Source organism: Carcharodon carcharias, chromosome 23 (genome assembly GCF_017639515.1).
Source record: "Carcharodon carcharias isolate sCarCar2 chromosome 23, sCarCar2.pri, whole genome shotgun sequence".
Taxonomy (NCBI): domain Eukaryota; kingdom Metazoa; phylum Chordata; class Chondrichthyes; order Lamniformes; family Lamnidae; genus Carcharodon; species Carcharodon carcharias.
In genome coordinates, this window is record NC_054489.1 from 16404099 (window position 1) to 16627240 (window position 223142).

At 42.4% G+C, this 223142-nt stretch overlaps 1 protein-coding gene across 1 annotated transcript; it reads right to left on the reverse strand.

Moving 5' to 3' along the window:
- Window positions 1–37882: 37882 nt before the first annotated feature.
- Window positions 37883–186838, reverse strand: kcnh4b (potassium voltage-gated channel, subfamily H (eag-related), member 4b). The gene is made up of 16 exons (XM_041173819.1): window positions 186763–186838; window positions 137426–137659; window positions 131571–131702; window positions 123585–123715; window positions 117432–117675; window positions 113556–113713; window positions 98098–98305; window positions 94091–94285; window positions 92229–92428; window positions 89636–89885; window positions 84661–84875; window positions 73628–73666; window positions 69503–69864; window positions 60506–60612; window positions 43367–43443; window positions 37883–38878 (listed from the first exon to the last, which is right to left on the reverse strand). Exons 1-16 carry the CDS (start codon window positions 186836–186838, stop codon window positions 37883–37885), a joined length of 3624 nt encoding a protein of 1207 aa, XP_041029753.1.
- Between the last annotated feature and the right edge of the window lie 36304 nt (window positions 186839–223142).

Genomic DNA, 223142 nt, shown 5'->3' on the forward strand with positions numbered 1-223142 from the left:
AGTTGTAGTCCGGTGGCGGTGGCTTTGGGCGGAGGGACTACAATACCCAGAGGGCGCAGCGGGTAGGCCCCTCATGCTCCTTTCTTGTAGAGTTAGGGTTGATTGACAGGTGCAGTCCATTGTTAGCTTAGGCAGCCTGGACCAGGTTTGCAGAGTATTTAAGGGTGATTTGGAAAAATAACATTTGTAATTACCGAGGTGCATATCTATGTGTATATAAATATGCAATAACATATTGTCAATTAGTCTTTTGCAAACCTGGCAATAGAATCATAGAATGGTTACAGCATGGGAGGCCATTCGGCCCATCCTGACCATGCAGACTTCTACGTGATCAAATCTCCAAATGCCATGTCCCTGCCTTTTACCTGTAGCCCCGCACATTTTGCCTTTTCAGAAAATGTTCCAATTCCCTATTGAAAGTCCCGATTGAATCTGGCCCCATCACACTCTCAGGCAATTATTTCTAATATTCATGCAAAACAGTGGGGGTAAAATAGGCAAATGGCTTTGTTCAATGTTGCATCCCGCCTTTACAGAAACTCCTCACCATGTTTAAGAGCCTGCAAACCAGTCCACACAGGAAAAAATTCTGTTTGCCTGATATTTTCTCATAGCAGCACTTCCCATTTACCTCAGTGTGGAGAGCTCTGATTTTGATAAATAAACCAAATAAAATATATATAGAATTACAAGACATTATAAGACAGAAACTGGATATTCGGCTCAATGAGTCTAGATTGATGTTTATCCTCCATGCATCTTTCAGTCTCACAATCACCTAACTCTCACATTTGGTCTATTGCCTCTGCCCTCTTGTACTAGATCTCTATAGTACTGGAGGCAGCTGTTTCTATTACACTGTCCCATTCCTTTATAATTTTGAACACCTCTATAAAGTCACCCATAATCTCCTCTGCTCTTGGCCTTAAATTCTCAAGTCTTTCATCATATGGGTTTTCTCCCATATGAGCTGCGTTCTAATGGATCTGTGCTGTACCCCTTCTCTTGCCTGAGCATCCTTATGGTGTTTAGCCCAAAGCTCCAGTGCTCCAACTGATATTACTAAAGTTTTTTTTTGTATTTTGAATGTTGCTTTCATGCAATCAAAGTTGACTTGCCAACCAATCACCACCCTTTTCTCCTGCAGTGATTATTTGAAATTTGGCATTCTTGCATTTGTCCTAATGAGTACAATATGAAAAGCTTCGGTACCATGTCTCTTTTTTCAGCAACACTATAGTTTTATATAGATTCACCATCATGCCTTGACTCTTATCTTCTCCAGATAAAACACAATGGGTCAATTCTGACTTTTGGACAACTGGCAGAGTGTGTTGGCTGGGCCACCTATTTCGGTAGCAAAGAGGGCCCCTTGATTTTGAGGCTCTGGCCTCATTTAAATTTGGTATCAAACAAACATCCCAAGGTAGCGTAATGGATCGAGGCCTCAAGATCAGGTCGGTATGGCTGCCTGAAAAGGTGAGTTGCCAGGTGAGGAATAGCGGTCGGGGGGGTGGTGGTTGTGGTGCAGCAGCAGGCCATCTTATTTTTGTGGACCTCATAGGTGCACTCCTGGAGCTGAGTGGGAAGAATCCCAGCCTTTCATTTCAACAAGTGAACCACAAAGGTTCGTCAACCACCAAAAGTACTCTGGAGTATAAAATGCCATAATTGCTGCATGATGGGTGGACCTCATGCGATTTCTGTCAGGAGGAGGAGGCTGATTAATTTGAGCACAACGTAAATCATCCTGAAGCCCTATTCACATTATAATTAGAACTATAGTCTTTTGTCCAATAAGGTCAACAATTAATCTTTACAAAAATCCAAAAAGTTCTTTAGACAGGAGTCATGTATTCTCTGTGTTGAACAAACCACCATGATCAACTGCTGCGCTAAAGTATCTTTTATACTTATAAGTTTTTAATTGGATTCTCAAGTAAGCCTATTCATATATACTTATGAGACTATTAGATATTTCTAAAAATATTTATTTATTTAGATGCATATTTGTACATCTATTTTATGGAAGTATACTGAAGTATATTAACCCTGGAACTGCCTTCCTCACAGTACTGTAGGTGTACCTAAACCACGTGGACTGCAACAGTTCAAGAAGATGACTCAACACCACCTTCTCAAGGGCAACTAGGGATGGGCAATAAAAGTGCCTGCCTAGCTAGCGATGCCAACGTCCGGTGAAAGAACATTTTTATCTAAATTTCCCATAGCCATTGTACATTTACTAGATGGTGCTTGCAGGAGGAATGCTTCCCGAAGAGTCATTTTCAAACACAAGCTTCCATGTCTTTATATAATTTATTAACTCCGTAAAAATGATCATGGATCATTTGCTGTGGGGGTTGAAATTTCAGCATTTTGCTGGAATTTTATTCCATTATCAGCTGTTGTTACTTTATAGAAAGGTTAATAAATCTTTTCTTTCTGCCAGTCGGTGCACCCCCTGTCTAATTCAATCTCTGAATCAGTCATTTGTAGCAAGAAATTCTCTGCCGGCCTGATTCTGTGGAGACGGGCGGGAGGGGGGTGGTCAGGGGTATAAATAAGATACATGCTGCACATATTTTGGCTAAGTTGCATTCTACCAATGTCTCCTCCAGATGTGAGTCAGCCCTGAATAGCAACTCCACCAAAATGCAGATTAAAATTAGAAAATATCAATAGACCATCATAGGGAAGAAGCCATTCTGGAATGAAGGAACCTGTTGTTTTAGTTGGAAATATTTTCAATCTCAACTAAAGAGGGAGAGGTTACTCCAGGGATCAGTCTCCAGCAGCCATACAGCCATTGGCTCTGGTTCTTAACCTGGACTGGGATTTTCTGCTCCTGTCTGCTGGGGAGGGTGATGGTGAGATTGCGGGCAAGGGGGGAGATTTTTAGCAAGAGGAACAGAAATTGGTTTCACACTGGCATGAAATCACAGCGGGATCATCCAATTGTTCCTGTCATGGTGGATAGTGAATCCTGCTGAGGCCAGCGTGAAACCGATTTGCTTCCCACTAATTCGATGCAAAGTAAGAGTTGACCAGAATTGTCCCTCCCACGCCCAATTTACTGTTTTTCCAACGGGAAAACACACCGATCCAGAACATCTCTGGACAAGTGTGACATGCAAAAGTCAGGATTTACCTTTAGGGCCTTGCCCAGATGGCTGACATTGAGGAGAAGAAGCAGCTGGAGCCCTACAGCTACTGGACCTTGGGAGGAACATGTGCATCACATGCTGGGCGGATCCTCATGCACATGGCTCCACCGCGAAGCAGCTCTCAGAAGGTGGGAGGTCTCCACGTAACAGCTTCGACTTCGCTGAGATTTTGGATCTCCTTGGACCTCGCTGATGCTTCGGAACTTCAGGGACATCGCCATGGGCTGGCACTATCTTCCAGGGTCATCACCTTGGGCTTGCACCATCTTCCAGGGTCATCGCCGTGGGCTGGCACCATCTTTCAGGGTCATCACCATGGGCTAGCATCATCTTCCAGGGTCATCGCCATGGGCTAGCAACATCTTCCAGGGTCATCGCCATGGGCTCGCACATTCTTCCATGGTCATCGCCATGGGCTCACATCATCTTCCAGGGTCATCACCATGGGAAGGTACAGATGAGCAGTGAAGGGGGCGGGGTTGGGGGGGGTGGTGGGAGAGGGAGATCTCGGTGTGAATGGAAGAGAAAGTGTAACTGTGGGGGGGGTGGGGCGTGGGTGAAGTTGGGAAGGTGGGGGGAAAAGGTGTTGTGTGGGGGGTGAAGATGGGAGGAGGTGAAGGTGTTAGGGTGGGTGAAGTTGGGTGGGGGGCAATGATGTTGGGGGGTTGAAGTTGGGAGGAGAACCAAATGTGTTGGGGGGGGTTGAAGTTGGGAGGAGTGTAAAGGTGTTGTGGGTGAAGTTGGGAGAGGGGGAAAGTGCTGGGGGGTGAAGTTGGGAGAGGAGTGCAAAGGTGTAAGTGGGGAGGATGGTATATAGAGGGGAGAAGGTGTATGGAGGGGGGGAATGTGGAAAGGGGGGTGGAATGTCCAGGTGAATGTGCAAGGGAGGGGTCTGTGGAGTCAATGTGAATCTCTGGGGGAGTGAACACAGAGTGGACATGGTAGGATGGAATGGTGAGTGTGAGAGGGGGCAGAGGAAGCCAGTAGGGTGGTGGGGGGTGGGGGTAAGGGTGCATTGTGTTAAGATATGGCAGGCGGTATTTGCCAGGCTGACCAAACCCACCAGGGAAACTTGGCCACGCTATCACAACAATTTGCAGTTTGTATTTATTACGAGAAGGCTGGTGCACTGAAGTCAGAAGTAATGAGTCCACTACCACCTTTAGAGATTTTAAATATTAAATTACAACATTTATTAACAAAAGGAGAACAAACTTAAACACACACAAAATTACAGTTACACAGTTATAACAGTTCTCAAAATTTCACCTAACTAGACTTCCAACCATACACCCCTTTAAGGCAACAGTCCAAATAGATTCCAAATTTATAAAAGTCATCCAACAATATTACCACAAGCACTCACTGGACAATAAAATTCCAAAAGCTTTTAACACAACTTTGGTTACTGGAGCAGCAAACGTCTGCAGGGTGGCTAAAAGCTTTTTCCCCCAAGTCTGTTTATCACGGTCCCCTTTCAAGATCTCACATGGCCGTACCCCTCTCAGCCTTCCATCCTCCTTTAAATATATTTCTCCCTTTTTGATCTGTGAATCCCATTGTTTCAACTTGTCTTTAGAAGTTACTTTTCCCAGAATATAAAAATCTTTCATGTTATCATTATGGCCAGCACTTTTGGGAAAATCAAGGTATTAATCTTGTCTTATTTATCTTTCCGGCTGTAAACACTTTCCATGCCCCTTTGAAAATCAAACACTTCTCCACTTATCGAAAAATACAAATTTCATTCACACCTTATCTGCTGAGCTCACCCTAGCTTTCCTCATTTCCATTTCGAATGCCTGTTTTACACCTAACTCCTTTGATAATTTAAACCTTGCAGTCTAATCATCTCCAGTTAAATTAAATTATCCACGTACACAGAACCATACACACACTAATATATGCCTGCTTTAAAGTATCCCACAGTAATATTAGAAAAAAATATGATAGTTCCTTGACAGTTGGCACCGGTAGAAGGGGTGGTGAGGATGGTTGGTGGGAAGACGGAGACTGGAGCTGGGAAGGAGGAGTTCAGGAAGATCAATTTGGATGGGGGTGGGATTCTCACAAAGGTAGGGAATGTGCACATTCACCTGGACATTCCTGAAGGAGAAGGGTTCGGATTGTAGGGTAATGGTGGGGAGTTGGAAGGTGATGCCCAGGTGTTCCACTGTGATGGGAGAAAGGACATGGTGACTTGGGGGAGGGGAATCCAGGGGCTTGTCATCTCAGTCTGACCTCACAGATGCCTTTTCCCCAGCATTCCTCCAAGTGCTGAACCTGCCTCCTCCTGCTGTGGACACACGTCCGTGTGGTGACCACCAGATTGTGAATGGGAACCTGCTCTAGATCTAGCTCCCACCGAGGTGTGTGTTTCTGCGCTGGTGGAGGGTGTGGGTAAGCGCTGTGATGGTGTTCCAGGCTGCTTATTTCCAGCTCTTCAATGGGGGAGATATCTTTGGCTGGAGGTGAGGGACTGGATGGAGCTGAGGGACTGGCTGGCTGAAGGTGTCGATTGCTTGGCAGAGCTCCCTGTGAACTAACGTAGAGATAATTAATGCATGGCAGTAGAGTCTAAAGCAGGAGTGAGAGCACTCACAGTTGTGTTGAGAGAGGGATGTGATCTGGTGCAGGATCCTCACGTGGGCAGTCGCTGCCGACCTCATTGTCATCACAGGAATGGTCCACGTCCTCACCATTCAGCGCAATGGCACGCATCTCAAAGTGAGTGAGGGGGCCTAATGTGGGCCACTCCACCTTCAGTCTGGGACCTCTCCCTCTTGTTGTGAGCCAACTTCTCCTGCATGCAAACAGATGGAGAGAGTGTGACACACGGCACTGCAGATGATAAGGATATGTGGAACGTTTCTGTGGTGACTGGAGCAATGGATGGGATGAGGACACAAGCTCCAGAGGGTATGAGCCTGATGGAGATGTGAGGGTGTGTGTGAGAGTTAGTGGTGTTGTCCCTTTGAGATGTGAGATCCCTGTGGATGTGTGATGGGTTTGGGAGTGTGTGAGTTGAGAGTGATGAGGTGGTTGACATGTCACGGTGGAACGGATGAGATCATTCATCCTCTTGCTGTACTGGATGGCTGACCACCTCTGTGCTCTGGTGGCACTGACTGTCGCTGCCGCCTCCTCCCAGGCCGGATTGGCGACACTGGTGGGCAACCTGCGGCCAGAACAGGGGGTAGAGGACATCACGGCAAGCCTCAATGGCATCCAAAAGGTGCTCCAGCGAGGTGTCGCTACATCTGGGGACTGCTGTCTTCCTGGCTTTCAGGGCGATCTGTTACCAGGACCAGGCCTGGCCTGAAGACATGAAATCTCTGGTGCTCTTTAAACATGGCGCCCGGGGTGCAGAAGCGTTGTGGTGATGGCGTAGCAGGAAAATCCGAGGCTGCCCACCAGCGATCCAATGTGTTTCCCCGTGTGTGCGGTGTTAATGAGGCAGCACCGGGAAGCCATAGTGTCCTGCTGGAAAATGTCACTTTTCATGCCTACCACCACATTTAGTGCAATTCAGGGAAAATACCACCTCTGGTTTCCAAATAGAAACAGCCAGGAAATAATATAATAATTCAGAAAACACAACTCATTGGTCCTCTATTTCTCCTCAGATGTTGAGATATAATACTCCCTTTATGGATCTTGGAAGGATAAAATGAGTAGCAGTTGAGTGAGACCTGCTGGAGTTGGAGCATTAAAGCTTACATTGGAACATAGGGCTTAGGATCAGGAGGAGGCCATTTGGCCATTCGATTGGGCTCTGCCGTTCAATAAGATCACGGCTGATCTGGTTGTGGTCTTAACTCCACTTTCATGTCTGCCCCCCCATAATCCTTAACTCCCATAAGACTATCAAAAATCTGTCTAACGCAGCCTTGAATAAATTCAATGACCCAGCCTCCACTGCTTTCTGGCGAAGAGAATTCCACAAACTAACAACCCTCTGAGAGCTTCTGGCCTCATTTCCTGTGCTCAAGTTGTGATAAGTTCTACCTTCTAGGAGATGTTCCTATTTTCATATTTCTCTTACTTCACTTAATTTTGTATCTCCACATAAAGCTTAGGGTAATTCCACAATTGTCAGTAACAAAAGAAGCAAATGTGCCCTGAGGAAAAAAACTTTTTCACACCATGAGTGGTTCGGGTCTGGAACGCACTGCCTGGAAGTGTGGTGGAGGCAGGTTCAATCGAGGCATTCACGAGGGCATTAGATGATTATTTGAATAGAAACAAGGTGCAGGGGTACAGTGAAAAGACAGGGCAATGGCACTAGGTCATAATGCTCATTTGGAGAGCCGGTACAGACACGATGGGCCGAATGGCCTCCTTCTGTGCTGTTAAAATTCTGTGATTGAAGGCAAATCAGCAAGTATTTCCACAAGTGAATCCCACTGACTGGCATCTCAACTGATCCTGATTCAAATTGGCAGCATCCCAGGCTGGAAACTAGTTTGCATTGAAACATTAGAATAATGTTTTCCCTTAGAATAATCAGCCTACACGGCATTTAGAATTTATTTTTCATGTTGCATTCTTTGCTGTGGGCCTATTGGAACCTTATGTGTAACTGCCAGAACCATTGCAAAGTTTTATTAAAGTTTTCTTTTAATGAGTGCTCAAGAGAAATTTTCTTCAGGGGTTCTCAGACTTCAAAACGAGAAATTCAGATGTACACACCACAACCAGCTCAGGAGCCTTAAGCAAGGCATATGAAAGTGTCACATATTCTGTGATACCGGTGTTGCTTGTGAGGCAGTAAAGGTGCATGTGAAATTTTGAATGAAAATTTCATCAACACATGGCCATGAATGTCACACCCAAATCAGCACAAATGTCTCGCAAGCAGCAATTTCAGACAATTAGGTCTGAGGTTTTAAAAGGATTGTAAAGCTTTCAAATGTTGGAAAAGAAATATCTCCCATCTTCTGCTCCATTTTTGTCCAATTTCTTGCATTCATTTCAATCTGTCACAGCAGGATTTTGCAGACATATAACTGGAAGGACACAACCCTACCATACTTGTACTTGGCTTGATATCTGCTGATGTGTCTTGGAAGTCGTGACAGATACTTTTTTGAGCTTCTTATTTCCTCTGTTTGCTTGTTCAGTGTACTGACAGAGGTAGAAGCTTGTTTCAGGCAGTGACATTAAACAGACAATATCAGATCAACTGCCCATTAGACACAGGACAGACACAATAGGCTGAATGGCCTCCTTCTTGTTAACTCCTTCTGAAGCCAGATGGTGAAGTAGGAAACCAGACACCAATCATTTTTACTTAATACTATATTTACAGACTACAACGGCTGCCTGTTCCTTAAACAGCACCCAGTATCCCAGAAGTCCCTCTTTATATGTGCTCAAGACACAATCAATCAATGCCCTGCACCTGCAAATCATTAATCTTAATAAAACAATTAACACATCATTAATACTTCTGTGATGTAACCATTCTATGATATTTGATTCCATTGGCTGCAATAGAATTGAACAGTAGACCCTGCTTATAACAGAGAGCCAATCTGATAATGCCTGTTTTGTGCCACTACCTAAGACAAATTTCTACCATGCAGACTGCATCAGTTTATTTATTAGACTGTTATTAAACTCTGCCCAAGAAGCCCTAAGCACAGTTAATGCTAAACCCACTTTCTTCCTGTGTGCCAAGCATGTTCGGTTAAGAAGGATGAATGGATTTGTTAGATCATGACAACAATTCTGGGGTTGCAAAGTGGCTGGGACTAGGCACGTGGTACAGCTTGTGTGAGGGATCAACCATTTAAAAATGTCACAAGGTCTCCTTGTTCACATGAAACTCTGATATAGTTTGAACGACTTTAATGCTGGGCAGTCCCGTTCATTGACGAGAAGCTTGATGTTAGATGAATGAGTTTTCACAGCTGCAAGAAAGCTGGCTGCACAAGTATGTAATTGTATAATTCTTTTATTTTTCCAATTCAGTGCAGCACTGTCAAAGATGCCATCTTTCAGAGGAGATGTTAAACCATGTTCCTATCTGACCTCACAAGTGGATATAAAAGATCCCATGGCACTTTTTGAAGAAGATTAGAGATTATTCTCAGTGTCCTGGCAAACATTTATTTCTCAACCAGCAACACTAAAAACAAATTATTTATTTAATCACTGTTTGCAGAACCTTGCTGTGTGCAAATTGGCTGCTCTGTTTCCATGTATGTAATTAAACAGTCAAAGTCAATGAATCAATAAAACCATAGGTAAGACTTCAGAATCATTTATCCAGGACAAAGTAGCCTGCTTGATTAGCATTCCATCCACAAACAGTCACTCCCTCCACCACTGATGCACAGTAGCAGCAGTGTGTACCATCTACAAGATACACTGCAGGAACTCACCAAACCTCCTCAGACAGCACCTTCCAAACCCACGACCACTACCATCTAGAAGGACAAGGGCAGGAGACATATGAGAACATTACCACCTGGATGTTGCTCTCCAAGCCACTGACTATCCTGACTTGGAAATATATCGCCGTTCCTTCACTGTCACTGGGTCAAAATTCTGAAACTCCCTCCCTAACAGCACTGTGAGTGTACCTACACCACATGCACTGCAGCGGTTCAAGGAGGCAGCTCACCGCCACCTTCTCAAGGGCAATTATGGATGGGCAATAAATGCTGGCCTAGCCAGTGACACCCGCATCTCAAGAATGAATATAAAAAAAGAATAATTTATAAGCTGTGTTATGATGGCTTATTGTCCTCACACAATGACATCAAGCCCAGATTCAGGGATACCCATGTCTGTACAGCACTTCGGGACATCCAGAGGTTGTGAAAGACGTTATATAAATGCAAGTGTTTCTTTCTTTAATTAATGTAATTGTGCGACTTAACTTCTCCTTTTCCTGCTGTGATTCAAACTGATATGTCTCACTAGTGCACATACAGGCCAGGAAGGATCTTACTGGCATCTTTCCAAACGTATCATAGCCAAAAGAAGGAAATAGGAAAATTAATATTTTGGTGCATTAGTGATCCTTGGAACTGTTGGACCATCTGTCAAGACTGGGCACATGACAATACAAGCTGATGTTCAGGGTTAGCACAGTGTGCGTTTATGGTCAGGATCTTCCAGTTGGTGAGCGGGGGTAAAATGACGCAGGATGATGTTGGGTGGGACTCCCAATGTCACCCCGCGTCACTTCCATTTTGAGGCTGGGGGCGCAGCCAAGTCAGCTGTGTGCCCGCTGACCTGTCAACGGCCTATTGAGGCCATTGAGAAACTAATTAAAATCATTAATGGACCTGCCCGTCCAACCTTAAAGTTAGCGGGCAGGCCGGGAGTCCTGGCCGGCTTCGGAAAAATCATCAAATCTCATCCACGGGCGGGATGTGGGTATTTAAATTTTTAAGAAATGTTTCAATAAAACTTATGGACATGTCCCAACTCTTGCGACAGTATCACATGAGGGGACATGGTAGGGAAAATTTTAAACATGTTTAATGAAAGTTTTAAATCGGAGCTGATCTCCCTGAGGCAGCACTTAGCCTTGGGGGATCTGTGCACTCTTTCATGCACATGCGCATAGCGCTTCCTGGTGAACGTCATGCTGGGCGGGCTTTAATTGACCCACCCACATAAAATGTCCCCAATTGAGGACGTCGATTGGAAGCCTCCCCGCCTGCACCCGCTCCTGCTCTTCCCCCACCACCACCACCCCCCCCCCCACCCACAATGGGGGGAAAATTTTTCCCTATGTGTAGTGGGAGGGGATAGAGAAGGATCTTGAATCTGAAGATCTCAGCAGTAATGACCAGGTTGCAGAAACAAAAAAGAGCAATATTCATATCAAAAGAAAATAAGACTTCAGATGTTGGAAATATTCATTCTATTCGTGTGTGTTTTTAATTAAAGGTCAAATTCGTTTTTGCTTTCTAGAGCTTACAAGCAGGATGCAAAGGGACAGTGAGATCAGGTCCCATGACTGGGCCTCCCGGTTCCTCATTCATCTTTCAACTGAGTCTTCCTACATAGCTTTAAAGTGCCTTCCTGCCTGTTTTCCTGTGTAAATTCATAACGAAACATAATCTGAAAGACTGTGCAACCAAAGTGCTGTTTTATCAAGTAACAATGGATAGCTGCACATTTTGCAGCAAATTATATTTCACAATTCATTAAGATTGGAAAACCCTTCTGGTTGAGGCCAGTTCAAACAAATTGCTGGTTTGGGATCTGCTGAAGGAGTACTGACTGGGACCAACAGTGGTGCAGAGCAAATATTAGGAAAGATTGAATTGCTGCGATATCCGGGGGCCTCACATAACATCAGCTTCTATCCCCATTCTGTTCATGTTCGATTGAATTAGTCGATATCACGGGGGAGTGCCAGTTGACGTGGGGACGCTAGTCTAGATGCCCATGGCCTTGGGAGGAGAAATAAAATCATGCGGGTTTCCCACTGTTGGCAATGCTTAAAAGTATCAGCATGTGGACATCAAATCAGCATGGGATCAGGATTGACGAGCCTGGGCTTACACATGAAGAATGGATGGTTGGATGACAGGCCAGGGGGTTAATACACATCTAGAATTATATCCTAATGTGTAACTCTTTCAAGTACAAATGCATTTCCATCTGTTCCTATTCAGATGAAGTTACATTGTTTCATAGCTTGCCATTGTGAGATTTGAACTCTTGATCTTGGGGTTACAAACCCAGTACCATAACCACTTGGCTATTTAGGCCAAGCCTATCCCAATGTGTATCATCACCTACAGGAGAGGAGAAATAATTGGGTAAAATATAAGGGATTTGGAAATCCTTGGGTGTCCACAATTATATCAGTGGACACTTTTGAGGAGACTTTCTAAATCTTGATGCACAACTGAAAGCAATACTGTCACACCTTGACGAACTGTATGAGGACAAATATTTCCTTCCTGTGCACCAGAGGCAATCTCATCTCCTTCAAATAATTCATGATTCTGCATTTATTTGACTAGCAAACTGAGAATACAGATAAAATATGGTGAAGATTTGAGAGCTGCGAGCTCTGACACATAAGGAAATAATGTCCAGCCTATGTCTAGTTATTGGTAATTTGTTAGTAGCAGAAACTCCCACACTTCCTGTAGAGGGTGCTGTCATCCATCTTAATCCAGCCCACAGAAGAACAAACGCCAACAGAATTATCCCCTCCACAATTTGATGACTGGTTTTCAGAAGCAAGGAATAATCTAAATTTAGAGTACGTTGAAAATAAAATAAAAAGTTTGAATGTTCAGTTTTGAAGATTATCTCGTAGAGTGGTGATAATGAGCACCACAATGTGGAAGGAACGTTGGCAGGTACCAGCTTTCCACCAATCCGAATAACTCTTCACTAAACCAGGCCAAGCTTCCTGGGTTAGCTCCAATTACCAATTCTCACTGAGCTGCCAGCAACAGTCACAGGTAATTAAAGATTTTCCAGCAGACTATCTGTACTTGCTGAGGTCATTTAAAGGGCTGCAGCAGCCGCCACATGAAGGGAAAGTTTCTGCAACCAAATAGTTTGCAAAAATTCTTGTGCATTTTATACTGTAATTACATAAATATGAGGAAATAATAACAGTCACAGCTTTGCAGATGTATGAAGAAAGTAAGATTGTCCAGTTTGGCACTGCAGGCCATTTATCCATAGGCCAGTAATTCAGTGTGCCCAGTAAAAATATGTAACACTGACAGTACTTTACACCAAATAAGGACAAAGTTAGTTGTCTTGAAAATATCAGTCAAGACAAGACTACCACCAGTAATTTATACCAAATAGTTAAAGTATATACACCTCAAAATGTGGCCTCTTACTCTGTTGCACATTCCTGTCCCATACAATAAATACTTAGAATACCATTGATTTATTGGCACACATGCTCATAATGTGGCAAGATGCAAACTGCTTTTCAATTTATGCTGAAACACTCGCACTGACAACGTAAAATGGCTTCACACAAAATAATCCTTTACAAAACCTAGCTGCCCATTCATGTACTTATGCTCGTAATGGACTACGGGATATGGACTCAGGGTTGTCACTTTTCTGTCACACTTCTGGTACCTAACACTTGCAGGAGGTAGCAGTGAAATGGTGCCTTAGCTGAAGCAGCTTCTATTCAGACGTACTTGGCCCATGGACAAATAGCCTTCTCACTCTGCTACTAATTGAGGGCCCCACCCAGCCACCACTGGTATTCAACCAACGGTGGGCAGGGCAGCCACCACGTGGGAAACCCAAAAAGTAAACCCTATCGGGGTTGCTTGCCTATTCCTGAGCCTGGTCTCTCTTTTAAAGGAACTCTGTGCCTGATCAAGGAACCTGGCAGCGGGGAAGGGGGAACCTATTGAGAGGCCCTCCCTGCCCTTGCTGTACCCCCACCACATCCTCACTCACCTATGGCCTGGGTCTCTCGCTGCTCCTAGGCTGGTTCATTACCAGCAGCTGCCACTGGATCTGCTGGCATTGCCTACAGTGGACAGCTGCCAGCCTCTGATTGACTGACAGTTCTCGGGGGTTTAGATTCTCTTCCTCTGGGGCCCTTGATCCCGAGGAGGCACTTAATCCAATGGGCCTTCCCGACAGGAGGTGATGTGGGGCTCCCACCAGCTCTCCAGCAGGCAGCCAAGACCCCTGCTACCTGCATTAAATACCACCCATTCAGTCAGCACCTGAATGTTATGTGAATGCTATCCTTAACCTTCTGTTTCCATTCTCCTGTGTCAATGGGAATGGTATGAGGGAAAAATGGATCAATTTATCTGTACAAAAGCTATAGTCACGTCACAAACTCTAATCCAAGCATACTCTATTTTGTTCAGGGATGTGAAAAAAAATCTTTAAAAAATGAAGATAAATAATAAGAAAATACCTATGGACACTTGAAATTTGAAATAATTATTTGTCAGTTCTGATGCAAGATTCACGACCAAAATGTCATAATCTGTCTTTTCTCTTCATAGATCTTGTTGGGCCTGGAGTTCATTTCAAGCATTTTTCTGTATTTATTCCAAACATAGATAAAACTGTTTTTGGCGCTGAGATTCCTACATTCTCTAATGTCCTTTCTCCTCGTTCCCTCTTTTTATTCAGGTTGGCCTGGATAACAATGCACAGGATGAAGGAACTGGCTCCAAGAGTATGAGGACAGTGGTGGAGAAAGTGGCTCCCAGCCAATGAAGACAGTAGTAGAGGAACTTGCTGTCCGAGGATGAAAGGACCATTCCCAGAGGTATGAGAAGGCGAGGTGGAGGGCAGGGTGGGTGAGGAGGAAAGTGGGTAGGAAACCTATACCAAAGTATGAAAGGATAGGGATTGTGGGAAGTGGGAGAACTTTCTCCCATGCTCCAAGAAAGTTGCTTTGAAATATCTGCTGGTTCCTCCAATGATAATGGGAATATGGGACCTAAAGAGATTTAAATCTTTATCTGTACAATGTTACTGATCTCAGCTGTGGTAGCAGGAGCTATAGAGAAGGGGTTGCATCAGGGTTGCATCTAAATTAGAAGTGAGAATCCCAATTTTAAATTTTTGACACCTTCCCTCAGATTGAGGGCTCAATGCGCAGAGGATCACTAACATGAACTTAAGGTTTAGTAATGTTCAGAATACTCACCTGGGAGCTGAAGCCAGTACCAGAATTCAATGGATAGTTTTATTACATTGCTTTCAATTCTTCATGATCCATTTCATTCAAATGTTTAATTTCTACTGTTGAAATAATTGAAATTGTGACGTTTGCTGGAGAGCCTCTGAGCTGAGCTGACGATAGCTGGGATGTTGTCTGTAGCCCAAAGATTTTTCACTTGCCCCTCACCCTGCCACCTCTTTTTTCCAAAAGAATCAGATTCTGCTGTAATTACCCCTCCACATGGTTGAAAAACCTGATAGAGACATTTGCTGTCTGGTCTCACATGTAATGACTGGATAGCTGGTGAGGTACTTTTTTATTCATTCATTCATTTCTTCTTTTATTCATTCTCGGGATATGGCTTCACTGGCTTGGCCAGCATTTATTGCCAATCCCTAGTTGCCCTTGAGAAGGTGGTGGTGAGCTGCCTTCTTGAAACATTGCAGTCCATGTGTTGTAGGTACACCCACAGTGCTGTTAAGATGGGAGTTCCAGGACTTTGACCCAGCGACAGTGAAGGAAAGTCAATATGGTTCCAAGTCAGGATGGTGAGTGACTTGGAGGGGAACTTCCAGGTGGTGGTGTTCCCATCTATCTGCTGCCTTTGTCCTTCTAGATAGTAGTGGTTGTGGGTATGGAAGGTGCTTTTGAAGGAGCCTCGGTGAATTCCAGACCGCCCGTACCTCAGCATAAGCCATCGCTTCCTTAGGAAGAGGGGATAAACAGAAAATTAAATGGCAAATGTCTTACACTTACACAGGAAAAAAAGGAACCCCAAATGGTCAACTGATTAAGACAACCATTTAAGCCAGAAGATCCATTGTTTAATTTCCAGTTTGTGGGAAATTACCTGTTTCCACTCCAGATGGAAGCAAGACCTCCACAATTGGTGAGTTCAATTTTCCTATTCTCAATGGAGTCAATGGTGTCACAGGGAGGTGGGGAGGATGGGGTGTCACAGGGAGGTGGGAAGGACGGGGTGTCACAGGGAGTTGGGGAGGATGGGGTGTCACAGGGAGGGTGGGGAGGATGGGGGCTGTTGCGGTGCAGACAGGAAAGGGGAGTTGAGGCCAAAATCAGATCAGCCATGATCTTTTAGAATGGCCCACTCCTGCCTCTAATTCTTGTGTACTTGCGGCCTCACTTGGCCTTTGGACAAGATGGGGAGGTTCCATTCTCGATTGCAATCTAGTGGTCCCTTATTGCAAAGTGTGCATATGTGACTGTTTTATCTCATACACTTGAATAGCTTGTGAGCACTCACTATTAAAGTTCACCTCTTCCACATGAAGTTTGGGGGAGCAGAGAGTGACTGGTGCCAAATGGAACCGTTTGGAGGCAATGGGCTATGATGCATAGAAACTCATGAGCTACTCAATGCAGAGGTAGAAAGCCCATCAATGTTTTTAGAAGGTTAGAGAGGTCCACATTGGGAAAACAGTCCTGTTGATCTTTCTCCTTCTTCTGAATGGATTATCGCCCTACTTTAATGAACTTGTAGTCTGAAGAGATTGCACTAAAAAGACCTTCATTCTTTATCATACTGTTGTCATCTGTGTATAAATCTGTACCTCTTCCTCAATATTGTACACATGGAATATAATAATTGTATCCAAATTGCAACACTTATCTATTATTGTTAATAAAACAGCAGACTAGTTTAATGAGTGCACTATTCCAGTTTCCTTAACATTTATATTAATGGGAGAAAAAGCCTGGGTTTTATGCAAATTTTGGCTAAAAGTAAAAAGGAGAGTTCTAAATAAGCCTTAATTTTATCAGTACTTTATCTTCACATTTAAATACAAAGTCGAATCTGAATAAATTTGAAGCAAAAGTTCACTGTATGTGCCTGAGAGATTTGGTTGCCTTGGTGCTGTTTACCAGCAGGTACATAACTGGTGTGAACATTCAGGAGCACATTCTGCTTCTCTTTCACTGTTTCCTGTATTATTATGCTGAGAGACTGACAGTGCCACAGTTTAATGGATGTCATAAAGCTTTCCAGCCTATGGATCATGTGTGAAATGAGCTATACCTACCACCAACGTCCTGTGTCCTAGTAATGCCGGAAAAATGAATGGCCTGAAATTGAATTGTGCCATTTTTTAGATGTGTCTTGTGGTGTTCAATTGTTCTGTATTTGATTATGTGAATCTGGTAACTGATCTGTGCTTGATTGCTTAAGCCTGGGTGTGGACTCAGAGTAAAGTAAACAGACACACAGAAGCTACTAGAAGCTGTGTTGTAAGCATGGGCACAGGCATTTTCCCACTGCTGAGATATTTTAAAGGATTGTAAAAAAAACCCTGGATTGAGAAACTAGTGTCATCCCTGCATAGTTCTGAAATATATATGATATACATCTCTGATATCCACCTAAAACAGACATAGGGCTGGAATCTTTTAATTGCCCATGGGGGCGAGAAGGGGAATGGGAGTGCTTTGAAAATAGATGGTGTGTTGGTGCCCCAACACCTCTGGGATTTGCTGAAATGTTCAAAGCAAGGGCAGCGGAGGAGAAATTGGGAACCGCTCACCTCCAATTAACTGCCCATAAGCTCCAGGAGGAGCTTGTTAATGGACTTGGGAAGGCAATTTGCACATTGTAGATCACCAAAACTAAACAGTCTGGTGCATGTTAATGCACAGCTGGCCAGTGCACTGTGGTGAGCCGTCAGGTAATGTTTTCCCAGAGGAAAGGTTATTGGCAATAAGTGTTAATGGCTCAGATTGGGTGCAATACCTTTGTGTTGGCTCTCTGCGGGATAAGACTGCTGGCCCCCTGATGGTCTGCCTCCTTTATTCCACAAGGCACTGGCATGCTCCATAATGGCTGCTATCTGCATCTGAGGATTGTGCTTAGCAGTCAGCTCCCTCTCCTGGCAGAGCTCACCACCACTAATTGGCAGACAAGCTTGCTGCCAGCCCAATCTGAATATGATGATAACGTCACATGAGTGACACAGACGTGGTGCGAGGTCAGGATCTGGAAATTATATAGGCGTTGGGTTCTTGACCCTGGATTGAGAATCAAGGCTCAGATCTTTTGAATATGTAAATGAGGACCCTAAGAGGGAAATCGTGCTTAACCAACTTATTGGAGTTCTTTGAGGAAGTAACATGTGCTGTGGATCAAGGGGAACCTGTGGAGGTACTGAACTTATATTTCCAGAAGGCATTTGATAAAGTGCTACGTCAAAGGTTATTGTAGAAAATAAAAGCTCATGGTATAGGGAGTAACATATTGGCATGGATAGAAGATTGGCTAGCTAACAGGAAGCAGCGAGTAGGCATAAATGGGTCTTTTTCAAGTTGGCAAGATATAATGAGTGGCATGCCACAGGGATCAGTGCTGGGATCTCAACTTTACAATTTATACACTTTATATAAATGACTTGGATGAAGGGATCGAAGGGATGGTTGCTAAATTTGCTGATGACACAAAGATAGGTAGGAAAGTAAGTTGTGAAGAGGACATAGGAGGCTACAAAAAGATATAGATAGGTTAAGTAAGTGGGCAAAGATCTGGCAGATGGAATATAATGTGGGAAAATGTGAAATTGTCCATTTTGGCAGGAAGAATAAAATAGATGCTTATTATCTAAATGGTGAGCGATTGCAGAGTTCTGAGTTGCAGAGGGATGTGGGTATCCGAGTGCATAAATCACAAAAGGCTAGTATCCAGGTACAGCAAGTAATTAGGAAAGTTAATAGAATGTTATAATTTATTGTGAGGGTAATTGAATACAAAAGTAGAGAGGTTATACATCAGTTGTACAGGGGACTAGTAAGACCACATTTGGAATGTTGTGTACAGTATTGGTCGCCGGATTTGAGGAAGGATGTAAGTGCATTGGAAGTAGCTCAGAGAAGGTTCACCAATGTCAAGAAAACAAGAAATTGTAATATTTTTCTTCTGGTAATAACCCTGGCATATTTTCTTATGTACTGGAAGTCAGGCTGTAATTGGATTAAGAGCTAGAGTGATGGCCAGGGTCTAAAGTCAGCAGTAACAGTGGTTTTGATATGTTAATGAACCAAGAGGAGATTCAATCAGAGTTTACATAAAGCAACAACAGGAATAGTTTTGAATTGAGTTATTTTAATTCAAAGCAAATGTATGCAGGTTGTAAAAAGGTGTAAGAAAATAAGGTAAAGATAGGGTAAGTTTGTTTTTACAGGTCTAAGAGGTAAAGTAAAGAATGATTTATTCAATTCTAGGAAGAAAGCATTTCTGAAGAGACTGGTTGAGTTAATAGAGAGCAAAAGGAAGGAATGCATTTAAGGAAATACTGAAGCTTATGTGAGGAGCTTGCTGAATAGATCTCCCAGAAGACAGCAGGGTTGCTGATCAGAACTTCCCAAAGACAGTCTGAATAAGGCCATTGTATGCTCCAAATTCCCTACTGGAACTTATCTTCAGCCCACTTCCAGGAGGCAACATTTGGCACTTTCAATGTGCAAACTCCCTGTGGAAGCATGAAGTCTTTTGGCAGCTTGGGTATAACATGTTATTGAGGCCTGGGGCCTAGTTTGAGGCCAGTCTTGGGACTTCTTGTTTAGGGTGCCTGTTAGGTTGTGCAGTGTTGAGCCTAGAGCAACTCTATGTTATAGGGAGGGTGCGGGGGAGATGGTGGGGGAAGAGAAGGAGCACATATTAAAAAATATGTTTTTGATGCACTACATTTACTGCCTTAGTACTCAAGTTTTATCAATGTACATATAAAAGCTGTGGCAGAGGTGCAAGAGCAGCTCCGAGGAGATTTTGGGTAGATGAGTGTTAATTTGTGTATCTTTCCATCCAAAATGTTTGCCTTTAAAAATGCAAAAGGGATATAATTTTAAACCACAGTCATTGAATCGAGGTGAGGAAACTGTTTCCTGTGGCGCGGATCGATAGTGAAGCTGGCTAACTCCACATTCAACCAATAACTGGAATGTGTTACACAGTTTTCAATGTAAATTGCATGCAGCAACTGAATGGCAACGGATCTAATTGAATTGGTAATTAGTGCAGAGTGAATCGAAATCAACAGGTTCTCTTTGTATGTCAGGCTATTGATTGCAAGAGTTTCTGTTTCCCATTTAATAAATGCAGATGAATAATAGCTCCAGCTGCAGAGGATGTACAATTGACAATCTCAGATGGAGGAAAAACAACTGCACTCTCATCTTCAGACACTCAGGACCAAGTAACAAAGCTACAATCTAATTGATGGACTCAGGATTTTTGAAAAATATTAAAAGCAAACTTTAAGCAGTTTGTTATTGAACACCAAGATTAGGATTGCAGACTTTTCACCTACTCTCTGATATTTGATATGATAATATGTCCCGGGACTGCTATTTCTCACCGGTCACTATTGTGATTGAATTGTAGGTGTGAACAAATGAATTGCACATTTGTCTGAATTAAATAGGATTATAGGAGTGCTTGCTCACTGTATATCGTGCATGCTCATGAATGGGGGCTATGCCTGCCACACCTGAAAAGTGTCCAGTCTACTGCAAAAGATTTGAACAACTGCCTGCTGCTGCTATATAGTAACAACACGAGTGGTATATTTTCCACTAACAGGATGTGTTCATCAAGCCAAAAAGATGTCTGCGTACCACACAAATGAGTAATGTGGTGTATGAATTTCAGTGCCAGTGCGATGCCAAGTATGTAGACTGTACATCCCAACAACTGGTGGATGATATCAAACAGCACGTCTCCTTCAGCTGTTAGCAATAATCAGAGTATTGACTGTACTCAACCAGCCCATTCTTCCAAAATTCAGAACATTATGTCTAACGTTAGATGAGATTCCACAATTGGACAATCCCGAGTGTGTTAGGAATTAAGTTAACAACCAATTTAAGATTATCATTTGGGCTCACGATGTCACTTAATTACGCATGCTAGAAACTAATTATATTCATATGCAGGGACCTCTGAAGGCAAGGGGAACATGTCTGACATTTCACCTTTTTTGAATTAAACAAAAGACTGGGGTACCTGGTGCATTCTCCATGGCACTGCCTCGACCTATCAGAATTGACCTTCCAACCAATCAGCACCCTTTTCTCATGCAGTACAAATTGTTGCTCCCATTGAGATCCGGTGTCCTTACATCTGTCCTGGTGAGTGCAAGATGAAAAGCTTCAACAGCATGTCTCTTTTTTCAGCAATACTCAAAACTATAGGAATATTTTGGGGGCTACATTCTCTGATTCCACCCATCTTAACTAGAATACCCAAAACTAATGGCCATGATTAGGAATTGATTTTTATTTTACTATATCAGATTGTTTACTTTCCTTGCAACACTTTGTTGATAATACAGTACCTTTAGTGTATCCTCTCATTCACCATGTATAACACCATGGGAGGTGTGTGCGTGCGTGCGTGTGTGCTTGTGTGCGTATGCCAATGTATGTGTCCATCTGTCCGTCCTATCTAACACACCCGTCAGCTGCATCTTTCATGTTGCACCGGCAAAAAGTAGTAATTGGCAGAAAACCTACCACAGCTCACGCTGTCCATGTCAACCTCTTTTTTCAGCCACAACATGCTATACTCGCATGTTGTGTCACATTACCATCCTCAGCCAGAAATGTCAAGTGGCTGATCCATTTCGGCCACTCCTGAGGTCCCCAGCATCACAGATGCTAGTCTTCAGTCAATTCGATTCACTCCATGTGATGTTAAGAAATGGCTGAAAGCACTGGATACTGCAAAGGCTATGGGCCCTGACAATATTCCAGCAATAGCACTGAAGACTTGGGCTCCAGAATCAGCCATGCCCTCTGGCCAAGTGGTTCCAGTACACCTACAACACTGGCATCTACCCGGCAACATGGAAAATTGCCCAGTTATGTCCTGTCCATAAAAGGCAGGACAAATACAGCCCGGCCAATTACAGCCACATCAGTCTCGTCTCGATCATCAGCAAAGTGATAGAAAGTGTTGCCAACCGTGCTATAAAGCGGCACTTAGTCAGCAATAACCTGCTCACAGATGTTCAGTTTGGGTTCTGCCAGGGTCACTAAGCTCCTGCCCTCGTTACAGCCTTGGTCCAAACATGGACAAAAGAGCTGAACTCAAGAGTTGAGGTGAGAGTGACGCCTTTGACATCGAGGCAGCATTTGACTGAGTGTGGCATCAAGGAGTCCTGGCAAAACTGAAGTCAATAGTAAACAGGGGCAAACTCTCCACTAGTTGGAGTCATACTTAGCACAAAGGAAGATGGTTATGGTTGTTAGAGGATAATCATTTTGGTTCCAGGACATCACTACCGGAGCTCCTCCGAGTAGTGTCCTAGGCCCAACTATCTTGAGCTGCTTCATCAATGTCTTCCATCAAAAGGTCAGAAGTGGGGATAATCACTGATGATTGCACAATGTTCAGTACCATTCGCAACTCAGATACTGCACTCTGTGCTCATATGCAGCAAGACCTGGACAGCATTCAGGCTTGAGCTGATTAATAGTTAGTAACATTCATGCCACACAAGTGCCAGGCTCCCCTTTGACATTCAATGGCATTACCATCATTGAATTCTCCTCACTATCAACATCCTGGGGCTTGCCATTGACCAGAAACTGAACTGGACCAGCCATATAAATACTGAGGCTACTGATGAACTTGTTAAAATTAATCTGACCATTGACTACACTCATTGTACACAACCTATGAAAAATCCTCAGTGGAAGAGTACAGAGGGAAACCTTACCAAGTCACAAGTAAGTACTAAGAAACACGCTACAAGAGCAGGTCAGAGGCTAGGAATTTTGAGGTGAGTATCTCACCTCCTGACTCCCCAAAGCCTTCCCACCATCTACAAGGCACAAGCCAGGGCTCTGATGGAATACGCTACTTCTCTGAATGAGTGTGGCACCAACAAAACTCAAGAAGCCTGGCATCATCCAGGACAAAGCAGTCCACTTGATCGGCACCCCACCCACCAGCTTAAACATTCAATTCCCTCCACCACCGACGCACAGTAGCAGCAGTATGTACCATCTACCGCACTGCAGTAACTCAACAAGGCTTCTTCAACAGCACCTTCCAGACCGTCAGCCTCTACAACATGGAAGAACAAGGGCAGCAGATGCATGGGAACATCATGTGCAAGTTCCCCTCCAAGTCACTCACCATCCTGACTTGGAAACATATCTCCATTCCTTCACTGTCGCTGGATCAAAATCCTGGAACTCCTTTTCCAGCAGCACTGTGTGTGAAGCTGCATTACATAGACTGCAGCGGTTCAAGAAGGCGACTTGCCACCACCTTCTCAAAGGCAATTAGGGATGGACATCAAATGCTGTCCTTGACAGCAAAACCCATCTCCCATGAAAGAATTTTTTAAAAATGCACATTTGGAACACTGAGTTCCAATAGACTTAGGCACCGAATCACAAACCAAACTTCAATGTGTGCAAGTGGAAAATTGAGCATTCAAACCATTCATTTTATTTTCCATCAGCCGATAATGATGGGAAAAATAATTTGCAATTTTATAGCACCTTTCATGGCCTCAAGACATCCCAAAGTGTTTCACAGCCAATGAAGTGCTTTTGAAGTGCCATCACTAGTTGCATGTCCACGAACAGCAGTTAGCACACTGCAAGGTTCCAGCAGTGAGATAACACACTGGATAGTCTACTTTTGATAGTGCTGGTTCAGGGATAAGTGTTGGGCAAGACACTAAGGGAACTTCCCTGCTCGGTGTGCAATAGTGCCATAGCATTATACACGTCCAATTAAGAGGATGTTTAACATCTCCTCTGACATATCTCTGACACTGCAACATTCTCTCAGTCTTCCCATCTTAAGAAGTCTCTTGGAATCGAGGATGACTTGCTGCCACTCTGGTTCGATGGGTCTGGCTGGTAAAACCAATGTGCGATCTGCAGATTCTGCCACATGTGGGACAGGTGGTGCTTGATAGGTCGGGCAGATGAGTTGTTTGGAGATCTGCGCGCTCAGTCTGACTCCTCAACCTTTACCCTGTCTGCCCCTAACCAAGTCTGGCAATGTGTTCGGTGCCTTCCCAAATGAATCTTTTCCATTTTGATTGGTCACAGGCCAAGAACTCGCATGAGTCAGCGGGTATGCTTGACCTTTGCAGGGATATTTCGAGGTCTTCTCTATGCCATTTCCACTGTACTGCTGGGAGTTTCCCATTGTGATTGAATTCCGAATAGAGCAGTTGCTTCGTGAGTCTAGTGTCAGGCATATGAATGAAATATCCTGCCCAGCGGAGCTGGTTTTGAGTGATTAACACCTTGATGCTGGACATGCTGCCTTGGGAGAGGGTGCTGCATCTGCACCATCTTCCTTGCCACTGGATTTGGATGATCTTGTGAATGCACCGCCGGTGGTACTTCTCCTGTGCTTTGAGGTGGCTGCTGTAGGTTGTCCAATTATCCAAAACACATCAGAGTACTTGAGGGCCAGGGTCTCAAACTCGAGGCTAAGGCCTTGGCTTGCTGGGTAACAGAAATCCCTCAGTACCACACTGAAGATCAGACCACATAATTTGCTCAGATCATGGACTTCAGCTGGAACCTATATCTTCTAACTGAGATGAGATGACAGTGCTCCCACAGAAGCAGGCGGACACAGTACCACAAGAACTACAATTTAAATTGCTGAAATGATTTATTTTCACATTGCTTTTCTTCTCCATTTTGCTTCTACACTCAACTTATTTCACACAGTCGCAACTAAGCAAAGGAAAATAATCAAGAATCCTGAAAACAATTAATAAAATTAATGAAACAGAAACAAAAAATGCTGGAAAAACTCAGCAGGTCCGACAGCATCTGTGGAGAGAAAGACAGACTCCAGAATCTTCGGGTCAGCGAGCAGGGGAGGAGCCCGCTTTCCGACGTGTGAAACGATGCGCAGTGATGTCGGGCATGTATCCCGATGTTACCACACGTCATTCAGATTTTCAATATGGCGGGCGGGCCCCGGAGTCTGAACTGTCAAAGGCCTGTTAAGGCAATTTAAATAGTAATTGAAATACTTAACTGAGCTGCCCATCCACCCTTAAGGTTGGGCGGGGGGAGCAGGTGAAGAGCCCAGGCGGCCTTCTCATTAATCATGAAACCTCATCCATGGGCGGGGTGAGGCTTCATGAAATGCTTTTAAATTGAATGAAAGTTTTAATTAAAGTTCATTGACATGTCCCAGCTCATGTGACACTGTCACAGGAGGGGACATGTCTCAAAAACATTTTTTTCTCCTTTATTAAAATTTAAAAAAATCAAACTAATCTCCCTGAGGCAGCTGTGTACCTCAGGGAGATTTCTGGGCTTTTTCACACACATGCTCGAAAGAGCACAGGCCCCGACTCAGCCTCCTCCCCCCGCCCGCACAGGGAGCGCTCATCCGCTTCTGGGTGTGCGTCACGCTGGGCAGGCCTTAATTGGCCCACCCACTCAAAATGGCAGCGCCCAGATGATCACGGGCAGCGCTTGGCTGTGTGCCCGGCCATGCCCGCTACCATCCAACCACACCCCGCCCCCCCCCCCCACCCCCCCCCCCACCCCCCCCCCCCACTGCCCCCACCTCCCCCCCACAGTGGGGAGAAAATTCTCCCCACAGTTAATGTTTCGAGTCCGTATGAGTCATGCGGACTCGAAACATTAACTCTGTCTTTCTCTCCGCAGATGCTGAGAGACTTGCTGAGTTTTTTCCAGCAATTTTTGTTTTTGTTTCAGATTTCCAGCATCCGCAGTGTTTTGCCTTTACCTTATTGAATAAAATTCATTCTGCACCAGCCCCGTCCTTGTTCTGAACCTTAGGCCTTGAGTTGAAACGTTTGGACAGAATTTTCAGGTGGTTGGGTGGGTGCTGTGGGCAAGGGGGTGGGAGCGGCCGGAAATGGCCCTCTGCCTCCGATCGGCCCTGACCGTCATTTCACACTGGCTGGCCAATTAATGATCAGCCAGCGCGGAAAGGCATGCTGAAAGGCCCAGCGGGAGGAGGGCGAGTGCTGAAGTCAGCGCGGGCGTAGGGGGAGCGCGGGGTGAAGGCAGAGAGCTGTCTCAGGGAGCTGAAGAACTTAAAACCATCAAATAAGGACTTTAAAATGCAGAAAAAAAATTACCACACGTCGGACACACTCACCGACACAGAAAGATGATAGAAATTCTGCCCAAACATTTTAATTTTTTAAAGTTAATATCGGAAACCTCATGCCGCCCTTGGATGAGGTTTTCTCAAAAATCCAAAGGCCACTTGGCCTATTCACCCGCCCGCCAATCGTAACCTTGGACAGGCAGCCAAAAATCCAGGTTAATTGATACATTAATGGCCTTAATAGGGCTCTTAATTGTCACCGGGCGCACTATCGACTCTTGCGCTGGCCCGCCGACCAGAATATTACCTGAGTGCGTGGTGACGTCGGGATTGTTGCCTGACATCATCGCACGCTCTTTTACACTCAGGCATGTTGGGTACGCACCCACACGCCAAGCGAAAAATCCCAACCTTTGTCTTTGTTTGAAGGCTGGAAATTTCCAACTGGTTTCGATACATTGGGGCAGATCTTGGTTCTGGGCCCATTGGGAACCAAGACTCAGAGCTGTATGACTAGACAGTACATACCTAGGGGTCTACTGGTCCTCAGGCCTCATCAGCCAATTCGCCTGAGCAAGGAGATCAATGTCTGTCTTGCTGGCAGCGTTACACAGTACCTCACTGGCTGTAAAGCACTATGGGACACCACAAGGTCATGAAAGGCACTATATAAATGCAAGTGATTCTTTCTTCTTCTTTCATAAGCAGATTTGATAAAGTGGTGGGCTTTGGAGTAATTCAAATATATATGTGGCCTCTACCATTCATGATATTGTGAGATATGTAAAACATTTGCCTTAAATTAATTATGCAGGGGTCACGTTTTCACTAGTTATACCAGCGCAATTTGGGTGGAATTGGTCCAAACAAGCGGGGGATTTTAAATATAAGTAAGTTATGCCCTTGTTTTCCAAGATTCTTTATGTTGGTTCCAATCCAAACCGACAAAACTGTTCACACCCCCAGGTTAAAATTGTGAGATGCTATAGATTGTGTGGTTGGGGAGGCTCTTCAAATTGTGCTGATTTCCTTAGACTCATTAGAAGTGTTTTTCATATCATAAAATATTTAATTTCCAGAGCAACTGACTAGTGTTCACTGATACACCTATTAAATGGTCCTATACAGTTTTTTTTTAACGTCATTTTCAGTGATTTGAAATCAGGTTATTCACAGCTGGACAGCTGGACAGTCTTAAGGCAGAATCTTTAGCTCGGCGGGTGGGTGCTCACCGTGAAATCGTGCGAGATGATGTTGGGCCAGTGTCCCGACGTCTACCTGCGCCTGGGTGATATTTTGGTTGGCGGGTGAATGCAAAAGTTGGAAGTGCACCCGCCGACAGTTAAGAGGCCAGTTAAGCCCATTTACAGAGCAATTGACTCTGATCTTTTATGGTCCGTCCAACCTTACGGGTGAATTGGCCAGGAGGCTTTTACATTTTTCATGAAACCTCATCCATGGGCAGGATGACGTTTCCGTGATGGAATAAAATATAAATAAATTTCTGTGGACAGCATTTTCAGTAGCTGCATTTTCGGGTGATTTATTATGATGCATGGCCATTTTCTTTCAGCTTCTGAAACCTTTATTTTTGATTTTTCAGGTGTTCAGCTCCCTGAGGGATTGAACATAAAAGTAAGGATGTTATGCTTCAGTTTTACGGGGCGTTGGTGAAACTGCATCTCGAATATTGTATGCAGTTTTGGTCTCGTTATTTAAGGAAGGATGTAAATGCATTGGAGGTGGTTCAGAGATTTACTAGATTGATACCTGGAATGAGTGGGTTGTCTTATGAGGAAAGGTTGGACAGACTGGGCTTGTTTCCACTGGAGTTTAGAAGAGTGAGGGGTGATTTGATTGAAGTATACAAGATCCTGAATGGCCTTGACAAGGTGGATATGGAAAGGATGTTTCCTCTTGTGGGTGAGTCCAGAACTAGGGGGCACTGTTTTAAAATTAGGGGCCGCCCTTTCAGGACAGAGATGAGGAGAATTTTTTTCTCTCAGAGGGCTGTGCAGAAGGTGGTGGAGGCAGGGTCATTGAATATTTTTAAGGCAGAGATAGATAGATTCTTGTTAGGCAAGGGAATTAAAGGTTATTGGGAGAGATGGAAATGTGGAATTTGAAACACAAGAAGATCAGCCATGATATTATTGAATGGCGCAGCAGGCTTGAGGGGCCGAATGGTCTACTCTTGTTCCTCTATCTTATGTTCTTAATCCAGTGTTGATAAAATGAGTAACTTTATTTCAGGTTTCAAAACAGGTTTAAATACAGGATTATATGGCAGGGTGGGAAAGAGGAGTTGGGACTGGTTCCGGGTCTTGAACCCACTCCCGAAGGGCACTGGTCACTCATTCTGATTTTCCTAGTGGTGGCACCTTAATGGCCTCAGAGCTTTCAGTCTAACCAAGGACCGTGGATGGGCTCTTGAAGCTGGAGGGCCTTCAGAGGCCTTTCAGCTTAAAAGGAGCAGTGGTTTGCAACTGAGGGTGGGAAGAGGGTGCTTCAAAATGGAATGCCCTGTCTTGACCATTTCTAGATCAATGGATCTTGCAGTATCTTGCAACCACTGTAGTGCAGGTGGTCCAGGGGAGGACCACCTTTTACAGGGTGGCTTGTGGCTGCCCCTGCACCAGGGCTGGCAGTGAGAGCCGCTAGGCTTGCCTGGCATGCTAACTTCCCGACTCGCCACTGCCAGGCACCTAAACTGTCTCCTCCCACCTGCGGGAACCTGGAAGCAAACTAGAAACCCCCAATCAGCCCCCTTTAGTTGACCTCAATAGGCTCTTAATGAGCCATATCAACCACCCACCGCATGGGGCAGTTAGCACTGCCGGGCCCTCATCCTGTCTTGGCAAAAATGGCTTGGAGTTGGGATAGAGACAGGGAAGCAGTACACTGGCCTGCAGGATTATTTTCAGCTCCTGACTATCTCCTTTCTCATCATGGGTGGGGGGTTCAAAATTCTGTTTGTCCTCTGTCTCTGGGAACAACCTTCATCATGCAAGTCTGTTGACTGCAATCGTCTTCAAACTGATTGGCTAATTGAAACATTGACAGAGACAGACTGTTAAAGGAATCTCTCCAACCTCTGCACTCAAACTATGAAATGCTAACAATTTCTGAAGGAAAGAATTATCTAAAAGTACTCGCCCTCACCCTCATCCTTGTATTTGTCTTCACCTTCATCTTCACTCACACCCTTACCATATGTGCCTCTTATCCCTTTCATATCACAGCATCATCTCACCGATGATCATTTAAATCATTTATCTATTTTCTATTAAGTGGTTTTTCGGTCATTTATTGCACCCACACTCCATGACTGGTAAATCCACTGGTCCTTTCCCCCTCTGCCTTTTCACTCTTTATCATTTCTGACTTTATTAGAATCCCTGCCTATCTTTTGGTCTTATAAACACCTAAAACCTTAATCTATCTTTCTTCATGCAGTTTTCTAGAATTTGTTGTCTCTATTCAGATTTCCAGAATTTGCAGTTTTTCTTCTTGATTTTACCAGTTTTTAAGAAACTTGTTTTATTCAGTGTTCTTGTTTGTTTGTAAGTTCCATCTTATTTTTAAACAGGCTTCGGTGAATCATTAGACCTACTGCTGTTTATTTATTGGCATATATCTGACCTTTGACCTGTTTTTTCCCCATGTCTTGAGCACTTTCGGTTCTGTCAGTTCATCAGCTGTGCTTGTGCTGTCCTACAATTACAGGGGATGTTGGAAATGCAGCATTCTCCTCTCATTAAGCAGGTGACAGCACAAAATCATCTCTTCAGGGGTGGGCCAAAATTAATTATTTTAACGTGAAGCTGATGACCTTTCTGGCTTGGGCACCTCTAATGTAACATAAGCGACGGCTAAATGTATGTGTGGGGTAAATGGTAGGAAACCAGCCCAGAAAGAAGGGATAAAAATATCTTCTCTTTAACAAGTGTAACAAGCCTAAGCATATTTGCGCTGTCTCAATCCAGCTCCTAATGGGTACTAGTCCACTGTACAAAAACACCCATTCATTTCAGTCACTTGGTAGTACAGAACTTGAATATTGCTGAAAAGAGAGACCTATTGCTGAAGCTTTTTGCCTTGCACTCATCAGGACAAGTGCAAGAATGCTAAATTTCAGATGACCACAACAAGTTATACTACAGGAGAAAATGGTGTTGATTGGTTGTCAAGTCAACCCTGCATTTTTGTGTTTGCCCTGATGAGCAAGACAAAAAGTTTTGGCAACATGTCCCTCTTTTCAACAACACCCAATAATTTGTTACTAAATCAATTGTCTCATTCACAGTAGTCACAGCGGTGTTTGTTTTGGAAAATAAAAATGTCACAGACTGGGTTTTTAATCTGGGGTTGGGAATCTGACACCGGGATTATTTCTGAGTCCCGACCCCGCACCCCATCAGTGTCAGTGGCGTGATGTGATTTTTATATGAAAAAGACCTGATTGGGCCAGAGGTGGGTTTGGTGCCCAGTTAGTACTCGGTCCTGCCAGGAGAGTGAAACTGACTCTGGAGGGCAATTTTCTAAAGGCAGCCAGCAACCTTGACTGGGCTTGTTGCTGCCTTGAGTAATGGAGCAGGCAGGGGACCAAAGGGCCAGCAGCCTCATGCTCCACGCAAGTGCTAACGTATGAGGTCTTAATCTGCTCTGCTCAAGAAAAAGGCAACTTTGTGCCATTACATAAGCACCTTAGTCCTTCTTTTCAAGGTTTTAAATGAACCACAATGAATAATAGCTTCCTGCTGTGCTCCTGATAGCTGTGCACTAATATGTCATGGGCCTTTCGCTCTTCCTGTTCTTACCTTTGAAAATTTGATTCTCTCATTCTCCAACTCATTAACCAGTTCTTCAATGAGTTTAACTGTAATTTAATTGAAGGCGTACAGGTCACTGGCTCTCAATCCCCAACCCCACTGCCCTCCTTTTGAAACTGCAGTGGGTTCTGGAGGTGTCAGGAGACCTGACATACCACCCGGGAGCGTTATTTTCAAAGTGTGCCTGCACCCGACCTTTCCCTCATATGGTTTGAAAATCCAGCCTCGCATCTCTTAATTGAGGGCTTTGTTCAGAGTAGTGACAATGGTGAATTGGGATGAAACATAGGAACATGTTTACCATGCATGTGATATCATGCGATATCATGTGCCTGCTTGAGGCAGACATAGCCCATCTTGACAAAAAAATAAAGTCATCATTAACTTGCAAGAAAAAAAATTTCAAAGTTACTATACTTTATGATGGAAATCTGTTTCTAGGGACAATGATAAAAATTTGATTCCAAAACCACAATCCATCTGATAATATATTTTTGGAATCATTGAGGGATCACTTCAGTTTGGTTCCAGTGATCATTTCAGGGACAGAGAAAATGCTCCATAGGCACCCTGAAGCACGTCAGCATTGACATTAATGACTAGGAGGAGCTTGCTACCAATCATTCAGAATGGCAGCAACTTGTCCATCAAGCTACATTACGATTTGTGTCCAAAAGTCTTAATGATGCGGTAATACAGCAGCTGAGAAGGAAAGAAAAGGAAGCAAATCCTGCATTCCGGACTCTACTACCTCATGGGATATCCTGCCCTATGTGCCCAAAGATCTGTGGGTTGAGAATTGACCTGTTTGCAATCACATGAAGACCCTCTGGCAGAAACACGAGACCCTGAGTAGAAATCATCCTCAAAATGAGGGACAGCTGCCGACGATGATTAGGGACAGTTCCTCAGTGTTGAACGTCAAATGTTTCCATTGTAATATTGTTCATTTGCATATCATGTGAATGAGTAATGACATGAGTCTGCTCGCTGGCAATAATTCATTCACCTTTAGAGATATCTTTTAACTTTATCTAAGGATTACATTGCTGCCCCGTGCTTCTGAATGCTCACAAACACTAAGCTGCTAAGTAGTGCCCAACTCAAAATGGAGAACTTCGGTTTGAGAACAAGGAATGGAACTGAATAATAGCACTAATGATCCTTTTGCAGCACTAACATCTGAGCAACAAATTACGGAGGGGAGACTGAGCTGCTAATCACCTGCTTGAAGGTCCAGTGAGCGCTGAGCAGTATTTTTCTGTATTGGAGGAACAAATATGATAACATCACAGGATCAGTAGTACATAGGGGCTGTTATTCTCTGATCTACTAATCATTTGGGCTACTGTCCTAATCGACCAGTATAATCGGGTTCCAATGTAATAACAAATTATTACAGACCACAATTTGCATTTCTATAGTACCTTTAGAAATTGACACAGAGCCAATGAAAGAGACATTAAGAAAGTAACTAAAACCCTGGTCAAAGAGGAGAATCTTAAAGGAGGACAAAGATGTAGAGAGGAAGAGAGGGGAAATTCTACAGTTTAGGGCCTGGACAGCTGAAGGCACAATGAATGAAGGCACTGCTAATCATAGCAGAAAAGGAGTGGAGATCCACAAGATGCCAGGGTAGAAAGATTCAAGAACTTTTGTAGAGTTGTAGGGTTGGAAGAGGTTACAGATATAGGGAAGGACAAGGCCATGATAGGATTTGAACACAAGGATATGAATTTTCATTTTGAGATGTTGGTGGACTGGAAGCCAACGTTGGCCAGTGAGTACAGCGAGACGGATGAGCAGAACTCTCTGCAGGTTAGGATATAAGCAACAGAGTTTTTGATGAGCTGAAGTTTATGGAGCATGGAAGATGGGAGGGGTTCGGAGAGCATTCGAATAATCATTTCTTGAGGTCTCTGATATCATGATGCAATTTGAAATTTCAGTAATCAAACTGGTTTGTGTTCTAAATAAAGTTGCATGAATTTCAAAATGATCTAAATATTTGGAGCAATGAGAGGGCTGTGTTCACAGGAACTTCCAAGCAAGTGCTTCTTGAGTGTGGTTTCCACTTGCCCAACCAAGGCCTTCTTTCTACATGCTTCCATGATCTTGGCTATGGCCTAGAAGAAATGGATGTACCCAAGGACCTGGGAATATCATTCAGATGGATGGGGCAGAGTTTTAAGGCCCTGTTTTAGCGGGGAAGGGGCCGTAAAATGTGGCGGGCCATTATCACTCCCATTGACGACAGCGGGAACGTAAAATCCCAATGTCGTAAAATTCTGCCCATCGTTCATATTCTGGGATATTGGTTAAATTCAACAATAGGTAGGAATCATCCAATACTGTATTATTAAAAGCAAAATTGTAAAACAATATAGCAACACTACTGATAATAGTCAAAGCCCAATGTGATGTGATTGACCTTCCATGTGAGCATAGATCTGTTGTTCTCATTCAATGCCTTTCACTCTTTTTCAAAATTATCATACACAATTTGTGATCAAACTTGAACTAATAGCCAATGACCTAACAAAGCAATGCTTTCAAGCTATGAAGAACATTATGTTCCAATGCTGAGATGACAGTACTTTTATTTTTAGAGTGAATGTTTGGCAAATGTTTTATAATGTGAGGGTTCAACTTGGCACATACCAAGAGCAAACATGATGTAATGTGTCACCCTGCACCCATTTTTCTCCTCCTTCAAAGTAAAAATTTGTTTCCCTATCTGCTATTCTTTCTCATTTTTTCCAAGGCTTCAAAACTGTAAAATTATTTACATGCAATATTCCTTGCTTGTTCTGCTTTTGAATTCCAAGCTTGACGTTAAGTAAGGACTGCTTTCTGAAAACATAAATCTCTTCTATCGTCTTCCATTGTGACGACGTCTTGTACTATGGTTCTTAGCCCTTCACCTGGATTTGGCAATCTACCAACGTAATCAAAAGACTAAAAAATTAAGCCAGGAATTTTAAAAAGAAAATGATTTGTTAAAAAGCCATTCTTCATCGTACAGATATTTGATTGGGAATGAATGAAAATGAAAATATCATTTCTTAGAAGCAATCTATAGACATTCAATTCAAGAATCAAGCAACCCCAACCACAGCAATATTTTGCTGTCTTTAAATACTGCTGATCCTGCTGCCTTGTATTTCAATCCCTAATTAGCAATAGCTTTTATGATTCTGCACTTACCCTGCTGGCTGGAATCCCATGGTGTGAAGAAAGGTCTTGGACCACCTTTGTGTTATTGTGATAACCATTCAGAAGAAACGCTATTGTGGAATTGCGAATATATAATAACTTTTGGCACAGTTAAGAAGTGGCCATCATAGTCTCAATTTTTGGGAGAAGCACTTTCAAAATAATGCCTTGGATGTCATCAAAGTGTGGAAATTCAGTGATGGACAACCAAAGAGTTTTTTTCCACTTTGGGAATCCTGTGTGGCCATCATATACTCCCAGGTCAGCTGTAGGATGGACCAACGTAAGGATAGAAAAGTAGTAACACGTTATGACTGAAACATTGAAGAGGATGAGAAAACATTGTGATTAATCTATTGCTATATAATTTTGGTTGCATATTTGGATAATAGTAAGGAAGCCTATCTGCATGTTCCCTGCAGCCATTATAATCATCTGACTAATGGCCACTAATTAGTAAATTCAAGATAAGTGGACTATTTGGCTATAAATACTAATTGAAATGAATTGCAGAGAATTGCAGTTACCTAAATTATAATTAAGGAAAGAACAATACTTAAATTGTAAACACACAGTAGCATGAATTAATGGGAGCCATCATTTAGTAAAGTATCTGGCAGGACACTGTACCAGGCTATAAATGGTGGTAACACAATGGTATGATTACTAACACCTTATTAACTGTGCTGCTGGAAATGTATTAAGAACCATTGTCGAGTGTGTGTGTTGGCAAACAGCTGAGGTCAACATAGCAAAACACGAGTGGACATTTTGAAGGTAATGTTTCCTGGGCAGTCTTGAATTAACATCACCCTGTCTCTCAAATCTCCAATTAGGTGACAATTCTTTCTCTTTCTGTCAATATGTGTATGATTCGGTGCCACTGTATTGTTACAAGTCTCTTATTGTCCCGGTCACTCAATGCTGGATAGAATTACAGAGAAATTACAATAAGAACACAGGCCATTTAGTTTGACCACCTTAACATTTATCCTCCAAATGAGCAGTAGCTTTAATTGCATATGCCCACACCGGTCCCAAATTTCTTCACCCCTTTTCTTCGGCCACGTAACTAATCTATTCTTAAATGTTGCTCTTACTTTCCTCATCTACTATCTTAAGAACTTGTGCTTCATGATGTATACTCTCTTTCTCACAATCCCTCCTTCCTCACTCAGCCTTTATAGCCATTCTGTCCTTCGTTCTCTTTCATCCTGCCATCATTGCAGCTCTTTCTTTTATTCTTCTTGTTACATTCTCACTGTGAGTATGAATTTCATATTTTCTCATATAGTCTTTCTCTAGCTCTCTCTCCTACTGTTGGGTGATAGTTTTTCTTTGTCTCTCTCTCTCTCTATTGGTCTCAAACTCTATCCCCACTTGTTATGTTCGCAATTATTTTATTTTAGTCTTCTTTGTCTCCCTATGAGTTTCAGCACCATTATGTCCTGTTCTCTTTTGCTCTTTGTCACTTTCGCAATCATTCCGTCACAATATAACGGGGTAATTTCTGAAGTATCTATTTTTATTTCTTCTAAGATACCAGAGAATCTCTCAAGATGTTGCTTACAGTGGTTCAGAGGACATGAAGGTTCATGAGGATGGCATCGTGCTAGGTAATGCACAGTGCAATATTTTCATAAACCTTCTGAAAATCCATGCACACCAAATCCAGTGTTTTACATTTACAAATGTGACTTGCCTGAAAGAATTCTGTGCTGCCCATCTTTAATTATCCCATTGCTTCTCTAAGTGCTCATTAATTCATTCTGAATTCTAAGAGTTTTTCCATAGCTGGTATTAGACTAACTGGCTTCTCATTATCTTATTTATCCTTCTTCCCCTTCTTGAACAAGAATGTTCCATTGTGAAAAAGTAATTTCAGTTTGACAACAAACAGTGACAGACAGGACATGGCATGCAAGGTGCATCTTTTTCTTAATATTAATAGAAAGATAATTCTAGAAAATTCATTTGGTAAAGCTCAGTATTGCAAACTAATGCATTATTTCCTTTTCCCCAAGAACAGCCATTGTAATCTTATGATGCAGGAAATTAGCCTCCTTATTAAACCACCTTAAAATGACAACACAGCTCCTTTAACCCAGCGAGCACTGATTTTATTTTGCACTTTGAAAACATTAACAGAATTCCTTTGTTTCATAGCAACAAGACTGCTATTCTGTAAATTAATTTGGATGTAAAGTAACCAAAACAAATGAAATTTATTTAATGAAATAGAAATGTCAGGTATTTAACTTTCTGCATATGGCAAAAAACACTACTTGGGCTTCAAAAGGTTTTGTATAAAGATAACCTTGTATAGAATACAATTTTTCAGAAGTTTAAGCAAGAAATCTCGCAAATATATTATCATGCACGTAGAATTATGACATTGAGACAATGTACTTTTTCTTCCCTGTAATCTGGAAGGAAGGATTCTATTCCCCTCATATTTATAGTAGATGAACATAACTCAAAACACACTGGGTATATTTTAAAAATACATTAAAATTTACATTCAGCTGTCTTCTTTATCATGAAAGAAAGCTTTGCATTGTTCCTTCTTCAGTGCTTAGTAACTTTCAAAGAAATTCCGCCTTGATTTTTTTCAAATCAACTGGGTAAACAGAAAATGTCACATGCAACATTTGGTTTAGAGGTATAGTCTCTCTACAATGTAATTTCCATGCGGCAATGTGCTGAACAGAGTCTCAGGATTACCAGAGATTCACCATCAAATAGGCACCAACATTCCTCAGTTTTCCCACCTTGGCTTCTTGGATCCAGTCAGACCATCTGTTAGGTATTCCTCAGCAGCAATGGGCAGGTTTCAGCTGTTCTATCTACATTGTCGAAATGGCGAAATGAATCTGAATACCAGCTAATGTGAAAACCAGTGGAACTGATCTAAACCTGACTGTGGTACGTGGAAAATATATATTATCCAGGTTTTAATTGCCAAGTAGGTTCGAAATAAACAGATAGTCTAAGTCCCCCTGAGATTTACACTTTTTCCTGATTTTGCTTGGGGTTTACTCACCCCTTTCAATGTTTTTTACGTTGGATTCAACATGTGCAGCTCCTGCTTTTTTGTTTTGTCTCTGCTTTCCTCCATCTCTTTAGTGCCATCCAGCACCATTCATGAATCCAGGCAAGCAGGTGGCCTGATCTCAATTTTCTACCAGCATTGCTTTTGTATCCACCTAGCAATAGTATTATAGTATAGTAGCTTGGGCTGAGTTGTCTTCCTTTGTTACCTCCCTCCCTGTGGGTAAATGGTTCACCATACTTTGGCACCTCTGCTGACTGCCTATCTGGCACAGGGCACTGATCCTTGCCCTATCTCTTCCTGGCACAGCACATTGGTACAACGCTGCACTGTGGCAGTGCAGTTCATCTTCAAATGTCCTTCTGTTTAAAAAAAAACATGGTTTACATAGATCTTTCTAGAGGTGTCAGAGTTTGGACCAAGCTAATTCCTTCAGCTTCAGTCAAATGATCTGTTCTGTAAATTAAAATGTGGTACATTTCTCAGATTGTTGCAATATTAACTCTGCAAAGGGCTTCCTTATCCTAAAGCTAATTACTTTCATCATGGTGTATTTTATTTTAATGTCAGCTTGGAAGGACGCAGACGAGTCACAATTTGACTCTGTCAGTTCTTTGCCTTGGAATTCCATTGCATTCAAATCTGATCCTGGTGAACACAACACAGCTTGAACTGTTGCATATCCAAGAAAAGCCAAACCTGAATCTAGACTATCTGTGAGCTCAGGTAATCACTTTAGTATTCATTTCCCTAAATGTGTCATTTGCTTAATAGGTAAAAGTTGCACAAGAACAAGGAAATGTATTCCAGTCCACAAGGCTTTTCTGCATTGTACTATTTGGATCTCTGAATCAATACTCAATCCTCTTTATCTCAAGATGTGCATTCATCACTTGTGCACTTAGGGTTCAGCCCCATCAAATCCTCCACAGAGCTCAGGCCAGAAACAGCAGAGGATGGGAAACACTGATTGGAACTTGGCGAACCAAGCATCGAGTGGCTGGGATTGGGAATTACTGCGAAGGATTGACAAATGTTCAGAGAGGAGTTTTCAGGCTGATAGGGTGTTGGGATGATTGAAATAAGTGGGCTGGTGGTTGGCGAGATTGGGACCGAATGTACAGAGTTTGAAGAGTTGTGAACAGGCTGCATGGAGCTCGAAGTTCTCAAAACAGATCGATCCGGACTCACAGTAATCAGAGAGTTGTTAGTGGCAATAGACGGACACAGAGAATGACGAGGGTTTGGAGATGTCGAAAGATTGAGATTCTGGGACATTAATGTAGACCGTCCAGAGGGAGAGGAAGCAACAGAGCAACTATTGTTCTGTGAGGCTGACCAAGCAACATCTGGAGAGCCTGCCACAGATTGAGTAGGATTTCGATTCAAGTCTGAATGATGTATTGGGCTCTTTCTCTGATCACCTGGAGGTATTTGATAAGGAAATGATACCACAGGACTTGAGATTGTATGGAAACAGTCCACTGTTGGATGATGAAGTTCTACATCTGCTGTCCTTTGGCACGATACTGTTGCCCTGACGGAGCTCCCTGGATAGCATGCTGTGGTTGAAGGATTGTTGAAGTTCCAGGAGCTGGGAGTTCTGGTGCTTTGGCTGTGCTGAGCTCCAGTGATGGTCCCAGGCTGTACATGTAGAGCAGATGGCTGTAGAGCATATGAGCATCTTGGTTGCCATTCACTCCCAGTGCTGTTGACAGAAGGAATTGAGGAAGAAACCATGGAGACAACATATGGGGAGCAGTTCATTGTAGGGGTGTGCTGCGGAGCAGACAATTGCCTTTGAAGAAGGTGCATCATATGATGAAGCTCTTTGGCAAGCTGAGATACCTCCTGATTTAGGTCATTCATCTGTAAATGGACAAGACATGTTCTTAGCAGCCGAATTATTTTTCTTGCATTAATATCAAAGATTGCATTTTAATTCCTGCAGTTATGGATGTCATTGAAATATTAATGCAGGTTTAGGTTTAACTAAATGCCAAAGTAAAATTAAACTAGGTTAGTGGATCTTCTGTGCATTATAGGTATGCTGTAGAAGAGGTCTGAAAAATTACAGCTTCCAGAGTTTATGAAGCTCTATCTGTGAAATGTGCAGCTACAGGTGTAAGTAAGTCACTGAATGGTGTTGCACAAATACAGCAAATTGAATACATGGTAAGTTACCATTTCAAGCAGTTTTGTATGACTGTATTTGCTTTCTTCATATTTACACCCTTGACTTTCGTCAAGTGGCTCACTAGACCTGCCCTGCAATTCGTCAGGAGGGTGATCGGAAAATTTGGATGCTTTCAGAAACATCATAGATGCTATTCTGAGATTTGTTGCATGGGGAAAAGATTTTATTCACACTCCTTCCCCCAGTATACACAGCCTCATTACTTGACTGAAGCGGCTCTTTTTGGCAGAATAACATATAGCCTGATTACACTCAAATGCTCGGCTTGCACAATAATAATAGCTCCCCAGGGTGGTTAGTACCTTTGGGACAGTCCCATAGAAGAAGGGAATATCTACCGGAGAGGAGGAGAGAAAATTGGCAAGTAAAGCTTAATAATACTGGAACATTTATGATGTTTCATATGGAATAGCTCTCTTTTATGAAAGCAATTAAACTGCAGAGATATCGTGCAAAGATTAGGAAACATCTGGGAATAACCTCCTCTCAACACACAGCGTAGAATATACTGAACTTCTAGTTTTCCAGTATATTTTGTAGAATCAGCAAGCATCAGTCCAGGCACACTTTTCTATGTAAATTCTACTAATGATATCTCCATAGCTATGTAGAGCTGCTATCAAGCAATGAGAAATGTCAAATTTTCAATTTGTTTTCACTGTGTGGGAGTAATTGTTAAATGTAGTTAATGTGCAGTAAGCCAGATACTGGAGGATACTGTTCATTTAAGTTCTCTTCATCTTTGCCTTTTAAGACATTCTGCCTTTTCACATCACCATGAGTGACCATCACTTTGGGGAAATACGGCCTTATCGCAAAGTGATTGAAATGTTTTGCACCATGCTCTTGAAGGTAAAGGATAAAGGCTTCCCATTAGCTTAGCAAATTAGTGTAATGGAGTAGCTAATTTGTTCAGACTAGGAAAGCCCAGGATTGATCCCCAGTCCCAGGCAAGCTAACTGACCTCAGGCAGAGACTGCTACAAATATGCCTTAGGGCCTTTCAACTGAGGTGGACAAAAGCGACCACCCTGATCACTGTAACTCCTATCGGAATTGTGTAAATATCAGCTAAGGACAGATCAGGATTGGATCCAACTGCAATACCTCCTCCACACTAAAATAACTGTTGAGATCCCGATGTTTCCTGAAACATAAGTAATGCCTGGGCAAGGTGGTAGAGAGTGATGAGTTCCTGTGCAACTGTATCCAGCAAGGAGTCAATGCCTTTGAAAGTCTATTGGCGAGAAAATAATAATATGTAAGCAGAGATAATAATATTGGTAAAATTGCGCTGATTTAATTGTGGTGGGGGCAGGGATGGGCAGGTAGGTGGTGGGCAGACCACCTGCTGGATTTAATGAGCCCCCTGTCTTCAAACCTGCCAGTGGGAGAGCATAAAATCCAGCCCTTGGTCTTATATTTTACCCCAAAATCAGCTTCCATCCACATATTTGCAATATCAGTGAGACTAACTATTCTACCTCTGTAATATAGCCTGATACTGTCCCTACCTCAGTTCATCTGCTGCTGAAACTCTCATCTATGCCTTTGCTACCTCTAGAATTGACTATTGCAATGCACTCCTTTTGGCCTCCCACCTCTTAACCTATGTAAACGTGAGGTCGTCCAAAATGTGCTGCCTGAGCCCTGACTCGTTCCAAGACTCATTCACCCATCACCCTTGTGCACACTGACCGACATTGGCTCCCAGTTAAGCAACACCTTGATTTTAAAATTCTCATTCAAATCCTTTCATGGTCTGGCCTCTCATCTCTGTAATCTCCCCAAGCCCACAACCTTCTGAGATAGCTGCATTCCTCTAAATCTAGTCTCTTTGAACATCCAAGAATTTAATCACTTCAGCATTGGTGTCCATGTCTTCAGCTACAAAAGTCTAAACTCTGGGATTCCCTCCGAAACTCTCCAGCTCTCTACCTACTTTAAGACACCCATTAAAATTTAACTCTCTGACCAAGATTTTCTATGTGGCTCAGCGTCAAGTTTTATTTTATAAGCTCCGTACAGCACCTTGGGACGATTTATCATGTTAAAGATGCAAATAAAATCCGATGGATTTCAAAACACATACTACTATAATAAAATAAATGCAAGTTGTTGTTGTTGACTAGAAGGTTAAAGGGAGTTTCTAGGTTTGGGGTTTTGGAATCACAATATAACTAAAATATGAGAAGGATATGTGACCTTAAAAATGTTATTTTATATTAGGAAGAATAACAAGGGAGCCAAGGAAAACCCTAAACAAATGAGTACTGGGATCACAGAATTATAAAGAATAATTGTGTATTGGTGGGAAAAATATACTTTCTGACTGCTTGATGTTATATTTACTGATATTTACTGTAGCTGATCATCAGGAAATTAGAAATATTTTAAGAATTCTTTATAAGCTCAGAGGCTCCAAAATGTGTGAAATCCAATCTCACAGCAGCTGAAACATAAACATGTGACTGTTTCACACATCAGAGAGACAAGTGATCTTATGTGACATGATACTGGCTTACAAATTGTACAATGTGCAAATTGGCTACCATGTTTTCCTACAATAGAGACATCAAAAGGTAATTTATTCCCTATTTAGTCTTCCCAATCTTTCTCTCCTCCTCCCATAAACTATTGAGTGTTGCTAGGAATAATTCCATTGGTGCATCACTAGCAGTGATTGTTCCTTGTAAACGAGGTCAGGCAAGGAGTGTTCATAGCCCATTTGATTATGGAAGACATCACAGATGAGCCCAATCCTGTTCCAACTTGAAGTTTGCACACATTCTCAAATGCGTGTCCAGGCTTTGCAGCAGGAATCAATGGCTGGCAATCATGAATGAGGACCTGGAGTGGGCTACATTTTAGAACATCATCTTTGAATTAAATAATAACTCCACTCCTTTCTAAAATACAGTTGTTTTTTTAAATGTTTCATTTCCATATCAGAAATGGTAAAGTAATCTTCCAGGACTCTACCAATTCAACTTCACCTTGCAGCTATAAGCTAAATGAAAGGAACTCACAATATTTTGGGTGAAGGAATTGTGAAGTGTTTTATTGCATGTTATGTCACAGATCTGAATTGGAATCTAGGAATGTCTGATGTTGGTGAAAACCATCCATCCAATTAACAGTTTTCCCCATATTTACTGATTCCTTCAGTATTGGCTTTTCCATCTTTCGTAGATGAGTTGACATGCAGCTATACTCTAGAGGACACCATGGGCGGACTATGTAACCTTAACCTAATATGGTCTATGAAATGGTGTAATTTGTTGATGTTACAAACTCCTACATGTTGGAATGGTGGAATATAGACTTGCTCTCACATTTCCCCAAAAGTTGGGCTCCTCATGATCTTGGCCATGGCATCAAGAGATGAACTGAGTGGAGGCTGGATCCACAAGATGACAGAATAATTGAAGGATGAGCAACTGATCAACTGATGATCAAGAGCAACTGTGTCCACCTGATGGTGGGAAGTTAAGAAGCAGCAAGATCATCACCCATTTGGAATTCATGAGTTGCTGTTTATTCTCTTACATCTAATTAAGTGGGGAAATTGTAACTTTTTGACCTATGCCCATTGGGGGGGGGGGGGTACTGCGAGTTTGAGGGGAAGGGGAGGGGGTGGGGGGGTGGGGGCAGAAAACGGAACCTGTAATGCACAGAAAACTTGAAAGTCTGAGTTTCCCTGCGTGCTGTGAAGCTTTAACTCACTGACAGATTCCCTTCCTGTAAATTGTCTGATTTACAGACTTGGTTTCCATTCAAGAGGGCAACGCTGGAGGAGAGGTCGCAGGGTCTGGAAGGTCCCAGGTCTGCAGGTGGGGCTGATACCATGGTGTTGGGGCAGAGGGGTTGTGTTGGGGGGTGGGGGGGGGGAGTGGGGGGGGGGGGGGAGTGGGGGTGGGTGGCTGTATAATGACCCTTATACTCAAGGACTCAGAGTTCAGAAAGAATAACTGTATTGCTTTTCTTAAGAGCACTCTGAAGGTTTGGTCCAACTTTTATTTTCATTCAATGGAACTTGAAGTAGCAAAAGACTCAGGATTGGGGCACAAACTGTCCTGCTTCAAATTGAAGAGCTTATTAAAGACAATTCAGCTGTGATAAAATGCGAATGATATATGAAGAGTTTCCCACATACTTTACCTCCTGGTTAAGTCTGCAGATGTTCTGTTTTATTTCTTGTGCCTCGGCTGCTGCAGCTGGATTCCCCTGAGATGCAGCTGTCAACAAAAGGCAGAATCATTAAAGAGAACTGAGGAGAAACGGGGGCAAAGAAAGAATTAGAGTGGGTGCTGGAGGGCATTGTATGATGATCTGTGAGAGAACTTGAGATATCAGTTTTAACCTATAAAAATTCTTTGGTGAATTTCCAGATTGATGTCTTTATTTCTACAAAGACATTTGGTGGCTGGATTGGTCACACATACACCATTGCAGGTTGCTAGGGTCTAGATAGCTCCACATATCATTTTCCCAATTAGATATACTTTAAATTAATTACTTTCAAATCGTTGAAGTAATTGATTAGGTTCACTTTATCCAAATGATTTGAAAAAGAATAAAGGGCAGAATCTTGTGGTTGATGTGCGGGGACAGGCTCGTCACACTGATGTGTCAAATGATGTGCGATGATATCGGGCGTGCATCCTGACGTCATAGCGCTTCAGAGTCGGCTGCGCGCCCGCCAAAATGTTAATGGCCTATTAAGGCCATTAAGAGATTAATTGAAGTATTTAAGAACACTGCCCGCCCAACCTTAAGGCTGGCAGCAGGCGAAAAGCCCAAGCGGCCTTCGCATTTTTCAGGAAACCTCATCCACGGGCAGGATGAGGTTTCCGTTAGTAAATTTTGAAAAATAAAAAACTACGGACAGAGTTTTAATAACGTATATGTTCAGGTGATTGTTCGTGAAGCTTGGACATTTTCATTCTGAATTTTAAATCTTTATTTAATACTTTTGAAGTCCTCAGCTCTCTGAGGCAGCTCTCTGCCTTCAGGGAGCTTTCATCCTGTGCTCACCAGTGCCCGCACTTACGTCAGTGCCCGCCCTCCTCCTGGCACATCCCCCCCACACACACACCCTCCCCCCCCCCCCCCCCCCCAGACCCGCCGATTGCACCCCCCCACCGGCCTGAAAATTCTGCCCCAGATCTCTGGGAACCAGAGGCTGGAAACATAGAAATAAAGTCACATAAATCATTGCTGATGATATTCAAAACATAGGACAGAATGTTTTGCTTGGGCTTGGGGATGGGGGCGGGGTGAGGGGGGTGAGCACCCGACCTGCTTGAACGTGAAATGCGTGTTGACATCGGCCGCGTGTGCCGGTGTCAACACGCAGTTGCGCGATAGTTCGGTCGGTTGGCACGTGCCGGAGTTGGCATTGCGCCCGCCAACAATTAAAAGGCCTGTTAGGGCCATTAAATAATCAATCAACTTAAATTTTTCACTGTCCGTCCAACAGCGGGATGAGGTTTCCAAAAGCAAATAAAAATAAAATAAAAGTTTTAAAATGTAATTAATAACATGACCCTGCTCAAGTGACAGAGTCAAGGTGCCCAAAATGATGTCGTCTTCCTCGTTGGGTGGGAATGGTCAGCTGAAAATGGGATGAAAAGCCGGGACTTCACCACAAAGCAAGAAACAGCTCAGCAGCAAATTCGAAAACTAATTGTTATCGATGTGGAAATAGTCATACTCCCAACGATTGCTGATTTAAAGAGTTGGAGTGCTATTTTTGCCATAAAAGAGGGAACATATTGAAACATTGCTAAGTCAGATGAAAACAGGCTTCCAGGCAACAAATGCAGTATATAATGTGGAAGAACCAGAAACAACCAATTCTGACATTTATTCCTTATTCAACATTAAAGTAGGGAAGACAGAGCCAATCACTATCACTTTACAAGTGAATGGGAAACCCTTAAAAATGGAAGCAGATACTGGTGCTTCTTGTACAGTAGTAGGAGAGCACACTCTGAGATATTTAAATAAAGGTGCTCAAGAATTAAATTTGGAGCAAACTTCTGTCAAGTTGAAAATGTTTACAGGCAGAGAAATCCATGAAAAGGGTATTACCAGTGTACCTGTTTGTTATAGACACCAAACAACACAACTGCCAGTGATGGTGGTAGAAGGCAAAGGACCAAGCCTTCAAGGTTGTGATTGGTTGAAAGAGATTAAATTAAACTTGTCCAAAATCTGCAAGTTGCGAGTCGGAGGACTGCCAGAGCTGCAAAAAAAATGACACTATCTTCCGGCATGAACTGGGGAAAATCAAAGACCCACTGGCTGAGGTTTATGTGGACTCAGAAGCAACTCCTCACTTCTTGAAAGCAAGACCAGTGCCATATTCTCTGAGAGAGAAGGTTGATGCTGAGTTGAACCGGCTAGAGAGGCTGGATGTCATAAAAGCGGTTCAGTTCTCAGAGTGGGCAGCACATATAGTCCCTGTCCTAGAACCGGATCAAACCGTCTGGATCTGTGGGGAGTATTAAACTAACAGTCAACAGAGCAACCAAACTGGACAGGTACCATATTCCCAAGATTGAAGACCTCTATGCTAAAGTAGCAGGAGGGACAACGTATACAAAGATTGATATGTATATCAGCAACTGGAAATAGATGATGCTTCCAGAGAATGTTTGTGACCATAAACACCCTCAAAGGGCTATATCAGTACACACGCCAGCCCTTCAGCCTGTGCCATTTTCCAGAGGATGATGGAGAGTTTGCTACAAGGACTACCTCAAGTTGGGGTCTACCTGTACGATGTACTGAAAATTGGATTCACGGAAACTGAACACTTGCCTAATCTGGAGGCAGTCCTGAAGTGACTTTTAGAAGCAGGAACTCACCTAAAGAAGGAAAAATGTACAATGTCATTTATTTGGGCCACTGGCTAGATTCCCAAGGGTAACATCCTGTCGGAGAGAAGGTTAAAGCTATCAGAGAGGTACCTGCACCTAAGAACGTCTCTGAACTTAAATTATGTTTAGGGATGGTAAATTATTATGGTTGATTCCTACCCAACTTATCAACGGTTCTAGCCCCTCTACATTCGCTGCTAAAGAAAAACCAGCGTTGGGTTTGGTCGTCACCCCAGGAAGAAGCCTTCATGAAAATCAAAACAAAAACAAAAACAAAAATACCTGGAAAAACTCAGCAGGTCAGGCAGCATCTGTGGAGAAGAGGACAGTTGACGTTTCGAGTCCTCATCAAACAGCTCTTGCACTCCTCAAATTTGTTAGTGCTTTATGACCCGACAAAGGAATTGGTGCTAACCTGCAATGTGTCCCCCGCTATGGAGTGGGGGCGGTACTATCACACAAGGTGGACGACTGTGCAGAGAGGCCAATAGGCTATGTATCCAGGACACTTACCACAGCCGAGAAAGGATATTCACAAATAGAAAAGGAAGGCCTCTCGATTATGTTTGGTGTAAAAAAATTCCACCAGTATGTGCATGGGCGAAACTTCATGATAGTATCAGACCACAAACCACTCTTGGATCTATTTAGCGAGGAAAAGGCTATCTCTCCCATAGTTTCCACACAAATTCAAAGATGGCCCTAATTTTCATGACTTTTTGAATACACTTTTGTGCACAGGCCAGGGATTCAAAGCCGATCCCCTAAGTCGCCTTCCTTTGCAATGTCCCAATTCCCCGCGTGGTCGTATTAGTGATGAATTTCCTGTTTCCTCACCAGTCTGTGGTAGGCAGCTAAGAAACTGTACAAATCATGATTCAGTCGTGTCTCGAGTGAGAGGCCAAGTGTTAAATGGATGGCACCAGGAACCAGTTCCTGATGAAGTGAAGCCATTTTCCAACCGAAGATACGAAATGAGTGTCAAGATGGTATCCTATTATGGGGTGCGTGAGTTGTAGTTCCTTCACAAGAAAGGGACCCGCTCTTAGTAGTTACACCTGGGAATCTCAGGAATGAAGATGATAGTGCAAAGTTATATTTGGTGGCCGGAATGGATGGTAATATTGAGAAAGTGGTTAAACACTGTGTGCAATGCCAACAACTACAGAAGTTGCCGGTGACAGCCCTATTATACCCATGGGAGTGGCCTGGTAGGCCCTGGGTGAGATTACACATAGATTGCGTCGGTCCTTTTCTTGGAAACGTGGGCAGAATTTTCTGCCTGTCGGGCGGGCCGGTCGGGAGCGGGTGCGGAGCTGATCGCTGCCCGCTCTTGGCTGAGCGCCACCATTTTACGTGGACGGGCCAATTAAGACCCGCCCAACGTGACGCTTGGCCGGTAGCACTCAGCGCTACCTGTGCGGGCGGGGGAAGAGGGAGAGTCGGAGCCTGCTCTCTTTCATGCATGTGCGCAAAAGAGCACAGAAATCTCCCTGAGGCACGGACGGTGTCACGTGAGCTGGGACATGTTTATGAATTGTGCATAAATTATTTCTTTATTTAATAAGACCTTCAGGAAACCCCATCCCGCCCGTGGATGAGGTTTCCTGAAAAACACGAAGGCCACTTGGGTTCGTTACCTGCCTGACAACCTTAAGGTTGGACGGGCAGCATTGATAAGTGCTTTAATTGGCTTTTTAATGGCCTTAACAGGCCTTTGACAGTCTGGCAGTCTCCAGCGCGTGCCCACCAACCGCAAAATCTAAATGACGCACGCCCGACGTCAACACACATCATTTTAGGCGTCAACATGTCGGGCCCACCCCCGCACGCCAACGTCAAAATTCTGGCCCATGTTTCTACTGATTATAGATGCTCATTCCAAGTGGTTAGATGTTTATGAGGTTAAGTCACCAATGTCAGGCACTACTATAGAAAAGTTACACCAAAAGCTTTTCTGCCCATGGGTTGCCAGAGGTAATCCTCTCAGATGATGGTACTGCGTTCACTAGTGCTGAATTTCAAAGATTTATCATCCTAGATAGTATCAACCATGTGAAGACTGCACCATACCATCCGTCATCTAACAGAGTGGGTGAAAGTACAGTAAAAACTTTCAAGGTGGGTACGAAAGAATTTTCTAGTTTCCTATTTCACTTCAGAACAACCCCCCACAATACTACAGGTGCAACACCTGCAGGGTTACTGATGAGGCGTCGTCTTCGAACAAGACTAAGGCTGATATTTCCCAATTTGGAGGGGAAGAGTCAAGGGAACCAAAAAGTGACTCATGATTTGTATAGTCGTGAGTGAGAATTTACTGTTGGTGAAGCAGTACATGTAAGGAATTTTGGTGGAGGACTGAAGTGGCTACCTGGTAAAGTAAGCGCTGCGACCGGACAATTGTCATACCACGTGGAAGTGGAGGGCCGGATCAGTCATACGAACGTGGATCATTTAAGAAGAAGGGAGAAACCCCAACAAAACGATGTTCCACTTGAAACCATTATTGAACCTGTGGTTCCCGTTGAAGTTGTTCAGCCAAGGACCGATGTCTCTATCGGAGTGGACAACATTGAACTGCCTGTGCTTAATGAGGCATCTGATGTTAATGCGGTTCCAAAGACTGTGGTTCCTGCCAAAGATTCGGATGTTGTGAAGCTACGATATTCCATATGGATAAGGAAAGCACCTGAAAGACTAAACTTATAATTCCATGACCTGTGTAAATATTGTAATGGCATGAGATAAATATCCTTGTAAATGCAAAATGTACAGGAAAGTAAAATGGGGAGGAATGTAGTAATTATAGATTTGGTAAACATAGGACTGTAGCTTTGCGAATAATCCCACGTTGTAAGGCCACATGATCTGTGTAAACCAATCAGTTTGTAGCGCAGGGAGCCTGTGGGATAGAATTCTTCGTTAGTTATTGACTTAGATGCACACATGTATCTGCTGCTGTTGTCTTGTAAATAAAGTTCAATGTTTCCACCAAGAAAAGTTGCCTGGAAAATCTACAATATGGAGTTAGAGAGGGCAGAATTTTCACTGCAGTGAACAGGCGCATCCCTGACCCACTTGAGTGTGAAATGAGACACATTGATGTTGGGTGAGCATCCCAACGTTAATGTGCAGTTGTGTGATTGTTCGGTTGGCCGGTGCACACGGGTGTCGGCAACATACATGTCGACAATTAAAAGGCCTGTTAAGACCATTAAAGAATCAATTAAGTTAAATCTTTCACTGCTCATCCAACCTTACGGTTGGCGGGCAGGCGAAAAGGCCAACCGGCCTTTGCATTTTTTTGGAAACCTCATCCACAGGTGGGATGAGGTTTCCAAAAGCGAATAAAAATAAAATAAAGGTTTTAAAATTTAATTAATAACGTGATCCTGCTCAAGTGACAGAGTCACATGAGGGGACATGTTTTATTATATTCTTCAATTCTTTTTTTCTTAAAAACTCTTCAGCTCTGTGCCTCAGGGAGATTCTGAATCATGCACCCGGCCCCCGCTTGCCCTCCTGCCCACGCCCACACAGGCAGCGCTGAATGCTGCCACTCGCATTTCACCCTGGGCAGGCCTTAATTGGCCCGCCCAGCGTGAAATCGCCTTCTGGCCTTGGTCGCGGGTGGCGATCGGCTTCCTGACCACCCCCACCCGACCAGGGCAAGATTCTGCCCATGGATTTTTGATTGACAAGGGAGTCGAGGGTAATAGGGGACGGACGGGAAAGCGGAGTTGAGGCCACATTCAGATCAGCCATGCTCTTACCAGATGGTAAAGCAGGCTCAAGGGGCAGAATGGCCTACTCCCGCTCCTAATACTGAAACTGGGGGACACAGTTTAAAAATAAGAGGTCTCCCATTTAAGACGGAGATGAGAAAAAAATTTTTCTTTCAGAGGGTCGTGAATCTTTGGTGCTCTCTTCCCCAGAGAGCGGTGAAGGCAGAGCCAATGAATATTTTTAAGGCAGAGGCAGATAGATTCTTGACTAACAAGGAGTCAAAGGTTATCGGGGTGGGCGGAATGTGGAGTTGAGGCCACAATCAGGTCAGCCATGATCTTATTGAATGGTGGAGCAGGCTTGAGGGGCTGAATGGCCTACTCCTGCTCCTAATTTGCATGTTCGTATGTAATGCTTGTGTTTTGCAAAGCATTGGCGGAGTGTTGCTTTATGTTTTGGTGATAAAATTAATAAGATTTAAGTAAGAATAATTATCCAACAAAGGACTAGAGTACTATTTCCTTATTAAGTTCAGGTGTTGATCAAATATAAAGGCATCCAGAATTCTGGCAACAGAGCACTGAAGTCTATGTTTAAATTATGTGGATGGTAGCCAGGTGTCACTATTTACTAGTGGCTTGACAGGATAGATGTCTGGGTGATATTTCCTCTGATTGGGAAATCTAGAACTAGGGGTCACAGTCTCTTAATAAGGGATTGGCCATTTAGGACTGATGCGGGGAGACATTCCTTCAATCAGAGGCTTGTGAATCTTTGGAATTCTCCACCCCAGAGGGCTAAGAAAGCTCAGTAATATTCAAGAGAGAGATCAAAAGGTTTTTGGATACTAAGGGAATCAAGGAGGCTGGTTAGCTCAGATGGCTAGAGTGTGAAGCAAAGTACCACTAACGCATGATATCTTGGACAACGAGTTTGCAATAAATATATTAGAGACAGAGAGAGAGGTTATACTGCAGAGGGTAGGGTTGAGGTAGAAGGTGAGCCATGATCTTATTGAATGGGAAAGCGGGTTTGAAGGACCAAATGGCCTAATCCAGCTTCTATTTCTTACGTTTTTAAGCCTGTTCAACAGAGAGGGCAGTTGTAGCTTTAGAGAGCTCCACATTAAGAGGGGGATGTTCACATTGATCACCTATTGCCTGCTAGCAGATTGCAGAGCTGCATCAGCAGAGAGAACAGCGATGTTTCTACTATCGCTGTCTGCAAGATTTAATAGAGTGAACAATATAGGCAAAAAAAAAAAATCAATGGTTATGACTTCCCACGGAGAAAGTTCCTAATTTTAACTCAACTGTCAGGAGAAGGTGCAGAATGGAGTGAAAGTGTCAAGCAAGAAATGGAAAGTTTGAGGAAAAGACAACGTGAAAGGCCTCCTTTACTTACTCTGCAGTTAAGCATATGAGAGAGTATGAAATAAGAAGGTTACGCTGAGAGAGTTACACAAGGAAGGCCGGGAGGTGGCTCGAGTGGAGCCCACATGCCAGTAGAGATGGAAGGGGCCTATTTCAGTGCTGTACACTTTATGTAATTGTCAGAGGGGCGGGAGAAGTCCATCCTGCCTTTTTGATCTAAGTGTGACATGTTGAATAGTACATTATTCCTCAAGCCTTTTGTTTCTATACCATTTTGATGTTAATAGCATTTAAATTGCTATTGTACTCTAAGCCTGGGCTCGTGGATATGAGGCAGTTGAAAGGATTTGTTTAATTCCTAGAACATTAAACACAAGAAACACAATGTTAAGCAACAGGCAATATACTATAGATCAATCCCTCGGCTAAAATAGCATACGCCTTCAGAAAACAATATGACTTGCTTTCTCACTACAAATAATAAAAATCATAAATAAATCATACTATGTTATCATTTTCTTCCAACCGTTATAATTTGTATTCACAGTACTGTTTGAACCTGCTATGCAGCAATTTATATCATGAGGTCTTAACCACACTCATCATTCATTGCTATTATTTGTTATATCATTAGCAACTGTGTCACTCAGCAAATAAGTTGCAAGTTATCATTGACAAACAATAGTAAACTATGGCCCGAATTTTAGGGAGGAAGACAGGAGTGGGGGGCAGGGTGTAGAATTGGGTGGGATGATGGAGACAGTCATGCCTGTTGGCTTCTGGCTGACATTGGCATTTTACCAGTCGTGAAGGTGGCAGACATTTCACCCACCCTTAGGCCAGTTGAGGTCCTTAACAGACCAATTACATGCCACTTAAAGGTCTCTTCCCTCCATGGCATGCATTTTACCAGCGATAGATGGGCTCTCCACCATGTGGGGAGACCACCAGACATAACCAAGTATACCTGCTGGCTCTGAGGCAGGCCCTCCTGATTGGGCATCCTGTGGCTCATAGTGGGCACCATGTGTGCCAAAAGCCAACTCGGCTGGAAGACCCCCACTTTACCCTCAGGATTGACACCCCTCCCTCACCAGGGCCTCCTGCCTGATTGGCTCCAGCGATCCCCAACCCTGCTTATCAGCAATCCGTGCTGGTCAGGGACTTGCTGCATTCCCAGCAGTGGCCACTATCCCTGGTGGCGCTGCTGGGACTGAAGTGCAGATTGACAGGCAACTCTGAGAGATGGGCCATCCTGTCTCAGAGGCGTGGAAGTCATGACTGCAGGCAATTAATTGTCTGGTCAACATAAAATCCAGTTGAGGCTTCCATGACTGGCGGAGGTGGGGTTGTCCTGACTTTCCATTCAGTGGAATGGGCCACCATCCCATTGGTGGCCTCTGTTGCTAAACTACAATTGATCATTTACACGTCCTGCAAATGATTTCATGACAGGTGAATCTTGATTGTTTTGATGCATGATGTTAAATAATTAGCAATGGTTTGCACTGTGGACCTGAAATGGAGGATGGAGATATTAACAACAACAGCATGCACACATATAGTAAATAATAAAATGTCCCAAGAGAAAAATCAGACAAAATGACACCAAGCCAAAGAAGTTCAAATTAGGACCAGTGACCAAAAGCTTGATTAAATAGGTAGGTTTTAAGGAGTTTTTAAAGGAAGGCAGATCATTAAAGGGACATGTTAGTCTGAGCCATTGCTTTGTTTCTCTGGTTCTTTTGCAGATTTTAAAAATTACTGAGGTTAGTTCATACAAAGAAACTCCCAATTGGGCTTAAGTGGGATTTTATTTTATAATGTCTTGTCACATAATGGTATCCTTAATGTGGCTGCAATAAACAGGGTTGGGGATCACTGCAATAGTCACATCAGTAAGTTCAGTTTACCAGAATTCTGTATTTCATTTGCCATGTGTTACGCCCAGTAAAAGCTTGTCATATTCATAACTCTACACATGGACTAGGCTCTTATGGAAGCTTCTGGAACTGTCTTTTATTTGTTTAAAATGAACACTGATGAACTGTTGCGATGGCTGCCAATGGGTCAGGTGACATTTGGTTATTCAACATATATCATATGATTATATCAAGCTTCTGGAAAGTTCCTTTTGTGAATTTAAAATAACAAATATTATTTATCCTCACACACTTATCCCGAATTAACTCAACATGACACAACTATTCTCACACACACATTTGCGTACACACACACATACACACACACAAACACACACAGATTGGATACAGATAAAGATAGTGCACTTTTACAGATTACAGTTAATTCAGCATTTGATTTCTGATTTCTGATTGCTCATGCAGCAGGTCTGTGGTTTCTTGAATGGTCTGTGCTGATCTGGTGTGAACTGGAGTTAGCTGCATGGCTGCTACAAGTGGTTGTGTCCCCAAGATGGGAAAAAGACAAGTAAGCGAAGCTCTTGGCTACCAGCGACCTATCTCGGAAAATACACCTTGGGTGTGGATGTCTAATCCCTCTGCCTCTCTGATGATGTTGAGCAAAAGTGACAATCTGCGCATGAAGCAAGTGTTACATGCATAGTGCACGTCTGCACTACATTCCCTTGGGTGAGAGAATAATGTACTAAGAAAAAAGGTTTCATTCTTAGGGTTTAAAGTTCCCAGGTGGCTCAATGAACACAAAGTGAGGCTTTGGACTGATGTTCGCTAACACTTTTGTCTCTGAGTCAGAAAATTGCAAGTTCAAGTCCCACTCCAGGACTAGAGCACAACAATCTAGGCTGACACCCCAGTGCAGTACTGATGCCTGTGTGTTTACTTACACAAGATCAAGAGGTCTGAAATGGATAAAAGCTTCTGACATTGATACTATGAACAGCTGTGATTGAGTGCTTAATGAGCGGATAAGAATGGCAACGTAATCCAAATGGAAAGTTGAACGGCTGGCGCTCGGGACTAGGATTTCCCCATGATTCACAACTCCTCTGAGAAGCTGTGAACCGTGTCCACTAACCAGGTGCCATCAAAATTGTGAGGTGGGGGGGCGGGTTTCAAATAGCCTTCCCTGCAATGAAACTGGCAAGGGAGGGAGTGCTGTGTAGGGACTGACCACTCGCATCTTTATCCCACGCCGGCCAAAAGTGTCAGAAACAGGAATGGGGGTGGGAATCCCGGAATCTGGTTCCACCCACCATTTCTATAAGCTTCCCAACTCAGTGAAAACCTGGGCCCTGAACATCAGGTCAGGATGAGTTATCTGCAATATTGGCAGTTGTTGCTTCAATTTACATTCAAAATCACTTTGCTTCAGCACAAAAATGGCATCGAAGCTGCAAATTAAGCCAAGTATTTGTTTGTATTTTATTTTAATGATCCATTTTACACATAATCAGTAGATCAGCGATTTAGAAATTGGATGGAAAAGGCAACACTGAAAGCGTTCCACACTTCAAAACACAGTGGAATATGTCCATCCCCAATTCTCTCTCTTGTAACATCCAATTATCTTAAAGGAAAGCTGTGGGCTCTAAATAATTTCTGCTTCATACACAAAGCACTCTTCCAGTATCTGCTTCCCAGCATTAATTAAATTGATCAGTTCATTAAGACACTGCCAACAACTTTCAAAGTGGATGCTCCCCTCTCACTGAGGATCCATCCATTTTTGCAGAAAATTAGCAGCCGAGAGGCCATTAACAGCTCCTTTTGTCAAAATGTCTGGCTCTTTGCTCCATTTATACACAAAATCTATAAGCTCAGTGTATTGCGAGCATTTTTGTTCATTAAATAAAAATAAGGATTTCCTCTGGCTGCGGAATACAGTGAAATAATAAAATACCCTCTTCATGAATGCATTTAACATAGAATCTTACATTGTAGGAGAAAGCCATTTGGCTACTTCTGCATGTGCTGGGCCTTTGAAAGAGCGACTCAATTAGTCCCACACCCATACCTTTTTCCAAATCTATTCCTTTTTGAGTCTATATCCAATTCTCTCTTGAAACTATCTACTGAAACTGCTTTCACTGCCCTTTCAGGTAACGCGTCCCTGCTCGAAACAACTCACTGTGCAAAAGAAAATCACCTCTCCTCCTCCTCTTCTTTTGCTAATTATCTTAAATCTGTTTCAACACATTTATCGATTATCAGAAAAAATAAAATCCTGTTTTCCCAGCTGTTCCCCACATTTTTCACAGGCCTGGGCCTCTTCCAGTGCCTCTGTGCAACCAGCCGTAACTTTTTTTTACTCAAAGCAAATTTCCAGCACTCCAAAAAGTACAAAAGTAACTCTTTACTGACAGGTAAACCCTAGTTTTAAAAAGAAATTGCCTTCCAATGCCAACATTTCCAGTTTCTCCATATTGTCATCTCTTTTCTCAGTTCCTGTTATAATCGTTGTATTATCTGTAAATATCTGTAAAAAGCCAGGAACTAAATAGCTAGGAACTAATTGTTATGTCTTAGTGTCCTGGGGGCGACATTTCATAACTGCACTAGAGACTGCTATGATGTATAACTGATGTGATGTGTAACAGCACCAATTCAAACTAGTCCTTCTATTATACAAGACAGTGTGGCAAGATAAAGATAAAGGGCATGAACGGTGGAGCAGGTTCGAGGGGCCGAATGACCGACTTCTGCTCCTACTTCTCATGTTCTTATGTCTCCAGTGCTGTCTAGTCTGATATCAACTGGCATAGTGAAGACCAGGCAATCAGCTTATTTTAGCTAATAGTGCCACATGTCTGGTGGCAAGAGACTGAGGGCTGATCTCACTCAGGTATAGCTCCTCGATAGAAACCGTTCCCTTGGAAAATGATCTCCTTTGTTGATCAAATGACAATGAATGAAAAGCAAATGGTCAAAAACTAAACTTCTAAACAAAGGAAGGCTTATGTTTATATAGTGCCCTTCATGACCTTAGGACACCTCAAAACACTTGACAGCCAATGAGGTACTGTTGAGGTGTATAATGTAGGACATGTGGCAGCCAGTTTGCGCACAGCAAGCTCCCACAAACAGCATCGTAATAATGACCAGGTAATCTGCTTCAGTAATGTTGGTTGAGGGATAAACATTGGCTGGGATTCCAGGAGCTTTTCTCTGCTTTCTCTTGAATAACACCACAGGATCTTTTACAGCCACCTGAGGGAGCAGGCAGAACCACAGTTCCATGCAAAGTAAAAAATGAAAAATTATAAAACTAATTTGGAGCCTGCAATTGCATTTTAGGATCTTAAATTGGTTGTTTCTAGGTTTAAAAGGTGTCTTATCTCAAGGTGCATTTAGCCACAGTCATTAAAATTCCAAATTACAGCTGGGACAACCATTACACTTCTCAGTTCTCTCTCACTATAAGATGCAGAGAGCTCATTATCTTTATTGGCAAAGATTTTTCCACTCACCATCCTTGCTTTTGTGAACAAACAATAATAATTTTCTAAAACATCTGTCTGCATATTGCTTAGAGTTACATGGGGCAGAATTTAATGGCCCTGTTGTGGTGGGGGTGGAACTGTAAAATGCAGCAAGATGTTCAAAAGTCCATTGATTTTGGTGGGACCATAAAACCCCACCAGCATAAAATTCTGCCCATGATCTTTGTTACTGAAAATGTTGGTCCCATTTAGGATTTATTTGCTGAAAGGTTATGCATTTTTGTAAATTAAAATATAATCTTACATTACAATGGCAGAGGAACTAAATATATAAAGGGATTCAATAGGATAGATACAGAGAAATGATTTTCTATGGAGGGGAATCCAGAGCAATGGGGCATAGTCTTAAAATTGTGGCTAGGCCTTTCAGAAGTTAAACCATGAAGCACTTTTTCCAAATTATGGTTAGTGAATATCTGGGACTTTCTAGGCAGAAACTTTGGGCCCCATTGATGTTGAGAACAGAGGTAGACTGGGCCCAAAATGCTAGTGCTGCCCAACGTGCTGGTATCTCAGCACTGTTCCCGGTGCCAGCCATTTAAGAGGAGGTGAATTCAGGGTCCAGTAGGGCTACTCATCCCCATGAGGCAGGCAGCCAACTAGACTCATTAAGAGCCTTGCTAGAGGCAATTAAAGGAGGCTGACTGGGATTTTCCAGTTGGTTTCCAGTTTTCTGATGCGAAGGGGGCAGTTTACCTGCCTGGAGGTGGGCACCCAGCAGCAGGCCAGAGTGCCAGTGTTGTACAATGCTGTGTGTGCATGCATGCCATTGTAATGTAAAGGTGCTTAGCAGAGCAAGGGTTAATGTGGGACTGGAGAATGGCACCATCCATGGTATGATGTATAGAGTCACATGGTAATGGACTGAGAGAACAGTCTAGAGAGAACACTCTGAAGCAGCCTGCCAGCATTTCAGCAGCACCATGCATGACATTAACTGGGTCTGTCTATGGTTCATGACTACCAATAAATGGTTCATGTTTAAACATACCTCAAGTCTCAAGATCTCATCATTAAGACATCAAACACATCAATAACACAACAGCCAGTACCCCAAGCCCAGCCTGCCTGGATGCAGGTGCAGCTGAGTGTCATCCTTTAGAGGGATCCCCAGCCCATTCCACCCTACAGGGACCTGGCTGCTTTTTTTTAAATTGAGTTTTTCAAAAAAGGTTGATGTAAAGACACCTTCATCTTGAAGCATTTATCATCCATTGCAGGCTGTTTCTCTTCTCAAACTGCATGGCCTCTGATTGGCCCACTAGCTTCAAGAGACCATCCTTAATTGGATGGGGAACCTATCTTCATGCCAATTTAGATGGCACTATGGTCAAAATCCTAAAGAGTAACTGATGGCTCCCGGGAGTCGTGTTCAAGATCTGGAAACATTCACGACTCCTGCTTCCAGCCCCACAAAGTGAAAATTCAGCCCACTCCACCAAACAGCTGTGAATGCTGGGTCAAATGAAATTTTCGAGATCAGAATCAATTATTCTTGTTAGGTAAGAATATCAACGGTTATGAAGCAATGGTGGTTAAAGGGAGTTGAGATATAGGTCAGCATAACTGAATAAAATGGCGGATGGGCTGAATGGCCCTCTTGCGATGCTATAATCTATTCATTTTTATTAAATAATCTTTTGTTTGTATAATTTACTCAGCTTTGCTCACAGAACATTATCAATCTTAACAATTTCCAATTGCAGTTTATAGCCAATATTCCCTCTAAGCTGTACAGTGCATGACTCCGCAGCAGTTGTTAACATATTGTGTTGTCCAATAAGCAGGCTGTACACAGCAAAGAAAAATTAAAGTGAAGTTGTTTACAGCTGCTTTAGCTCCTTGAATTACTATCACCAAAACCTAAAAACCACTAAAAATCAGGGGCATCTGGTCTTCTAAATGCTGCTCACAGGGAAACCTCCCGACTTCATTCCTCATGCAACAAGCTGGGTGCAACTGCATTAGAGAGACAGAATGAGATTAAAAACAGAAAGTGTTGGGAAAACTCAGCAGGTCTGGCAGCATCTGTGGAGAGGGAAACAGAGTCAACGTCTCAAGTTGAACGACTTCTGAAGTTTTAAAGGGTTCTGAAGTTCACTCAGTTCTGAAGAAGAGTCATTTTCGACTCGAATCATTGGCTGGGATTTTCTTGCCCCGCTCACAATGGGAATTGTTGCATGCGGGATGGAAAATTTGATGGAACAGCCAAAGACCCACTGACTTTGGGCAGGAATTTCCAGTCCCACGGCGGACAGGACCAGAAAATTCCAGCCATTAATTCTGTTTCTCTCTCCGCTGATGCTGCCAGATCTGCTGAGTTTTTCCATCACCTTCAGTTTTTATTTCAGATTCCCAGCATCCACAGCATTTTGCTTTATTTCAGAGGTAAAATGAGGATGGATTCCAGTCAATGAGATATGTTTAACAGAGATTGGATTGTACCTTACATTTTTGCTATATTGCTGCAAGTTGCTGAATGTAAAACTTATCACATTCTCAAGCGATGCTACACAAAACAATAACACCCGGTGTTGCTTGCATCTGCACAAGTGGTATAAACTTTGGGATTCTGCTGATCTCTCAGCAAAGCGCGGGTAGTGCCCCCTGCCATGGAAGACAGTAGAGCCCTGGCTGTTTTGGGGTCCTGCTCTTTCCAGGAATTTCCAGCTTGCAAGAACGAGAACTTCCTTCCATCCACAACACAAATGTTGTTGGGGGGCAAAGTAAGAGGTGGGGAGTCCCTGAGCCAGGAGCTGCTGTCTGACTGGCACCGTCAAGACCTGGGGCTGGATTTTTGGGTCGTTGGGCGGGTGGGCCTGGGTGCGGCCGGGAAACGGTCTGGCGCCCGCAATCGGCCCCTGACTGCGATTTCATGCCGGCTGGCCAATTAAAGAGCAATTTTAAAATCAAAAAGTAAAGATTTTTAAACTCTGAAAAAAAAAATCCCGACATGAGACTCGCTCACAATAACATCAACAGGATAAAAATTCTGCCCAATAATTTATGTTTATTTTTTATTTGATTTTGGAAACCTCATCCCGCCCGTGGATGAGGTTGGCTAAAAAGTCGAAAGGCCACCTGGCCTATTCGCCCGCCTGCCAACCGTAAGGCTGGACAGACAGTGAAAAATAGAATTAAATTAATTGGTTAAGGGCCTTAATGGGCCTCTTAATTGCCAAGTGGGCGCGCTGCTGAATCTTGTGTGTGCCTGCCGATCGAAATATCGCGCAATGATGTCGGGACGCTCACCCGATGTCACCGTGCACTATTTTATACCTGATCAGATTGGGCGTGTGCCGGTGGGATGTAAAATCTTGCCCCTGGTGTAAAAGTCAAGATTGGCAGGTTAAGTGATTTGAGATGTATTGGCTTCCAACAAAGGTGGGTTCTGCCTGTTGGCTCCAAGGCAGGGAAATGTCCTGCACCCTCAAGGAAAGGGCGGGGGTGGGGGTGGGAGTGGGGTGGGGGTGGGATGGGGGAGGGGCAGTGGAATTTAAAAAAAAAATACTTTATTCTGAGGTACCTGGCCAATTGTGACCTCCCCATGGTGGGCAGGTGCCAGGTTTTTGAGCCACACAGTGAATGTGGGCACCAGAGAAGGGCCTTTAATGGTGCTTGAGTCCACCAGTCCAATGACAACAAAGTGCCCACCCGCTGACCCAACAAAATCTGGCACTAGAGGGCACCAGTGAGCACATCAATTCAACAATATATCATCCACTTACCGTTACATGTTGTCTAGGATGGACCTTTCCAGTGTTAGTCAAACTTTTAAATGAACAACTATTTCTCAACTCTTGATCAAGCTTTACCAAACACTCCTGGTTTGAATTAACTTCCCCAATGTGATGGATAGGAGGCGAATTACCTTTTTTTGGAGAGAATTTGGTTGGTTTCTGAAAATTCTGATCTACATCAAAGTGAAATGTTGGTGTTTCATATGTCTTGCCATCATCTTCAATCCCATCAACAATCCTGCAAAAAAAGAAATGAGAAGGGTTAAATGTGAACAGTTTGCTAATGTGATGAATATCAATTTCATCTTTCATACAGTGGAGCATTTTACTGGTGACTGCACTATTGACACCTCAATATCAGGAGCTGATTTGAGTATTACTGACTAACACCTCCCCAAGAAATAAGCAACAGGTTCATCTTTAGAACTGAATTTAATACTACAGCTTCTGCTACCACAGGTTTGCCGTGCCCTACCTTAAATTTCAGATTGTTTCAAATCTAAAAGTTACTGCTCTGATGCTCTCCTTAAAATGTATGGACCAGTTGGAAATATACTGCACAATCTCCATCGCCTTTTCTTTATCACGGGATCTGGGTGTCGCTGGCAAGGCCGGCGTTTACTGTCCATCCCTGATTGCCCTTGATCTGAGTGGCTTTGTTCAGCCATTTCAGAGGACAGTTAAGGGTCAGCCACATTGCTGTGGGTCTGGAGTCACATGTAGGCCAGACCAGGTAAGAATGGCAGATTTCCTTCTCTAACGGACATCAGTATACTAGATAGGTTTTTATGACAATCAACAATAGTATTGTGCACCATCACTAGATTCCAAATTTGTTAATTGAATTTAAGCCCCACCAGCTGCCATGGTGGGATTTGAACCTGTGTCCCCAAAGCATTAGCCTGTGCCTCTGGATTACTAGTCCAGTGATACTGCCACTATGCCACCATCTCCCCCTTTTGTACCAGCAGAAGGATCGAGAACAAAAGGACATTGAATGAAGGTGATCAGCAAAAGAAACAATGGCAGCAAGGGGAAAATCTGTTTTAAACACAGCAGCTGGGATTTTCCGGTCCAGACAGTGACAGGGATCGTCGTGGGCAGGACCCGAAAATCATGCCGAGTGAGTGGTTGCAATTTAGAATGCACTGCCTGAGAATGTGGTGGAGGCAGATTCAATTTAATCTTTCAAAAGAGAGTTGAATAGCTATCTAAAGAGAAAACGTTTGCAGGGCTACAGGGAAAAGATGGTGGGGAGTGGGACTAAGTGAGTTGCTCTTGCAGAGAGCCAGCACAGATATGACAGGCTGAATGGCCTCATTTTGTGCTGTAACCATTCTATGATTCTATAAGGGGTTGTGAGAAAGAGAACAAGAGAAAGAGAATATGAGGGAGAGGAAGGCTATGAGAAAGATTTTCATTTTTACATGCCTTTCATGAGCTCAGGGTGTTCCAAAGTGTTGTACAGCTAATATATTTCTGAAGTGTAGTCACTGTTATAGAAGCATGGTGGCCAATTTCCACAGAGCGAGCTCTGACAAACAGCAATGAAATTAATAACTATATTTCCTGCTTTAGTGATGTTGGCTGAAGGATAAATATTAGCCAGCACATCTTACCCTTCTTTGCAATAGAAGTAGTGGGGCCGCAATTTAACACCTTAATTCAAAGATGGCACCTCCAACAATACAGCACTGTAACATTAGCCTGCTTCACACGTTCAAGTCTTTGGAATAGGATCGGAACACACAACCACCCCACTCAGAAACAAAGGTGCTACCCATTGAGCCAAGGCTGAACCAGACTGACGGGATCATCATCAAGGGTGACAGCAGAGGGAGAGGCAATGGCAGAATGGGGGAGGAGACATGGCAGGAGGAGAAATATAGGACAAAAACAGAAAATGCTGGAAAAACTCAGGAGGTCTAACAACATCTGTGGAGAGAAAGACAGAGTTAATGTTTCGAGTCCGTATGACTTCTTCAGATATCGGAATTGGGAATGACTGAAACATGATATATATTGTCAACTTTGACAGTAAACCCACCAGCGTAAAAAAATATTGCGTGCTTTCGATAAGAATTCTGCATTAATTGCTTTATTGCCAAAGCCAATGTGATTCTCTCATTTCCAATTCTCGCTTGCTGCCAATTCTGCAGTAGGGGAGAGATTCTGGAATGAGAAAAAATTCAGTGATTGAAGAATCACAGAATACTGGGTACTCTGACATTTTTTTTATTCATTCATGGGATGTGGGTTTCACTGGCTGGGCCAACATTTATTGCCCATCCCTAGTTGCCCTACACACAACAAATCCTTTACAGAGAGCAAGCCAGAGCTGACTATTTGAAGCTGTACTCTGCAGAGGGTAATTAAGGAGCCCAAACTCCAGCAACAGCTCCTACCAGGTATGTATAGAAACACTTGAGGCCTTCACCTGCCTCTCACCTCTCAGTCTCTTTTCCACACCTTCTCCTTTCCTCAATTGCCACTAACAGACTCTCTACTCTTTCACTATTTGCCTTCCCCACACCACTGGAGATTCAGTATGTATCCTTCATACATTCCTCTTTTCTGCTGCCTGACTCCACCCCTTCAATCATCCACAGCATCTCAGGGAGTTGGGAGAATCCCAAGTATCCAGACCTGCTCCTCCTTTGTGTCTCTATATTAAATTCTCTCAGTCAAACAAATGTTGTTTTCTAAGTTGATTAAGCTACAAACAATTTGAGAAGTCCACTACATTCCTTCATTGTTTTTTTGTTAAATCAGGTTTGTGCTCACCAAGATAATAAATCTTAGGGAAACAAACATCCCCATGTACATGGACACTGCTAATGCCAGAATAAATTCAGTGCTTTTTAGTAATACATGAAAATTTAAAACTTTTTTTCTTTTCTGTTCAGACAGATCTATTTCAAAGCATGGAGACTAGTTTGAACCCTTTTCTCCAACTAATGCTCCCTTTGACTGTGGTCTATGTGCTGGGAGTCCAGGATCACTAAATCTATCTGACCATTATTTAGTTAATCCATGCACAGGATGTTGTGCTTCCCCCCAAGGGGGACCATCTGAAAGCTCATTTAGTGGAGAAACAAATGAGATTGGCATTCAAACGCAGGACTTTGGGTTGGGAGTTCAGCATCCAAGCATATAGTCCATGTGTCCTGTGATCCCTCTCTCTAGCAGTCCATCGAAACAAGGAGGATACTGGCCAAGGAGTACAGCCAGTGGCAAGAGCTTGCACATGGAGCCTTTTGATGTAGGGACTGTTGTGCTGTAGCTACCACATAGTTTTGGCTGACCTGGAAGTTCTCCCACTCCCACTGTCTGCCATGGACATACTGGAAGGGTTTATAGTTTGATAACCAACCTGTTTGGCCACATTATGAACACACCTTCCATGGCCATCAAGTCCTGTGTGGAACTAGAACCTGGAGCCTCTGGCTCAGAGGTAGGGACACCATCCATTGCATCACAAGACCTCCTTTCTCCTATGATCAATATGGAGAAGAGGTAACTTATTTGTTAGTCTGCCTATATTCAAGAATTGATATGGGAAATCTATGTCACAGCAGGTGAACTAAATTAGTTGAAGTCTTGTAGTATAGTTGTTTTTAATTTAGATAAAAGGCTAGTAACTAATTTAAAGGTGTTTTTACTCTCCAATTCAGATTTTGGATCAGCTTTCGGGCAATATTCTCCACCATTTACATTCCCATTCCATGGTGCAACAACTAATTTGCAATTCCTACTCAGTCCTGCTCTTCCCCCATTTACACTCCAACCTTATTCTGCATGTCCCCTCCATTCTGTTTATCTCTTTCCCATTCCCAGTCGAATTTTCACTTGACATGACTCCTTCCCATTTATACCATTTTCAGCCACAGAGTTGTAGCGTGCTCATCCAGGCTGTGTGTGTGTATACAATAGCTGGCTGCAAATTGCTAACAGGTGAATCATTCCTAATTCTTACATTACACTTTCACTCCATTTTGCTTTAGAGTCAGATCAGGCCAATGCTACTGTTATAGCGTGAAAAGTTCTGGAAAGACAACAAAGCAAAAACACTTTTAAATTCACACCTATGCATCAGTAATTGTACTTTGTCATTTGTTTCAATTGTCTCTAGTGTCACCTAAGTTTTTCCTTGCAAACTTTAGCACCAGATAATTAAATATAATTATCAGCTTGCTTTATGTTTCACCTGCCTCTGGCAGTGACTCATGCAGTTTTCTAACCCACATTCCATGCTATGTTCAGGATTAGCAAAGAAAAAAGCAAAGGGCAGGTCTGTATAATTTGTTGCTGCAAAGACTTCCTCCTCTCGATTCCTATGTAAAAGCCCTGCCACACTTCATCTCTTTCTTCAATATATGAGGCGTTATTGGTATGTACGGTTCCGATGTTGGACTGTAGCTCAGGGTGCAAGTTCATGACTTGTTATTTTTAGACCTGACAACATTGGTGTGATTTGTGACACAGTTCACGATATCAATTAAATAAAATCAAGCTGTGCTTATTTTTCAGTGATGTGCATTAAAAAAGGTACATTAATGAGCAATTGTCACTCTGGCTGAATGTCAGCTAGCTGTGTCTGTACATCCTGAAAAATGCACCAGGCCCACAGTCCTTGCTCATGTTCCATTTCTCTTACTGTGCAGAAAATGACACTCAATGGTGTAGATTATTGAGGGGCAAAATGACAGATGGTTAAAACCATCAATTACCCCTCTCTGACGGATCTAGGTCTCTTATCTGGGCAACAATTTTTCATGATTGTTAACCTTCAGTTCATTACATTTGTGGTAGATTAGCAATAAGGCACACCCTGGAGCAAGGAGACAAATTCAAATAGCTGAAAATTCAAAAATGATCCATTTTTGACTTCAACGTTAAAGTGCTTGGTCAGCTTGATGTGGTCTCAAAGTGATGCTGGGAGTCAAGTCTCCTTGCTTTCATAGTGAAGAGGTAGAGGAGATGTCAAACAAGAACCCAGACAATTTCTCCTCCGTGTCTGAAGGGATGACAATGGTACCTGCTAATTACAGTTAGACAGAGTAGTGAGATACCATCCTTCCCATACCTTCCCAATTAGATATTTCTTTTTTCATTTAAGGATGAAACACCTGTGCCCACTGGCATCAGGCGTGTTCGGTGGCATGAGCGGACAATATAGCCAAAAATCGGTTTCACAACATAGTGAAACCAGTTTGCAATTGTCTGCTCCACCTGCTGATGGAAGGCCACGTTTCCCACTATCAGACATCGGAAGCCTCATTGTAATACATCTGCATATCATTATAAGCCCAGCCTGCCGGACTCATCTTCCCCTCTCCTGCTGGATTGTCTGCCCACGTTGGCATGTTTGCAAGCCAATGTGTTTCACAACATCATATAAAACGCGTGCACTTGGCGGGCTGCACTTTGAGGTCGAACTTGGAGTTGAGTGCACAGTAACATTGTGGAGTGCTCGCCTGGGTCGCCTGTTGGACTTCAAGATTGAGGCACAATGTTGGGTGTTGGCGGGGGGGGGGGGGTGCGCGGTTGGGGGAAAGGGCTACCTTGCGGTTGAGGTGCATTGGTGGGGGGAGTGGAAGGGGTGCCCTGCGGTTGAAGGTAGCACACAAGCATTTGCAGGGTGGAGGGGTTGGCGGGTGGGTGAGGGAAGCGGCCGTGCATTAGGGACACCTTGTATAAAGTGACCTGTCCTCTGCAGCTGAGACAGTTCAGGTTGCAGACACATTGACATGCTTGGAGTTGGGCCTCTAGCTTCGCTGCCCACTCAAGCAACACATAGGCATGAAAGTGCCACCAAGTGCACCAGAGCCTTTCACCCCTCGGGCACAGACTGCAAACTAAAGAGCGCTTTAGTGGATGACAGAACAGCTGGATGACTGGGCACATTGGACAATCTCCTGGCAATGCTGGCCATGGAGTAGTCTCTGGTGGAGACACTCACAGCCCCTTGCAATGTCATCATCCCAGTTTGGATCAGTCTCCCCCATGGTTCAAGCTAACAGGGCAGCCTTGCAGTGCGGGTTAGGAGAATGCCTGTGCCTGAGCTGAGAGCACAGCCTGCAGTCCAGTGGGCAAAGCTGCCGCCAATCAGTCAGGTGGAGCGGGGCAGAGGTGGGTGGGGTTTCGGGCAGCCATGCAGCGCACTAAACTCTGCCCATCCAAGTGGTGACCAGCGCCATCCGGGATGCATTAAGGGGTCTTCAGACTTAACCAAGACAGTTAACCCATGTGTCTCTCTCTTTCATTCTGCAGGAGGAGTAAATCAGGATCATGGAGCCTGGTGAACTAGCTGTATGCCTGATGGCCTACAGAGAGCGGAGACGATGGAAAAGTGAGCGACCGAGGTGTCTGGCTGCACAGAGGGAGCAGCAGCATCCTCTGGAAGAAGAGGCAGCGGGGGCTCCCACACAGGCTGCTGAAGAGCCACAGTGAGCTGTCGCTGGTTGGCACCTAGCAAACCCAGGGTCTATAGATGCTGCCAGCCAGTGCTGCAGATGACTGAGAACCAGTGCCACCGAAGACTGCGCATGTCTAGGGAACTGGTCAATCACATCTGTCAGCTACTGCAGGATTTGGCGTCACGGGGACATGAGGGCATCCACTGCCAGTGGCTGTGAAAGTGACCGTGGTGCTCAATTTCTATGCCAGTGGCTCCTTTCAGGGCTCCACAGGTGACCCTCTGTAGGATCTCTCAAGTCTCTGCCCACAAATGCATCCATGAGGTCACAGAGGCCATCTTCTCGAGGGCCACACAGCTTTGTGCATTTTGCCTGGGACCAGGACAGCCAGGATCCAAGAGCAATTGGATTTGCCCAGATATCAGGTTTCCCACAGGTGCAGGGTGCCATCGACTGCACTCTCGTGGCGCTCAGATCTCCAACACAACACACGGTCACATACGTCAACCACAAGGGCTTCCATTTGCTGAATGTGCAGCTGGTGTGTGACCAACACAAACTCATCCTGCAGGTCTGCGCACTGTTTCCAGGGAGTGTCCATGACTCCTACATTCTCAGTTGGTCATAGATCCCTGAAGTCTTCCAGGGTCCACAGAGGCTGCAGGGTTGGTTCCTCGGGGACAAGGACTACCTGCAGAGGCCATGACTGATGACACCCGTGCGGCGGCCTCAGACTGCAGCAGAGCGACGCTATAATGAGGCTCATGCAGCAGCTCACAACTTGGTGGAGAGGACTATTGGAATGCTGAAAATGAGTTTCCGGTGCCTGGACCGGTTAGGTGGAGCAATATAGTCCACAGAGGGTGTCACACATCATCGTCGTCTGCTGCGCCCTTTACAACCTGGCGCTGTAATGGGGAGCGGAGCTGGCTGAGGAGGAGATGGAGGAACTGGAGGTCTCCTCCAATGAGGAGGACTTTGATGGTGATGTGGGAGAGGAGGTCCTTGAAGGCGACCATGACAGGGATGAGGCCCAGCAAGTCACTCAGTTGTATTCAAGAAGGTAACTTACCACCTTCTTGAGGGCAATTAGGCAGGTGCAATAAATGCTGCTTTACTGGCGATACTCCTACGAATATCCTGTGAATGAATAGAAAAAATATACTGCTTCACAAAAACTGCACCTAATCAGGTGCCTGCTTCAGCACCTACAAGCAAGTTCAAATTACTGTAATCAGCAAGTAAGACCAAAATGATGTGCTCAATCCAGATTGTCAAAAAGGCTTGTATTATTAACACAGTACCCATTTAACACCTATCTCCGCTCTCTCACCAAAATGAGTACTTTACAAGGGACCTTTTTGATTCTAATGGATCAGAGAGAATCACCCAGCAGTATCACTGAGTTATTTCCAATGTTATAGAAAATCGAGGACCATTTTGTAGCTGAGGAGATAGAATGCAGGCAAGAAGATTCTGAACCCTGCTTCTGAGTCTCAGATTGTTTTGTCAGAGACGGTCAATATATCTGTTGGGAAAATCAGTGTATAAAAGGGTTCTGTATTTACTTTCTCACTTGGATAAAATGTTTATAAATAGCATGGTCATTGCCTTGCAACTGAAAGCCACAATAATCAGCCTGACCAAGGTCATGGTGAAATTCCACTTTGGAAGAGAAACAAAGAAGGATTTTTTTTCTCTCTAGCGATGACTCACAAATGAAATCACTTCAAAAACTGTGCGTTTTGAAACCATGCCCATTGCTCCAATGCTATTCCTGACTGTGAATTATGGAGGAGATCAGGCAAGCTTCTCCATTTCTTTAAAAGGGAAATTTCACCTCCAAATGTCTACATTTATTCTGAAACTTCCCCGACATCTGTTCTGTCTGGAAAACACATCGACCCAAGTCTGCCACAAATAAAATCAGCTTGTTCATTTAGTGACGATAACAAAAACTGCTGGAAAAACTCAGCAGGTCTGACAGCATCTGTGGAGAGAGAGAGAAAGAGACAGAGATAATGTTTCGAGTCCGTATGACCCTTCTTCAGTTCTTCTGAAGAAGAGTCATACAGACTCGAAACATTATCTCTGTCTCTCTCTCTCCACAGATGCTGTCAGACCTGCTGAGTTTTTCCAGCAGTTTTTGTTATCATTTCCGATTTCCAGCATCTGCAGTATTTCGCCTTTAGTTCATTTAGTGATTTGTTTCCATCATTCACCAACATGACAATTCCGAGGGAATCATCTTAGACTCATTCTGGCACCTGGTCTATAAATTAGTTTGCAGAATTTGCTACCAATGCAGATGACTTCCCCAATCCTATTGACCAAGTAGTAAAACATTACATAACATTTGTATTATTCAGTAAGAGAACTGATCAATGCCCAAATTTACCATAAATCACATGGGCCAGGGTTTCCGGCCCTTTCCGCCCGGCGGGATATTACGGCCCCACTGAACTGAATGGAGATTTAAATGGCTCACCACATCCTCTGTAGGGGAGACACACTGCGGCAGGGCCATAAAACCCTGGCCACGGTCTTGTGTAAATTGGGTTGTTGGAAATACACTGGTGCACTTGCACAACTTGAGTGTTTTTTTCACAAATATTTTTCCGTTCTTCATCCAGCTGCAGTGGCTTATACTGTGCCACGATAATACATACCGAGATCTCACATTGTCATCACATTTTTTTGGAGCCCTACCTAGGACTTAGGTCTGGAGGTCCACAGCAGTTTAGAGATGGTAGAAGTAGTTTTGCTGGCTTTCGTGCATTACTATTTCCACCATTAAATGCGATGTCTTCCTTCTTGCGTTGGGGGCTTCCCCCACTTCTGCACTTTCCTGGTGACCGACTGCCAAGCCTCATCGTCGAATAATGCTTGAGGTCATCTCCGAGCAAGCTTCCGAGTGACCCCCGTCGGATTGGGCTGTTCAAACCAGGCAACGTGAGCTTCCTCCGTGTCTTAGTAGCTGGTGAGAGGTGCGAATATTCGTTTGGTTCATCCTCGGTTTCCAAAATGGAGGGAAGTTTCTTATTGGAATTGTCACTGCTCTCCAAGCGATTCTAAGAAAATAAATAGAATTGTCTCATCAGGCTGTGCTTTTTTTTGAAGTGAGAGATGCAATGACTCCCAGCCTTTCATTTTTAAAGAATTTGGCCCAACAACTCCCCTGCTGATGGGGTTCATAGATTTTCTCATTTCTTGCGAAGCTTTGCTCCAAGTCAAGCTGAACTGGAATGCAACTGTGCTGTTGTGATATTCTAGTCAGTATACATCCCCTTTTATTTCAATGTAAGGAAAGCACCTACATTTCTGGCATTAGGTGTGGGCAGTCTTATAAGGGAGAAAAGACTAGTAATAAAAATATAGCAGTGAAACCATCTTGTTCGCCTACTTTCTTCCTTCCTCCTCGCTTAGAGTTTCTAAATGATGGTGAGTTATGGTTCCTTCGGTAGTGACTATCCTCTAGTATCTCATTAAGTAGCCATTTTTCAGATGGGACACAGGACAGAGGATGTAAGAAGGCTATTTGAGTGTGAGCGCCAACCTTTTGTCACCCATCCTCCATACGCGATTTTACCCTTTCTAGTACAGACACTGAACCCAACTGCAACATCTCTACACTTTCCTCAGCTGAGGTCAGCTAACTCGGCAGAGAACAAGAATTGGGTCTACAGGGGCCTTCTAGGCCTGTCTGACCCAGCACCCAGATCTGGGGTGGTCAGCAGTCACCGTGAAAGTGAGATTGAATTAACTGAGCCAATTATTGAATACCTTTAGCAATTACATTCACAAAAGGAAAACACTCATGGCTTGGATGTGGCAAGGTGAGAGGAATGTGAGCCATGACAGAATATGAAGGGTCTAATCGTTAATTTTTTCTTTTGCACAAGGAAGAGTGTTCTTTTTCAAGTTTAGCAAGTTTCTGTGAACAATCCAGAAAAATGAATTTCTACTAGAGTCTGTAGCGGAGGGTGAATTTGAGGTGTTGTTGCAAACGTGCTCAGATGACATGTTTAACTCTTCTCAGCCCCAAGGTCCCAGAACATCCACCTGGACCTATAATATATCATATTGTTACAATCCCCTCAGGGGAGGCTGTAAACCAAATAACCACATTTTCTGAATGACACCCAAATGAAAAAAAATCAACAAGATTCCACTTTGTGTAACATTTACTTTAACACGAATCAGAACCAATGCGAATTAAACATGAGTTAACAAGCAAATGATACTTCAAATAAAAAGGTAAATTTCATTTTAAATATTCGATACAACAGAGAAAAATCGAACATGGTCACAAGCATGGAGCTCCTCAGGGGTCAGTGTTGGGACCCTTACTTTTCCTGATATATTTTAATGACCTTGGTGATTAATTTTGGTAGGAAGAACATGGAGATACAAGGCAAAATAAAGGATATAACTCTAAAGATGGTGGAGGAGCAGAGGGACCTGGGTGCATATGCACATAAATCATTGAAGGTGGCAGGACAGGTTGAGAGAGCAGTTAATAAAGCAGACAGTATCCTGGGCTTTATTAACAGGGGCATAGAGCACAAGAGCAGGGGGTTATGTTGAATTTGTATAAGTCTAGTTCAGCCTTAGCTGGAGTATTATGTCCAGTCCTGGGCACCGTATTTTTGGAAGGTTAGGGAGGGATTAGAAGGGGTGCAGAAAAGATTAATGAGGATGGTTCCAGGGATGAGGAGTTTCAGTTATAAAGATAGATTGGAGAAGTTAGGACTGTTTTCCTGAAACAAGAGAAGGTTGAGAGATTTGATAGAGGTACTCAAAATCATGAGAGGTCTGGACAGAGTAGATAGGGAGAAACTGTTCCCACTCATGATTAAGAATGAGAAGGTACAGATGTAAAGTAATTAGTAAAAGAAACAAAAGTGATATGAGGAGCAATTTTTTTATGCAGGGAGTGGTTACGGTTTGGAATGCACTGTCTGAGAATGAGGTGGAGACAGGTTGAATTGAAGAATTCAACAGGGAATTAGACTGTTATCTGAAAATGGGAGAAGGTGGGGGAATGGTATGAGGTGAATTGCTCATTCAAAGAGCCAGTGCAGACATGATGGGCTAAATGGCCTTCTTCTGTGCCATTTGATCTATGACCTGTGATTTGTATTGCCAGTCTTGATGGTGCAGCTTTCCAAAGTTCCTGTTTAAACAACTAACCAATAACACCCGGATTCACAGCTTGGCTCCTTCTGGTAAAACATCCAACTCTTTAGCCTCTCTGAGCTATTTACATTGCCTTCCAAGTTTTAGACTTTTTTAGCCAGCTCGCACAGTGCCTCCAAGATCCTGTCTCCTCTTCTGCCAAACAAAAAAGCTGACCTCTTCCTGAGAAAGATTTACTTCCTTTCCTCACAATAATTCAATGTGTTCCTCTTTCTGTCTCTGTCTGTTTTCTCTTTGTATCTGCATCTGTGTGCTGATCGACTTCTGCCTCCAGCTCTCCCATCTTATTTATAGCAGTGGTTTCTTTGTTTGCCCTCTCTGTATCTGCACAACATGGCTTTTTGTATTTTAACTACCTTCCTGTTGGTATACCTTTCAAGTCAAGGGTCGCCAGGTCTCATGGAGTAATATTTCTTATGATTCAAGAAAATTACAATTGATCCTTATACAGTTGAAGGGTCTTTTTCAAACATTCTTTAAAATACAATTACAGATTCCACAGATATTTTAAAGAAATTACAAATTTTCCTTACTGTCCTGCTTCTGGATCGAAAGTTGTCACAACAAGACACATCACTCATCTCCAATTGCATAGCAAAATTGACCACAATGATAATAAATACAAGAATGGTTCAACCTCAACACAGGAAGCATAAAGCAGGTGGCTCTGGAATATATGGCAAGGATTGTAAGAGGCTTTCAGGATGGTTAGGCTGAAAAAAAAATTTTTTACACTTTGAAGGTTTTTGTAATAAAAATTAAGTGGGGGCAATTTGTGTGACACAGTTGGTTAGGATCCTTTGCTTGAAATTTTGCTCGCAGTTCTCCTGATTTACTGCCCTCACTTTGGCAGATGATCAGTTGAACTCCTGAGAAAACAGGTTAAATGGCTGAAAATGACCATAAACAACATTTATGTTGTGCCTTTAAGGTTTCCACTGATCTGCTACCATAGTTGTAGTGAGACAGAATGAGCACCTCTGGCAAAAATTCTCCTATCATCCTTTCAATTCAGACACTTGGGTTCAAATCCAGTCCAGTGAGAAGATGAATATCTTCCCAGCTTGTTGGTGAGCTGAAGTGAGAGGGGGAGTGAGAGCTTTGAACTAAAATGCCATGCTGACTCTGGAGTCGGGTCCTGACCTGACTCTGGAACATCTCTGCGGGGGAGCCCTTGGAGAATACTGTCCTAAACCAATGTATAATTTATCACTTTAGGGGGTATAACACCAGCATCCTGTTAAACTAGGAGTATAAAGAGTTGAGGAAGTCCCCTGAAGCCTAGATTTTAAAGTTATTGGGAACTGATTAAGAATCTTTTTCATAACAATGGAGTTAATTAATACTAATTAGTGAATTCTGGAGAGCTTTGTGTGCACTTGGAACCAAAAATACTGTGAGCAGGTTCTGAGATAGAATTGCAGTTGACACCAGAGAGTACTAATGAGATAATGTGAGAACTGCCTATCTCAGATCAATAACTTCAATATAAGTACAGAATGAGATTTTCCAAAATTTTCTCAGGATTGTCAAACAATTCCTTTTGTTTCCCAGTTCAATTTATTGCTCATTACCACCCCAAGCTTACACCACAATAAACAACTCAGTGCACACAGAATAAAATAGCCACCATACCTGAGAAAGTCTTGGGGATTTGGCAAATTTTGAGATTCCCTGTGAAAACAATAGATGCAATTAATATTGTGCAGTCAACCATCTTCCTTTGACAGCATGTTCCAAACCCACAACTTCTACTACCTAGATGGACAAGAGTAGCAGACACAGGGGAACACCACCACCTACCAGTTCCCCTCCAAGCTACACACCATCCTGACTTGGAACTATATCCTCTTTTCTTCATTGTTGCTGGGTCTAAATCCTGGAACTCCCTCCCTAACAGCGCTGTGGGGTGTAATTACACCACATGGACTGTAGCGGTTCTAGAAGGCAGCTCACCACCGCCTTCTCAAGGGCAGTTAGGGCTGGGCAATAAATGCTGGCCTAGCCAGTCACACACACATCCTGTGAAAGAACATATAAGAAACTAGAACAAATCAGCTGCTCCATGTGAACCAGTTACATCTGAATCTATATTTAAGAGAAGCTAACGGTGATTATCAGACTGATATTACAACCAGAGTATATTAAAGTAACTGGTATTGGAAATGCACTGAAAGATGACTGTGACAGGAAGCTAATAAATTTATTTTGATAACCTTTGATCTTAACTGGTTAAAAAGTGGGTGACAATGGCTGTGTTCAAACTCCAGGACATGGGTTCATGATGAGAGGAAGGCCTCGTTTTGATGCCAGATGTTAATTAAAATTAGTTTGAGCAGATTTTACCCACAGGCTGATGGGGCTGGGCTCATAGCACAAATGTGTCCAGGTAACAGCCTAGTCAGCAGTGACTCCAATAATCCCTAAGCATGGCTGCTGTGGGAAATGGGAATGTCACAATGGGCGAAGCAGTTCACCATGACAGTATTGTTTTTCGAGGAAAAGCACTGAAATCAATCCACCTGCCACCTGCCGAGAAAAATAAAATAATGCCTTGCACCTTATTAACAATATTGTGTGCCACAACCTTATGGCCATGACTGTCCTGTTAACCTGCAGCCTCCAAGTGGGAAAGGTCATCTCCCAGCATGCCTGGCTACTTCCTTTATTGAAGATATGGGAGGATATTGTGCTGCAGGAAGTTGATAGGATTTAACTTGTGCAGGGACATAGTGGTCAGGACTATTTCTTAATACCAACAGTAACTAACCCATTTACACATTAAAATTTCCCACTTGGAATATTCAGCTATTTTATATATTCACTACTTCCAAGGTTAGCACTCCTGTAAAAGGTGAAGCAGATCTGGAATTTCATTTCAGTTAACAATTGTCTTAAAATAGGACAGACATTAATTTATCACCAACATTATAGCCACAGTGTGGAGAGGAAAATAAACAGCTCAAGACCTTCCTCTTACCAGCTGCTCTGAGGGAATGTTTATAAATTTTCGATTTTACAGCATTGTGTGGGAACAGCTGCTCCTTAATTGCCATTTTGTAACATGGAAAGTTATTACCAGAGGCCATTTTGCCCATCCTGTGTCTGATTAACATAATCTTCCCACAATCATAAGCTGTTAGCTCTAACCTGCGGGCACAGAGGAATTATGACACAAGGTAATCCCACCAAAACAAAAGGTGTTATTAATATTGAGCACAGAACAATTTCTCCATTTGATCCACTAAACTGTCAACTACCTTTAATCACATCAAGCTACCAACATCCTGAACACTTGAGAGTAATAAGCTTGTAGAGTCCAGCAGAGTACTAGGAATTAGTAAGGAGCAGGCTGTGTGAATTTCCTGCTTAGACAGTCATAATCTTGCACAAAGTGCAATGCTGGGCAATAAATCTGGACAAATAATCTTACATTTTTTTCAGTTGCAATTCCATTATTGAAAAGTAATTTTAATTACTGAAATCATGCTGAAATACTGACACCACCACCATCATGTTTGTAGCAGAATACGGCAAACACTTGCTTTTGGTGCATCTGGCAGGAAGCCAGTTTACAAGTGCTGGTAACATTTCTGGTTTCCAGGGAGTCAAACAGGAAATACTGGAATAGAGATGCCAGCTTGAATCTGCCCTTGTGTTTCAGTGCCTCTGAACTGGGATCAATGTGAAATTTGATTCCCATCTTAGTGGGACAAAACTCACACATATAAGTCATCCTTGAATTATACTGGCATGGTGATAATGTAATGTAAGGCAAGGCGGTCCTTTCTGTAAGAAACTTACTTTTACCACATTGTTAAATGCAATAAAAACTGCAACAGTGCAAGAAAAGTCAGATAAGTTCTCAGATGTGTAGAATATTTCTTCACATAGTAACAGCCTCCCAAGATTTTACTCATAGTTAGTTGGAGGAAATGGTTCATTTTTAAAAAATTGTGTTTGTTGTAACACAGCAAAAATGGTGGACAAGCCTGGGTAGCTCATGCCATGGTGTCACCAATGGTGGGAGGTCTGAATAACCGGCATTACATATTAACTACTAACAACATGAAATGTAATAGAAAGGTGATATATAAAAACATTTGGTGCAGTGGTGCAGCAGTAATGTTACTAGATAAGTAATCCAGACTCCTGAGCTAGTAATTCAAAACTCCTTCATTGGCTAAAAAGCCCTTTGAGATGCTACTAAAGGAACTAAATAAATCACTGAAAAAAGAGACAGGTCAAAGCTTTTCATCCTGCACTCATCAGGACATTTGCAAGAATAGCAAATGTAAAGGGAACACCAATTTATACTTCATGAGAAGAGGGCGCTGACTGGCTGGTGAGTGGACTTTAATCAGTAGAGGCGTTGCCATGGAGAATGCACCAGTTAACTGATGACTGACAGTTAACTGTCAAACTTTGTTTAAATTCAAACCAGGCAGGTTGACTTTGATTGGTCAAGGCATTGCCCTGGGGAATGAGTCAGAGAATAGCCGTCACCTATTTTGCTCAGTTGATACGAGCACAATGTGTTCATGTTCTTTCTGTCTGCAAAGAACAGGGCTCTTTGTATTAATATAAGTAGCTTCTAGCATTTTAGCATGAAGATAGCACCTAGATTGGGCTCTACCTTGGAGATATGTATATGGTTCTATGTTAACAATAAACAGTTTATGTTCAACCACACAAGCCTCCAGACTTCTTACTGAGACACCAAACGAGCTTATAATGTGGTGACAGCAAGTGAAGGCCCCCGAAATCCCTGAGTTGGTGAAGGACCCCAAAATCCCAAGACACGAAATAGGAAAGGTACCACAGCCTGACCTGAGCAGAGTGCACCTAATTTGAAGACACAGCTGGAGATCACCTAAAAACTCCACTGCCGGCGGAGGCTGAAGGGCAGAAGAAAGATCCACCGTGCAGCTGAAAAGGAATCCACCAGAGCACGTGGAGGTCCATTGCCAGACATGATCAAATGCAGAGTCAAAACACCTAGCCAGACCACAAAAAGGGTGAGCAGAATACAGAAAAAAAGCTGAACTAACCATTTAAAAATAACCAGTGCACGAATAAGGTGGAGCTTACCAATTGTTTAACCAGTAGAGCTGGAAGAATGCTGCAGCCAGGCTAGTGCAGTCATGTGGTAGCCAATCTCGACTGAACGATGAAAAAATTTAAAACAGAAGGCAGAGCAAAAAAAAAAAAATTGCCTTCAAATCGATTTCCCAAGCTCAGAGGAGCAAATCGCTGGCTAAAACTGTTAGTTTAAGAGGTTTCCTGCAGAACCCAACAAAACCTGACAAGCATGGGAAGAAGAGAGAAAAAAAAAATAATTACTGTGGTGCCATCTTGAAAAAGAATTTAAAGCTGCAACTCCCTCTTGTGTGATGTCGTGCATGACTGCACAACAATACCCCCCACCACTGTTCTGAAAAACAGCCATGGATAGTAAATTCAAACTACCAGACCAATTTAAGCTCTTGCAAGGGTCAGACCAGGTGCAATATTGGGTGTCATGGAGAAAAAAAATTTAGATTACAGGAGTACATCAGGATTAAGTAGGAAATCAGAGGAAGTGCAAGTTAATACATTCTTGTACTTATTTGGCGAAACATCCGACAAGGTATGAGACAGGTTATAGTTGAATCCTCACTCACATTTGGTGAGATATTAAAAGTATTTTAAACTCCTAAGCTGTGGAGAGCACAGACCTTAAAAGAAGGTCTAGCACACCCCCAATAATGCACCAAAGTGGCAAGGAGACCCCAGGGCAAGGGAGACAATACCCAAGCAAAATGCAAGATGGTCACAGACCATGTCAGCGCAATCAACCGTACGAGCCAAAGAGTTTAGTGCAGAGCAAAGAAGAGGCTGACAAGCAGCTGAAAGACTTACAATGGAACTTTTTGAAAATGCCAACAAAGTGCCCAAACTGCAACAGCAAGTGGCAGCATGGAGCGAGCAGATGACGGTGCATGAGGAAAGTTCACTGATGTAACCCAAAAGCGACAAAATCTGCAAAAGAAAATGAAGTCGTTCCACAGGAACATGTTCATATCAAGGCTGAGTTAGCAGAACTGAACCAGAAGTACAGCCACGTACAACAACAGGCATAAAAGGTGCTCAAAGAAGCCGATGCCCTGAAAGACTCTTTGAAGAATCAGTACGTGCCTCTAGAGAAACATGAGGAGTTAAAAATATATTGAATACTACCTCACAAAAAGCTGTGTTGGAACTATCAGTAATGACAAAGTAATGTGCTGACATGCAGCATAAGTTAGCAAGAGGTCAATAAGAAAATGGACAGTTGAAAGAACAGCTAATCATCCTTCAAGATCAAGTGCAAAAGGAGTACATAACCCTTCAGCAGCGTAAAGAAATGAAGGCTGCCTTGACCAGCAGAATGGAGGAATGGCAGAAAAAAGCTGAGAAAACTCTGTTAAATTACAAGCAAACTCAAGAAACCAATTGAACTTCTCAAAGAAAGAGAAAACATGTTGAAAGACCTTCACATGCTACAAGGATCCCTCAGATCAAAGTTTGTCCCTCTGGAGGACAAAGAGAAGCAAAATGAATTTAATGTCACTCAGAAAGAACTGCTGGACCAATTGGCAGAGAAGACTTGGCAATGTTTAATATTCCAGGGGGAGCCAAGAGGTACAAGGAAGAGACTACAGAGCTAAAGCAAATGGTTGGACATTTGGAAGAAAATTTAGAAAAATATTACATTTCCAAAGATATATATGAAGAAACAGAAAGTAAGTTTATTAATGATTTGCATGAAAGGGCTGGGCGAATGAAAAAAGTGATGAAGAAGTATGCAGACATTGAACTACAAAGTAAAAGACTGCAAGAGTAAAAGGGAAAGATGAAGAATTCTTGTGTATGGGAGCAACAAAAAGTAGAAAACTTGCAGGTCCAATTTCACAGTCAGGGAAAGAGTTCTTAACCACTTTTGCAGCAAACCCAATTGAAAAAGAAAATGAACTTGGATATTGTTAGGCTGAAGAACCAGCTGAATGGAAAAGAAGAGGCATGGAAAGGACAAACCATAGAGCTTTCCAAGCTGTGAGCGAATGCTGAAGTCATGAGTAGCACGATTACAGAACTGAAACAGGTTAAGCCTTCACTGGACACAGACCTGGCCAACAGTGAAACCAAAATAAAAAACAAGGGCAAAGCTCTTCTCCAGGCGAAGAAAGAAAAGACAGAAATAATGTTGGGAAACGTAGATCCAACAGTGCAGATCAAGGAAGTAGAAGGAAAAGCATTGGATGCCTCAAGCTTACTGAGAACCATTGAGTTGTTGAAAAATGAAAAATCAAGAACCTAGAATGTCAAGAAAATGTTGAACAGTTTCAAAAGAAAGTAGAAGTTCTCACAAAGTGAAAAGTCTCAGAAACAATGAGCAGAAATAAAAATTAAAAATGTGAGTGTGAAGGATAGCACAGAGGAACTAGGCTCTGCTAAGGAGAAACTGTTCAGTGTAGACAACCAACTTTCACATATGGAAAATGAGCTTCCTAATGAAAAATTAGAACCTGATGAACTTCAAGAATCAGAAGTCTCTATTAAGTATCAGGAAAAATGCCTGGAAAAGGAAAAGGAATTATTGGTGAATCAGGACGGTTGGTTGAAAGCAGAAGTAACCACCAAAACCGGTGGAACGTTAGAACTTCATCGCGAAAAGAGCAATGAAATTCTTGAACTTCGATCCAATCTGAAGAACATGAAAGAAGAGATGCATTGTACGGAAGAGCAAATTCAGACTTTCAAAACAGAAAAGGAAAATTCTAAGAAACAGATTGAGGATCTGATGAGTGAATTGAAAGAGTCTAAGGAGCAGTCATTGACCATGGAAGAAAGACTCTGAAAGGACCTGAATGCCCAGGTGAGGTTGTTGAGCCTGTGTAAGGGTCCCACAGATAAGTCTGAGACAAAGACAACTGAACTCACCAGAGTAGTTGCTGAGCTGAACGAAAAGATTAATCACCTTGAAAAAGAACTGGAAAATATGACAGTAAACAAATATTTCATTAAAATTGTGAAACAAATGGAAACGAAAGTTCCATTTTTGAAACGATAATTTCTGGGAAGAACATGGCAGACTCCATGGACAAAGAAAGCCCGAGTCCATTCTAAAGATGAACAGAGTGAACATTCCCTCCGGAAGGAACAGGATAAGCCCATGGTATCCAATCAAAGAAGATGGATTATTGACAAAGAAAAACATAACACTAAAGAGCGCAAGAGTCACGCCAGATGTTGAAACCCAAGTGTTTGGAACATCGAGTACTACAATTTCAACTCCGCACCAACAGTCAGCCCAAAAGGACCAAGACTACTACTATTCCAAATGAGAAGAGAACAAGATTTGGAACAATCATAAAGCCTCCAGACTGTCTCAATTTGTAAAGTCAGAGACATGGGGGAGAAGGGGTAGCATGGAAATATTATATTGTAAACATGGTGGGTAAGGACTTGTGGGAGGTGTAATATAAACATGTTCAGGTTAGTAAGGGTTAATGTGGGACTGGGGGCAACAGAACTGCCCATATAATGATGCAGAGATGGTAGATTATGTGTAGTGAGAGTCTGAGAGAAGTTGGCATGAAGCTAGCACCAAGTTAGGGCTATACCTTGGAGATATTTATATGTAGTTGTGTGTTAACAATAGACAGTTTATGTTCAATCACAGAAACCTCCAGACCTCTTAGTGAGATACCAAACCTTACAACAACACACACTCACACACACACTCACCCTCACATACTCACCCTCATACATTCACTCACGCACGCACTCACACACTCACAATCCGATGTCTACCATTTGCAGAATTGAGCCTTTCAGCCTTCTAATAATAACATGATGAATTTTAAACTATCCAACAACTAGGATATAATATTTTGGATTAAGCTCAGCAATTGCTTAAACGTTCATTTAAACACATTCGGATTAGACTTTACGATGTATTTTTACAAGCAGTGAAAGCTTTGTGAAGACATCACCCTCCCACCAACTTTCTATCCTGCATACAATCTCAGCCCCTGTCATCATAACAATATTAAACCACAATTTTCTGGAATGTATTCCAGATTAGTATACCCATGAGATGATTCCTTCATAAAAATAGTGTCCCATGTGATATGTTCTGAATCTGATTTCTGCTGTTGACTTAGGTAAGTAGGCCACAGTGTGATGCATCAATAAACAGCCGGCTCTCAACAGAAGTTCACAGGAACACATGCTTTAAAAGGGACTTTTTACGTGTCTCTTAATGTGATCAATATTCAAGTTAGGCTTTTTTTCTGGCCGGGAGCAAAATGGTTTTAAAGCTGTGGAAGACAGTTAGCAATTCTGCCATTATTTAATTGTCCCTCCCCAAGTATCCTGCCATATTGTCCACTAAAATAATGACTTTGACGACCAGAGATAGAGGAAATCTCTGTTCCAATTAGATGTATGTACAACCCTCCTGCACCAAGCATTTTCCTTCTGCAAATTATGTTTTAATGTAACTCAGACGACATCGCCATTTGAATAGCCATCAGAAAATGTAACCCAATTTCTCATGGGGATGCATTCACAATACAAATGGTAGATCACATCCATTAATATCAATAACAAACAATGGATATCAATTAACAAGATCATAAGAATGACCATGCACTGTAGGAAATAGAAAAGGTTCACACTGGTGCAGTAGGGTTCCTCTTTTGAAGCTGGACATTGCAAGGGTAAAGCAGAGGGCATTTGCCTACATGGCCCAATCAATGGTGTCCCTGCCCGGTAAGTGCTTAATGCTGACATGAGCTGCCAAGGAAAATGCCAAGGTGGATGTCAGGAAAAACAATTGGGTGGTCACTTTAGCAATCAGACCACTGATATTTAATGCAGCAATGAGGCCTTTACATTTTGCTTGTGTAAGGGCGCAAGCACAATTCTCTTTTGCATTTATTGATGTGATATTTACTATGTGATGTTGATCACAGTTCGTCCAGGGTTCTGGTGCACAGCTTTCACTATTTATGATGCTGTCAGAGCCAGGACACTTGGCCCCTACTGTTTCTACTTGCTGATCTCCTGATGCTATCACTTGGGTTGAGATCCTGCTATTCATCCCCTGCTACTGCTGGTCAAGTCTTAAAAGTACTTTGTTGCCAGTCCCTATATTGGTAACTAATAGCTGCTTCCTGTTACTGGTTTTGCACTATGATTGGTCAGTGTGGAGCAAGTAGGAAAGATAAAATAGAAAGACTTGCAATTATGTAGCACTTTCACCACCACCAGATGTCACAAAGCGCTTTACGGCCAATGAAGTAGACAGCAAAGATGCTTCAAACATACAGAAAAAAACTTTTCTTTTTAAATTACTGATAAATTGGCCATGTTTTTCTCATGATCAGTGGATTAATGGGGAGGAGTTAAAAACAGAAAACTAATTCCTATATTACACAGCAGAGTCAATTGCCACAAAGCAGAAACTGCTGCAGATGTGGAGTACCTTCGTGACTCAGTGACTTATTAAGACTGACCATCGTTAGCCTGAGCACAGACGGTGTTACTTACCTCTCTTCATTATTGATTGTACTCCTCTTCTTTAACACCAAACAGGAACAGTTGGAATTTGAATTTATCATTCAAATGAAACTCAGTTCTCCTGCCTCCACCCACCCAATCAGAAGACAAAAATGGCCATGAGGCAACATCATTTAGATATTTGGCAAAAAAAAAACTTGCAGAGAAAATGACATAGATTGCATATAATTTAGTGACTCTTTACACCGAAATCTTGAATCTGGAATGAGTCAGCCGATTTTAGATATATACTCAATATGAACATGTTTTCGGAGTTAATCTGACAGATCAGATTAGGATGGTTTTTAGCAAGGAATAATTTTAATAAAATATCCAGTTAAGAGTAAGCACATGGAAAGAAGAGTTTCAGTGAGAATGATGTGGTAAGTGTTGCTTGCAAACAAAACACCAGGTGTCATGACTTTAATGCAATGCTGTGTGTTGATGATGGTCCCATCTCATTCATTGATCTTCAGATTTCTTTCCCAATCTTGTTTTTAATTAGTTTTTTTTGGCATTAAAATTGACTGGACAATTCACTAATTACTCAACAAAAATCTCTGACAAGCAAACTGAAAATAAGATGGCTTCTTCTGGGGCTCAACAGCCAGTTTACTGAACATGACATGCAGCCACATAAGAACACAAGGCAGACAGAGTTGAGGATGGCCATTTTACCATTCTTAGCTCATTCACGCAGAATTATGCTATAGTTTCCCCATCACATTCTCCAATAGTCCTGGAATGTTTACTTCCACTCACCTATACAGAAGTCTATTCTGCATGGTGCTCACATTATCCACAAAAAAAGAACTCCCTGATATCAGTCCAAAAATTATCTTTTAGCCATGTTACGTTGCAGTAGTGTTCCAAATGTAACATTTTCCTCCAACACCTTATGATTCTCCACATTGAATGTTTGGGTTGGAAGAGTTGGAGAAATTCCAAGAAGATCCAACAATGTATTACTTTCAGAATTATTTAGATTCAGACAGTTTAAAGGTAGAAAAATTTGAAAAATGAATCTGGATGTATCGTGCAATGCATTTAAACCAAATCTTGAGTGAGATACTCAAATGAATTCAATAACTCATACGGGGTGACACATTCGGTGATGACATATTCTGATGAATAACTTTAATGACTCTTTAGTCTTTGTTTTGTCTTTGTGCTCATCAATGTAGGTTGGATTCCAAATAGTTTTCTTGGAAGAAAGTTTCTATTGATATTTAAGGAAACATACTTCACAGAGGCAGATTGGCCAGACCTTTATTCCAAGGGTAGAACCCAGAAAAGTGCAACCATGTCAAGTTATATACAAGTATCCTGCCAAACTCATTAAAATGTGCCCAAACTTAAATTATAAAATGTGTGAAAAAGACTAGAAATCAGTGTAAACAATCAGGAAACACCAAACCTACACCATATTTTTTTTCTTTGAAAGTGAAAATTTAAGTTTTAATTTTTTTACCCATCATTCAGGCACATGTTTAAGAACCTATAATCAAGGATGATTTAAAATTTTTAACACAAAATTATATTTATGTCATACAATGCATTACAATGTAACCAAAGGAATAAAATTGCAGAATAGGGCTCAGGGAGTAATGAAAAAACATTCAAAAAACCACAATAGCCCATCAGAAAAAATCATAGCTATTTCCTCCAAGAACAGTTGGAAGCAACTCGAATGTGACAGTTGGGGGTGTGGCCAGTTTTGTAGGCGATCATTCATTTTATTGGAGAGCTTAATGGACAGCAGTAAAAGTTCGAGGAGACTTGGGAGTATTGTAGTTATTTGCACAATGCCCTCTGCCCTAAACTATTGGTTTGCATCCAAATTACCCAGGTCTCCGGCAGAAACTACAGTGGAAACCCCCAACCTTCATGCCTGAGCCCAAGCACACAAACAGGAAAAAACAGAATTACCTGGAAAAACTCAGCAGGTCTGGCAGCATCGGCGGAGAAGAATAAAGTTGACATTTCGAGTCCTCATGACCCTTCAACAGAACTCAAACAGGCAATTGTGTTTCAAAAATGGGATTGCTAAAAGTATACTATTTTCAGAGGTTTGCTCTTACCAATGCTTCACGCCCTTCTTCAAGGTTGAAGGTCAGGACATGGTGGATGTCAGCGAGGAATTTGCTTGAATATTCAGGATAAAGTTCCAATACCTCACTCAGGCCTCTCAGACTGATGTATTGAAGGTCACAATAAGTTAACGCTTTGACATCAGCATTTGTTTTAATCACCCGGCCCTTGGTTGAAAGGTCTGCACCAATCAGGTCCCCTTTACCTGGAGTGGAAAACAGTGCAGAGCATCTTTCAGTACCTGAAATATAAATTAATTTCAAATGCAAATCTTTTAGGCAGATGTGAATTGGGGAAAGTAATCATGAGCAGAGATATATGGGGACCTAAAACAGGAGTGAAGACAAAACTATTTTCAACAGGTTATCCAGGCATAATTAGAGAAAGACGGATGGGAAGGAGCTTGTGTGAGGCTTAAACACTGGCAAGGACCGGTTGAGCCAAATGACTTGCTTTTGTGCTGTAAATTCTGTGTAAGCAACATATAGGAGGTCTTGTGGTGTAGTGGGTGGCATCCCTGCCGCTGAGCCAGAAGCTTCAGGTTCAAGTCCCATCCCAGGATTTGATGGTCAAGGAAGACGTGTTCATAATGCAGCCAAACAGGTTGAATGTAAACCTGCAAATTCTGTGGCACAAACCAATGACAAACAGTAAGAGCAGGGGAGATTACTGGCCAGCCATGTGATAGAAAGAACATTGGACCCTCGGCCATCACTATCCATAGTTCCAGACTACAACATGCATGTAAAAAGTGCACATTGCCAAAGCAACTTGGACTCCCTGAGTGAACTATAACCCACCACCACCACCAAACAACGTACATTATAAACATTTCTAACCAATAAGTATTACAAAAAAGTGAGAACTGAATATGACTTTTTAAAAATCCATATCTCCATTTACCATTCTAGTTCAATCAAAGTTCAAATTTCATTTTTTCACTTGGTCAAAGTCACTGAGATTAGGCAGAATAATGAAACTGATCTTTGGAGCACCAGCATAAGTCCCATGAAATGTGATCTGCCCTTGCGGTGAAATTCCAGTCTCAATCTTGGTGCTGAAATGAGTGGCCATAGAACACTTCCTCACAGTGAAGTACGTTCTTCTTTACAGAACTTCCTTACATTAAACCAAAGCCACAAGGCACCATATGATGTACCTAACAATGGCTAGTTACAAAATTCCACTTTCAAAGCCCGAGGGCCTGTCTGTTCGGTGGGAAACATGGGGTGGAACACCTAAAGCAGGAGATTTGCAACTTCCTTAGAAAACTGAGCTTTAATTTGACAATTCCCATATGTTTCTTTGTAAAAGCAAGCCTAGAACCAATTTTACATTATCTAATAATGCCTTCAAGTAATTGGGGAGACAGTGGTGTAGTGGTAAGGTCACTGGACTAGTAATCCAGGGACCCAGGCTAATACCCTGGGAACATTGGTTCAAGTAGCAGTGGCACCCACATCCTGTTAAGGGAAAAAAAGTCCCCCCAAATCCTTCAGACTAGGTAATAATGTACATTTGACTGTATGATAATTATCTCCAGTTTTCTTACAATTTGTTTTTCTAGGCTGGGATTTCTTCATACACTCTTTTGATTTAGTGCTAGGTATTTGGGTAACACCAGTGTCTCTTCACAATGGAAGCATGATTTCTAATCCAGCCTAGACTGATGGGTTAAAAGGGTCTCTTCCTACTAGCTGTAAGGATCCTACGTTAAATAGGCTTGAAGTTTTTAAACTACCTCATGCAATTTTATGTCACCAAAACTAGTTGACAACTGCTATTTCAACATTTGCTATTTCTACAGTTGAACAACAGATCAAAATCCATTAAGGTCAGCAAAGACAACAATTAAATTGAAGGTATATTTTCATGGCTTTAAACCTTGCAAAAACATCATTTTAAGAAAGATATTTGAAGTTATTAATTTGCATTGTTAATTTGCTTTTCTTCACTCCAGTTCTTACTTTTACAGACGGGAATCTATTTAAGTTTGTCTAAGTAGATCAGTTTAACGTTGTAATAGTGGTTTTCTACTGAAGTTGATTATTTTGAACTCCACTAAGCACTTTTTTCTCTGTAAATACCAAATAAGATTTTTTTTGTGAATCTAGTTACTACTTCTACAGTCTTGGCTCCAAACGCCTGGGGAGATTTTGTGAATACATGAAGAACTAATCTATTTCTAACAAATCTGATTGAACACAGCATCATTCAGAAAACCCCAAGATCCACATGGGCTCAAAATGATAAGAATATTATATCTCACTTCAACCTTTTACTTTGAGTACTGTAAAATCACACAGTGCTATTAGGAGTATTGTCTGCCTGGTGCAGCTCTTGAATCATTAAGACCTTCTTCAGCACAGTGTTAGTACTGCAGAACCCCCTTATAATCAGCTGCTACCTCTATTATTTTAATAATTGCTGAAAAGATGAAAGGAGAGAATGAGGCAATTGAATATGAGTAACAATTGAATATGAGTTAGAGAAGGGGGTTGTCTATTAGTTCACAGAAAAAAATTGCCAACAGTTTTCACTTTTGCGCTGCCTATTATGTAAAAGAGATTCTCAACGAAAGAACTCCCTCCTACTCATATTATATAAACCTGTAGCTTAGCAACAGCAGCAATATCGATGCCGGTTTTCAGTAGATAAACAAAATAAACTGATTGGTGCTTTGACAGAAATTTAACCTATTCCAAGGTTGCTGTTGCTCAAAATGAGACAGCATTATTTTAAGGAGACTACATTTTGAATGTGATATAAAGGAAAATCAAAAAGGTTGGAAATCTGAAAAACAGCCGGAAATTTCCATCCATTTTCACAATGCTCAATAATATCTTTCTGTATGTAGATTGCTTCATGCAAACTAGCGGACTTTAATTTTATGGTTAGCAAGTCACAATTTGTCTCATTCTTTCTTCACACTTTATACTTGTCAGCTTGGCTCAGTTAGTAGCCTTGCTATCTTGGGAGTCAGAAGTTTGTAGGTTTGAGCCCTACTCCTAGACTTGAGCATATAATCCAGACTTGCAGTACTGAAGAAGTGCCACATTGTTGGAAGTTGAGGACTATTCAAGTGGAAGATTTCATGAGACTGGGTGATAAATAAGTAGGGAGTTCTTCAGCATTTTATCTTTTAAGTTGTTTGTTCATTTCATTTGCTATTTGTGGCGCAGTTTGCCTGCACGCATGGCAGTGACTACACTTCCAAAAAAACAGTAATTAATTGGATGTGAAACAATTTGTGCCATCCAAACTGAATTGTTTCGACAGTTAGCACTGTAACGGAGCCATATTTTGCCCCACCCCCACAGTCGTATGGTGGCAAATTTAATACATGGAGACTATTCTCCTCGCAATTCCCAATCCTTCCGGACAGCCGATAACAAAACAGGTGATGGAAGATGCTAAATGTAATACAAATTTATAACATGGATATTAAAATATAACATAGAATTAAAACATATAAAATAGACTACCTGTTGGTTCAGTCTGCAGCTAAGCCACATAGAACAGGGGGTCTGCCAAATCATAAACATGAAGCCAGCCACCCTGACTGTAGCCGAGCAGATTAGTAACCATCACCAACAAGCAGCAAGCTTCCTATCCACAACCAGTGGATAGCCAGCCACCATTACCAGCCAACCAGCTGGCAGCTGAGCAGAGGACCAGGAGAAGGAAGAAGCGATGAGTGGCAGCAGTACAAGAGGGCATTATCTAAAATCAGCTATACCTCACACCCCACCCCTCTACCTAATTTGGAATTCTTCTTATTGCTGCCCATTCACTAGCTACACTTTCTCCCGCTGTATTATCCAATGCACAATTGGCCAGAGGAATTCCATTGGGTGGATGTTTTGAGGATATTCATAGCAATCAAAAGGAAAGCTTGCCTCAAAAACCTTAAAGTCGGCATGTTCTCTATATCTGTGTGTCCCTTCAATTGTACCCTGCCAAGGCTGCAGCTAATAGAGACACTCTTCTTCCCTCATCTGTTGAAACTCTTTCCACCATTTCCCTCAGTTGACAGAATCAAATTTCTTCACCCATTTCATCTGGTCCTGCCTGTGCTGCTGCATTGCTCAGGAATCTAATTCCATATGTCACCTTAATAATTAATATCTGAAATTGTTCTTAAAAGAAAATTAGGTCAAAAACAAATATTAAAAGGGACGGGCAGTGAGCACAAGAGTGCGGTTAGACTGGGAAACTCATGTGGAGAAGAATATTGGCATGGACTTGCTGGGTTGAATGGGCTGTTTTTGTGCTCAAACAATGACTGGATGGAAATTTCAAATCTTTCAAAACTGATCCATTGAAGTTTATTGAAAGAAAACAGGTCATCCAAGACCATTTCCGGTTATCACCCTCTTCTCCCACAGTTTCATCCACAGCATCTGATGAATCAGATTGAAACAGCAGTTAAACAGGGACAATGAAAGCTGAACTGTGATGGACCATCCTTATAGTAATGAGCGAAGTTTAAATTCCCACTGATTTTTATTTACAAGCATCAACACCAGGTGTAAAACACTGTATGTCTGCCCAAAACGAGACGTATTGGCATGTATGCCAGACTGATTTAAGTAACCATTTGCTAAAGTTGCTTAAAGCTGACCCACTGAGAAATGCAAAACTGATCCTTGCACTGAAGAACACCTGAGCTTAATAAGCCAAAACTAGGTCAAGGAAATGAATGGAAACTTCCTTTACACTGGTCGCCATGCAATCAGTTGCCGAGGTCTTAAGATCTGGAATTCCTACCATAAGTCTCTCTGCCTCGCTACCTCTCTCTCCTCCTTTAAAAAGCTCTTTAAAACCCACTTCTTTGACTAAGCTTTTAGTCATCTGATGACCACATTCAAGCGAAGACCATATCAAGTTGCATAAAAGGTAAAGTGACAAAGAAAATATGAAAAACCCATGTTAAGCGAAGCTCAAAGAGCTGTTAGCTCTTACCAAGAATTGCCAGCACCATGTTGTCTTTCAAGACTTCCATTGAGCCTGAGCACACAAAGTAGTTTGCTTGCAAAGCATCACCCTGTCTGATGAGGTACTCTCCCGGGGCACAGAAAGATGTTTTGATATGGAGGGACAGTGATCTCAAGCACCCCCGACTGGCTGATATAAAGAGGGGTAACTGCAGAATCTCCTTGTTGAGGTGCATGGCAATGTCGGCACGTAGCTCATCTGGGAAGTCTCGTAAAAGCTGCAGAACATAAAGTGAGATTTGAACTTAACTCCCAGAATATGCTTTAGTAAAGAACTCAATGCACATTCTTAGCAATGCAAATATAAGGCATACTTTGAAATTGAGGTCTTCTTTGGGATGTGTTCCAATTTAGGCATTTCTATCAAAGACATCGGGTACCTTTCACAGACCTCAAACATTTGATGTCAGTGGAGAATTTGGTGCAATTTAATGCCCAGGGATCTCACCCACAAGCTGGAAAGCCAGCCGGAGCCCAGCTCCTTGGGGGATGGCCCACTGAGTGAGTGGCCAGCAGCAGGACCAAAGATACCAGCCTCAATCTGAGGCTGGCAGCTCTTCACTGCAGGCAGCACCATCAGGGGAGCAGAGGTAGCTATCGGCGATGCACCCACCAGAGGCTCAGGATCAATAAGGGACCCAGGCCACAGGTCAGTGAGAGCAGAACAGGAATTGTGGGGTGGGGGAGGGATGAAGAGGGATCAGATTCAAGGGCTGGGGGCTGGTCATCAGTGGGCTACCGGTTCCCAATGCCAGGTCCCTCAATCAAGCTTTAGAGTGACTGCATGGCAACTGCCCTGTCTATCACTGGTTGAATACCGGTGGAGGTGGGATGAGGCCCTTAAGAGGGCATTAATTGGCCTCAAGAAGGAGGCCATTCACAAGCCTTCCCACCCTGAGTTTAATTGGAGCAGAGGCAGGAAATCAGCAGGGTCCCAACCCTGCCTCATTAAATCTGTCCTCTCACTCCAAGCTCACCTTGGCACAGGGCTTTTAAATTCTGGCCATTGTCTTTTACTTTTTAGCAGGCCAACAGGTAACACATTGTCCTGGAGTAGAATAACCAAAGAACCCGCATAGATTTTACATTGTGCAGACAAGTTACATGCGTCGCTGATTAAATTGATACAGGTTTGTGCTTACAATTCCTACAATCTCAATCACACAACTCTGGAGAAGTGTCAGGTACTGTCCTCATGGTACTGCATGGGCAGCTCACAGACGCTGGCTCAGAACTTCATTAGTAGAGGGGAAGGAGCAAGTTGATTGCCTGCCCTATTGGCTAGAGTTGATCTTGAGGCATTTTAGAATGAGTATATCATTATATCAAAAATAACTAAATGGTTTTGACAGTTTTCAATCAGACTTGATTCGTGCCAAGGAAAAGTGACATAATTTTCTTTAAAGTAATCTCAATTATGATGGAATTTTACTCATCACATCTCCGTATTACAATAGCAAAACAATCAACAAGGACTGGAGTCAGTAAGCAATTCAGGCTGTTACATCAACACCTTTTCACTTTCACTTCAAATTTTAATCCAGTCTAGACAAAGGTCTTTTGCCATGGATCACAAATCAAATGTGTTTTGAGAAGCTACTTCATTTCTCAGTGCAAATGAATTAACAACTAACCAGTACTCAGAAGACCCTTCAATGCCTTATTTTCAATCTCAGTCTACACAACTACAGTGTGAAAATGAGATGCAGTAGTACAGTAGATAGCTCTAGTCTAAATTCAAATACTAGTGTGGTGGTCTGAGTTCAAGTAATAGTGCAGTAGATATGATTAGTCTCAATTCATGTACTAGCCATCGATCACCAGATCTGACTGGATCACAGTAAGTAAATGTTGGGTCTCATTACTCTAAAAACATCCTGAAGAGCAAAAATAATCCCAGCCTCCTTCCTTCACTACTGTTCAGCTCCTTAATCCCCTCCCCACTACCCCTACAATCTCAAGCCCAAAGAGCTCATGGACATCAAAGATTGAGACTATTTGTACAGATATCTCTATAGAATCAACTTCTCCTCATTGTTCTCTAAGTTAAACATTCTCACCTGCTGGCTTATCCCTGCCCTAGCCCTAAACTCTCATCTCTCCCATCTCCCTCATGATATCTCTGAGACCATTTCATCCATGGGCCCACCTTGTGCTTGCTTCACCATATTCTCACTGACAACCCGGCTTCCGTTACTGCCCCCATGTTAGTTGATGTTGCAAATACTTTCTACCCCTCAGGTACTGCTCCCTTCTCTAGGTATAGCATGAACTGAAATAATACACTGGAATGGTGTATTAAGATAGGAATTTAGACATAATAGGAATGGTAGACTGGAATTCAATATTTGAATCTAGTTGAATTTCGATTTGAACTTCTACAGCTTGTTTACTTTTCTCTGAGTCCACACCCAGGCTTAACCAGTTAAGCACAGTTAGCATCAATAATAATTAAACACAGGACAATTGAACAGCTCACATGGCAAACAGACTTTTGGGTAAATTATAGGTTCATAGATCAAACTAGATGAACGTAAGAGCAGAAGCCCAGGATATTTTACCTCATTGGCATCGATACCATTATTCACTGACCATGTTGTCTGAAAATATTCTAGCATTCGCTGTTTGAGCTGCTGAGGAAGGTGGTGTACTCGAATAAAGTCTTTCAGGTCCTTCATTCGAGTGTGGTAGAGTGAGCGCCTTGAGTACATGCGCTGGATGATGGCAGTAACATTCCCAAAAACAACAGCATGCATCAGAGCTGGAAAAAAAATGGGATAGACAGAACTGTGAAAGGAAGGGAAGTTAAAATTTGACTTATAAGGAGTGAACAAAAATCATTATTTGACTATTCTTTCCCCAACATTTTCATGAGCTGTTAGATTTAACTGCAAGCTTAAAGAGAGCCTCTCTGACTTCGGGAGGGAATTCCAGAGCTTAGGGCTTGATGTCCGAAGAGACAGTTGCCAATGGTGGGCTGAAAGAAGTATGAGATACACAGGTGGTCAGAACTGGAGGAATGCCCACAGAGGGTTGCAGGGTGATAGAAAGTAACAGAGATAGGTAGGGGTGAAACATAAACAGTTTTGAAAATGTAAATGAAAATTGTAAAATTGGGATGTCACAGACAGGGAGCCAATATATGTCAGTGAGCACACAGGTGATGGATGAACAGAATGTACTGTGAGTTAAGGTACAAATAGCAGAGCTTTGGTTGAGCTCAAGTTTAGGGAGGATGAGAGGCCTTGACAAAGTGGATACTGAAAGGCTGCTCTCTTAGCTGGAGTGTCTAGAAGTAAGTTCCATAGGATAAGGAGTTGGCCATTTAGGACTGAGGAGAGATTTCCTACACTTAGAGGGTTGTGAATCTTTGGAATTCTCTACCCAGAGGGCTGCGGATTCTCAGTTGTTGACTATATTCAAGACATAGATCGATACATTTTTGGACACTAAGGGAATTAAGAGACATGGGGATGGGGGAAAGTGGTTGATAAAGAAGTTCAGCCATAGTCTTATTCAATGATGGAGCTGGCGTGAGCATTCATATTGCCAACTTCTATTTCTTATGCTTTTTATGCCATCTTCATACAGCTGACCTCCAGAAACAGCCTCCATGGAAGCTTTGCTGTAGCCATATTGCATAAAAGCTGTTGCAATACATTTCACTTCAGTAGACCTGGCACCTCCTGCTGCAAAAAAACACACAAAATAGGAGCAGGAGTAGATCATCTGGCCCAGTGAGCCTGCTCCATTATTCAATACGATCATGGCTGATCTTGGGCTTCAACTCCATTTTCCTGCCCAATCCATATCCCTAAATTCCCTGAGGCCCCAAAAATCTGTCTACCCCAGCCTTAAGCTGGGATGTACATGTTTCTTCAAAACATTCTTACTATAGTTTTTTTCCATGACTGGTGAAAAGATGAAGTTCTTGAACATACAGAGGAATCTACTTCCCCTTTACAAGCATGGTGAAATAGCTTGCAAGGCAATTCACCTTGATGGTCCTATTCTGTCTGGTGTAGTGGATGCACACCTTCAAGAAGCAGCCGGATTGTTCCTAATTGAGGCATCATATCAAAATAGGTAAATTAATACATAAGGGATAAATACATCAGTTCATGTGATCCACCTCCAGGACTATTCTTGATCACTTGATTGGGTCTAAGAAGAATTTCTGAGAGATTTTTCTCCCCTCTGCCCCACCCCCCATTGTCCCTGGGTTCTTTATTTTTTTCTCTCTCCCAGGAGATGGTACAGTTGCGGAGATGGGAACGAGGAAGCTGGGGGTAGGAAGTATCTCATCAAGATAATTTATCAAGTAAACAAGTGGTGTTGGCTTGATGGACCAAATCGTCTTTTCCTCTCTGTTATCTCCGATTGTTCACATTGGAGAAGAACAAGGCTGGAGTAAGTTACTTACCTCCTATAAGCATGGTGCAAATCGAAAATATTTTCTCTGCATCTGTGTTTGCAGAAACGTTTCCAAAGCCGACGCTGGTTAAGCTGCTCAGGGTGAAGTAGAGGGCAGCAATATAGGCACTTCTGACGGAAGGACCACCAACAGAGTTGTTTGTGTATGGCATCTCTAACCGTTTTCCCAGCTCATTCAACCACCCTGGCAAAAGGATAATCAGAAGCCCAAAAAGTTACAAATGGTAAAAACCCAAGTGGGCAAGACAATAGTCACAGACCTGCATTTAGACTACCAGAACGCCAGAAAGATAGGTATAGCATTTAAAGGCACAGAAGCAAAGATAAATTCACACAAAACATTTATTTTAAATGGTATCTTGACATCCATGAGATGCCCAACAATGTTGGCACTTACTTCACAAAAGGAACCCATCTTAGGAGAAGCAAGTTAGTAAAATAATAGATGTGAAAGCTAAGAATGGGAAAGCTGTATAACAGTGCCAGAAGCATGTTACAAATATGAAGTTTGTAAGATTGTTATGGTTTGGGGCTGTTTCTTTAATTTGGGGTAAAATGGAGGAATGAAGGGGGTTGTGTGAACTACTTTGAATCTTGCCCAACAACAAGCTTGGGTGACTAGGCTGTTAAAGGCTGAAGGTAGTCCCATTTTGATTTACTGGGAAAAAAGTTCAAGATGTTCACATCTGTGGACAATGACAAGAGCATCTGTGATGACACTGGGTAAACTGTTAGTCTCCAAGTCTCACAGGGAGGTGTTAGGAATGTCAGGTTTTGTAAATGGTTATACTTTAAACTGTCTACTTAATTTCACGATAGAATGGAGTTGAGGGTCTAAAGTTGCTTTTAGCCTGTTTGTTAGAATAAAAATCTCAAAAGTTGAAATCTTGTCATGTGATCCTTCCAGTCAGTCATTGGAAACTTGAATATCTTTTTAAAAGTTATCATTCTCTATGGGGATTGTAACAAGTACCACAAATAAAATAGAGAAACTAGAAGTACAGATACAACTGGATGGGTTTGGCATAGCAACAATTACAGCGACCAGGCTGTAGCTGGGAAGAATTGCAAAACATACCAGGATATCACTGAGGCAACCACTAGAATTAAGGAATAGGAGAGAATACAAAATGTTGAGGGAGTACTTTACAATTTTACAATTATAAGAACCTAAAAGTGGGATGTATGTATATACAGATCAGGGAGGGTTCTAAGAACAAAAATATCAACTTGAGAAATACAAATAATTATATTGGTAAAGAATCTGTTTTTGAATGGAGTCTAGACCTAGGATTTAAATTTTCTACTTTGACTGCCTATTTCCATGATAAGACAAAAGTTACTGGAATTAATTTCTAAAGATTTTGTGATGTTTCTATTGTTTTGAAAGACTTCATATTATAATTCAGATATTGTACTGTTAATTTCCTGCTGCCTTTGCCTGCATCTGTGTAATTGTGCTACTTGGAAATATATCAATCTATCATTTTAACCTGAATTGGTTCAAAAGGCATCAGGGATTTGAAATAATTTGGAGTCTGTGTGTAGAACTGGGTGGACAGGGCTGCAAGAGTAGCACTGGAGAAGTGAAGTCTGGAGGTGGTGAATGTAGGGATAAGCGCTTTAGATGTAGTGGGTATAAGCTAGATGTGACATCTGGATTGTAATGGATGTGACCTGGCAGCAATCTAAAATATATTAAGTTTGCAGTGTCTGGTGCACTTTCAATATTTGTACAGCTCCATTCTATAACACACAGTCACAGTATCCAGAAATATCTGGCATCAGTAAAATGCATAAACTCATTGGAACTGTCAAAGCTGTCAAACTGTAAAGCTGTCAAAGAATTGTCAAAGCTGTCAAAGAGCTGACAAAATTCATCTAAACCCTCAAAACTCATTGGAACTGTCACAGCCGTCCATGGATTTAACTGTGCTGGGCTTTAAATTAAAAAAAAACAGCCTGGAGTTCAAAAATAAATCAGTGCTTAATATTTCTTTCTGTCTGTTGACATAAACTTGAGGGTTATCATTATAAGACTTGTGCTGCAATGACTGACTTCACAAACAAACATTATCAAACAATTAACATGATGCCAGTTAATTGAACAGTTTGATTGAAAGCTCCAAGTGGTTATAGAATAGAAATGTTTGTTTTCATAAGAGATTAGTTGAATGAGTTTCTATGTATTGAGGGTTATTTTGAGACAAGAGTGTTTTTTGTTTAAAAGAGCGATGTCTTCAACAGACGCATAAATTTAATATCAGCCTGGCTCCTGCGATTTGACCATGGGGGATACTAGGTGAGTTGGCATGGAGGAAGTAAGGACAAAGGTGAGTGGGGGCATGGGTTGGTATGAGTTGGCATTAAGTGAGCATCAGGGCTATAAGAGGCCATGGAGATGTGGAGTGCATAGGGGTTATGAGGGGGCACGGTCGTGGGTAGAGGGGTATGGGTTGGCAAAGAAGGTATGAGGGGTCATGGGGGTTGGTGGAGGGCATGAGGTGGCACAGCTTGGCACAGATAGGGCATGGAGTGTGTGTGGGGTGTGAAAGGTGAGGCTGGAAGGCTGTTTTTGGTTCTAATTTTTAAAATTGAATTCAACAGAGAGCCGGAGCCCATCCTACCCGGCCCACCTCTGCACCCGGCAGCCTCTGCGCTCATTCTGGGGGACAGTGGGCCTGACTTCTAATCTAGCCCGAATTGCCCCTGGAACTGTGGGCTGTTATTTTTAAATGTTGGGTTCGCAGAGCCAGGAATTCTCCCATCTTTGCGCACCCAACCCAGGAGCGAACATCTGGGCCTGAGTGTTCTCCACATCTGTGCATGAGACCTGTGCATACTTACCTGCTGTGAGAAGGTGACACATTCCAATAGCACATCACAAGTATAGAATATGGTCCGTAGAGAATCAAACAATGAGAATTATTGTGTGTAACATGCTTCAGTAAATCTGATTCAGTGTGCCAACATTTCTTATCATGTTGACACAGCTGAGCAAATACATTTCATGTTTTCAATTCAACTTGATGAAATTTTAATGGTGTTAAACGGGGTGTGATGCTTGGCACAATATGGTACAAGGGCATAATTGTACAATCATTGTTGGAAGGAACATCTTGGCTTAATTTATTGTCTAGGTCTTTTATGCCCAATCAATTTTATTTTTCTGATTTGAAATTTGATTGCTGGAGGAGATAGACTGTAGCTAACAGTCTTGGCAGTATCATGCTTCGTCTTTGAATAGGGTTTAACACTACATTGCAATTCTTTTGCTTTCTCAAAATTAGAATATTAACCCTTGGCAAGACAACAAAACCTCACCAAAATAAATAATTGAAAAATATGGCACACTGGAGGTATGTTGACTCTATGGGGTTGTGGTAATGAATAATAATTAGCTGTATGTGCCTAGATTTTCCAATCACTATTACTTCAATAAATATGTTGTTACCAATGTTGAAGTAACATTAATACGAAAGTCTAGGCTTTGGCACCAATTGTGCAAAGACAGATGCCACATGAATAAATTTCTATAACACAATTTTTCTTCTAATTTCCAGTTGGATTTTTCTGACTTCTTATTCACCTGAGGCTCTTGTTAGAACCCTCTAATTGACATCAGAAAGACACAGAAACTGGACCTTTTGGCCTTAAAGGCTATACAGAAGGTTATATATAATTGCATCTTAGCAAGTAAATAATTCATGATATGCAACGCAGCATATCACTCCTGTAGTTGTATTTAAAAAAGTACCCTCAGACCTACAATAAGCAACAGCACCAATCATCTATTAGTATCTTAAATGAAGCTTCCTGCAGTGGACTAAACTGGAACCAATATTCAAGAAGACCAATCCCCAAATAGGCATTCATGGTGTTTCTGAACATGGATAATACCATCATGAATATAGGCTCAGCTTTCAACCAATAAATACTCGGATCATTTCAGTTCCAAGACGGATCCATGTAAGTCGAACATTTGTCTAGGCTTACCAATGTCCCACGTGTGTGGATCATTCATTTCCATCTCCCTCCTGCCAATCACATACCAAATGCAGGCCATCCAGTGCGCGAGCAATGCAAACATTGACATTAGAAGTGTGAGGACCATAGCGCTGTACTGGGAATACCGGTCAAGCTTTTGTAATAAACGCAGCAGTCGCAACAGGCGCACAGTCTTCAACAAGTGAACCAAAGAGGTCTGAAAAACAAAGTAGAACAACTGCAGTTATGTTGTTTTTCTGGTGTCATTGAAATTTTTGTGGAGACAACATTTAAACTGACGTTTAAACTGATGCAGGGCACTTGCTTCGAGTAATTAATTGATCCAATAATCAAAATGTCTAAGTGTGCATCCCTGATAAAGACGCCAAAAACAGAACAATCAAGAGGGGGAAAGATTTCTTATGTGTACTATTTTTAACAAAGTTATAAGATGGGTTTGAAGAAGCCTCTTTGGGCCATCTTTCCAGCATATTAATCATCACCCCGCCGAAACCACAACAGACAAATAAGCCAATATCCCAGCCACAGCCACCCTCCCGTTTATAACTGTAACCCAGTGTCATCTTGTTCTACTGTTCTGTTATATCTGAAGCTACTGTATCGGGTTTAATGTTGACCTGTTCTCTAGAAACAGGCTTATAATTTTGTTAAACATAGCACACAGAGGATATTTTCCTTTAACATTTGCACAGCATGTAACCCATATCTAAACGTCCCTGGTATTCACAGAGGACATCACTTGAAGTTATTTACACTTTTTTCCTTCCATTAGCTATTCTGTGTTCTGAGTAAAGCAAGGGGCTCGGACTCAAGGATGTAAATTTAAATTAGTGAAGAACAAACTTTAAACAGGTGTTAGAGAGAATTTTGCTAAGGCAAGATAGTGAAGGCAAAAGCATTATAGACATTCAAAATTTATTGGGATGTGATTGAGAATATTAGGCTACTGGTGGGAATGAGATTTTCTGGTAATTAGACTTCTCATGTTACAGTACACATCCCGTCCTGTTTGTAATCTTCTCACTCCGAAACTCATTTGATCAGAGATGTCAAGTAAGCAACTTGATTTCAGGCACCTGGCCACATTACCATTTCTTGCAAGCTGCAAGGGGTGAATGAGAGTAAACTCATGTTGTTCAGTTTCCATTTTAACGCTTTCCTCTGGGAAAGCATCTTGGCAACATTGGCACCATGAGATGGCCGAGATAGCAGGAAATTGTAGGTTCAGTCCACTGTAGAGTATAACACATTGCAACACTTCTATTCCATGCTACCAGTGTATGAATGAGAATAATGACCTCCGCCACTGAAGGTGGGCAGAGGTAACGTTTACATCTGGTTTGTTAGTCTATTTGTCTGTTGGCAATGGATGAAATTTTATGGCTCCATTGTAGCTGGGCTGGGCCAGAAAATGTTGCGAGCCATTCAAAACTCCATTGACTTGGTGGGACCAGAAGATCCAGCAGGCAGGAGGGGCCATAAAATTCCACTCAAAATCTCAAAACCTAATGGACGGATTTCAACAAAATTTGGTACTCTGACAGGGAGTTGTCCAAGGAAGAATTGATTAGTTTTTGGGAGATAGGGAAAGTTGACTTTTTTTTAAGACTGTTGTGGGTTTTTTTTATTTAGAATGCTGTTGATTGTTTCAGAATTTTGTAGATTGTCTCAACTGCTGTGGTGGAATTTGTCATTTCTGCGAAGATCTGAGCAGAGCTTTAGAGCAGGTTGTTGGATGTGGATTGGCCTGAAGGCTCCTCAGTGAGATGGAAAATCTTAATTAAAAAATTTATTTTTTTCAGCAGTTACAGAGGATCAACCAGGCAGGGCAAACCCTCAAGGAAGAGCTATGTAATGGTAATGATTTTGAGATAACATAGCATGATGGAGGTATGTGCTCTACTGGGTGCCCTCTTCAAATTGTTCCTATTGTAACTCCTCTTTTTAAATAAACATATGTATAAGGGGTAGTTTTCACCTGTGATATTCCATGCTCAATTTCTACCACACTACTCTCCTGAAGGCAGAAAGCCTTGCTGAGGTACACTATCCTGAGAGAGACAACTCTGCAGTACCTTAACCAGTGTCCATCCTTCATGTGGAGCCTGGACAATGAAGGTTGGTAGGCTATTAACTGTGTGAGATATCAACTTAAACCTGTTCTTGCCATTGTCCAATTCCTAGCAGGAATAAATTAACAATGATGAGGAGCCTGAACCTTGGCTAACTTTTCCCTTCTCTGTCCCAGGATTAACAAAGACTGCCTGAGCTGACACAAGCCAATTCAACAGAGACTTGGAATTAAGCCAAGTTATTACAGTATGACTCAGTGCTACACCTAGTGATACCTTTAACCACCAAATCATGATGGAACCAGTCAATCAATTTTATGGGAAATTCCAAGACTTAAAATAGATTTGCTCCAGTTTACAATGAATACTTCATGTCTATTCGAGCTGTATAGCTTCTCCACAGAACTGAAATTTACTAATTTAACCATTTATCAAAGCAGATCCCATCATCTTTGAATTACAGGATTTTTTGATTTTAGATAGAATTCAGATCAGGTATTATTACCATAATTTATAAAATTATTTTCTTAAAATATGCTTGTAAATATAAATAACTGTACAATTCATTTGTCATTACAAATAAAACAGAAAACCAATGACTCTTGAACTTATTGCAGAGAGCTACCATTTTATTATGTAAATGTTGCCAGTACTAGAATAACTGAATTTAATGTGGAATAGTATCTTCGCTAACTGCATCTGTGAAAATTTTATGATAATAAATGATTTTTCTGCACTTATAAAATGATACAATCCAAATCACATACTGTGTTAACATTTTAGCGAAGTTGTACGTGGTAAATATGAAAAAAGGCCAAATGGACAGGTATTCCCTGAAATTCTTCAATAATCACTTAGCCCAGGTTGTGCTACCAACTTGTTCTATTTTTATTCTTTCACAGGACGTGGGCATCAATGGCTAGACCAGCCTTTATTGCCCATCCCTAATTGCCCTTGTGTGATGTTTTGTGTCCAGCTTGCATGTAAAATGTGGGTGAAGAAATAAGACCCAGTAAAAAGGAGCAGTCAATACAAAGTTTTTATTCCCCACAACAAGATCATCTGTGACAAGTAAAACAAGATCTGGATATGTAAACCAGGTTAAGGTGCACATTTTCACCTCTTTGCTGATGTTAGTGAAAAAGTTTGTCCGACAACATAGTTGAAATATTTAAGGTGACAGTAAATATATCCTTAAAAGTTAAATTTGCTGCATATTTCATCTAAAAATATGTAAGTGAATTCTTTAAAACATTAGCAGTTTTTTAAAAGGGTAATATACGTCAGTGTATCACATTTCAAATGATAAACTGAAAACAATCACAAACTATTACTTTTGAGTTAAGTGATCCTGTAAAAATGTGGTGTCAATGAATCCAGCCATATTTCCATTTACAGAATTCAAATACTTATGATTGAAGAGCCCAAATGGAGAATCTTCAGTTAAGATACCCTTCACATGTCATCTTTGGGATAGAGTTGCAAATCAGCCTCTGCTTCCAAATGATACCCAAACTTTCCTGAGGGAGATCTACAGCTGACTGGTAATTTTCCAGTGCAGCAATGAGAAGATCTTTGGACATCACAAGAACTTGTACATCAAATCAAGCAGAGAAATTAAATGCAACAATAACAAGTTCCCAGGATAATGCAAGATGATTTGTTTCGTACTTGTTTTCCTTTGGCTATGATTGAATCTGATTGCATAATGCCCTCAGTTGTAACTATTGTCTAACAATATGGAGGATATCTCTTGCATATCCTGGGATTGTGATGGAAGAGATGGAAGAACAACCCCCATAAGGGGTTAACATAAAAGAGGATACCCTCTGAGATAGAGTGATCTTTCAAACTCTCACAGCCTATAAGTTCACTGCATCTTCATGCCAGGCTCATAAACTTGTCAGTGAGCCCAAAGATGTAAAGTTATCTGTTGAGATATAAGGAAAAGTGTGTTAAATTCACTTCAAGCTCTGCATAAACGGAATTATATCAGAATAAGATTACGTGAATGCGGACTACCAACGATATAAAGGTGCTCAATTTTTGGGAAGGGTACTACAATGTGCTAAAAATGTATCTTAAAACTGCGGGACATAGGTGCCAAATAAGCCCTGACAGATGCTTGAAAGCCTCGTCTATCTGTGGGCTGCAAGGGTCGAAGTGAAATTAAGCTTAATTGTCTCAACCCAGTTCTTAACAGACATGGGACTGCCCTAATTCTCCACTATAATTGGTAATCTCATATAGCAATAAGATAGCTGATATAGGAACTGGAAAAAAGGCACATTGAAGTACAGCATAAGGTTCTCCCAAGAGGTGAGGATGTAATACACTGCGGAGGAGGAGTATATGGACTTTAATTGTATCTAGCCATTCCATACCTGGCCTCGGAGTCCTTGATGTAGATACCGTGTGCATGAAATGGGAATATGATCTGTTTTCCAGTGCTACCAACCTTTACATTGATGATCCTAAAATTCAGCAAAAAAAGAAATGGCATTTCACAAAAGTGTCTAATTATGGACTAGAAAAATATAAATGTTTTACCCAGACCTAAATTACTATGATGCACATTATATACAATAGGAAATGATAATAACCACAATTGTAGCACCACGTCTTGATAGAATAATGTAACACTCACCAGAATTCAAGGACAGAAAAGAGGTGTCATTCCACACGATGAATCATTTGGCCTTTCTTCGTTGCCCAACATTGAAACATTCCCCTTTGATGGTCCTGATGTGCCACAGTCCAACTTTGTTTAAATTTTTCTTTTTGCCTGGTGATTCACTATGAACCATCAGCAGGCTTTCAACAATCCTTAGGTGGCCTTTTCTAATAATGTTCCACCCATTTCCACAGCCCTCAGTGATAGTCTTTTCATGCCTAAAAATAAACTTTGAAATGTTGTAAATCATTTCACAGCGACTCTTGAAGGTAATCTACCTCAGTGCCATGTGTTCTCTGCATTTCCCTGTATGTGCAGGGTAGGGAAAATTCAAGATAAATTTCTTGATTTCTTTCTGGTTTATTTCTAAAAGTTGAAGTAGCTGTGATCACTGAAAATGACTGCCACAAGAATAAGAGAATGAGTAACGTCTTCCCAGTAGAGCTCATCCCTCTACTGTTCTACTGCATCCAGCTGTATTTTGAATATTCTACTATTCTATCTAGCAATTTATTCCAAGTATTTATTATGCTTTGAGTAAAGGTGTGCTTCCTAATACTGCTTTAAATTTACTAATTTAAATTTTTGTTCTTTGCAAGGATTTTCTAGTTTAAAAATTATATTCTGAGTTTACTTTGTCTATATCACTTAATACTTTCTATAGTTTATTGGAGGCCCACTCCCACCTTAAACCTTCATCATGTTGCCAGCTCTTCAGGATCGAACTGGAGTCTTTGGGAATTGAACATCAATCTTGAAAACACTGCTGTGACCAACCAGGAAGAAATATCATAGAGGCATTAGAAAAAAAGTTTTTTTGTCTTTGAACATTTTTATTAATTATAAAAATATTGGAGACAGAAAAAAACTGTTTGACCGAGAGTCAACAATCATCCAACTGGATAACAAAGAGTCTGTTAGTTTCCCAATTGATGATGGGCATGTTGGGCAGGGGTATGGGGGTGAAGGGGTTGGAGGCAGGAGGTCATGGGAAGAACCTCTGGGAATACATCTGACCAGAGTTGGCAAACCTACTCCTCCATCACATGATAGAAAATTATTCTGCAGTCAGTCCTTTGAATCCTCCTTGTGGTGACTGTGTGGCCCACTTTAACGTGTCCTAACAACAGGCCAACATTAATGACTTTAATAAAAATTAACTTCATGCTCAAGGTTGACTAAATTACCATAATGCTTTGAAAGCTGAAGACAGTTGCATTTCTGTTGAAACTTGCTGAACTGCAGCATTCCGCAATAATCATGTTTTCACAGAAAGTGCTATCAAATTGAACAAAGCCACAATGTTCAGAGATGGAACATCTGTGTTTGTAATTGTGTTAAAAGACCTTGCTAAATACTGAGTTTTCAGATAGAACACAAACTTGTTTGGTAGAATGCCAATGCAGTCAAGTTCACCCAACTCTCGGAGGGTAAGGAAACACTCTCAAGCGCTCCATTTAGCTGATGGAAATTGACTGGGGGGCGGGGGGGGGGGAGAGAGGTGGCAGTGGTGGATTTATACAAACAAAGGGCTGTTACGATCCCAGCTGACATTAATACTGGACAAGTCAGACCCCAGAGTGAAACCTGGCTTGATAGATCCAACTTTTTTACTTTTAGAAACTGCGGAGGAAAGTTACTGAACAAATTCACAGGAGTCTGTTGATGAACTTTTAACATAAAAAATATTTATTAAACAAAAAAATGAACTATATTACACCAGGCAAAATGGTTAGAAGGATCGCAATACAGACAGAAGAAAATTATTCAAACTCACACTATCCCTTTTATCCCAGCAATATATTTACAAACATATTCAAATTCAGAAAGACATTTCTATCTTGTACTCTAATATTCAGGATAAGAATGAGGTACATGGCGAACTGTGGTCAGACACGCCACACTCCAGAGTAAATGACGGATGTCAACAAAGCAGATTCCATGGATTTCTCACCAACCCACCCAGATGTTTGTCACATTGTGAGCCAATCAGTCTCACTGAAGCTTTGTCTTCCCCACAAGAGTTTGCAATCTCCATATTTGAAAAACTCGCCTTGGAAATATCTCCAAACATCACCCCCACTCGGATGACTGCAACAACGGCCCACCTCACAGAGTTTCAATCTCACCTTCTGAGGCTCATTTCTCCTGGATCTCCAAGTACATTCAAGCTTCACCTTCCAAGCACACTTTCAGATCCTCTGAAATCAGAACAGCACTGCTCAAAAAGGGTACCTTGGCCACAACGGCCTGAAGCACAGAATTACGAACCTTTGGCTGTCCTCACGGATCTTCTGCTCCCTGCAGCACTCTCTCTTTAACTTGGAGCCTGTTTCTCTACTCCTTTCTTTGAACTTCACTTCTGGGACCTCTTTCTAATCCCTGTCTTGTCTCTGCCTGGGGGTTTCTTCTGTGACCTCTCCCTGTCCATCTCTCATGTCCTGTTTCCTGGAACAACTTCTCTGGAATGGCGCTCCGGTTCCAGGTCACCTGACCTGTTTTTAGTGCCTTTTGACTTCCTCTCTTCCGTGCAGCCATGCAAGGATGGTTCCCAGCCTGAAGAATGGGAAAAACACTAACTGTGCATGTGCAGCCAGTTCCTGGCTACCACGTGCACAGAATGCTGAAGGCCCGTTGGGGACTCGAGATCCAGGCCTCTGAAGGTAAGTTTTTGCGTTTCATCGCAGGGCTCAAGGTATGAAAATGTATTTTGCTTAAGACATATACTAATTGGATTATAAACATAGTCAGTACACTATTTTGTCCCCCCTTCCTAGAATTAGAGTATACAAAATAACTGTTAAAGGAACTTTGGTTATGCAACACTAGGGAAGGAATTACTTTTTGAGTCATTAGCGAACTACACTCAGCATGAAGTTGACCCGCTCTGTGATGATTCAAGGTATTTTGCTTGCTTTATATTTCAAACAATTTATTGTTAGGGACAATTAAAGTTGGATAATTAATCCAGAAGTCTGGGTGCATGCTATTATTTCCTACAATTCTCATATATGAACCAGAATAAGTAGACTAAAAAGTTCTAAACCACTCCCACATTAGAACAATGGTTTAGGAATGAAAACATTACAGGAGACAATTTTACAGTTGGATTTTGGAGCAGCCTCAATGAGCAGGGAAGCAGTCACAGAGAATCATGTGTAAGCCAAGTGCCAGAGGCATAGAAAGAAGCAATTGAATAGCTTGCATTTATGTAGCACATTTAACACCCAGTACATTCTATAGAGGCTCAAGGTAAAATAAACAGAGCTAAAAAAAGGAAAGGCTGGGAAGAGTGATGGCAGCTTAGGTAAAGAGATGGAGTTTTAAGTGGGATTTAAAGGAGGAGAGGGAGTGGAGAATTGGAATGGTTTAGAGAGTAAATTCAACCATACTAAGTGGATGAAAGCACCAATGTTGATCCCTGGAACCATTTTTGTAAACCTCTTCTGCATTCTCTCCAATGAGTTCACATCCTTCCTAAAGTGTGGCACACAGAGTTTCAACTAGCGTTCCATTCAAGTTCAGCTTTTGTGCTCTATACCCCTATTAATAAAGTCTAGGATACTGTATGCTTTATTAACTGTTCTCTCCACCTGTCCTGCCACCTTTAATGGCTTATGCACATATAAGCCCAGGCCCCTCAGCTCCTACGCACACTTTAGAGTTGTACTCCTTATTTTATATTGTCTCTCCAAGTTCTTCCTACCAAAATGAATCACCTCACTTTATCTGCCACCTATCTGCCCACTCCATCAACTTGTCTATGCCCTTTGAAGTTCTACACTGTCCTTCTCACAGTATACAATGCTTCCAAGTTTTGTATCATACGCAAACTTTGAAATTGTCCCCTACACACCAAGATCTAGATCATTAATATATATCAAGAAAAGCAAGGGTCCCAATATTGACACCTGGGAAACTCCACTGCAAACCTTCCTCCAGCTCAAAAAATATCCATTAACCATTACTCGCTATTTCCTATTACTCAGCCAATTTTGTATTCCCATTGCTACTGTCGTTTTTATTCCATGAGCTTTGACTTTCCTCACAAGTCTGTGGTGCGGCACTGTATCAAATACCTTTTGGAAGTCCATGTACACCACATCAACAGCATTACCCTCATTAACCCTCTCTGCTACCTCTTCAAAAAACTCTAGCAAGTTAGTTAAACATGATTTTCCCTTAAGAAAACCATCCTGGCTCATTCTAATCAACTCACATTTTTCCATGTGAGCATTAATTCTATCCCAAATAACTGTTTCTAGAAGCTTCCCCACCGCTGAAATTAAACTGACTGGTCTGTAATTGCTGAGCTTATCCTTACAACCTTTTTTGAAGAAGGGTGTACTGTTTGCAATTCTCCAGTCCTCTGTCACCTCTCCTGTCTCTAGGGAAGACTGAAAGATTATGGCCCGTGCCCCCTGCAATTTCCACTCTCACTTCCTTCAACATCCTGGGATGCATCTCATCCAGTCCCGATGCCTTGTCAACTTTAAGTACCGACAATTTATTCAATACCACCACCTAATCAATTCTGAACCCTTCTACTGACAGAATTTCCTCCTCTGTCACCATGGCCTGGGTAGCATCTGCTTCCTTGGCAAAGACAGATGTAAAGTATTAATTTCACACCTCAGCCATGCCCCCCTGCCTCCGTGTGTAAATCCCCTTTTTGGTCCTAATCAGCCCTACTCCTCCTTTTACCACCCTTTTAATACTTATGTGCTTATAGAAGACTTTGGGATTCCATTTTATGTTGGCTGCCAGTCTTTTCTCAGAATCTCTGTTCACTTCTCTTATTAGCTTCTTCACCTCTCCTCTAAACCTTCTGTATTCAGCTTGGTTCTCAAATGTATTTTCTACTTGACACCTGCCATACGCACACTTTTTCTCATTTATCTTAATTTCTATTTCCTTTTTCATCCAGGGGGTTCTGGATTTGTTTACCCTACCTTTCCCTTTTGAGGGAATATTCCTTGACTGTGGTGAGCCAATTCTTCTTTGAAGGTAGCCCATTGTTCAGCTACAGTTTTTTCCTCCTACCTTTGTTCCAGTCTATCTGGCCCAGCTCTGTTATTGCCCCATTGAAGTCGGCTCTCCCCCAGTTAATTATTTTTATTCTGGATTGCCCATTGACCTTTTCTACCATCATATGATTGTCAGGCAGCTATTAATGCATATAATATCATGGAAAACATTTTTCTTTTAACATAGAGATTTAATCTGTGGGTGTGTTTTAATTGGATTAAAGCCAGCTAGTCTGGGTGCTTTGGTGTGTACCAGTTTTGAAATGTAAGGGAGATAGCGTGCAGTTGCATTTTTTGAATAGAGCATTCAAGAAGTGGAGTGAAAACTGACACCTTTCTAGCAGATACCAAGCAATATGTTTATATTACTAATAAAATTGTTACTATGAAAGGAGTTTTATTGTTAGAGAGGTTTCATTCAGAGGTTGGTGATATAATGAGAATTTACATTCAATGGGCAGTGGTAGGTATAACAGGACAACCATTTTGTGTGTGTAGAGCAGAGGCAATTTAAGATCAAAAGGCATCTGTAAGCCGCCAACTGGCTCCACAGGAACCAAAGTGAAAAGAACCTCATTCTGAATTTGTAAGGTGAAAACGCTTTGCCTAGTGTCTGGTTAAGTCTATGGGTTGCTGTTGCCTTAATGGAGATTAGTTTTGGAATTTGTTAAAAGTTCTGATAGTATTTTGAAGCCTTGTGTATATATATTTGAACCTGTGTAAATTAATAAAATGTTTCATTTAGTTTAATGTAAAGCCTCGCGAACTGGTTGTCTGATTCCTGAATTTAGAGTCTCATCTCAAATATAACACTTATAATTATAGGTTATGACTGTTGTTTAAAGTTTCATCTCTGGGATTTTTAACTAACTCAGCTTTACCAACTACATCGGTCATAACAATGATACAATGATCACTGTGTCCTAAATGTTCCCCCACTGACACTTTACCTATTTGGCCCATCTCATTTCCAAGAACCAGGTCCAGCAGTGCCTCCTTTCTTGTCGGACTGGAACACACTCTAGGAACTCTTGCCCCTCTCTGCCCTTTACACTACCACTATCCCAGTCTATTTTCGGGTAATTAAAGTCCCCCATTATAACTACTCTCTAATGTTTGCACCTCTTTGTAATTTCCCAGCAGATTTATTTTTCTATATCCTTCCCACTAATTGGCAGTCTATAGACTACATCGAGCAATGTAATTGCACCCTTTTTATTCTGTGGCTCTAGCCAACTTGATTCTGCCCTTGAACTCTCTGGGACATCCTCTTTTTCCAGCACTGCAATGCTCTCCGTAACCAATACAACCACATCTCCTCCTTTTCTTCCTGCCTTATCTTTCCTGAACACCTTATACCCAGGAATATTTAACACCCAATCCAGCCCTTGAGCCAGGACTCTGTTATCGCCACAACATTATAATTCCACATGGCAATCTGCATCTGTAACTCACCAGTCTTATTTACTATACCCCATGCGTTCACATATATGCAGTCTAACCCTGATTTAGACTTCATTACTTTCTCCCTTACTCCAACTCTGTCTATTAACTTACTATTCTTTATTCTAATGCTATCTGTCTCTCCCAGTATTTTGTACACTTGGTATTACTCCCTAATATTCTCTCCTGGTTCCCACACCGTTGCCAATTAGTTTAAAGTTGCCCTAACAGCACAAGCAAAATGCCCCACAAGGAACTCAGCCCCAACTCTGTTCAGGTGCAACCCGACTGGCTTGTACAGGTTTCATCTTCTCCAGAGTCAGTTCCAGTGCCGCAGGAATCTAAAGCCCTCCCTCCTGCACCATCTTTCCAGTCACGCATTCATCTGCCTTGTCCTACTATTTCAATATTCACTTGTACTTGGCACTGGGATTACTACTTTTGAGATCCTGCTTGCTGATTTTCTACCTGGTTCCCTAAATTCTGTCTTCAGGACCACATCCCCCTTCCTACCTAAGTCATTGGTCCCAACATGGACCATAACCTCTGGCTGTTCACCGTCCCCAAGAAGAATGTCCTGCAGCCGCTCGTTGATAACTTTGACCCTGGCATCAGGGAGGCAACATACCATCCTGGAGTCATGTCGACAGCCACAGAAATGCCTGCCTGTTCCCATAATTAATGAATCCCCTATCACTATTGCTCTTCCTTTCTTCTTTCTCCCCTCCTCTCCAGCCAAGCCCCTTGTGGTGCCACAAACTTGGCTCTGACTGCACTCCTCTGACGAACCAATGCTCTCATCAGTATCCAAAATGGAAAAACGATTAGCGAGCAGGACCTCAGGGGGTCACCTGCACTACCTGCCTGGTTCTCTTGGACTGCCTGGTGGTCACCCATTCCCTTTTTGCCTCCATGCTCCTAACCTGTGGTGTGACCACCTCTCCGAACGTGCTATCCACTTGGCTATGAGCCTCACAGATACGTCACAGTGACTCCAGCACTACTTGATCTCCAAAGCCTAGAGCCCAAGTTTCTGCAGCTGCAACACTTCCTGCAAATTTCATTGTCGAGATCACCAGTTGTGTCTATGACTTCCCACATATTACAGGACACGCAATCCACGCGATCGAGCTGCCCTGCCATGTCTTAACTTTATTTCCCTTACGTTAACTTTACTTTGGTTTACTTATATTACTTTATGTTACTGGCCCTGACTTCCCCTTATTCCTATGTTTCTTGCTCAAACCCAAGTAGCTACTTCTTTAAAAATAATACGCTTTTCTAATTCACAGCTATTTAAAGACACTCCCTAACAGCAGTTTCTTACCAACCAAAGAATTTATGGTTTTCCTGTGATGTCACTGTTTGATTTTTTTTTCAAACCAGCTCCGAAGGCGAGGTTTATATCCAGGTCCATTTCTGCTCAGCTGTTCCTGTTCCCAACCTAGAATAAATCCTATGTATACCACACCTCATTCTCCTGTGCACCGAATTCTCTCGTGGGCCTAATTTGCTACTTACTCAGTTTCCATCTCACTCTGGCGTAGTTGCCTATCTCCTTGCATGCCCCTTACAATGACAGAATTTTGGATGAACTGAACTGTATGAGTCGGCTAGCCAGGAGTAATCAAATTTAACACAAGAATAAGGATTTCAGTGTCAGCTGTGCAGAGGTAGGAGTGGAAATATGCCTGAAGTGGAAGAAGGTGACCTCTGTGCTGTTCAGAATAGGGATCAGGATTCAGTTCACATTTGAACAGGCCGCCAGTGTTTGGTTTGACCTAGGACACTGTTGAGGGTATGAAGTTTTTATCAACAGTCCAAGTTTTTGACTTTGCTCTTCTGAACTGCTGGAGAAAATGATAGCTCATCCAATGCTGGATGTTGGACAAACCATCTGATGTCACAGAGGGATCATGAGACAACTGTGTGTCATCAGCATACATGTTGGAAATGATTCCGTAGCTGTTGATGATGTGACCAAGAGGTGGCATAAAGATGAGGAGCAGTTGAAGGCTCGGAATGGATTCTTTAAAAATTCCCATGGTGACTGCGTGGGTGAAGAAAGCATTGCCAGAGATGCATCGCCTATGATTGGACAGGTAGGGGTGAAAATGAGTGACGGAAAGCCCACTGAACTGGATATCGGAGGGGAAGAACTTCCAGGTGCATATCATGATCTGCCGTGAGCAAGACTGTCAAAAGGTCAAGGAGAATGAGTGGGGGGCGGGGGGGGGGGAATGATGCACCACTATCACAGTTCGTGACTTTGATTCATGTCGTCCAATACTGTAAGACAACAATGCTCGCTGGAGGGGTTCAATGGTTGAGTTTCAATTCGAGCAGAGAAGAATGCAGGCTGCAAAAGACTCAGCGCCAGGACACCTGCATGTCCAACGCCCAACATTAAACTGGTGGTGGCTGATGGGGAGAGCTGGTGAGTAGGGATTTAAAAATAAGGTGGCTGCTTATCCTATACGAGTGCTCAGTTATATAGGCCAAAGTGATGTTCAACCATAATTTCAAAAAACATCAAAACGCCATCCCCTACCCCCTCAACTCGGAGGTTGTGCAGTGTTAATGTAGGGGCCGAATTAAAGCCTTCAGCAGCCATTTTATCTTCAGCCCTTGGCAGTTTCCCCAGTGAAGATGGGAATTTTCCTGCCCAAGAGCTTGCCCAAAATATGACATTTACACTGACCCAGGGAATTTAGCTGGTGTCAGGAGACCTTATGAAGTTGCTCTAGGTTTCCACCCAAGAAGAAGATCCTGACCTCTGTCATCTCCGTGGATATCTGAGTTGGGCAAACAGATACAATTTCTAGCATTAACTGACCTGATACTATACCTTTACTGCCTAATGTTAAAAAAAACCCAAGTCTTTATTCGTTTATATTTGCTGTCAATATACAAATAGGTCCTGGGCCGAGGAGATCATTGAAAAATAACACAGGCTTTTTCTGTTTAATTGCAACTAAGTGGCTACAGGATTATTAGACAGGAAATTTGTTTATTATACACTTCTCTGCCTAACCTCTTGGATTCATAACAGCCAGTTCCATCATCTGATTACTGAAGTAATCCAATTGGGTATCAATTGCTGGAGGTTCACATGCATCAGACAAAATCAAGTTTGATTAAAGAAAAGAATTAGCTTTCCATAACTCAGTGGAACTGGAGAAACCTGAAACATTATAGGCCATTTTTTAATTGAGGGGAAGCTTAATAAACAGGTTATTTCGTACTGGGCACAAGGAGCACTGGACACCCAAATAGAAGTGTTACAACTCAAAATGGATCATGATGTTCTCGCACTCGTACGGGGTTCATTATTATTGCTGTCATCGTGCCAAGGTTGTACAACCCTTAACATGTCTTGATATGAATTCTGGAACAGTGCCTGATGTAGCTGTTGACTGTTATTTCACAAGTGAATCATCATTTTGAGTTATATATGCGTGGGCAGTGAAATCATTGATATTATGCAGCAATAGTGTCTGCTCCTGGGAATTATGTGCAATGTTTTTATGCTGTTCCTGTCTTCTGTCTCTTTTTCACTCCTACCCTACCTTCCCTTCAGGAGGGTAAAAATCTGAAGGAAGCTGTGTATAAAAGATAGATACAAAAAAAAAGACTTGCATTTATGTAGCGCCTTTCACAACTACAGGACATCCCAAAGCACTTTACAGCCAATGAAATACTTATAAAGTGTCTTCACTGTTGTAAAATAGGAAACACAGCAGCCTTTAGCGCACAACAAGCTTCCACAAGCAGCAATTTGATAATGAGTAGATAATCTGTTTTTGTGATGTTGATTGAGGGATAAATATTGGCTAGGACACCAGGGATAACTCCCCCCTGCTCTTCTTCAAAATACGTCCACCCGAGAGAGCAGAAAGGGTCCCGATTTAACAGTTCATTCAAAAGATGGCGCTTTTGACAGTGCAGCACACCCTCAGCAGTGCACTGGAGTGTCAGCCTTTATTTTTGTGGCCATGTCCTGGAGTGGGACTTGAACCCATAACCTTCTGACTCAGGCGAGAGTGCTATCAACTTAGTCTGACACCTAAAATGGGATAAAGAAGGCGGTACTACACGTCAGATTTAAGTTTACAAATTCGGAATGATCTTCATCACTCATTTCAGGAACGAATGTATCGATAAAGCTGGCCACTGTACAGAATGGCACACCCCCTGTTAAAAGGGAAATGATGTTAAATGTACACTTACCACAGTGATGTTAAAGGCATAAAGAAGATCAAATGGCAGCGCAGCTATTAGATCCACAATAAACCATGTGGTTCCATAATGGATGCAGATGGATCGAGCATCATAAACCACTTGACCTGACTGACTGACATAAGTGGTACGAAAGTTCAGGATAATATCTGTTGGATAAAGAGAGACAGAGAAATGAGCATTATAAAGAAAAAAGGTACAACTAGCCTCCATAATAGCGCGTGACTTAATAGAACAATGCACTTTACTGCCAACATTTTTTAAGTGCAGAATAAAAAGCAATTTCACTCCTATGGAGTGAATTACTTCTCTTTTGATAACTCATATTGGTATTAGTCAGTGTGGCATCATACAGGCCAGGGAGAACATGGTCTGTCCTGTGTTTGATAATCTACAATTTAACACAGTAAAATTGGGCCTTGGAGTGAGAGCTGAAACAGGCAAATTTCCCACTCCCGATTACTCTCCATTAACCTCTGCTGGAAAGTCCATGTAGGTTGATGTTGGATGATACAAGATGGAACTTTGTCTTGGCAGAAATGTGAAGAGCAGCCCCCCGGGTGAAGCAACAGTGTGGCAGATACAACAGAACCATATTTCAGCATGTGTCAGCACCTTCTCACGTGAAAGGTGACACTGAGGGAAGGGAGGCAAGGGAAAATAATCTTTTCTTAGAGCACCCCACCTAGTGGGGAGATGGTGCATAGTGCTAATGTCATCCAGAGGCACAGGCTGATGCTCTGGGGACATGGGTTCAAATCCCACCACAGCAGCTGGTGGAATTTAAGATTCAATTAATAAATCTGGAATATAAAGCTAGTCTCAGTAATAGTAACTATCACAACTATCATCAATTGTTGTAAAAACCCATCTCGTTCACTAAGGTCCTTTAGGGAAGGAAATCTGCTGTCCTTACATTGTCTGGCCTACTTGTGGTTTCAGACCCACAGCAATGTGGTTGATTCTTAACTGCCCCCTGAAATGGCCTAGCAAGCCACTCAATTCAAGGAAAATTAGGGATGGGCGACAAAACACCCACATCCAGTCAAAGAATAAAGAAGACAAAAAGCCATTAACCCTGCCAGCTTTCTACTGATTAGCTGCAATCACAGGCAGGGCAGTGAATGTAAAACATCCACTGGTCTGGCGTAGGCAGGTACAACCTACAGCTCTTGGCTGCTTAACACCTGCAAATCGAGACCACCACCCTAGGCAAAACAGCAAAAATCAAATTAAAAATATTGGCTGGAAATTAATTTTACAAAATAATCTTGGCAGATTGTTGGTGGCACAGTCTTAAACTTTTCATGTTTTAATGTAATTTTTTTCCCCTTAGACACAGTTCTGCAAACATTACTGGGCATAATATGTTCTATTTTAAGGATTAAATAGAAACAATAATTTTGAGAGCAAAAAAGGACATCTTTCAAATTCACAAGTGTAGATCAAATTAAGAATGTAATCATGTTAGTTTGTTCAAGTAAGTCTCACAAGACAGAATTGATGTTAAAGAAATGAGTTGCAGTTTGAAAGATATTTGAGTAAATATGTGTTTTAGCTCCCTGATGATGAAGGCAGCACAGGCAGCAGGCAACTTGAGGCTTACAGAATAATGGTTCAACCATCAGCCTACCCTAAGTTGATTGTTCTTAGTCATAGTTGCAATGGAGGCTAGACAGCTAGCATCACTGTACAAGCCCACTTATAATATGTAGCTGTATTTGATCACCAAGAGTTACAACATCTGTATCAACATCAGCAACAAGTCATAACTGGAAGTGACGATAAGGAACTAGAGGAGGACTGATGCTTGAAATTCTGTGATAAAGACAGTGTAATTTTTCATTGATCTGTTTATGCTCCATTAAGTATTATTGAATATTGTAAACACCATTGGGGCATTTACAGGGATCACACAGTGCGCTGAAACCTTTGGCAATCCTTCAATTAACTTTTAATTACAAATTTTACTACTGACTATAGTATTGCTGGAAATTCAGCTAAAAGGTTAGGAAACAGAAGTATTGGGAAAAAAATAGGATGAATCCAGGCTAAGCAAGTGAATGATGCAGCCTGATATGAATGGTGGAAACAGAAGCAAGTGTCAGAAACAGAAATAATTAGAAGGCAGGGTTATAAAATGGACAAGATGAGCAATAATGAGGCATAAGTATCAGGAACGGTTCAACAGAACTTGAGCAAACGGGACCCAGTGCTAAAAGCTTGTTTTCAAATGGTGAATATTCTGAGTTTACACATTATAAGTGATGTTATTCCCATCTTTTCAGAGGGGATGTTCCACTGGATGACACTATGCGTTGCACGGATAAAGCAAAAAAAATAGGGTGAAATTTAATACCCTCCCTGTGGCAAATCTGGAGGTGTGGGGCATTTAATCATGCAAGAGGGTGCTGGGTGAGGACCCTGACACCTTCCTGCCTCTGCCCCAATTAAATCCGCAGCAGGAAGGCTCGTGAATGGCCGTCCTGTTCTCACGCCAATTAAGGCATTTAACAGGGCAATTAATGCCCAGTTAAGGACCTCAGCCCACTGTCCTTAGCATTAACCCAATGGTGAGTAGGGCAGTTGCCATGTGCGGACCCCGAAAGGCAAACCCTGTCATGCTGTCAAATTGGCAGGCACTCAGTGTCCAATCGAGGGACCTGGCACTGGGAAGGGACGGTTTCTGCTAAGGTCCTTCCCCTGCCCTTTCTTTCATTCCCCCTGCCCCTCCCAGCTAGCAATGCGCTCCTTGTGACCCCACCTTGCCATCACTTAACTGTGGCCTGGGTCCCTCAGTGATCCTGGGCCTCTGGTGGGTGTGGGTCCATTGCTGGACTCCCCCAGTGGCACTGATGGCAATGAGGAGCTGCCAGCCTCTGATAGGGATGGGGGGGTGGTGCAGGATTTCAGCCCCGAGGTCCTTGATCCTGAGGAAGGTTCACAACACACCATTTAAGTGCCAGACTGGTGTTCAATAGGGCAAAGCCTTCCCCAAAGGAGGCAACGTGTGGCTCTCACCAGCTCTCCAGCCAGTGGCCAAAAACACTCCCATGCTCCTATTCCCTGGATTTTATTCTGCCCATTGGCCACAAAGAGTAGAGCAATGGCACAGAAGTAATTCCATCATTTAATGGTGCATTGAGACTATAAATTACACTTCAAGCTGATGAAAATTTTGTCGGCTTGGCAGCAATCCTGAGCAATGGCGTAAATCAGGTAGTGAGGCTCGAGTTGACTCTGAAGCAGGACTGAGGCTCTCTCTCTCTCTCTCTCTCTCCAAGGAGATTCCAGCTTCTCTACTTTAGTATCATCTCAGACATTGATTGCCCAAATTCAGGCTGCACATTCACAAGTATTGGTACAAATTGAAACTCTTTCACCCTGATGCCAAGTTTTAAGTCTGAATAGTCATATGAGACTTTGTGCAGCTAATTTTTGCCAATGTCTTCTTTCATTCATATGTTAAAGCCTTCATTCCTAATGCACACTTATCTGCCCCAGTGTAGCATGGAGGGAAATCAGTGTCTGAGGTTTACATTGGATATAGAGCACAGAAAGAGGCCATTTAGCCCAACCAGTCATGCTGGCGTTTAGGCTCCACTTGAGCCTCCTTATGTCATACCTCATCTCTCATCTAAATCTATCTGTGTAACCCTTTGTTACCTTGTGCATCACATAGTTGTCTAGAGCCCCTTTGACTACATCTATACCAATCGCTTCAACCATTCCCTGTGGTAGCAAGTTCCACATTCTCACCACTCTTTGGGTAAAGAAGTTCCTTCTGAATTCCCAATTGGACTGGAAGAAATTTTCCCTCGGTCGTGTTCTCTGGTGAAGGACTGAGAGACTAAAAACTCGGCTTACCGAAAATGAAAAGCATTTCCACAGCAATGTCGCTCACAGTCGTGCTGCGGGAAGTGGAGGAGCTGTCATCACTTTCTGTGAAGCAAACATTGTAAGGGACGGTCACAGCAACATAAAACGTGGCCAGTAAGATGAGCCAGTCCCATCCGGCTTTGAACATGCTGTAGTGCATGAGGATGAAGCGGGATTTCTGGATGGACGCCACTTTATACTCTGGGAGGGAGGGCTTATTCTCAAACATGTTCTGCCAAAGAAGAAAGTTAAGCAATTACAAACACATCATCAAGTAACCTCTCATAAAGTGAAAATAAATTGTTATATAATTTCTGACCATATGTTCAGACATATCTAAGAAATAGGAACAGGAGTAGGCAAGTGATCCTTGGTATCTGCTCCACCATTTAATAAAATCATGACTGAATTACATCAGCTCAATTCCCCACCCTACCTCATATTCCATGATGCACTTAGTGCTCAATAATCTGTTAATTTTAATATTGAATATGCTCAACAACTGAGTATTCACAGGTCTATGAGTTAGAAAATTCTAAAAATTCATTGCCCTCTGAGTGAAGAATTTTCTCTTCTTTTCAGTCCTAAATAACCGGTATATTATCCTGGGACTTCTGTTATTGTTGGATTGTCTTGGAAAACATTGGGTGCCTTATTGTAGTAAGAGATCTGGCTGGAGGCAAAAATCTTTCCTGAAAAGATCTTTTATTTACATAGCTAACTATATACAAGATTACAGAACATCAGGACTGAGCAATTCTCCTCTCTTAGGTTCTTCTCACTCATCTCTCTCTGGGTGACATCATTATGACATAGCTCCTTATGCACATGCTCAGTAACTATTATGAGTGTAGTGTTGGAGTTAACCCTTTACTCTACATCTCCCCCCAAGTCTTTATCCCGACATACTATATACACACCCTCCTACACGTCTCCCCAAAGTCTCTGTTTTTAAAGGGATAGACTCCTTGGTGTTTTCACCAATCTCCCTGAACATGTGTGGATTTCTTTTTGAGGCTGTTGAGCATCTGTTCACTCCAAATTCATTCCCTGAGGATTGTCACTTCTTGTTTCCTTTGTTAGGGTTTCTGCAGGCGTGACGCCCTCTTGGGGATCAGGGTATGCAGCCCATCCTGCTAACAGTTTCCTGTTCATTGAAATCAAGACATTCCTGCTTCTTCGGATGACACTGGTTTCTGTCTGGACCAGATACAATCTTGGCTGTTGTAACTTCTCCATTGCAGTGGCTTCTTGCTGCTGGTCTTTAATCCACACCATCTCTCCCTTTTCAAGAGTGGGAAGGTTGTGAGCCCTGTAGTGTTAGCTGAAAGTGCGGACTTGACCTGCTCTCTGGCTTTCATCGCTTTGTCTGGCCCAGCCATGTCGTCTACCGTGGGTTTGGTATCAACGTGTGAGGAAGGAAAGGAAGTTGGGTTCTTAGCCTGTGGCCCATCAAAAGTGCAAATGGAGTGAAAGAGTTTTGCAATGGTGCAGAGCGATAACTGAGCAGGGCTAGCTCAAAGTCTTCACTTTTTCAGAGGAGGTCTTTAATGACGCATACTCCTCTCTCAGCCTCTCTGTTGGCCTGAGGGTACTTGGCGAACTTGTGACGTGGACAAATCCATATGATGCTGCAAAGGATTGGAAACACTTGTTGGCGAATTGCGGCCCACTGTCAAAGGTGACAATGTCCAGAATGGCGTGTGTAAAAAAGATCCTCTTCAAAGAGGTCATAACAGTCTCAGAGATGAGGCCCTGTAGCTTTTGCACATCTATCCAATGGGAATAATAATCCACAATGATGAGAAACACTTTCCCTTTGACTTTGAAAAGGTCCTTACCCATGGATATTTCCATGGACTGGATGGGAAAGAGGAGGGCAGAAGTGGCTCTTTCTGCTTCGATCTGTGTATGACACAGGTGATGCAGTTGAGGACCATGCCTTCAATACAGCTTGAGATACCTGGCCGCCATACAGACTGTTGTGTCCTGGCTCAACATTTGGTAATACCAAGATGTCATTGGTGAATCTTCTGGGGGACTTTCAGGCAGAGAGCTCATGGCACCACCAATTGCTCATTATAGACCGAGAGGTCATCTATGATGCTAAAGTGGCGATGTTTTTCAAAGTGCTGCCATAGGACAATGTTGCGAGGAATATACCCTGGCCATCCACCAGGGTGGTATGTGTGAATCTGCATACAGTCTTCATCTCGCCTTTGAGACTCTGGAAATTCTTGCAACTTGCACTCTGTTGCTGGCCATTATTGAATGGTTAAGGTTGTGAAGGCCTCGGCTCCCTCAATGAAAGTTTTATCCTCTTATTCATTCACTTCACCTACTTTGAGGATTAGGTTTGGACCTATCCAGGCTTTTCTGCTCAAACAAGAGCATTCCTTCTTCTGAATGACATATAGGACAGAATCGTCCCAGGTTTGGACTAGTGCGGTAGTGGGTGGGGAAAAGGACGCTCTACCCGTCGGGCGCAATAGCGGCTTTTCACACCACATCGTCCCATTCCCGATGCATCCAGCCTCATTAATTATGCATTCCCAGGAAACACACTGGGTCACTGACAGGACGGTCACTGATTCGCCCGCCTCACCATTCCCTCAGGCTTTCAGTAAACAGACGCCATATTTAAATGCCGTGCCCGCACAGAGCTAACATTCTCTAAGGGTAGGAAGCTGCTGGGAACTGACAGCTGCCAAAAGGGGGGAAACATACTTAGCGATGCCTCCCTCGAGCACCTACTGGACACAGTGGAGGCCTTGCCGTGAAGTACCCTACCCTCGCTGGGCGAAGACCAACAAGCAAGGTCACCAATCCAGCATGGGGGGTGGTGGCAGCAGTGGTCAGCCATGCAGTGCAAGAAGAGGTTGGATGGGCACATCTGTTCCGCCAGGGTAAGTCAACCACCTCATCACTGACTGCTGAGGACGTGGATCGTGCCTACGGTGATAGTGAGGTCGGCAGCAAACACCCACGCGAGGATCCTGCATCATATCATCCCTCCCTTAATGCAAATGTTCTCTCTCCTGCTTTTGTGCCTGCTGCCAGCACAAATGATCTCTACTTTGGTTGACAGAAAGCTCTGCCAAGTGACCTTAGCCAGCCAGTCCCTCAGCTCCATCCAGGTCCTCACCTCCAGCCAAGAGGACACCTCCTCCATTGAATAGCTGGAAATAAGCAGCCTGGAAGACCCATCATAGCGCTCACTCACACCCTCCACCAACGCAGAGACACACACCTTGGTAGGACCTAGATCTATAGAAGGCTCAGGTTCATAATCTGGTGGTCACCACATGAATATGTATCCGCAGGAGGTAGGTTCAGCTGAGCTCTCCAATACCAGAGGACTGCTGGGGAAGAGGCATCTGTGAGGTCCGAGGCAGATGATAAGCCTCTGGATTCGGCCTTCCAACTCTTCCTGGAGAGTCAGCAGAAGGCGGGGAAGAATCATGCAGAGCTGTTGGAAGCCCTCAACAGAGCGGCACGCGAGGAGCATGTCCGCCTGCTCTCTGATGAACTGGTGCCCCCATGTTCGCAATGAGGGCTCCACGGGGAGGATGGTGGACACCATGGAGACCATGGTCCAGCAGAACGCGGAGATGTGTGCAGTTCTGATGAAGAGTCATACGGACTTGAAACGTTAACTGTGTTCCTCTCCACAGATGCTGCCAGACTTGCTGAGTTTTTCCAGGTATTTTTGTTTTTGTTTAACCATGCGTGGCAGTTCCCCAGCTCCATCCCTTCACCAGGCCATTTTTCTGGATTGATGGGGGTTGGAGTGGGTAGGGGGGTGGGTGTTGGTAGCAGGGTTGCCCGAGGGAAGTGACGGCTAGCCAATTGACCATGTTAAAGGCCTAAAAAGGTCAGAGGCCAACTGGGATTTTCCAGTCAGCCTTCAGGTCTCCATGGGCGTCAGGGGACAGTGCAGCTGGCTGGAGGTGGCCTCCTAGTGGCAGACCGGGGAGCCAGCACTGTGCATGTTTATAGACCCCCCCCCCACCCTGCCTTCCTGGGTGCATTAGCCTCAGGCTGCCCTGTGGAGGGACTCCATGCACCCCCCCCCATCCCTCCCCTGCACCACACCACCTCCCCAACCCATATGGTAGCCCTGTCTCAGTCCTTCATAATTTTATATGTCTCAATTAAGTCACCCCTGAGCTTCCTTTTCCCAGGAAACCAACGCCAGCCTGTCAAATTTTTCTCAAAGCTAAAATTCTCCAGTCTTGGCAGCATCCCAGTCTGCATCGTCTCCAGTACAACCACATCTTTCCTGTATTGTGGTGACCAAAACTGTACGCAGTACTTAATATTCCAAAATCTTGGTAAGAAAAGAATAGATAAATTATCTCAATTTTGCGCAAGATTGGAGATAGAAAGATCATTGATTAACATTTAATGTCTGTGATTTTACAAAATTGCAAAAATGAGGGACAACTTTTTCTAAATCATAATTTTGGATAGAGAAAACTGTAATCTTGAAATAAATTAAATTGATTAAAATCAAATTTTCTCCTGAAATATTCCTGCATAGAGATGTTTAGAAAATTAGACAATTAAAGCACATTCAAATCACAGAAGCATGCAGTTAAAATGTGCTGAAAACAGCAGCAGAAAAGGCCACTCAAATCTTAGCCCATTATTGCAAACGGTTGCTTTTAACTACACACTGTCTGCTTCAATTTAGTTCCCTCTGATTGAAGTTGATAGAGAATTATATTTCTCTGTACAACCTACTAATGCAATCTGTCAAAGTATAACAAGGAACGAACTCAGTACAAAATTGTCCTGTCAGGAACACAGAATCTTTACATCAAAATTAAGTGAATGTTGATGGAGATCAAGGTTAAGGGGAGCAGTGACCATCTAAGCTTTCTCTCTGATCCAAAGCAGCTTATTTTGGACATTTCACGATTGTGGAATTTGCTTTGAATCTCACAACAGTTACAAAATCCAGTATTGAAGAGCTTAAAGGCATGTTCTAAAAAAAATATTTTATTCATTTAATGCTTTTCACATCCGCAAGACATCCCAAAACACCTTACAACAATGGAGTATCTTTGAAGTGTAGTCCCTGTTGTAATGTTGGAAACATTCCTTGAATAAGAAAGAAATTTAAGAGAATCACTGTAGTTAAACAATAGGTCAGTGCTGCACAATACAAGGTTGAAAGGTGAACTGATGATCTGGTCTCTCATGAATGATTGATTTCTCTAGTATTCAGGGGAGCTGGCCCACTTCACAGTTCAGCAACAGTAGGACATTTAATTCTGTTCATCACATGCTCTTTATTGTTCATGATTGCAGGCCTGCTAATAGCTAAGAGCTGGACCTCTACTGCCCAGGAGTTATCTGTGCCCTGCACAATTGATTCAAGGGAAGTATACGTTCAATACTCTGATTTCCAGGAGCTGAGTGGCACTCCATTAAAACTTACCAAGGGGAAAAAGCACCAGTGTCAGTCATAGCAGTGGCACAGTGGTATTGTCACTAGACTATTATTCCTGGGGCTCTGGTGAGCCTGGTTTCATAATCCCACCATGGAAGATGGTGAAATTTGAATTCAATTAGAATCTGGAATTAAGTCTGGAATATTTTATTCATTTAATGCTTTTCACGTCTGGAATAAAATCTGGAATAAAACCATTGCTGATTGTTGTAAAAACCCACCTGATTCACTAGTGTCCTTCAGGGAAGAAAATCTACCATCCTTACCTAGACTGGCCTACATGTGACTCGAGAATGCCCTCTGAACAAGGGCAATATGTGCTGGCCTAACCAGTAGTGTCCACATCCCATGAACAAATAAAAAAAGGCATCTCCTGCTGACCTGCACTACATATCTATTAACAGGTATTTTCTGTGCCCTGTACTTGAATAAGCTGCTTGTCACTATCTTAACATTCACTGAAATGTGAAGCACCAGGTCCAGTCTTAGGACCCGGAACAACTTTTTACCTTCCTGGCAAAGTTGTCCAGCCCAAGTGACACCAATATGACTTTAGGTTAAAAGCAATCACACTATCAAGCATCATGTTGGGGCAAAAGTGGAAGACATGTTCACCCTCAGCTTGTATTGGTCATAGATTGAGCAATAAAATAGGCAAATTCTTAGAAAAGAGGAATACTCACATTATTCAGCGTAACTTTACTTTTGTCTCGTTTTTGAAGATGGCTGGTCAGATGGTAGAGGACTGTTCTGCCCTGTCTGCGTGCAACGCTAAAATGTGACCCACTACTCTTTTTGTTCTTGCGCTTTTCCTCTGTTGGGAAGAATGGAAGGAAATAAAACTAAACCCAAGCAATACAAATGCACTTCAAGGGGTGACAAGAAAAAAACAAGAGGCACCCTCTCCACTGGATCTTTCTAGGTGTTTTTCTCTGTGAGATCATCTGGAGTAGCTTGAGGAAGTAATACAAGCTTACAAGGTAGATATGAATGAGGAAGGCCATTGGTTTCTTAGCTCACACTCATACCTTCAAAAGGACCTACCAACCTCCATTGTGACATTGAACTGTATTTGAATGATTTCAGTGTTTCACTACCCAACCTAGAAACCCATTGCAAACGTGGATCACTTTGAGTGATGAAGACCTCCTTGGCACCCATCCTAAAGTTACCTTTCACTTGTTTGATCCATTACCTTATTCTACTAATGCTATTTCGTATGAAGTTTACTTTCTCTACACACTTCCATACCTTTTGTATCTCTCGGTGGCCTTTTCTGAAGTTTCTCCTGTCTTTCTCATATCTCAGTTCTTTGATGCTAATTGATTTTAAGCTTGCCATATGCCAGTAATGAATTTTCTGCGATCTGTGCCTCAAGGTAGTACAAGCAGTGTAATTATCAAAGCAAATCAGACATGAATATTCATGTCACAGTGTGACTGAAGTGTTTAAAACTATCAACAAATCTGAATGTAGTATTCATAACTGATGCTCATTCCGGGAGCATAATTCAAGCTTTCAGATATTCAGGGGGTGTTTCAAATCACAATTTTATAAGTTTCTTATAAAACCAGAAACCTCAAAGAGAAGGGTGTTTATATTTCTAACTAACAGAAAAATTCTTAGCTTCAAAACTGCTTTCTCTTTCACGATAAGTGGTAAGTGTTAGATCAAGTTTATGCGAGTTGATAGTTTTGATTTCAGAAAAAACATCAAAGCCCACACACCATATATCACTTTTCCTTTAGTCACGGATTTTGATTACGTGTTAAATAGAAAGGCTTCAGAAATTGGGAGATGTAATGTCTGCTAACTTTATAGTCCATGCCGAGAATGCACAGATCACTTCACCTTTGCAAATCAAATTCTGATCCAAATTTCAAGACAGACCACGTCTAAAGGCCAAATTTGCAAGCGATACCAAAATAGGAGTTCTGGTTAACCCTTTAGAAGATCAAAAGAAAGAAAGACTTGGGGCAGAACTTTTCATCCGACGGGCAGGTGCATGCCCGACCCAACTGGGAGTAAAATAATCTGTGGTGACATTGGGTGAGCGTCCCAACATCATCGCGCATTTGAGCGATGTTTCACTCAGTGGATGGGTGCGCACGAGTGCCGGAGCGGCGCCCACCATTAATAAAGCAGCCACGTAAGGCCCCTAACAGGCAATTGATTGTAATCTTTTCTTTGCCCGTGCAATTTTCTGCTCATCACATGAGCAAAATGGGCAGGCGAGCAGCCGACGTTTTCACAAACCTCATCCAAGGGCAGGATAAAAAGGGTCAGCAACATTGCCAGTGTGAGTAGTGAGGAGTTTTGGAGATAGTTTGTAGCTGGTTGCTTATTGGTACTTGACAGCTTCATCTCTGTTCAGGGCTTCATTCTTAGCATTTCCAGGCTTCATTTCAGGCCTCATTGCTGTCTGCCAGGCTCCCAGAGGGTTCAGGCCGTGTGGACCCTTCCAGGTATCAGACAGCCCTCCCTTACCCTGGTAATGGGGATTGTGGTCTCCGCTGGTGGCACCTCCTCTGAGGAGGAAGAGAGGGGCAGAAGGGAGAGGAGGCCGGGTGTCCCAATGCAGCTTCCAGGGGAGGGACCTGTGGGAGGAGAGGCGCAGGCACAAGGGGTGCAGGGCCAGCAGGTAGTCCAAGGTGGAAGGAGCCGCAGAAGACGCCACTATCTTGCTGCCAGGGTTTACAGGCGGCGATGCAGCTACTTCAATATGTCTGAGATGCAGTGCCAAAGGAGGCTCTGCCTCTCAAGGGAGAGCATGACATCCATTTTCCCAATGTTCAGGCCTGAGATCAGCTCCACCTGTGTGGGTGGACACCCCATGCCAGTAGCTCTGAAGGGCATAGTGACCCTCAACTTCTATGCCTCCAGCTCTTTCCAGGGCTCAGTGGGGGATCTGTGTGGAGTCTCCCAATCAGTTGTCCACAGTTGCATCAAGCTGGTGATAGAAGCTCTGTTCAGGTGGGTACTGACCTTTATTCTTTACCATATGGAGGAGGACAGCCAGGCTGAGTGAGCCAGAGGCTTTGCAGCGATTGCTGGGTTCCTCCATGTCCAGGATGCAATTGACTGCACACATGTGGCCATCAAGGAGCCAGCGGGTCAGCCGGGTGCCTTCGTCAACAGGAAGGGCTTCCACTCCATGAATGTGCAGATAGTGTGTGACTAAAAGATGCAGATTCTACAAGTCTGTGCAAGGTACCCTGGCAGTTCCCATGACACGTAAATCCCGAGACATTCCCAGGTGCCGAGGCTCTTCAGTGCTCCAGCCCAACCGGATGGATGGCTGCTGGGTGACAAGGCTTATCCGTTGAAGAGATGGCTCATGATGCCTCTCTGCCATGCAAGAACAGAGGCAGAGAAGCATTGCAATATGAGTCATGTATCTACAAGGGCGGTGGTAGAGAGGACCATAGATCTTCTCAAGATGTGCTTCTGATGCCTGGGTCATTCAGGGGGAGCACTACAATACCCCCCAGAGCAGGTGTCACTGATAGTGGGTGCATGCTGTGCTCTCCACAATCTGACACTGGCAAGGGGGGACCCAATGGAGGAAGAGGATCTTGATGCGGCTCCACAGGCCACAGATGATGTGTCCCAGTAATGAGTCCGAAGAGGAGCATGGTGAGGAGAATGCTGAGGGCATGGAGCTAGACCTCAGTAACCTGCAGGGAGGCAGGGACACTAAAGATGCCTTGATTCAACGCTCCTTCAGCCAGGCTACCAAAGATCAGCTTCAAATGCGTGCTGGGGCTGCTGCCTCCATCCCAGATGTCTGAAAGGACCCTTCCTTTGAACCCAAAGAACACTCAGTGCCTGTGCAATAAAGTTCAGAGCTACCTACGTCCAGCATTACACACTGGCGTTCCCCACACCAATGAAATAAAAAGGTAAAGCAAACTCATGCCAATATGACAAAAACACAATTTATCTTATTTTGACAGTTCAATAATGTTAACAGAAACGTTTCTGGTATTCAGCATCAGACCAGTATGCGTAAAGTAAACATAAATGAACACAAAATTACCTGTGACCTGTCCCTCTTGTCCTCAAGGTGCCTTTAACTAACATTTACGAGTGCTATGTATGGTGCTCCCCCATCGTTGGCACCAGCATTGGAGACAACTGCTAACTCTGCTGTCCTGTTGGCCTTGATGACCTTCGTGGTCGTCCTCTGGCCAGTGGAGCCTGTGCTGGCCCCGCCCAGGAGAGAGCGGCCAGTGCCACGTCTGGCATCTCCCCAATCATCGCAGCCTCATCACATGCCACAGTCACTGGCGGAGGGGTAGAGGAGCTTTTGCCATCATCCAGAGCGCCCTGAGAGGAGCCGCAGAGCAGCAGGCAGTTCGTGAGCCAACGTGAGGTTGCTCTGGACCTCCCTGCTCACCATTGATGGATGGGCACCTAGCTGGAATACAGGGTGCCTCATCCATCTCCCACACTGACACTAACTGCCTGAGGTCATTGCCTGTGTGAGGGCAGCAGGTCCGAGCGCAACCCCAGGAACCCCTGATTCTGTCCCTGGAGCGGCCTCTCCATTAGAGTCGCCACTCTCTCAATGGAGGAGGCAGTGCGCTCGGCCATGAGGGTCAACGCAATGCTCACGCTCCACATGGATTCCTCCACCACGGAGACCATGACAGACAGACCCTCATGGATCTCCGCCAGATCCTCCCACACATCTCGCTGGATGTCCAGCATCTGTTGCCTAATGAATAACTCCAGGAGCTCATCATCAGCCTTCGACTGAGCATCATCCGACTGCTGGAGCCCTGGGCACTCTCTGCCTCCGCCTGCACCTCAAGCGAGTGTGAAGTGCCCTCACCAATGTGAACAGACATAGAACTACTGCTCTAATGCCCACCGAGGTGCTGGTATCTGCGCTGGTGCCTGCTTCAGACAGCGGGTATGACACAGGTGCAAATGACGTCCGGTGGTCCTCTGGTGTCCGGGGTGGGGGGGTGGGGGGGTGCCCTTTGGGGTCTGGAGAGTGAATGCCTGCTGGAGAACCTAAAAGGGAGAAGGACATGTCATTAGTTAAAGTCATCACACTGTCACTGTGCACACCAGGCACCCTGGTGAGACAAGGGAGATCTGCATCATGGTGCCCTCATCTTCCAATGATCAATGGGGGCTCCAGGTTTGAGGCTCACATCGAAGAAGAGACTGCACTAGAATGGTTGCACAAGCCAAAGTTCTCACTTCTGTGCACTGCATTCTTACCTTCATCTGGCACCCCCTGCCTCTCCACACCTGGTTGCACTTGGGATGTGCTGGCTCTCCAGCTCCAGGGCGTCTTGCTCATATCTCGGGAGGATTAGGGGCCTCTGCTGGCCCTTCTTCTCCTGAAAGGACAGAGGAGCTTTGATTAGTCCACTCTCTACCTGCAGCGCCATTGCAGCCTGGCCAATCCCACCTGAGGAACACCTCACAGGGCACATCCGATTCATGGCCCTTGAGCCACAAGGCACTCAGTCCAAACAGCCAGGGCTCACCCCCTTGGCCAGCTCCTGCGTGAGTGACAGTTGGCACTCAGACTCTGGCACTCCTGAGGTCCACCTTAACACATCTGCACCCTGCTAACACGGTACTCACCCTTCCTGAGCACAGCAAGTCATTCAAGCGCTTCTGATACGGCACCCAGGAGTGCCACATCATGTCACAACTGCTGGCCAGCGCTGCCACCTCCTCCTGTGCCCTCTTGGCGAGGTGCGGTGGCCTTGTCCTCCTACCCCGGGGATAAGGGTGTCCGCCCTGGCAGCCACCTCCACCAGGAGGACGACAAGGCGCTCATTAGAGGAGCCGTTGGAAGGGGGGGGGAGGGGGGGGTTGTTGCGAGTGCTCGCCCACCTGCCGTGTCCAGCTGCACTCGGGTCCATAGTGGCAGCTCAGGGGGCGTCCTCCGTGGCAGCCTTCCAGGCGCTGCCTGGGCTGCTTTTAAGCCGTCTGCCGGGCCGGCCATTAGACCCAACGGCCTAGAGGCCGGCGCCCCCGCTCTGCCCTCCCCGTCCATGCGGAGCCGCATTTCACACTGGGCAGGCCTCAATTGGCTCGGTTGGGGCCCGATCGCGGGCGGTGGTCCGTTTTGCAGCCGCTCCCAGGCCGGCCTGCCCAACGAAGGGAAAATCCTGCCCTTGCATTTTATTTAATGCAAGAGAAGCCACCAAATGGCCTCAAATGTTTTACAGCCAATGATGTACTTTTGGTGTGTATCACTGTTGTAATGTGGGAAACGCGGCAGCTGATTCGCACACAGTGAGCGGCCACAAGCAAAAAAATCCTCCCTTCAGGGTGGGAACTCCTGTATCCGACTCTGATCAGACAAAAATAAAACTACCCACTTACCTTCCTCCAATTTTTTCTGGCCAATCTTCCAATGGAGGATCCTGCAGAACTCCCTCCACGGAGGAAACCTCGGAGGGAGCAGCAGAGAGATTCTGAGTGAAGCCACACCCCTTTTTAACAGCACCAGCCACCATTTTCTGGTTATTAAAAAATCTAAATGTCCTAGGGTGTTAGTGTATGAGTGAATGTGTAGTTGTGTAAGCGGGTAGGGTGGGTGAGGTAAATGGGTAAGGGGGTAGCTGGATAGGGTGGTGGGGTCAGGTCAGATCAGGTTGAGGGTGAGTTGGGGGTTGGGGAGAGTTGGGTGATGGGAGCTAGTCAGGTTGGGTTGGGGGGAGTCAGGAGGTGGGGGGTATCTGGGGCGGGGGGAGGGGTGGGGTGCAAGGGGAGAATAGCCATCCAGAAGTTCGACTTGGATTTCTCTCTCTAACATTTCCTCGGTAACTATCCAGTTATGTAAGTTGGAACCATCTGAAGTCTTTGATTCTAACTCACACGGTCCTGGGAAGTAGGGCAATTGCTCATCATAAGTTCAAACGTCCTGGAAATTCCCAAGAAGTCATTAAGTTGGGATTTCCACAGGGTCCCATTGCACAGCTTGAGGATTACGCCGGGTCTCCGACTATCCAGAGACCGAAAGATCTAGACGAATAATGACTAGATATTATTTTTGATTGAGGGATTGAGTATTGTCCCCGGGACACCAGAGCGAACTTCCCTTCCCTTTGAAATATAGCACTATGCTGATTTCTGGGGTGATAGGTTTGTTTTATGAGGAAAGGCTGACCAAGTAGGGCCTGTACCAATTGGGGTTTAAAAGAATGAGAAGTGATTTTATTGAAACATACAAGACTTTTGACAGGGTAGATGCAGGGAGGATGCTTCCCTCTTAGTATCACATCTTCAAAATAAGAGGTCTCCCATTTAAGATGGGAATGAAGAGGAATTTGTTCTCTCAGTGGGTTATTAGTGTTTGAAATTTTCTTCCCAGCAAGCAGAGGAGGCTGGGTCATTGAATATATTCAAGGCTGTTTGACAGATTATTGATTGACAAGGGAGTCAAGGGTTATCGGGGGCAGGCAAGAAAGCGGAGTGAAGGTCACAATCAGATCAACCATGACCTTATTGAATGGAGGACCAAGCTCGAGGGGCCAAATGGCCTATTCCTGCTTCTATTTTTTATGTTCTTATGTTTATGTTCACCTTAGAGGACAGGCGAGGCAAGAATAAAATCCACCCATGGTTGTCAATACCAAGGTCCACAGTACTGCAGGTCTATCCATGCTGAACTGCTATTTAATAGAAAATACTAACAGGCACTGATGGGGTGAAATTACTCTGAAATATTAGCAAATAATATTTGTATCAAATTCCTGTAGCTGATATTTTTAATTTTTTGCATGTTAAACAGTTCATAATAATGGATAAATTTCTTACAAAATGTTCAGTTCTAATGTCTTAAAGCACAATCTCACGCCCTAAGAGTCAAAGATAAAGAAACTTTAAGGATGTAATGAAAAGAGAAAGAACATTATATTGTATTAATGACACCCCATCACATTGCATTATCATTTGACTGTCCAAGTCTATTCTTAATTCCTAGTACGTGGGTAATCAGTGACATATCACATCATAGCACCACTTGTTGATGCTAGGAGCTGAGAGCTGCTATAGAATGGTGTTCAAAGTGCATGTCTTAAAAGCTCTGATTGGCGTTGTGGTGTTCCACGGTCTGTAAGCACCATCTGAGAAGCGGTGGATCCAAAACAGTGAAGCATTTTCTTTATATTAAAGATGATACTTGTAGCACTATTAAAAATAAGTTGGGGTATGAAAGAATAAAAATCCCTTTGAAAGAGAAACTTTCAGAAAGGCAACTTTATAAAAATTTTAATATTTGGAACCTTGCATTTACTGAAAAAGAAACTTTCAGAAAAGCAACTTTATAAAAATTTTAATATTTAGAACCTTGCAGTTACAGAACAAGACACTTGACCATACTCAAGCACAAGATAATATATGAGAGAGATGTTTTTATGTAATATTAGCATGGAGTAACATTATTAAGTCATGGGTATTAATACATCATAAATTAAGTCACATTCTGAATCAGCGACAGTGACATCCAGTACTCTCTCTACGCTCCATATCTATACTAAAGGAATATCAATCTAATTAATCAAACTTTACCAAGAAACAAAGAAACTTTCCTGTGGCTATTGAACTGATGTAAGATTGAACAGAAATGAAAGCCTTTGTGTAAAATCAGAGAAACAGCAAGTAGTCGTGTCAAGTCCCATTATTGCTTTTACCTTCCTTCCCGTCTCCCTGGTGGCTTTTGCCTCGGGTATCTGTGACATCCTTAAAGGAGACAAGGAACAGCACAACTTCTCCCTTCTCATTTTTAATGGGTACAATGTCAAGCTGACACCAGAATGCAGTGCCTGTAAGTGAAGAGCAGAGAAGAGTACAATGAGCAGGTTAGTTGGACATTGTATTCTGAAGATGGCAATTCCGATTCGGCAATCTCATCGTAGGATGTGCACAAACATCTGTTCAGTTCTTTTACAGTAGTGAAGCACATACAAAAACGGTCCAAACTATTCCTTCCTGAATTATAATACATTAAATAGTTTAGTGTAGATTGTACATAAATATCACTGCAAAGATTATTCCAGATGTTGAGTTGATTGCCAACTTAATTTAGATCAATTATGCCCCATAAAAGGTTTTCCCCTTGGTATCACAGATAATAAACAGGTTCACTTGATATGAACAATGTCTTGCTGTCTTCCTGCAGGTTGCAATTGTAGCCTATTCTTCTGAGTAGGCAGAAAGGACATCCCCTGGAAAACAGCAAGGCTCTTCTTTAGATATGCAGATCAAGGTTCAATGATGTCATCAGGGCCCAGGGGAAGACATTGTGGCTTTCCCACCACACCAACTTAATATGAAGAGGAATCAGGGGGTTAGAGCGAGGCCCCAAAATGGTAATATTCTGACTTTTCTTAGGACCAAGAGGTGGAGGAGTCTCCTGCTGTGTGTTTCCTCCCTTCCGCCGATCGCAAGGCCCACATAACCACTTTCCTGGTGACATATCTGTATGCTGCTGACTGTTACTCAAGTGCCCAGTATTGGCCTTGGGCTGCCCAGCAGAAACTGGGACAATTTCCAAAGAAGCAGAGGGAAAACTTAAAGAGAGGGATTTAAAATTAGGAAGATGGCTGAAAGATAACACAGGAAAAGACTACTTCTTCTGGTTGCCAAGTCAGTGAGGAAAGGCCATCAATTAAAACTGCCATGCCAGGTTTAGGAAATAATTTAGGGCAAAATTCTTTCTGTAGAGGGTTGTTTTAAAACAGGGAGTTATTGAGCCAACAACTATTTTAATTAAGGAGCAATTGCATAAATATCTGAAGTAGGTAAGGGGAGAAAGTAAGGGTGATGGGATTGTTCTGAATTGCTTTAACAAAGAACCAGCACATGGTGGGCTGAATGGCCTTCCTCATTGCTATGGTACATAGCTAGCAGAGCCACATGCCAGGTAAAAGTTTGGCTGATTTGTTTAGTCTGGCTCAATAAGAATTAAACTTATCAAATCCGAAAGTCAAAACCCAGCCCCTCAGGTCAACTGCATAGCACAGACATACAGGAGGCATGCACTGTTGATAATTCCCATTGGAAACTCACATTTGCTCTGCTTCCTATCACCTATATTAACGTTACAATCCTTGGGCTGAATTTTACCTGCCCACAGTGGGCGTGTTTTCCATAGAGGGGCAGGTAAAATAGGGTAGGTGCCCATCCCACATCTTCCCACCAACCCCCGGCCTCACCCCCATAATATTGGAACGGAAATCGGCAACTCGCCCGCCACATTTAAATGAATAATTTAATGAACAAGTAGGTTTGTTATTAAGCCAATTAACCCTGATAATACACTGCCCACACCATAAAACGTTTGGCATGGGCAGGAGGGCAGGAGTGGAAAGCCCAATTTTTTAGCTTGTTCAAAGAGCAGGAAGGAGGGTGTAAGTTGCTCTTCAGGTGTTGCCCTTTGCTGATCACAGGGTGGTCCCCCTTAGGTCGAACCACCCCTTCCTACCTACCCGCTCCCTCCCTTAAACCCACCCCTCCTCGCACCTCCCTAATCTACCCAAACACCCCCGGCCCAATACCCCGGACTTACCTGCTCCAGTGGTCCAAGGCCTTGGGGTTTTTACTTCCCCAGCAGCCTTGGCAGTGGCCAAGTGTCTTCCTGGCACTGCCGGGACCAAAGGAGCTGCCGGCCAATCGGATTGGCTGGCAGATTTCCGCCCCAATGAGGAACGGAAGTTCCACTCAGCCCTCATTCGTCCTCCCCGCAGAGACTAATGGCTGCGTTGTGGGCTGGTGTGGAGCATGTTGTCTTGGTGGGGTGGGGTGGGTGTGGGGGAGAGTGTGTGCCAGCTGCTCCCCTGTATTATTCAGCCCCTTGTTTATTCCAACTTTATAAAAACGTAAATATTTAAGGGGTTATAGTTTTATTTGTTTATGTACAGTACAGGTGATTGGTTTCGATGGCTTAGAATGACATTGGGCTTGAATATATATAACATTATATGACCGTTTCGAGAGTAAATGCTATATTTTCTTTGTGAAAGAGGCTTATGGTAGGTTGTACAGTCAAGGCTACTTAAATTAAATAAATTATAAATAATAAAATGTTTCAGAAGAAAATCACCATGCACAAATCCCTTTTCTATCTTTTCCAATGATAGCGGTCTTTCTAAATCAATAAAATGTTTGAATGAATTGCAAAAGTCTGGATTTATTCATTTAATTAAATATTGCATTAGCTCGCTAAAGTTGCTTTTGCCAGTCGATGTATTGAGCTCTCTTTACAAGCGTTTTCTCTCCGTGTGAAAGTTCTCCAGTACAGTAACTGATTCAGTGATGTTTCAGAATCTTTTTCACCTCATTATGTGTTGGGACTCAAGTCTTTTGGCAATCAATTGTATAGAGTGCTTTAGGTGTGAAAAGGCCTCAGGAAACATTATTTTCCCTCCATCGGGGGATTGTGCAGGGGCAGGCAGGGGTGGGAGCAATCAGGGTCCGCGCCTCCATTTTATGTGGGCTGGCCAATTCAGGCCTGCCCAGCATGACGTGCGCCAGGAAGCGCTCAGCGGGTGGAGGGTGAGCTTTCCCTGAGTCAGGGCCTATGCTCTTTCACACATTTTCATTGTAGTATTAAGTTTGGTCACAATTTAACAATGGAATGCAAACTGGGTTGCGATTACAGTTCTTTAAAAAAAAAGTCAGTTTCTATTTATGTCATTTGCTCCTTTGCATTATACACATTCAGTTAAAAACTAAAGGCTCGGATGCAGCAAATTGTTTAGCAATTTCACCCTGGGAATCTGGGACCATCACAATTACTGTTACTTTATCAGCTGGAGAAAGCTTGGTCTTCTTTTGAGGTAGTGTCACATGAGCTGGGACATGTCAATGAATTTTTATAAACACTTTTATTCAATTTGTAAACACTCCATGAAACCTCATCCCACTCGTGGATGAGGTTCCATGAAAAATGTGAAGGCCGCCTGGACTCTTTGACGGCCCCCCAACCTTAAGGTTGGACGTGCAGCTCAGTTTATTAGTTTAATTAGTTTTTAAACGGCCTTAATAGGCCTTTGACAGTTCGGCGGGCGCTCAGCCAAATCAGCTACGCGCCTGCCGAACTGAAAACCTAAACGACACCCCCAATGTCACCCCGTGTCCCGAGCCCCGCCCCCACTCGCCAAGTCGAAAACTCTGGCCATAGTTTATCCCTGTTCGATTGGTAGGCAAACCTCTTTGGCAACAAGCAGTAGCAGAAACTCTTTCCGTTACTGTGAATAATGATTACACTACCTCAGAAGGAGACCATCCATTCTCCAGCTGATAATGTAACAGTAATTTTGATGCTCCTAGATTCCCAGGGTGAAATCGCTAAACAATTTGCTGCATCCGAGCCTTTAGCTTTTAACTGAATGTGTATAATGCAAAGGAGCAAATGACATAAATAGAAACTGTGACTTTTTTTTTATAAGAACTATAATCGCAACCCAGTTTGCATTCCATTGTTAAATTGCGACCAAACTTAATACTACAATGAAAATGAATAAAATAATGGAATAGTTAAATAAATTGTATGAACAGAAAATGCTGGAAATACTTAGCAGATCAGGCAGAATTTCTGGCATAAGGTCATCAATCTGAAACTTTTTGTTCTGTTTCTCTCTACAGAAGCATCCTAACCTGTTGAGCATTTCCAGCATTTGCTAAAACATTTCAGATTTCCAGCATCTGCAGTGATTGGCTTTTGCAGTTAAGTCAATAAAACTATGTGGCAAAGTCATTCATTCAACAGTTTTTCTCCATCTTTGTATATCACAGAGGGAACATCCCTCCGATGTCTCTGGAAGATGCATGAAGCATATCCCATAGGCTTCCGGAGGGTACAGGAATCCTGGATGACAACAGGATTCAAAAGTTACAGCTTACAGATCAATGCTGAGGCCAATTCTAGAATACATCAAATAGTTTTCATTGCCCCGACTTGAAAACAATACAGATGCATTCGAAAAGGATTGGGATGATGCCAAACATGAGGGGACTCTCTGATCAAGAAAGGCTTAGTAACTGAACTTAATTATTTTTTCACTGCAACAGAATCCTGGAGAAGGAATTTGATTCAAGTCATTTGACATCTTTAAAAGGTAGCCAGGTCGATATCTATTGAGAAAAGTGGGACTGCAGATTATTGAGAAACTTAAAACTCTGATTTTTTTTCAGGTAAGTAGGGAATGGAAGATAGCATTCCTTAGAGGAGGGAATCAATGGTTATTGGTGATGGAGTGGCATTGAGAAAAATGAGTCCATCATAGGATGATAAAACAGACACTGGACAGAGTGAGCATGATGAGGGTCGATTCAGCAATCTCTGCTAAAGTTGTGTGCTGGAAGAACAATGAGCCAGCCTTATGATACTGCTCACAAACATCAGTTAAATACAATGCTGATGCTGCTGGAACTTTGTACAGGAAGCAGGATTAAGAGAACCCCACAGAATAATACCATCTTCAGCGATAAGAATGTTGGAAGCTTTTTTTCCAAAGGCTCAAAAATGCTTGTACGAGTTTTGAGCTTTTGGAGAGGTCGTTTAAAGATGAGGATAGTGGGAACATGTAATGGTCCAAAATGAAAGAACTAAAAATACACTAACGTGGACAAGTGATAGAACCACACTGCTCCAACCAGTTTTGGTGACGAGGATAGATGCAAGAAGGATTATCCGCTTTATCCAGGGACCCCTCTTCAAAAAACAGCAGTTGACATCACAGGAAAATTTAAGGTTGTCTGGGGTATATTCGAAACATGCAGCGAGATGGCATTTTCTAGCAAGATACACTATTGTCTGAAACGTAGACGGCAATAAAACGTTTCCTTTGTGTTGACCATGCTAGATGGCCCGGGTCCATTGCACTGTGCAACATCCTCTCACACATTTGGCCATATATTATACTTAGGGTTGCCAACTGTGAATAAATGCATAACAAAAACAGAAAATGCTGGAAAAACTCAGCAGGTCTGATAGCATCTGTAGAGAGAGAAACAGAGTTAACGTTTCGAGTCCGTATCGTTTTCTTCAGTCATATAGACTCGAAACGTCAACTTTATTTCTCTCCCCACAGATGCTATCAGGCCTGCTGAGTTTTACCAGCATTTTCTGTGATTAAATGCATTCCTGGAGGTTTCATCACATGACCCCACACTCTTGCCATTCGCCAACCAACACTTCCATTCTGTCCCACTGTCTTCCTATGCCAGTTGGAATGCAAAAAAAATCTTTGGTCAATTGGATGATGCTTGACTGTCATGCAGTCTTTTTTCTCTCCAAAGAAAATTACAAAATAAAATCTTTTTTAATGTCCCAATGATTTTTCTCCAGGGAATCCTGGAGATTGATCTTCAATTCCTGGAAAATCCAGGCCAATCCCGGAGAGTTGACAATTCTACTCTGTGTGAAAACTGCCTAAATTTATTCATTATTTTGACTAGTTAATGAAATGCAGTATGAGTTTATCATAAGTCATGAAATGTGTGTGGATGAATGCACAACGCTCGTCAACACTGAACATTTTACCAGATTTCTTGTAGAATTGGACTTCCCCTTGGAACTCTTGCTTGCTGTCGAGTGCTTTCTCAATCTGCACGGAAACGTGGTCATTGGTCTCTGCTCCATGCAGGAATCGGCACCCACAATTCTTCTGCATGACTTCAGTGCGAGCATAGCCAGTAAGGTCGCAGAATCCATCCGAGCAGTAGACAATGGGGAAGCCCCGGTATACTTGAGCATTTGCAAGGATAAAATTACTGTCTGCAAATTCAAAATGGAAGAGTACAATTGGAAATTTTCAATCCGAAAATATTCTTGAAAACTTTAATTTTCTAAAATCATGTGGTTGGCTTATTAATATGTAGTAATTCAATGTTACTGTACAGTAATGTTCAATTTAGTGAGAAAAATACAACTCTTATGGTTTACAATGAATGCTGATATTTTTATTAGTGCGTGTGACTGTAAGTCTATACGCAAAAACTGAAAATCATGCTAAATTCACTGACATCAACTATACATAAACTATACAGAAGTACTGCTGGTTCAACTGCTTTTCACCGAAGAAAACTGATCACAGCACAGGTCGGTATGAAACTGACGGACAGGGAAAGACCAGTTAATTCTCATTCAGACTGTCCCACAACATGATAGCAGGAGCAGAATGACTAAATCCTCTTTCCCAACCCTTTCACCGTCCCGTGACATCTGCTGCGCTCACTTGGGAACCAATTTCATAAAGGGGCTTGAAGAGGGCATTATATAAAGCTCCAACTGGTCCATTGCAATTTGACGTGGGCACTCCTTTGTTTCATTTGAAAAGTTTTCAAAAAATTAAACTAACAAAAGATCCGCTTCTCCTACAACATTCACTCCTTTCAAGCTGAAAGCAGCAATACAGGTGACAGGAGCACTCATTTGATGAACTCTCTAAAATGAGATTGCAGGATCCATGGTGCCAACAATGGGTAAGTACACATTAACTCAGATGGTTTCACACTTCGATCCAAATTTTAATCATGGTTTTAAGTTGAACAAGACAAAATTACTGTATGGGTCACGACCGATATAATAATGACTTGTAACATACACATTGGGAGCCATTTTGAATTTGGACATGGTGGTTGGAAATCATGGCTGGAATTTTATGGGCCCCTGGGGGGTTTGTGGGGGTTGTGTGATGGCAGGTAGGGGGGGGGGCATAAAATTGGGCATCATGGTAGTGGTGTCATACCCACCACCAACCTGCCCCTGCCCACGCTGGCTGCGGTTTTACAAGCAGAAGGGGAGGTGTAGAGCAACCTGCTCACCCATGGGACAATTGAGGCCCTTAAATGACCAATTGATGGTCACGTAAGGACATCCTCCTGCCACCTCTAGGATTTTACCCACAGCAGGATAGGCCGCCTGGTGAATCCTGATGGATAGGTGACCAGGCAACTGAGGGGGTGGGGCAGTGCCTCCTTTTCGGGTGCGATGTGTCCATTGGAAGTTCCCGAGGTCTTTCTCCCCCTCTGCCCTGAACCTGGCGCATTGGTGTGTCCTCTTCGGGACTGCCTGCTGTCCCAGCAGTGGCCACTCTTCCTGGTGGAGCTACTGGGAGAAGAGAACTGCCAGCCCTCTGACTGGCCAACAGCTCTCAGGAGCAAGGTTTCCTCTCCGATGCGGTGGAAGGCCTGCCTTGTGCCAATTAGTGGCCCAATGGCTGTAAAATGGCTGCAGGTGAACCGGCCAAGAGGAGATGGGCTTGCCACCAACTTTTATGTTGGGAGGGTAGGGCCCTGCCACCAGTGTAAAACTCAGTCTCATCTGCCCATTACACACCCTGTCTAATTTTCATATCTGCTGATGGAAAACAGGTAGCCAATGCACAACTAGCAGTTTCCCAGCTATTCCCAAACTCAAAATTCCCTCCGTCACCTCAAATTCTCACTTTGTAGTTCAACTAGAAGTTAAAATTGGTGTTCTAGATTTGTTTAGTCTGGAAGCCAACATGCTGGATTAGAACAAACTGTTGCGAATATCAGCAAAATTGTCTTACAAGATCTCTGCTTCTTGTACAGACTCCTTTTTAGAATCTGCACAAAACTAAAGATTAAGATTGGACCCTGTGTCAGGAACACTAACCAGGGGCAGAATTTTCCCGTCAGCGAGAGGGGGCGGGGCCCATTCGCCGACATGTAAAATAACGCGTGGTGATGTCGGGCAGACAACCTGATGTCACCGCGCATCATTTAAATTGTCAGTTCAGGGGGTTGTGCAGCCAACTCAGCTGCACACTCGCCGAACTGTCAAAGGCCTATTAAGGCCATTAACAAAGTGATTAAAGTTGTTAAGAAAGCTGCCTATCCAACCTTAAGGTTGTCGGGCAGGTGAAGAGCCCAGGCGGCCTTCGCATTTTTCATGAAACCTCAAACACGGGCGGGATGAAGTCTCAGGAAGGGTTTATTAATTAAATAGCATTTTTTGAAAAAATTAATGGTCATGTCCCAGCTCATGTGACAGTTTTACATGAGGGGACATGTTCTTAAATTTTTTTTTGACCTTTATTACATTTTTCCAAACTTAAACTAACCTCCCTGAGGCACCTCCATGCCTCAGGGAGATTTCTGTGCTCTTTCATGCGCATAGGCCCCGACTCAGGGAATCCCACCCCCCCCCCCCCCGCCACCACCACCTGCATAGGGAGTGCACAGCTCTCCCGGGCTTGCATCACGCTGGGCGGGCTTTAATTGGCCCACCCACGTAAAATGGCAGTGCGCACCCAATGGGGGGTGCCGATCGGGATCACATTTGCTCCTGCCCACACCCGCACAACCCCCCTGATGGGGGGAGAATTCAGCCCCAGGGATTACTCCAAGACTCTCTCTGTGGCCCAATCAGCATTCTTCATTAACAAGACCGAAAAAACCCCTGGATTTGTAGCCTGACTGATGTTTGGGCATTGGCTGCATGAAAATTGTCTGCAGGACATTCCCTTCACTCAAAAAAGCAATTCATTGTGAATTAGTTGTAACACATCAGAGATGCTTTGACATAATAGACAAATGCAAACATTATATTAGATATTAATAGCATGAAGATACAGTTTAGCGGTCCATTAAATAAAACAAACATTTACATTTTTAAAATAATTCCAGTCTCTGCTTCTAAATTGGAAATACAGAATTCAGCGTGGATCTTAAAATTCTATAATGGTTTATGTGAAACAAGATGTAAGCAAACTGCCAGCTGCTCAGTGTCAGCTGTGGCTCAGTGGGTGGCAATCTCACCTCTTGAGTCAGATGGTTGAGAGTTCAAGCCCCATTCTGGGACTGAAGTGCAAAAATCACAGCTGACACTTCAGTGCAGTACTTAGGGAATGCTGCTGTCATTCAGGTGAGATCTTAATCTGAGGCCTGACCTGTCCTCTTAGATAGATATAAAAGATACCATGGAGAGTAGAGGTGTTATCCCTGGTGTCCTGGCCAATATTTATCCCTCAAGATTATCTGGTTACCAACACAATACTGTTTGTGGGAGTTTGCTATGTGTACGTTGGCTGCCACATTTCCTACATCAGAACAGTGACCACACTTCAACAGTTCTTCATTGGCTGTAAAGAAGTTTGGCATGTCACCTACCACTGTGGAAAGTTGCTACTAAAATGCAAGCAGTCTTATACTCCCCTTATTTAGAATCTCGGCTCATGGTCTGCATTCACATTCAGAAAGGAGCAGAGGCAGCATGCCTGCCAAAATCACCTCTAATAACATTTAGCCCAGTCACTAAGTTGAATAAACAACACTTGATAATCTCCCCCCTACTTCCTCCCCAACTCTTTGGGAGGCACCTGGCAGAGAACATCATTGCAGCTACATGGTAAACCTGCATTCACTCCCAATGTCACGCTGCAAGTGTATTAAATATGAGACAAGTACTGCGGTGATTGAATTAAATATATTTGTTAAAGCAACGAGGTAATTCAATGATCAGTGTCACTTAAGAAAAAATATCAAAATGGATAAAGAGCAGCTGGTCCTGTGGCGCAGTGGGGAACATCCCAGCCTCTGAGCCAGAAGCTCCAGGTTTGAGGCCAATCCCAAGACTTGACGTCCAAGGAAGGTGAGTTCATAACACCAACCAAATATGCTGAGTGTGATGGTGTGTTACACTTCACTCAGAGAGTTTGGTTGCTGTGGTAACATGCACTTTTTACATTCATGGAGCTACTGGTAGTGATGGTAGAAGCTCATAGGAACATAGGAGCAGGAGTAGGCCATTCAGCCCATCGAGCCTGCTCCACCATTCAATACAATCATGGCTGATCATTCACTTCAATGCCTTTTTCCCCACACTATCCCCATATCCCTTTGTGTCATTGGTATTTAGAAATCTGTCAGTCTCTGCATTAAACATACTCAGTGACTGAGCTTCCACCGCCCTCTGGGGTAGAGAATTCCAAAGATTCACAAACCTCTGAGGAAAAAAAGATCCTTCTCATCTAAGTCCTAAGTGGTTTTCCCATTATTTTGAAAATTTTTCCCCTGGTTCTAGATTCCCCAACCAGGGGAAACATCTTACCTGCATCTAACCTATCTATTCCTTTGAGTATTTTGTAGGTTTCAATGAGATCACCTCCCATTCTTCAAAACTCCAGAGAATACAGCCCTAGTTTCCCCAATCTCTCTTCATACGACAGTCCTGCCATCCCCAGGAATAAGTCTGGTGAACCTTCATTGCACTCCCACTATGGCAATCACATCCTTCTTAAGATAAGGGGACCAAAACTGCACAGAGTACTCCAGGTGCAGTCTACCAAGGGTCTATACAATGAAACAAGACTTCGCTACTCCTGTACTGAAATTGCCTTGCAATTAAGGCTAACATACCATTAGTCTTTCTAATTGCTTGCTGAACCCCCATTTTTCTTTCCATCACAGAGCAGACCAGGAATCTCTCCCACTCTTACCACCTACCATTGGTACATATTGGAAGGATTTACAGGTTGATACTCAATCTGCTTGGCTTTGTTATAAATGCACCCTCCTTGGCCATCAGGTCCTGGAGTGGACTCAAACCCGGAGCTTCTGACTCTGAGACAGGGACACTACCCACTGCGCCACAAAACCGCTTAACAGGTTGCATATCAACCTGCAAATCTTTCCAACACCTGTGGCAGGTGGTCAGAGTGGGAGAGATTCCTGGTCAGCCATGCGATGGAAAGTAAATTGGAGCCTCTACCATCACTATCCATAGCTCCAGGCTACAAAATGTATGTAAATGTGTATGTTGCCACAGCAACTCAGACTTCCTAAATGTACTGTAGCACACCACCCTCAAAGAGCAGTTAATTCTTTCAGATTCTTTTCAGGATTATTATTTTTTTACATTTTGAATTCAGTTTCAGAATTTGAATAATGTCATAAACGTGGAACTAGCTTAGCCTGATTACTAAGTATACGAGCGTGTGGGAGGTGAATGAGCAAACTTAGTTAAAATGACAAATGCCACTGACGCACTCCAGGTAAGGGACTATTCAGCTGTCTTACACTGCTGGGTTCAGCATCACCTCCAAACAGTTTGTCTCCAATGAGGTCAGCTGCGTTCGAATAAAATCATTCAAAGAAAATCCACACAATGGAACGCACTCAAACCAAAAATAATTAGGTCAGGCAGAAGGAGATTGATGTTACCGACTGTGCAATGGTGCAATGATAGGTTGTGTCCCACAAAAGTTCTGGCAGTTAATCAAGAAAGCAGATAAATGGAATGCGGAAGGGAAGTCGCAATGCGACTAACACTATTTACCGATTTTAACTATTAAAAGAAGGTACACAGGATGAAACTCCCATCTTCAACTCACCATATACTTAAACTCATTCATAACATTGTTGCCCATATCCTGGCTCACACTAACTCCCACTGATGCATAGCCCCATGCTCATTTTGGCTCTCACTTGGGCAATGCCTTGATTTTCAAATACTCATCTGTGTTTTCAAATCCTGCTGAAGCCGCACCTCTCACTATCTCTGTAATCCCCTCTACAACCTTGTGAGATATCTGCACTCCTCCAATTCTGACCTCATGATCATCCCCAATTTTAATCAGTCCCCATTGGAGGCCATGTTTTCAGCTGCCGAGGGCTTAAGCTCTGGAATTCCCTCCCTAAACCTCTCAGCTTCTCTATCTCTCTTTTCTTCTTTAAGACAGTCTTTGAAACCTACCGCCTTGGTCATCTGTCCTAATATCGCCTTATGTGGTTTGATATCAAACCTGTGAAGTGCCTTGGGATGTTTCACTACATTGAAGGTGCTATATAAATGCAAGTTGTCATTGTTTAGAGGTGTGTTGCTGAGGTCATGTGGTAAGGCACGGAGGAACCCACATCATTTCACCAGAATGCATAGGCCTAGGGCAACATATTTGCCAGTGCAATATATTAGAAGCTTCCATATTAATTCTTATGTTCCGTTGTGTCTACACTGTTACAATTCAGAATGATAAGCAACATGCTAATCCATTTTTCCATTTTTGGGTTTGATGTAAAAATTCTATTGTATACTTTAATAGTGGAAGTATTGCATATTAACACAGGCTTCATTCACACATACATGGTGCTTTTGTAGTTTAATTCTCCAATCCTCCAATTCCCATTACAATGGTGATTACTAGAATTGCCCCATTAGTTTGATGTGTCTGCTATTTTCAATTTGTTATTGTGGACAAAGAGACATTTGATCACCAGACAAGGTAAGTCCTATTGATTTTCTGAACTGCATCTCACCGTACTTGAAATTCATAAAACACTCAGATGTTTGAAGTCTTTTTGCACGATATCTATTCAGATATAAGAGGTGATTGAATTGTTCATGACTGTGATCCTTCTATGAAACACCAAACTGCCATTTCTTTGTGACTATTCTCTTAAGGTAATTTTCCCCTACTGCCTCTAACTTCAGTTTCCCAACCCCGTATATCTCATTTATACCTAATCCCCAAACAATACTGGCATGCGAGACCAAATATTTCCACTTGTTCTTGTTCTACAAAAAATAATTTTTTCCAATGCTATTCTCTGCCTTGTCCATTCTCTGCCCACCTAATTCAAAAAATCTTCTGTCTCTGCTGCTGAATGGATGATTTCAAGCTCTCCAATCTCCATCAGCTCTTTCTCATAATGTCCTTCTATGTTTTCACCCCAAGAGGACACTCTTCAGACCGCCCTCTGTTGTAATTTGCCTTTAAGGGAAATTAGCATGACACCATTAGAAGGGAAATATGCCATGTGATACAGTCTTCGTTTCACTTTTGATTGGAGCATAGCTCACACACACAGCCCTGATGCCTTCAAGTTTTATACATATGTGTAACTGTTCTCATGTGCCTAATCATAATAAATGAACCCACAATGTGTTTAGCCAATCCCCTAGGAGTGATGTTGCCTCCTGTCCTGTACAATAAATAAGCCCAGGGCATTATATCATTATAACACCACATTCTCCGCCTCTTCCTTTAGCAGTGGCCCATTCCATCCAGACCTATCACTACCCTCCACCACTTGCCTGAACTTGTTCTCGTTTAACAACCTCTCTTAACTTCACTTACTACTTCCAAATAAGAGGTGGTTGCTATAGGAATCTAGCTACAACTGTCTTTTTGGAAGATGTGTATGTTTATTATTCTGATCTACTTGTTGTGTGTTTTATATATTTGATTTGCCTCAGAGCAATGCAGAGGGTGACACTAGTTTCTTAAGTGTGCAACAGGTTTATTTACAAGAGTTTCAAAATATCTCTGCAATCACAAACTGTCCGCACTCATGCCAACAACTTATCTTTGCTTTGAATCAACACCCAGACTTAACCAACTATCACAGTGAGCATAGATCAGTTGCCAGGCTCACATAATCAAAGACAGAACAATTGGATATTGAACTGGTCAGGACCCCTTTTTAACTTTCTGATACAGACATCTTATTGAAAAAGTAACAACTCTCACAACTTAGCTTATACTTCTTTTCCCACCAATTCTTCTAAAGACTATTTCATTCACCCAATTTCTTTATCCCTGGTAGTTTTGGTCTGATGACTCTGATTTCAGTACCAGAGCTTCTGAAATGATTTCTTTCCTCATTCTAGGTTTCCTCTCAATTGTGGTCAGTAAGACATCTGGTCACATTGGCATGATTTTCTGTGCCTTTGCTTTCACCAACTTCTCAACAATCTTCCACCCCACATCCTCTTGATTGCCCCAGATTACCTGTCCTTATTTCCACCACCTATAGAATGAATCAAGGATGTCCTCCCTTCCTTCTTCTTCCTTCTTCTCTACTTTATGGAGAACTCCTTCCTTCCTAGAAATAGTTTCCCATTCTTCCACCATTCCAGCTTCCCCTCCCTGGCTATTTTCTGTTCCAGATGAAACACCAGGTTATTCACATTCTTCCATAATGTTGCCCAAGGTCTCAAACATTCCTCCGCTTTGAAAATACATTTCCTCTAATCAAGTATACTGTCTTCTCTGTTTAAAGTACAGGCCACCAAATGTAGAATTGGCAAGGGTTTTGTCAAAAACCTCCACTCTGTCTGCATGTGTGACCCCAATCTCTCTGAGGGTCATTATTCTAACCCCCCACTTCCCATTCCCACTCTCGCCTCTCTGTGTTTAACCTCCTACGGTATTTCATCCATGATAAATGCAAGCTCTAGGAACAGTATCTAATCTTTCTGTGCATTCTGCAGCCCTGTGGGCTGGATGTTGGTTTTAATAACATTTCAATTTGGACTGTTTATCAGGGTATAATTCTGGTGGGGAAGTGGGTCTACACCCATAGCACTGGCTTGTGTATTTGTTTGCTGTTTAGGACTGCTAGAACTTGCATTTATTCCTGATTCTTTGCTCTCATTTCAGGCTTGTGCCTGTAACCACCTTCCAAATTGCTCATGTTTTTTTTTGCCTTTTTTCTTGTGTGTATTTCTCCTTTGGTTTTTGACATTTGCTCTTTTAATATCTTTCAATTGCTTCAGAAGTTGATCTTTTACATCATTCATCAGATTCCTGCAGTTTGCAGATCAATTAATTCATTAACTTCCTTTCTACAATTCCTGTTCTTCCCCCTTGCAACCTAAAAGTTATCTTTCAGTTTTCATTGCTAGCAAAAGCTCAAAATATTAACCTGTCATTTCTCCTTGCAAATGCTGATGGGTCTGCTTTCCCCAGCACTTTTCTGCTTTTATTTCGAAGTTGTGGTTTATGTTTGTGACTTTACTATTGTCGAGGCTTGAGTGATCAATGAGTAAGTGTGGCCATACACTTTCTGTGGTAATTTAGCCTTATGCAATGGTTCTTTTGGGTGTAACCCATGATGTGCAACTACCACAGACTCTTAGCTATCTAGGTGAAGCAGAACAATACATTGATCTAAAGCACCCTGGGCAGGCACACTTAAGGAACCTCAAATAAGAGATACTCTCCTTGTTAGTGCAAAAGTAGCATCATGGGCATTCGGCAGCTGAAGAAAATGAAATTGTATGATAACTCTTAGGACAGTGGTCAATGAGTTGAGCAGAGATAGGAATCCTTTCCAATCCTGGGTAGTTCTATTCAATGATGGATTTAGTTTTCTCAATGTTCTGGCAGTATAATAAACAGGTGAATAGGTTGAATATTAAATGTGATCTCCAGTGTGATAAACCATACTGAAGATTTGTTATTAGTCCCACTCACAGGACACATACAGATGTAAGTTATGATTCATAGGAGTCATGGGTCTGCTAACTGAATCTATCCTTTTTGCTATAAACACAAGTTAATTGTGACCAAGCCCAAACAGTAATAAAAACGGAAAAGCAAATACTGTCAGCTGTGGCTCAATTGGTTGCCTACTCACCCCTGAGCCAAATGGTTGTGGGTACAAGTCTCACTGCAAGACTGGAGCACAAAAATTAAAGCTGCTCTTTTGGAAGTGCTTCCTTTCAACTGAGCCCCTGTCTGCCCTTTTCCCTGAGGGAGAGGTGTAGCAATTAAACTCCCCCCTGAGGGGTCCCAGCGGCAGGGTTCCAGCTATGAATAAGATATTTCATTCCCTCGGGGTTCCTGGAGATCGGGTCGACAGAAGTGCTGCCAGTTTTGGTGGCAGGTGTCAGGCCCCCTGTTGCCCTCATTGAATTCTGCCAAGTGTGGGGACAGTAACTCCCCTTCACTTGCTCTTCATTATAGTAGCACAAGGTCTAAACCTAAAGGAACCAATGATTAAACCCTGTGTCCCCACACTTCACTCTCACACACCTTTACCTTAGATGCCTACCCTTCGGTGTTTATTCCGAATTATTGAGCTGGATTAATGCACCAGCCACAGAACTGTAGACAGCTCAAGGCACATTAAGTGTGTGGGTACATCCTAGGTAAAATAAATTAACTGGAATAAAGTACAAAAAAATACACACTGACACCATCTGTTTATCCCAGTGAGAAACGAGTGTTTTGTCAAACAACACTGAGATGCTCATAAACTCCTGAAAAAGGACAAAAGAATTATTATTTAGTATTCGATGGGACATCTTTCACACTTCTGAGCCTGCAATAAACTCAGAGATACATTCATGTTCAGCAGCTCAAACATATCGGATTTTCAGAACTCAGTGTCAAATTGGGATCTCAAGAGAACATCAACATTCTCCTCCTGACAGGTGCTCGAGATAATGTTCAGAAAATAGATGGCACAAGGACCTTTTAATGCACAGTGAGTAATACACAGCCGTCTGCATTAGCATCAGCATTAGCATATGTCAAATTCCTACTTCAGTTACTCAGTGAGTCATAGCTACCTTTATAAGCCGAGCTCAAAAAACAGCATTTTCTGTTGATTTTACAAGTTACTTCTACCTTTATGGAATTATTTGCAATAGAAACAGTATTGTACCACTAACTTCTAACAGAACAAAATTTCAAACTCAGAGTGAATATATTTTGATCCACTACATTTCTAGCAGGACATAAAGTCCAATTGCTCATTCTGGCCATTATTGCCCATGATATAGAAATGGAGGCAACCGTGACACTACTTCAAATGTACTTGTAGGCTGTAAAGTGCTTTGGGATGTCCTGAGGTTGTAAAAGAAGCTATAGAAATGCAAGTCCTTCCTTTCCTTCTGTTAAGGTTAAACTCACCAGCATGTCCATCACTCTACCTGACGTCACACAAAATGAACATACAAAATGGGAGCAGAGACCTACCAGGCCCATGTGTGCACCATGTTCCCACCAGTATTAGTAAAGCTGGCCAAAGAAGAAAACTAAATTGTAGGCAAGAGAAAGATTTGGGAAATACTTGCCCACAAAAGTAAGGAAATCAAGCAAGCTTTGAGGTGTATGGTTACCCTTATCACCCTTAGGCAAGCTTAATTAACTCACATTCCCACAGTACATCCCAACATTCTAAGCCTCAGGCCCGGATTTTCGCTCCTGAGTCAAGTGCGCAGAGTCAGGAAATTTCCTGGCTCCGTGAACCCAGTCTGGAAAAAAGGGACCCAGAAGGTTGTACTTTCATTCCCGCAAACATCAAAAGAGAGTTTCCGACAGTGAAGCAATGTTCAGGGGTGTCAGACTAGATCATGTGTTCAGGTTCTGGAATGGGGCTTAAACCCACAAACCTCTACGACAAGAGTGTCACAATTGAGCCAGGCTTGCACTTAGACTTCTCTCAATTAGGATTTTTAAAAAAAACAACTTTAACACAGGTATTTGTGTCATTGTGTATTTTTGGAAAGCAAAAAAGGTACAAAAATAAATCTCTAGACAAATTAGAAATGATATACAGGTTTAGTTTCTACAGCATTCCTATTGAGTAGTTCATGTGCTGATTTGTCTCTGAAGCTTAGCACTGCCCTAAATTCAGTAAGAAAAGCTAAAAATATTACAACAATGAATTCTCCCAAAAAATTCACGCGACAGCTCACGTGATTCCAGAAATGGAAATGCGCATTGGCTATTTCCCGAGGAGTGGCCTCACTTTGTGACACTGCCTCAGCTCCCGTCAAGATCTAGTTCCATTTAGGAACTTAGGAGCATAGGAAATCAGAGCAGGTATGACCATTCGGCCCCTCAAGCCTGATCTGCTATTCAACTAGATCATGGATGATCTTCTACCTTAATGCCATTTTCCCCGCACTATCACCATGTCCCATGATACAATAACTGGAAATCTGTTGATTTCTGTCTTGAATATACTCAATGACTGCACCTCCACAGCCCTCTGAGGTAGACAATTCCAAAGATTAATCACCGTCTGAGTGAAGAAATTCTTCCTCATCTCGATTTTTTTTTCTCAGTTACTGAATCAGACCAAATCAACATTCAGCTGCACTCTCTGAGTCCCTTCCCCTACATACTTTACAGGATTTCAGATATATCTACTGACCATTATTTAAAAGTCTCCAAGTGTAAGAATCTTTTGGTTGTTCTCAGGCTGCAGACTCCTACCTATTGTAGAGCAGCATAGCTCTGTGTTTATTGTTGGGAGTTGGGGATACTCAAGAAGCCCACAAAAAATACCAGCAGCAGAGTTTCATACACTATTTCCATTTAGAAATCTTTTCTAGACAGTGCCACATTCTTAACTCTTTCTCTTGAATACAGTAACTCAAAGCCAGATGAAAACATCATCATCAGGATCACCCAAAGGTGTGAAATTGGTCAATTAAACTTCAACCTTTCCCTTCTGAGGAAAATGCAGCACTCAGTATTTGTGAAAGGAATGTTGTGGAGTCAGATATGAAATATAGTGACATTAAGGGAAAATGTACAAATTATTTTTGAAAAATGTTAAAATCTGAATTTGAAATTTGGGAATCTGAAAGATAGCAAACAATTTCTGACAGATTGGATGAACAGAGATGAATTCAACAGAATTGAAAGGCAATTTGCTCTGAACTATTCTCTTTGAGGTTAAGATAATTGCAGCTGTTCATCTTACAGAGGCCTAGAAACAAAACATTTGCCTTCCTTCTGATTGGGGGATGGTCCATGATGCACGTGTGCATTATGGTGTCTGTGGAAACCAAACTCAAGGGTCATTAAAGAGCCTTAACACATATCTCTATGATTTATCCAAAGGTACAGAATATAAAGCCAATGTATTAGATTATGCTTCTCTGAACGGAACATTAATCCTGTTCTTTCTCTTCTGATTTGGGAGAGAAATTATTTAAAAAATTCTTTTTAGCCTACAATAGGCCCATAGCCCTTTGCAGCAAATGTTATGCAACAACATAGCTAATTCTCTATATAATATTGGGCTTAATTTTCCCAGCCCCATGCTGCGGGCTTGGTGGTGGTGGGTTGGGGGGGCGGGTGTGGCTTTGTCGGGGTGGCGCTGGAAAATAAGGGGGAGCTGTGTGAGGATAGCTCCCCACCATTCATTCCCACTGGCTAGGGAGACGGGCAGCCAATTAAAATTATTAAGGCCCCAGTTAGGAGGCCACCTCCAGGGAGATTGCTCTGCCTGCTCTCAATATCAACATGTACGAGCCTGGGACTCCCAATTTGGTCCTGATGTCAGGATCCTGAAGCCAGCGAGGAAAATCCTGCCCATTGTTTTTATACGAAACATGTTACAGCAAAGGGGAAGGAAACCATGAATAGGACAGAAGCCAAAGTGTATTGGACATTGCGCAAAGTGAGAGTGCTGCTGCGTCTCTCCATCAGAAAGAGCGGGTTGGTGGCTGTAGAATATCTTCCCATGATGTGGAGGGAATCTCAAGTCAAATAGAGAAAAAGGTCATGTGCTGCTTAGCTAGGATCCACCAAGAAGGCATTTTAAAATATCACAAAATATTTTGTATGGGCACTGTGTTGGCTGCCTCTTTTACCTGCTGTAACAAGTCTGGGGCCTATCACAGATTCAGACAACCAGCTGTCTCCAATTTTTATATGAATGTTAATAGCCAGAAAATCGTAAGTCACCTGACTGAATTTGCCATAGATACTTCAGTTCACCAAGCTATTATGCCCTAGCACTGAAGGACAAAATCTGCCTCTATAGGTCAATTTAATTTACATTCCTGTTGTCCTGGCTGTCATATCCAATGTGTCCCTCTTCAAGGTTCTTATCTAATTTCACTTTAAAGGTGTCAGCTGTTCCATTAACAGCTAGCCGCTCAGCAATGTTTCCAGTAAAGCCATGAGCTAAAAACATCTTAAAAGCTTTACAACTAAGTCACAATTTACACCAGCTTGGCACAGACTCAAGAGATTGCATTAATATGACTTTCATATCCTGGCTACAAGCGAGATGCTTAGACAAAGAGGTTATCCAGCAGGAAGTCACTGTTAAAAAAAAAGCCCAGTGAAAAGATAACAAGGATAATATCATCAGGAGGATATTTTACACAAGTTACTCAAGGAAGAAGGGACATTCCTGAGCGTTGGAAGTCCTACTTCAAGCTAAATATGCGCTGTTGGATTACAATGGTGTTCACAAGATTATGGAGAATGGAAATGCTTTGGTAATAATGGATGAGTTTCAGCAGTTTTCCGGATGGCAAGAGGTAAAACTGGTACAGACCAATGTCAATAAAACACGTGCTCCGTTAGCAGTGGGACAGAACTGACACTGGGTTTGATCTTTCTGCGAGATATTATTGCTACTACTAATTATTTGAAAACCATGTTATTTTCCTTTGGTTCAGCAGCCCCCACTGCAGACTGGGTTGATTTCACTAGCCTGTCTGTTCTCAATGTATGATCATGTGACAAAATATTATCCAAATGATGACATCCATAATTTTGCTGACTTCCCAAAATCTCTCCAACTGTTTTTCCATAACCTCTGGCGAGATGGAATAGGAAGCAGTCTTTCTGGTAGGTTTTGCAGAACCTATTATCATGAATAATAGAGTCTATAGCCAGCTATGATAAGCAAACATTGCGCAACAGTTACATTTGTTCTTTTTAGTTAGAAAAAGAGTTATGATGCTCTAGGTTAAGTTAGATTGATGTCTGTTGAAACAGCCATCAAAGCTCTTATTGAATGGTTTCTTTAAGCTGTTTAATATTGGCTGAATTTATTTTTGGTGTTCCATTTATTTAAATGCTTCTCGCAGAGAATAAAATTCCCACATCCAAGACTGAAGGAAAAAAAGACATCTGGCAAAAATACATAGTTGCTACTGCGGCTGGTTTATATTTAGAGAGCAATTTAAATGTATTTTTCTTGTACAGGTGTGATTATCACAGTAAAAATAATGAGCTCTGGGGAATACAATGTTTTTCCACTTTGCACTCAGTGAGAGCATCACTAGTTCTTAGATTTACTTTGAGCAAGGTGTAATGCAGGACATGGTCTACATTATCCAGACCAGACACGTAAACCCAATGACTCACATCGTAATCATGGCAGAACATGTTCATTTCTGAGCTTCTGTATCTTTTCAGCTCTCTGAACCTGATTGTTAAATTGTCAGCTAGCTCCAGTGTAAACACCTCTATGTACCCTGATCACTAGATGTGAAACTGCCCAAATTCATTATGTCAGCAATCAGTGAGGAGAACCTCCTCTTCCCACCGGTTCACTTTGTATTAGAGCCTAGGTCAGAGATAAACTAAATAGAGGAATATTGCAACCCACTGCAGCACTGTCACCAGTCTCATCAACAGAGTGTTAAAACATTCTCCTGTATACTCATCTCTGCACTTATTTGCTTCAACTCCTTTGTGATGAAAATTTGAGAACTAGTCTTTAAACTTTCCACAATATAGATCAAGGCAAGGCAATATTTATGTGAAGATTAAATACAATTATTTAAAGTTGACATGTCAGAGTTATAAACAAAGTAGAATTTGGCAAATAAAAACAGAGAATGCTAGAAATCCTCAGGCAGTTTGGCCAAGTTGTATTTCATTATGTGGAAGGCGCTATCCCAGTCACACTCGAGATCAAGTTCAGGTTGGATGCACAGTAACATTTTGTCAATGAATCAGTCTCAAAGTGCACTGACTGCTGTTGGTATTGAACAATTGCAGACTAGGAAAGTCCCAAGTTAATTTCCTGGTCTGTGTCTATTTGGCTAATACCACCCAGGTGACAGAATGGGTGAGGAGTGGGTATTCTCCGATTGTCTTCATCAACTGAGCAGAGAGAGGGTTTTTGGGGGAGCGGTGGGGGTGGGGAGAAGAGCCACAAGTTCTCACTGTTGGTTGCTATGCAAATACATGCAAGTTATAATGTGCTGTGATGCCTTCTACAATCAAATATCCAGCAACCCTCACCACCAGGCTGTGTATGAAGGGTGCTCTGCTAAGAGAGTTGCCATTGGCCATAAAACTGTATAGCAGCAAAACTCAACTCCTTTTGGACATGAAGAAATCGAAAAATAGGGAAGAAAGTTGGATTTTTTAAAATTTCGGCAAACTCCTGGTAAAATCCTCAGTATGCTCTTTCCATCTCACACATCGAATATCAAGTTTCTTTGCATTTAACAAAACAAATTACCGAAAGCTCGACCACAGCTATCACTTTGGTAGTTGCTGTTCAAAACACTCAATCTGAGCTCCCTTGTAACATTGAGTGTTACTCTGAGGTACTTTTGGATGCATAGCACACCCTGCATTATTTCACCTGGCAATACTTAAGCCTCAAGATGTATCATCAGCCAGAACCAGCAAATTATCACTCTAGGAATTGCAGCACTTGCAATCTCTTGGAATGAAATAGAACTACCACTCCCCAAAAACCTAAAGATTAAATTTTCCAAAACTTGTGTGCATTGTTATCCTTAATCCCCACACACAACATCCACTGATCTTCTGTTCCCTCTCACACTCCCTTCCATTTCCATTTACTGCAAATTTCAATAGGGATATTCTACACATCACTACAAAAGTGAAAAAAAGATCACTTTTATAGCATGTTAGACTCTTCTGATTACTCTTACACTATTTAAAACCCATCAAAAAGCTAACAAGTTACCAATAAAAGAAACATTGTATTTGCATAGCATCTTTCACAACCACAAGATCCCCAGAAGCATTTCATGGGGATGAAGCACTTGTTGAAGAGCTGAAGTAGATTTTCAACTTGCCGACCAGGTGTAAAGCTGCCTTTGTGGATTAGTAAAATTAAAAGAAATAAAATTGGTTGGTTTCCACCAATTCATTAGATTTATGCCCAGGCGAAAAGTAACATAGAGAATGCAGCTGCCGATTTGCACACAGCATGTACCAATGAGATAAAAGATTATGCAATCTTTTTTTTAGTGCCATTAACTGAGGGATAATTGTTGGTGAGGACAACTCCCTTGAATTCGTGGTGTTGTGCCAAGAGGCCTTTTATATCCACCTGAGCGGGCAGATGGGGTCTCAGTACAACAGCACCTCTAACAGTACAGGACTCCCTTAATGTCACACTGGAATATCAACCTAGATTATGCATTCTAGTCTTTTGAGTGGGGCTTGAACCCACAACCTTCTGACTCAGAAAAGTGTTACCACCAGCCAGGGCTGACAGCTTGTATAATAAATAGGGAAAGGAAAGCAAATGTTTCAGTTTTCACACTTGTCAATGACCCTGTGGCAAGGTAAGGAGCTTTATCATGAACTGAGAAACATAGCAACTAATTAACTTGCACAAAGCAGAGCAAACATATTTGCTGTCTACAAATGTGTTTTTTTTTGTTTCCTTTGCTGCCTCTCTGAATCTTCCTTCCCTTCAACTGACTACATCAAAAAGATTTGTTTAGTTTGTTTCTCCCGTGATTCATTTCTTGCAATAAATGTAGAAGGTAACTTTTGAAAAGCCAACATTTAACAGAAGTGGATCGTCTTTACTATTCCAGTTCTGAATGATAAGTAACCAGAACGCAAATCCTTCAGTTACATTCCTACTGCAATGTTGGCCACGTTACAATAAATGAAGTGAATCAAATCAAAATGAATTAGTGATTAATTTATCACTTCCCACGCTTCCTGGAAGACTGAAACATTTTATGTAGGTCTTTTACGTCATTTTACCTCTTTTCTCTCAAATTTAAGGTGATTTTATTTAAGGAAAGACTATATTTGATAAACAGGAAAATAATATAAAATAAAAATTAGAGCTATACGTTTCAGGAGTAAAATAGGAAATACTTCTATACACATATGATAGAAGTGCAGAGCTCTCTTCCACAAATGGTGACACTTCTTCAAATATTAGCTTTAAAATCTCAGATTGATAGCTTCTTGTACTAAGGGATATGGGGAATATGCAGGTATATAGAGTTAGGTTATGGGTCAACTATAATCTTAGAAAGGCAGAACAGGTTGGAGGGGCTGAATGGCTTCTGTTCCTATGTTCCTTTAAAGTTTCAGACTTCCAGATGAACACTAGCTTTTACTTCCAGTCATTTATTATTTCTCTCAAAAAGACATGTTCTTCGCCATAACTGTTCATTTGTCCCTCTCCCACAGAAGAAAGAAAATATCCTGGATCATTTGGAGGTGTCTAAACAAGGCGTCCTGACATTTCTTGTGCAGGGAAATAAGTGGTTGTTAAAAGGTCATAAAATACATTAATTTTGAACAGCAGTAACTAAGCTTCTCATGAATCCATAGCCATGATGAATCCTGACAACTCTGGATCCTATTCAAAATTGTGAAACCCCTTAGCTCCCTCAGTCTTCCCTTCCATTGATAGTCTATAGGCTCTTAATCCCAAATTTGGCATCTTCTTATCAGTACTATTTTATATCTCTCACCTCTTTTCGACCTTAGCAACGTCCTTCACTATGAGACTTATAGTCACTGGGCCATCCACTTGTGCAGTTGAGGGGTAAATAGAGTCAGAGGAACATAGGACTTAGGAGCAGGAGTGGGCCATTTGGCCCCTCAAGCCTGCTCCACCATTTGATAAAATCATGGCTAATCTGTGGTCAGAGGAGTATACTAAACTGCCATCGTATGGCTCACCTTAAGTTAACTTTCCAGATATTGTCTTCCAAAAGATCATCTCTTTTAACTAAATGGAAATACTAATTTAGCTTGGTTATTATATCTAATGCAAAACCTTAACTGCACTGTTTATAGAATTATTAAATGGGAATGACTGTTGCTCCAATAAACAGCAAACTGACCGAGAAAATAAAACAGCAGACTGTCCACCTACACACCTGCTACTCAGTGATCCATGCAATCTGTTTATTGAATTGCACAGATTTGTGTAGCTTATTCAAGGTAACCCTAACAAATTTGAAACTGATTAGAGCAGTCTTGAAAAACATTGTAGTGTTTGTCCATAACTGCATTGTTCATTGTGGAGCTGTGAAATTATCTCATGCAGCAATGAGACACTTTGCCCTCCAACCAATAAGTGACACAGACTGAAAAAAATTCATTTGGAATTGCAGAAGAGAATGGTGATGTTGCAGCAGAGTTTTTGTAATCCATAGTGTCGACATTTGGTGTCCATGCCCAATTTTCTGATTTTGACCACATCAACAGGAGGGCTCAGAGCTGAAGCTAAACATGAAGGGAAGGGAAAGGGAGAAACTAGCAGATAATTAACTCGGGTTTGTCTCAAGCACAAACTGAAGAATATTCAGAAGCTGTGTGTGGATGATTACAACTTCAGAAGGGTTAATATTGTTTTTAAAAGCTGTTTAATAACTCAGATCAAGGAATCTCAATGCTGGGGAGCAGACTATTTTTTGACAACTGACCTCCATTGAGGATTCCTGCAGTGGCTCAAGAAGACAGCTCACCATCAACTTCTCAAGAGCAATTAGAGGTAGGCAATAAATGATGCCCATCTAGCAATGTCCACATCTCATGAATGAATCTTAAAATTCCCGACATCACCTATTGCATTAAGCGCAAGGCAATTTTTAAAAATGTATTTGTTCATGGGATGTGAGCATCACTGGAAAGGCTAGCATCTCTAAACGCCTTTGAGAAGGTGAACTGACTTCTAGAACTGCTGCAGCCCAGCAGCCCATGTAGTGTAGGTACACCCACAGTGCAGTAGAAAAAAAGTTCCAGTATTTTGATCCTGTGACAATGAAGGAGCAGTAGTATCGTTCCAAGTTGGGATGGTGTGTGACTTGGAGGGGAACTTGCAGGTGGTCATGTTCCTGTGCATCTCCTGCTCTTGTTCTTCTGGTTGGTAGAGGTCGCAGATTTGGAAAGTACTGTTGGAGGAGCTGTGGCAAGTTGCTCCAGTGCATCTTGGAGATGGTATACACTGCTGCTACTGTGTATTGCTGGTGGAGGGAGTCACTGTTTTAGATGGCTCCAGTAGCTGACCAATTCTCATTAACCTCCAATCTCAGTGGAGCTCCCCCGACTGCACCAATATCACTTTTTCAAATTTCCATATCAGCAATTCTTATGTCATCCACATCAGCACCAGACAATGAATAAATGTTATATTGTTAACTTATGTGAAGGCGAGTCTGCATCAATGAGGAACATAGATAGTTAGAGTGTATGTAAAAGTTAGATTGCCTAAAACAATCTGCAATTCCTCCTACCGTGGCACTTTCTCTGCTGTACAGATGTGTGTACCTAGGCCACAGGGACTGCAGGCAGCTCACCACCTGCTCAAGGGCAATTAGGGATGGCCAACAGATGCTAACCTTGCCAGCAACACTCACGTCCTATGAACACATTTTTAAAAAGGAACATTAACAGTCATGTGAGGTGTAGTTTTGCTTAAATCTTGGGAAGTTGATTTCCTCTTAATTATTCCATATCAATTTTCTTCGCTCATCACTGGAAGGTTTTCATTCATGGTGACCTTTATTTCCACAGCTGTCAGCACTTCTTGAGGAGATCCTGTGGCACAGTGGGTACTGTCCCTGAGCCAGAAGCTCTGGGCTCAAGAGCCACTCCAAGACTTGATGGCCATGGAAGGTGTGTTCATGACACAGCCGGACAGGCTGATGATCAGCCTGCAGGCACATTCTGTACACAAAAAAAGGACAAATCCAACCCGACCAATTACCACCCCATCGGCCCACTCTTTAACATCAGTAGAGTAATGGGAAGGGGTCATCAACAGTGCTATCATGCGGCACTTGCTTAGCAATAACATGCTCACTGACACTCAGTTTGGGCTTCACCAGGGCCTCTCAGACTCTAACCTCATTGCAGCCTTGGTTCAAACATGGACAAAAGAGCTGAACTCCAGAGATGAAGTGAAAGTGACTGCCCTTGACATCAAGGCAGCATTTGACCGAGTGTAGCATCAAGGAGCCCTAGCAAAACTGGAGTCAATGGGAGTTGGGGGAAAGCTCTCCACTGGTTGGAATCATACCTAGCACAAAAGAGGATGGTTGTGGTTGTTTGGAGGTCAATCATCTTAGTTCTAGGACATCACTGCAGGACTTCCCTCAGGGTAGTGTCCTAGGCCCAACCATCTTCAGCTGCTTCACCAATGACCTTCCCTCCATCATAAGAACAGAAGTGGGGATGTTCACTGATGATTGCATGATTTTCAGCATGATTTGTGACTCCTCAGATACTGAAGCAAGTCATGTCCAAATGCAGCAAGGCCTGGACAATATCCAGGCTTGGGCTGACAAGTGGCAAGTAACATTCGTGCCGTACATGTGCCAGGCAATGACTATCTCCAACAAGAGAGAATCTAACCCTCGCCCCATAACATTCAATGACATTACCATCACTGGTTCCCTGCCTATCAACATCCTGGAGGTTACCATTGACCAGAAACTGAACTGGATTAGCCATTTAAATACTGTGGCTATAAGAGCAGGTCAGAGGCTGGGAATCCTGCAGTGAGTAACTCACCTCCTGACTCCCCAAGGCCTGTCCACCATCTACAAGGCACGTCAGGAGTGTGAAGAAATGCTCTCTACTTGCCTCATGAGTGCAACTCCAACAACACTCAAGAAACTTGACATCATCCAGGACAAAGCAGCCCACTTGATTGGCACCACATCCACAAGCACTAACTACCTCCACCACCGATGTACAGTGGCAGCAGTGTGTTACATCTACAAGAAACAGGAACTCACCAAGCCTCCTTAGACAGCACCTTCCAAGCTCACTACCACTACCATCTAGAAAGACAAGGGCAGCAGATAGATGGGAACACCACCACCTGGAAGTTCCCCTCTAAGCCACTCACCATCCTGACTTGGAAATATATCACTGTTCCTTCACTGTTACTGGGTCAAAATCCTGGAACCCCCTCCCTAACAGCACTGTGGGTGTACCTACACTACATGGACTGCAGCGGTTTAAGAAGGCAGCTCACCACCACCTTCTCAAGTGCAATTAGGGATGGGCAATAAATGCTGGCCTAGCTATTGATGGCCACATCCAATGAACCCAAAATAAAAACCCTTCCAACCCAGGCTTATGGCAGGTGGTAAGAGTAGGACAGTGCCTCCTGGTCAGCCATGCTTGATGTGCAATGGCATATCTCAAGCTACAGACCCTGGCTTCAGGCTAGCAACCTGTTCCAGGAAAAACTAGCTACAAAAAACAGACATAGGTGTGCAATAAAAACAGAAAATGCTGGAAAAACTCAGGAGGTCTGACAGCATTTGTGGAGAGAGAAACAGAGTTAACGTTTCAAGTCCAAATGACTCTTCTTCAGAGCTAAAGAGAAGTAGAAAGTGATGGAATTTATATTATTTAAGGGGGATGGAGCAGTTAAAGCTGGATAGAAGATCAACGATAAGCCGGGGCTAAGGAGATATTTACAAAGATGTCATGGACTCAAGACAAAGGGAGTGTTAATGGTAGTGGTAATGTGCTGATAGTGGCATAAAGGCAAGAAAGCAGAATGTGTTAATAGCAGAACAAGGGTCATCACTCCGTAAAAGAACAACATAGAACAAGTGTGGGTGGGGGAAGGGGGCTGTGGTTGGGGAAAAAGGATAGAAAAAGGATAGAAAAAGGGATAAAAAAAGGGTTAAAACAATGAATAAATGAATAAAAATAAGTAAATAAAAATATTTTTTCAATAAAGGGTATTAAAGATGGGGTGAAGATGGAAGAGATAGTTCATGGAGTTGTTGAACTCAATATTCAGTCCGGAAGGCTGTAATGTGCCTAGTTGGAAGATGAGGTGCTGTTCCTCCAGTTTAATTTGGGCTCCACTGGAATATTGCAGCAGGCCAAGGACAGACATGTGGGCTTGAGAGCAGGGTGGTGTGTTGAAATGGCAAGCGACAGGGAGGTCTGGGTCATGTTTGCGGACAGACCAAATATGTTCCGCAAAGCGGTCACCCAGTTTGTGTTTGATCTCTCCAGTGTAGAGGAGGCCGCTTTGAGAGCAGTGGATCAAATTGAAGGAGTGCAAGTGAAGAACTGCTTCGCCTGAAAAGAGTATTTGGGCCCTTGGACGGTGAGGAGGGAGGAGGTAAAGGGGTAGGTGTTGCACCTTCTGCGATTGCATGGGAAGGTGCCATGGGAAGGGGATGAGGTGTTGAAGGTGATGGAGGTGCAGACCAGGGTGTCCCAGGGAGAATGGAACCTACAGAATGCTGATCGGGGAGTGGGGGGTGAGGGGAAGATGTGTTTGGTAGTGGCATCATGTTGGGGTTGGTGGAAATGGTGGCTGATGATCCTTTGAATGCAGAGGCTGGTGGGGTGAAAAATGAGGTCAAGGGGGACCCTATCATGGTTCTGGGAGGGCGAGGAAGGTGTGAGGATGGAGGTACGGGAGATGGATCAGACACTGTTAACCACCGTGGGGGGGAGGGGGGAAGCCTCGGTTAAGGAAGAAGGAAGACATGTCAGAAGCCTCGTTTTGGAAGGTGTCATCATCAGAGCAGATATGACGGAGGTGAAGGAATTGAGAGAATGGGATGGAGTCCTTACAGGAAGCGGGGTGCAAGGAGCTGTAGTCGAGGTAGATGTGGGAGTCGGTAGGCTTGTAATGAATATTGGTGGACAGTCTATCAGCAGAAATGGAGACAGAGAAGTCAAGGAAGGAAACAAAAGTGTCAGAGATGGACCATGTGAAGGTGATGGAGGGGTGGAAATTGGAAGCAAAATTGATAAGTTTTTCCAGGTCCAGACAAGAGCATGAAGCAGCACCGATACAGTCATAATGTACAAAAAAAGAGTTGTGGGAGGGGGCCTGAGTAGGACTGGAACAAGGAATGTTCCACATACCCCATAAAGAGACAGGCATGACTGGGGCCCATGTGGGTACCCATATCTTTTATCTGGAGGAAGTAAGACAAGTTAAAGGAGAAATTGTTCAGTGAGAGAACAAGTTCAGCCAGACGGAGGAGAGTAGTGGTGGATGGGGATTGTTCGGGCCTCTGTTCGAGGAAGAAGTGGAGAGCCCTCAGACCATCCCGGTGGGGGATGGAGGTGTAGAGGGATTGGACTTCTATGGTGAAGAGGAGGCGGTACATAAGTGTGTGCTTTATCTGCCTTATGCGTATCTAGACGTGGGCAGTCATCTGAATCAGCATCTTTTTGGAATGCTACTTGGACATTCATGTTTAATTATTGTGCTGACAGATACGATCTATGCTTATTTACGGTGATGACGTGGTAGGCCATGTGGTGAGATGGGTGCAGGCAGGAAGAATAGGAGCAATGGGGCTTTTTAGTCAAGGCTCATCATACTAAGACTCACCACAATAAGCCAGCCAATTTCCAACTCTGTGACCACCTGATTCTGCCCTGCCTCAGCTTATCAGCTGCTGAAGCCTTCATCTATGCCTTTGTTACCTTGGGGTTTAACTATTGCAACACACTCCTGGCTGGCCTCTTACATTCTACCCTTTGTAAACTTGGGGTCATCCAAAAGTCTGCTGCCCATGCCCTGACTCATTCACACTAAGATTCTTTACCCATTACCCCCATGCTCGCTGAATTGGCTTCAGGTTGAGCCACACCTCGATTTTAAAATTCTCATCCTTGTTCTCAAATCCCTCCATGACTTCATCCTTCCTGATCTCTGTAATCTCTCCAGTGCACAACCCTTCGAGATATCTACGCTTCTCTAACTCTGGCTAGTTAAATATCCCCAATTTTAATTGCTCCACCATTGGTGGCTGTGTCTTCAGTTGCCAAGATGCTAAGCTCTTGGATACCCTCTCTAAACCTCTCTACCTCTCTACTTCTCTTTCCTCCTTCAAGAAACTACTTAAAACCTACATCTTTGACCAAGGCTTTGGACACATGCCCTAATACCGCCTCATCTGTTTCAGTATCAAACTATAACACATACTGGTTAAAATTATAGAATCTTACAGCACAAAGAGAGGCCATTCAGCCCATTGTGCCTGTACTGTCTCTTTGAAAGAGCTTTGAAAAGATGTGTTTACAGTTTCAGTTTGATATTGCTTCTGTGACACATCATGGGACGTTCCACAATGTTAAAGGGTGCTATATAAATGCAAGTTGTTGTTGTTACTCACTCAGTATCCATGAACTCACATTTTCAAGCAGAGAACGCTATACAGAATTATGCAAGAACACCAGCCATTTTCCCTTTGATTGCAGCATCCTTCACATCCACTCCGATATAAGCTACTCAATTAAGAAAATCCAGGGATCAGGCTTGGGATGATCCTGGGCATGACCTTTACCAGCTGAGCATCGGGTCAATGCCAATATAATGGGCAAGATCTTTACATTTAAAACTGCATTGGTTTTGTGAGTGACCACAGATGTTATATGCAGACCTTGCAGACTAGTGTAAGCCTGTTTTAATGATCCTGGGCTCAGGTTTTTCTGTAGTTCCTTCAGAAGCAGAATTCTTTAATTGGGGCCAGTTATCCCACAGAAATAAATAATAATTGACATCTCAGCCAAAGTGTATTGACAACGATGTAGTTACATCATGCGCATTATTATGTCATTGCATGATGAACAACTGTTAACATCAGGGATCTAATATTATTCAGAGTCATAAATTGTAAATCATTGAAATGAAAAGGACATAGATGAAGTGGGTAAGCGTGAGGTTATCAACTTTGGTCAGAAGGATGAAAAAGCGACTTATTATTTAAATGGAGAGAAACTTCAGAATGCTTCTGTGCAGAGGGATCTGGGTGTCCTCGTGCATGAATCGCTGAAAGCTAGTATGCAGGTACAACAGGTAATAAGGAAAGCAAATGGAATTTTGGCATTTATTGCTAAAGGAATATAGTATAAAAAGAGGGAAGTGTTTTTGCAACTGTACAAGGCATTGGTGAGACCGCATCTGGAGTACTGTACACAGTTTTGGTCCCCTTACCTTTGATGTAGTTGCATTGGAGGCGGTTCAGAGGAAGTTCACTAGATTGATTCCAGAGATGTGGGGCTTGTCTTATGAGGAGAGATTGAACAGTTTAGGCCTATATTCGCTAGTGTTAAGAAGGATGAGAGCAGATCTAATTGAGGTGTATAAGATGCTAAAGGGGATAAACAAAGAGACGTGGAGTGGATGTTTCCCCTTGTGGGGCATTCTAGAATGAGAGGCCATAGTTTTGGGCTAAGGGGTGGTAGATTTAAATCAGAGATGAGGAGGAATTACTTTTCTCAAAGGGTCGTGAATCTGTGGAATTCGCTACCTCAGAGTGCAGTGGATGCCGGGACGCTGAATAAATTCAAGGAGGAGATAGACAGATTTTTAATTAGTAACAGGTTGAAAGGTTATGGGGAAAGGGCAGGAAATTGGAGTTGAGGCCGAAATGAGATCAGCCATGATCGTAATGAATGGCGGGGCAGACTCGAGGGGCTGAATTGCCTTCTCCTGCTCCTAGTTCTTATGTTCTTATGTAAGAAAGAGCACACACCTCTGAGTGCTCTTTGCACTGAGAATGTAAACACATATTTTCAAAGCTCTTTCAAAGAGATAGTATAGATGCAATGGGCTGAATGGCCTCTCTTTGTGCTGTCTAACTAATTCTAACTAGTATGTGTTATAGTCACTCACAATGAATGAGGCATTGTGGAATGCACAATCTGAACTGAAACTGCCTTTACATTATATCAAAACCCATCCTCATGGTACAAAATGCCAATGTTTAGCTCTCATGCAGCTGGCTGAAAGTATCCTACTCAGGATTCACTAGGCCAGGGCTGAAAAGACCCAGTAAAACAGAATTTGATAATGAGTGCATCAAGTATTCACATAACAAACAGCGCCAGTCCTACATTCCTTACAGTTGCTGAGGAAATTAGATCATTAACTGGTTGATAGACACATTCAAATAACCATGTGTGCTGGGAAGGCAAAGGCTATAATATATGAGAATTGTATGATTACTTGTCTTTGGAGTTTGTAGAATAGAGCAACGCTCTGCAGTGGTTCCCAGGATTGTGATATTGCAAATTTGCACAAGTGATTCAGACGCAGTGTGGCTTTGTTCAGTAAACTGGTTTGCATGAATGTGTCTTCTACTCCATTTAACACATTATGCATGCCTCCAGCTCAGAGTTAATCCTTTCACATTTACGCTAAAAATAAATCAAATTTTTGTCTTTCTTAATTTGTTATTGAGAAAGGATAACAAAAATAAAGTATCAGCCATTCTGTGGCTGTTTCCCCAGAGGAACATTCAAGATGAAGTATCTTATAACAAAGTGAATGTGAAAAGTTTTGTCCACATTTGGATTTAGATTGCAGTGCAGATTGTAAAAAAGTGAGAACACTTGGTTCTGAGTGTGCAGGTAAGAAAGGACATTCAACTAGTCAATCCCGCTCCCTTCACATGCTATACATGGTCAGTTGTGGCTCATTTGGTTGCACTCCTGTTTCTGAATCAGAAGGTTGTGGGATCAAATTCCACTCCAGGACTTGACAAAATCAAGACTGACACTGTAATACTGTACTGAGGGTGTGCTGTGCTGTTGGAGCATGTTAAGTGGAGATCTTGACTGCTCTCTCGAATGTGGATGCAAAAGATCCCATGGCACTATTTTGAACAAAAGCAGCCAGATATCCCTGATGCCCTGACCAATATTTATCCCTCAATCAATGTAACAAAAACAGATTAGCTGGTCATTATTCCATTTCTGGCTGTGGGAGATTGCTGCGTTCAAATTGACCTGCCATGTTTCCTACATTACAACAGTGACTTAAAGTACTTAATTGGCTATAAAGGGTTTTGGGATGTCCTACAGAAGTGAAAGGTGCTGCATAAATTTAAGTCTTTCTTTCTATTATGAACTCGATCCCAAGCCACTTGATCGCCTGAGAAAATGTTTTCCTAAGTTTCTTCCGAAACTCTCCAAAGGGTAAATCAAACCAATTGTGGAATGCTTGTCTTGTCCAACATTACATCCTACGCTATGTGTCCTAGATTAGTTGTCTCCCTTAGCACTTGACATTGGGACTAATTGGATAGTTAAAGAGCCAGTACAGGCACGGTGGCCTCTATTTTTGCGATAAGATTCTGTAATTCTAATCAATATTTGTTCTAGCCACTCACAGTAAGTGAGGCATTCTGGAATGTGGAACTAAAGCTGCTGTCACATTACATCAAAGCCCACCCTCGTGGTACAAATTGCCGATCTTCAGATCTCATGCAGCTGGCTGAAGCCTGTAAGTATTTCCCCATAACCTCATAACAATGTGTTTATAGTTTCAGTACAAAGAGCAATCAGAGGTGTATGCTCTTTCACATTCTCTCTTTTTCTATCCCTTCCTCCCTTTCATTTAAATGAATTTACAATTTATAACTCTTAGTAAGATTACTTGTGTCACACTGTGGTTGAAACAAACTGGTACCCACCACTTGACTTAGAATTTCTGCAGGAAGGTATAACCTATAAAACTGCAACAATATGATTGGAGCACAAACAGAAATTGGAAGTGGAAACTCCCTTTATTCCAGCATAGTGCTATTAAGTTCCTAATGCAACTCAACTGGGTTCCTCTTTCCCATAATTTTGTCAGGATTTTGCCAAATGTCAAATACAATCGAGGTCTGCTAAGAACAATGCTCCTTAATCCCGGGGGGGGGGTTGACCTCCATTATGAATAAGAAGCAACCCAATTATACAAATACAACTATTTTATAAAGCATCTTAGCTTATTGCTGCATGAAGCGTTTAAAATAATTTTGGGTGTAGGATTTTACTGCATCCAGGATAGGAATCATATGTGTCCTAATTCATGCATTTCTGACAACCTCTGTGTTATGTGCAATTTTGGGTGTAATATTTTATTGAGCTCCATTCTTAAATTTCTAAGCTGCATATAAAATAGAAGTTGTCAGAGATTCATGAATTAGGACACCTATCATTCCTATCCTGGATGCCAAGCTAATGTCGAGCTGAAAACTGGATTAGAAACTGCATCAGCCTCAAATTTGTAAATCTAAATTGTTCTTAAGTCAAATTGCTTTCTTTTGCAGAATGTTTTCTAATTTTTCACTGATTAAATATTAATCAAATTAGCACAGGATATTTAGTAGAAAAACCATAATCACAAAAGATAGATGTGTATTTGAGCTCAGCTTAAAAACAGTGCAAGATAACAGCAGCAACCTCTGATTTCTGTTTTCTGTATCCTTGTTATCCAGTATAGGAGGCAGTGTACGTTGCCCATCTCCATTCTGTTCTGCCGCTTTAGTCAAACCACTCAGTTGTGAAAAGGTTAAACACATCTTCACAAAATATCCCCAATTACTAGAGAAAGATGGGACTTAATTCAACGCTGGAAAATTATTAAGATATGTTTGAACTCTCACCTACACCAAAAAAGACTGCTAGTTATTCCACTGAAATAAGACCCCCCAGGGAGGACTCAAAATCATCGGTGGGCCTTTGACCTACTGATTGCCTTTCTTAAAAGCCCTAGTAGTTCTTCTTCATTCTTCCCTTTGACCAGCCCAGTATCATGAATTGCAACAATTAAAGCATGGCACTAATTATGATTAAAAGCTTTTGCTAATGCTGGAAAATAGATCTATAGAGAGAAGGATAATTGCATGCAGTACAGCTTGAAATTTGTCTGCTGTGATAATGCTATCCTTAAAAGGGGTAGTTAAAGTGTCACTGTGATAATGTGAAGTTCTTTTTTATTATCCATTGTACTCTTGTGACATTTTTTTTACTTAGTAGGCCATGTGGAGGAGGCTGGAAAAAGGAAAAGCAACCTTTGATATTGGGTTGCACCATTTGGGAAAAAAAGGACCCAAACACATCACTCATACTTTCAAAACTATGATCTTTATGGATCTGGCTGATTTAGAAATAGGGCAATTGAAACATAAAACATAAGCATTTAATGAATGGTAAATAAGGCTTATTGTGAATAGGATTATCTTTATATGGTTTGATGTTTAACCTTAGAGCCCACACCAGGGCTGAATTTTACCTTCAGCGAGCAGGCTGCGGGGCCCACTCGCCGATGCGCAAAATAACGCGGGATGATGTCAGGGGGAACCCCCAACATCATCCCGCCCCATTTAAATCTTCAGGAAGGTGGGGCACAGTGAAATCAGCTGTCCGCCCGCCAGTCTGTCAATGGCCAATTGAGGCCATTGACAGGATAACTAAAATTAAAGGAGCTGCCCGTCCAACCTTAAGGTTGGCGGGCAGGCCAGGAGCCCCAGCGGCTTCTGATAATACATGAAACCTCATCCACTGGCGGTTTCATGTAGGGCTTAAAAAACTTTAATAAAGTTTTAGTGAAATTTATTAACTTGTCCCATCTCATGTGACATTGTCACATGAGGGGGACATGTTAAGGATTTTTTTATTTTTCTATTTTTAATGTTTGTACAACTGTCAGTGATCTCCCTGAGGCTGCACTTAGCCTCAGGGAGATGTGCGCACTCTCGCATTTGGAGAACCCCCCTCCCCCCCACGGCCCGTGCAGTGAGTGCACAGTGCTTCCCGCCGGACGTCACACCAGGCAGGCCTTAATTGGCCTGCCCAAGTAAAATGGCGGCAGGGCCGGTTTCTCCGGTGGGGATCGGCTCCCCACCTGCCGGAGATTGGGTCGGGCCCACCTGCCTGACAGGCAGAAAATTCTGCCCCTCAAGTGATGCTGCCAGGGGTCTCTTGCAGCACTAAACCTTGTGATATATACATATTGTAATATTCATGTGATTCAAATTCAGGCATACTCTTAAACTTTCAGCAAATGAGAGCAATGGCCAGGAACGCCCAAGCCTTTCAACACGAGTGTAGCAGACTATTTGAAAAAAATGCCCAAAGTCTATTAAAGGATTTTGGCATTCACTTTCAAATTACCAACATTTCGTTTCTATCTGTGAAAATTCTAGATTCAAGCACAACATGCAATATAAAGTCTCACCCAAGTACAATGTGTTCCACCATTACCTAATGCTCAGAAAACTAAATATAACCAAGCAGTGTAAATTCTGCCCAGAGACAGATGGCAGTGTGGTTTAGAAGCCTAATCATTATTGCTTAAAGTGGAATTTCAATTATGCACCAGAATGGAGGGAGCCTCCCCCCCCCTCCACTAATAATTGAAGCCCTCTCTATTTAGTCTGACACAGTGAGCTTTCAGCTCCTGCCTGCTCTATTTAGATTTCTTCAGGTCTCCAGCACATGTAGATGAAACCTATATTTAAATATAGGGGATACTGAAAAAAATTGCTGGCAGCCCAACTCTGGTTTGGCTTTACAGCCCTGCAGCTAAACATGAGAGTGGCATGAACTGTAAATGCTATCAGGTGCTCGACTCCCAGATAAAACCTATTTACCCTGTCAGATCAAGACACCAGAGTCTGCAAGAAATCAAAAACTCTCCATGACCTTTGAGCTGGTTTACACTAATTTAAGTTCTTATGGGTAATTGAGAATCCCAACCGTAAGGTTTTTGGTTCCATGTTTCCTGCCTTTTTTTAGATTGAATTTCTGAATCTGAGATTAAGGGGTGTGGTATAAAGCTTGGCATGGTGCCAAAGTAGATCCACAATTTATGGAATTCCTAATGTTGCTTGTGGTCTACTACTGGCACAATTGCATGGCACTTGCAGAAAGGTAGACAAACTCCCAATTCCCCACATAGCTGGTTCCCTCTCTAGTCCTAGATTCAAGTCATTTTAGAAAGCTGTTGTGTTAGGGTGGGCATATACCCATTGAACAGCAGGGTAAGGCCATTCCCATGTAGTCCCCAAATGGGAAAGCACAGAAGGGCATTTGGAGCTAGGAAGAACAATTCACTTGCTTGTTCTCTTCTTGAGGGCATGACACGTGTTATGACACAGCAGTTGATAAAGGCCGAGTTGTAACTTGAACAACTGTCATAACCTATATTTTTGATTGTAATGTTTGAACTCTGAATTCAGAAATAAAACCGCCAAGCCTCAAGAGGTTTTTTATGTAAAACTAAATTGAACATTTATTAATTTAACAAGAAATTAAACCCATACATATGTCTACAAATTACTACCATAATAACTTTTAAACAAATTCTCAAATTAACTGCTCCCAGGTAAATCTTCACCAAAGCTTTCTAGCGAAAGCAAAACCTAGCTTTCCCTTGGAATGTAAATTTTCCATTGCATCCTAGGCTTTTAATTTTACCTCTCACAACAATAATCCTTTCATTCCACCAATTTTATTAGTAATATAAACACATTGCTTGGTGTCTTCAATCTAGGTACAAGATTTTACCCATTATTTTGAATGGTTTATTCAACAAATGCAAATTGCACTTTACCTTTGACTCATTGGCCAGGATTTTCTCTTCAGTGAGTGGGGCCTGACGTCACCACGTGTCATTCTGATCTTCCATTCGGCAGGCGCGCACCGGAGTCGGCTGCGCACCCGCCGAACTGTCGGAGACCTGTTGAGGCCATTAACCAACCAATTAAACAAATTGTCAGGGCTGCCTGTCCAACCTTAAGGTTGTCGGGCAGGCGAAGAGCCCAGGCGGCTTCGCATTTTTCATGAAACCTCATCCACGGGCGGGATGAGGTTTCATGAAGTGTTTATTAATTAAATAAAAATGTTCACGAAAATTCATAAGCATGCCCCAGCTCATGTGATACTGTCACATGAGGGGTCATGACTGAATCATTCTATTTTTTATTTTTTTCAAAGTTTTACATTGAACATAATCACCCTGAGGCAGCTCCGTGCCTCAAGGAGATGTCTGTGCTCTTTCACGCGTGTGCACGAAAGAGCGCAGGCCCCGACTGACCCTTCTCCCCCCGCCTGCACAGGTAGTGCGCTACTGAGCATGTATCACACTGGGCGGGTCTTAATTGGCCTGCCCAAGTAAAATGGTGGCATGCAGCCGATTGCGGACTGTGATCAGCTGTGCGCCTGCCTGTGCCCACTCCCGACCTGCCCACCCAACAGGGAGAAAATTAATTCCCTTACGTTTACCTAATTAACATCTCAAACTACTATACAAAGCACCCAGACTAGCTGACTTTAATCTAATTAAGCCACACACAAACACACACATAGACGTACACCCAGACCCTACTACAATTCCAATTTAAGAATAATTTCCAATAACATTATAGACATTAATCTCTTCATGATGCATGAAAGATGTAAAAAAAAAAGTGAAATCCTGATTCAAGTATCTGTAAACAAATTCCATATGTATCTGAGTTTAATCATATCTCTTTAAGATCAGGAAATATATTGATGACACCTCTCCTCCATGACAGAAGATAATCAAGTGAAGTACCTGGACACAAGCTTGTTTTAAAAGCTTTAAATTCTGTCTTTGTGAAGCACTTTGACTTGCTCTTCTACATGAAAGGCATTACAGAAATGCTAAAGTTGTATTGAAATTCATGTTGATTTTCAAAAACTTCCCAAAATTTCAATGAACTAGAAACAAGATGATTTTTGAGAAATTCTTAGAAGCGATTGGTTCTGCAATCTGTGTCCAAACGCTGCTGCATTTGCTGATACAGCAATGAATTGTTATACAGAAACCATAGCCATGACCTTGTGATCAGACATACACCTCAGGCGAGGATGCCCAAGTCTAGTTTTTTAACCACATGGACCAAATTTTCAATCAGCAGTGGAGGTGGCACCGGAGGCATGCAGGCCTGCAATTTCCTGCTGCTTGTCTGGCATGTCAGTCTCCCACCACAGTTCCACCTCAGACACATTTTCAACCAGGAAGGATTGTGGAATGGTGGGGAAGGGGGTAGGAGGAAGTGTGGTGGTGATGTGACAGATATCCACTTGTAAGCGGTGGGTAGCCAATGAAGGCCACTCTACAAAAGCTGACTGGAAACTTTACAGTTGGCATGGCAATGCCCCCAACTGAGGTCAAAATATGGCTAAGGAGTGGAGAGAGCCACCCAGCAGAGGGGGTCAACACTCCTCCAAGCTAAGAGACTCTCCACCCTCGCAGTTGCCATAGCCATAGGGCAACATCTGCAGCCACTGGCTGTCCAGTGGAGGGGTTGACCCTTCCTGATGATGGTCTGGCAACTGTGGCTTTCTTCATTGAAAAATATTTTAAAAACCCCCCGGAAGGCATCTCCTTCTTGCAGCACCCTCTTTTTCTCCGACCTGCATTGGCAGCTCCTACTTCTGATGTTGGTGCTACCAATCTCTCAGTGCTGGAGGCGGAGGGGTAGGGGCTCCCAGAGGCTGCCATTTAAATGGAAGCTGCCTTCATCTCTAAGGCCTGCTGTGGCATAATTTCATTCCCGGATCGGTGTGATTCATTGGTGGAGAGTAGGAGTTCACCTCCCACATGCTAATGACCATAAGATCAGGCAGGACCTATTTGTTAGGCACATACCCCACCTGCCAGAGATGACCCCTAATTGGAAAGGCTCGGACAAAAGCTGTACATTGACCGATAGTGTCAAGTATCCAATTCTGAATCATGATATGTTTCATATGCTTGAGGACAGGAAGAGGTAAAGGGGAATAATCATCAAGCTTGGTTTTGTTTTGAAAAAAAAACAAAATGCACACAGATTGGACTCATCTCATGTGAATTAGAACAAATGCGCAAAGCCCTAGAGGGGAACCCAGGTGGATGAGGCAAATGTTCATTAATTATTGTCTGTTCTAGGTCAAGTCACACCCAATGATACTGCTTGGTCAATGGCCAGTGGAATAATACCATTTAACTGGTTAAGTACATGTGTCAAATTTATTAGTGTTTTGTATATTGAAGGAGCTATAACTTTAATGAAAATATGTTTGGCCAAATCCTTCCCCTCACTTGTCTGTAAGTAAAAATAATGATGTGAATCATATCACATCATGTCATTAGTATATGGCATTGGCACACAATTAAACAAAAATGTTTATCAAACACAGTGGCCCTTTAACAATTAGTGGTAGTGTGTTACAATTCACTCAGGGAGTCCGAGTTGCTGGGACAACATGCATGCATTTTGTAGTCTGGAGCTATGGGTAGTGATGGTAGAGGGTCCAACTTTCTTTCCATCACATGGCTGACCAAGAATCTCTCCCACTCTTACCTTTGATGTGTGTTGGGAGGATTTGCAGTTTGATAATCAACCTATTTAGCCATGCTATAAACACACCTTCCTTGGCAATCAAGTCTCATGGGACTTGTGGGACTCAAACCTGGGGCTTCTGACTCAGAGGCAGGGATACTGCCCATTGCATCACAAGACCTCCCACTTAACGCTTAGTAGCAATGTCAAAATAAATGTAATCCCCAGTCAAAGCAACTCTAAATGCGTTTTGTACTCATGTATCAATGCCTTTAGAAGTAGCAAGCTTGAGTAAACAAGGCAATGTTGTTCTCATGCTCATGAGGGTAGAAGCAGAAAAGCCAGGGAAACGTTGTGTTCACTCTGGTGCTGAGTCACAAAGCCAAGTAAAGCTCCAGGTTCTACCTTTGGTTTGTGCTGTTCTCAGCCATAGCAGTAGTGCAGGAGCTACAATTGGCTTCGGTGTCATGGGTTGGGAATGGCTGGGGAGAGTGTGAAAATAGGAGTGATAAAGGTGCCAACTTCTGTCACTATCCTATTTTTCCTATTAGAAACTGTGCATGGGTGATTATGGGGATGGGCTCAGCTGCGATACACTGCCAGTCTGCCAACTTTCACTGAAGAATGCTCACTTGGTTGAGGGACTAGTGGGCTGATAGTACGTGATAGACTTAAATCTAATTATATTATAATCACTGATAATCAAATCTTTTCTTCACATCTAAAGTTTTCCATTATCTCAAGCTCATTACTAAATGTTGTGCAATTATGTGCCCTTTTCCCTGCTGCTCCTTTAACAAGCTCACAATAAAAAGCAATACTGCACTAGATCCATGATTTTTTTTTGTGCTTATTGGATCTGTTCCTTCATTGCATTTCAGCTCAGGATAATTAAGAACTTTTCAAAATGAGTATCCTTTGCCGAACGCACAATTTATTTGGCCAAGTAATTCCATACTTTTATTTGACCTGTTATCTGATACCCAGATAGATAGATACCCATTATCTAATAATGACGAATAAAACCCTCCAGTGTCAGGCTCCCATTTAAATTGATTCAGTCCTCTTAAAATTGTATTTTCTGTTGATAATCTTTTGTTGCTTTCTTTACTAGCAATGCCCTCCTCCAAATTTTAGCTTCCCTTTTCCCTTCTTTTGACCCAAAGATAGTAAATTCATTCCAAAGTGCAGTGCTTTGGGTGCCCGGCAGCTTTCATGATCATTCTTTATGTATCAATCTAGGAAGTGTGTGTCAACAGCTTTGTAAACCATGGAAAGGGGGAGCAGGGAGAAATCACAGTAATTTTCATACACCATCCACACTTTCCACAGGAGATCACTCAATAGTGATCAGAAGCTGTTTAATTTTTTCCCCTTCCTTTCCTGTATTACTGAGACTAATTATAATCCATTATCACCACTCTGGCATTGAATTTGGGACTTCCTTATTTGTTGGGCTCAGTGCCACAACAGATGGTGTATTTACTCATTACTTCCTCTCCAACTTCTTCTTTCAGTTAGATTTGTGTCCAAATATATCCATTTTCTCATTCCACACTAAATGCTGAAACTCCATGATCTGGTTTCTGGTGCTCCTTATAATGAACAGAAAAGTACTTAATTTTAGTTTTAAGAATCATGTGTAGACTACTGCCATTGTTGCCTTTTATTCTTTCTTTTTTGAACATCTTGCTCTTTTGGACCTAATTCTTATTATCCTGCATTTAATACTTTTTCTCTTCTCATTGTACATCTAGCTTAAGTGCTTTCCAATCATGGTGCACAAAATCAGGTCCGGATTTCTAGTTCCATGATCTAATAAGAATCAGAGAATAGTACAGCAAGGAAGACTAATCTAGTTAGTTCCACACCCCTGCTTTTCCCTATATCCTACCGTTTTTTTTCTCCTTCAAGTATTTATCCAATTTCCTTTTGAATTGGATCTGTTTCCACCATCCTTTCAGTCAGTGCATTCCAAATCAGAACTGTTTGTTGCGTAGAAATGTTTTTTGTTGCATAGCCTCTGGATCTTTTGCAAATCGCCTTAAATCTGTGCCCTCTGATTATCGACCCTTCAACCATTGAAAACAGTTTTTCTTTATTTACTTTTATCGAAACTCTAATTAGATGTAATTGATTTCTGTAAGTTCAACTCCATTTTTAACTTACTGTTGTGTCTACATGACCTCTCAAACTATTTGTTAAAAGCAGGTGACCTACTTATTTCGGCAGTATCAAGGACAGGATTATGTCTTAAAGTTATAACATCCCATCCTATCAGGCCTCTTCTTGCTTTGAGTCTTTTTACAAATTCAAGGCACACCATTTAGCCTCAGCTCTCAAATCAGGGAACTCCTTGCCATGCCTAGTCTATCCTGCCTCTTGCTATCGGCTGGTTTGTAAAACCCAAACTTGATGTTGTCGAATCATTACCTCCTGGTTTACATAATCCCCTTTGCTCTTTTCAACATTGATAAGTCCTGTACTCCAGTTTTTTACCCTTTATTTTTTTTCCTCTAAAAAAATGTTAAAAATAATGGAAATAATGTTGCAGTAGGTGTTCTAGATAAACTACAACAGGTCTCTGCATCACTGGCCATTCCATTTTAGAATTTAAAATTCAACTCATCTTAATGCAATAAAATTAGTACTAGTAGTCAGTCAAAACACATCAGGAATGACAAAAAGTGCTATGGGGTTCATCTAATTCATTGTGTTCAGGTTCATTTGTGGGAACTTCAGATTCCACTTTCATCTTCCTCCTGCTCATTGTTGTATCTGTCGTATTTCTGTCACCAGGCACCAAGAAAATCCATCTACTGAATACCTTTTTGACCAACTGCACATATCTCATTGCATCAATATCACACAAAGTATTTCCACCATTTTGCCAAGGAGCTAAAATATTGAATGCATCCTACAACGATCGTGGCTTACAAAACCCATGCTTTAATCACAAAATCTTACAGTATTTGCCAGAGATTTGTCCGTAGATTATAAAGGGACACAGTTGCTTCTTTTCTGTCACTGTGTTGCTTAACTTCGAGGAAGAAAGATTTTTATGTCAGACTGAAACATGTGTTGATCAAAATATTTTTCAGTGTAATTAATCCAATTATAGAATTAAAGGCAAAAATAAATCCTGCACTAAATGAGCATCAGACACAGAAAGTAAAACGTTTGTTGCAGTTAGAGTTAAAAGGCAAACTATGGATATAGATGAGTACAATACAATCAGTGGCGCAACCAGACAATGATTTGAAGCTAGCTGTCTCTAATGTAGTAAACAACTGATTGAAAATGTCATATTTATTTTCTTGCTTTACTGCAGTTTTTTTTTCAATTTACTGCACATTCATCAGTCATTTATTTAGTTTCTCTAAGTAATCTGTTTGTTATGGGAAAATTTATCAAATGGCACTTGTGGTTTGAGGCAAAAGAGGTGCAAACCTCCGCCACTGGGACAACAATAAAGAGACCAGTCACATGGGGTGTCATCACTTTCCCTTTACCTGGATTTATTTGTTGTTAAATTACTGAAAGGTCCTTGCAGCTTTATGCCATCCTCTGTAATTTACAACATATAACACGGCCCCGGAAATAGAAGATTATGCAATATCATGCAGCTACACTTAAATAGAGGCTTTCACATAATTAGACAGCTAAATGTGATTTACAGGAGATTGGAGATTAAGTACAGGGGATTAAATGCAAAACAAAATTAGGCAACAAGATGTTTGATACATATGGAAGCCCATGATCTTACTTGGGTCTGCAGACCAAGCCAATGAGTAATATGTTTGTTTGTCTACTAGGGTATACATATGCTCTGCTTATAGGGACAGGCTTCATTTGCCTAAACACAGAGTTTGGGTGCAGTTTAGCAGAACCAAGATTTAAAGAGATTCAAGTATGCTCAAGGGACTGTTGGAATTTAGTCACCTAAAACCATGTAGCATACCAGGGTGGAACACTGGTAAGCTCCCTCTGTCACAGTAACAAAGCGCAGCCTACTGTTAGGGCTCTGGTTTGCAGATTTAGCTTCAGCTGAATGGGAACCCCACAATTGACAAACCTATCCCTTCAGGTTCCAACAGTATGCAAAGCTGACTAGTAAATTATCAACAAAAACAACTCTATGGTATAAGTTTTTATAAGTTTATAGATCCTCAGCTTGCACCACGCCTCACACAGTTGTCTTCTTGAAAGGATAGTTAGGCTTCTTTGTTTCCAGCTTTACCATTTTCCACTTTTTCCTTTGTATTCAGCAACCAAGGCCTTAAGCTCTGGAATTCCCTAAACCCGTCCACCTCTCTACCTCTCTTTCTTCCTTTTAAACATACCGGGGAGGCGGTGGTGTAGTGGTATTGGTGCTGGGCTAATAATCCAGCAACCCAGGGTAATGCTCTGGGGACCTGGCATGAATCCCACCATGGCAGATGGTGAGATTTGAATTCAATAAAAATCTGGAATTAAAAGTCTGATGGTGACCATGAAAGCATCATCGATTGTCATAAAAACTCCATCTGGTTCATTAATACCGTTTAAGGAAGGAAATCTGCTGTCCTTACCTAGTCTGACCTACATGTAACTCCAGACCCACAACCATATGGTGGCTTTAGATTGTTGCAAATGCTTCTTAACTGTTCTTGACAAGCTCTTAGCAAGCCACTCTGCTGTATTAAAAACAGTTAGAAGTCCGAAAGGAATGGAACTGGACAGGCAACCCAGCATCGGCCTAAGCACTGGAAATGACAATAGCAAACTCAGCCCTGTCGACTCTGCAAAGTCCTCCTTACTAACACCTGGGGACTTGGGAGAGCTGTCTCACAGACTAGTCAAGCAATAGCCAGTCATACTCACGGAATCATATCTTATAGATAATGTCCCAAACGCCATCATCATCGTTCCTCGGTAACTTCTGTCCCACCAGCAGGACAGACCCAACAGAGATGGCAGCACAGTGGTATACAGTCAGGAGGGAGTTGCCCTGGGAGTCCTCAACGTCAACTCCAGACCCCGTGAAGTCTCATGGCATCAGGTCAAACATGGGCAAGGAAACTTCCTGCTGAATACTACATACCTTTCCCCCCTCCCACCCCCTCAGTTGATGAATCAGTTCTCCTCCATGTTGAACACCACTTGGAGGAAGCACTGCGGGTGGCAAGGGTGCAGAATGTACTCTGGGTGGGGGACTTCAATGTTCATCACCAAGAGCGGCTCGGTAACACCATTATTGACTGAGCTGGCCAAGTCATAAAGGACTTAGCTGCTAGACTGGGTCTGCAACAGGTGGTGGGGGAATCAACAAGAGGGAAAAACATTTTTGACTTCATCCTCACCAATCTGCCTGCAGCAGATGCATCTGTCTATAACAATATCGGCAGGAGTGACCACCGCACAGTCCTTGTGGAGACGAAGACCCTCCTTCACATTGAGGATACCCTCCATTGTGTTGTGTAGCACTACCACTGTGCTAAATGAGATAGATTTTGAACAGACCTAGCAACTCCATACTGGGAAAACATGAGGCCCTGTGGGCCATCAGCAGCAGCAGAATTGTACTCTAACACAATCTGTAACCTCATAGCCCGGCACATCCCCCATTCTACCATCACCATCAAGGCAGTGGATCAACCCTGGTTCAATGAAGAATGAGGAGGGCATGCCAGGAGAAGCACCAGGCATACCGAAAAATGAGGTTTCAACCTGGTGAAGCTATAACTCAGGACTACTTGTGTGCGAAACAGCATAAGCAGCAAGTGATAGAGAGAGCTAAGCGATTCCACAACCAACAGGTCTGATACAAGCTCTGCAGTTATGCCAAATCCAATTGTGAATGGTGGTCGATAATTAAGCAACTCATTGGAGGAGGAGGCTCCACAAATATCCCCATTCTAAATGTTTGGGGAGCTCAGCACATTGGCGTGTAAGATAAGTCTGAAGCATTTGCAACAATCTGCAGCCAGAAGTGCCAAGTGGATGATCCATCTCGGCCTCCTCCGGAGGTCCCCAGTATCACAGATGCCAATCTTCAACCAATTTAATTCACTCCACGTGATATCAAGAAATTGCTGAAGGCACCGGATACTGCAAAGGCTATGGGCCCTGACAATATTCTGGCAATATTACTGAAGACTTGTGCTCCAGAACTTGCCACGCCCCTAGCCAACCTGTTCCAGTACAGCTACAACACTGGCATCTACCCAACTATGTGGAAATTTCCCAAGTATGTCCTGAACACAAAAAGCAGGACAAATCCACTCCAGCCAATTAGGGCCCATTAGCCTACTCTTGATCATCAGTAAAGTTATGGAAGGCGTCGTCAATAGTGCTATCAAGTGGCACTTGCTTATCAATAACCTGCTCAATGACTCCCAGTTTGGGTTCTGCCGGGGCCACTCAGCTCCTGACCTCATTACAGCCTTAGTTCAAACATGGACAAAAGAGCTGAACTCCAGAGGTGAGGTGAGAGTGACTACCCTTGACATCAAGGCAGAATTTGACCGAGTGTGGCATCAAGGAGCCCTAACAAAAATGGAATTAATTGGAATTAGAGAGGGAACTCTCCACTGAATGGAGTCATACCTAGCACAAAGGAAGATGGTTGCGGATATTGGGAGGTCAATCATCTCAGTTGCAGGACATCACCGCAGGAGTTCCTCTGGGTAGTGTCCTAGACCCAACCATCTTCAGCTGCTTCATCAATGACCTTGCTTCCATCATAAGGTCAGAAATGGGGATGTTCGGTGATGATTGCACAATGTTCAGCACCATTCACGACTCCCTAGATCTGAAGCAGTCCATGTCCAAATGCATCAAGACCAGGACAACATCCAGGCTTGGGCTGACAAGGGATAATAACATTCGCTCCACACAAGTGCCAGGTAGTGACCATCTCCAACAAGACAGAATCTAACCATTGCCCCTTGATTCAATGGTATTACCATCGCTGAATCCCCCACTATCTTGGTGGTTACCATTGACCAGAAACTGAACTGGACTAGCCATATAGATACTGTGGCTGCAAGAGCAGCTCAGAGGCCAGGAATCCTGTGGTGAGTAACTCACCTCCTGACACCCCAAAGCCTGTCCATCTTCTACAAGGAACAAGCCAGTAGTGTGATGGAATACTCTCTATGTGTCTGGATGAATGCAGCTCCACAACACTCAAAAAGCTTGACACCATCCAGGACAAAGCAACTCATTTCATTGGCACCCCATCCACAAAAATTCACTCCCTCCACCACTGACACACAGTGGCAGCAGTGCATGCCATCTACAAGATGCACTGCAGGAACTCACCAAGCCTCCTTAGACAGTGCCTTCCAAACCCATGACCGCTACCATCTAGAAGGACAAGGGCAGCAGACATGAGAACACCACCACCTGCAATTTCCCCTCCAAGCCACTCACCATCCTGAGTTGGAAAATTTTTTCACCGTTGCTTCACTGTTGCTGGGTCAAAATCCTGGAACTTCATCCTTAACAGCACTGTGGGTGTACCTATACCACATGGACTGCAGCAGTTCAAGAAGGCAGCTCACCACCACCTTCTCAAGAGCAATATGGGATGGGCAATAAATGCTGGCCCAGCCAGTGATGCTCATATCCCATGAACAAATAAACAAAATGGTCAAAAGTTTGTTTGACAATGCTCCTGTGAACTGCCTTGTAATGTCTTACTTCACTAAAGGCATGATATAAATGCAATTTGTTGTTGTTGGGAGCAATAGCAGGAAATGGGAGAGATTTTGCAGAAAGTGACCAAAGAGTGTGGTTGAAGACGTAGGCTTTTGAAAGGAAAGAAAGAGATGCCAAGATAAAGAGGGGTGTAGGGTACAAGTCACATGGTATAAAAAAAGGAATGATGGCTGAAATTCTGTGCCACTGACGGAGAAATAAAGTGGCAGGGAGGGAGAGAGAAACATAGAAGAATAATGTCAGGAGAGCTGAGGCTAGATGCTGGGCCTAGGATTGGTGAAGATTACATAGGCACAATGGAGCAAGGTGCCAAAGGAATTTGAAAACAATAAAAAGGGTTTGTAAGTCGATGCATTAAGAGATAGGAAGTCAATGGAAGTTGGTGAGGACTGAGGTATGCGAGATCTTGTACAAAATGGAAGTTACTTAACTTCAAGTTGAACATTATGTGATATTCAAAATTACATGTAAACCATTTTTTCTTTTAAAAACAAGACAGAGATTACTCACTAAGTTTAAAGGAGAAAATGACAGCTTTGTTTGATATAGTAAAATCGTATTCTGTACGTCAGCTCCAGATGGATAATAAAATTAAAACAAGCTTGTAGATAACTGGAATTGCTATAGTGGCACCAGTAAGTACCAAGTTCAGAGGTAAATTGCTAAGAAATTGCTGGTATGTTTACATATGTAGAGATTGTGTTTTCATGGGCAGTGAATCTAGCAACATACCAGCCTGCGCCTTTTAATAAATGTTGCCAGATATGGGTGGTTTTCAGTGGCTGGAATCAGAAAACACATGAACATCCTTCCTCAAAAAAAAATCACCAGGTTTTCACCTGCAGGAGTGGGATCAGAAAGGGCAGAAAGTTTCATTTATATATGGATTTATGAACATGTCAGCCATTTCCTGCCATTCTGATGTGGAGAATGCCAACTGTAAAGATTACTTATTTCAAGCTGGTGTTTAAGCAACAGTACGTATCCTGAAAAGGACACGAAAATAATGGGTAGCATGTTTAATCACCTTTTCATTTCTTTCCAGTTTGCTTCTCATAAGATCTTTTCCAAACTGTCACAAATTATTTGCTTCCTCATCAATCATTACAGACCCAAAAGGGTTTCCCAATGGGAATTCTCCTCGTGATGTGTGTGGAAGAGGAAGAGAACATACAGATGGATGTTACGTAGGTAAGGCTGTACAAGAGATTCCATTGGTTCCTAGATACCTGCATCTGTGAACAGAGATGAACATTCTCCATTTTGTCCAACAATTAGTCCAGACAGAAGCTTATTTTCCAAAAGGAAGCTGGGACAGCAGTTGTGATGGTATCACTATGGGAATGCTGGACTAGCTATATTGTGGGATGCTTCCTCATGAGAAATCCAATCTCTAGGTGGGACTTGTTCTATGACTAATGAGTTATGCATGCCATTCTCGTCTCTTTTGGCAAATGGGGAAAGCTATGGGCTGAATTATACCAGCCCTTGGGATGTTTTTCAAGATCGGGAGTGGGCTGTGAAGTTCCATGGAGGAGGGCAGCCAAACTACATAATTAAGGCCCCAATTAGTAGCCATTTTACAGGGCCCTCCGGCATTTTTCCCAATGCATGGAGAGATTGCCAGCTTCATGGAGGTGGCCTTTCTGTGACAAGTCTCAGAACATCTAATTTGAGGCACCCTAAATGCCTCCAACATATCTCAGCTGGAGCTGCCAAGGTTCTAGGGCTGACAGCTCTCTGGTTTGGGCTGGCAGCATCAGGAGCTGTCAGCCATCCTTAATTGGACAGTGGGCTTGAAGGCAGCCATTTTGGAGGCCACCTGCTGCAAAATCACCGAGCTGGTCCCCCTGGTGGCAAACGTGCTCTGGGAATCCACTGTTTCACCTGATGTTAGGATTCCAAAGACCACAGTAAAATATAGCCCAATGTGTTAGTTCAGGAAACTATATGATTGCTATATAAGCACACATAAGCAGACCATAAATGAAACTTGCCAATGCATGATTGGTATGGTTTTTTTGCACTGCGTCTCTTCACTTTTAAGTCCTTTTCTGCAAAGTTCCTGCAGGGTAATAGAGCATCATCTAACAAATTATCATACTGCAGGAATTCCCTCTCCAGACCCAGGCAGAGACATAAATGCCTCTGAATTTGGTTAAGTTGACCCAATCCCCTCCTAAAACATAGAATTTAGCAGCCTAAAAGGATTACCTTTGACCCATTAAACCGAGACTAGTTCTCTAAAAGAACAATTTATTTAGCCCCATTTCATGAACTGTTTTTGTAAGAGCCTTTTTCACATATTTATTCACTTCATTTTAAAGAGATATTATGGATTCAGCTTCCTTCATGGTTTCTGGTCAGGCATTGCATGTCCTAACAATTCTCTGCATAATGTTTGCCCTTAATCTCGCACTTCATTCTTTTATTGTTGACATTTATACCTTCTAGTTGGCAACTCACTGACCAATATTTTTTTTCTCTATTTGCCTCATCAATACTTTCATTGATCCATACCAGCAAGCCACTCTTCAATTCAAGAAATACTGCTGTCTGATAGCATTCGACTATGTTTCTTTGCTGAAGGTGCTCTAGGTTTTCTTGGAAACTTGCCAAATTTGCATATTCATTACATACATCTAGAACCTGCAGCCTGTGGCTCCATTGCACTTGGGTGCACTGAACAATCCGACATTTTGCGCTGCGTTGTAGCACTGGCAACAAAACAATGTCAAATAATTTATATTAACACTTTGAAAACCAAAGTGAGGAAGGGGATACGTTATGCATTAATGCCAATTCTTCTAAAAAAAATTCATGGCCAAGAAGAGAATTGTGTATTAAACATTGAGCTTTATTCTATTCAAAAATTCATGATGTTTGGTGTCTTCTTTTAGTAACTTTGGGAAAATTTGCTGAAACTGCACATGAAGAACTGGTCTCCTATTTTTTGAAGTCTTATTGGTTTATTATGAATATGACTATTTATTATTGGCCCCAATTCCATTCTCTGGCCATCCATTATGCTTCCCTCACCCAGTTTTCTTTCCCATAAATTCTAAAGTGAATAGGCACACAAAACTGTGATATGTAGGCCCAATGCCACAGAAACCCTATCTCATCTGCATAATACAGGGAATTATTGCAGATCCAATAGAAAAGTTACAGATCCAGTGAAAAAGCACTTAATGCATTGTTGCATGTTTGGCTCAAGAACTCTTTACACTGGATCAAATGGGAATTTAGTTGGTACTATGTAAATCCATTCCTATGTTAGCTGGAGGTTTCATTACAATTGTTTTGTAAAATAAAAACACAAGTACTATTACTATGATAGGAGTTAGAGGAACATTGACATTTTAATTAGAGTTACTTTTCAGACTAGATGTTAACAGGATCTCCTATTATTCCTTGAATAAACTGTTTCACATTGTTGACAACCTGCTCTCTCGTGTCCATAAGAATTTATTCTGCAAATTACTCTAGCAACCTTTACAGTGAATATAGTTGAAAAGACAATTTGGTAAAATTGTAATTAATTTTCCAAGGGCTGCCTGTTCTAATTATTCAAATTAATTTTCTAAACAACAAAATGAACATTGATGAAGGGATGATTGTGGATCAAAAAAGACTTTAAATACATTTATGCATATAATTCCAGTACAATTTGCTTCTGTGAGGTACGTATACCTAATTATTTTCCTGTAGCAAGCTATGAATTACAACTTAATATTGCTTCAGCAACACAATGTAAAACAATACTGCAATGTGAATAATGTGGTGGATTATTACTTCAGTAAAGGCCATATACTTCAACTGCCCACCACTGGAATGAAGTGGAAGTAAAAATGTCAAAATCTGTAGGTAAATTATGAAGAAAACAAGAAAAATGAAGAAAGAGATACACCTCAGGTATTCAGATAATTAGTCAGCCACTCAAGTTCTTTTGTTGTGATTCCACTTATATTTCTATGATACGTAACCTTCTTACCCCCACACACCCTCCCAGGCCTGACACCACCACAGCTCCCTCTCAGTTTCTGCGCCCCATCCCCCTGCCCCATGGTTGTAGCCCTTGATTCCCCCGTCTAGATTTTGCAGTCTGAAAACAAGCAAGCATGAAAAAAATTACAGGAGTGAATCCACATCTAACCATTCTGTGGTGTTAGTATTGAGCTCCAAAGCATGTTATCACACCTCCCAGATGTCATCTGAACTCTTCATGGATTCTTGTGGTTTTAAATTTATTCCTGGGATGTGAGCGATGCTGGTGAGGCCAACCTTCATTGCCCATCCCTAATTGCCCTTGAGCGACTGTTGGTGAGCTGCTTTCATGAACTGCTGGAGTCCATGTGATGTAGGTACACCCATACTGCTTTTTTTTCTGTAGCAGTTTGATATAACTGAATAGCTTGATAGGCTGTTACAGAGGGCAGTTAAGTGTCAACCACATTGCTGCAGGTCTGTCGTCACATATAGGTTATACCAGATAAGGATGGCAGTTTTCCATCCCTGAAGGGCATTAATGAACCAGATGGGTTTTTACAACAATCCATTGGTTCATGATCATTATTAATTAGACTAGCATTTTATTCAAGATTTATTAATTTAATTTAAATTTCCCAAGCTGCTATGGTGGGATTTGAACTCATGACTCTGGAGCATTTAGCTGTGCCTCTGGATTTACTAGTACAGTATCAGTATCACTATTCTGCCATCTCTCTGTTTTATAACATTACAAAATACACTGAAACACATGTTACCTTGTTTGCAATGTATGTGGAAGTTACAATTTGGATCTGCCAGTAAAGTCAAGGCAGTGTCTGATTTGAGGATTTCATTACTGGCAATAGTCTGGCAACAGGCTGACATGACTAATTATTAAGAAAGAAAAGAAAAACTTGCATTTACATAGTGCTTTTCATGACCATCGGAAATCTCAAAGTGCTTAATAGCCAATGAAGTAGTTTTGAAGTGTAGTCACTGTTGTATTGTAGGAAATGCAGCAGCCAAATTGAGCACAGCAAACTCCTACAAACAGCAATGTGATAACGACTAGATAACCTGTGGCTTTTTTTTGTGATGTTGATTGAGGGATAAATATTGGCTCCTGCTCTCCTTCAAAACAATACCACGGGATCTTTTACATCCACTCCAGCAGACAAACGGGGCCTCATCCAAAAGACGGCATCCCCAACAATGTCGTGTTCCCTTTGTACTGCACTGGAGTGTCAGCCTAGATTTTTGTGCTCGAGCCCTGGTGTGGGGCTAGGCTGACTTGTGAATATTGGCCATCTGGTGAAGTATGCAAAGGCAGCCAATATGCATAGATGCATACTCACTTTCAGTGATTTTGATTGCATATTTTCTTATCTTTGCAGGTTTTTGCGCTTGTGAGTGCTTTGAAAGTTTATTCATTATGGTAAATCTAAATTAGTAAATCGATATTAGTCGATGATAAATTAGTAAAATAAATCGAAACAAGAAAGATTAAGGAAATTCTGGAGATAATTCTTACGGAAAGAAATAATATTTTTCTCTGACATATGTTTAATAAAGCTCCTTCAATCTTCTTGGATGAGTCCAGGCGACCGCATTTAAAGACTGAGTTGTCCATGGTCCTGAAACGGTGCACCTTGTTACATTGTCCTGAATGAACCCAGTCAACTTTTTGCACGGAATAGGAACCGAATGACCTGGAAAAAAAACCTTAGCCTCCTCTCGACCTTTGGTTTTATAACCCCCTACATCTCTCAGTTCAGCAGGGGAAGCGCTGGGTGGAGAAGGGGATAGAACAGATTTTAAACAATGTCTCTCGTTATATGTCCTGTGGCATTTTGTGGACAATTATATTGTGTTAATCCTTTAGCTTTGTGGCTAAATCGGTTAAAAGGTTCCTTCTAAATGTAACTTTAACAACGCAATCTTGAATACCTCCGAAGCCCTGAGCTCTAGGCTGTTTACCACCCACCGTTTCCCTGGAGACTACAAGCAACCAACAAACAAAGAGTTTATTTTTCCAGTTTCTGAGGTCACTATTATCTTATACATATCACACCTGGCCGAGATTTCACCTGATACTGTAGAGTTTACATAAAGTGTCTGGGTCAGAAACACTGATTTCCAATGGTGCCACTCTACTCCACGAAAAGTCATAGTTTCAAGCAAAAGCTGAGAATTAGAATATTGCACATATGGATGGTTCGTGTTTTGAATTTGGTGCTAATCGGAGGCATTGCAAGGCATTGCCCTTCACCCTCTATACACTCAAATTAATACCCCAAAGCTTTGGAAAATCAGCAATTCATTCCCATTCAATGTCCTGTCTCTTTCAGACTTACGTGTTCCATCAAACCGCGTTGCTATGGTGTCCAAAAAGGTATTCTGAGGCGCTAACAAGCCTTTCATAACAGGCATTTTTCCCGTCGTTGATTAAGAGTTTCTCACTTTAGAACTATGTCATTGTAGGTGATTGAAGTTTGCCTCAACCGACAGCCCCAGAACTTTGTGCGGATCCACACGGTAAGATAGTACAAAGAGTCACGTCCCCCAGTCACAACGCTAAACTCGGAGAAACCAATGCATTTCTTGTGGCTGATCTACCACATCACATGTTTCTCTTCCATATCCATCATTAGAATTAGTCGTTTGCTGCCCCTCGGCGCAATAATTCAGAGCTCTCCCCCTCTCCATCGTTCACTCTTACATTTCCACTGAAACTCTTCATTCGGTCCATCAGACCGCGCTGCAATCTCTCGCACTCCCGCTACCAGCCTCGAATCATATCGCAGCATCTGCCCGATGACAATGTGACACAGTGGGGACTGCACAAACACGGCTTTTCTATTCCGGGTTCACTATACATTAGAAGTCTTCCACCCTCCTCCCGAACCCAGGCACTTGCAGAATTCGCGTTGGCAGGGACATAAAAATCCTTTTTTTTTTAAGACAGAGGGATTTTCTACATTGAAAATGCCAACTTAAGTTTCTTTAGGCCAAATTACTTTTTTTTTTAAAAAAAAGGGCAATTGCCCCAAATTTGTATCCAAAGTTTTGGGTGAAAGTCTCGTTTTATTTTCGGAAGAAATGTGTACAAAGATAATGATGGAGGCAGAACAATTGTTCACCATAAACTGAAGAAATGGGACACCCTTCAGGTATCTGCAATGTCAGATCCGACCCCACAGCCGGTTAGTGTCAGCCCAAACCCCTTCTCCTCAAATGAGATGTAAGGAGTGGACTTTCTGAGGAGTTGGGCGCAATCTATAGGTTAATCTCGGTGGAAAAAGAGAGTCAGAATGGACTGGAAAATGAAGGGTTAAATACCATTGCTGGTGACTGCGACGCATAACAGGGAAAAAAGTAATTTGCTATCACAGTAAAACCTTTAACTTCCAATTTAAAGGCGGTTCAGTCGGTATTTCTCAACCTTTCTTAAAGGGCAAACATCCGTACAACCACTTTTAAACAGCCATCCATGTGTTCAGTGCTTTCTGCAATCTTATAGTTCTCTGCGAATAGGAACATAGAATTTAGGAGTGGATTAGGCCATTCGGCCCTTTGAGCCTGCTCTCCACTGGATAAGATCATGGTTGATCTAACTGTGGTCTCAACTCCACTTTCCTGTCTGCCCCCATAACCCTTAATTCCCTTGTCTACCAAAAATCTGTCTAACTCAGCCTTAAATAAATTCATTGACCCCACCTCCACTGTGCCCTGTGGCAGAGAATTTCACTGACTAACAACCAGTTTGGGACTGTTTTTTGAAGATTGTACATGAATAAAATATTTCCTGATCTCCCCTGGAAGTTTGCAGAGTGAACTATCACTATAAAACAGTTGCTTCTGCTCAATTATTGAAAATCTCAGATGGCACTGGAGTCATCCAGGACTTAGTGATCAGAAATGAGTAGTTTGTTCCAATTTCTGGAATTCCATCTTAGCATGGATTTGCAATGGACTGAAAGGCGGATTTTCACCATTTTGGGAAAGAACCATAGCCAAATTCATAACAATGATATGCACAAACCACATCAAGTCATTTTGTGAAATGGTGGGGTTTTGGTCGTTCACTGGTTAACTAGTTTACATCTTTTTCTTGAGCTACTTCAACACAGCTCTCAATCTGTTTTTAAAAATTGACTATTAACTGCATTAAATGTCTCCAAACATGTTACAGGTCACGTTGCTTACTGCATTATTAGAGGAGATTAGGTCCAACATTTCATTGCTATCTCCACTTGAAAAAAATGTTATTGCTGTCAGTATGCAACTGCATGGCCCGAAGTTTATTTGCAATTAAAGGAAAGCATATAATGTCCAATTAAAGTGACAAAGTACGTAATGCCTTGGGTAAAGGCCATGTAATATGGTCTTTATCCCATTGTTGTTGAGTAACTGGGGTGGGGGCAGAGATGTGGTAGGGGAAATGGAGAGGAAATTGGAATTCTACAAGCAGGGATAGTGCATCTTTTGTAGAGATTTAAGTTTCAGCTTCAGAAATACTGAAGTTTTACAGGATTAGATACTAAAGCTAAAACATGTAGAGAATTTCTCTACTGGTTTGAAGTACCAATTCTGTTTGGTAATGCGAATGTGTTGACAAAATATATTGACTTACATTACAATTATTACATTAAAATTATCATTTGAATTATTACTGCAACTGGTCTCCCTGTGTATGCTAGCTCAATCAGAATTTGCCAGCTAATGTCATCAAAAGGTGACCAAATATATGAAAGTGGCCTCCTGGTCTGAAAAGTATGAAAGCATCAAACATGTCAACCAAACCCTTCAGGATCAACCAAGGCAATTGGCCTGGCACTCCACATTTATCAATTCAACAGTGAAGGTCTCTCTACAGTGATGTGTGAGATCTTGGCAAGGAAACAGAGAATGCCAGTGATAGATGTTCTTGGCCTCCAAGAACCCTGCCAATCCATGCCAGATACACATGATTCATACCAATAGGACATGGAATATAATATGGCCACATATGGTGGGGAGGAGCAGATTACAAAAGATGAAGCAATCTGGCCAGCAGAGCACTCACCATTCTTTATTAAAACCAATGTGAATAAGATGACTGCAGTGAATGTTTAGAAGCTGATAATGAAGACATGGCCGACTATAGCCCACAAAATGCCAACCATTCAGCCATCTACATCGGCAATTTCAACAGCCACCTTTACACGTGGAACTAGCAATAAGTAGACTTATTGGGCCAACAGCAAAAAGATTGGGTGCTGGCTTCTGATATCCATTTTGTCTATGAAGCAAAATAGCCAGCATCTTTTCCTCTGCTCATTGACAGAAGGAATACTCACCAGACGTCGGGTTCACAATTGGTGACAGCAAAAGCAAAATGCTAACCTGCTCCCAGAAGATCCTTACAAACTTTCCTCACTTGCAACACTAACCCAGCCTCTCACATGGATGGATCAAAGTGTCAATAGTGGCGTCTGTCCCAATACCAACGTGGAACTTTCATAAGGATTCATGAACTACCTTCATAAGCCTTGTCAAGAAGACAATCCAGAGAATACCTCCACCCCCAAATAACTATGAACATTTTGCTTAACTGCTGAAAATCGGGGCTGCCAGAAGTATCTCATGTAGCTACAGAAAAGAATACATCCTATGCTAGTCTTTGGAGGGTGAGAGATTGCTGGCAGAGATTCATGCCGCTCAAGATCTAGATCCAGCGCTCATGGATTCCCAAGATGAAGGCTGATTAGTGATGACAAGAGACCCCTGAAATTCTGGATTTCTCACTTGCTTTGCTGGCCTGGTGCTACCTCAATGCTTTGACACGAGGCTCCAAAAGTCAGTGTGATGCCCTTGCTGCCTGCCTCCTAGCCAACTCAAAGGCAATGACCACCACTCAAAACAAACACAGAATGAAAAAGCTGCTTAAGCTCTCTCTGTGAATAGCTGCTCCACAACCCATCTTTTTGAAGGCCTTCACCACTGAAGAGGTGGGCACAGCATGACAGTTGCTAAGTCTGGGAAAGCCGCCAGGATCAATGGTATATGTCAAGTCTCCTTCAAGGTGATCGAATGGGCCATCCTTAACTTTAACTGGATAAAACTGCTTTTAGAAGCCATCCTCTGAAATGAGCAGACTTCGGAGAAGGAATAAGCTGGTCTTCCCGGGTCCTTGCACACTCTACCAACAGTAAAGTGATGTTCCAGAAGCAGCTGAAGACTAAAGCTGTTTCAGATACTTGTCTTTGTCATAAAACACTGACATGAATACCTGCTACTGAAGTCTTCAACAATTATTCAATGTTGTAAAACTCTTAGGCTTATCAATACCCTAATGAGCATCTTGGTGGCAAGAACAGCTGAACATGGATGGTTAACAACAGTCTACCAGAGGGGCTAGTGCTAACACTGATGTTTATCAAAGTCTATATGCTGGACATGGCCTGCACCAACTTCCAGAAGTTCATCTATGCCAATGACAGCACTGCTTTTGTGGACATCAATGCTAGAGGAAGCAAAATGGACACTCTCCAGTGACCTTGGCCTACTAGAATGCTGCGTCCCAACATGGCATCTCCTCTCCAACATAGAGAAAGCAGTTGTTTTGACATTTCATCTGAACAATACACCATTGGGAAAGAAATCAGCGTTTTCTTTAGCAGGAGTTGACTTGCCCATGACCCCTTTCCAAAATTCCTGAGTGCCACCCTAAACAGAACTCTTACCTATCAGTTTTATCTTATCAATACTGGCCAGAAAGGAAAAACAGGTTAAGCCTGTTCTGAAAACTCACTGGAACGTCATGGGGAGCACAGCCAGAACACTTCACACCAGAACAGTGGCCCTAGCTTACTCTGCTACAGAATACGGTGCTTCCTCATGATGCCACAGCCATTGTACAAAAATCATCGACATGCAACTAAACTCTGTCTCCAGGACAGTGTCAGAGATGCTTATGTCCATGCCAAATGAGTGTTTCCCAGTTGTGAGGCCATCATGCTCTTTGAGATGGAAAGTGACATGAACAACACCAACTTTCCCATTCACAAAGATTTGAAAACCTTACCAAGAAACCACTTAAATCATTCAGGGAAACTGGCTAATACTCATGCAGCTGGTGTCAATCCACCACCCCAATGGATGGAATTCTGGAATGCACGCAGCATACAACAAAAACGCCTCACAACTGAACCAGTAACAGAAGTCCCTAGGTCTGATCTCCCTCGAAGGCAATGGGTAGCACTCAACCAAACCCACAGAGGACATGGATGATGCAACCACTTGCTCCATAAGTGGAAGATGAGGAACATTCCGAAGGGTGAATGTGGCCATGTGCCCCAAAGCACGGTGCACATCACAGCAATTAAGATTGTTTCAGGAGGCAACCTCACCCTCCATTCAGTATCTCAGAAGGCATTCAATTGGATAAGCTTTGCCTGTTATATGAAAGTTGTAGTGTTATTGAAAATTAATAGTGCTCCTCATTTGATACAGGCACCAAGACCAAGACATTTTCAAACTGACATATCATTGTGCCTTTACTGATACATGCCTCTAGTTCCAATCTCATCAACCTCCCAGGCTGCCCACTCTAGCTAAATCCATTACTGCACAGAGTCCTTTGAACCTTCTGCTGAGATTTTGCCTCAAGTCTGGTACACCTTCTGCCTCTTTCATGTATGCCCCTACCTCACACCTTCACTGAAAAATTAAACCATGTCCTAAATCACTGAAAGATTGATTTTTTTCAAATTCTGTCCATTCAGCCTCTTTGACTTCAGATAATCCAGAAATAGTGCGCCCATGTCACATTCTGCACAATAGCTGCACACATACATCAAGAATGCTCTTGATATGCTTCAGTGGCCCCTGAGTCAGAGTGAAATGAATAAGATTCTTGTTATTTTTGAATCCTGCCACAAAATTCTCCAATTCTCTAACATTTCACTTTACACCCTTCAGTATCTGCCTCTTACTAATGCTCAGTCCCTATTCTCTTTGCAGTACAATTGAAGATTGTCACTGCAGCCCTCCCTAGAATTTTATTCCAATAACCCCTATGATTTTTTTCCTCATCTTCAAAAACATCTTTTTGACAATCTCATTAATTTATTCCTTAAATTCACTTTTTTGCTTCAGAGACAGGCATTTTTCAATGTATGGAAGCTACAGAAATGTAATTGCTGCTACTACTGAGTTTATCCCCAAGTTAAATCTCTGTGACCATGGCTTTAGTGGCAAGGAAAGAAGCACTATTAAGTAATTATGAAACACATAAGGCAAGGTTGTAATTCCCTGATTGTTGGCATTAATTGTTTGAAGGAATTGCTCTTGGCTGACTCTTCAAGCACTTTGTAGAGCCATCAGTCAAGAATGGGCTTAATTTATTTGATCAATCACCTGCTCTTCTGGGAGAGCGAGCACTGCAGAAGACCTCCTAATGAAATTGCCTGCCCAATGAATGTAGATTAAATGGGACTGGTGGAGGATTTGAGACAACTAAGAATCAATTTGGCAAATTAGATCTAATGAGCTGAGGGTAAACAATGAGTAGTGCTGGACCACGGGTCTACATTTGGGTTTTACCACTGAGTTCCCGGTGAGATAATGCCAAGGGAGGGAATTGAATGAAGGACATCTATTAAAGGATGAGTCATCACTAGGATTTACTTGGGCATTTGTTACAACTAATGTTCAAAGCAACATGACAACTTTTTATCCCAGCTGTGATGGTACTTACTACAAGAAAACTCTTTGGCAGGAAAACCAAGCTTGTACCTAAATAGATGGAGTGTGACCATAAATGTTCATAGAACAAGTGGCCAATCTGATGTATGCTGTTATAATTTGAAAATGCCAGGAAAATAAATCACAAGATTACTATAATAATAAAAGCCATTGGGCCCATTTTGGTTTATCCAATCAGAAAAATCTTCTGACTGCTGTTTTGTGGCACCCAACTGTTGCTTAAATAATTCCAGGATTTTCACTTCCAATGCTCTACCTGGAAGTCTATTCTATGCATTGATCAGAATTTATGTGAAGGATTTCCTAATATTAGCATTTTACTGCTTTGAGCTTGTGTCCCCTTGTCCTATGTTCACTATTTATTTTGAAATAATTTATCCTTTTTGCATTGTTTATTATATACCTCTATAAGATCATCTCTCAGGGCCTCCATTGAAGTCTGAGAAGTCCAAATTTATCCAAAAATTCCTTAAACCAGTTTTTAAAATATTTGTTAATGGGATCTGGACATCACTGGCAAGGCCAGCATTTGTTTCCCATCCCTAACTGCCACAACTGAGTAGCTTGTTAGGCCATTTCAGAGAGCAGTTATGAGTCAACCACATGCTGTGGGTCTGTAGTCACATGAAGGCCAGACCAGGTAAAGATAGCAGATTTCCCTTCCCTGAAGGGGAACATTAGTGAACCAGATGGGATTTTTCGACAATTGATGATAGTTTCATGATCACCATTACTGAGACAATTCCATATGTATTAATTGAACTTTTTTTTCAATTGCATTTAAATTCCACCAGCTGCCTCCTCTCCCCAGAGCATTAACTTGGGCCTCTGGATTACTAATCCAATGACATTACCACTAAAGCAAGCACTGTCTCTCAGGCCTCTGGCTCGAGGGATCAGCCTCTTGCTTTTTCTCTAAACTTTCCCCAGCAACTGAATAAGTGAGATTTTAACTTATACAATACTCACCCACCTGCACAGAAATCAAACTCAATGTCTCCTTTGCACCTTGATGACCAAAACTGGCTACAATACTTAAGATGTGGTCAAAGAACAGTACTGTTTAGGCATGACTGTCTCATCTAAACTTCACCGTTTTGGCATTTGCACCACAATTTTATTTACTTTGTTGATTGCTGTTCAGCAGTGATTGGACATTTTAGGCATCATGCTTATTAAGACCTCTAGATCTCTTTCAGCTACAACCAGAGCCATGTCGGGAAGGAGGAGGACCTCCTCGTGAACCTGCTCCTGGGCCTGGCCAAGTTGGCCATTAACAGTTCCAGGCAGTGGGCAATCAATGGGGGAGTCCTGCCCGATTGTTTGTCCCTCTTCCGCGGCTACGTTCTCGGCCAGGTGTCCTTGGAGAGGGAGCACGCGGTGTCTGCTGGCACTCTCGAGGCCTTCCGTGCTCGGTGGGCACCGCGGGGACTGGGGTGTTTTATTGACCCCCTTAATCACATTTTGGTTTAAAGTTTGTAAGTTTCCTTTAAACTTTGCCCTTAGTTTTACAGCTGACCTGAATTAGGGGCTGTGTTTGATTTATCCTTCATTTTGTTAATTTAGTTTAATTGTTTTAACTCTAAAAGAGTTACAACCAGAGCCATTCCATTTAGTTCATACACATTCATATTCAATTTTAGAAAAAGCCAGGCACCATTCTGATCATTATGTGTTCAGATCAAACCACAAAAAGGTTTGTTTTAAACTCTTTCTAATGAGATCCAACAGGTTTATGATTTTTCTATGAATAACAATTAGAGTAATTTTTTTCCTTGTGTCTGCGCAGGAAAAGAGACCCCATAGGTGCCTAGCAGGATAATCACAAGAGAACTGAGGATCTGAAATAAAAATGCAAACCATATTATACTTAGTCAAAGGTGAAGCTTATGGAATTGACCTGGTTAGGAAATTGGCTGAGTGGAAGGAGATGAGAAAGTTGAATTTTCCTTACACAGGCGGAAAGCAAGAGTCATGTTTTCAGGTCCTGAACCTGCCTCTCGTAGGAAACCGACTAAAGACAAGATTTTACCGAGGGCACAGGTTCCCCATCCATTTAACGGTGGAAGGCAGGCTCTCAAAGCTGGACAGCAAATCATAGGCCTTCCAGCTTCAGGGAACCACCGGGGTGCATTTCCAGTTAGGTAACTGGGAGAGCATGTCAACAAAAAGATGCCCTCTCAGCCACTTCTCAAAAAGCAGCCAGGCCACCGCTGTGAGGAAGGTGGTGGGGAAGGAGCCCCTCAAAAGGGTGACCTTTGTCTGTACCCCCAACCAGGCAGGCAGAAGGGCCTGTAGGTCCTACAGGGACATTGATACCTGACCTACTGCTCGGTTCCCAGCTTCAGGCAGTTGATATACCCCCAGTCGCATCAGGAGACTGGAGGCCTACTGGAAAATCCAGGTTATCCTGCATTACCTTACTTTAACAGGGCTCTGAATGAGCCTAATTGCCTGCCCACATTGTGGGGGTTGGCAGCCTTTCCACGGTCCAAAGCCACATTGTCCAAAATGGCCAATGTTGGGAACAGGGCTGGGAAGCTAGCACATCAGCCAGCCTTGCAATTTTTGGGACCCAATCCGCATCCATTCCCAATGTCAGTGTGGGCCAAAGGTTCAACCCAAAGAATGGGGATAATGGGAGGTACTCTAATTGACTTTGACTAGTGGTTTCCTACAAGGACCTATTTTAGGGCCTCAGTTATTAACATAATTGTTAATGACTTAAATGATGGGATAGAAAGTTACACATCCAGATTTGCTGATGACATAAACATAGGCAGTATTGTAAACAATGTAGATGGAATCATTGCTGAAAAAAGAGACATGCTGTCAAAGCTTTTCATTTTGCACACATCAGGAAGAATGCCAAATTTCAAAGGGCGCTACAATTAACACTACATGAGAAAAGGGTGCTGATTGGTTGGCAAGTCAACCCTGATTGGTTGAGGCAGTGCCATCGAGTATGCACCAGGGAGCTATTGTCCCCCACATTTTGGATGTTGGAAATCTGAAATGAAAACAAAAACAGCTGGAAATGCTCAGCCGCTCAGGCAGCATCTATGGGGAGAAACAGCATTGATGTTTCAGGTCAAGATGTCCTTTTATCAGAACAGATCAGATCTGATGAAAGGTCATCTCCACCTGAAATGTCAACTCTGTTTCCCTCCACAGGTGCTGCCTGAACTGCTAAGCATTTCCAATTCAGTAACTCAAACTATTTTTTGCAAATGCATTTAACTGCCATCTTGGGCTCTCCACCAAGCTGAGCGTCGTTACCGAAGACAAGATTCGTCATATAAGACAAAAAGGACATAATTTACAAAATTGTATTAAACCAACCCATACATTAGCATCTTGTGGATTAGAATTTTTTGCAATCTGTTTTCAGAGGCTTATGCCTAACAAGGAAGCTGGAGCCTGTATGTTAGTCACCATCTAAATGTAAGTTGTTGTATAAGCTGAATGGACTCAGTGATTATTCAAATAATTCTTAAAAGACTCCAATATTCCAAATACTTTTGCTATTTGGTAGCCAATGCTATTTGATAAAGAAAGATTAAAATAAGAAAGGGTGAATCTAAAATGTTAAATTTCTTTGCTTTTGTTGCAAGTATGACACGTGGGAAACAAATGTATTTGTTTCTATTTTCAGTTAGTAAAGAAAATATGTTATATTCATTTTCCAGGAACCAGAAAAACACTTAAACACTTTTTTTTGGATGATCTCTTATAAACTTTTTGCCAAACTCTTTCATTGAACAAGTGCAAGCCCTCTCCACTTGCGATACTGAAATCTCTGACTCATTATGAGTGATGACATTCACAAGGTAAGTACCAGAATGAATATTAACTTTTTAACACATCATAATGGGACACCTATCCATTTTCCTAGAAAACAGAAGATGCTCGAAATACTCAGCAGGTGAAGCAGTATCTGTGCAGGGAAGAACAAAATTAACATTTCAGGTTAACGACCTTTCATCAGGACTGGCAAAAGTTAGAGATGTAACTGGTTTTAAGCAAGTACAGAGGCAAAGAGAGGAGGTTGGGGAGGAAGAAAGAACAAAAAGGAAGGTCTATGATAGGGTGGAAGGCAGAAGAAATTAAATAATAAAAAGGGATGATGGTGCAAGGCAAAATGGATTGGTAATAGGACAATGACAGAAATAAAATATGAGTCTAGAGGAGGTGCAAATGGGAATAGCAAAGCCATTACTCACAACTGCTGTTGAAAAATAGCAGCAGTGGTTATGATCTGAAGTTGTTTAACTCAACATTGAATCCAGAGGCTGCACAGTGTCTAATTCAAAGAGGATCTGTTGTTCCTCATGCTTACACTGAGTTTCATTAAAACAGCCTAGGACAGAGATGTCAGAATGGGAGTGGAGTGAAAAATTCAAATGACAGGTGACCGGAAGCTCAGTGTTCCATTTGTGTACTGATTAGAGGTTCTGCACAAAGCAATCACCAAATCTGCATTTGTTTTCCTCAATGTCGGGGAGGCCACAATGCCAGCAGTGAATACAGTGCATAAAACTGTAAGAGTTACATGTAAATTACTGTTTCACCAAGGGGGAACGTTTGGGGGCCTTGGAGCGTGGGAATGGGAGAGGTATAGTGGCAGGTTTTGCATCTTCTGTGCTTGTACGGAAAGCTGCCATGAGAAGGGAGGGGGTCTTGGAGGTGTTTAAAGAGTGAGCCAGGTTGTTGCAGAAGGAACGGTCCCTTCAGAGTACTGAAAGGTGAGGGGAGGGGAAGATGTGTTTGGTGGTGGCATCATGTTGGATGAGGCAGAAATGGTTTTGGATGACCCAATAAATGTTCAAAATACCCATCTTCTTAGCTAGCCCAAGTGAGAGCTGTTCTTAAATTTCTTGCCCCATTAAGATCATTATTTAGATACTCCCTGTGGATAAGTGACCTAAATCAATTAGCCCTGAAGACAACTAGGGGTTAATTGTTGAGCAAAGAATCTCTAGATTTCAGGTGTTTGTAAATTCCAATTTCTTGTCCTAGTGGAGTAGCCAAGTTGTCAAGGGTATAGTAACCATCAGGAAATGAATGACCTTTCTCTCTTGTATGATATTGAAGCACGGATGCCACAGATGCAGAAACAAAAGTTGTATTTGGATATGAATATATAGACAGCAGCAGAAGTCAGACTCGATATAATGGGAGCTTTAATTAAAACAGCACTTCATTCATTTGGAAACAGTCTTTTCTCATTATATTACTCTTTAAAAATATCAACATAGAAAACAGCATAATTAGCTACACATCCTTCACTAAGAGTTAACCAAAAGAGTTCAACTTGGTCTCCTGGGCACATTCTATCACTGGAACATCCTAATGGTTCAGAGTGCAGAGATGTTTTTATCTTTTTGGAATATTGTTCTATAAATTGTCCAGTTGATTTTGGGATTTGCAAAATAGGTTAATCTGGCAGCAAATTTCAGTTGTAACTAGTTTATGCTTAATAATAAGAAGAATTACTAACAATGTTAAAAATCTTTCTTTTGATTCAAACAAACCTAAACAAGAACAGAGACCATTCCAAGTCAACATCACCCTAAGAAAGACAGATCAAATAAGTTTATTCCAATTTCTTGAAAGTGCATCATTATCATTGGTGATGATAGTGTGGCTGATGTACATTCTGACAGGCAGAAAATCACTTAATAATGTTCCTTACAACCATCTTGTGGCTAAAGTGGATGCAAGGAGGATGTTATAATTTCATTAGTGAATTTGTTTGTTAACATGAAGTAGTGATCAACGGTAATGTCTCTTAATTAGAGAAACACAGCAAAGAACCTATTCCACGGTTCAAAATCTTTGCATGAATTTGAGATGGATATGGCAAAAAGATCTGAGTCTGCAAATTATAAAAATTGTACGGCAAAAGAGCATTTGGAAGAAAGGGAAATGTAACACTGCGACTTTGGAACATGCAGGTGTGTATTGTATCTGGTCCATTCATTTGTCAAACTATTAAAAAGGAGCTTTCTGACCAGTTCCAACTTGTGTTTAATTTTTTTGAACGATCCAGTATCTTCACTGTTTATGAAACTACTGTTAATGTTTATAAATTACTAATCACATTCTGCCATAAATATTGTGTTCTGCTTTCCCCTGCATGTTTATAAAAGGGTAGATCACAGTATGTAAATACTCATATTCTGTAACTATTTGTAAAGTTAATACATTTCTTGAAATGACTGAATATAACTTTCACGTTGATATTCTCATCTGAGCAACATCCTCAGAGCATCACACAAATCTGTTCTGTTCCCCTGTTAATCTCCTGCTCTTTTCCCTCAATACCAAGCCTGCATGGCCATTTACTGCCTGCTGCTATTCTCTTCCCATTTCTCAGCTCAGTGCAACTTCCCCAATGGCCACTTGCTTTCTGACCACTGCTTCCATAACCCCAATACATTACCAGCAACATGACAGTAGATCTACTAGTAATAGTTAGTATTGTGCATTGTTTATCAAAGCTGCAAAATTGACTATGTAGTAAAAAGAATATTAAATAAGGAAGAATAGGGAACAATGTGAATATGATAATTAGCAATCAACGTCCTGTGCACGAAAACTTGTATGTCAAAATCACTGAATTGTTGAGGAAGTGGTACATGCGCACAATACAGTATTGGTATGACCACATGTGTCAAATATAGGCAACTGAATCTACAGCAGTTTTACTGAGTGAACTCCATTGTAGTCTGAACTATAGTGCAAATGAAGGTTTGGTTCATGACAATGTCCACCATGACTCAAGTGAGTTCTTGCTGCACAGATGGTGGGTCTCAGCCATTTCAAAACCATTTCCACTTTCAATGTGCAAAATATTGAGAAGTTAGGTTCAACAGCTAAGATATGCTTCCGTAACTCCTTCAGAGAGTGGATCATTCATGGAATAGACTGCCACCTAGTGTAGAAAATGACCTAGCTGAAACATTCATGTGGGCTTTTGTCAAATTTTTGTTTCGAAACAGAGAAATAGAGGCACAGAAAAGAAATAAAAAGGAAAATGCTCATCTCAGTACTTGGACAACTGGCGAATTCTTATGGCAGTTCCAATCAGTCAGACCCTTTTCTTCATTTTGACTTTTCTATGTCAACCTGGTGTTTAGAACTTGAGTGTACTCTGATTTCTACCATCTTTTTCTCTTTGAGTTTCATAGTTCTATTTCTTGCAGTAGTTTGGTTACCAACATTAGGTCTGTACATGAGTTTACCTCTGCAATATTTGAGATAAGGCATGTTACCGCATTGCACAATCCTTCTATGTTAATCTTTTCAATATGAAGGATGTGTTTATCTACCAATGTTTTCCATACCCCACCCAGCAACTTAATAATACATTGGCAATACAGTTTCATAAATGCCAACACCATATGGTCCCTACCCAAGTGTCCATTTTTCAATCCTGACCTTAGGCAGTGGGTGACAGTACGTTATTTAACCATCAGACCCCTAACCCACTCCAGGTACAACATGGTGCCCATTGTACCACTCCTGAAACTATACAGAAAACAAGGTTCACACCTGGGGCCTACATGATCAGTTTTGGCTCAATATTGCACCAGGCTATGCACTTACGCATGGAGGGCTGGATTTTACAGCAGCAAACTGGGTGGGCCACCCAACGCCAGCAACCCCTCCCCCGCCAATGCACCCCCCCCACCCCCCCACCCCACCCCATCCCCACCCTGAGTGTAAAATAGGGCGCGATAGCATTGGGCCAAAGTCGACAGCCTGCCCGCCATTTTGAAATGACTAATTAACAGCTAAGCTTGCCAACGACCCAATCTTCTGCAATTTTCCATTCCCTGCTTTGTTATTCAGGTGTCAGACTTGAAAAACTTAGGAAGCGTTTTACAGCGGTTATGCCGAGGTGACACAGGGGCGGAAGCAAAGGCTTGGCATCAGGACCATAGCTGAATGGGGCAGAGGACTCTGCTGGGGAAACTCGCAGCGCCTTTGTCTTTTTTAATTTTTTAAAGATCTTTTTTGAACCTTCAATAAAAAATAAAGACAGATTCTGAGAGCACTTGTAGCTGTGGCTGACCTCCAGTTCACAACACCAACCCTCTGCCTCACCATGTCCCTGCCTACAGATGGGGCGCAGAACCGCTCTTTGCTCTGCCAGTTGACCTCTTTCCCACCATACTATGACTAATTGACCATCCAACGCTTGATTGGATGAGATGGGACGGCAGGAGCATGCAGACTACTCAGTTTCCATTTCACCTCCCTTACCCCACCAAGAAATGTAAAATCCAGGCCTGAAGTACCAGGCAAGCTTATTGGGATCTTGATAAGTTCTCCAACTGAATTTACTTTGGGTCCTGTATTTTATCCTATCTGCCACCCAAGTGATTCCACAAAGGAATCTTACTTTCACCCTCAGTGAGGATTGGCAATATTCTCTCCCACAGATTATATGGTCTTGAAAGAATTTACAATCTCAGAATAAAGTTCCACATTCACATATTGGCCTGGATCTTCTGAGGAGCAGCAATCATCGTTGGCTTTCCACACTGCCTCCACACTGCTCCACATTTCTTGCCGTGTCTTTTGAGTTAGGCTTTCCCAGAAATGCAGGGTGCAGCATTCCTCAGAGACCTCCATTGGACCACAGTAGAGTCAGGAAGACAGGACATGCCCCCCTCTTATGACACTAGCTGCCATACCGTAAGTTTAAAAGTCCAGTGTGAATGTTTGTGAACGGGTGAATGAGTAGGGTGAGTAGGTGGGTAAATTGGCGAAGGTGGGTAAGGTAGGTGAAGTGGCAAGTGGATGGGGTAGTAGGTGAGGTGGCAGATGGGTGTGGTAGCAGCTGGGTCAGGAAGTGATTGGCTCAGGGCAGGGGGAGTCGGGGGTTAGTCAGATCTAATCAGGGGGTAGTCAGGTCGGGGACTAGTCAGATCTGGCCGGGGAATGATCAGGTTTGGGATGCAGAAGGGGTATAGGGGGGCCTAGTCGGAGGTGGTGGTTGGGTGGTGAGGTCAGTCATTTTGTGGTCGGGAGGGGTGATCGGTGGGTGGCCAGGGTTGTTGGGGGCGGTGGGGTTGCGGAGGAATCAGTTTTGAAGTTACCGAGATGTTAGACTAGGCTTTAATCTGTCTAACATTTCTCAGAGTTGGAGACATTTGTGGACGGTCCCAGGGAGCAGGGAATTGTCCAAGTTGAAACTTCCCAGGCATTGCCCACAGTGGTCAGTGCATCAGGACTTCTGCAGGATCCTGTGCATAATGGACTGTACATCCGGTCTCTGAGGATCCGGAGACAGGAAGATCTAGGCCAGAGTTAATATGGACTTCAATTGGCTGTAATTAAAAGGAACTCATTGAAATTGTATATTTACATAACATTTTTAACAGAGAAAACATCCCACAGGCGTGAAACAAACCTGGCAAAAGTGGAAGAAGCGATAACCCAAAACATAGTTCAAAAAGGATTGGGGGAGAAACTTCCTCACCCAAAGAATGGTTAGAATGTGAAACTTGCCACCACATGGAATTGTGAGGTAAATAGCATAGATGCTTTCAAGGGGAAGCTGGATATATATGAGGGGGAAAGGAATAAAAGGATGTGCCGATAGGGTTAGATATACCAGGGTGGGTGGATGTTCTAGTGGAGCATAAACACAAACATCGGCCCATTACCCTAAACAGCCTGTCCTGTGCCATCAATTTTATGTAACTCTAAATAAAAAGATAAGGTTTGAGGAGTTTTTTTTTAAAGGTGGTGCAGGAATTGGTCAAGAAGTAGCTTAGGGAGGGAATTCCATAGACAGGGCCAAGAAGGCTGAAAACCTTGGATAGCATTGGATTGGTGGGGTGGGGTTGCCCAAGTGGTATTTAACTTCTTTAATTTAAATAATTCATTTTCAACATTTACAGTGCAAGCGGCTTTTTATTAATTGGGGATGGAGTTCTCTCCTTGGCTTACAATACCTTAGTTTATTGATGTAACATCTATAACTCTCAATTCATGCTTCTATAAAAGTAACTTGTTTTTGTGGGGATGCTGAAGCACCTGTGGTACCCTAAGTGCAAACAGTTTCATCATTATCAATAGATGTACAATAGGAGCCCTATGAGAATCAGCTGTTCCCTGTGTTTTTCTGTGTGTCATGAAATCCATAGTGATGATATTTATTAATTGTCAATGCTAATTATGGCCCAAAAATGAGATAATCATGGTCTTGCCAAAGAAAATGTTTTATTTCAGACCAGTTTGTTCAGTCAAGAATGAAATTCAAATAGGAATGAATAGATTCAGTGGCACATTCACTGATGTCTTAACATGCAACAGAATGGTACAGCGTGGGTTTAGAACCGCAATTCTTCTTACTGTGAATTCCTTTACTCAGCTAGGCCATTAGTAGTATTCCCATGAGGAACCACTGGGGCAGGAGGTGGGAGGTCAACTTGCGCCACTCATGGACTTTCTGTACTTACCTCTAAAGCAGCTGGGTCCTAAAGAGAGTATATATCACTAAAATTAGTGATATATACTCTCAATCAGAAAGTCTCAATTGAAATCATTCTGAATTCGCATTCAAATGGAATGTTGCTAGATCCTGAAGAGACTGCAATGCCGTCAGGTTTAATATCTGCATACTAGTTTTTTGATGACATGGACACAGTGATGGTCCACAGTTGACTCCACATTCCTAGTTGAAGGAGTTCCCCTCCAAGTCACACATCATCCTGATTTGGAACTATATCACCGTTCTTACACTGTCATCAAAAACCTGAAACTCCCTCCCTAACAGTGCTGTGGGTGTACCTACACCACATGGACAGCAACGTTTCAAGAAGGCAGCTCACCACCACCTTCTCAAGGGCAATTAGTGATGGGCAATAAACGCTGGTCTAGCCAGTGAAGCCCACATCCCATGAATGAATTAAAAAAAGCTGATGTAGAGTGACTGAAAGATTTCATTGTACTATAAATAGAAAATTAGGACAAAGAGTGTTACACAGAGAACATTTCTTTAGCTGCTGGTAAACTTAAAAATTTGACTTTATTTTCGGAAAAGATGGTTTCTTATAGATAACCTTAACTTTTTCAATTAGGAACACTTAAACATTCAGCCACAGGAAATAGTTCAGATTGTTTCACACTACTACAACTACCTCTGAAACGGCCACTTTTAAAAACCAATATCAATCAAAAGCTGAAAACTAGCTACAAGCTAACTGACAAAAAGCATCTGACACAAAGGTATATGTGAAAGAACTAAGTTACTAAGGCATTACTGCTGCTGTTAAAACACAGTTTCAAAAGTTGGGCTAAACATTTTCTTGGGTCTAAATCTTTATTGCCCAGTTGTGTTTCTGCATAGGTTTGCAATTTTATCTTTAGAGCGCAAGTGAAATATTTTTCCAGGATGGAAGCGACATTCTGACATATCCCTGCTCCTGGGATATTTTCTGCTGAAGGACCTCCTGAGGATCTTCTCTCTTGCCCATAGTAAGAATGCCGGTCGCCTGGTTTTCTAAGCCATGCAGAAGGTGGTATAGGCGGCCCCGGAATGGCTGAGCATTTGTTTGTCTCTTGCCCAGAGTGAGGATGCCAGATGCATGGTTTCCTGCTCCATGCAGGAGACTAATAACCCGACAGGAGCAAGTTTGCTGGCGGCAACACTTGGGGACGTCGGGAGTGGCAAAGACTAATGAGCAGAGCAGGACCAGAGTCAGAATAGCACATAACTTCTGTAAGCAAGGGGAAAAAAGTAACAAGGTTTAGGTGGAAGAAGCTTGAAGATAGCTGTAAACTAGTGTTGTCCAGTATGTTAGCTACTCATCACAAATGGCGAATTAGCAATCAGGTGATTTGTTACTTAGTTTCTTGCTCCGCAGTTGTTGCCTGACCTGCCAATGTATCCAAAATGATTTGTTTTTATTTCAGCGTTTACTGCAATTTGTCTTAGTTATTTCACCAGTTGCATGCCTGATTAGCTAAAAAAAAGGGAGTAATAGACACCGTCTTGGGCTTGTGATCTGAATACTCATATTCATGTATGAATGTGCTCTTTTGAGCTTTTTGTGCGTGTGCTGGTAAAATAACGAAACAAATGCAAGTGTTTGATCATTGTGTGTTCAACTTCCTTGATCATTGAATGTTGTAGGATATTTGTGAAGTAGATATAGCATGTGAAGCATGCGTTTGTTAAAATTAGTGCATGTGACTAAAACAGTGTTGCCATAGCCACACTTGTGGTTATTCTGCAATTTCTATTAACCAACACTACTGTAAACCTATTATTTGTATTTTGTGTCCTTAAATTTATGAATGCAAATACATTGAGTTTTTTGTTCAAGATTTAAAATTGCTCTTTTCAGAAAGGTTAAGTTGAAGGGTTCATCCTATTCTAATGTTCACAGTTATGGCTCCACCTCAATTATAATAGAAGTGCTTTTGGTTGTCATTTGACATTTTCCATGTGATAAGCACATTCAAGTTGAGTGTACCTAATAATCATGTGAAAATCCTTGACTCACTACAACTATGTTATTAATAACAGTGCAGATTAAGCCAAACCAATGGATCTCGGCAGGAACGTGACATCAACATACATCTCCTGGGGGGAGAAAATGAACAAAAATAAGCAAACTGGAACACAGCCAGGACCAAGAGGATAAAGAATGACTGCATGAAGGTGTAATAATATTTAAACAAGAGAACTAAACAAAATTCATTAGTGTAGACACACAGGGACAATGCGGATTGGACTAATAGTCTGAAAACTGCCCTTACACAGTGGGTGAAGCATAGAAAATGAATGATGACAGAACATTACATAGAGAGGTGGAACATTGGCAGCAAAGCAGCATGCAAGCCAAAGGAATGAGGCAGAATGGCAGGCTGGCTGAATAACTTACGTACAGGACAAATTATTCATTATCGTAGAGATGTGCTCATAAACCAACATTTTCAGTGCCTCCAGATCTTTTTTTTAAATTGAAAACTGCAATACTCAGGCAGCCAACCATGTTGCACACATCCAGCATAGCAATTCATGGGATGCTATGTTACAACAAATCACTCGCTTGACACACAACAAATAAAATTGCAAGCAAATTATACTCAACCTCACAACTGGTTAGAACACATTCTGGACACATCCACCATTTTATTTTTAAAAAAGGATTTAAAGCAGTTTTGCTGTTAAAAGCAAATTAAATGAATCATTTGAAGATTCTCTGTGATGGCTCACTGTGGAATTATCACAGAATCTCACACCAGAGGAGGTGGCCATTCTTGGAAATAGCTATCCAATTAATCTTGCTCTTTTCCCATAGGAAACAAACGTTTCCTTTTCAAAGCGTTTCCCCAATTCTCTTTGGAAAGTTACCATTGGACCTGCTTCCACCACTAGTATTATTACTATTGATATTACATCACATTCATGCAGAAAACAGCAAATAGAAAGCAGAGAAGAGCAACAGTTAAAACGCAAAGATTTTGCTTGCGCTACCCTGAACAGCCATAGAGATTCTTGCCAACATCTTACGCCATGACCTCCTGGACTCAGTTGGATCAACTGCAGTAAATGATGAGTGGGAACCAGGTGCTTTTCTAACAGAGAGAGAGAGACAATGGGAAAAGAAGAGGAAGATTGACACAGCAAAAATCTCCTAGAAAATGCTTCAGAGTGGCCTTGTTTGACAGCTCATCTGCCTGTTCTTATCCTCAGGAGGATGATTTAGCAGATAGGGAGCTAACAACCACAAGGAAAAATACTCCCATTCCTGACAAACAAGCCTTGTGGAGTAGAGGTAATTCTGGCAGCAAAACAAACCAAAAATCTTTAAGGAATCAATTATCTGAAGATGTAATGAGGAAGGAAACAAATGACAGTGGCTTTGGACATAAGACCTTCATTTACTGCTGGAAATAGATATATTCTGGCAAATAAAGTCAAATGCATTCAAATGAAACATGGTGGCAACACAGAAAATGGACAATGAATGTCAAACTCCAAAAAAATTGCTTTTAATTTTTCCTTTAACTCAGTTACCCCTGGCCCCTCTCCTCACTTTTATAGTCAGAACAGAAGATGCTGGAAATACTCAGCACGACTGGCAGCATCGGTGGTGAGAGAAACAGAGTTAATCCTTCAGGTCAAAAACCTTTCTTCTGCTCAGATCTTACTTTCCCCCACTTTCCCTCTCTGACACTCATGTCTGCTCTTTTATTTTGCTTTCCCCTTTTTATCCCAACTCCCCATCCTGCTCCGTTCTCGCGCACACACACATAAATATTACTTTTACTACTGTGGTTTCCATCTCCACGAGTTCCTTACAGCAGCGAGCAGACATACAGCATATTCTTGACATGGGTGTTTGAGCCTCTCTGACAGACTGTAGAGGAGTGGGTTTCCAATCCCTTATTTATATTATCTGCCATTCCTAATATGCATCAGCATCTTTAGTCCTTGGACAATGACACTATTGAAGCATGCAACACCACATCAGTGATTCAAACCATTTTTCTACAAGTAGAGACCCTCATTAGCTGTTAAGCCTTTCATTTAAAAAAACATGGGAAGTGGAAAGGGCAATCTGTAATCTTTGTTATTGGAAAATTCCTGCTGTTACTAGGGTACTAAACCTTTAAGAATAGACCAAGTTTGTTTCAGCCTTTAGCTTGTCTATTCTGCTCATCAAACTAGCTCTTATTTGACTTTACCTGAATAGACAGTGTCTGTAACCTGGCACTAATTAGCTTCTGATCACCAAAGGCGTCTGCTTGTCTTCCTGGACACAAGGCTTATTCAATTTATTGCATTAATATATTTTTAAAACATGACTATTATCCAGCTTTTGCAAACAAGGCCTGTATTTTAGTCCTCCAAGGACTTTTAATGTCATCTCATTATCTCATTTTAGCTGTAGTCTACATAGAGTTTAAAAAGTCCTAACTTAAATCTAGCCACTTGTTCCAAAATTTCAGTTATATTTTGTTCATGGTTTTGGAAATAATACAAAAATTTTGATTTTTGCTTTTCCATATTTGGGTTTAATCTTTAAAGGATTTTTCAAAATATTAGCTTTTCAAAATTAATCGCAAAGTTGTTCTTTCATTTCTTTGTCAGTTCACAGGGGAGCAAGAAATGTCAGAGAAATAACAAGCTGAGGCTGGACTAATAACAGAGACTGTAAGGCGGAATTCTGCATTTGTGCGGTTGTTAAGTTGGAGTTGGGGGCACAGGGGAGGGGAGAAAAACCAGACTGTATTGTCCATGATTTTCAGACAAGTTCGGGTACCCTGCTACCAATTTCCTCCCCCATCCTCCCTCCCACCAAACTACCTTGGTGCATGAACTTGTGTGTCATCTGTGGCTCAGTTGGCAGTACTCTCATCTCTCACTCACGGGATCCTGAGTTCAAAGGCCACTCCAAAATATATGTCAAGGTTGACACTCCAGTGCAATACTAAGGGAGTGCTGCACTGCTGGAATGCCATCTTTCAGATCAGATGTTAAGCCAGGGTCCCATCTACCTGCTTGTATGAGAACCCATGGCATTATTTCAAAGGAGAGCAGGGGAGTTTTCCCTGGGGGCCTGACCAATATTTATCCCCCAAACAACACCATAAAAACAGATTTTCTGGTCATTATCACATGGTCGTTTGTGCAAGTTTGCTGTATGTGCATGAATTGGCTGCTGTGTTCCCTACATTACAATAGCGCCTACACTTCAAAAGTACTGCATTGACTGGAAAGCAATTTTAAGACATCCGGTGGTCACAAAACGTGCTACATAAATGCAAGTCTTTTTTTTTATACAAGATGCTATATTGGTCCATTTCAGTTCCCAGCATTTGTTTTAAAAGTTGGAATATGGACTAGTGCTGTTTTGGTGTTACAGGTAATTGTACTGCTGTCCCTTTCCTACTCCCACTTGTTGAGAGTTTCACCTTTTTTTAATGCTCAGGCAAAGTGACTGTGGAATGGAATGGATTGTGCCTGGAAGCACAAATACACAGAGCTCTTGCCTGACAGTAGGGATGTGATTCATGGCCAAGTAATGTGGCAGGGCCTTGCTGCTTATAAACCTAACTCTGCACCTACCTGTATCAGGCTTGGCACAATGTAACAGCTGCACATTGTATTTGCAGTGACAGCAAGGAAGAGATTGAGAGGTGTAAATAGTGCATGAAATTTTCTGTTTAGTAAAGGAAACTGCCTTAGCAAACTTGTCACCACCAGCCAGGAGAAAACAGTATTGAAAAGCATATAATCTTACAACACAGGAGGAAGCCATTCAGCCCATTGAGTTCTTTGCAAAAGATAGCCAATTAGTCGCACTCACCCACTCCTTCCCCACCGCCCTGCATTTCTTTTCCTTTCAAGTACATACCTAATTTTCTTTTGAAAGTTACTATTGAATCAGTTTCCATCATCCTTTCAAGCAATGTATTCTAGATCATAATTATTCATTCCATAATTCTCACCTACCCTCAGCCACTGGAAACAGTTTTTCCTTATTTCATCAATCAATACCACTCATCATTTTAACCACCATCAAATCCCCCCTTAACCTTTTCTGTTCAATGCAGAACAATCCCAGCTTCTCTAGTCTCTCCACATAGCTGAAGCCCCTCTTCCCCCTCTTTCAAAGCTTGAAATATTAAGAGATGCAGCTCTGGGCTTACAGGGTTTCTGCAAGAAGGAGACTTGTTTGGTGAGATCACACCTGGAATGCTGTGTGCAGTTTTGGTCTCCATATATAAGGGAGGATTGGAGGCGGTACAGTGAATGTTCACTAGATTGGTCCTTGGGATGAGAGGATTGTTCTCTGATGAGAGGCTGAATAAATTGGATTTATATTCTCTGGCATTTAAAAGTGATCTCATTGAAACATACATGTTTCTGAAGGGGCTTGACAGGGTAGGCACCGAGGTTGTTTCCCCTGGTTGGGGAATCTGGAACACAGTCTCAGAATAAGGCAGCAATCATTTAGGACTGAGATGACAAAAAATTTCTTCACTCAAAGGCTTGTGAATCTTTGGCATTCTCTAACCCAGATGGTTGTAGATGCTCCATCATTGAATATATTGAAGGCTGGAGTAGACAGATTTTTGGTCTCTCAGGAATCAAAGGATATGGGGAGTGGACGGGAAAGTGGAGATGAAGCTGAAGATCAGCCAATGATGGTATCAAATGGCAGAGCTGGCTTGGGGGGGCTGGATGATCTCCTGTTCCTATTTCTTATGCTCTGCTCTTATTCTGTCAAGTACCTTCTCACCACTGGCCTCTGCAATTAGATTGTAATTGTACTGTACAAACAAGAAACATACTTCAAACAACAATCAATACAAAGACATAACTCCGAAAATAGCTTATGAATTCTAATCACAGCCAACCACCCAGCACTTTCATAAATAATTAGTGGCTAACTTGCCAATTAAAGTAGTCCCGTAATATCATTAAATGATTCTTGTAACAGATTAGTTTTTTTTACCCATTCTAGACCATAATAAGTTCTGAGAAGCCTAAAGATTATGAATTCTGTGGAATTACATAAGTTCGACTCAACTTTAGTTTCCATTGTCAACTGGACTTCTGTGCAGTACTGTGGGAGTGCTGCACAGTTGGAGGAAGTATCAGTTTCCTCTCTGCCAGTGACCGTGGCATCTGATGAGGCTGCGGCGACTGGGGAGATGCAAGGCGTGGCACTGGCCGCTCCCTCCCAGAAGGGGCCTTCACAGGCTCCAGGGGCCAGAGGACGACCACCAAGGTCCTCAAGGCCAACAAGACAGCAGAGTCAGCAGCTGCCTCCAGTGCCAGTGCCAGCAAGCGGGGAGGACCTAGACATATAGCACCCGCAAGCGAAAACTTAAAGCACCTTAACCACAATGCAATCTGATCACGGACTATATTTGTTTCCCCCATTTTTCTGTTCTTTCTTTTAATGGTGTGGTGTGATGTAAAACACTGGTCAATGTTAAATTCTGCAATGTTTGTCAGTCAGCGGTAAATGAGAAGTTTTATCTGCAACTGGCCTCTGGATGCTTTATTTGTTCTGTTGGTGCAGGGTAAGCCATAATGTTATGATGGACGTGTGAATCCTTAAATCCTTTATTGCACTGGCATATAGTATACGTTGTTGACCAAGGAACTGGTCCTGTCAGGGATTGGGTATGGAGCCTGCAGCCCTGGCTTGTCGTGGTGGTTCTTATTTGGTAGATTAGCTGAAGGAGCGTTGGATCAAAGCGTCCTGGGTATCCCTGCCTCTCTGGAGGTTACCATGTCAGTGTCTATGCCCTCAGCATTCTTCCAGCGTGTTCGTCCTCACTACTGGACTCATCGTTTGTTGCCTCTGCAGCTGCATCAAGATCTTCTTCCTCCACTGCGACCCTCCTTTCCAATGCCAGATTGTGGAGAGCGCAGCATGCAACCACTATCAGTGACACATGATCTGGGGGTTACTGGAGTGTGCCCCCTGAACGGTCCAAGCATTGGAAGTGTATCTTGAGGCATGTCTCCTATTGTACTACAGCTCGGCCTCTGTTCTTGGGCGGCTGAGAGGCGTCATGAGCCACCTTCTGAGGGGATAGCCCTTGTCACCCAGCAGCCATCCATCCAGCCGGGCTGGAGCACTGAAGAGCCCCGGCACCTGGGAGTGTCTGAGGATATAGGCGTCGTGGGAGCTGCCTGGGTACCTTGTACAGACTTGCAGACTCAGCATCCTGTGATCACACACTATCTGCACGTTCATGGAGTGGAATCTCTTCCTGTTGACGAAGGGACCCGGCTGACCCGCTGGTTCCTTGATGGCCACATGTGAAGTCGATTGCACCCTGGACATGGGGGAACTCAGCAATCGTTGCAAAGCCTCTGGCTCCCTGTGTCTGGATGGCCTCATCCATATGGTAAATAATAAAGGAATAAAGGTCAATACTTGCCTGAATAGAGTTTCTATCACCAGCCTGACGCAACTGTGGACAGCTAATTGGGAAACTCCACACAGATCCCCCACTGAGCCCTGGAAAGAGCCAGAGGTATAGAAGTTGAGAGTCACCATGACATTCAGAGCCGCTGGCATGGGGTGTCCACCCACACAGTTGGAGTTGATCTCAGGACCAATCCTCTGAAATGGAGATCACTGTCTCCCTTGAGAGACGAAGACTCCTTCGGCATGGCATCTTGGACGTATTGAGGTAGCTGCATTGCTGCCTGTAAACCCTGGCAGCAGGATAGTGGTAACTTCTGTGGCCCCTTCCACCATGTCCTTCCAGTTGGCCCTGCACCCTTTGTGCCTCTCCTCCCACAGGTTGCTCCCCTAGAAGCTGAATAGGGACACTGGTCTCCTCCCCCTTCTGGCCCTCTCTTCCTCCTTAGAGGAGGTGCTTCCAGCGGAGACCACAATCCCCATTACCAGGGTAAGGGAAGGCTGTCTCTGATACCTGGAAGGGTCCACACGGTCTGAATCCTCCGGAGACCTGGAAGATAACACTGAGTCCTGATCTGAAGCCTCTAGAATCTCTGAATGTAGCTCTGAAGTGAGATGAAGCTGTCCTGTTCACAGATGCAACCTGCAGCAAGTGATATCCTAAACTCCTCACTAATCACTTTGTCAAGCCCACTGACCCCTCTTATCCCGCCCATGGATGAGGTTTTGTAAATTATGCCCATTTTGCCCGTACGATGGCCTAAAAATCGCACAGGCTACACAAAGTTGGGGACAATTGGTCTCTCAAGGGCCTTAATTGGCACTTAATTAAGAGCGGGCGCCTTCGTCTCCATCGTGCACCCACCTAATGAAGTATCGCGAGAGTGTGTGTTGACGTCGACACGCTCGACAAGGTCAACGCACTTTATTTCACACCCGGGAACGTCAGGCACATTCCGCCATGACACTGTTCAAAGAATTTCAGAGTCCACCTGGTGTCCTGCCAAAACCTCAAACAGCACCATGGATTGGTCCATTTCATTTAACATTTATGAGCATGCTGTGTATAAATTGGCTGCCATGTTTGGTTACAAAACAATGTTTCCACTTCAAAGATAATTCGTATTTTGGAACATTCTGGGTGCAGGATAAAGCAGTATTGAGATATAGGTGCCTACTGCTTCAAGAAAATTTAGCATGAGAACAAAGAAATATTACCAGTTAGAAACAAAAAGTGAAGCTATAAATGCTGTCCTAATACAAACAGGCAACCTGTCAAATAAAATGAAGTTATTTTCATCTGCTGAGCACACATATTGTAATGGTCTGTGCAAGCTATTTATAATATATATCTATAGATTGTTATATGGCACCCCCTGCTGGATCTGAGTATACAGATACACACACACACACACACACACACACACTCTCTCTCTCCTCTCACACTATGTCAACACGGAGAAGGATTTCTCCAAAATCAGATGTATGCAGATTACGATATCATTTTTTTTAACTAATGGAAATTGCTACTAACTGAATCTACCAACAGTGACTAATTATGACTGTTCCAATTGGGAGGACAGAGCATTTTTACATTTAGTATTTGCTGAAAAATTATTCTAGGCCTCTGCTTTAAAAAATAATTTAGCAATTACTGATCCATAGAAAAAGCAATGCTTTCAAACGCTATGATGATGCTGGTTCTTCATGATCCAGCAGCCTGAAGTGCCAATATTCATGGTATGTCAGGACACAGCTTTCAATCGCAATTATCTATTAGGAAGTAGTCCTTTCCAGCAGGTAGAGAGGAGCTTTCCCCACAGTGAGGGAAATGTAGCTTCACTGCTGTCCTAATCCCTGGCCAGTGGGGTATGTTGCAGTAGAGAGCTGAGGAACATAATAAAAGAAAGGAAGCCTTCTACTGGTGCTAGTAAAGACACATGTGTTACATGCATCTCCTTCTGTTATACCTTTAGCTTCCTACCCTGTAGAACAAATATACCCTGGTGTAATAACTAATACCAAATATAATAATTTAATTGTAGAACTGAAATCTACAGATTTTCAAGAAAATGGAGAGTAAACTAGCTTGAAACTAAAACACATATAATCAACTTTATATTTGATGGCAATGATATTAGATAAATAATATACAGCACAAGTAGTAACAAAGGTTTATCCCTTTTCAAAAAGAACTCAATTTAGTAAATACTTCCCTTGATAAATATATCCAGGCCTTACTCTGATATATGTAATAGGTCCAGTCTCTCAAAATGTGAGGTAAAAGGCTTTTGAAGTTCTTAAGCCTGGAAAAACATCAGAAATTCAAGTAAATCTCAAAAGATTTTCCAGCATTTGCAATATTTCCTTTGAAGCTTGTCAATCAATTCAATATTTCAGTTTTGATAGTTGACAATATAACAGTTAACGTTTCTACAAAATCTCATCATAATGTCATGAGGGTTCCATAGAATGCAAATGAGAGGCTACAGTCTGGATGTTAGCTCATTTCAGACCTCAACCTTAGCCCTTTGGATGACCGCCAAATCTTCTGATTACAAAAATAGTTTTAAAAAAAAGTACACCTAGATCACAGGGTTATGTGATGTAGCTTGGCCATTTTAGAATTTAACAAAATCCATCCTAGATGGAGGTCATCACATGGGTACTTAATAAACCTCGTAAACAAAACACCAGCTGTACACATTTCTTAAGGATTTTACACTGCAGTGACTATATTCCTATCAAAGAGAAGTAATTTGGGGAATAGCAGTTCAGCCTTTGCAGTGAAAATTCAGAACAACATGCATAACCTAATTAACCCTTCGCTGACTCTAACTGCTTTTCTCTGCATTTTGAAAATTAATTTTGTAAATTACATATTTTTTTCATCTTTTTTCCCTCTGTTTTCCTTGCTTTCCATAAACAAACATGCTGCTGGAGAACTGTGCTCTTCAGAATGGTCCTGAGTTTTATTAAAGGGAGATCTGTGCTCTTCAGAATAGTCCTGAGTGTTATTAAAGGGAGATATGAAAACATTTAGCATCTCTCCAACATCCCCTCTTGTCCAATTTTATGCTTGAAAACTGCTAAGAGGCAGCCCAAGAAGAAATTTTTGTACTGAGTTTTGCCCACATGTGATATAAAATTGCCATCCTTTACAATGGAAACCGGAGTGTGCAGGCCACTAATCTGAATTTTAAAAGATAAAGGCATTATTTAAATTGCATGAGCATTGACAATGTTGTATTGAAACAATTTGTGTATTTGTAAAACCTGGCAGAATTCCCTTGATGCTGTTCATATCAAATCAGACAGAGTAGTGCATTGTTACAGGAGGACAGTGATGTTATACCATGTAACAACATAGTGTTATTCTGCTGCTCAGTGGTATTTGTGTGTAACTAAAATGAACCTTGAAGACTGTAAAAGGTGAAATTCTGCAGCAATCAAATCACAAAATACATATCTCAGAAAATAGTCAGAGCAACCTGAGACCTCTGACATCTCCAAGTTACTTAAAGGTGTTTTCTCTGCTCCAGTGAAGTAGCTGCTAAGACCATTTACAAGTTAGGGTGGCTTTTCTTCTACCTGCATGTATGATGCAGTAACCTGTGTTAATGACAGACACTGTCATTTATCAGATGCAGCATCTGTCTGACATCGATCTACAGTATATTAACCTTGCACCCACACACACTTCCCGATTACAAAACCTTAATTCCTTTTCCCCCTCAATTATAATTTTTTTACATCCACATTTACATCAGAAATTGCCTATTTATGTGTGTCACATTGTAGTTACACCACTGGCCCTGTAGCACTCCATCTTCTAGCCTCTACTGCGGAATATGCTTCAGCTCTACCTCAGTTTCCTGAGCTGCAGTGCATTTCGCTGCATAATTACAAATAACAGAAATATCAAAATAAATGATTTTCAAATGAGGAATCTTGCAGTTTCATGCCTTTGCTCAATTATCCCCACCCTGTAAGACTACACCTCATCTTAATTCCCCATGTGCAACAACATGAGACAATCACACATATTTTGAGAAAGATAATCAAGAAATATTTACAGCTAGTCTCCAAAAATATCAAACAGAGTCTATGTCCTAACTCTGCATGAGTATGGAGCAGGTTTATTTATGTCTTGCTGCACTGGGATACATCAGAAGGCCCCAGAGAAAAACAAATTTGAGTTTGAAAGGGTCTCAGCCTTGAAGACTTTATGAGAGAGTGGAGCATTCACATTTCTGTTCTGCTTACCCAGGTGAAATTATGGAGTAACTATTGCTGAATCTGTACATCAATTCCAGAGATGGGGCAATCAATACTTGCTACGAGCACCCAAACAAGAGAATTGTTAAAAAGGATTGCACATGCACATGGACTCACTTTGCACACTTGTCTACTCTGAAATACAAGGCTATGTTGTATCTGCACATACCAGGCATTACTGCATTTTCTATTAAGAGAGCTAATTAGATCATGAACATCCTTTTTAAGGAATTTTGTATATTTTCTACAATCCCACCACACTGGGTTGATTTCCTTTTATCTAACTCTGAATTTTCTATCCTCTCCCCCACCCTCAGAGATTAACTTAATCATAAAAAATATGTTGGATTAAGAGCTAATTACATTTAACTGGGTCCAATTCTTACATACAGTTGCATTCCTAATTGAAATATTTCTGCCTGCCTGACGTAGATGCATCTGTCCTTGGCAGTATCGGTAGGAGTGACCACCCCACAGTCCTTGTGTAGACAAAGTCCCATCTTCACATTGAGGATATCCTTCATCATGTGGTGTGGCACTACCACTGTGCTAAATGGAATAGATTTCAAACAGATCTAGCAAAACCCAAAACTGAGCAACCATGAAGCACTGTGGGCCATCAGCAGCAGAAGAATTGTACTCAAACACAACCTATAACCTCATGGCTTGGCATATCCCCCACTCTACCATTACCCTCAAGGCATGGGATCAACCTTGGTTCAATGAAGAGTGCAGAAGGGCATGCCCGGAACAGCACCAGGCATACCTAAAAATGAGGTGCCAACCTGATGAAGCTACAACACAGGACTACTTGCCTGTGAAACAGCATAAGCAGTAAGAGAAAGACAGAGCTAAGCGATACCACAACTAACGGATCAGATCTAAGCTCTGCAGTCCTGCCACATCCAATTGTGAGTGGTGGTGGTTAATTCAACAAATCACTGGAGGAGGAGGTTCCACAATATCCCCATCCTCAATGATGGAGGAGCCCAGTGCAAAAGATGAGGCTGAAACATTTGCTACAATCTTCAGCCAGAAGTGCCAAGTAGATGACCCATCTCGGCCTCCTCCGGAGGTCCCCAGCATCAGAGATGCCAGTCTTCAGCCAATCCAATTCGCTCCACGTGATATCAAGAAATGGCTGAAGGCACTTGATACTGCAAAGGCTATGGGCTCTGACAATAGTACTGAAGATTTGTGCTCCAGAACTTACCGCACCCCTAGCAAAGCTGTTCCAGTACAACTACAATGTTGGTATCTACCAGCAATGTGGAAAATTGCCCAGGTATGTCCCATACACAAAAAGCAGGTCAAATCCAAAGCCAATTACCATCCCAACAGTCTACTCTCGATCATCAGTAAAGTAATGGAAGGGGTCATCATTAGTGCTATCAGGCAGCACTTGTTTAGCAATAACCTGCTCACTGATGCCCAGTTTGGGTTCTGCCAAGGCCACTCAGCTCCTGGCCTCATTACAGCCTTGGTTCAAACATGGGCAAAAGAGCTAAACTCCAGTGGTGAGGTGACTGCCCTTGATATGCAACATCAAGTTCACATTTGACTGGTTGTGGCATCAAGGAGCCCGAGCAAAACTAGAGTCAATAGGAATCAGGAGGAAAACTCTCCGCTGATTGGAGTCATACCTAGCACAAAGAAAGATGGTGCAGTTGTTGAAGGTCAGTAATCTCAGCTCCAGGACATCACTGCCTCAGGGTAGTGTCCTAGGCCCAACCATCTTCAGCTGCTTCATCAATGACCTTCCTTCTATCATAAGGTCAGAAGTGGGGATGTTTGCTGATGATTGCACAATGTTCAGCACCATTCGTGACCCCTCAGACACTGAAGCAGTCCATATCCAAATGCATTAAGACCTGGGCAATATCCAGGCTTGGGCTGATAAATGGCAAGCAACATTCGCGCCACACAAGTGTCAGGCAATGACTATTTCCAACAAGAGAGAATCTAACTATTGCCCCTCAACATTCAATGATATTGCCATCATTGAATCCCCCACTATCAACATCCTGGGGCTTACCATTGACCAGAAGCTGAACTGGACTAGGCATATAAATACTGTGGCTACAAGAGCAGGTCAGAGGCTAGGAATCCTGTGGTGAGTGACTCACCTCCCAACTTCCCAAAGTCTGCCCACCATCTACAAGGTACAAATTAGGAGTGTGGTGGAATAAGTGTATCTCCAACAACAGTCAAGAAGCTTGACACCATCCAGGACAAAGCAGCCCACTTGATTGGCACCACATCCACAAACATTCACTCCCTCCACCACCAACGCATAGTAACAGTGTGAAAATCTACAAGATGCACTGCAGAAACTCACCAAGGCTCCTTCAACAGCACCTTCCAAACACATCTAGAAGGACAGGGTAGCAGATACATGGGAACACCACCACCTGGAAGTTCCCCTCAAAGCCACTCACCATCCTAACTTGGAAATATATTGCCATTCCTTCACTGTTGCTGGGTCAAAATCCTGGAACTCCCTCCCTAACAGCACTGTGGGTGTACCTATGCCACTTGGACTGCAGCGGCTCAAGAAGGCAGCTCGCCACCACCACCTTCTCAGGGGCAATTAAGGATGGGCAATAAATGCTGGCCTAGCCAGTGAAGCCCACATCACTTGAATGAATATTTAAAAACAATTTCTGTCCTCTTAACGTCATCTAAAAATATTAATCATCAGATTACTGAATTCAATTTTTGGAAGAGAAAGAAAATAAATAATTGCATAACAACCTTTCAGTTGATCAAACAAATCCAAAGAGCAGTTTGAAAAACTATAATACTGGTTTGTCTCAAATCAAGAGAAATTCACATATCAATTTCTTAGCAAAGGAGCTTTTAACTTTCGAATGAATCTCCTTTCTGCCTGTATTCCATCAAGATTATTTATGGAGGAAGTGCAACAGGTGACCCAAGTAACATCTAATTGGTCCCTCACAAGTCAAAGAATAGTCATGTCATTTAGTTCCCATTCAGCCCTGGTGGACTAAATAACAATTAAGAATCAGGTCTTTATTTGCTAATAGGAACCTGTGGGGGTCACTTTCCTGAACACAGACAACTAATGCACCATGTTTTTCCCAATTATATTTTTTCTTATTTCAACAGCACAAGCAAACAAATGTAATAATAGATTATGTCCATGCATAGTGGACATTGGAACATATGAGGTGAAGAAGCTTGAGGTCTTGTGGTGCAGTGGTGGTGTCCCTCCCTACCTCTGGGCCAGTAACTCTGGGTTCCAGTCCCACTACAGGACTTGATGGAAATGGAAAGTGCATTCATAACTTGGCCAAACAGATTGATTATCAGTCTGTAAATCCTTCTAATATACCTGATGGCAGGTGGTAAGAGTGGGAGAGTTTCCTGGTCAGCCATACTGCAGAATGCAACAGCAAACCACTGCAGTACTTTGCCAAGCATCATCATGGACCAATCCAATGGAAGACCATGGTTACCAATGCCCTATTAGGTGTGGTGACTGAAGGAGGAGGGGGTGAACAAGCCAAGCTACCTTAGATGATTCTTTAGCATTAGGCCTTTAGGCTTGAGAATTAGGTTATTAGAGCAGGTAATAAGCTAAAAGCCAACAGTTGACACATTTAGCAGAACTAAACTGACTGTGCAAGGATGTGGAACAAAAACAGAAACTGCCGGAAAAACTCAGCAGGTCTGACAGCATCTGTGGAGAGAGAAAAACAAAGTTAACGTTTTGAGTCTGTAAGACCCTTCTTCTAAAGAATCAATCATTGGTGAGCTAACAGTAGCTGAAACTACATACAAATTTGTTACCATAATCAGTTGATCCAGGAAAGATAATGGCCCAGATGTCGCAGTCAGCAGTGAAAGGACAGTGCTCGTCGCTAACCTCAAAAAAGAAGCTGCCCATAAAGATTTAGCAGGCTCCAGCCAGTCAATTTCCTCTATTCTGATGTGACTTTGATTTTTGGGCCATCTCTGATATCTAGCAACTGTGCAGATTTCAGGGAGGCTAATCAGCCAATCAGATTGTAGAAAACAGCAAAGCCGGAAGTAAAAACAGGTTTTATAATCCACATTTTAATCATTTTACAGAAAGCAAAATAAAGCTTGGGATTGGGGTGGAAGCTGAAATTTCATAAATAAACTGTTAAAAATTACATCATTTTTAAGTTCTTCTGAAGAAATGAGATGATACATTTTTTTTAAAAGTAGTTTTCAGGTGCAAGAGGTTGTTCAATAATAATCATAACATAGTTTATTGCTAAAAGTTCAGTTACTCCTCCTTTAACAAAGCTTAACCTGTTCAATGCCTTTCACAGCAACCAGCATGTAAACCATTGAAGTTCACTCAATTTGCTGATTCTCTGTTGATTGCATCTACAAAGAAGTGACAGTGCCTCCTGTTAGGAATGGGGTGTCACTGATAACAAGCTTCCAGATTTTTGCTTCTATCTGTACATATGCAAATACCAGAGCTTACTGTCAGATTTACACTGTAATGACAGTGAGCACTAACAGTTTCACTAGGTGGAATGACACTGTAATGACAGTGAGCACTAACAGTTAATGTAATGACACTGTAATGACAGCGAGCACTAACAGTTAATGTAATGACACTGTAATGACGGTGAGCACTAACAGTTAATGTAATGACACTGTAATGACAGTGAGCACTGACAGTTTCACTAGGTGGAATTTTGCATCCCTGCTGGTGTCGGGCATCATGGTGGGCATGAGTGGACAATATGGCGGGAAGGCCAAAAATCGGCTTCACGCCGTCATGAAACCAATTTGCGATCGTCCGCTGCGCCTGGCAATGGTGGGCCACATTTCGTGCTGCTGCATTTCAGGAACCTAATTCCAACACATCTGCACATCATTATAAGCACTGCTCAGAATCATCCCCCATGCTGGATCATCCAGGCACAATCGCACCAACGTGTTTCACAACTGTACATAAGCAACATATACCTGGTGGGCTGCACTTCACTCGGGACTTCAGTGTTTGTTTGCCTACCTTGCTTCAGGCAGCACTCGCAGTCATCAGCACCAGGCTTGGTAGGCAGAACCACATCACGTTTAGAAGGACTCACAGGCAGATCTTTACCTACCAGACCAGCCATAAGGCTTTTCAATGGCTGCAGGGCTAGGGTTTGCTTGGGGAAGGGGGTGAAGTGGCCTCAGGCAGGGGAAGAGGATGCAGGGTGAGGGCTGTCCTGGAGGACGGGGGTATCCCAGGGGTGTGTGTGGGGGGCGCACATGTTGATCTGTGCAAGTGGCCTCAAGTTGGTGAGGGCTGAGGAGGCAGCCTCCAGAGAAGATGAGGCCAGTTGGAGATGTGAGGATATGTGTGAGAGAATGACTGATGATGTCCCTTGAGCTGGCAGTGAATGAGATGCCAGTGAATGTGTTTTGGCCTTTTGAATGTAAGAGTTTTGAATGATGAGTTTAGAGTGGTTGCCTTACCCTGGCAGAACAGATGAGATCATTCATCCGTTTTCTGCACTGGATGGCCAACATCTTGTGTGCAGCTTTGGCACTGACCACCACTGCCACTGCCACCCAAGCTGGAGTGGTGAGACTGATGGACCTCCTGTGGCCAGAGCAGGGGTAGGGGGCATCGCAACAGGTGTCCACGGTGTCCAGAAGGCATCCCAGGGATGCATCATTGAATCAGGGGGGCTGCACTCTTCTTGGCTTTTGGGGCCATGTCTTCACCTGTCCTCTCCTGGGCTGCAAGCATTGAGAAGTGTGTGCGCAGCTGCAGTTTAAATATGATGCCCCGTGTGAGGAAGCGGCGAGGTAACGGTGTGGTGAGCACATTGGAGGGTACCTACCAGCGAGATGACGTGGCTCCATAATTAATGAGCTGGAAATGAGAAGATAATGGTGCAAAAAGCCACCATTGCGGCCGGCAGTAAAACGTTCTTTCTCCTGCCCGCTACCACACTTAGTGCAAACCTGGGATGATTCCACCCATTGTCATTACATTTGTAAATTTCAAGCCATTGTAAATGTCTGCTAATATTTACCTAAAAAGACACAAATAAGTAGAAAGGTTTACTCCATCCCCAATCTTGAAAAGTGACTTGCAAGTCAGTAGCCCAAATAACTAAATGCAGCATTGAGCACACTGTATTTTTTTGTGCAGTGATGTTCAAAGACTTGATCAAAATTCTATTCCTTTAGGTGATTCCATGTTTAATGCTCAACTATTCTTAAACAACGCCCACATCCCCATGAATGCCTCAGGTAATTGAAATACCTGATGAGTGCTGTGTCATTGGGCACAGAGTATGTTTGTGCAATCACGTTTTGTTGATTCCTTTTCTGGTAGAACCTCATGGTTTCTTTTCCTATTTATCACTGCAGTATAAATAGGACAGCTTGAAATTCTATGCACAAACATCAGTAATAGGGATGGCAGAGATGGAACAAATTAGCTTTTGAATCCCAATGGATCTGTATGGATCTTCCAAAACAATTTTTTTTTATGATGTGTAAAATCACACTTGACTTGGCAGGTGATGAGTTTGGATAGCAGAAGTATTTTAATTCATTTTCTAAACCGAATTTTCATCCAGCTATTCACATTTCCTGGTAATCTGAGAAGTAATATCTTTAACTTATCAGACATGCTAATGGGGGGATTCCATCCAATTTTCCTAATGCTCAGCTCGGCTTTCCCTGGTATTCCAAAGGCGTGATGCTGTTAATGAGGTTCTTTCTGAGATCTCTGGAAGACTGATATCGGCTCTACATGTAATGGTTTGCAAGAT

Excerpts from the sequence above, each read along its gene's own strand:
- kcnh4b (XM_041173819.1), bottom strand. The coding sequence starts at position 186,838 with ATGCCTGTTATGAAAGGCTTGTTAGCGCCTCAGAATACCTTTTTGGAC. Across the intron at positions 73,667-84,660 it reads AAGAAGGGCGTGAAGCATTG|GGAATCTCAAAATTTGCCAA; the intron begins GTAAGAGCAAAC and ends TTGTTTTCACAG. Across the intron at positions 60,613-69,502 it reads CCTCCAGACCTAAGTCCTAG|GATTGTTGATGGGATTGAAG; the intron begins GTAGGGCTCCAA and ends CTTTTTTTGCAG.